Raw genomic sequence first — 269,115 nt, 5'->3', positions numbered from 1 at the left:
CAGCGCCCTGCCGGCCAGTCTCGCGGTTTTAGAAGGTCCTGAGCGTGAGGCCAGGGCCCTTTGCTTTTGCAAAACAGACACAAAAGAAGACAGGGCGTGGAAGCGCAGGGATTAGGTAAACTGAGGCAGTGAAAGCAAGCCCGGGGTCCGCTCATGGTGACTTGGTCTTCCCCTCCCGGGGTTCAGGCTGAGTGACCCCGAGGGCACCGAGGGCCTGTGTTTTAGCTCCGGTGTGCACCGCCAGGCTGCTCAAGGCCTGGCGCAGGTGCTCGTGCAGGCGCGAGCTCAGCGCTCAGCCCTGAGAATCGCGGGTTCTGTGTGAAGTTGGATTGCACTTTGCAGTTTTGCGAGAAGTCCAGGATGAAGAGACACCATCAAGTTAACATGATACATGAAGAATCCAGGAATTCCAAGAATTCCTGCTGGACTCAGGCCTACATTCAGGAGGCTGAACACGCTCTTCTCTCATAACCCCAAACTTCACCCATTTAGCTATGCATCCTAGAGCTGTCTGGGGTATGGGTCAGCGCCCGGATCTGCAGATTTCCAGCTTTGCTATTGCAGGGGGCTCTGGCAAGTTACTTAACTCTCGGGCATCCATTTTCTCATCTATACAATTTTTTAAAATACCCTTGCCATGACTGACGTCGCTCAATAGGTTGGGCATCTTCTGGCAAAGTGAAAGGTTGCCGGTTTGATTCCCAGTCACGGCACATGCCTAGTCAGGGCGCATATGAGAGGCAACAGATGGGTGTTTCTGGCTCACATGATGTATCTCTCCCCCTTTCTCCAACCCCTCCCCTCTCTCCCTCTAAAAACAAACAAACAAAAACACCCTATGGTGGTTCTGAGGGTTAAACCAGGAAACACAAGTAACAAATGTAGAATGGGGTACCTAATACATAAACCCTGATTTTTGGTATCTGAGTGCCTCCTCCCTCGGGCACTGTTGTGGCTCCTGGACACTTTGACACACATCCCGTCATCTGGATCCCTGACATCACACAGAACCTTCCTCCCCAATCTCCCATGGTATCGAAGGAGAAAAACCACTCCATCAATGACGCCAGGTCCCATGCAGAGACCTGGAGCCTGCCCACCATGTCCCTGAGCACTGCATTGTCACCTTCAATGTAGAGAAGAGTTTAAGACCATTGCTTTCTGAAAATATACTGATTGTTACTCTTCAACATTCAGACTCCTTGAGAAAGAAAGATAGATGAGAGCTTAGAAAAACTCGAACTGGGAGATACAGACTCCAAGTCACAGTCCCACCCTTACAAGGAGTGTGTCCTTCAGCCTTGCTCAACCCCGTCTCCCCCTTTCTAAAGCGGGGGCGGTGCCTCCTTTGCATAGGCAGGCGCCGTGCAAGTCACTGAGAAGGAACCTGGGGCCCGCCCGGAGAGCTGCGGGCACTCATCACTCCCAGGGGAGTGAGCGAGAATGAAGAGCAAAACCTTTGTAAAGAGAAGAGAACAGAGGGAGCATCGGGGCCTAGCGCAAGTGTTTGCTATGAACTACGATGAAATCAGATTTTTTACTTTTACCCTTTTTACTGTTTTTTTCCTAGCTTCAAGGCCTAAGAAGGGCTTTCCTCTCTCGCTGGATAAATACCCAGACACTTCTCTTCCCAGAGAGTTCTTTTTACCCTTTGAAACCTTTTCTACCCACACAACCAGATGCTCCCCTGGCCATGACTGTTCACAGCAGATCGAAGGTATCAGCTGGTGCCGCTGGACAAGGGAGATCCTGTGAGGCTTCGGAACAGGAAAGAGCGAGCGGAACGACTCCGGTTTACAGAGGACACGATTTACCTAGAGAATCAGCACGACTAACTACGACCATGAAAATCCGTGATGAGACTCAGTCAAGGGTGAAAGCAAGGCAGCGGGCACACATAGGACAGACAGAATTGCTCACGTACGCACGCAGTAACCACTCAGACAACACGACATACGGAAAATCCCATTTACAACAGCAACAGAGAACAATAAATGACTCGGGACAAATCTCACAGGCAGTGTGCAAAGCCCATTGAGGAAAACTGTAAAATGTTCCTGCAGAAGACACTCAATCAAACGGAAACACACCCCCAGCTCATTTATAAATCACACTCCTCGTTAAATTAGAAAAGTATAAGTCAGCCAAGTCGATACTAAAGTGGTCTTGGGAAAAGAAACAGGAGAGAATGGCTGGGAAAACACTGGGAAAAAAATAAAGCTACAAGAGAAGCCTGCCTATCAGATACCAAAATATGCTAAGAAGCTTCTGCAATGAAAACAATGTGGGACCCGCGAGTGACCAGTGCAACAGACTAAATGGCCCAAGGCAGGCCCGAGGACTGTCTGGCAAAGGACGCACCCCGGGGCACTAGAGCAAAAGGTTGACTTTTATCGTAGCCAGTGGGACAACTGGGTAGGCACTTGGAATGAGATGAGAGGAGACCCACACTTCACACCATCCACAAGAATAAACTTCAAATGCAACAGAGATGGAACCATGAAATAAGAAATCACACAAGTACTGGAAGAAAACAAGTAGTACTGTATATAAGTACCAAAACATAGAGAGACTGAAAACTTCTACAAAGCATCTTTCAAAGGAAAAAAGCAAAGTGCACCTGAGTATTCATAATGGAACACGGGGACATTAGAAAAATACATATACAGGCCCTGGCTGGTGTAGCTCAGTGGATTGAGCGTGGGCCTGCGAACAACACGATCGAGGTTTGATTCCCAGTCAGGGCACATGCCTGGGTTGCAGGCCAGTTCCCAGCAGGGGACTCATGAGAGGCAACCATACATTGATATTTCTCTCCTTCTCTCCTTCCCCTCCCCTCTAAAGATAAATAAATAAAATCTTTAAAAAAAGAAAGAAAGAAAAATACGTATACTTCTGCTTATCTCCAGGGAAAAGGGAAGGAACATCACAGGAAGGGTAGGCCAGACATCTCAGCTTCTGAGAGGACCCAGGTCACTTCCCAGAAGTGCATTCCCTCACCAGACTCTGGCTCAGCTCTGGGCTGGGGTCAAGGCCCAGCCTGAGCACTGAGCATGCATGAGGTCACTGTTTCCAGGAGACGGGCGGGTGGGGTGGGGGCTGGGCTTTGACCATCAGAGGACAGGCACCTCCTGCTCCCGGGAGAGCACCGCCCCTCCCATACTCCAGACGCCCTGCAGCTCAGCGTGTTTTGAAATATTGAGAAATAAAGAATACGCCCTGTTAAATATTGGGCTTTAATTTTGGCCAAACTACAGCTCCTTGAAACAGACTATCCCAGTCCCTCCTTACTTGCAGTTTTGAGATCCACTGTTCCAGTTACTCACACTCAAAAAATATTAAATGGAAATTTTCAAAAATAAACAACTCTGATTTCACGATCGAGGTTTGATTCCCAGTCAGGGCACATGCCTGGGTTGCAGGCCAGTTCCCAGCAGGGGACTCATGATTTCACACCGAGGGCTGTTCTAAGTAGCGTGGTGAAAGCTTGGGAAGAACGAGAGTTGTCTGGGACCAACACATGGAACATACAATGTGAAAAGGTGTGTTGGCGTGTTTCAACGTACAGGTGAAAAGGTGTGTGCAGGCCAGAGCAGTGCAGACCGGGGTCAGCTGCATCTGCAGTTTCAGGCACCCACGGAGGGTCTTGGAGTGTATCCCCGTGGATAAAGGGGGGGCCGGCTGGAACTTAGGAAGAGTATAATGAACAGAGCGGAATGAACCAGGGAGAAAGCAGGTAGCGTGACTGTGTGTGATCATTACAGAGACAAATGCCTCCGGACTCCGCACTAAGTGCGTTTCCGTGGCTGAGAGAGGGGGCTTCCATTCCAGGGCTGTCGGCCAGTGGTCCCCCGGGCCACCTCCCCTAACTCATAGATAAGAACACAAGATGCCCCAGAAGCGAAGGGACTCGTCCAAGAACCAAGCAGGGATTTAAGACAGAGGCACCCGAGGGGTGGTCAGCCGCTGGTCGACGTAGAATTCTTAGTCCTGGCTCTAACGCTCTGGGGGGTGTGTGCAAGGAAATCCCTTGGTGACAGCCTGGAACAGTGTCTGACCTTCACTGCAACCCAACAGCGTGGAATTTCGAGGCACGCCTGCGTCCTTGCCTACCTGGCGTGTTCAGCCACATCTGTTCAGCTGGGTAACCGTCCACAGCCTGGCCTCGGCTCTCCGGGAGGGGAGATATATTTAGGTTCATTTTGTATTTTCTGCCCTGTGCTCCTTAACTCAGTATGAATGGCATGCAGGGGCTATTGCTGGACACCCCTCTGGTCACCTGCTCCGCCTCTGAACCCACAGCGGACGAGACTCGCTCGGTGTGCCTGGTACTCAAACGGGTTCGTTCTGGGCCCCACTCCTCCCCTCGGCCTGCACTACTTCATATGAATAGGAGGTCCGGCAACACACGTATGGCGGGGCCAGCTGCTTGGCCTCGAAACTGAGCTGTGAGGGCGCAGCCCCAGCGCACAGCCGCTGGGCACTGGTGTCCCGTGTCCCTCGCCCAGTGGCATTCACTCGCTCGCCCTCTGCCTTGACGGCTTAGCACGAGCTGTGAGACCTGGCCCCGAGTGACCAAGCGACTGACCCTGGACAAGTTCATTGATGTCACTTGAAGTCCCGCATTTCCCCACCCATGAAATGGGGATAATAACAGGACCTCCCCACTAGGGCTGCTTTGGGATTCACATTTTTAAAGTGCTTGGGCCATTTCTGACTCAGAATGGGAAAAATAAGATGATCTAAGTTGTGGAGTGTCAGGGATTAGGCACAGAATGAGTGACTAAGCTGAACCCCAGGACCCGCCTTGTGGAGGGGAGGGTCCCCTCCCCTTGGGTGTGGCTGGACCCTTGACGTGCTTCTGACGAAGAGCCTGAGCCAGACGTCACTCCCCAGGGCACTGTGCCAGGCTCTGGATGCTCCTGGAGAGGGCACGTGGAGGGAGCTTCGCACCTCCTCTCGGGGCTGTGAGTGGCCCCCAGCAGAAAACCACGAGCAGGAAGCCCTGGCCCTGGCAGCACCACGGCCACAGGAAGTCATTCCTGCCCCCGGCCCGAGGGAGCAGGCCAGTGAGGCCCCGAGCAGGGGCCCAGGCAGCAGACGGGGCTGGAAGGAAGCACAGCGGTCCTGACTGCCCTTGCGCTTCACTGGTCCCCACAACCCCGGGGCCGGGCATTTATTTCTCCAACACAGGGCCCCCCCTGCTTCCTGGTCGCCTCTCCCACCGGCTCTCTCCCAGACCGCTGGGAGAACCTTGCTCCTCCTCACCGAGAAACCAGAAACTGGAAGAACGCCCACGGCACCCGCTGCCAGACATACCCACCAGCCAGCGCTGTGCCCTCCTGGGCCTCTGTCCCACCGTAGTATCTCCCAGTGCCCCGAGCAAACGGCTTGCGGTCCCATCCCTGTCCCTACAAGCTACATTCACCTGGCCTGCTGCTCCCTGCAGTACTTGTCCCCAGGCTGGCTGGTCTTCACTGACCTCCTGGTCTATTCCTATTCCACGCCCCGCCCACCAAGAGCCTCCTTAGCCCTCTGTGGACCCCGGGCTCCTCCTTCCTCAGGCCAGAAGCCCTAGAGCCATTCTCAGCACTGTCTCTCTTTCCAGATCCACCTTTCGGGAAACCCCCTGGGCTCTGTCTTTGAAGCGTACAGGAAATGTGTCTCCTGCCACCTGGGTGACAGCTGCCGCCTCCCAGCAGGCTGCCCTGCTTGGGCTGACGCCCATCCGGGCCACACTCAGAGCCTCAGCAGGCTTCCAGGAGCTCTGCTCCTCCCGGGCTCCTTCTCTCGCTGCTCAAAAACTCGGGCAGGGACCGTCCCCTCCCCATGCCCTGTCCTCCAGGTCCTGCCCGGGTCCACCAGATGCCGGCCATCCGGAACTTCGAACTTGTCCAGAGCACCTTTCCCACCCGTGCGCCTCGGATGTGGGGCAGAGACGGACAGCTGACGTCCCAGCCAGCACACCACCGGGCACCGGGCACCGGGCCCCAAAGGGACGAGGCGGCTGGGAGGTCTGGCTGCCCGGCAACAGCACCAAGAATCCCCAGCTGCGGCCACTGTGACCGGAGGTTCCTTCTCTTTCCTTTCTGTGATGAAAGACTAAAATTCAAAAGCCAGACACTTTGGTGTTTTTTTTAAAGATGTTTCTTAGATTTTTTTCATTATACAGATATTACAAGCATTCAAATTTGGAATGTACAGGAGAGGGAAAGATGGAGGAAGGGGAGGAGAGGGGAAGGCAGGCAGGCAGGCAAGGGAATCGCCACAGGGACCTGCACAGCAAACCGCCCCTACTAAGGATCATAGTTCAGAGGCACCTGCTGAGCACCCAGGGGCCGGGAGGGGCCTCGTGACTCACTGCAGCCGCACCCGGCCGTGCCGAGCTCACTTCCCACCCACAAGTCTTTGACGGGACATTCAGGGTTTGCTCGGGAGCCCATGGCCTTGCTGGCACTTCACCCAGACTCGACTGAGTTCATCTTGGCCGTAAAGACTGCTTTTAAAACAGATTCTGGAATCTTCTCTACACAGAAAAAAGAATTAATTCAGTTCAACTGTATTCCCAGAAGTTACAATAAAAGTGATAAAATATAAACAGACCACCCAGGACTGGAATAAATCCTTTTTTAAAAAAAAGATTTTATTTATTTATTTTTAGAGAAAGGGGAAAGGAGAAAGGGAGGGAGAGAAACATCACTGTGTGGTTGCCTCTGGTGCGCCCCCCACTGGGGACCTGGCCCGAAATGCAGGCATGTGCCCTGACTGGGAATCAAACCAGCGACCCTGCGCTTCGCTCAATGCACTGAGCCACACCAGCCAGGGCGGGGTCAATCCTTCTGACGGAAATGAACACATCAGCTCCCTCCCACTCCCCAGAACCCCCTATTAAACGACCTGTGAGCACTCACTTTACCCAAAGGCCCACTAACCGCTGCCCTGCCCCGTCTCCCCGCAACCAGACATGTAATCTATCTAGAGCTACAAAAGGCAGCTTTAGGATTGTAGGTGTTTGCACTCTACAGTGGACTCCCCAAAACTCTGACACAGTTGGGGTCCCCTGGTTTCCTGTGCAGAGCCTCTATGTAGGATGTTAATAATCCCGTGTAGAATTGTTTAACACCGTGCCTGCTTCATTACAGCGATGCCTCTGGACAGGATGGTACAACCTGGTCTGTAACACAAGTTCCTTGGAGCAGATCCAGCATCTGGTGTTCCCCAGCAGGGGGCCGCCACCCGCCCTCTTCCTCGGTGGCCCTGGAGCCGGTCACTGGACTTGGTCACTGTACTTGCCCTTGACCGAGAACCCGCCCACACGCTGTGCTGCAGCTGCTCAGGAATTTGAGGGGCTGACCTTTGAACCTGGGCAGCAGGGGGTCTGATGTCACAGTCAGAGTCCACTCACGTGCATTTCTGTCTGCCCTTGAAAAACAAAACCAGCGCCCCAGGTCAGGTTGCTGGACCTGGCTGGACGACGTTGGGATTTTCCCGGCGCTGCGGCCCGCCTGTGCAGTCGTGCCCGCGGGGCGTGTCTACAACGCCCAGCCGCTTCCTGCAGGCCGACTGTGAAACGCACAGTCAGAGGGAGACTGATGTCCTAAGAGCGGGCTCCTCTGGGGATGGGCTGTGGGCTTCAGGTGTACAGCCACACCCCCAGCACGTCCAACAGACGGCTCCAGAAACCGGGCCGTGCCCCTGCTGACAGTGAGTCAGTCTGCGAATCGGCCATCGCCACCCCCCTGAGCTTCCATCCCAGGTGCCAACCCTCGCTGGCCTGGCGGCACAGCCACAGGCTGTGAGCAGAACAAGGGCTCATTCCCCAGGGAAGGAAAAGGTCTGTTAGAGCCCGGAACAAAAACCTCGCCGAAGTCTCCCCCTCGGCCTGACAGTTACCTTTACCAGAGTGACTTCACGGGAATCGGCCACGGGACTCACTTTCGACCACAACAGCAAAGAGAAAAGAAGATACGGTTCACGGTTCATTGTCCCTCGACAGCGTAGCAAGTGAAGTAGCCGATAACAGTAACACAGAAGGAAAACCAAAGAGGCTTCTCAAACTTCTCGGGCCCACGCATTTCGTCGACGCCCTTCCCACTCTTGCACGTAGAAACGAGTTTTCCACACGTCCACTTGCGAGAAATAAAAGCTGTGGCTTCGCCAGGATTCCCCGCCGTTAGGGATGCTCTCTCCCTCAATCCCGGTCGGACACCCACAGGGCCAGGGACGTGGAGGAACACACAGACCACTCGAAGTGGGACTCGGGCCATCAGGAGGACCAGGCCCCGGTGCCGGCGCTGAGCCACCATCGCACGACGTACATGTGACGACTGGTACGAGTGTGGGCACCACGGCCTGCTGAGTGGAGCGGCTTGCGCACGTCATGGAAGTCACGTGAGGGAGCCGCACACACGCAGCCCATCTCTTCCTCCTGCGCCTCTGTGACTCTCACACCCACGGTGGTGTCTGGCCGTCACTGTCTCAGACCCTAGTGACGTGGCCTTTGGTAAGCGGGCAAGTGGCCCTGGTGCTCTGTCCACAAAGGCCCTGGGAGAAACTCAGCCCTGAAAAGAGGCAGGGAAAGGAACAGCTGCAAGAGACCAGGACTGACCTCAGGGCCAGCCCCGCAGCCGACTCCGCCCTTTCCTCGGACAGGAGTGGGGACGGCTGTGTCCCAACTGTGGACAGGCACCCGGACGTGTGCATGGCAGCCATTCTGAGGGGCCAAGAGAACAGGGGTGCAGCCTGGGTCAGGGGTGATGGCATCGCCTGCTGTCACCAGACCACACGTGTGGCCGTGACTCAGTTGGGAGCCCGTGACTCAGTGTCAGGGGACATGGTCCCACCCGAGCCCCTCGTAGGGGCCACAGAGGCCTGGCCTGCCTTCACTTTCCCTCCCTCCCTCACCCGCTGAGGAGCAGAGCTGACCTGCCCCTCTGGGAACAGGACCAGGCATTGGGGAGCTTAGCCGGGAACGCCCTGTACTGGTGGGGGGACATCACGGGGTTGTGGCCCTCCTCCGTGGTGTGGCTGGCCCTCCTACCCGGGGACGGCACCCTCCTGAGCCCCGCCTGCTGCTGACTTTCCCTCCAAAGTTCAGGACGGGGTTCAGAAGGGGGAGGGGAGGGGACCCCCTCGGTGTCCTCATGGCCGTCCTGATGGCCGGGGCAGAAATGGTGTGGTGTTCCTGCCGTACTACGTCCTTCCACTGTGACCGCAGCAGGGCAGCCACTCTGAAAGGCCCCACTGCCGCGAGAGGACACAGAAGTGCCCTCCAGTGTGAGGGAAGTCTAGCAGAGGGCCCGAGGGGTGGAGGGGAGACCTCGGCCCGGAAGGGCAGCAGCCACGGAATGCTCCCTGAAACCCCAGGTAGCCAGCTCTCCTGCAGACACTGAGTGGGGGTGCGGGGGGGCACAGAGGAACTTGGCAGCTGCTTTTAATCAGCACCCCAGGTGGTTTTTCGGGTCAGGCAGGTCCAGGAGACAGCACTGGCCCTGGGGTGCCACTGGAGCGCCAGAGGGCATTCAAACTGCTGGCAGAGAGCGCACTAGGCAGCGAGGGGCTGAGACGCTCCCGCAGCCGCTGACGGCGCCAGGCCGCAGCAGAGTGGGACGCCGCACCACCCACAGGGCCGCCGTCGGGGAGAAACACGAGACCTGGGTGGCTACCCTTTCCCCTTCCCGGCTCCCGACGGGGCGGGAGGCCTGGCTGGGCCGCAGGGTGGCCATCACCCAGCCTTCGCCTCAGGATCCGTTGGAGGGGCCGCCCGGCTCGGCCAGCACCGCTGCTCTGGGCAGGACAGGGACAGGGACAGGGACAGGGGGCAGAGGCCCTGTGGGTGGGGCAGCCAGAGGAGGTCTGAGGCAAGCCTGGTGCCCATGGGGGAGGGGCCAGCTGGGCCTGTGTGGGCCATACAGTGGGGGGTGGGGGGCGGCCCTGTCCCTTGGGCTCACGGGAAAGGACCTACGAAGGACGAGCCACAGAAGCACTGACTCGGTGCTGCTGGGGAGTCAGACTTGTTATTCCCAAGGACCAGAACCAAGCCCCTGGTGTGGCTGCAGCAGGACTGGCGCCAACCTCAAAACCAGGACGTGTGTCTGAGGTCTGCAAGACTCCTGATGAACCTCGGGACGCGGCAGTGATGGGCGGTGATGGGCGGTGATGGGGTTGTCGGGAATCTCCACGCGCACATCCGGCCCCACGCACGGGTGAGAACCTCTGCGCTTTCGGGAGAGACCAACGACTGGCCTGTGGCCCTTAGGTGGGGGGCCGCCTGCTCAGGACCTGGCCTCCCCTCTTGCTTCAGCCTCACAGGGGACCAGACCTGGCACTGAGTCAGCGGCAGCCTGGGATTTGTCTGGCACCGCTTCCAGGCATGTGCCAGATATCTGTCGTGGAACTTTGTGGACTAGCTTGTTTTTAAAATTAATGATCAGCGGACAGTTGCCAATTAAGAGGGTTCCTCATCCTCTTAAAGTTACCCCCTCAACACACTGTCTTAGAGTTTAGGTCCCAAAACAGATGCCAATTCCCTGCGCCCCCACCCCAATCCACAGTGACATAAAAAAAAAGAGAAAATACCGTTTTTCCAAATTTGTGTTGAGTGTGGGATTATAAAAAACGTTGTAATTAGAAACAAGAGTTTTAACCACCCACCGTGGCTCTGGCCACAGGTGGCAGGTGAACACGCACTCGGGGTCCAAGGCTCGCACCGGCAACAGCTGGCTTCCCCGAGCGTTGCTGTTTGTGGGTGCAGTCCTCCGTGACCTCAGAGACGTCGAGGGCAACACAGGCACCCCAGTCACCACCACTTCCCCCAAGGAGAGGTCCACACCTAATGGAGCCTCACATTCAGTAGACAACAGGGACACACTGGGACACGCGATCTAAGCTCGTCCTTCCTGAGCTGTGTTCTGTGCAACACGGACACCCATGATTCTCAACTGATGCTTTAAAAATGCTAGTCATGACTGGGTCCACAGCAGGGACACGGCCCAGAACACATGAGGACAACTGAGGAAAGCTGCGCGTGTGCCGTGGGCAGCTGTGTCCCCACGGCCGTGAAGGGGCCACGGACACTGTCAGAGGGCAGTCCTGCCGAAGTCCACAGGGGCCTGCGCCTTTCCAATGCTCAGAAAAAACGGACACTTGCGTATTTCCTTGGGGCGTAGGGAGCAAGGGAAAAGCAGACAGGAGGCACGTGCCCACCCGGTTCAGGCGGCGGTGCCCTGCTGTCGGGGGACCCTCCCAACTCTCCACGAGCAGGCCTCTCTGCCTGAGACTCCCAGGCGCCCACCCATAGCCCATGGCGCCCGGGGCTCCGGACACCGCCCCCAGCTGGTTCATCCCTGCTGGGCTAAGGACATGCCATCGCAGGCTCGGTCCTGCCTCGGTGAACCTCTTAAGCAACTGTTTCAGCAGTTCAATGCACGGTCCACCGGTGTAAACACAAATGACGGCCGAGGTCGGGACACTCTGGGGACCAAGCCTGTGCCCTGCATGTGGGCCTCCTCCTCAGCCAAAGCGCAGCCCCCCTTGTCGTGAGAGCCACCTTGGAAAGGTCACTAGGAAGACGCAGCTGCGCACTCTCCCCCTCCTGTGTGCCAAGGCCACGCAGGCGGTTCCCAGGCCGCGCACTCACGTGCATGTGAGGGCGGAGGCTCAGGCTCGGACGTGTGTCCTCGATGCTGTGCCCGCCACAGGTCCCAGGAGGCAGCCAGCTTCGCTCCAAGGCCGCTGTGTGTGCGGAGCCACCCAAGGCGGGGACCCGCAGCCACCTGCTCTGCAGCGAGAGGACCCGAAGGACACGAAGGCCCCGGGTGTCTTCGTGATGAGGAAGTTGCGAGAACCACGTGCACGCATAGCTTTTCAAGGTGGACGCAACACTACACGAAACGTGGAAAGAGGAGAAACAAAGAGCCGCTCCTTCAGGCGTGAGCTTTATTGTGTTGCCGGATCACACACACACACACACACACACACACCCCGGGAAGCGCGTCGACAGTGCGTCCTACAGGGAGCCGGTCCACAGCCCGACTGAACGAGGCAATGGAGGGGACAGGTGTCTCCTCAGAAGCCACACGCAGCACGCACTCGGGCTCCTTACGTGCTCCGGAAAGTGCAAAGAAAAGGTTCGCTGCTGCTCAGCAAGAAAAAGCATGTTAAAGACCTGACTAGAAACCAGACTTAGGGCTTCGAGGAAACACCTCGGCAGGGAGCACGTGACAGCCCCGAGGGGCTGTGGAACAGCCGACACGTCGGACCAGGAAGGAGAGCGCAGCAGCCGACAGCACCACTGCCCTGAGCTGTGCGGGCAGTTCTGGGCGTCGGTGGAAGGGGCCATCCGGGGAGGGGGGTCCCTTAGGGGAGGGGGTCCCTTAGGGGAGGGGACACGGTTGCAGTGCCGAGCCTTCCCTGCCCCCCTCTGCCCATGGAGTGCACACAGCTGGGTCTGGGGTGACCAGGAAGACTGGACAGGCTCCGGGAAAACCTGCCCCCAGGCCAGATGCAGCTGGGAGCACCAGTGGGAACTCGAGATTTCTTAACATCTCTCAGAGGAACGAAGGAGAAAGAGGAGGCCCTGCTGGAGAAGCCCTGCTGGAGAAGCCCCGCCCTGCTGCAGAAGCCCCGCCCTGCTGGAGAAGCCTCGCCCTGCTGGAGAAGCCCCGCCCTGCTGCGGGACCTGGCTGCACCATCTGGGCATCACCAGCGCCCAGAAGGTCCTGCGGGGCCCAGAGTTTTCACCAACAAACGGCTCTGAGGAAGGCGCAGGCTTCCCAGAGAGGGGCAGAACAACAAACAATTCCAGTTTCGGTTTTCCCTGTTATCCAGAACGCAGCTTCTTTTCACCACACAAGGTAAAAACCTTAGGGTTTTGTAAAGACACAAGGTTATGTAGTGTAACAACATAAACTCTTTTCTGCAAAAAGATGAAAGGTCGTTAAGGCAAAGAAGCTCCGCTGCCTCCCTTTGCCTTGAAGTGCAGACACCACGCCTGGTCAGGACACACGTGGCTGGGGAACGGCCACGGTTTCTTCAGGGCACGGGCAGCGGCTCCGCTCCGTGGGACGCGCCACGCCAGTAGTCACTTGGTAAGTTGCCCACGAATCCCAGCATTTATGGGGCCACAGACACAGCTCGGAGGAGCGCGAACAGGGCAAACGCAAAACTCGACTCCTCCTAACAGCAGGACAAACAGCCACCGGAGTGCACGCCGCAGAGGACGGAGCAGACACGTCTCTTCGGGGACCAAAGGTGAGGTGCACTGCTTCCCTCAATCACGGGCCCCCCCATGGCCACCTACCAAATACGGTTTCCTGAACCTTTTCTAACAGCAGGAACAGTCAGAGTTGTTCTGCCTTCCTTCTAAACACCCCTAGCGCTTGTCAACTGCCCACCACCATGTGAACCCCTGTGCAACTGGAACCACCACCCAGACAAAACCACAGGGGACAGACAGTGCACCCTGGGGACGGGTAGAGAGGAGCCAACCCTAAATGAAACCAGGCCGAATCCGTCACCTTCCAGGGACCTCAGGAACTGGACACCCACGCTCCCCTGCGACTGAGAGGCAGTCAGCCCCCCGGCCCCCCAGGCGCGGTTGGGTCTTCATGCCGCAGCAGCCACGGAGGCAGACCCGTGGGAAAGACGGCCGTCCCCCAGGAGGGGACGTCCCCCAGGAGGGGACGCGCTGGCTCCTGGCGCCGCAGCAGGGCCCAGGCTGCTGTGTGTGTGACCACTTTCCCAGGAAACTCAGAGGTCACAGCTGAGAGCCAGAGTGACAGGACCAGAAGGAGCCTAATGCTGGAAAGGGGGAGAGATCCAGGAGCGTCGGACGGCCAGGTCGCTGGCTCTCCACCCAGCGTGGTGTCTGGGAAATTACACTGAGCCCTTCACACACACAGACAGGCCGACTGGGGCGTTCTGGACTCTCACCCTGTGACTCCAGTCAAAGGTCACCTGAGAAAAGACAGAGGTGCAGCGGACTGTCGTTACCCGGGAAGCTCTTGCCCAAAGGAATGTCCGTGTTTTCCAGGGGTCACAAGGCACTTGCTTGAGTCTAACCTCTGCTGCCCACAGACTAGGCCGCAATGTGACAAGCCTGCCCCCCCACCCCAAGACATAGCCCCCCAGCATGACAAGACAGCCCAGGTTCCTGACCACCCCCCTTCACCCAGAAACAAACTGTTCTAACTGCTGTCAGTCACTGTGGTGCTGATTTTCATTAAATGACAAAAAAAAAAGGTCGCACCGCCCAGCATGACTGAAGAAGTTCTGTGAGACAGGCCTTGCGTCACAAAGTCACACATGAGACCCGAGGAGGAAACAATGCCAAGTGCCAGCCGCCTGCGTCTGCTGGGAGCCCGGAGGCTGGGAGTGGGGGCCATCCCAGGAAGGCCCCAGCGGCCAGGCGGCCGGGTTCATCCCCCCTCGGTAAACCTGCTCAGAGGCGGCAGAGACACAGCAACGCGGGCCTTTAGAGCCGCCTGTGAACCCAGCAGGGGCTGTCGCGCCCCAGCGGCCGGGCGCCAGAGAGAAGGCCGCACAGGGCTCATGGACGGCCAAGCTCCGGTTTGTCCTGAAGCCGCCACAGCCCGAGGTCCCCCAGGAGGACACCAGGGCTGAAACGCAGCCTCTGCTGCGGGGGGTCTGGGGTTCTTCTCCCACCTCCAGGGCGGGTGCCCCTCGCCACTGTCTTCCCAGCGTCACAGCAGGGAAGGCGCCACCTGCTGCCCTCCTCGAAGGTCTCCAACCACCAGAACGGCCCACAGGAGAACAGGCCTTTGTGTGGCAAAAATGCACCTGGACACCGCGAACAACAGAGAAACTTTGGGGGGGGCGGGGCACAGACACAGACTTGAAAAGAGAAACACTACCTGAGATCACACCTTCCCAAAGGGTCGGGGCCGAGACATGGCCTCACTGCCTTGCCCGACTCTCGGAAATTTCCGGGTTTAGCAGCTTCAAAGGACCTAAATCTCTGTGTTTCATCCCAGAAGAACCATGAAAGCGGTGTCTTTGATAGCATTTGGCTGAGGTTTAAGAAAGACACTCAGATTAAACATGTGATAATGAGAGCAAGAGGAAATCGACAGGTATCGTCTTTGGTGTTACCAGGCTAGGAGTTAGGAGTAAGATAATTTAAATCACAAGAGGCATCTTTCTTCAACTCTGTGGCTTTAATATAGAATATTTAACTCAGTGAATGGTTACTTAGGCTCAACAAGGACTCCCTCCGCTCCCCTGAAGTCTAGTTGGCATCTTCTGCCACGAAACTACAGTGTGAACCACCGCACACAGGTGGGGGCACAGAGCAGCGAGGAGACGCAGAACGCTGTCGGCCCCAGCACGGGGCGTGCGCGGCCCCCTCCGTCGCTGAGCCTGGAAGCCCACCTGCAGCACACTCGGGGCCTGGTTTCTGGAGGCAGCAGCGGCGGGGGAATGAGAGGTCCACACGCTCACTTACAACACTCGCCCTTCAGAAAAATCCACCTGTGCTGCGCGTCCATCAGGACCCACAGCAGGACCTGGTGTCCAGGTGCCGTGGAAGCCTCGCCACACCTGCACATCTGGTCCAGGAGCATGAAGGTCTCAGTCACACTAGTCACACCCTCCCAAACCAGCATCTGCAAACAAGTCAGCTCATCAGTCCCTGAAAGGGCCCCACGAAAAGCCCTGGCTGTCCCTAGATGGGCACACACTGGGAGCTCGCTGTGGAATGTACCCCTGGGCCCAGGCCTGTGGCAACTCACACGCCAGCCCCCCGCACACCGAACCTCCCTAACAATGAACGGTGAGGAGGGGCCCCAAGCCACGTGGCAGCTGGTGGGCCCCACAATGTCGAGCAGTCCCTGTGGGACCAGCAGGGCAGCGGGGCCCTCCTCTCCTGTGGGGGCTCTGTGTGGGCTCTCCGGGACCGTGCAGCCCATGCAAGAGGCTGCCAGCAGGGAAAGAGATAAAAGTTGGCTTCCTCGGGGGAAAAAGTAAATAAATAGCAATTTCACTTAGGTAAGAAAACAAGAAAAAACCCATACTCTGTATCCTATTTTGTGTACATATAATCAGTGCTTTATAAAGATTTCCTGAACTTTAACCCCTTAAAAACCATCCCCCCAAGGTGGGAGGGAGCCTGTGACCAGCTGTGTGCAGGACCTCACGCCCAGCACCCTATGGGGGCTCTCTTTCCTTCCTCTCACCTGCACAGCTACACCCCCCCCAAACTGCCCTGCCCTCCAAACCAGGCCACGTGGGACACCGTCCCTCCAGCTTCGTCCTCAGCGAAGGAAGGGCAGGGCAGCGGATGGGGTGGGAGGGAGGGGGCGAAGCAGGAGCAGGAGAGCCCAAAGTCGCCCACAGTCTCAGTCTCTGGCTGTCCTCCCTTCACTGAACATTCCGTTCTTCCTTTTTCGGACCACTTCCGTTTTCTATCACAGCAGGCTACACTGCACCGCGATAAAGCTAACGATGACCACAGCACACTCAGCAGAAAGGGGCTCACACAGGGTCTGGCGCCGGCGCGGGAAGGGGACGGGAGCCCAGTCTGGACCCGCCAGCTCCTCCCCAAGGTCCATCCCACAGGCGGCCCTCGGCGCGCCCACCACGCCCTCTGACAGGTGTACCACCTGAGTGCACTCACATGAGTGCAGGGACGAGGGGATGGGGCTGAGCGGCTCACAGGACTCACAGTGGAAGGACCCACTTGACTTTCCTCTGACTCACACCTGCACTCACGTGAGTAAACACACCAGACAGCAAGCTGTGCGACACCAAGCACCAGCTTTCTACCTTAAAAGCCTTAATTTACACGCACGGAGACAGGCTCACTGCAGTTTCTTTAAGGGAACGTTCGGCACAGGACTCCCTGACGCATCCCCAGTGCAGCGTGGGACACAGAAGGGGACACCGCGTACCCAGCACCTGGGTGGAATGGACGTGGACACGGGAGCACCGCGCGGGCGCCCCCAGGCCCCTGGCTGCAGCCCGGCAGCCACCCCTGCCTCACGAGCACCCACCACAACGGCGGTCTGAGCCACACTTGCAAGAGCCACCCCGTGCACCACCCACAGCAAGGGACCCCTGGGACGGCAGCCAGCCGGTGCTTTCCGGCGCCTGCACCTGCCCAGGTGACACAAATGTACAAAGTAGCACCCCCCCGCCCGGCGAGGGGTGCTGCTACACGAGGGCGAGGAGGCGGTAACCCGGGAAACGCGGAGGGGTGCGGGGACGCGTCCCAGGGCCGCTGGTCACAGCAGAGTCTGGTAGAGGTACCCCCTCCGGTAGGCGCTCAGCGGGTAGAACGTGGCCACCACGAACTTCCCGTCGAACGTCCTCCCCGTCAGCAGCTTCTGAGCCGCTTTGGAGTCGCCGGCGTTCGCATACTCAACGAAGACCTAGAAGGGGAGAAAACAGGGTGACTTGTCTCCACCCCGCGGCCTGGGGACAGCGCTCCTGCCCACATCCCCTCGAGTCTCCACAGCCTCCCTGCAGGCGCTGGGGCTGCCGTCCGCGGACGCGCTTGAGGCCGGTACAGTTCAGAGCCCGTCCTTAGAACGCAGCCGGTTCCGGAACCAGCAACCCGCGGGTGACCACGGACAGCCTCTCCCTGCCAGGTCAGGCAGGGCTGCCAGGCAGTGCGGGCCACCAGCCCGAGAGCACACCCCGGCGACAGCCAGCACATCAGGGGGAGAAACACAAAAGACGCAGAAGCCGTGCTATAGCAAGGGAGGTGGCTCCCTTTTCCGGAGTATTTGAATCCCCACCAAAGAGACAGGCAGAGGACACAGCACAATAACCTCCTAGTCCTTTCACTGACTGAAAGCAAAGTGACAGGGAGGAGAAGTGACTAGAAGTGATGCGACCTCGGCGACCTGTCCCCTGTGGACCAGACCACCACAGCCTCTCATCCTGCTGTGTCCCTGGGACCAAGCTGCGGGCCCACAGGGCCTTCCCCTCGGAGGCGAGAACGGGCAGTTCGAGAAAACCAGTCCCCAGGCTCTCGGCATCCCCTCGCATGCCCCACTAACAGCAGACTTGCTGAGGCCCTGCCCGGTGGTCCGTCCAGTAGGCCCCTCCTCCCTGTGGGCCACGCACAGCCGGCCCCACAGGGAGTGTCCAGTGCTCAGGGCACGAAGAGCCAGGCAGTTCCAAGCACAGGCCTGCTCTGCCTGGCGAGGGACCCAAGAAGTGAGCCGCAAGGGAGGCTGGGACAGAGGACAGGCTGCCCAGCCTGTGGACTCAGCTCCCACCCGACCTGCACACCTCACGGTGCCCCTCCACCCCTCGCCCTGAGGCTCCTGCGGGACTGCCCATTCAGGTCTGACCTCGACCCAAACATCAAGTGCACTGTGAATAGAACCTCCCTTTGCAGGCGAGCTGAGCGCTGTGCCAGCCGGTGCCCCGCCCCCACCTGCCGCACAGCTTCTGGGAGGCTGAGGGAGGACTCCAAGCCCGTGCTTTCTGAATTTGCACATAACGGAGAGGACAGGCTGCTTTTGCCTCACCCATGCCACGGCCACTTTTGGCCCCCATGCTCCTGGTAGAGGGGGCGGCCATCCACTGCTAAAGGGGCCTTCACAGCTTCTCAGCCACAGGGTCAGAAGCTCCAAACAAAAGCACTTCCGAAGGGCCACACTGTGCCGTCCACCAGAGGTATGTGACCAGCCCGCAGGCCACACCTCCACGGTCTCACCTGCCACCCCCACCCACTCAGGTCCCGCTGACTCCCAGCAGCCAGAACATGCAGCCCTGGCACCCCCTTCCTCAGGCGGCTGTCCCCTCCCCACCCACCACAAGGCTCCTACAGCCCCTCCCCCCCCAGCTCTGTGCACCCAGTGCCCTTGTCCTTGACCCTACCGTCTCCCCTCGCTGGGAGCACACTGCAGGGGCAAAGTCGCACAGCTGATGGGCACATGGCCCCGAGGGGCTGGGTGCCTTCCTGACCCTGCAGGGGGACAGGGTCCGTCTAGACTGGCAGTCACTGTCACTTCAGCTAGAGTGGAACCTCACTCCTCTTCAGTCGCCCCAACCCCCACGACACCAAGCCGAGACAAAACAATAATCCGTAACTGGAGGAGGTTTCCCCCACAGGGGCCGGGGGTGGCACCTGGCAGCCTCTGCAGACCCCCAGGTCTTCAGCATTGAGGGCAGGGAAGGGCATCAGCATGGGGGCCGGGGGCCTGCCACTGAGCTCCCTGCAACGCCCAGCCAGCCCAGCAGGGGGCGCCCACAGCACAGGGCCAGGGCGCAGAGGCTGGGGAACCCTGGGCCAGTGAAACTCACTCTGCGCTCCCACAAATGGAAACACTGACGCCAGAGGAAGGTTTCTCTGTCGCAGACTCCAACTCAGAGCCGCAGCTCCAGGAGGAGCCCTCGATCCGGTTTCAGCCAGTGCCAGTCATGGAGGGAGACTCGCCCTCGTCGGAGCAGAATGGGGCCAGGCTGCCTCTGCAGCTGAACCTGAGCCACACCAGAGCTCCCGTCCGTCGCAGCCGCTGCTGCCGACAGTGACTTGCAAGTGGAGGGGCCCTCTGTCCAAGACAAACGCCAACGCTCCCACAGCACAGAGCTCCGGGAGGAGTGCGCACACAGCCTCCCCAAGGGCGGCGTCCAGTCCCCACAGTGCGTGCCCCTCTCCGAAGACCGGGGGCAGCCTGCAGCGAGTCCCAGCCCCGAGGATGCCCGCTCACCTGTCCACGGCCAGGGCTCTCCTTGGGGACCAGCAGGGACACCACAGGCCCGAACTTCTGGCACTCCTCCCTCACGTCCTCCACAGCATCTGGGGACACAAACACAGCCACGCCGGGCCGGGGTTAGCAAGACTGTCACTCACAGCTGCGTGTCGCCAGAGTTCGGCGTCCACGCCCAGACTAGGACGCCATTTCCTGCACCTTTGAAAACGGCTCACGCACCCTACAAATTCAATGCACCCCAAGTTTTCTTCTCTGTTTCAACACTGCGTAGCTGATGCATCCAAACATCGAAAACCCAAACCCCCAGAGCGCGACACCTGAACCTCCCGCTGTCCGACCGCTGTGCGGTACCGTCACCCACAAGAGCGTGACGGGCTCGCGGGGCAGAGGCCTCGCCTCCCCGCGCGTGTCTAAGCTGCCTCTCTGGGATCCGAACTGGCCAACGTGCCTTTCGTGGAGGCTCGCCGACGTCGGCCAGCGCTCAACAGGGGCCCTGACAACGTGTCCTCTGCACCACACCTACAGTGCCACCAGGCACATCCTTGCCGCCAGTGTGGCGGGTCACACACTGCGCAGCACAGGGGAGTCAGCATCTCCACAGGCGAGAGTGAGACTCCTGTGGAGCTGCTCCGGGCACCCCTGCTGCGGAGGGCCTGGTGGCGTCCCTCACGCACCACCCCCTGGGCCAGTCTACGCGGGCCTGGCCCTGCTAAAGGCTGGGACGGTTTTTTTCCAAGATGGTTACCTGTCTCTTCATCTTTTTATAGTGGTTTTGTCAGTGTCAAGTTTGCTGAATTACCATTTTACTGCTTCTGAGTTCTGTGGTAAACTTGTAGGAGGCCTTTTGGTTCCAGATATATTGTTTTTAAAAATCCCCCATGGTTTTTTAAGTTGTCTGTTTCCTCTCTTCCCACTCATCTGCCCCCTCCACTCCCCCCCCACCCCGCTCTCCTGTCCCTGTCTCAGCCTTCCCCCGCTTCGCTGGTTGTTTGGGCGTCACAGCCCTCACTTGGCCAAGAGTGCACTTTGCTCTAAAGCAGAAGGTTGGAGTCTCACCTCCCCACCCATCCCCACCGAGGTCACAAGGCAGCCACCCCCACCCGCGATTTCTAACCAAGCAAACTTACCTCATCTGATGTAATTTCACAATGACCTTCTAATCAGAACAAAGGCATTTGCGTGAGACTCTTAAACACTAAGATCTGACGCCTACACTCAAACAGCATTTAAACGCTCAGTGTGCTTAGGAGGAAAAACAGTGTCACACAGCAAGACAGGCAGCCGAGAGCAGAGCCTCCCTGAGGTTCATGCGGGCACCAGGCCTGCCCTGTGCCCGGACAAACACATCAGGAGCCAGAGACACAGCCACGGGCACGGCCAGTTTCAGATGAACAGGCGTCCTGAAAAGTGGCGGAGGCAGAAGCTAGCAACTGTCACAGATGCCACGAAATGACCTTGTCTCATTTATCAGGTAACCAGGCAAAGCCCAGGGACGTAAAATGATGTGCACACACAGCAGACAGTGCAGTGAGGTGAGCCCTGTGTGTAAGGGTCTGGTCCTCACAAAGAAAACACCGAGCCTTGAGGAGGCGATTTCTCTGCTCCGTCCTGGTGAGTCCGCTCACCTCCAAGCTACCAGACACTCAGGACAGCATGAGGCCAGCTGTCACTCTACGACCTGGCATCTGGAATGGCCCCTCACACCCAGCAAAGGGCAGGCACCAAGCTGTGTCTGACGCAAAGCTCTGTGCACCTGACGCTCTCGCGCTGTTACCTCTGGGCCAGAACCTGAACCCTAAACACACTAGGCTGACTGCCCCCCCGTAAATACCTTCAGACGCAGTGGAACCTACCAATGCCGCGCGGTGAACACCACGCCCGCCCTCACCCTGTGCCCCTCTCTCCCCAGCCCCAGCCAGTGACCGAGGGGCTCAGGTGCCGCTCAGTCCAGACCCCGGTTCCTCGCACCCGCCCTTCTGCCTGTCACCCTGCCTTCGGACTGCCTGAAACTGGTGCCGACCCCAAACGCTATCACAGCAGGCACAGGGCTAGGCCTGTGGATGCTGGGGGATGTAACTGGAGACCCGGGTCCCCTCTCCGCATGGGGGGCGTGCTGCGGGGGCTGGCACAGCGTGCGAGGCAGACGCGGGGGCCGCAGGGCAGCACTGACCTTCATACCCCTCCTCGCTCTCCAGGTAGTCGCCGTCCAGCACGTTGAGCAGCCTCAGCACCGGGGTGGGGAGCATCACCAGGTCTTCCATGTGGGGGGCTGCGGGGGTCGGACATGCCGTCAGGGGGAGCTCCCCAGACAGGCCGATGCGCATCGGGCAGGGCAGCCGGGACCCAGGACGCGCCGGGAGCCGCAGGCCACTCACCGAACGGGATGCTGAAGAACGGGCTGCCGAGCGCGGCCTCGGCGGGCGCTCGCCGGCGCGGGTCCTCCTGGAGCATGCTGCGGCACAGACGGGCACAGACGGGCTCAGAGAGGCTCCGCGTCACTGCCCGGCCGTGCGACCGCGGCCTCTCAGAAAACAAAGCCAGCGTTGGGCACAGCACTGACTGCCCAGCGAGACCTGCCCGTCGCTTGTCTACGAAACGCAGCAGCGCCTCCATGAACACCCACGCAGCAGACTCACATGCGCAAGGCCAGCGTCTACAGAGCTGGGTAACCATGACACCCGCGGAAACACAAGGGGAGGGACAACTGCCCCAGCAGCCAGACCTGCACCCCAAGGACCCCTCTGGGGGAAGCACGGACACACAGACTGAGCTGCTGAACCGGACAAAAGAGCAGCCCAGCACAGCCAGCAGGTCCTCAGCGAGGGGCAGGACAAGCCAACTGGGACCGGCAGCTCACGCTGCGGGGGCTGCCCCTCCGGGCTCCAGGCTGAGGTGAGCGTCCCTGCGGGTCGCAAGGGGGAGGGGCGGGCGACCAGGCTGCAGGGTGTCTCTTTAACTCTGACTTTAGTGCAGAGAGACAGAGAAACACCGGGTTTGTGGTTTCAGTTATCGATGCGTTCACTGGTTGATGCGTGTACCTGCCCCGACGGAGGATCGAACTCACAGACTTGTGTATGGGGAGGCTCTGACCAACCGCGCTGTCCAGCTGGGGCCAGCCCTAGGACCCCTTACAGCTGACCAGCTGAAGCTCCCTTCCCGGGCACAGTCCCGCAGAAAAGAGAAATCTTGGGACCAGAATCCACACTGAGCAGGAAGGTGGGGGGGCAAGACAGAGGAAGAGAGAAAGGGAGAGAGCAGGAAAAAGGTCGGGGAGCGAGGAAACAGATCTCAGGAGAAGTGAAGAGTTGTTTCTGGCCAACGTCACACAGAAACAGCAACAGGAGGAGCCCTGCAAACCACGGAGGGCAACCTCAGCTCCACTTTCCGCTACAAACGTAAGTGAGCTGGCTCCACGCAAAAACGAGGTGCACAGGAAGCGCCCTTCTTGGGGCTGCGGGGCGCTGCCCGGTTCACCGATCGCTCGCCAAAGCCATTTTTAGAGGACAGAGCCTGGGTAAGAGCTAGAAACAGAAGCCGTTCCACAAAGTAACTAAAAGGTTAAAAAATGAATAAACATAAGACATCGTGTGTTGAACAGAAGGCAAGGAAGAAAATTTTTAAAAATCAAAAAGAAACAGATATAAAGATTCAAGAGAAAGTAGGAGCCCTGGAGGAGAGATGCGGGGCGGGGCCGGCCCAGCTGGGGTTTCCCGAGGCGCCTGGGAGGGTCTGGCAGCGCCAACCCCAAACCACCAAGACCAAGAGGTATTTGGTAGTCACGGGACTCTATGAAAGACAAAATCCTTTGGCCGTCTAGATAAAAAGACCAAGTGACTCTTAATATGAAGCAAATACTTTCAACCTTTTTCATCGCGTGGCAGCATGAACTGCCAAAATTCCGCAGCACACCCAAAGACTCCATTTTTGGCTGATCTGACGAAAACTACAGGTATGGTTTAGATTCCTTCCCAGTGGGCGGCCACAGCCGTGCTGGCTGTTGGCACCTCCACCTGCCATTTTCATGTAGCAAGTGCCCCTGACTAAGCAGTCAAAGGCCCCGGCGGCCCACAGTGGGGAGATGGCTGACAGAAGGACGAGCAGGCCCTCCGCCCTTCCCGCAGCAGCGTGTCTGAGACACTCGGGGACAGGTGGGGACGTGTGAGAACAAGCCACTACTGCTCTGTGAGCCAGAGCGGAGAAGCCACAGCGCCTGCCCTGACCAGAGTCGGGACACAAGGGCCAGGCCCGAGAGCAGCGGCGGTCAGACGACGGCGTCAGGGCAGAGGGAGCGGGGTGCAGTGGCACAGCCCCGGCTCGGACGGGGGAGGACAGGGAAGCGCGCAGACAGCGCTGCGGTCAGCCACGTGGCCGGAGCACGGCTGTCCCAAGGCGGCTGCTCGGACGCGCTGTGGGAGGCAGTGATGAGCGAGGAGGGGTCTCGTTTCTGCAGGCCCCCTCCACGCTCCCAGCCAGGACCCCCGGCACAGAGGAAAGCTGCGGGCGTAAACGGAGAACATGACCGGTGGCCCCAAGTCTGCACTGGGGGACGCAGCATGACCTCCATCCCCTTGAAAGAGCCAGTGGCAGCAACCACCTGTGGGGACTACTGCCCTGACACCCAGCCTGTGACAGCCCAATGCTGCCTCCTCCTGAGAGGAGGCTTCCTGGAGAGCCCGTGGTGACCGGGTCTGGGCAGGAAGGGTGACAAGTGCCCAAGCATGGCCACCACTGACAGCAAGGACGCTGCCGGGCCGGGACAGGGGTCTGCAGCGGACAGGCAGCTCCGACCAGAGTGGCAGCGGGCCAGACACATCAGGCTCTCAGACACACATCGGCCACGCTTGACCCCGGTTCACAGGAGTCTTTCACCTTCCGGGGGACGTGGTCCCTTTTGGAGGAGGGCAGGGCGTCCATGCTTTTCAAACACCAGGAACCAGAGAGAACCCACCTTCTTTTGTGTCTGGTCAACCCAGCGAAGGCCAAATGACAGATGACAACTGTCCCGCCCGCGGCCCTGACGAGTGCTGATGCAGAAGGCAGAGAGGGCCACCGCCCTCCCGCGAGCAGCACCGCGCTGCCCAGTCCTGCGGACAGCTCTCGGAAGCCCCTGGCCTCCCCGTGCAACGCGCAGGCAGAGCCCCATGTCCGGCCACACCGTGTGCACACGCTGCGGGGTTCCTGCTGCGGGCAGCTCTGCTGACCGGGCGGTCCAACCCACAAGCGCGGCAGGGGCAGCAGACTGGAGGTTCCACGGGGACTCTCCCCTTCGGAGGAGCAGCTCTCCGCCGTGGTGTGCGGGCACACGCACCTGGGCGATGGCCTGCACTGAAAGCGAGCGGGGACCAGCAGGGGGTTCACAGCAGTTACTGTCAGGGAGAGAGAAGGGGCGACCGTGCCGCTCCACTTCTTGACCCGAGCAGTGGACACGGCGCATCCCAGGTCCAAGGAGCGGCACAGCTGTGCTCAGGGTCTGTGCTGCCGCACAAACTGCAGTCCGAACAACGTGGCTGACACGCTGCCGGAGACACAGAAGAGCCCTGAGGAGAAGCATGCCAAGTGCTAACAGGAGAAAGGGGTTATAATTTGTATCTTCCTCATCACAACTTCCTATGGCTTCCAAACTTTGCATTAATTGTGTAAGAGGAAGAGCGATTACTTCAGCTCTGGCTGGTGTGGCTCGGCGGTTGAGTGCCGGCCAGCGAACCAGAAGGCCACTGGGTCGAGGGCCAGGGCTCCAATGGGGGGTGCAAGAAAGGCAGCTGCACGCTGATGCTTCTCTGTCGGCCCTCTCTCCTCCCAAGAATCCATCATGTAGTTTTCCCCCATTTTTAGAAAGCCACAGCCAACACACACCACAACGGTTCCAGCTGCACAGAGCCCGTCCGTGGCTGTGCACGGCCCCTTCTCAGTGTGAAACGCCCCACGTGGCGTCCAGTCCAGACGCCAACGGCTGCTTGTTTCCTCTGTCACACACAACGATGTGGGACGAGAGGCGGCGCCAGGCTCGGCCTCTTGGCAGCACTTCCCCAGTTCCTGTGAATCTACAATTACTGCAAGTAAAAAGCAACCGGGAGAACTGCAGGGTCAGAAGCAGGAGCATCCGTTCAGTGAGAGCTGGGGGAAGGGCGCAGCCGTACCTTTTGATGAGGTCTCGGAGGTGGTAGGCTGGGATGGCGGCATTCACCACCGCTTTGCTGGCAAACATGTGATCAATGATGGCAGAGCTGTTGGCCTAGCGAGAGGGAGAGAAGTCTTCCTTTGGTGACTCGATTCAGTCACTGTTTCCTGAGGGCCAGGCACTGGTGTCCTGTGAGACGCCACAGGAACCCGCCTCCCCCGACCGAGCGCTCTGAAGGGAGGGAACCGGGGGTGGTCAGTCACATGCAGGTCCTGGGTCCTCAGTGCCGGGCCCTGCGCTTCTCGCCACACAAGGCCTGCCCACCACCCAGCGCTGCCCACTCGGGCCTGAGCACTCGCCATCCCAGGGGCTCAGATGGTCGGGGCCAACGCACGGGGGCAGCAGAGACCAGCACTGGCCCAAGTGTCTGGGGCACCAGGGACAAAGAAGGACACCAATCCCCCTCGCACGGCTGTGCTTCTGTACCAAAGGTGAGCACCTGGCACCCCCACCAGGCCACTGCAGCGCTCTGCACGGGCACTGACAGCCACACTCCACACTCATCATCACAACTGGTGACTCCTCAGCGCTGTGTTCTCAAACCTCCAGCCTGAGGCCTGCCACGGCCACCGCCAAATGCAAGCCCCAAGGGGTGTTTGCAAACAAAGACCCTAACTATGCAGGGACCGACTGGAAGCTCCCTGCTGGTCCGCGGGTACAGAGGTTCAGAGCTCAGAGGCCGAACTGCCAGAGCAGGTGCTACACCAGAAGGCGCATGCGCATCACAAAGGGGGCGGGTGCAGAGCTGTGGGCGGAGCCCAAGGCAGGGGGGAGGGGCAGTTGTGTGTCCCAGGGCAAGGGGTTTTCCGCACCCGAGCCTCTGGTTCCCCGAATGGAGGGACCTACACCCTCACTCGCTGTTTTCACAGAACCGTTGGGAGAACCTTCCAACGGTACGCACAAACTGTGAGCATAATGTGGAGTATCATTCACCTGACCATGTACTCTCGCACTATTAGCATTTTAGGAAGTAGCATAACTAAATTTCTAGACGAAAGAAATTAGTTTCACTTCCTGGGGAAAAATCCCACGTCCTTGCTCCGACTCCAGGCCAGGCCCCAGCCCAGGAGCGGGGTGGGACGCTGAGCCGTGCAGTTGCAGCCTGGGCGGGAGGGGCCGGGCAGCACCCACCCACGCAGGAGGCGGCGCCTGAGGCAGAGCGCTCGTGAGAATCTCAGGCTGCGACGCGACGCTGGGCCCGGGCCAGGGACCCTGAGGGAACCTCTGGTGCCCGTTACCTTCCATTCCTGAGATCTGACCGTGTGCTTCAGCTTCACTCCCGAGAACATCTCCAGCAGGATGATCCCAAGGCTCCACAGGTCCACGGCCGAGGTGCACTCTGCTTCGCTCTGCAGCCCGGCCTGGGCCAGGCAGTTCTGCAGCTCGGCTTCCGGAGCCCGGTACCCGTCTGTCTGAATGTACTTCACATCCTAAAGGAGATGAGGGAACACTGCACCCAGTGAAGAACAGCTCGCTGTCCATCCGTCCACCTCTGCACTGTATTCCCTGCCCACCAAATGCCAGGACGCCCTGCCCTCAGCCACCCTCCTTCCCCAGCTCCTCAACTGGGCAGGTCTCACGGCCCAGCCGCACACTTTCCAGGCAGCTCCTGCAAAGAGACTTCCTTAGTCTCTTGCCTTGGAGACACTGCTAATAAACAAGGACTCTGTTCAGCAAAGAAAAAAAGAGTGCCCTGCAGGGGAGTCACTCCTGACAGTTTCAGGCCCCTTCATACTTCACTGGCCCCACTCCCTGACCAAATACATGCTGGCCATGAACTTTCCATCGGCTTCACCCCCAGGAGTCCAGAATCACAGTTACAAACAGACCATAAGCCCCCACTAAACTGCTTCTACTCTTTACAACACCCGCCTTAGACCCTGAAGTGGACGGAGCACTTCTTACCTGATTGCCCTCTTTGAAGCTCAGGCCAAAATCAATGAGCTTGAAACACTCGCTCTCCGCGCTCCATAGGATGTTCCGAGGTTTGAGGTCGGCGTGGACGTAGCCCTCACGGTGAAGGAAGGCGAGGGCCTCCAGCACGTCCCGAGCGCAGTGCTGGATCACCCACAGGGAGCAGCCCTGGTGGCTGGAGTACAGGAGCAGCTCCGACACGCTGACGTCCAGGAGCTCCAGCAACAGACAGCGGGACGGCACGTTTGGGGAGAAGTGGATGGTGAACACCCCGTACAGAGTCACTGGGGAGAGACGAACGGCACTCCTCAGGAGTCAGACCCAGGGCAAGTGAGGCACCACTGAAGCAGGTGACTGACTGCAGGGCGCAACCTTGGGACAGTCTACCGAAGAATAACTCTGATGAGCGAGGAAGCTCCCATTGCAACTTATTTTTCCCACGAGGAAGATTTTTGGGTCACTGGGTCATTTTAATAAAACAAGATGAGACGACCTTCAGCAGCTGGTTACTATTCAAAGATAATACATGTGGCACAATAATTCAACCTGTTTCACCAAACACTCGTGGTGGATGAATGTGCACTGAGGGTGCCCAGCAAGGATGAGCAAAATTAAAATTAAAAAATAAAAATAAAAAATCCAGCCCTGGACAAGTAGCTCAGTGGGTCAGAGCATCATCTGATCTTCCGTTGCAGGTTCCACCCCCAGTCGGAGCACAGGCAGTGGTCAACCAATGAGGCTTCGATAAGTGGGACAACAAATCAATGTTCCCCTCTCTCTCTAAAATCAATAAACAAGTTTCCTAAAAGTAAAAACCCAAATATTACCTACTACTCAAGATGAATGAGTAGTATTTTTCTACTCAATGTGGAAAAACAAAAATTGAACATTGGCTCCTGACCCAAAACAGCACTCGATTATCTCAATATTAAAAGGGAGCGTGCCTTTTGAAGACACGTCTAATCTTTCGGAGACTCAACGAGTCCTTAGGCCTGCAAAACTGCAAAAATGTCCCCCTTAAACAGCGCGGCTACGTCGAAAGTGTAGCTTAAAACAAGCAAACAAAAAACACCCTAGTGTTCAGGGCTCCAAAACGGCAAGATACCGAAGGCCCATCTTCCACGATGCTGCCCAGGCAGCAAGCGGGGATTCGGCAGAGCCAGAACGGGGCGGGGGGGGGGGGCGGGTGCCGGGGGACAACGGGGGCCGCTGCCGTCGGTCCATCATCAGGGATCAGCTCAGACCTCACAGTCTGAGTGTCGGAACCAGAACTGTGAGCGCACCAGCTGCGCGGCCGTCACACTTCCACAAGGGCCCCTGTGAAACACTGAGTCACGTCTCGCCAGGCCAGACTACCTGCGGCTCCAGCAGCGCCTGCCGGCGTTACCAGCCGAGCAGAAGGGCCCGCTTCCCACTGCCTTGCAGAGGCTAAAAATTTCCACGCGAGTCCAGACGACACAGCCAAGGCGCGGCTGCGTCCCGGGGCCGGGCACCTGCGCTCCCCGCCCGCCCCGCACCCGCTCCAGTTCCCCGGCCGCGCGGAGGACCCGCCCGCCGCCCTCACCGATGTTGCGGTGGCCCTGCAGCTGCTCCAGCGCCGCGCGCTCCTTGCGGAAGCCGTACTCCGCGGCCGAGGCGGCGGCCCCGGAGGCGCCGGGCGGCAGGAACTGCTTGAGCGCGCCGGGGGGCGAGCCGGGGGTGCCACAGCAGCGCACCCGGTACACCGACGCCGAGGACCCGCTGCCCAGGCGGCTCTGCACCTGCCACAGCCGCCCGAAGGCCTCCAGGAAGCGCGGCGGCTCGGCGCCCCACGCGCAGCCGGACCCCGCCATCCGCGCGGACTGAGGGCGACGCGGCGCTGACGCGAAGCCCCGCAGCCGGCCGCGCCCGCGGGTCACATCGCAGCCGCCGGCCGCTCCGCAGGGAGAGGCCCACCGCGCGCCGCCGCCGCTGCTGCCGCCGCCGGGCTCAGGCCGCCATGACGCCGGAAGCCGCGCGCCCCGCCGGTAGCCGGAAGCCGGAAGCGGACCCAGAGCCCGGCCTGCGCTGGAAGGAGGCGGGAGCCCGGGTGGGCGTGGCTCCAGAAAAGGAGGCGGAGCGCCCGAACGTCCGAACGTGGGTGTGTCTCTCTGAGCAGCTGGTCCTCGGACCCAGAGCTGCGCGTCCTGGGACTAGGGCAGCCTTTCCCGTCAGCGAGCCCGCCTCGGTCTGCGCTTCGAGGCCGACACCTGGGAGAACCGCTCCTTTCCTGGCCCCCGAGGCGCCGCTGCTGCGCGGGGGCCGAGAGCGCCGAGCCCCACACACCTGCTCCGAGCTCCACGGTCGCTCACTGTCCCCAGCCTCCGCGGAAAGGCAGCGTCTCCGCGCCCTGCCTCTCACGCAGCCCTGGACGCTGCCTCGCTCTGCTTGCTCCTGCCCCTTAGCCTGCCCCGCAACGCGTCGCCGTAGCCCTCCGTGCACCTGCACTGGCGCTAGCGTACGCAATGCACTGCCACAGCGCCCTCCTCCGGAGGAACGCCCTCCATCCCTTCGTGCACGTCCTCAAAGGGCCGGAGGAGCGCGGCGGGGACTCCCGCCAGGCTGAGTTCCCGCCTTCTCCGCCACATTAGACGTTAGACTGGGCGCCCTGGCAGCCCCCGCGCCTCTGGCCCTGGGTGAGAGTGGGGGGGGGGGGCCGGGCAGGAAGAGGCAGCTGGCCCGTGGGGACTGTGGACAGGAAGTGCTACCTGATGCACAGCCGATAGGGCTCGTGAAGGACACCAGCGCGCAAACGCTGGGTCAGGGACTTCCTGTGCATCAGAGGCGGGAGCGGGGTCTGCCCGGAGCCGGGGGAGTTGAAGTGGGGTCCATCTGGGCTGTGAGGGGGCCACGTGCGGTGGGATGCGCGGGGCTTTGTGTAGGCCCTAGGCCATTAAGAGGTGTGAGGAAGTGCTAGATTCTGGAGAAAAGGGCCTACATTTTATACAAGTTCACTGTAGAAAATTTAAACGTAATACAAGGCAGACATAAAACTAGAAACCCTCTAACCACCCTCGTTAATATGGTAAAATTCTTTCTAGACTTCTGTCTGAGCATTTACATACCCCTAGGAGCACTGCACACTCACACACACAACCACACACGCGCATAGATGGAGTGACCTGACTCGCTGGTCTGCAGCCTTTCCTGATTCAAAATACACCCCAGCCCCTTCCCACGCCCGGGAAGGCAGGTGTTCATGAGCCCCGTGCCTTCGGTTCCAGGCACCAGCGTGCCGGTCTGCGGGAGCTGGACCACCACTGCCCCGCTGCCTCTCCCACGGCCAGTTCTGCCCTTCAAGCCACAGAGAGTCCAGCAACATTGGTGTGCCACCAGAGAGCACGCTCAGCGAATGATGCTCAGCCATCCGAGAAGACGGACGAGGCTGTTCCTGAGACTCCCCCAACGAGTGGGAGACCCACAGCGCCTGCCCCACACGGCTTTGAGTAGGGAGCCTGACCATGTGGCTATGACGATGGTGGACGCTCTGCCATCTCTGGCTCAATGCCCGGGTTCTGTAGGACTCTCACTCCTGTGACCCTGTCACTCATATCTGGCCCCGTGTGCCCTTGGAGCTTACAACAGAATTTTGCCTGTAAGGCCGGATTTACTTGACATCTTCAGTAGAAGATAGAAAAACAAGCTCCAGCCGTCTTGTGACAGGGGGAACTGTATTCAAATGACAAAAAGCCCAGAAGCAAGGCTGTGGGAAGGACTCAGGAAGATGAAACTCAGGGGGAACTGAGGGGAACCTAAGTGGGAAGTTCTCGTTTTCTCGCAGCTTTTGTAGGGCTGCGAGTGAGGCCTGAAACTGGGGAAGCTGGCGGCGCCGTAGCCCAAGACTCACTCAGAGCTGTGAAGACACGGCCCAGTCTCGTCAGCACCATCCTCTGGCTCAGATACAAACAAAAAGAAGAAAAAACTATTTTCTCGCAACGAGAACTTTCAGGCTTGACTCTGAACCTCCCTGCACCACTCAGCAGTGTTACCTGCAGTCGCCACACTGGGCACTTCCGATTCTGCAGCTAAACGTTTGTAGCTTTTGAACCCCTCCCCCTAAATTCCCTCCCGGCCTCTGGGAACCACAGGTCTGATCTCTTTGTCTGTGATTTTCATTGTTTTTCTTTATTTTATTTATTTATTTTTGCAGAGGGAAGGGAGGGAAAGAGAGAGAAAAACATCATTGTGTGGTTGCCTCTTCCATGCCACCCCCCCCCACCCTGACTGGGGACCTGGCATGTGTCTTGACCAGGAATCGAACCGGCCACCCTTTGTTTCACAGGCCGGCGCTCAGTCCACTGAGCCACAGGAACCAGGGCTTGTTTCTTTCTAAGTCTCCATGTAATGGAGCTATGGTATGGTCATACAGTATTTGTCTTTCTCTACCTTAGTGTGTCATTTAAAACAATGCCCTCAAGTTCAATGTTGTCGCCAATGGCAGGATTTCTTTCTTATTACGGCTAATTTCCATTTGATAACCATATGCGCCACATCTTCCTCCACCGTCGATGAGCACCCCAGTGGCTGCTGAGAATAATGCCGCAGTGGACACGGGGGAGCCGACACCTTCCACAGTTAGTTTTTTTTATATCCTCCAAACATGCCCACGCAGAAGCGAAACTGCTAGATGATATGGGACCTGTTTTTAATTTATTAATATTAATAAATTGGTTTCCACAGTGGCCACACCAGTTTACTCTCCCACAGTGCACACGAGTTCCCTTTTCCAATATCCTCCCCAAAACTCATCTCTTGCCTCTTTGGTAATGATCATTCTGCTAAGGGTGAGGTAGCACCTCACTGCAGTTTCGATTTGCAAACCCAATGATTAGTGACCCTGAGCGTCTTTTCATGAAGCTGTTGGCTGTCTATGTGTCTTTGGAAAAACATCTATTCAGACCCCTGGTCCATTTTTTAATTGCATTGTTTGCTTCTTTTTGCTATTGAGTTGTGTGAGTCTTCATGTGCTCAGAAACGGGTCTCTTATTGGACACACGGCTTGCAAATAGTTTCTTCCCCTCTGCGGGCTGCGTTGGCAATTGGCAGGACTGTCTGGTGAACCCTACTTTTCCCCATGAGTCAACTTCCTTCTTCTTTTTTTTTAAGAATTTATTTATTTATTTATCTTTAGAGGGGAAGGAGAGAGGGAGAGAAACATCAATGTATGGTTGCCTCTCGTGAGTTCCCTGCTGGGAACTGGCCTGCAACCCAGGAATGTGCCCTGACTGGGAATTGAACCTCGATCCTCTGGTTCGCAGGCCCACGCTCAATCCACTGAGCTACACCAGCCAGGGCAACTTCCTTCTTCATCTTATGGAAGATGAAGCTCCCTCTCTTTGCCTGGCTGCTGGGAGGGCCCTGCCCACCAGCTCATAGCCCCTGTTACATGGCCATCCCTAGAGGAGTCTTTTCCATTATTTCCCCGCCCCTCCCAGTGCCTTGTGCAGAGCTCTCTCTCCCGTATTCGGTTTCCTCAGACTCCTCACAAGGGCTTCCGACGAGCCCATCTTTGGTCCAGTCCCTGGTGGCCACAGACAGGGCTCCCGGGTTGGCTTTCCCCCAAGGAGAGAAGGGGGGCCGGCGGGGGAGGAACGCCACTGCTGTGGACCGTGTGGCTATTCTCAAAGGTGACGTGGAGTCAGAATAGCATCCGAGCGGAAGGGCTGCTTCATTGTGAAAAACCCTAAACACATCCAAAGATGGACATTAACATAGCAAACCCCACGCACCACTGCCCGGCGAGGGACACGTACCCACATATGCACGTGCCATCCCTGCCCCCCGCAGGATCAGCGAGAACTCCTTGGTGTCACCTAGTGTGCACTCAGAGTTCAGATTTCCCCTCCGGCGGGACATTGTCTTTTAAAACCAGGATGCAAACAAGATCTCGTCCTGCACTGGTTCTGTGCCTCACAAGCCTCTTTCCACCACGAGCAGCCCCCACCCCAGCGTCTGACTCGGTCTGTGTGGCATCAGCCTGTGGAGGAGGCTTGTTCGCCCTCCCGCGGAATGTCCCCCAGGGAGATCACCCACCTGCTTCCTCAGGACGGCCCCACAGGGAGAGGCTGGTTGCGTTCATGCATCGCGGGGGCACCGTCCGCTCCACGGAGGCCTGTGCGCTCCCCACTGCTGGCTGGTGCGCCGACAGCAGCCGGTCGCCTTGCCTGAGAACCCCTGAGCCTGAGGTCGGCGGGTGCAGGCGGTAAGGGCCTGGTCTCCCTTTGTCAAGGTCCTTCTCACACATTTCTCTAAAGTTTTCACCCACTGACTCTGTCCCCCCAGATTCCTTATCCCACCGGGTGTCAGAAAGTGGAACCAAGCTGGTGCTGTCTCGGGTAAGGGCGTGCATCACTTCGCCAGGAAGGCCGGACTCCCCTCTGCGGAGGGAGAAACCATCTTACACTCCAACCAATGGTGCGCGCCGTTAACTCTGTTTCACCCCAGCATGGCCAGACCTGGCCGCTTTCACACTCGATTTTCTCCCGTGTGAGAGGAGAGAGATGTTACTGCAGCGCGGATTCAGCTTGCACTTTCAGAGGCTGAGTGGGGACGAGGGGACTCAGCCTGAGGAGAGTGATCTGGTTGATAGAAAGGCGAGAAAGCTCCGGTGGGGACAAAGACGAGCCGGCACCAGTGACTCCTGCCTCACTGGGAAAACAGCCGCACGCCAAGCTTGGCACCCAAGCCCCTCTCTGCCCGTGGGACAGCCTCTCCACACCTGCCGTGACGCCCAAGAAATTACATAGACGGTGCCCACAGCCGCTCGTGCAGCTAGGATTGGAGACCAGATCTCTCTTCATCAGCGTCATTGAGCTGTAGGTCCTGACACCAACCCCAGAGGCAGGGATGCACCAGCCAGACACGGTGCCCAGTGGGGAGGTTCAAGGTCAGGCTGGCCTTTCAGTCGGTGGAGAATCATCCTCTCAGTTAAGAAGTCATTAAGAGCACATGGTCCTGTTTACGTAGACTCCTACCTGAGATGCACAGCAAACCCTATAGGTATTTGAGCAAGGCAGCTGAACAGGGGTGGGGGGTGGTTACAGACATGTGTGCCAACTGACAGACATTGCATTTAGATATGTTCCCATGGCTGATGTCTCTGAAATTAATAGTTCATTGGTTAATACTAACAGGGAGGACGAGTCGGTTGCCCAAAAGGCAGTGGAGGAACTGGGAAGATGTTGGGCAAAGTGTGAAAACTTCCGATTATAAGAGGAATGAGTTCTGGGAATCTAAGGTGTGCGGCGTGGTGATTTGCAGTTACTAATCCTCTAACACACGCGGTAACAGATCTTAAATGCTCCCATGACAAAAGAGAAATGGTAATTATGTGGCCATGTTGGAGGTGCGGGCTAATGCTATGGTGGTGACCATTTCTGCGACAAAGAAATGTATCCAATCATCACATTGTAAACCTGAAGCTTACACAATGTTGCATGTCAAGTATCTCCATTGTATCTACCCTCGGGTAACTCACAGCCTCAGACAAGAGAAACCGTGGATCCCAAGGGTATCAGGGGAAACAGAGGATCTTTCCACAAGCGCCAGCTTGTCAGTTCGGGGCCTCTGGCTGGACAGATGTTTCTTGGTCCTTCTTCACGGGGAGGCATCGCTTCTGACTCCAAGGCGGGGACTTGAAATCGAGCCTGACATCCCCATCTCTTCTGCCTGAAAAACTGTCCTGACGCTAACTTGCACACCCAGGTGTCCCTCCACCTGTACCTGCTACTTCCCCCTAAGTGCGACGCCGGGGATGGCCTTGGTCACCGAAGGCCAGAGCTTTGTCCAGGGGACGGGCCACCCGCACACACGGTCAGAGGCAGCCCCCGCAGGAGATGGGCGCCATCACAGCGAAGGGCAGTGCCACTCTCCCGGCAGTGGGCCCTCGGGGACGGGCCGGCCTGCACCCCAGTCCTGGGGAGCCAGACTTCAGCACCATGGGCCCCCGCTGAACACCACAGTCCTCCAGGCCCTCAGACAGGCCTCACACCCCGTGAATCACGTCTGGGGCCCTCTGTTGGCTGAAAGGTCGCCGTCACTCGCCACCTCCTCCCTTCCCACTTCCTGAAGCTTTTGAAACTGACCGAGTCCCCATAACTGTCTCATCTGCAGCCAGAGGAGGAAGCTGCGCTGGTGCCGGCGGCCGAGAAGCCCCCATGGACCTGCCCTATTACCACGGCCCGCTCTCCAAGAAGGACTGTGAGGGCTTGCTGCTCGTGGGGCGGGTGGACGGCAACTTCCTGCTGCGGGACAGCGAGTCCATGCCGGGCGTCCTGTGCCTCTGTGTCTCGTGAGTAGCCTCACTGTCCCCGTGTCTGAAGCCACGGAGTGGCCGTCCAGACGGCAGCCACATGAAACAGAGTTGGCATTTTGCACTGATTCGGCAGCCCCGGCGAGCAGAGCGAGCCTGGGTCCCGCTGGGGACCCTGCAGGGGTGCTGTCCAGGGCCTCCGTCCGCCTCTATCCTGGCGCAGACGCCAGAGCCACAGGCAGGAGGGCAAAGGGCAGGGCCGAAGGGTGTGAGTCCGGGAGGGGACCGCCCACCAGAGGATCCTTTTCTGCCTGTTTTTTTGCTGAGGAAAAGGTCAGGGCCCTTTGGGCAATTTCTCTCTGAGAGACCGAGGTTTCACCCCCGTCTGCTCCACTTACGGTTCTTTGCATGCCGATGATGTGTCCCGCTTTGTGACATTTGTGAAGGGCCGTGGCAGACGGCCTTCCCTGCACCCTGCAGTGTCCGGTCACGGCACGCACCTTCGAGGTGAAGACACGGGGCCAGGGCTTTTCAGACGGCTGTTCCGTTGCCCTCGTCTGGTGTTCCCCAAGAGTCTGATGTCATTCCGAAACTCCAGGCTTGACGTCCTGGCCAGGGCCACCAGAGCGGCCTAAGAGTGGCCTTGTTCAGGCCATTGAGACAAACCCAGAGGGCTCGGCAGGCACCTGCTGGCGTTCGGGGTCTCCCAGGGTAGACCACTGAGCCTCCTCCCCCGCTCTTCACAGCCCGAAAGCCCAGCGTGTCCCCAGGCGGGCGTGAGGGAGCTGTGGGACACGCATGACCGTCCGAGCTAACAGCCCAGGCCGGGGGCTCCTTGCTTTCTGTGGGGCTGGGACGCAGGCGTGGGGGAGCAGCGGCAACGTGTCAGCGGTTGGACCCCCTGCACCCCGAGTGTTGTTGACATGGTTTCTTGTGTTTTGTAGCCATGAGAAATTATTCTTTTCAGAATGGTACAATCGTGCCTTCGTCTCTCTCTCTAGCTCTCTGTCTTCTTTTATTGATTTTTTTCCAGTTTCTATGTAGGAAAGCAAATATTTCTCCCCCCCCCACACACACACGCAAAATAACTACAGACCAATTTTAATTTCTTTTAATGTCAACTTTCTATAAACCACTCACCAAATAGAAGCCATCGGCATAAAATACACCGTGTTCAAGTACACAGGCTTCCCCGTCTAGAAAATTCCTAGTTTAGCCACATGTTCACAGGGCAAAGGTCGAAACTGCGTAGCTCACTCCAATTTACTTAAAATGTAAAGTTCGACATGCACCCCTCAGTTTTGCACACCCAGACACACCTGTGCGCACACACACCCCCTCACATGTAGTTGCACGCTCCTGGCCACACACAGCTAGACCAGGTCGTCCTTCACCCGGGCTGGGTGAAGCTCCAGAAGGCGCCAGTGACAGTGGCTGGCACTCATTGTCACACTTCTGGGTCACACGCTTGGTCAGAGGAAATGTGTAAACACGATGAGAAAGATGCACAGTTATTATCTGCAGCCAAAACAGTTTTATACTTGTGAAATGTAGCATGTAACTGGGGAAAAAAAGTACTAAAATCTTGAAGAAAAGTCAATAAGGATATCGCCTTTCTAAGCCAGATATAGAACCCAGAAAGCAAAAAAAGGAAAGACATAAATATGACCATTGTAAAATTAAAAAAAAAACCCTAATGTTAAAAGCAACTTTAAAAGAGTAAACAAAAAAATAATCTCCATGAAAGGGAAGAGTTTTAAAACAGTAGAAAACTAAGTGAAGGACACAGGATGAGAAGGGAATTATCTGAAGCAGGAATGTGACGACATGAAAAGCCAGGTCCCACTCGAGACCAACGAGAGACAGAAGACACGCAAGAGCCCCTCCCGCCCTCCACGGGGGACACGGGCCTCTGTAGAGGCCCAGGGGAAGGACAGGGACCCCGGCCGAAATCGCACTCACGGAGGCTGGGCTCACGGCGGCCACGCGCCGAGAAACAACACTGTCCCCAGAAGGACTTCTCTTTGTGGGCGGGGGAGAAAGGATTGCAGTCGGCCCACCAGACATGGGGGCCCGGCGAGGCGTCTGCCCGGGAAGACGGACGGCCCTTCTCAGAGGGGAAGGAACCTCCGAGGGGCGCATGACCACACAGCTCCGATGGACGCAGAGGCTCCAGGGCCCCCCTTCACCCCAGTGACCCTGCTTCTGCCAGGCTGGGGCCTGGGCCCCACCACACGACACCAGCGCTGCACGAACTGGTGGGAATACAACCGAGCAAATCCAGCTACCATCTGAAAAAATGGGCCAGACCTGCGGCGGTGTGAACAGGTGCGAGGCAGAGCGTGACCCTGGTGGCGTGAAATGAAAGATGCCGCCTCCACCCCCACGTCCGAGCAGAATTCCCGGCAGGGGTGGCACTCCCCACAGCGTCCACGCCTGGACACCTCCGGGAAGGGACCACGGGCCTGCTCTTTCCCTGGGATAACGTCTCTGCGCTGTGGACGTGTCTCGGGCACAGGAATGACTTCTGTAAGTTAAAAATCGGGTGTGAAACTGTAGCAGGTCCTGCCAATTCGAACGCCGTGCGGAGCCTGGGGAGCTTTCTAAGCGGAGTCCACGAGGGAGCGTGCACCTTTTCCCCACGGAGCTCCAACATGTAACTGAATAGAACCAAGTCAGGTATAAACAGATGGTGCAGATGGTGTTGCTCCAATGCACGGACAGAGGTGAGCAGAAAAGCCCCAGAGAGGCATGGGGCTCCCACTGGAGAGGGAACGGTCATCGGTCACCGGTCACCAAGCGAGGGCAGGCGGCACAAGGTTGGGCCTGGGAGGGGAACGTTTCCTGTGGGCTCTGGACGGGCCCTCTGGAAGAGTAGGTGTGGGGTCGGGTCAAAGGGCCTCCAAAGAACGCAGCTGCAGACACTGGGAAGACCCGGGTGCCTTCTGAGCAGAGACGGGACCAGGCCGGCGCTGAGAGTCTGGGACTCAAATCTGATCTGGAGAACTTACTACGGTGACAGCCAGCCAGCTGGGGAGACCCAGGGACAGGCAGGCTGGGGGCAGGGTGGAGCCGGCAGGGCTGAGGCGCAGGGAAGAGGTGCCACAGAGCAGACCCGGCCCCCTTGAGGGCAGGCAGCCTGCGCGGGGCTCTCTTTAGGAACCCACCTGACTCCTGGGCTTGTCACGGTCCCTGCGAGCCTTGTTGTTCCGCAGGCCAGTACAGGACACCCAACTCTGGCTGTTCAGCAACGACCATCTCATGCACATCCCATCCCCGAGATGTGCGGGACTTTGTGCAGGACCCCCAGCCAGAACGGAACTGAGACGCTGCAGAGCAGGGATGGTGGGCCCTCGGGGCACGGCCGGAACTGAGGGCGGCCAGGGAGCCTTGTGTGGAGGAGTGGGGGGCCAGCCCCGGACCCACTGTCCCTTCACTCGGCATGCAGGCCCCGAGTGGCTTGTCCCGGGCATGGGGGACACAGTGACTAACCCCACAGGCCCTCGATCTGCTCCCAGGAAGTCAAATTCAGCAAAAGGAGCCCACGTGAAGAAAATACAGGGAGTCACCACAGAGAGGGACTGAGGGGCGACTTGCGATTGGGCGCAGGACCTCCGACCCCGGGTCCCAGCGCGCGGTCATGGCCACGGAAGGGGGGAGGGGTTGGCCACAGCTGGGGACCTGTAGGGCGGCCAAGGGCCCAGGGTGAAGCTGCTTTCCATGAGCTCCTCCTCGTGTTGACCCCTTCCACCGTCACCCTCGGACCCCTGGCCAAACTGCTCACAGCAGGCGGTGATGTCAACCCTACTCCATGGGGAGAGAAACCAGAGCTTCTTACCAACCTGCCCAAGCCCAGGCCGCAGTGTGCTGTCTGGGCCCCTCTCTTTCCAATGCCCCCAGTTCCACTGAGACACGTCCACACGGTCACCTTGGAGCTTCGTCACCAAGATCCCAAACAGGGGGAGTGCGGGTGTAGACGGGCTGAGTCCTGCCACGTTAGACTGGGGTGGGGGCGCCCTGGCAGCCCCCGCGCCTCCGGCCCCGGGCGAGAGTGGGGGGGGCGGGGCCCGGGCAGGAAGAGGCAGCTGGCCCGCGGGGACTGCGGACAGGAAGTGCTACCTGTGCATCAGAGGCGGGAGCGGGGTCTGCTCGGAGCGGGGGGGAGTCGAAGTGGGGTCCACCTGGGCTGCGAGGGGGCCACGTGCGGTGGGATGCGCGGGGCTGTGTGCAGGCCCCCCCACCCAGGGGTGGCCACCTGCCGGCTCTCACCGTGGAAGTCAGGCCTGAGACTCACTTCTCACTCACGTTCAGAAAGAAAAAAAACAAGTCAGTCTTGTTTGTTGTTTTTCAAAAATCCAACGGAGGGAAAAGTACAGAGGCAGCAGGAAGCAGGAGGCGTCTCCGGGGCACCCTCAGAACGCCCGGTCTGGGCACGGCCGTGGCCACAGCCGCCTCTGCCGACCTCGTGAGCACGGTGGGCCGAGTCCTCAGCACTGGGCAACAGCCGCATTGTCCTTCTGTGGTCTTCGTAGTCTGGTTAAAATAACACTGAAACATACGTGCCCACGAACAAGTCTCCCCACAACCCCAGCCACAACTTGAGCCCGGCGCCCACCTGTGAGCTGCTTGTGACCGGTGCCCAGGGACCCAGGCGCACCCCCCCACCCCCGGTCGCCACCCATGTCCGCCCGACAGACTCCGGAGCATTTGCGTCTGCCCTTTCTGACAGCACCCGAAGACAGGAGGCCAAAGATTTGAAAACACACCTCCCAGGGGCTAAAGGCTCCCAGAACTCAGAGGTGACAGATCGACTCACCTGGACCACAGCCTGGCCGCCCGCCCAAAGCCGACCCCCTCCAGCCGCCCTCACCCGGGACTGAGCCCACGCGGTGCCCTGAGGGCCGGACAGCAAACAGGGCAACGCCTTTTCTTCCCAATGCGCCGGGCAGACCATGAACTCAGCACCGTGTTGCCATTTCTCCCACGAAGATGAGAAGGGGGCGGCTGAGTCATGCGTCAGCGCAGGTTGTGTATTTTTAGGAAACTACCCAACAGCCCCAGCTGGGTGGCCCAGTGGGTTGGGCACCGTCTCATAAACTGAGAAGCCGTGGGTTCAATTCCCGGTCAGGGCACAAGCCTGGGTTGCGGGTTCGGTCACAGTTTGGGCCCGTGGAGGAGGCAGCTGAGTGAAGTTTGTCTCTCACGTCGATGTTCCTCCCTCTCTCTCCCTCTCAAATCAGTAAGCATGGCCTCAGGGGAGGATGACAGAACAAGAAAAATAAAGTGCCAAGCTGTTCTCCAAAGTGAGAGCCCTTCCGACGGCACGCTTGGGTCTCGCCTGTCGTTTTCACGCCAGCCATGTTAGTAAGTGCGAGAGGGTGTTTTCTCGTAGTTCTGACCTGCACTTGGCTCTTGACTGACAATACGTCTCCTCACGCGCTTCCTTGCCATCCACGTGTCTCCTGAGACAGGGTGTCCCTTCAAAAATGTTGCCCATCTCGAATTATTTTTGAACTTACTTTCTCATTGAGTCTTGATGACTCTTTCCATCGGGGACGCACATTCCCTCTGAGACAAGAGCTTCGTCAACACTCCTCTCCCGTCTGTGACTCGTCCTTTTGTCCTCTCAACAGGATGCGTCAGAGAACAGAGGCTGACAATTTTAATGAAGCCTAATTCTTCCATCTTTTCTTTTTTAAATGTTTTATTGAAGATGCTATTATAGTTGTCCCATTTTCTCCCCTTTCTCCCCCTCCGCCCTGCACTCCCCCTCCCACCCACATCCCCTGCCCCCGCACTTATTCGTCTCCATGGGTCGTACGTACAAGTTCCTTCTGCACGTAGGAACTTCCCCATTTCCCACACCGTCCTTACCCTCCCCCTGTCTATTTTCTACCTACCACTTCTGCTTATTCACTGTACCTTCCACTCCATTCTCCCCCCTCCCCTTCCCCATTGATAACCTTCCACGTGACCTCCATTTCTGTGATTCTGTTCCTGTTCTAGCTGTGTGCTCAGTTTGTTTTTGTTTTGGGTTCGGTTGTGGATAGTTGTGAGTTTGTTGTCATTTTACTGTTTGTATTTTTGATCTTCTTCTTTTTCTTAGATAAGTCCCTTAAACATTTCATGAAATAAGGGCTTGGTGATGATGAACTCCTTGAACTTGACCTTATCTGAGAAGCACTTTATCTGTCCTTCCATTCTAAATGAAAGCTTTGCTGGATAGAGCAATCTTGGATGTACGTCCTTGCCTTTCATGACTTGGAATACTTCTTTCCAGCCCCTTCTTGCCTGCAAGGTCTCTTGAGAAATGCGCTGACAGTCTGATGGGCACTCCTTTGTAGGTGACTGTCCCTTTATCTCTTGCTGCTTCTAGGATTCTCCCCTTCATTTTAATCTTGGCTAATGTAATGATGATGTATCTTGGTGTGTTCCTCCTTGGGTCCAACTTCTTTGGGACTCTCTGAGCTTCCTGGACTTCCTGGAAGTCTATTCCCTTTGCCAGATTGGGAAAGTTCTCCTTCATTAGTTGTTCCAATAAGCTTTCAATTCTGTGTTCTTCCTCTTCTCTGCCTGGCACCCTGTGATTCAGATGTTGGTCAGCCTAAAGCTGTCCCAGAGGTTCCTAAGCCTCTCCCCATTTTTCTTAAATTCTTATTTTTTCATTGTGTTCTGGTTGAACATTTTTCTTCCTGCTGCTCCAAATCATTGTTTTGACTTCTGCTTTCCTTCCCATCACTGGTGGCCCCCGTACATTTTTCTGTATCTCACTTTGCATACTCTTCACTTCTTCCTCTGTTTTGGGACCATGCTTCCCCAATTCTGTGACCAGCCTGCTCACCAGTGTTCTGAACTCTGCATCTGATAGGTTGGCTGTCTCTTCCTCACTTAGTTCCATTTTTGGAGCTTTGATCATTTTTGGAGCTTTCATTTGGGCCATTGTTGTGGTCTCAGCATGCCTGCTACTAGTAAGGGGTGGCACCTTAGGTGTTCGCCAGGGCGGGGCAACCCACATGGCTGCGCTGTGGTACTGTATGTGGGGAGGGGCTCAAGGGAAACAGTGCTGCTTATTCTGCCGGATTTCAGTCACTTCCCCTGCTTCCCACAAGCAAACTGAGCCCTTCTGGTGCTGATTCCTGGTGGGTGGGCTCGTGTACATTCCAGGACCCTGTGGGTCTCTCCAACAAACTCTCCTGGGAGGCTGGGAGTTTCTCCTGCTGCCGCCTCAACCCCCACAGGTTTGTACAGTCAGAGGTCTTGAGGCTTTATTTCCCTGCACTGGAATCCTGGGTTGCGTGGTCTGTCTCGCTCCCCAGTTGTTCCTCCTGGTTTATTCACACAGACCACCCTGTTCTGGGACCCACTGCCACCTTGCCACACGTGCTCTCACCGGCTGCCCGTCTCCGCCCCTCCTACTGGTCTGGGTGAATGTCTCTTCTTTAACTCCTTGGTTGTCAGATTTCCATACAGTTCGATTTTCTGTCAGTTCTGGTAGTTTGTTTTTAAATTTGTTGTTGTCCTTCTTTTGGTTGTGGGAGGAGGCACAGTGTGTCTGCCTACACCTCCATCTTGGCCAGAAGTCCCAATTTCTTTCTTTTATAGATCGTGATTTTTCTGTCGTGTCTGATAAATCTTTGCCTACCTGCATTCGTGAAGATCTTTCTCCTAATTTTTTTCCTGGAGTTTTATAGTTTCAGGTGTCTCCTTTGGGGTAGTCCAGTCCAATGTTATTTTTGTAACTGGGATGAGAAAAAAGTCCCTTGTTGAAGAATTTAACGGAATCTACGTGATAGTGGGCTGTGAACCAAGCCCATGACCGGCTGAATGCAACGTCGGGGCCCCGATCTGAACAGTACTCCCGGGAAAAGACTTTCCTGAGCCCTCTTCTCAGACTGCAGGCCCCTTCACCTGGCCACAGGTGCCCCAGGGCCCATGTAAACCTTCTGTTGCTTGCTCTGGAACTTGGGGACGCTCTGGAACTTGGGGATACCCCGAGCTTATTCCGGCCTCAGGAAGCCCCACAAATAGCACAGGGTCTGGAGTGAACAGAACTGTCCCAACAATCGGCCACATGGCCTGCTGCCCCTCAGGCTGCAAGGGGGCGTCTGGCTTCCCGATTCCTCCCAAACCCCAGTCATTGGATTCGCTGGTGCAGATGCACGTGCTGGGGTCGATCGGGCAGGAGGGCCCTCAGTCTGGTGTCCGTGAACGTCATTTTCACGTTGCGGGGTTTCAGTGGATTCCAAACCTGTGAGAGCCGATGGAGATGTTTCGCATGCACCCCTTGTCCTGGAAAGCTAAGACGGCATCCACCCCGTGTCTGATCACTGGTGACATCTGGGAATGGGAGGGACATCGGTCGTGGCAGCTGGTTCTCCTGTTGCAAGCTCCCAGGTTGGGAGTTGTCTCAGTTCTGGCTGAGTCACTCGGTCAGCGGCCGCCATCCCCACGAGAAGTGAGGGCGCAACACATGGTTCCGAAGTACACTGCTGAGGTCACAGTGCGGTCCCTCCTGGGCCACTTCCTGAAGCACCAGGCAGGGCTCTCCGGTGTCCTTAGAGCTGAGAGGGGACCAGAGGCCTAGCCGTGCGTCCTCTGTCCTTGTGCCCTTGGCTGCGACTCAGATGTCCACCTCCCAGCCAGGGTCCCTGCTCCCAAACCCCACTCTCCCCAGGTCCTGCTGCCGAGAGGGTCAGAAAATGACCCTCAGCGTGGGGACTCACAGTTGACAGAGGCTGTGCTTGCTCGACATGCCATGGGCGCCAGCAGGTAAGAACCACCCGACTCACTGTGCTCTCCACAGTTTCAGGAACCTCGTCTACACGTACCGCATCTTCAGAGAGAAACACGGGCAGTACCAGATACAGGTGAGGCCACAAGACCTCCCGTGGCCCCGGCTGCAGGCCAGGGCAGGGGAACCTGGGGACATCCTCCTGGGGACACACAGGGAGCACGTTCCACGAAGGGACAGGAGCAGGAAAGCACCTGTGTTTTGCCCCACTTCTGACCAACCGAGGCGGCTATTCAAAATGGAGAGTGCCACAGCCCCAGTTTCTCCGTGACCGAATGTCCCACTGGGCTCCGGGCGCAGCCACGGAGGAGGAGGGGGCCCTGCGGTGGGGGGGAGAGGGCAGGGGCAGGTGTGGGGTCCGGGAGTTGGGTGGGCCCGCGGTTGGCTGCCAGGAGCCAACGAGCTGCTGTGGGGGTTCTCTCCTCTCTCTCTTTCTCCGAGAGTTCGCAGACACATTTTTTAAATACTTGTTTGCTTCTTTTGAATTTCCTTCTGTCATGTTTATGTTAGAAAACCGTCCTTGCTTGACAACAGGCCAACAGAAAGCACGGGCCACCGCCCCGAGCACGCTGGCGTGCCTGCTCTCAGCTTAAATTGAGACCTTGCGTCTCACTTGTTCTCCCGGGGGGTCCCGGGGGGTGTGCAGCCCCCACATTTGCGTTTCCTGTCTGAAAGCCACACTGCCGGGCCCCCGAGACCGTCAGCGAGGTGTCGAGTGGCACACCTGCCCCTGAGCCGCCGTGGGGCTCGCGCAGGACGCGGCCCGAGCTGGGGTCCCCAGTGGCTGAGTCACAGGCGTCCTGCTGCCCCTGGGGGCCCTAGGCCTGGGGGCCAGGACTCGGCCTGCCAACTTGGGGGCCACCCAGAAAGGTCACCTGTCACACATGATCGCATGATGCCGAGTGGCCTCCTCCTCGTGTCTCTGCAGACCGCGGACGATATTCCAACACAGACCTTTCCCAACCTCAAGGAACTGGTCTCCAAATTCAAGAAGCCGAATCAAGGGCTGGTGTTTCCCCTTCTCTACCCCGTGGAGAGGACCAGGCCCGGCCTGAGGTGGCGGAGCTCAAAGGTGGACACGGACGACGATTATGGTACAGCTGTCCCTTGGAGCCGGCACGGGTCAGGGGGGAGGGCTTTTCCTGCCCCTGCACCGAAGACCCCTCATCCCAGCTTGTGGGGGGCCGTGCCTCCGGCCCCTGGGATGGTCGATGCAGAGCTGAGACATCAGGGCAGCTGCCGTCACACCCAGCCTGCCCTCAGCTTTGGGACAGATGGACAAACAGGCAGAAAGTCCAATGACTGCACTGCGCTGACCCCTCCCCGAGGCCCCAGGCCCCGCCCCCATGCCCTGTGTTCTGTATGCAGCGCTGGGGAACAAGTTAGCCAGGCTGAGGCCTCTCCCACCACAGCCCACAGCGGCTCGGCGGATGCCTGCGGCCAGACCATCCGTGACCTTCAGTCTGTACCTGACTCAGCCCTCCTCAGACCTTCACAGGGACTGCTTGCTCTCCCTGGGATATGTGCTTACAGCACCGTGGGAGAGGCTGCAGCTGTCAGTGGGCAGGGACGACGACAGATGCAGAGGACAAGGCGGGGAAATTATCCCACACACGTTCCACTCCGTGTCCAGCAAAGCCCCTCGTGGGCCGTCCCACTCCAACCCACCCAGCGAGACCCAGCAGTGACCCGCCTGGCCCCCGCCCTGGTTTCTCAGTCCTCACCCGCACGCAGGGGCCTGCACCCCGGACCCGAGTCCTTCCTGCAGGCTCAGCTGCAGGGCCACTTCCCCCAGAACTTACAGGACACACAAAGCATCGGGGGGACAGGGCGGCCCGTGGGTGGAACCTCAGGAGCCACTGGGGGTCAGGGGGAGGACTACACAACTGTACTCTCCGGTGAGACAATGACCGCCAGTCCCGCATGACAGCCCCTTAGAGACAGGCCCCCGAGAACCAGGCAAGACTTGCCATCCGCCATCCCTGTGTGGTCAGCTCTGCATCCTCAGTGGGACATGGCCCTCCCCTGGACTCCTTGGACCAAGGGTGCCCCCACTCCGGGCGTCTTCTGGGGCCTGACTCCTAAAGCAGGGCCCAGGGTGGCAGGGGGAGCTCTGTGTGGCGCCTCTGCCCTTGCAGATGGTGGCCCGATTTGGCCTCAGGCTGACGTGGGTGGTGGGGGGGTTGGGGGGAGGTCTCCTTCTCAAGCAGGAGGTTGGGAAGACTCCAGGGTGCTGGGTTTCATGCTGGTCCCTGCTTGTTCCCAGAGAACAGCGAGTATGTGGAGGTCTTGCCCTGAAGGCCTGGAGATGGCAGCGCGGAGAGACTTGGGTGTCTGGAGACCGGACCTAGGGGACAAGTCACACTGTCCTGGTCTCGTGACTGCAGGCGTCCTGTTGGCCATCTTCCAGACCACACCACACCTCCTCCTGAGCACAAACCCGAGCCCACAGCAGGCAGCCTGGAGTCCTGCCCCCTCTGGCTCCTCTTTCCCAAGACCTGATGCCAGCTGCCAGCCTCCTCCCGGCCAACCTCCTCCCTCCCTGGGCCGGGGTTGGCAGGGGACCACTCCCCTCAGACAGGCACCAGGCCCATGACTTTGGATGCAGTTCTTCCCCCTCCCGGTACTCGTCCCTCCAACTGGAATGGGGGACACACTGGCCCAGCCTGGCCGTGTCAGGTGGACTCAGGGTCCTGGAGTGACAAGCAGATATGCCAGCACTCGTCAGGGACCCAGCCTCCCGACCAACGCATCTCCTGCAGCAGCCGCACCGTCCTGACCACGGGGCCCTCAGGCCCGGGGACCCGCCTTCCTTCTTTCCAGTCTTGACCTTGCTGCCCAGCACAGCCCTGGACACGTCTGCTCCCTGGCTTTGCCTCATTTCACAACACACTTGCCACCTGGCTGCAAGGACGGGCTTTGTCCAGTGACATGTGTGAGGACGTCGTAGGGACCTGCGTGGCTCCTGTCCCCAACCAGGCTTTAAGTGCCACCAAACTGTGGCCGGGACCCCCATGCCCTCCTTGTGTGCAGAAACACGTGCTTGTGCAACGACGCTGAAGGGTGTTCCCGAAGGGCTGGCCGGGTTGTCCCCAGGCCCTGTCAGTTTTTCTCTAAGTTGTTCCGGAAGGAGACTCCAGATTTCTGGATGGCATGAGCAGACTGGGGAACCGGAACCGCAGAGGGGAGCTGTGGGGGCTCATGGGTCCCAGCCATCGCAGCTGCCACCAAGCGGAGAAGGCACAAACCTCGAGGCGCAGCCCCGCCCCCAGAGAGGGGTGGAGCAGAGCCTTCTGGTGGTGTCGGGGAGGGCCCAGAAGCAAGGCCACGAGGCACCAAAGGCCCGGGGCGTCCTGGTCTGAATCCCTCCGTGAGGCACAAGGAGGGTGTTCCCACCCCGGAGCCCCCACCATCCTCAGCACAGACCAGGCAGGTTTCCGGAACAGACACTGAGTAGGTCTGCGCGCACAGTGGGTCCATCTCCTGCAGGGCAGGGGTCTATTCGAGTGTCACACCTTTCAAAGCCCAGCAGGACAGGACTCGTAGTTCAAGGTCGTTCGATGAGGCCTCCCGGGGCCGTGGTCTGTTTTCCAAGTGCCCAGGCCCCGGGGCCCCGCCCGTCCCCAGTCCCGGGGAGGATCCAGGCAGGGGACAAGGCAGGGGACAAGGCAGGGTCTGCCTCTCCTACCAGCAGGCCCCTGAGTAAACAGCTGGTGTTGATGCTGTGCCGCGCGTCCCCAGAACTGGTCAGAAGAGTCTGCAGCTCAGTCTGGGGGTGTGGGCAGGGGATGGACTCCCACAGCCTCTCTGGGCCTCTGGGTGCCACCGGCTGGTCCATCCGCGCGGAGCTGCGGGCGCCAGTCACACGAATAAATGATGGATGTCGCGGGGCTGAGCTGCATCATGGACCAAAGACTCAGCCACACTGTGTTCGTGGCTTTTACTTCGCCGGCAGGGTCAGGAAACCGATGTTGCATTTGGGATTTCCGCATTAAAATTCATAACCTGGCCCCGGCTGGTGTGGCTCAGTAGATTGAGCGCCAGCCTGTGAACCAAAGTATCACCGGTTCGATTCCCAGTCAGGGCACATGCCTGGGTTGTGGGTCAGGTCCCTAGTAGGGGCCCATGAGAGGCAACCACACACTGATGTTTCTCTTCCTTTCTTCCCTTCCCCTCTCTAAAAATAAATAAAATCTATTTTAAAAAATAAATACAATTCATGACCCAAGTGGAACTGTGCTTGACTGAATCAAACCACATTCTAACCACACACAGCGAGTCCCACCGTCTTTGTCCCTGGCTGGTTTGCTGTGACAACAGGGGAGGCAGGCCCCTTTATTTTTGTTCTTGTGAAACTGAGTTTGGGGCCCCGCGGACAAGGGGGTACGGACGCCTCACGACTGTTTCAGTGTCCTCAATTCTCCTTAGTTCACTCAATTATGTCGCTAATTCTGCCATTCTTTGTCTTTCTAGGAAGGTGTCCAGCTTTTGACTGTCTTCTCAATTATTAACATATAGCTCACTCTATTTTTCTATTATTTTTAAGTGGTTTTTTTTAAAGATTTAATTATTTATTCGTTTTTAGAGAGAGGGGGAGTGTGAGAGAAAGAGAGGAAGAGGAACATCAATCTCTCATATGGACCCCCAACTGGGGACTGACGCCACAACCCAGGTGTGTGCCCCGACCGAGAGTCAAACCGGCCACCTTTCATTTTGAAGCCCAATGCACTGAACCACACCAGTCAGGGCACGTGGCTGTCGTTCTATAATTATTTTATCCTCTTGATCTGTTTCATTCAGTTTATGAAGTGCTTCTCCTCGTCTCCTAAAATGTTTGCCTTTAATTATATTTTGCATCATATCCTGGTCTTCTTCTAACTCATACTTTCTGAGGATAATGAGATTTCCCAAAACTTTTTTCATTAAAAAAAATCTTTCATGTTGACTGTCTTCTGTGGACAAAACATCGCTGAATGTAATTTTCTTCCAGCCCAAGACCCCCTCTGGGGTCAGCTGGGTATGCTTACAGTTGCTATAATTTGTCCTGTTGAAATGCATCCGCCACTGAGGCCGCCTTGGGGGGTGCACCGAGGGGATTCAGAAAGCCCCCAGGAAGGTCTGTGAGGACACGGGGGAGGGGGTGTGACCCCAGGAAGTGGCCTCACAGGACGCCAGATCGGCTGGTAACTTACCGCAGGCTTCCTGTGTTTTATCTCTGACACATTTAAAACACCTCAATTGTTGTAACGAAACACACACGTCTCCCTTCTGCCCCCACGAACCCCCCTCATTTTCCGACGTATCGTTGGAAAATGTATCGTCCGACGTTCCTGCACTGTATCGATGTATCGTCCATCGATCCTGCGTTGCTATGAGCTACTTGCTCCTTTGTCAAGGAAAAAATCGTAAACGTCACCGTCTCAGGACCGGGTCCACCCTTTCTATTTCCAAACATGTACATTTTCCTTTCTCAGATGTCATCATTTGGTGACGTGGTCACAAATAGTGGGCAGGGGATTTCACTTCTGATACCAAAATGAAAAGCATGCTTATGAAAAAGGTTATATACCAAAATATACACAGTCTTGTCTGCTGTTCGGTGATTAAATATGCTCCCCTGTGCTTTTGTGTGTTTTTTGAAATAGGATTATTTCTGAAACAAAAAAGAAAAACAAGTTACTCGGGGGAGAAACATTCATTACTGACTGCCGGGAGTCTAGGCCTGGAACCAGCATAGGAGGTCCAGCGTCAGGGACAGGGACCAGGACCAGGCCAGCCCCAGGGTCCCTGTCCTTTCTCTGGGTCGGAGTGTGTCCCCGACATCCGACACTCACCGTGAACTTCCATTTGCCCAGAACCCATAAATACTGCCTGGCACCAGCACCTTCCATCCCGAATTGCTACAGAGTGTAACCAGCACTTCCCAGCACGGAGCACACTGGAAAGACAACAGGAAGCACCAGCCCAGCTCCTGCCCCGGGGAAACCGGCATCTGGCCGCGCCCCGCCCTCCCCNTCTCTGGGTCGGAGTGTGTCCCCGACATCCGACACTCACCGTGAACTTCCATTTGCCCAGAACCCATAAATACTGCCTGGCACCAGCACCTTCCATCCCGAATTGCTACAGAGTGTAACCAGCGCTTCCCAGCACGGAGCACACTGGAAAGACAACAGGAAGCACCAGCCCAGCTCCTGCCCCAGGGAAACCGGCATCTGGCCGCGCCCCGCCCTCCCCGCCCTCTGCTCACATTCAACCTCACTGTCAGGGTCTCTCCCGTGGATCTGGAAGAGGCCACCCCCCAAAAAAAAAGTTGGTCTGCCTCTCAGTTCTCCACAGTCGGAAGGGCCCCTTGACATCCAAACTGCCGAGACGCGCTGGAACGGGGTGGGGGGGCTCCCTGCTCTCTGTCCCTTTTTTTTCAAAACGGGTCTTTGCTAAATGACCACTCAGAGGACGCAGACGATGACACCCCCCACCCCAAACAGAACTGCTGGGGCTGCCACTCAAATCACAGCGACCCCTCTTTCCTTCTCTTTAAACAATCGCAGCGGCCAAGGCCCGCTGTCGTGGAATCTGGTGTGCTCGAACGTCGGGCCGCCTAGAGTGGGAAGGGCTTCCGAGGCCTTTCGGACGCTCTCTGCCCCTTCCGCACGCAGCAGCTCCAGGAGGGGTCAGAACTGCCCTTAAGGCCCCAGAAACAACGAAAGCCCCCAGAATAAACTGAGACAACTTCCTGCCGCCTCCAGTCCGGTACAGAATGTCGCGGTCGCCGTCCGGGCCCCAGAAATCGGCAGACACCAGCAAGAGGAGGCCCTCAAAGGACGCAAACAATGCCAAATGAGAGAAAAACACTTAAAATATTCCACAATCACAACAAAGACCGAAAAGATCCTTCTGCTTTATCCTCGGGAAATTGAGAAAAACTGAACTCTGTACAGGTGTATTTCCAAAAACGTATTTTGAAGATGGTCTTGAATAATAAGCCTTTTGCTTCCTGATTTCTTTATTTCACGTTCACTTCAACAACAGTTGAGCCAAACACAAAATACAGGTTTATGGTTCTTTCCTCGCAGCCAAACTGTCAGGTCACCATTCCTTTGTATCTGGACTCGTGTGGGGACGGCCAACCTTTTTTCTGGAACCTGTCACGCGGGTCTGCCTCCACCACCTCACATGTCACTACGACACTGTCTGCATGCGTCTCTCTCTCTGTCCCCTGAGCATCCATGCACCGCAGTCTAAAGATTCTGATCGTCTGTCCTCCCGGGAAACTTTCCTTCTCCTCTAGACCCTCCCCCTGAGCACGTCCTGGTGGAGAGGGGCAGGGTCCTTGATCTTGTTCTTCCAGGATGTGGTACACGTGGAATGATCCTAGGAAAATCACAGCCTCTCTAAAACGGAGAGTGCACCTTATCAACAAATCACAAAGAAAGCTTTTGCAGAAATTAGTTCCCAGAAATGACAGTGCCCCCAGCCAGCCACAGGAGGTCAGACAACCACTAAGCAAGCAAGGGAGCCCAGCGCTCACGTTCAGCCCAGCGAGGCACCGTGGGCCCCATGGAGCGGGGGTGCTCACGCCATGCGGGGACAGGGGGGCCTCCACGGGGACACCAGGCCAGTGACAGGGACACAGACGTTGTCCTGCGCTGCTCTCCGGCCGGTTCCTGCCACTCCCAGAGCAAATTCACCTCAAAACCCTCGGGAGCTGCTGTCTGCAGGGGGCCCCGGGGGCCGCTGGGCCCTGTACGGGTGGGTGACTTTGGACGGAGTGCCGGAACTGCCTCAGCCTCGGTCGGTCTCGTCTAGAAAACGAGGATGGAGCTCTGAGTACAGAGGGCTGTGGGCGGGACTGTGGGCCAGGCGAGCACAGGCGGGCCCTGGGGGAGGCCGTCGTGCTGGTCCCTCTGCTTCAGGGCTCCACGTCCCCACACCACGTGACTATTGGGTGTTAAGTGACATTGTCCTCAGCCCTGGAATTCTCTGGCTGGTGTGACGGGGGAGCACTGACCCCCCAGTTGAAAACACAAGCCTCCAGGTTCTGCCTTTGGTCTGTTGTACGGCGACGTGCTTAGTCCTCCTCCCAGCCTCAGTTTACCCATCTACGAAATGGCACCCACACAGCTACCCCCCGAGAATGGTCTAACCCATGCACCCAAGCTCCAACTCACAGCACATGGGGAAGGTCAAGTATTAAGAACTGGGACTCAGAGCAGCTGGAGATGCGGTGGCCGGAGGGGCGGGTGCCAGGTAGAGACACACGTCCCCTCTCTGTGAGGCAGCAGGCTGGTGGCCACTTCTGCCAGCTGCAAGGCGAGGTGCCTTGCACGGAGGTCAGAGCCGTGAAGGCTCAGGCTGGACGGAGAGAGGGGCACACAGCCCACCAACCATTGCCCACTTGGCAGACGGCCTCCCTGCCTCCTCCCCTGCTCGACCATTGGGCACAGGGACCGGGGAAGGGGCGGGTGGCGTGGGGGCTGCAGGAGACCCAGGAAGGGTGCAGCCCGGCCTGGTCCACAGCGTTCAGCACACGTGTGCCTGCACAAACACGAAATTGCCTCAATCAAAGTCCAGGCTTGGAGTTCCACTCACAATGCATCATCGCTAAGCTCCTGTGATATGCCAGGTAGGCTGTTGGGGACTGAAGAGTGACACACAGAGTTTGCCCCCTCCAGGAGCTCAGAGACTCGTGGGATGGAGCCCAGGAGGCGGGGGCTCCCGCGTCAGGCAGCAGGTGCCCTGGTTGGAACAATGCAGAAGACGTTCCGGGAGCAGACGGGCTGGTGGCTGAGTCGGGGCCTGGGGGACAAACAGTCGGTCCTGCCACAGCGGGGGAAAGAGGCAGAGGGGACGGGGCAGGTGGACGGCGGTCGGGGGCACTGGGGAGGTCCCAAGGTGCCTATTTGAAGGGAACCGAGGCGTCCCTGTCCTGTGTACAGTGTTTCCTGTATCTTCTTCAATAAACTCCTCTCCTTTTTCGTAGCTCAGGGCTGGATGCCCTTGGGGACAGCAGAGCACCCTCGGCCATGAAAGTGATGAAACCACACCGTCTGTGACAGACAGCCTGGGGGGGGGGCTCGAGGACATCGCACCTGGTGGGACACCTCTGATGACGGAAACCAAACGACCTCACTTGCACGAGGGACACAGAACTGGGAGCAGCGCAGGGCCCGACTCTCAGACCCCGGCATGGTCCCCTCGGGGAGGAGGGTCCCCCGGGGGGGGAGGCCAAGTGCAGGGCCACAGAGGAGCCTCAAGGTCGCAGGGGTGGGGTGGGGGACAGCAGCAGACTGACGCCATGTTACCGCCTCATCCCTGAGGTCCCCAAGCCTGCCATCGACCGAATGTCACCCGATAAATTCAACCCAAAGAGTCGCTGGGCCAGAGGACGCCCGGGCCACTGGCTCCCTCCCTGACCCCCCAGGGTCTCACCTGCACATGTCCGTCCGAGCGCCTTCCCCGAAACGGCCGGTCCCTGGGGAGAGGACCCCTCCCTGTGGCTGGTCTCGGGACAGGGCTGTCTCCAGGCCCAAGGCCGGTGGTCTCTCCAGACTGTGCCCTTGAGGGACCCATACTCTCGGGGACATGTCGGGTTCAGAAAACTGACCACTCCCACCCGCCAGGAGAAAGACCAGGCCAGCGAGACCAAAAGGATCATTTATTGTGCTGTCTTCTATCCAAAAGCTACTGAAAATATAAATACAAAATCTCTAGAAAACTTTCAGGACAGCTCTGCCGTCTTCTTCCTGCCCAGACGAGGCAACGCCTGTCCTTCCACAGCCGACAAGGACAGGTGTGACCAACGGACATCACCCCACATGGGACGGCAACGCTGCCCTGCCAGGCAGGGCTGGGCCACCTGCCCCCCCAACCCCAGGTCTAGGAGTGTGGGGGTGGGGAGAAGAGACAGCGCCGACTTCCCCTCAGGGACACAGAGCCACCACGGGCCCCACAGCTGCTGCCCTCAGGGCTGTGGACATGCTGTCTGCAGGGCAGTCAGACTGGGGGTGGACATGGGACGAGGGTCCTCGGATGAGTGACCTGGCCGAGAGGGGCTGCAGGGGCTGGGGGGGAGATGATGCAGATGTGACCATGGGTGGACACCCGACAGGGAGCAGAATGAGGCCGCAGGGGACAAGCCCAAGACAGGCCGCCCGCTCAAGGGCAGGGACGCTCTCTTCGCGCTGCCCAGGCTCTGGGGTGCGGGTGCGGCTGCTGCTGCTGGGGCCGTCTGGCCACAGGAGGACAGCAGGACAGGACCCCTGGGGGCACTGGAGCAGAACAGTTACGGGAGGGGGCATGAGCCACGTGGGCCCCTCACCACACTCAAAGAAGCAGGAATGGGGACCCTGTGGCTGCAGGACCAGAAAGGCAAGCCTGGGGAGCCCCGGGCTGCCAGGCCACGTCAGCAGCAGGGCCCACACCTGCGGCCAAGCCCAGGCAGTGCAACTCACTGTGACCACGTGCATCCCCACCTCTGTCCACCCCAGGCCACTCATGCCTGCTCAGACCCCAGAAGGCATCGCCTCGGGCAGTCAGCAGCCCTGGACAGGGGCCCCAGCCCAGTGTCCAGTCTTCCCCGGGCTCTCTAGGGACCAGGCTCCAAATGCCAATTCCTGGGCTCCCCAAAAACAGATCAGAATGGGTGCTGCGGCTTCACCCCAGGGAGCCAGAGCAGAGCTGATGGCATTCTCCAGGGCCCCTCCGGGGGACATGGTGAGGACCTGGCCCGCACGCTGCCTCTAGGCTCAGGCCTGGTGAGCGTACCCACGGGGACGCTGGTGGGCTGAGGTCGGGGCCAGCTCTCCGGGTCTGGACTGCTCATCAAGCAAACCCCGTCATTCCTGACCCCGCCTGACCCTGACCCAGCACATCCCTGAGGCCAGAGGAGGGCAGGCACGTGGCAGGGCCGAGAGCAGGCCCCTGTGGGACAGATGGGGAGACTGCCCACCCCCGGGGCCAGCCCAGGGAAGCTCAGAGAGAAGAGCTGGGCTCTATTCGAAAGAGAGCAAGTCGGGGTGCGGCCCCTCTGTGTCCAGGCTGCAGGTCCGCGCCCCAGCACGGGGGCCACTGTCCTGTCGCTCGGCCAGGCCCAGGGGGCTCAGGCTGAGTGGGAGGCCGTTGCTCTCGCTGGGGCCTGGGGGCGAGGCCCCCCTGCACTCACTGGCCTTCAGCTTGGCCTCGTCCTGGGCGTCCTGGTGGATCAGGTCGGGCACCGACAGGGGCCCCTCGCCGTTGGGTATGGCCGCTTCCACGGCCGTCTCTGGCTGGGCGGCGTCTGCTGGGGCGGGCTGGGCACTGGGAGGAGGGTCCTGCAGCTGCCCCGGGGACAGCTCCGCCCCACACTCCAGGCTGCTCAGGACGGGCTGTGAGGAGATCAGCATGTCCTGCGTGGTCTTCAGGGCCCGGGGGATTCGCTTCCGGGTGATGGGGGGCGGAGGCTCCAGCCGCGGGAACGTGTCTGGCCCGGCCAACCTGCAAGGGCGACAACACATGGCGGTGGTAGCTTGCCGTGTGTGCTTGCCATCCCTGCTGTGTGCTTGCCGGCCAGCTGTACCATGACCTCGCCTGCTCTTGCCCCAGGGCAGCGTGTGCCTCGGCGGCTCAGGCGCAGTGACTCTGGCTGTGGCATGCTTGCTGGGAGGTCAGGGTGGCTCCTGAGTGGACACGGGTGCTGGGGGGGCAGTGCGGGCAGGGGAAGGAGGGGCACTCACCCGTCGTCCTCCCCGTCGGCTGCACCCACCAGCTGGGCCTCCGCCGTCCGGTTGACCTCCATGGCGCCCACGCTGCCCATGCCCCAGGGCTCCCTCCTGCGCAGCAGATCGTTCACCTTGGCGCCCATGGCTCTGCCCAGGTTCCTGAGGTGCTGGCTGCTGCCCACCCAGAGGCCTGGCCCGCCGGGCTCCCCGGACCCTGGGGCCGGGGCAGAGGGGGCCCCCGACCGGGACAGGTGGGGCACAGAGCGGCTGGACTGCAGCTTGGGCGTGAGCGATGTGTTCAGATTCTCGAACATGCCATGGTCCACTACGACAGAGACAGAGGGGCGGGTGAGCGGAGAGGGCTGTGGGCTACAGTCGCATGCCCATCCCTTGCCCACCCCACGCCCAGCACTTGCACCTGCCCTGCGGTTTGCAAACATCCAAACAGCCGGCAAGACACCCCGGCACTGCCTGGAGGGAGTTTGGGACTGGAGGCTGTGGTAGGCCCCGCCCAAGCCAGCCCCGCCCTCCCACCTGCCTCCTCCACTCACACCTGACCCCTGCCCGTGGGGCACCAGCCCCCCGGGGCACAGAGAACACAAGGACAGCCAACGGGATGGGTGTTTCTGCGCTGCCGTGAGCACAAGGGAGCGGTGGGCCTCGGGCCTGGGACGACGTAGTGTGGTGTGGCGCATGCGAGGCCGGCATCGGGCCCTTCCTTCCCCACCGAAAGCCTCGTGGTCCAGCGAAGACCCCTGGGGCGGAGCTGGGGACAGGCGCCGTGTGGCAGGAGCGGGACCAGCACCGGCTCACTGAGCCCTTGCCTGCCCAGGGACCGCCTGAGCCGCCAGGTCCACCGGGGGGCCCCTCTCTGGCTGGAACGGTTCCCTCCAAGGGCTGGTGCGGGCCCACTGGGCTCTAAACATCTACAGAGCAGGGGCCACGTCTCACTCATCGCTATCTTTAGCAGCCTGCCTGGGTGGGTCTTGCACACAGTAGGAGCTCAATAAATACCTTGAATCAAATTCTCAACTTCTGCAAATGGAGAAGTGTGGAGGCCAAGCCTGTGGCTTGGGGATCATTGTGGGAGCAGCTGGAGCTCCAGGCCCCACACCAGCTGACCACACTCGCCTGCAAGTCCACTCGGTCCCCCACGCAGACAGGCCTGCCCGGGGCCCTGGGAGCAGCCTGGGGCCTCTGTCCTGGCCAGGCCTCCCCAGAGCACCTGTGGTCAGGGCGCACAGTTGCTCTGCTGACCTTGTGCAGGAAGCAGCCCTCTGCCCGGCGCTGCCGAGCCCAGGGCCCGGGAGCCCTCTGAGCAGAGAAATCCTCCTGAGCCCACAACCTAGGAAGCCATATTCTAAGAGACTTTAAGCAGCAGGAGGTGGTGTGGAGGCCGCCCCCCATGATGGGCCCCACAGTCGTGACCCCTGAAACCGCCCGGGACCCCTGCACAGGGAACACCCACTGCGGGATGGGTGGGAACCATAGGAGGGTGTCCCTGGCGCTCAGGTGCGGAACCTGTGGGTGTGGGGTGCAGACCCGCCCCACAGGCAGAGGCCCCCAGCTCGCCCCAAAAGGAGCCATCAATTCCTGGCTCTTCTCCAGACAGGTGGCTTGAGTTCTCTTTTGTGTGGCCTACGCACCCCTCGTCCTTGTCATGATCCTGTCCTCGTGAAAGCTGCACGCTCCCCGCAGAGCCCCTGGACGGAGCCCCTGAATGTGAGGCTCCACTTCCCTGCAGCGGGAAGTGTTTGGAGTCGGACACTGGAGCAGACAGGCTCCCCGCTGCGCTCAGAGGGTGCCCCGCTGCTCCCTGGTGCTCTCGGCGAACACTCAGAGCAAAACCCCCAACAGCGCCTGCCCGAGGGACTTGCCAAGTGTGAGCCCCTGTGGTTGCCGTGTTAGAAGCCATTTCTGATGAGTGTGAGTGACCTTTGCACTGGGCACCGAGCACGCCTGTGCTGGGCTCGCAAGGAACTTAGAGGCAGCGTGTGGCCACCCTCTTTGCCACGCTGCGGTCGTCCTGGGACGCCGCCGTGTGTCTGCGGTGAGACGGGAGCCCTCAGAGACACGGCTGCATGGACCTTCATTTTCCAAGGCGCTCACCAGAGGCCTGGGCGGTGGGCACGGGATGAGCTGGTTTAACAGAGCAGCACGCTAACGTGAACAGTTTAAAACCGACCACACCACAGGCCGGCCGTGCAGAGGGGCTGTTCCCAAGCCTCTTTTGGTCTACAAAAGCCACCCAGCCGGCTGCCTGCCTGTCCCCCGCCGCCCCAGAAACTGGTCCACAGGGGCTCCCAGGGCCAGGCTGAAAGAAGCCGCCCTCCTCCCTAACCGGGGCTCCTTCACCCCCACCTCCCAGGCAGAAGCATTGGGCCCCATCCTTGCAGGCGGCACACTGTTCCCCCTACCCCAGGACCAGGGGCTTTGGGCGCGGAGGACAAGGGTGAGAGGGACCCCCACATGCACGAGCCCCCATGAGAAGGATGGTGTCTTACCTGAGCGACCGAGAAAGGGCTCGGACAGCAGGTGGGAAGCAAACGAGAGAGACAGTTTATGTGGCAGCTGAGCCCCTAGACAGCCCCCCATGAGCACTGGGACCCGCCGAATGCACAGACCCCAGATGGCCAGGTCCCGCTAACACCAACCACCGAACAGAGCGGAGCCACACCCTGATGACTGCACAGCAGACCACCGGCCCCCAGGCCAGGAGGGCGTGTCTGTGCTGACTGCCCGAAGGAACTCAGTGGGCTGCCCAGGGGCTCGGGTGGACTGGGGACCACAACTCAGCTGCACTGAGGTGCCTGGAGTCCCTTCCTGTCCTGGCTGGGTCCCAGGCTTTGCATGAGGCTCCCTGTCCAGCCGGCGTCGGGCCCCGAGCTCAGATGTGGGCGGGACGAAACCTCAGGGTCACCACAGAGGCTCATGCACCCCATGCCCCCCATTGCCCCCCACATGGGCCAGCATCCACGGCACACACCTGTCCCCTCCAGAGTGAGGCGCAGTAGACACCACAGTCACCCTGTCGTGACAGTCCAGCACGGGCGTCCCAGCTGACAGGAGGCGCTGTGACCATGCGCCCACCTGGTCACATGCTTTCAGACCAGGCTGTGACAGGACCCGATGCGGCAGAGGGCAGCTGGCCGCTCTGGGGTCCAGCCCCTCCAGGAGGCTACTCAGGGCCCGCCCAGGGCCGGGCAAGGCGGTCGTTCACTCATTCGCTGCAGACAGGGGGTGCCGGCCACTGAAATGGCCTCGGGACCCTCTTCCCAGGAAATCAGTGACCTTCGGGCCTAAAAGGGACCTCCTGTCGGCAAACAGCTCAGGAAAATTGGTGCCACACCCAGACAGCGGCGGGGAGCAGGGCAAGGGACAAAAACGCAAGGAAACGGTCAGGAGAGGCGACACCTGGGTACAGGGCCAACGCGCTCTTTGCACTCACTTTACATCTGCAACTTTTTTATAAGCGTGAAATTATTTTCAAGCACGTGTGGAAAGTTTAAAGCGTACCCCAAACAAGAAAACACAGGCTAAGGCACGCGATGAAGCCTCACGCTGCAACGAGGAAAGTGAGCAGACAAGCCACCGGCTGCTGGCAAGACAGGTGCCGGAGCCGGGGTGACCGCGGCCACGCACACATGGCCTGAGGGCAGGGTGGGTGGCAGGTGGGCCCCAGGCGGGCGGAACCTCGGGGCCCCCTGTGATGTCACCTGTGCTCAGAATGCGGTCGTCTGGACGACCCTGGCACCTGGAGGAGCAGGCGTGTGTCCCCACGCCCCCAGCAGGGACAGCATGGAGCGCTTCTCGAGGCTCAGCATCTCGGCGCCCCGGGCCTCCTCCTCGGCTCTGACCGCCCTGCCTGGCCTCATGGCCCCGTGTGCCACCAGCCCGCCAGGTGAGCTCTGGGGCCACGCAAGCATGGGTCTGGGGACCTCAGTGGCTCTACCAGACCCACCCCCAACCCACCCATGGACACTCCCCGACACCCACGGCCCACCAGGGGACCGACCATGCGGGCACAAACTAAGCAGGTCCTAGCCAGGGGCCGGAGACCACCGGCTTCTCGTCTGAGCGCCAGTGGCTGTGCAGGTGTGGCGGCAGTTAGGGCCCCCAAACACGAGCGGCCAGGGGTGGGAGAGGCGTCAGTCAGGGAAACCAGCGCCTGGCCCTCGAAGGGGCCACATCAGAGCCGCCAGGCCCTTCAGCTTTGGGTCTGCAGGCATGAATGGGGTGGGGCCGAGGACCCCGGCTCGCTCAGCACCCAGAACATCTTGTCTGCCCCCAGACGTTGCCAAACCTGCGTCCCCCATGGAGGCGCCCAGCCCAGCGTGGGCCCCGCCAATGCCACACATGAGCAGTGCTCTCCGGCACGGGGTGGTGCTCTCGCCAGGTGAGCCCTCTGTCAGCAGGGCCTGTCCAGAGGACGACCCCGGGACGGGTGCCCAGTGCTGCCTCCTCCCTGCAGTCTCCCCTCTGCAACCCGCCCCCCCCCCCGCCCCCGCAGAGACCACAGGCTGTGCCGACCTCCTGTCCCGACTCCCAGGCTGACAGAGACTGGCTTCCACCTGGTGGGCTGTGGCAGGGATGGTGGGGTGGGAATGACAGCCACACCCCCAGTGGCAGAAGGGGCCTCAGCTCACCACACCTGCCCGTCCTCAGAGGGAGCCCGCCAGGGACACCAGGGCACAGCGCTGGGGAGTCTCTGCCAGGGGTCACGCTGCCGTTGGTGGCGAGGACAGGAGCCTGCAGGAGAGGGCCCTGGACGCTCCCTGCTCTCAGAACCCGAGGCCCCCGCCCGCCCGGCCGGCGCCTCAGGCCGCCCTTCCCTCCGCAGACTGCATGCTCGGGGAGCCCCCGGACGCGGCGCGGCCCCGGCGGAGCTGCACCATCTACCGGCCCTGGTTCTCCCCGTACAGCTACTTCGTGTGCCTGGACAAGGAGAGCCACCCTGAGGCCCAGGGCCTCCCGGAGCTGCCTCGGGAGGAGGGCCGGGGGGACGGCCGCCTCCCCGAGGACGCGGCTGACAGTGCCTGCTCCTCCGCGTCCTCCCCAGACATCTCCTGCCTCCGGGAGGCGCCCCCGAGCCCCAGGCCCGGCCCGGACGCCTCGGACGGCATCACGTCCCAGGACCTCCTGAGGGCCTCCCGGGGGCTGCCAGCCCAGCAGTGCGGCTTCAAGTGCGCGGCCTGCTGCCGCATGTACCCCAGCCTGGGCTCCCTCCGCAGCCACGTCAGGGGCGGCTTCAGGGAGGGCTTCAGCTGCCGCGTCTTCTACCGCAGGCTCAAGGCCCTCTGGGCCCGGCCCGCCGACCGGCTGTCCTTGTCCTTTGGGGGCTGCCAGGCCCAAAAGTAGCCCCGCGACCAGGCCAGCGGGGACTGGGCCTGTGTGTCTCCAGAGAGAGGCCAATAAACCGGTTACCACAGCTCCGTCACGTCTGAGTCACGCTGGGCCGCCTGCTATTGAGCCTGTCCCCATCCCTGCCCCCTCCCGCCGCTCCCTGTTGCCTGGCAACCCCAGGCCCACAGGCATCCAGGCCTGCCTGTCCGCTTTCCTCTCCCTCTCCCCCGCCCCCATCCATAGCACCAGCGGTTTGGTGGGGCACACTANGTTACCACAGCTCCGTCACGTCTGAGTCACGCTGGGCCGCCTGCTATTGAGCCTGTCCCCATCCCTGCCCCCTCCCGCCGCTCCCTGTTGCCTGGCAACCCCAGGCCCACAGGCATCCAGGCCTGCCTGTCCGCTTTCCTCTCCCTCTCCCCCGCCCCCATCCATAGCACCAGTGGTTGGTGGGGCACACTAGGAGGGCAGTGAGTTCTCAGTGTGAGGAGCCCAGACTGGCACTGTCAGCTCCGGGGACCCTTCGGAAGGCAGACTCTCAGGCCTGCAGGGCACCCCGATGCTGCCCGCGTGTGAGTCCCATCACCCCCAGGCGCCGGCCCTCTGGCTGGCCCCCGAGAGCAGTTCTCAACCACCTCATGGGGGTGCTCCCCGAGGGGACCAGGGTAGATGCCCCTTCCTGTCGGCACAGGGTTTCCACCGGCACAACAGGCGCCGTCTGAAGGCTCCCGGACGTGGGCAGGGAGGGATGGGACAGGGTGGGTGACATGCCCCACACGAGAGGCCACAGGGAGGCCACAGGCCAGGTCACCCTGCTGCACTGCACACCGAAGGGCAGCACCGCTGAGGTGGGACACGCTAGGGCCACTTTGCACGGCTGTGTGTGGTCACCACTGGCAGGGGAGCGTGGGAAAGCCCTGCTTCCAGTCACTAAGCCACGTCCCTAGAGGCCTGCACCCCCGAGTTCCAGGCTGAACCAGCCCTCGGCCTTCAAAGCGGCTGACCATGCTGGCCAGCCTCTCGGGGTCCCCACATGCTGACGCGTCTGCCTGCGCCTGCACGTCCCGCACGCCCCTCCTGCTGCTGAGCCCTGCGGCCCCCACGCCGGGGTCCTTCCTGCCCGCCTGAGTTTGGCTCTGACGTTTCCAGGCCAGGCCCACTCGGAGCCCGAGCAGCCTCCCCCGGAGACATCTCATCAGGGACTCCGAGGGGTTGTCACCTGGTGACCTCGGTGACAACTCCAAAGACACAGCCATGACGTCGTGTTTTCCAAGCACTCAAACTGGCCACCACCACCCATCCCAGCGCCGCCTGGAGCCAGTAAGGCTGTGCTGACAGCATCTCACCCTCAAACAGTGGAGAGAGTCCCTGGCACCCGCCCACCCTGAGGACATCCCCTTCATCGCGACCACCAGAACTGTCCTAGTGAGGACACATGCTCCCGGGGGGAGAGCAGCTGTCCCTGGATGAGCACCAGGACACCCCGCCCACCTTTGGGAGACACCACAGCCTGGAGAGCGTGTCCCAGGGCCAAGGGTGCTGGCTCGGACAGTGGGCGACAGTGAGGAGGAGAAGGAGGAAGAGCAGGTAGAAAAGAAGAAGCAAGAGGAGACGACAGGAAAGCTTCAGAAATGAGGAAGGTTTATTAGCAAAAGCCACAGGTGTCAGCGTTGAGGGTAAGTGCACTTTTAGGACACAAGCTTTTCCCAGGCAGCGGGTCCCACAGCACCCACCACACGGCTGCGGGTGGCAGAGAGCCAGGCTGGCAGGGACAAGGGACACAGCCCCTGCCCAGGAGCAGTGGAAGGAGCTGGGGGCTGTGTGGAGGCCCCGTGGGGAGGTGCTGTCCGTCTGTCCGCACTGTGGGCCTGGTGGGCCGGCTTCAGTGTCCACGTGTCCTCCACACAGGGCAGAGCAGAGCAGAGGGTGAGGAGTTGGGAGGTGGGGGTGGGGCTCAGTTAGCAGAGCGAGAAGGGAAGCTGGTGACAAGGCCCCTAGATCTGTCCCAAGTCCGGGGTCCGCCCCAGTATGTGCTGGTTGGGGCCCCCTGGGGCGAGGCTGGGGCCTGCTAGGTGTATGGAAGCCCCGGGCACTCGGAGGGCCAGGTGTGGGTGGGTTAAGTCAGGGGCTCAGGGATCAGTGTCTCCAAAGCTGTCACTTCTCCTCCACTGCTTCCTTTGTCCCTCCACCCACCTGGAAGGACTGTCCCCCCACCCCCATTTCACCCAACGTCCCACCACGTCACCGTCAACTGGCTGGCCTCAGGTGAGGGCCTCAGACCCAGACCTTCCAGTCCCCGAACTCCCAACTCTGGATGCCTCCGGGGGCCCCCTTGAGGAGCCCTGTGTGGGCCACCAGGTCAGCCAAGTCCAAGGCCCGACGGCTGTCCCCCAGCTTCCTGGGCTGAGCTCACACTCCAGCCCCTCCTCTGTGCACCCGCACCCACCGCCAGTGCTCACTCAGGAAGCACGACCTGCAGCACCACCCTCTCCGACCAGAGGCACGTGAGGGAAAACACATCTACCGGGGGTCCCCACGGCGCCTAGACGCGGCGCCTCCCCGTCTGCCACTCACAACCGACACGCATCCCCTTCTCTCACACACCCACAGCACGCACACACGCACACCCACACATCCCCGACACCAGGCACCACGCACTAGCACGCAGCTGCGTCCTCTGCTCTCGCTTGCACCGTCCAGCTGTGTCGGGCTGAGGACCTCTGTCCAGGGGAACCCACCTTGCTGACCCGCCCTCAGGGCCACACAGAGGAGCTTGTCCTCGCGGCCCAGCTGTCCACAGCGTCGAGGGCCAGGGCCAGGTGGCCAGGTGAGAGGACTGCCCACACGTGCTCCGGCACGGCCCGGAGACGGGTCAGGAGATGCGGCTGTGGCCCCGACCAAGGTGGCAGGGACTTTGAACCATGGACACAGCAATGTCAGCTCCCGGCCCGGGCCAGGTTTTTGCAGCAACAACTGACCCCACTGCCCAGCAGAGGGGACCGGCTGGGAAGTGGGGCTGGGGCCCGAGGGCTTTCTCCGAGGTCAGGTGCAACAAAAGCCTCCACGGGGACTTCCTGGGGGTGGAGGACAGAGAGGACGGGAGGGACAGCCTCCCTCCCCGCCACGGGGACAACGCAGCTCGCAGGTAGACAGGAGTCAGAACTGAGGGAGGGGGCGGCAGAGAGGCCGCCCACCCCGAGCAGGCCTGGCCGACGACACAGGCCCGTCTCCCTGCGAAGCACACTCGTGCTGGACACGGGGCACACCGCTGGGGGCCAGGCCCCTGACGCGTACCCATGGCACACTCCCATGGAAGGACCGTCCTTCCCATCGAGACCCGGAGCGTTCGGCCCCCACACTGCTGCAGGGCGGGAGGGGCCCTGTCCTGTGAGGCGGCGGGCCATGACCGGGTGTCCAGACACAAGGCACCAGAGGAGGCACGCAGCCCCCTTCCCGGCCGGACCACGCAGCTGGGACTGCAGAGGGCTGTCCTCGGGACCCTGTGCCAAAGTCGCAGGCTCTGCGAGGCCCGGCTGCCCCTCCCAAGGTCGTGGTGGGAGGGGGAGGGGGTCCCTCTGGCACTCCAGCGTCTTCCACGTCACCCTCAGAAGCAAAGCAAAGCCCTCATCCTTCTTTCACTGCAACCGGGAGCCCCCAGCAGGGCCCAGCCTGCGCCCCTGAGCCGCCACACAGCCCTGTGCCGGGGCCTACACCGCGACCTCGTCATCCAGGGTGTCGCCCGGCTCCTGGTGCCGCCGCACGTGCAGCAGGCGCGGCGGCTCCTCCTCGCTCTCGTCCGTGGTGGACTCGCACTCCGACGCGATGCCCGACTCCCGGAACCGCAGCAGCTCCAGGCCGCCCAGCAGTGGCGGGCCCCGCGCCCTGGCGGGGAAGCGGAAACACTCCAGCTTCACCAAGCAGTCGCGCCTACCTAGTGGGCTGCCCGCTGGAGGGGCCAGGTCGGCCAGGCCGCCACCCAGGGGCGGTGAGGGCAGGTCCTCGGGCTTGGGGGTCGTGGGGTCACAGAGCACAGGCAGGGCTCCGGAGCGGAAGGTGATCTCCAGCAGGCTGTCCTGGGATCCCACTGTGGGGACAGGAGAGGAAGAGCAGGTCAGCGCCTCGTCGGAGGGGAAGCTGCCCCCCAACCCCGTGCCCAGAGAGCGCCAACAGGAAAAGGGGGAAACGCCCCGAGGAAGACAGGGCAGTGTCTCGGCCGGGGCGGCCGAGCCTCAGCAGGGGGCCTAGGGACGCCTGACAGCAACATTCAAGGCCCGGCCGTGACCGGGAAGGCGCCCCAACCCGCTCTGGGCCTGCCTGCCGCCTGTAGGGCACGAGTGAGGACGGGCGCGCACAGCTGCCTCCAGGCCCTGCGGGAGCACCAGGCCGGCCGGCGCTGCACCAGGCTCCGGGACAGAGGGCACCCGTGTCGAGGTGGGCAGGGCCTGGCTTACTGGCGTTCTGCCCCGACAGCTTCAGCTCCAGCTCCTGCACCTGCCGGACCAGCAGCGACACGTGCTGCAGCGTGTCCTTGTTCTGCAGCAGGAGCTGGTGCACACGGGCCTGCGCCTCCAGCCGCGCCGCTGCCTCCGCCGCCAGCTGGTCCTTCAGCAGGTGCACCTGCGGGCGGGAGGTGCAGAGAAGAGGGGCCGAGAGGAGAGGAGGTGGAGGGAAGACGGACTGTGAGTGAGAAGGTGGTCCTGGTGGCAGCCAGGACCAGAGGGGACTCCGCGCTCAGTCCCGGACAAACGGGCACCCAGGCTGGTCATGCAGCCGGTACCAGGACCCAACTGAGACCTCCCGCTCACAGCAGTCATGTCCACCACCCACCCTCCCCCGCACCCAGACCACTGAGCGACGGGGAGCCTGTCGCCCTCCTGTGCAAGGCAGCCGTGGCCAGGCCTGGGGCTGGGCCTCCTGCCGGGGATCTTGGTCTGCTCTGGGTGCCCAGGTGTGGGGGAAAAAGCTCAGGGGAGGGCAGGGACCCTGGCCTGGAGAAATGGGGGCACAGGCAGTAGCAACGCTCACACAGGTGACCCTGTGCCTAGAAGGGCATTAAGAGGTCTCTGTGGAGCATTGCAGAAGGAATGAAGAAAGGTCCTCAGGAACGTGGTGGCCTGGACAAGGCAGCCTGCAGGGGAGGGGTTTTGCTGGACCGGCACCATGGCTGGAGAAAGGCCAGAGCCAGGCACAGGGACAGGCAGGGGCAGGACAGGCAGGGGCAGGCTGGAAGAGCGGCTGGAAGAGCCGGCGGTTCTCCTGCTCACACAGCCAAGGCCTGGATTCTGAGGTGCCGTGTGCTCCAGGAAGATGCACGTCTCACGGCGAGTGAGAGGCGCCGCCAGCCCCTACCCCGGCCAGGGGCCTGCTGGCCACACCAGCACCTCCACAGGGCAGCACTCAGAGTCCCTCCAGGCGGGCGGCCGCCTCTCTCCCGAAAGATTTCAGACCTGACCTTGCAGTTGACCTTGCTCCTAAGTGCCACCACTAAGGGGATTAGTGGCCACTTCCCAGGTGTGGCTCCTACAGGGGGGCCTCTCTGTCCTGGGAGGTGGTGGGGGGAGGCCTAAGGACTCTGAAGCAAACCTGCTGACCCCACGGCCTCAGCTGCCACCCATGTGAACCGGGGGAGACCCAGACAGGTGAGGAGGAGGGACAGACAGCTGGGGGGTGGCTATTAAGGCTTTATCTTCCTTGGAAACTGAAGTACGGAGATTTCTCACCTGAGAGTCCCCAAACCTGCTGGTTCTGAAGAACAGCGTGGGGGCTGTGGGAAGCCCCCAGAACTGCCCCAGAGGGATGGACAGGTGGGCGGAACCTTCCGCCTGCCAATAACATATCACAATAGGAGACGGTGGGAAGGGATCTCCTGAGCAGACGGAAGGCTCTAGTGTCTTCGTTGGGCAGGAACATGGAGCCAAACTTTCAGGGCTCGTGAACAGAGCAGCGTTCCGCACACGGCCACTCACAGCTGCGCCCCCCCCCCACCAGCACCCACATCAGAGCACCACAGCACGGGCTGCTGGGGAGCTGGCCCGCAGCGGGGCTCCCTCCACACCTGCAGGCAAGCCTCCTCCCCAGGCCACACTTCCTCCTGTCCCAGCCCCGAAGCCTGGCCAGCGGCTCATGGGGCTAGGACCCCCATCCAGGCAGGCAGAGCGGCCAGTACCTGGGCAAGGAGAGAACGCGGCTGCTCCTGCAGGTGAGCGCGTTCCCCTGGCGGACGGCCCACTGTACACGGCGACAGCGTCCCAGGGGCTCCCACGCCCCGGGGACATGGAAGCCCAGGCTGCCCCTGTCTGAGACCCGCCGGGACGAGGCTCTGCCCCTGCCTGTCACACCTGGCTCGGGCTCTAGCCACTGTGCAGCCCCTGCCGGGCCAAGGGGGCCTGGAGCACAGACCAGAGCAGCTGCCTCCCGCGGTGCAGTCAGGACTCCAGCTCTGGGAGGGGCCCCGCCCCACACCTCCCCGCCCCTCCCTGCAGACGGATGTCCCCATGTACTCAGCACACACTCCGGTCAGAACATCGAGCCCGTCTCAATGCATCCGCTTCCCCTTCCCGGAGCCACCAGGTCTCTGGTGACAACTGCTCCAGCACACACTACGCAGGTGGTCGTGCGGGCAGCGCAGCCCAGCTCCGCGTCTGGCCTCACGCTGCGCTGCTCACGCACCTCTGGCTTCCGCCCTCAGCCCGTCCTGCGCCCTGAGCCCAGCCCACTCGCTCTGGCCTACTTGCCTGGATGCCAGCTCCTCCGTTGGAAGTGGGGGCAGGGCCAGGCTGACACCAGGGAGCACAGAGGGGCACATGGGAATGGCAATTGGCCCCCAGCCCGAATGCAGGTGAAGGCTGGCTCGTCAACATGCATGGGGCGGGGACTGGGCGGGGGCAGGGGGCAGCCGTGGGGACAGGCGCTGACCGTAGGGTGCAGAGGGCTCTCAGCACATTTCTCTTAAGTGCGGCACAGGCAACCGCGGCTTTGGGGACCACCCCTTGGTTCAGCTCAAGCGCGGGGCCACAGGGGCGGGGGTATCGTAGACGGTGATGCTGAGCAGCACTAACACTTTCCTCTCGAGCTCGTCCGCGGACTGGCAGCCGAAGGCAGGCAGCCGACCCCGCTACAGCTGGTCAGCGGGGCCCAGCCCACGGCCATGCAGACGCCCACGCCCTCGGCCCCAGCCCCGACCATCTCGTGCACCAAAAGCAGGAGCTGGGCAGCCAGACGAGCCTCGTGCTGGGAAGGGAAGGTAGGCCGAGGGCTTGGTGTCCACTGCAGACACAGGGAGGCTGAAGTGTGGACAGGCGGACACTGCTTCTGCCCGAGCACTGTTCCAGCTGGGGCGGCTGCTTAGAAGCAGCTCAGAACCAGCTTAGGGCAGGGGGACCGGAGAGGTTGAGGTCTGAGACCGAGTCAGGCCACCCGGGGGAGGTCTAAGGCCTGTGACGGGGCAGAGCCAGCCAGGCCTTGAGGGTAAAGGAGAGTGTGAATAACACAAAGGACCTCAGGAGGGCACATGTGTCTTTCCCCGGTTGAGTGGGAGATCCCGGCACCCCCACCGTGGCACCAGGATGGTGGGTGCAATGGAGAGAGAGACCGAGACCCTGTGGTTTGGTGGCGACAAGAACTGTCGGAGCGAGGACGAGCTGCCTCCTGGGGGCCCCCAGCCAGATTCCATCTGCTTCAAATGTTCGGAAAACACCCAGAGACCGAGCCCACCCATGGGTTAGGTGATGGTTTCCATCCGGAGACAGGGACCCTGAGCAGGCCCTGGGCAGGGGGTCACCAGGAAGAAGAAAGGGGGTGTGGGGAGACCTGCAGCGGACGGTGGGTCAGAACCCAACCGTCGGGGGACAGAGGGGAACACCTGGTGTTGGGGACAAAGCAGACCTCAGCCGCCTCCCCTACAGCAAAGGAGGACCCCACGACGGTGGCAGGAGACGGCTTAGGGGATAGCAGGGAGGGTGCGGTGCATGCCAGGGAGGCCCTGTCCAACCTGGGTGAAGAAGGGCACCCTACCCAAAGCCACCGCACAACACGGGGACAGATGTTCACCTGGGGGGCTTCCAATCATGTCACTGCCTGACAGAGTTGGCCAGGGCCGCACCAACTCCTGCGAACAGATTCGTGCCAAAGGGAACAAGAGGCAGGGGACTCGGCCGCCCCCTCTGGGAACCAGTGGTGTCCCAAGCAGCCTCTGGGGGTAGGACAACTTGCTGCTCAGCCTCAGCCAAGTCTTCCCACTGTGGCTCAGACACTCGGGCGGAGCCCCTGGGGGTCGAGTGCCCCCTCCAGGGACTCCTGGGCCAGTCAGGTGTCAAACCCCACCTGGGACACCTACGGCGCTAACGGGAACCTGTGCGGGCGAGCGGCGGGACGCAGGGGAGGGCTGCGCAAGGGCGTTGGGCACTCATTCACTAAGCTCTTGGAGGCGGGTCTCACAGTCCCAGCTGCCCGGCTGCAGAGCCACCCTCCCCTGCCCCCACCAGCAGGGAGCCAGGCAGGAGACAGGGAGTGGCTGCACCTGCCTCCCGGTCAGCGCGAGTCACACCCAGCGGCATCCAGCCAAGCCGGCCAAGCCCCACGCAGCAGGACACATGGGAACCCTCCGCCCTGCGCCCATCCCGCTCCCCACGGCCCCAGCCCCAACAAGCACAGGCCTCAGCGTGCGCGGTCCTGCGCTCCAACTTTAAACCTGCCCTGGGCCCTCGCAGGGGGCGCCTCAAGCCCGTGAGCGCGGAGCCTGGCGGCGGGGAGGAGGCTGAGCAGGACCTGGGCCACGGCCACTTGCGTCTGCTGCTGCTGATGCTGCAGGAGCTGTTGCAGGAGCTGCAGCTGGTGATGCGAGGACAGCGGCGTCCGGGGGTCCGGGTCCTGTGCGGAGGACGGGGGCAGCAGCATCCTGGGCGAGGCTGTGGGCACGGGCTCTGGGGGCGGCACCTGCAGGGGTGGCGAAGACCAGCATGACCGGGGCACAGGCCCTCGCCCACTCTGACCCGTGGCGGCACCTGCGGGGGTCTGAGCGGACGTCTGGCCCGTGACCAAGGGCTGAGACTGTGGGCGGGAGGCCCTGCTCACATACCCCAGGCCCGGCCCACAGGGGTGAGCTGACTCAGCGCCTCCCCGGCCCCCCTGCCGCCTGTGCCACGTGGCTGGGTTCCATCCACTCCAGGCATGGAGGGACCTACTCCTCCACCATGCAGGCCCCACCCTGCGACGTAGAGAGTAGGAACGGGGTGGGGTGGGGGGGCTTTGCCCCACCACCCAGCCCCTCGGCTGCATCTTCAGGGCCCGTGCTGCGCTGTCCCGGGGTTGGCCCCGGGGGAGGAGGCCCTGGTACAAGGCTGCTGCTACCCCCACTGGCTTGCAGTGACAGCCTTGAGGGAAAGGGGAGGTCAGGACCTGGACAGAGCCTAGGGTTCTGGGAAAGCACCTCCACCCCTCCTCCCCGCCCCCTCCTAGAAAGCAGGGACCTGCGCCCCCGAGATGCTGCCTGACATGGGTTGTGGGGGGCCCTGTTCCTGACTTCTGCTGCTGGTGCTTCCGACACAAGGCTCCCTGTGACACTGGCGGGGGCAAAGGGCAAACACGGCCAGCCCTCCCGAGGAGACGGGCTCCTGCCTCTGACAACCTAGCCTGTGGACCACCTGTTGCCGCTAGCTGAGGTGCCCGTGACATGCCGATGGGCTGGGACCCGGGGGTCAGGGGACATTTGCGGTGATTCGTCCTCAGGGTGGACCTGGTCTCCAGGCCTTCATCTCATTTCCAGTCTGATGTCAGGAGCCCCCGGGGCCTGGTCATCTGTGTGAGCCCAGATGCCTGAGGGGCCTGTGGTGCCCGGACCCACCTTGGAGTCCGTGTGGGGGCCGCCGTCCTTCCCCACGGCGTCCAGGTCGGTCACCCCGCGACTGAAGTCCAGACCGTCAGCCCCGGGCAAGGGCACCTCCACGGCATCAATGTCCGTCTCCTCTGCGCTGGCGGTGGTGGCCCTCTCGGCTCCCGGGAGCTGGCAGCCTGCAGGGACAGCGGAGAAGGAGGGCAGGGACAGGCCTCAAGAAGCACGTGCTTCCTGACACTTCTGTGTCACTGGTCACACCCAGGATGCCACCAGCTCCCGAACACTTTCACTGCATCCCCAGAGAGACCCCTGACTGTCTGACCCGGAGACACGGAGCCTGTCTCTGAAGCCAGGAGCCCGGACGTGCTCCCTGAAGCTGGGCACGAGGTGCACATGGACAGGGTGTGGTGGGCCCTGGGGAGGGGTGACAGTCATCTCAGCCTCCCCCCAGAGCAGGAGTGGAGTTGCTCTAGGGTCCTGCGGTGTCCCCAGCCTAGTTAGTGGCTGGGCAGGGGCTGCGTGACTGCAGAAGTGGACGAGGAGACAGGAGGCCCCGCCCCAAAGGCGCTGGAGACAGGTGGCCGAGCCTCCACCCACTTGGCACTCGGTAAGCGGCGCAGCGGGGACAGGGATCTGTGGTCCAAGAGGAGCAAGCAGAGTCGGTGACCCTGCTGCCGCCAGCCCGACGAAGGGGAGGACACACACTGGTGGCAGGGAGAGGCCGAGCTGCTGCCCACGAGCCCTAGAGGAGCACGTGGCTTGGGCACCGAGGGAGAGCGGCTTGGGCGGGCAGGGTGTCCGGCGGGCGGGAGGCGCAGAGGGCCCCCTGTAACAGCCCTGCGGGGGAGTCACCCAGCAAGGCCGGGGCAGCACCTTGGAGGACTGAAAGCAGGTGAGTGACACCAGAAGATGTCCTCTTTCAACCTCACAAATGAGAGGTGACCAGAAGGGCTTGGAATGGCCCCTCAGGCCTCAGGATGGCAAGAACGCTGCTTAAGGAGCAGTGACTGGGTCCAGACGCTGACGTGAGGGCTCACGTGTGTGACTCCTTCATCCCCCTGCGCTGTCTGAGAGGCAGGCGCAACTGTGCCCCTGTGGTCAGACTGGGGGCCGGAGGCACACGGCTGCTGAGGCTCCAGCCAGACCACCGCCTGCCCTGCGCCCCCGGAGTCCCCTGCTCTCGGCTCCACTCGTCTGCACTCTCCAGACTGATCACGTTGACTCTCGCTTGTTTGCATCCCCCGCCCAACTCTGAATGGGAGTCCTCGCCGGCAGGGGCCCGACTGCCTTGTTCACAGTGTCCCCTGAATCAAGCCTGGCTCATCGGGGGGACTGGACGAGCATCTGTCCAATGAAGGAAGTACCTGGCATGAGGAGAAACCAAGGATCAGGCAGTGCTGGTCTGATAATACAGGGCACAGGTGTGGGGGAGGCACAGGTATGGGAGGGGAGACAGGTGTGGGGGAGGCACAGGTGTGAGGAAGCACAGGTGTGTGGAGGAGGCACAGGTGTGGGGGAGGCACAGGTGTGGGGGGCACAAGTGTCAGGAGATCAGTGATGTGCTTCCTCTACACAGTGCGCAGGGCTCCCAGGTCCCCAGGATGTAACAGTGAGTGCCCCCGTCTTAATGACAAAGAGTTAGTTTTCAGCAGCTCCGTTCTCGCCTGTGGTGGGCTGGCTCCCGCCTCCAAGGGAACAGGCCTCCCCCAGGAAACCCTCTCGGGGTCAAGGAGACGCACAGGGCAAAGCGGCCCCACTGGGCTGAGCCCAGGACGGCCGGGGCAGCTGCTGCCAAGACAGACAAAAGGCAACCGCCCCCCAGCGCAGGGGCGGGGGGAACAGAGAGAAGGGTGGCACAGGGACAGAGGACGATGTCCCAGGAGCACAGCCGAAACCCAAGGGGATGGCCGAGGGGCACCAGACAGCAGAGCCTCGCTCTGTCCAGCTCCCAGAGGGAACCCACCTCCTCCGCACAGGAGGGGCCGGCCCCGCGGGGAAACGAGCCCCACACACGGAGCGCGGCCCACGGTGGACGAGTCTGATAACAAGAGACAAGCCTGCTGACAGCAGATCAACCCTGGAGTTTCAGGTGCCCAGGACGGGAGGAGCCCTCGAGGGGCCCACAGACACAACACTGCCGAGAAAACGCTTGTGGGGAGAACAGGCGTGTCCTGGACTCGGGGGACAGTGGGCCAACAGGCAGCCACGAGGGGAGGGGCTGAGAGACGGTGAACACCCCGCCCGGTTGGCCGTGTCCCCAGCACTGGCACTCCGCCAGGTGGCTGTGGCTGTGTCTGTGGCTCTGCCCTGGGGTCGGAGGGCAGGGGGCCAACCACTCAGCGTGGGCCTGTCACAGAGCCATGCCTTCCCTGCCTGCACAGGCGGGTCATGTACTGCACATTCGGGGCAGGACAGCCTGCCAACAGGTCACCAGACGAGTAACGTGGAAAATCAACAGACTCGGAGGAAACACTCGGAGATTGCCCCCCACGATGTGGGTGGGCCTGGCCCAATCAGGTGAAGGCCGCCACAGACCAAAGACTGACCTCCCCAAAAGAGGAGGGAATTCCGGCAGCAGACGACCTTGGGACTTACCTGCAGCCCCACCCTGACCCTGCGGCCTGCAGCCTCCCTGTGCAGCCTGCCCTCCATGCCTCCGCCATCACCAGCGTCCGCCCCTCGTGTGCGTGTGCATGTGCACGTGTGTGTCTCCCTGGCCCGTCCAGCTCATGTCACCCACAGGCCACACCCACATCGCATGAGGATGGCAGGGCCCCATGGGTGGTGCCATGTGACACAAGGCTATGGGGTGGGGAGGCACAGCCCCTGCTGGCCAGAGTGGCGGCCTGGCCTGTTGCAGGAGCCACACCTGGCACCCGAGCGGGGCCTGCAGTGTTCTCCCAACAACACGGACCCAGGTGTTTCCACCTGCAGCAGATCAGGTGCCTTCTCCCCAGGGGAGGGACACTGACGATGCCACACAGCAGAGGTCCCCTGTGTCACCGTGACCTGAGAGGACTGTCACCAAAGTGGTGGAGTTATTTCTGATTGCTTCAATTTAGCTTCTTAGACTTTCCAAACAAAGAAAAATCGGAGAGATTAGGATGACGCCCAAGCCGAGGGGGTATGGAACTGCGGTTTCAGAAACAGGAAGGGCCACTCGGGGGTGACTGCAAACTCGCGTCACCTCTGCTTTATGCGGAGGCCTTCGGACCGAGCTCTCCTGGGGGGCAGACCAGCAGCAGCAGCAATGGCCTCGGGTGCACCCCTGCGCGCGAGCGTGCAGCCCAGAGAGAAGCAGGGAGAGCGGGCCTTCCTCGGGGCCTGGGCGTGGGGAGGACCGCCTACCTGTGTCCCCCGAGCCACGGCTGCCCCCCTCGCTGTGCCCGTCCTCCTGGCCATCTGCACTCTGCTGGGTGTGCTGCAGGCTCAGCTTGTGGCATACCTCGAAGGCCTGCCCCACCGTCCGCACGATGCGCATCGCCTGGCTCTGCAGGAGAGGGGATGCGGGTGTGAAGGGCGCGGGGGCCTCGGCGAGGACAGAGGGGTGGGGGCGGAGCAGGATGGGTAGGGGCAGGGGGACAGGAGCCGGAGCAGCCACAGGAGAGACAGGGCACCTACAGAGTCACAAAGAGGGACACCGTGCCTGCCCGACACACTCCGGGCGACACCGCTGTGAAAGAGTCGGTCGATGGAAGGGACAGAGCGAAAGCCCCAATTCCAACTCGGCCCAACCTCTCCCCAAGTGTGGCAGAGCGGTCAGCCCGTGGCTGCCGCCACCACCAGCTCAGTGCGCTCACCACACCAGCGTCCCCTTTCTGCAGGGCGCGGCGGGTGCCCTGGAGCCCCGCCCACCAAGGCTGTAGCAATAGCGGAGACCCGGGGTCTCAACAGCAGAGGCCACTGGAACCCAGAGCCCAGGGCAAGCCTTCACCCGGCCCCTCCAGGCCACTGCCTCTCTGCCTCATTTTGCTGTTAGGCTCCTCCCTGGACAGCCCCCCAGGAACACAGCCTGACCCCTGTGCCTGCGTTCCGACACTCAGAGGGATGGGGAGGGGGAGGGAGGCCGGGGCCAGTCAGCACAGCCTGAGGGCCACACAGGCCCCGAGGAGACGTCACGGGCAGGCGCTGGGCTTGGTGTCCACAGTGGACTGCGGGCCGTCACTGGATGGTCAGTTTGCTCCCCTGCCTCTCAGAGACTAAGGTGAGCTCAGGCTGCGACCTGGGGCCCCTCCTCCCTGACACCCCGGACAGTCTGACCACGGGGCAGCTGGGACCCTGCAGGCGGGGACAGGCTCTCACAGACGCTGGCATCCCCTCACCAAGAGAGGATGACCACCACGCCCACACGGAGTCCAGTGCCGTGACAGGCCCTACCGGGGTGACCACACTGACCTCCGCTCTGACCTCTCCAGGGCCACCACCCCACCCCGCCCGTAGCACTCTAGGCCCTCGGGTCCCACGTAGCAGTGACCCAAGTGGCTCCCACGCTGTTTCCTGAGCTGATGCCCTCAGCCAGGGCACCCGCGGGAACCTGAAGGGCGCCCAGCCGACCTCCCTCCACACGCCTTTCACACGCCCACCCTTCTAGTGCAGTCGCACAGCAGGGTCCAGAGTCACTGCCCTGGGCCACTGCACAGTCTTGGGTCCCCCCAGGAAGGACACGTGGCAGCCCCTCTGTCCCTGTGCCTGCAGACAAGCCCATGACAGGCTTTCAGGGTGACGCCGGTGCTGACAGGCCCACAGTCAGGTCTGTCTGAATCCAGGGGACAGGCGTGGTGGAGACCAGCTTTCTGAACTTCTCCGGAAGGAAGCACCAGGTTCAGTGAGGGGACGCAGCAGGCGGGGGATGGCTTTCTCAGGCCCCCCCAGCCGACAGACGGACGGCAGACGCGCTGGGGACGAGCGCTGAGCAGCTTGGACTGCAGCTCCATCTGGCCGCCTCAGTCGGGGACAAGTGTGTGGGCCTGGCCGCTGGGTGGTCAGGGAGTGGGCTTGGCCCCTGCACCCTCTCCACACTCTCTCTCCAGTTCCTCTGGGACAGCTCCGTGTGCTCACAGGGACAGCGGCTGGCACTTGCCCCTCCGATTCCCTCGAAACGGGAAAAGGCCCAGGGGGCAGACGTGAGGCCCCCAGGCCTGCATTCCCATCCCTGTGGTCCCACTGCATTCAGGGCACATCTGTGACATCAGCGGGAAAGCAAGGCAGTGGTGTCAGTGGCCTGTCCCTTGCCCCAGAGGGACAGACACGAGGCTAAATATGGGGAGCCCCTCACAGGGCAGGGTGCACAGGGAGTGCCCCCCCAAACACTTCTGAGTACAGAATCCACGCCCCAAAGACATCGAAGATGCAAAAGAAGCAGTTTGGGCGGCAGGGACCACTTTACCAATCACAAGAACAGGAGAAGCGCCTGCCCACACGTGAGAACAGCAGCATTGGGACTCTGCCCCCCAAGCAGAGCGGGGAGCCCCTGGTCCGGTGGCCTTGTGTCTGAGCTCCTGGGCGGTGTCCACTCTGAGGAAGCGGTGGGCAAGGCCCTGTGTCCACACATTTGGGTCGCAACGTCTCACCTCCACATACCCGCCATGCCCCTTCAGGCAGGGCCCCTCGTTCCCGGGAAGAGCCCTCCTCGCTGGAGACGTAGTCGGCCACCCTGCCAGGCACTTCACGCACAGCTACAGCCACCGAGAAACCTCCCTGCCCCTCACTGCACCAGGGTCAGCGGGCTGGACACCTGGAGTCTCAAAGACGGCTCTGAGTGCAGAAGCCCCGCATCCTTCACCAGTGAAAAGTCCGTGTTCGGGGATTCCACACATGAACCTCCTTGACAGGAGGATCACTTGAGGGTGGCGGGCAGGGGCTGTCCCTCCCGCCTGAGCGCCCTCGGCCGTGTCAGCCCCACCTGCTCTGCCTGCCCCCTGGAGGGTGGGCACCCCACGTGCTGGGCCTTCACAGAGAGAACACTGACCAAGGGAGACCCTACACAGAGCCCTTCCTGGGTCCCCTGGGTCCCATTCCACAGCTTATTTAGCAAGCGCCCTTGGGCGCCATCCCGAGTGTCCTGCCCTGGGCTCCAGAGCCCGTGGACTCGACAAGGGAGTCTGCAGGCAGGCCAGGGAACAAGGCGTGGACACTGGACATGCAGGTGCCCATGCAGACAGGGATGACGATGACGAGAGGGAGGAGAGAGGGGACAGGGTGGGGCACACATCTCAGGACCAGCTCTGGACTTGATGGGGTTCACTCCCTGCTCTGTCTCGCCCTGGAGTCTGCAAACATGCAGCCGCCCAGGGCCCGGGGCCGGCACCACGGCACACCCCCGTGTCCGCAGCGGGTGGTGAAGGGACAGAGAACCCGGAGCCAGAGGTCAGGACGAACTGACGCTGAGAGACCCAGAAAAAGCGGCACGACATGAAGGAGGGCACCGAGCAGGAGCAGCTCCCGGACCCCCTGACCCCCAACACCACACGAGGGTCTGAGCCCATGCCCCGCGTCCAGCCAGGCAGCCCCTCCCCAGGGTGGCTGTGGTGCGGAAGGGCCCTGGCACGTGGGTCGGCCCCGGTCAGCCCCCATGGAGTGCTGGCCCAGCCGCAGTCTGCCCACTCGTCTGTGCAGGCTGAGCATGACGCACGGAGGAAACCGAGGGGACACGGGGGTGACGACCCAGGACGCGCACTGTCCCTGAGTGTCCCACCTGCAGACCACGCCTGTCACCAGGGAGAAGGGGCACCGTGGGGCTGTCTGAGGAGAAGAACGGCGACCCGTGGCCACCTTTACCTTCTTCTTGGACTTGAACACGTTGCACCTGAAGACGTTGCTGGCCCCGTCCCGGGCGATGTAGCTGAAGATCTTCAAGTCTTGCGAGTCGTGCGAGACGTAGAAGATCCTGCAGAGACGCAGTGGAGACACCCGTGAGCGCGGCCTCGGGCGCCAGCATCCGCGCGCAGAGCCAGCCCTGCCTGGGGAGCCCGAGGGAGACGTCTGCCCCGTCAGGGCCCAGAGCCCCGGAGACGAGGGGGACCTGGAGTCCCGTTCACGAGGCGCCAGTTTCTCCTCCAGCAGCTTCGGTCTCTAGGGACAACCATTCTGGTTACAGGCTGCAGGGCTCCAGGCTGGCCTGTCCTTCCCAACACGCCCCTGGGAGCCCCCCCACAACCCCCCAGGTTTGTCAAGCTCCAGCACAGCCAACGCCTGGCATGTTTCCCCGGCTCTGGGGCCACAGAGACCCGAGACACCGGCTGCCGGCAGAGAAATGCTCCCCGAGGCCCCCAAGGAAGGCGGGCCCACGAATGTCTCGGTCATTGCCATGACACCCCATGTGCAACCCCGGGAGGAGCTAAGCCCTCAACTGGGCTTCACTCCAATCCCATGTGGGCCAGGCAAGCACACCTCTACCCGAGGGCCTGGCCAGGCGCCCCCCGGCCGGTCTCAGGGGTCCGCCTGCTGTAATGTCACAGCTGTGACACATTCCTGCCTCCGTCCCACTACAACCTGCGGGACACCCGCAACCTGACCACAAGTCACCCCACGGGGCCATCTAGGGGTCTGCGCCCCGAGAGGGTGACTCCCTCTGCCTAGCACTGGACTGGCAGGCGGACACGGGCCACGTCCCCCCAACCAAGTCCCTCCCACACGGCAATTTCCCCCGTCACTGTCCCCACTGGGCCTACAGATCCGGGGCCTCTCCTCTGCATCTGAGACCTGGATCCCGCGGTGGCCGTGTGCGCATCCCCGGGGCCATCATGCCCCCCCGCCCCACAGCGCGGAGCCCAGGCTTCCTGAAGTTGAAGCCCCCCTCCTGGGGGGGGCCTGCCCTGGAGACGGTGCCCCGCCCCCTCCACCCTGCATGGTCAGCCCTCCCACGTCCGACTCGGCGAACACCCTTCTCCAGGTGGCGGAGGGTCCGGCACGGGTGGGTCCAGTGCAGCCTGGTGGTCACCAGGTGCTCGCAGCCCCTCACCCACGCGCCGACCCCAAGGGCCCGTGACCCCGTGTGATGCTGAGCCTGCAGGGGCGCCTGGCTACCCCAGCACAGCGGAACGAGGTCACGGGGCTTTCCGCTTCCCAGGGCCCCCACTGCCCGGGTCACAGTCGCCTGGGTGCGGCCGTCTTGCTGTTGGAGCTCACGTCCTGGACGTTCCGAAGTCAGCGTCCCGTGTGACCTTCCCCAGCCACCTCCCCATCCGGGCCGCACTCAGCTCAGCCTGCGTCCCTCCATCCATCCCTTCACTTCCAGATAAAAGCCCACAGAGCAAAGGCACTGCCTCCGGGAGTTTTGCCAAGATTTAAGAAATCGATTCAATTTACGAGAAATGTGCTGAGCACCGCTGAGCACGACGAGACAGGGGTCGAGGAGGCAGAGGGGGACTCGGCCACGGCTGCTGGAAAATGAGGCCCACGCCCAGGTGATAGCACCCCCAGGACAAACAGAAGTCAGGGCCTGTGGGCGGCGTGGGGACGCCATCAGGGAAGGGGCCTGGCGGACGTGGGGGGAGAGGGACCTGGGAAGGCGACCAAGGAGGTGACGGCAGAGACGCTGAGCCCAATACCCAGGATGCGGTTCCCCATGGCTGGGTCCCCAGCGCCACCAGGAACGGGAAAGGCTGAGAGTTGGCCACTGTCCACGCAGACGCTGCGTCACTGCGAGGATTATATCCATTCCTCCCTCCTGTGGGGGGACAGCCAGTGGCAAACGCCCGAGCCCGAGGGGCAAAACACTCAGACGGTGGACAGAGCCCGTTGGCACCAGGCTCTGGCCTTGGACTCCAGCCTCTGCGGGGCCCACAGCCCATCCAGGGGGGATGGCGGTCCCTCCAGACCTGGAGGCAGAGGGCGGGCCTGCCTGGTGTCTTCTCTCTCTCTCTCTCTCTCTCTCTCTCTTTCTCTCTTTCTTGTGTGATTCCACTGCAGGTCCCCGGGCACGAGAGTTTCTAATTCCCAGTCTTAAAAAGGCCACACACATTTTAACGGCCCTCTACCCTGACCCCACGGGGCCTTCCCTGCCCCTCTCTGAGGGCATCACCATCTCCTGTGGAAACACACTGCTCGTTGGGCCCACTGCTGACACCGGAGTCACCGCACGGTTCTCCGACCGACCGGCAACAGTGCATGGCAGGAGCTGTGCCTGCAAAAAGGTCACTTTGTACGTGCAGGTGCCACCGTGCCACAGCAAAACAAAAACCAACCGAGGAACCCTTTCTTCTACAAGAACGTGGAGGCCAGGTTCGTCCTCGCACGCCCTCCAGGCCCAGCCAGGCTCGACCTGCTTCTCGGAGCCTCCGCCACCCCTTCGCGTCACCGTGCCACCGACGCTCATTTTCAGATGCTAACCCGAAGCATTCACCCACCAGCACACACGCAGTAAATGCGCCGTGTGGCAGACACAGGCTGGGAGCCAGGAACACGGAGGAACAGGGCGTGTTCTTCCCCCAAAGAGCCTCCCAGCTGGTGGCAAAAGGAACAGGAGCATTGTGACCATTTCAGTGACACTGGCCAGCACCAGGGACAGAGGACAAGTTCATAGGTAGACACGCCGCCCTATGCAGGGGCTGGGTCAGGACACGTCTCCCTGCAGTGCCGGGAGCCCCAGGACCTTGACTCGCTCACGGCAGAAGCTGCGGGACCTCCCGTATTTCACGTCTGTGAGTTCGTCGCGTGAACAGAAGCCCCGGTCCATGGGCATCCTCTCTCGGACCAGCGCTGGGCCACCCTGCTGCCAGCACCCCACTCGAGTTCCCCCCTCACCCACTCTGTCAGCCGAGGCACATAGTTGGAGGGCAGACGAGCATCAGGATGTAAGCCAGGTCCCGAAAACCCTGCAAGACAAGCTGACGTCCAGTCTCCCGGGAAGGAAACAGAGTGGGAGGTGGAGCAAGGTGGGGTGGGGCTTGGTCAGCAAAAACCCAGGGCAGGCAAGTGGGGGTCCTGCCTGGGTCCCGGGAGGGCCGGGCGCTCTGGGGACTTCACTCCGGGGCCCTGCTCCCCTCGACTTCACTGAGCGTCTAAAGGGCAGGACGGGGGACGGACGCCCTCCATGGGGCAGTGTGAGCGCGGGCAAGGGGAGCCAGTCTGCCGTTCCAACCAACGCCCGTGCAACTGCAGAATCCCAAACGAGACAGACACACACAGAGTGGAAAGGTCTCGAATCACAGCCCACAGACTCAGGGTGAAACCCAGCAGGAGCCCCCACGGCCCCTTGGTGCAGCTGATCAGGGGGTGACGTTTCCTCTCAAAGTCCAAGACAAGTGTGCTCACGGCCCCCAAACATGACTGTTCCAGGGGGACGTGCTCGGGAAGTGCACTCGGGACTCGCGCACCGCCCCTGCCCCCGCCCCATCTGGCGGCCGGCTCTCACCTGTAGATAGGATCCTGCATCACCAGCATCTTGCTCTCATCCCACGTCCACTCCTTCTTCTGCAACAAAAGAAACTGTAAATGAATGAGTCAGGCTTGTCCTCGGCGGCGGGGGCAGGGCAGACACCGAGCTGCGGACGTGAGGGACCACAGCCTGACCACCCCATCCCACCCTCCTGCCATCATGGGTGGTGGTTCCCAAGGACGCGTGTGAATGTCAAGTGCCAGTCTCCTCGCCCGAGTCAGCACCCGAGGAGAGGGGCTCTCTGTTCGGAATGTCACGGAGGAGCGGAAGGAGGGAGAGGTCCTGTCCCGCCCGGCGCAGGCCCCGCCGTCCCCCCTCCAAGACGGGTCGGCAGCAGACACTGCCTGTGGAGCCGCTTTTCTCTGAAGCCCTGAGATCAGCACATGCCCCGCAAGCCCTGGCTCCACCCCCCGCCAGCTGGCCTGGGGTCCTGCCCGGGCAGGACCCTGTTCTTCGGCAGGACCGGTGCAAGAAAGGCCTGCCCCTGGGATGGCCGAGAGGTTCGCCAGGGTGCAGGGCGTCAGGAGGGCCCTGGCGTCCTGTGGGCTGCGACCCTCGGTGGCCGCCACTCAGGGTGCAGTGACTCTCAGCAGCGTGCGCCCTCTGCTGTGCCCCTCAACAGAGAAACGGAGGGAGGACCGGTCCTGCCCCTGACGCTCACAGCCGCAGCTGCCGTCCGAGAGGGGCCATGGTAGCCATGAGCACACCAGCTCTGCTGCAGGGGCCCTCGGCCGACAGCCAGCCGCCCAGCCTGCCCAGTGGGGATCTGTCCAGGACAATGAAGCCCTTCCGGAATGTTCTCTGTGGGGACCCACAGGGTCATGGGTCTATGAGAGAGACCACATGCAGCAGCCCACTAGGCCCTCTGTAAGAAAGTCCCTACAATGGCGCTCAGGGGTGGAAGACCCCACTCAGATCCCACTCCACAGCGAACAGCGTGACCCCAGGTGTCCAGGGCACACTGCCACCTGACAGAGGCTGGCAGCGGGACGGTGCTCAGGCCACAGCCGAGGAGGACGTGGGACCGAGAGACATCAAAGTACAGCCCAGAGTCCCAGCAGCTGCGTTAGCACCACAACCCTAAGCTTCCCAGGTGTCTGAGGCCCCTGACTGCGGCAGCGTCTCGTCCTTGTTACATAGTAGCTACTACTGTGTCTGTTGTTATACAGTTGTTATCGCATCATGATCACACAGTTACTAGTGTGTCATTATTACAACTGTAACTGCATAGTCGTTACTATTGCAAGATATTATTATTACAGTTATTATTACTACATAGTTGTTACTGTACTGTTACTATGCAGTTGTTATTATTTCAGGGTTGTTGTTATTATACAGTTATTGTTGTAGAGTTGAAGCCCAGGGAGGCAGCCGCCCCGGGGACCACACGGCCGGGAAGGGCGGAGCCAGGACCAGAACCCGGGTCTCGGCTCAGCTGAGGGACCGCCCACACCCACACGTCCCGCTGACCGGGCAGAGGCACCCAGCGGTGGAGAGCGTCAGGCCCGGGGCCCAGGGCTGTGTGTCACTGAGGACCAGCATGGCCCTTTCCGCACCTACAGCTGCCTGGCCAGGCAGCCGGCTCCTGACCTGACCTGGACGGCCACCACCAAGACCTGCCGAGGGTGCCTTTCCTCGGAGACAAGGGGGCATGCCCACTCTCAACTTCACAGACACAGAGGGGCGGCATCAGCACACCCACACACCCAAGGGCTGCCCCGTGGGAGAAAGGCACAAAGGCTGGTGGCTGCTGACAAGCTCCCATCTGTCAGCGGCGGTGGCCCTGACCTCCGTGACTAGAGGCGCAACCCAGCGCCAGCGGGCCCCGGAGCGGACACCAGGCGTGGGCGCAGCGGACAGGCCCGAGGCGTCGTGGCCGACTTGTCCACTCCCTGCTCTGGCCGGCGGCAGCCTGCACCCCTCCCCCCACCCCGGGTGCTGGTGCACAGTTGCTCACCTTCTTCTTCTTCTTCAGGATCACTTTCACCCCGTCCACCGAGACCATGATGCTCACCTTCTTCTTCTTGATGTTCTTGGCTTTGAACTCGTACTGCAGGAGAGAAGAGGCCAAGAGGTGCAGTCAGAGCAGAGCGCCAGCCGTCCTGCTGCTCCTGGCTGGGACGGCCGGGCCGTCGACGGCCGGAGCCGATGTGGACAAGGGCACTCTGGGTTGGAACAGCGACTGCAGGGCCATCGGTCTCACCGCTCAGCCCTCAGGCAGGACCACAGAACGGACCTGAGGTCCCCAACGACGGCGTGAAAACAGAGCCTTCTGGGGAAACCCCGTTGGGAATCCAGAACCGTCCCTGGGCTGTGACGCTTGCTGCTGTGGGTTCAGAGACTCGGCACGCGCTCCCCCGGCCGACCCGTCTGTGCCATCCCCCCTGTCCAGGAGGGGAGCAGGGCGTCAGCCACAGCCAAGCATGGTCTGCGAGGCACTGAGGCCCCGGCACAGAGCACAGGGACCGGCGCTAGCGTCTGAGGGTCACAGGCAAGGGCTGGGCCCCGCTCACTCATACCTGCACGTGCTCACACTCACTGCACAGGCTTCCCACAGCAGCGTCCTGACCCCCGGGGAGCCTGGGTCACCATGTGGCCCCTCGTGAATGGGTGAGCCCCTGCTGAATGGGTGGGTCCTCACCTGCTATTCCCCCCACCCCGTCTCCTCCCCTCTTCCAGCAGCGAGTCCAGCAGCACAGGGGGCTGAAACCTCTGCCCATTCAGTGCCGCCCCTCCAGTCCAGGCTCAGGGAGCAAGTGCCTGCAAACCAGGCCCTCACCCGGCTCCAATTTCCAGAAGAATCTCTTGCTCGGCCACCTCCTACCAGCTTCACTGTCCCCGGGACCCTTTGTATATCGGGACGCCCTCTCGAGGCTGGCGAGAGACGTCCGGTCGGCCCCCTGCCAGCACCACTAAAACTGGTGTCTCTTGCCCGAGTCCTCGCCGCCTCTGCCTGGCCTGTGACCCTCGTCCTACGGGGACAAAGCGCCACTGAACCTTCTCCCCGGAACAGGAAGCAGCTCTGACAGGAGCTCTGTGCACGCACCCCGGGGCTCACGTGGGTCTGCGGGAACGCAGGGACCCGTGCACAACAGTGTGACCGAAGGGGCAGAGACAGCACAGGCGTCCTCATCACTGTAGTGGGGCCACTCTGCACACTTCAGGCGCCCGGCCCGGAGAGGCCCAGCCCACTGCCAGGGCCCCTGAGACCAACTCTCTGACCTGCCCCGCCCGCCTGCAGCTGGAGTCCCCGACCTTCTCCCAGCGAATAGTGAGAGCTCTGCTGAGAACCACTGAGACGAAAGGAAGCCAGTCTCCGAACTGTGCCCTTCACTGGAGAGCCATGTCCCTGTGCTCACGGTGTGAGGGGACAAGGGTGACGGGACTGACCAGACCAGCAGAGATGGGGTTCACGGGGACCAGCCCCCCTCCTCCCAGGCTCCTGGCTCTGAGGGCAGGAAAGCCTGGGAGGAAGCGTCTGTGTTCCTCAGGAGAGGAGCCAGCTGCCTGGGCTGCGCCAGGGCTGGAGGGCAGACGGGACGCTGGTGCCACCGTCTGCGGCTCAGGCCAGCCCCCCCCAAAGCCCACATAGCTCTGGAGTCTGTGCCAACAGGTCCTGCTCGGCCCCTGGTGTGGCTGAAGCAACCTGGTTGCTTTGTTAGCCAGAGCCCTGGCAGCAAGGACAGACGAAGCCCTGAAGGACCTATCTTGTGGAAACAAAACAAGCCAAGTCCTGGAACAATGACCACTGACCAGAAAGGCCAAGGTCAAGTTCTGGTCCACAAGCAGAGCCCCAGGCCTGCACCAGACACAGTGTGCTATGCTGGCCACGAAGCTGTGGGGGAGCCGACTGCAGAACCAAGGGCACACGCTCAGCGAGTGACACAGGACGGCATCTCCCGACTGCCCAGCGCCCGGGACGCCCCCATCCTGGTGTCTCATCCCAGGCAGGGCATGTCCAGGAGGGGAGCAGGGCGTCAGCCACAGCCAAGCATGGTCTGCGAGGCACTGAGGCCCCGGCACAGAGCACAGGGACCGGCGCTAGCGTCTGAGGGTCACAGGCAAGGGCTGGGCCCCGCTCACTCATACCTGCACGTGCTCACACTCACTGCACAGGCTGCCCACAGCAGCGTCCTGACCCCCGGGGAGCCTGGGTCACCATGTGGCCCCTCGTTCCCGAGCGGGGGTTTGCAGAGCTGAGGGAGGGGCTCTAGCTTGGGGTCCCCGGGGTGCTCGGCTGTGTTCACAACCATCCCCGATGAGCCTGTGGCTCTGCTGCCGGCGATGCTCGTGGGACGTTTCCACAGGAGGGTGGGTGGTGCCATGACCGTCGATCCCACCTGCCCGCAGCCCCAGTTGCCTGCCTGCTGCCAGCACCTCAGCTGGGCACCCTGCCACACAGGGCTCTGGGACGTCGTCTGCCCTTCCCACTGGCAAGTTTTGTGACTCGGGCAGCAGCAAGACAAAATCTGGGCACCCCACCTTCACAGGGGCACTGTCCCCCACCTCCCGAAGGTGGAGGCAGCCCGCAGACCACCAGGGGACAGACGGACGTTCTGACACCTGCTGCAACGTGGCTGGCCCTCAAGCATATCCCTTTCAGCGACCGCATGAGCCCATCGCAAGAGAACAGGTGCTGTGATTCCGCTGACACGAGGCAGATCAGAGAAGTGAAGTTCAAAGGCAAAGCGGGGGCTGGGGGCAGGGACGGTGAGTGGGGAGGGTTTAATGGGACAGAGTCTGAGAGATGCAGAAGGTCTGGAGCAGCAGGTGGCGATGGTCCCATAGGGGGCACGTCGTGCTCCCCAAGTCCATCAACAGAAAACTGACCCGAATCCGAATCTCCAGACCTGCCCCTGCTCTGCACAGCATCCTGCTCTCTCCTGGGCCCAGAATCCCGCTTCCCGAAACACAGGCATTCGGCACGTGTGCGGCGCAGCCTGTGGGTGCAGGTGCCCGTCTGGCCACAGGGGGGGACGGGGCGCAGCTCATCGGAAATTTAACGTCACGGGCTCAGGGCCACCTCAGCCTGCCGCCTCCCCAGGCTCCATCTCACACGGACCTCGCCCTCATTCCCTCTGCTGCTTCCTCGCACGCCACACCCAGGGAAGGGCCCCGAACGCGGCGGGTCGGAGAAACCCAGAGGGGCCTCGCGCGCAAGGAGGGTGCTGGGCAGGAACCTCGATGTCCGGGGCTGCCCGGAGTGCCGAGAGGTGGGAGACGGAGCTATCCCAGGGAGGGGGCACTTCAGAGTCACATCGGCCAGGCCCTCGGAGGGCCACTGTGACAGTCTCAAGGGCAGGCGAGCTGGGCTGTGTCCTCAGGGGCCTGCACGGTGGCCGCTCCCGTGGACACAAGACAGGCGGGAGCACAGCCATCGTGCCCCACTCCCAGAGAACGCTGGCCGGCCCCAAGGATGACACGGAAAGACCCAGAGAGCTACTGACCCTCTGCCACCGAGGTCACAGTGAGCACAAGGCCACCCACCACCGGAAAGAAGGGCTTCCCCCCGAACCTGACCACACAGCACCGTGACCTTGGACTTGCCGCCCCTTACGGTGCAGACCGAGGGCCTTCCATCCTCCCCACCCCGCCCGGGGCAGCCCAGACAGACTGGGACGGTGCTCACGAGAACCTTCCTTCTACCCTGCGCCCCTCAGCTCACAGATCCAAACAGAGGTTCGCCCGAGAAGCGGCCACTTCAGGAACACGGTCACCGGGGACGCGTCATCATTGTTGGAGACCTGGAGGAAACCCACCCTGAAGGACAAACTGCGTCACGACGGGGTGCGTGCCCCTGTGATCACAGCCTGTGGTTTTTGCTGGGAGAGCAGTGAGGCAGCTCACCGAGACAGGCCCTGCAGACCAGGATCTCAAGCCAAAGCTGCCCGAGGCAGGGCTTACGTCACAATCCCACTCGCTCCACACACGGGCACACACAGGGTGTCTCCAGTTGCTGATGGCAGAACCTGGGCATCGGGAGCTCCAGGCACGACCTGGGCTTGGTCACAACCGGGAAACTCGGCACCTCTGTGGGCACCGAGCGCATCCATTTGTGCCCACGAGCTCCCTCTTTCCAGGGAGACACCATCACCAGCTTCCAAAGGGGAGGAGCCACAGGGGTGGCGGCAGGGGACCGGACCTGGACAGAGAGAGGGGACAGGCTGTGTGACGGGGCCTCAGCTCCTCGCAGACGCACGGTCACGAGCAGGCGGGAACTGATGCGACCCAGGCACACGAGGGCGTTCCTTCTTCCCGAAACGCTGCCTCGCTCCTGCGCCCGGTTCGGCCTGAGAAGAGGAACCAGCGGTTCTTTACGTAAGACCTGCCCCTGCCCAACGCACACATCGTAGCCGTTTCCTCCTTTCTAAAAGCGCTTGACTTCATGGCTTTGTGTACTGTGACCTTGACCCAATTACTGGTAGATGTTAGTGGCTTTCTGGCAGTTCAGCTAAGAAAGAAAAGCAATCTGACATGCAGTCAAATCGCACGGGAAAATGCGAGAACCAAGCCACCACCGTGTGACTGCTGCGTGAGGCGCCGCAGTTATGACAGTGGGCATAGAGAAACTGGCCAAGCCAGACGATTAGAGAAGCGCTGAGCTAAATATTTTCAACAGCATTCACGGAAACGCAGATTCGCAGAGAAAGGGACCGGCCACCCACAGCCGCCGCCGTTCACACAGACCTGAGAGACCGCCTCGGTCTGGCCGGAACGGCCCCCGCGCTCGCCGAGAGTCCACACAGCCTTTCAAGTGCTCACAATCGATGGGCTGATTTACAGCCCAGAAACATCTCAGGAATGCCTTCCTGGGTGTGGGAGAGTCTTTTTCAGCGGCTGAACATGGCGTCCGACTCAGTCGCCCACGAGGAACCCGGCTCAGGAGAGACAAGGGCACGCATGTGTCCTGGGGGCCACGTGGGCACCCGCCCGAGGGCTCCCGTCCCAGACGGCGAGGCCTCAGGGCCCACAGCCTGCCTCTTCCTGCCCTCGAGCCCTGGCCAGGAGGTAAATCACAACGCTCACAGGCTGTGGGAAGGGCCCCCCAAAACCCACCCAACGTCACCCACATCCCCGTCACCCGGGGCCGCCCTTCCACCACTGACCTGTGTCGGTCACACCTGCGTGACCGCCACACACACGAGACTTCAGCACACGGCCACAAGGAGCCCTACTGACCCGGTGGCAGATTTGTCTGTGGGTACCTCCCCCCCCACCGAATCCACACGCAGGGAGCAGCATAGAGAAACACAAATGGGAGGCAGAGGGCCAGCACCGGTCGGAACGCCGCCCAGGCCCACGGCAGGTCAGACAGGTGCTGTGGTCAGGGGCTTCACACCGCAGACCACCCACCTGGCCTGAGACAAGCACCAGGAGCTGAGGGGGGAGCTGTGGGTGGGAGACTGTCCGCCTGGACACAAGGCGAGGGGGGCAAGGTGCCTGCAGAGGGCCAGTGGGAAGGTCACAGACCAAGGCCTCCCAGCTCCCGAGGCCATGCTGAATTCAACTCCCTGCCATCGCACCCACGTCCCACCAGGCCCCGTGGGAGGGACCGGCAAGGGCATTGCCCAGCATGGCCCTGACTCCCAGGCCACAGACCAGCGGGAAGGGCCAGTGTGTGACAGCTGTGGTTCAGCATCATGAGCACTGCATGGTCAGGGGGTCGGAGAACGAGGGGTTTGCCTGGGAGACCAGGAAGGGGGCCCAGAGGGCTGGGGGCCAGGCAGCCCACAGGGCAGGGGCCTGGGGGACACAGTGGCCTCCTGAGCCCTGCCTGCAGAGCTCGGGATGCAGATAGCCATGTTGTGCCTGTAGGAAGTGAGCGCGGGAGAGGTCAGCAACAAGGAATGGAATTCGGCCAGAGCCAGGGCATGGCCAGCTTTGGAAGAAGCAAAACAAGGCAATAAATCCGGTAGGTGACAGAGAGCTGACCTCTGTGACACTTAGATAAGGCAGGGAGACACCCATGCCCAGGAGAGAAAGCGTGGAGAGAGGAGTGCCACGTGAGGTCCTCACCGGTGGCTGACAGCAGCCACAGCCGTGAGGGGTGAGCTCGTGCCGGGCCCCACACTCAGAGTGGGCGGCCGCCCCTCCTGCACCAGCTGTCACACGTGTGCTAGACTGGAACCTGGGTACCCGACTCTGACAGGGAAAATCACACGCAGAGAAGCGTGGGCCCCCGCTGTCCCCCGGCGTGTCCGCTGCCCGATTCTGGACAATTCCCCACACCGTCACCTCTCTAAACCCCCCTCCCACCAGAGGCTCTGCAGCCCCTGTGTGGACTCGAAGCCTGAACGTGGGGCTGTGCGGTGAGCTGAGACTTTAATAGTCCCCTCCCCCTCCAGCGGAGCCCCTTCAGCCCCAACACTCACGACTCCTGACCACTCGCTGGAAGCGACCTCACGCAGAACCGGTCTCACCTACGGGTGCTGTGGATCGCAGAGAGCTGGCCGGCTGAGGGCTCAGGACCACAGAGCGACACCTCCCACGCAGGGCAGTCCCAGCAGCCGCACCTGGAGCTAGGTGACGGGGACAGAGACAGCAAGGTCCCCCCAGGCTCAGCCAAGTGTTGCACACGGTGCGGGGCTGCAGAGAGCGGGCCACAGAGGAGGCGGGCACAGTGGGAAGAACCGGGCTCGAGAAAGGCCTGGATGCGAAGCCCGGATCGGGGTCTCCAGCGGCGCGAGCCCAGGGGCGGCGCTCACACGGGTCTCAGCTTCCCCACTGCAGGCGGCGAGCAGCACCCCGCCCTGCACCACAGACTGCGTAGGCGGCGGGGCCCGTGACCCACGCGCCCCGTGAGCTGTGCTGCTCCGTGAAGGAAGCAGCCACCCGTCTCCTGCTCCTGGGACCCCCACGGCCCCAGCCTCTCCTGGTCCGCAGCCCCTGCAGGACCTAGTCACGAACCTGCTGCAGACCTCCTGCTCTGCCTGCCCATGACTGGCATGCTGCCCCCTCCCGGCCTGCCTGGACGCAGTCTCCGCTCTGCTCCCTGCCCCGCTGCGCTCCCTCCCCTGGGGCCACTTCAGGACCCTCAGCCCCAGCGGAGCCTGCGGCATCAGCTCTAGCCTTCCTCTGTGAGTCCCACCAGCCAGCGAGCCGCACGCTGCCCTCCAGGGCCCACGGGGAAGGCCCCAAGCCAGAAGCCAGTAGGTTGGCCCGAGCCCCGGGAAGCGGCTCAGGGAGTCCTAACGAGATGTCTGGTCCATGGAGACACCCTGGCTGCTTCCCAGGGACTAACACGGGTGAGGTCAGCGTGCAGCATGTGTGGGGGAGGGGCTTTTCGCTCCTTCACGCCCCGGCAACCCGGGTGCACCCTCCTAAACCACTCCTGGGCCCCAGAAACCCAGCCCCAGGAGGCCCTGATGTTAAGAGACTAGGAGCAAGGATGCACATGTCTCACCAGAAGCTCCTGTGAGACGCTGAGAGAGAGGGGAGTAGTGAGCCGGGCCCTTGAACATGGGAGCGGCACCTGTGTGAACCGGGAAGCACTGTGGACGTGCCAGGGGCTCAGTCCTCCCCGTGGAGCACCCATGGGGTGCAGAGAGGGCCGGGGCTGGTGCAGCTCCCTCATGGCACCCCGAGACAGGGCTCTCTGCAGACACGGCAGCGCCCAGCTCGCCCGTGGACTGTGCTCCCACCCGCCATGGAGCACGCGGGAGCTGCTGGGCATCTAGAAAACCGAGAGGCCCAGGGCTGAAGCTGCTGGGTTATCTGCTGCTGGACCCCGGACCTGTGGCTGCAGGCTGGGCCGAGTGAGCCACCCAGCTCCCCCGCCCCTAAGCCGGGTGGGAGCCAACTCTCTGCCCGAAGCGCCTGGCAGCAGGAGCGGAAGGGAACGGTGGAGCAAACGCCCGGAGAGCCCACACCCCACGCTGGGGCGTTCGGGGGACAAAGCCCTCCGGCCCCAGGAGCTGGTCTGGAGACGGAGGCCTCTATGCAGGTCTCCAGGGAGACGACGCAGACGCCGTTGCCAAAGGAACCGTTGCCACCGTCATTGTCCATCACCCCAATGAAAGGCCGAGGGGTGCGGTGGGTGGGGGGATACGGGGGGCGAAGGAGAAAACTGGAAGAACTGGAGTTAAGTCAAGATGGGAGAACTCACTGCTTGTCCCCTGAAGATTCGTGCGGTGGGTGCACCGAGACCTCCAATCCCACAGCACACGGACGGGGGGCATGGGGGGCGGGCTGCTGTGTGTGTTGGTGGAGTGGGGGCGGATTCAGTGGCACCCGGAACGGCCCGCCTGTCTGCTGGGTCCCAGGCTCTGCAGAGGACCACGGGGATCCGCGGGTGTCCGCACAGTCCTGGCCACAGCACAGTGGCAAGGTCTGAGGAAACTGGTACACTCGATCCATCCCCCCCCCCTCCGTGCTGCGACCCCTCCTCAGGTAGGAGGGGCGGACGAAGCCCCTCTGCTGTCTGCTCCTGCCTCTGAGGCCCACCGTCAACAGTGCCCACTCCTAACCCAGCCAGAGCCGCACACAGGGCAGCAGACAGGTCTCGCAAGCAAGCAACACAGACACGCACCCGGGTCACAGCCGTCCCAGCGACTGTGGTCGTCCCATGGGGACAGTGACCACCGGTCCACGTAATGGGGGGTACGCTGTCCGAGGGATTCTGGCCCTGTGCTCAGCAGCGCGGTGCCGGCCACCTAAGATGCCACACCTGCATCAGCAAAGGCTGCGAGCCCAATGACTCCGAGCAGGACAGCACAAGTCCTCCTGTCACCAGCCTTCCGTGGGGACACGGCGGGCCAAGGGCCAGTTGCTGTGACGTGGAGACTGCGCTGACAAGATGGACCACGTCCCACGGCCGCCTGGCTGTCCCCACCTGGGCCGGGGGCCGAGTCTCAGTAGGCGTGAGACGCCAACACCACGGGTTGGTGGACACAGGCCCTGGTCAGGGGATGCAGACGCGCTGGGCAGGACCTGGGGCGTCCACTTAGAGTGGAGAGAGGGAGTCGGGAAGGATCCCGAGTCTGGAAATGCAAGCGAGAGCAGGAATTACCCCTGCAGCCACCCCGGCCCAGAAAGTCTTCACAGTGTCCGTGGCCCTGAGAGAGGGAGGAGCAAGTCTGGACCCCGGCTAAGAGAACGCGCACCCGCAAGGCTGCCCGCGGCACCTGCCATCCTTCCCGTCCTCTCCAGGGCAGGGGAGTGGGCCCGGCCCCACTGGGAAGCCTGCAGACGGGGGCACGGAGACGAGGAAACACAGGGTGGCACCATGGGCTCCTTGCTCACATCCGCCCACCAGACGGCCCCACTGCACCCCTGCGACACTCATCACAGGCACGTGGCCTCGAACCCTGACAGGAAGGACTGAGCGGGCGAGCCCCTCCCTGTGACAGGACGGCGGCAGGGCCGAGCCACACGCCAGGAGCGACGGAACCGACACACACATGCTGCCTGTCCTGGCCCCTCCTGACCAGCGTCTGGAACTGAGCGCCAAGGCTGCACCGTGGAGAAGGGTCCTGGAAGGACAGCGGTGAGGGGCCGAAGCCCAAGGTCCCAGTGGGTGTGACGCACGTGTGCTCTGGCTGTCAACACATTTCCCACGGAACGACCTCCAGGCCTCAGGAACCCCTGACCCCCACGTGCCCCACAGCAGCCGTCTCTTCTCAGCATCAGTGTCAGGCGGGGCCCACCCTGCTCGAGCTCCCAGACCCCCCTCGACACCCTGGCACCGGCTGGACGGCACTGGGCCTGCCACAGAGCCACCCAGGCTCCAAGCCCCAGAGTCAGGAAGACTGAGGCCAAGGGGCCCAGGAAATGACCTGTCCAGGGTCAAGAGCCAGGTGGGAGGGATTCCAGCCAGAAGCCATTTCTCTTGACCTCTGACACACAGGCTCATTAACCCTATACATGCCACCTCTGTCTCCTGGACAACGACTGCCCTGACAGCAAGATGGCACCTTCTCCAGGTCACTTTGGGCTCCTGTGCAGTAGCACCCAGCACTGAGCCCAAACATTCAGGAGAGACACGAAGTGTCCCCCCACCTGCTTGCACCTCGCTGTTCCTGGGGACCTGGACCCTGTGCTCTGCCAGCAGCACCGGTGACCACCTCCAGCAAGCCCCTCGCCACCTGCTCCATCCCTGTGTGCCTACGTGTCATGACTGCGAGGTCCCAAGAGAAAGGCCTGGACCGTGTCCCCACTTGCTGCAGGGGTCCCAAGGCCTTGCACCCATCCTGAGCTCAGAAAGACTAAAGTAAAGGTGAGGTCCGGAGCGGGCCTGCCCTGCCCACGCCCCCGAGGAACCTTGGCCAGGAGTGGGCAGCCGGCTGCCCTCAAAGGGACCTCTGCTCTTGCTCCCACTGCCTGCTCTTGGGAAGAGTTCCAGCCACAGAGGCAAGTGGCTGTCACCCTGATGGGTGAGAGGTCCTAGTGACCAAGGACATCTTCACCCCAAAGTGTTTTAATGTTGGCACAAATAACGCGCTTCCGCGGAGCTCGTGGCTGGGGCGAGGCTGAGAGCCCAGCATCACTATCATCGAGAGCAAGTCCACCTGGGACTCGGAGAAAAGGGCCGGCCTGCCCCATGGCCTCCCTGGACACGGCCACACTTGGAGAGCAGGTCAGCCGCTGGGCCTGAGCAGAGGCTCCCGTCTGACCCGACCGCCTGCCGAGCCCGATGGGTGGGTTTGCAGGGGCTGGAAGGCCACATCCACAGAGTGGCGTCTGAGGAGTCGTCACTAATGGGCGCCAGGACTGGTTCCAGGGTGGGGCTGTCACCATCCCAGGCCTCTGTGCGGATGCGTCCTTTCGTTTCTCTTAGGCAGAAACCCCTGGAAGTGGAATGGTCAGGTCACACAGCAGGTGTGTGCTTAGCATTCCAAAAGGCTGGCACGCTGTGTTCCAAAGAGGCTGCGCGGCGCCCCCACCGGCAGCGAGCATCCCGGCCCCATGTCCTCACCGACCTTGATGTGGCCGGTGGTCTCCAGCTCAGCCCGCGTGCAATTACTCACTGTGCATTTAATTTGCGTTTTCTACTGACTAATGACACTGAGTGTCTTTTCAAGGGCCTGACTGCCATCTGTGTGGCTTCTTTGGTGACGTGTCCATTCAAACCTTGTGCCTGCTCCTTAAATTGGGTTATTTCCTTGTTATTGAATTTTGAGAACCTTTTGCACATTCTGGGCACGAGTCCCTCAGGCAAGGACACTAACCGCTTTCCTTGAAGACGAAGCACCCCACGGACCTCCCCGAGCCCTCCCCAGCCACACCCCTCCCCACCACGGCCGAGTTTCTGCCCAAGCACTCCACGGAGAGCACGCGGATGTCTCCGCACACGGGAGGGTGGGTGTGCAGGCTGGGCTGCAGCCCCCCCACAGCCCGTGGCCCCGAGCACTGGCCACGCCACTCCCTCGGCTCCTCTCCCCTCACAGGGAAGGACTCGCGTCTCCAGTGGAGACCACAACCAACCATGTGTTTCCCTCCGTGGAGCACGCTCTGGCTTTGCGAGGCATGAAGCTGAACCCCCCGAGTCGGCACCCCAGCCCACACCCTGGTCTGCCCGAGCTGAGCGCTTTGTCATGAACGGGACTTGGCTCTAACCCCCACTCCGTCCTTGCTCAACAACCGCCAGGCACGGGGTAATTTCGGGCAGACGCACAGACTCAACCCAAGGTCACACGTGCTTAACTCTGGACTGGCTGACGTCCTCACGCCGCCGGCCTCAGGCTGTGGACGAGACCCAGGGCCACCTCTGGGTAGACCCCGTGCCACACGCTCCAACCCTGGGTCAGGAAATGGAGGCGCTGCTCCCAACGAGCCGGGCGGGTCCCTGTGCCTGTTTCTGGCCTTGGGGGACAGCACCGAACAGGCCACGCCCCCTCCAGCCCCCTCATCTAGCTCCTCTGTCATCCGTGCAAGGACCTGGCTGCGTGTGAGTGCGTGTGCGCACGGAGACCCACTCCTGTCGGCAGTGGGTGAGACAGAAGAGCCCCGCCTTGCACACCAGCCCCTGTACACCGGGGCGGGGGGGGCGGCCAGGAGTTCACTGCCACCACCTGTGAGTAGTGGCCTCACCTCCCTCTGTCACGGAGCCGGTCACGCAGGCCTGACTTTAATTAACAGCGTGGCGAAGGCGTCTGACCAGACACCGCGGCTTTGATCTCCCCACGGGGCGAGTTTCTGCACCACTGAGCAGGCACCACACATCTGCAACATAAACCAGGGGACTCCTGGGATGGTCCTGCCTTGACAGGGAGGCGCAGAGGTGGGGGACAGGGCAGCAGAGAGGCCCCTGGAAGGTGCAGAGCCCGGAGAGGACGGCAGTGGGGAAGAAACAGGGGTGGGGGAGAGGACAGTGGGGACGGGTGCAGCGGGGAGCCGGCAGCAGCGCCAGGAGGCTGGTGTGGGAGGCTGTGACCCCGACCCCCACGGGGGCCTGCTGGCTGTGCGTAAGCAGCGAATCCTGACAGAGAGAACAGGTTCTCTTTGGGGGAGAGGACTGAGCCGAAGTCCAAGTGCAGGGTGGCCAAGCCAAGCTTTCCCTGGGGGGAGTGCTCCCAGAATCAGGCCCCCAGTATGCAGTGGGGCAGTGGTGGGCAAGTTTAAAAAGCTCTCAAATGTCCAGCAAGGAAAATGCCCCCCTCTCTACGGCACCTCCCCCCTGTGTGTTAAGGACCCCCGGGGGCCGACAGCCCAGACTTCCCCACAAAGGCAGCCATTGCTAAAATTTTAGTGTATTTCCCTTCTTTATTTTTAACAAGACTTTTGTAATCGCAAAGTCGAGTCTATTTGTAAACAGTTCCAAATGCTCTCTGCCTTAACATAAGCCTTGTCCCCAAATCCCTGCAGCATTCCGGAAGTGGCTTTTCACTGTATGGGACCTTGTATGTGGCGGTCACGTAACTGCTCTGATCCTGTGCCACTGGCTGACGGCCTCTCGGCCCCAAACCCACGGTGCTGCGACCGGCTGTGTGACCGGGCTGCGCCGGTGCCGGGCCACCAGCCACACGGGCGGGCTGAGCACCGCTGCAGGCCGGCTCTGCACACTGAGGTGTGCCGCAGGTCGGGACACACCCGCTTCGGGAGACTGGGTGTGAAATATAGAAATACCGAAACCACTGCAGGCCAATTATACTGTAAGATACTGCTCCGGACACACCGGGCTGAATGAAAGGATGGTGTGGGCGTGAGCTGGTCCCTTTCCCTCTCTTGTGTGGCTTGCGGAGCTCTGAGAAGTGTTGTGCGGGGGGGGGGGGGGGNGTGGTCTTTAAGAGTTGGGGGTGGGGTGGGGGTGGGGTGGCCCGGCTGCCCCAAATCCTAGGGGCTTTGCTGCCGGTTCCTTGTCCTGCCAGCAGAGGGCGCTGGGCAGGCGCCAGGGGTGGGTTTCTCTGCTTGGTCCAGGTGCTTGCAGTTCTGAGTTCCGGCTTCTGGGGCCAGTGGCCCCCCGGTCTTGCTGGTGCCCCAGGACCTCTCTACCACCTTCTTGGCTCTGGACACGCACCTTTGGGAGTCCTCTTTCCCTGGAGGCTGCCCCTGTGTTCTGTGAAATTCTTTTCACCCCTGAGGGGTGGTTCCCATTTCTAGCTACTGATCTCCCCGTACTCATCACTGGAGGGGTTCTGCCCCCCGACTGGGCCTACTGGGCGCAGTGGGAAGCAAAGAAAAGGGGTGTCGGCGTCTCCGGGCCGCCACCCTGGGCCTCTGCCCCCGGTTCCTGAACTGAGACCACCCTGCAGCCTCCTTTCCCACCCACACAGGACGGGGCCCCACTGGGGACAACCCTGAGGACCCTTTCCCTGGGCAGGGTCACGGCCCCAGACTCCAGCCGCACCCCAGCTCCCACCTTTACAAAAGGATGAGAGGCTTCAGGTGTTACCAGCTCCCAGGGAAATGGTGGTTCTAGAATTTTGATTCTTTGTACAAGATTCCAACTCTCTGCCAACATTCTCCATCTTCTCTCCTGGTTCCTTGAACGGTGCGTCACTGCGGTTTCAAGTCCACGAGTGGGGACGGCGCTGTCACTGGGTCTGGCACAGACACCCAGCCACGTGCTGCTCTCTCACAGGGCACGTGAAAACCCGCAGCGTCGGCCTGAGGCTCAGAGTGGCAGCACTTCCTCCGGGGACCGGCCTTTGCTCTGGGGGAGGGAGACCACGCCGGAGCCGGCCAGGAGTGCAGCCCCAGCCTCGTGCACGCCGGGCTAGGCCCGCTTTGCCTGGCTCCCAAGGCACAGCCTGCAGGATCCAGGCTCAAAGTGTGGGTGTTTCCCAGGGTCCCCCCGACCACTGCCAAACTGCCACCTGCCCCCCAAGGTCTGAGTCTGCCCAAAGCTCTGCACATGGCCAGCCTCTTCCCTGCCACTTACGACCCGCAAACCCGCAGGGGGCCGGGGTGGCACCTGAGGTCAGTGCCCATCTCTGACACCGCACCAGGTGGGCTCTGGGTAACTCACAGTTGCACAGACGACATGCACATACGTACTTTCCCAGTCCGCGAGAGTGGGGGGTGGGGGGACACCAGCCTGACTCAAGGCACCCTGATGAAGCCAGAGGCGGCCGACAGAGCCTTTACTGACAGCGAGTCAGAGCTCTGTGGTCCTGCTGGCCGGCCTCCTCACACAGCCTCCCCGCCCTCTCAGCCCGGCAGCCCCCCCGTGTGTCCCCTGCTCTCCAGTCTCGGCAGCTCTCTCTAGTCTGCAGTGGGTTTCAAACGTGCTTGCTCTACCGTCGTCACAGAAGGTCCACCGAGAGACGTCCACATGGTCCTCTCCAACACTGAGATGCTTTTAAAGCGATGACTTTCGGTAGAAATAGGTGCATTAAAGAGCGTAAGCGAACAAGGAAAAAAGATGAAAACGTAACCATGAGTGTCAGCAGCGAGAGCTCAATGCTGGCACTGAGGACGGCTGGTTCTGCTCCCACGAGCATCCTCTAAGCCCGCATTCTGCGATGTCTGTGTCCGTGTTCTGTCCAGGGCTCTTTTCTTTGTTTAAGCTCATATCCCAAAGAGGCGTGAATGGGGCAGCTCCAGGCTATGCCCCTCCCTTCCCCCCAGACAAGGTGGCCCCTGGGGAGAAGACAGCTACTGGAGACACAAAGGGTGAAGGGCAGAGTCTGGGCCCGCCACCCGAGGGCCACCCAAGGGCCACCCGAGGGCCACCCAAGGGCCACCCGAGGGCCACTCGAGGGGGAGGACCGACAAGCTGCCCGGACCCAGCACCTCCAAGACACCAAGTTCAGCTCATGGAAAGGGAGCTGGTCAGGCTGCAGGCGAGAGCGAGCGAGCGAGCCAGCAATGGCCCTGACGGGGCTCCTGCGAGGAGCCCGCCGACTTCCCAGGCCACGTGCCGGGTCCTCTGACGCCCTTCCCATTTCCTCACTGCACTCGTCACAATGGGCAAGTCTGCCCACGCTGTTGCCACATGTTCCCAACGCAAGCCCCTGAGTGCAAGGACTGTGCCTGTGTCCCCCACACCAGGCCCCGGGTCTGGCGCCCCGGCAGGTGCCCAACCTGCTTCTTGACTGAAAGGTGAAGACAAGTGAGAATATTTATCTCCCTGGAGTTACCATAGTCCTTGTTTCCAAACAGAGAACACAGGTAACTGATTTGTGTCAACGGTTCCACTTGGTGAAAAAGGTAACTTGAGCTGCGAGTCCTGGGAGCCGAGGTGGAGGCGATCTCGGGGTGGGGCCTGCCCTGTGAAGCACTGACAGTCATCTGAGGGTCCGGAGCTGGACCCCCGATGTGAACCAATCAGCAGAGGCCGGCAGCCTGGCCGCCAAGCCCAGATGAGCTGGATTTGCCCCGGGGTGAGACTTTAAGGAAACGGATGTGGGACAACCTGACTGTGTGCCAGGCGCCTGCAGGCCCATGGGTGGAAGGGGGCGGAGTGTCACTGCCCCATCAGGCACACAGCGTCGCCCCAGGGCGCCGACTCACCACAGCTTCCACACCCACCCTGGCGCGGGTAGCGCCCCCACTTGCAGGGCTGGGGAAGGATGAGAGTGGGGGAAGCCTGCACCCTGGTACCACACCACAGAGGGCGTGGGGGGAGGGACAGACTACAGGCACTTTTCCCGTGACTGGCTGTGGGCTGTGTTGTGTCCAACCTGCAGAAAAGGGGGAGCCACCAGGAACCCATGAGTGGGAAATGAGGGGCTCGACTCATAACCACAGCCAAGCACCCTGGTCGGTTGGGGGGACCACGTCTGGGGGAGAGGCCCAGGCTTCCGAGGAGCAAGCAGTCCTTGGTGGGACCCCATGCCTCTTGTTGAGACCAGTGCCAGGTCTCGAGCTGTTCCTGGGAAGAGAACGGTTTCCAGGGGAAGCTACTTAGAACCTTGTTTCTACTGAGATGCCTCCCAGTGGACGCTCACTTCCTCACTGTGGGAGACCCCAGGCCCCACTTTTACCGTCCCTTTCGCTCACTGCCCTGGAGCCTGGCCCCGCTCTGGGACTTGTGGTCCCACCTGGGAAACCCCAGCCGTCGCCGCCTGGCCATGGGAAGGGCTCTAGCAGCGCCCCTGGTGACAGAGAGAGACAGCTGTCTCCCTAACCCCCTCCCCTCGCCTTCTGTCCACGTTCCTCTGCATAATCAGGTTCGGGGGACGAGTCCCCAGCTTCCCCTCTGTCTTCTTACTCAGCACATCCGCTGTATTTTGTTTATTTTCATTTGTTAAAGCAAAACTGTCCATCAGAAGGGCTGTCCCTCCTGGGGTCACAGTGACCCGCATCCAACATGGCATGTATTTTCCTTCCTGACCATTTTCCAGGCTCCAGATTCTGGTTCTAAGACCCAAGTGCCTACAAAGCTCGACCACCTTGAAAACCAGGGGCCTCCCCCTCGAGCAGAGTTCCGTGAAGGAGAGAAGGCGTGGTGACTGTCAGGAGCAGGAAGAGGGGGAGGTCTGTCTCCTGAGGGGCACCTAGGACGCAGTGCACCCTCCCCCAGCCAGGCGGTCAGTGCGCCCCTAGCAAGCGAGGAAGCCAAGGACAGCCTGGAGGAACAGCCCCAGCCTGTCCACGGGACGGGCCTGCCTGTTTTGTTTGCTCCTTCTCCAGACACCGAGGTCCAGACCGAAGGTGTCAGGCCTGCAGGACCTGTTCACGACCACTTATGGACGCTACGCAGTCGTTACGCTGCGAATGTGAACTGGCAAGGAGCACGAATTAGGGCCTTAGTTGATGTGAACTTCCTGAAATTGAGCTGCAGGGCGCCCCCTGCAGGGCACCGGGCGCAGGGAAGTCTGCACATCACATCCTGGAGCACAGAACCGAGGGCAGGGCCTGTCTCATCACCTTGGGTTTCCTTCCGGGTCTGTGCCTGGGTCTGTGCCTCCAAATGAGCTGCTGAACTGCCCGCCGGGCTCGGGGAGTCTGTCCAGCCCTGTGCGCCGCCTCCTAAAACGCGCGCTTTGCTGGCGCGTGAGGGAAGTGTGTGACGTAAATGGCTATGAGCACAGTTAGGAATGTGCTTCGAAGTCTCCGGATCACAGGTGAACTGAACCCAGTCCCCCAACCCCGGCAACCTGCACCCCCCCACCCCCCCGCCCCACCATCACTCTGCGGGGAGGACCTGGCCTGGGCTGCTCTGTTGGCATCACGGGAGCATCCCAGCCGCGGCCCTGGCCTTCGCCGGGTTCCTCGATGTCTCAGTGCAGGAAGAGAGAAAGGAGGGGTGAGGGCTGGGGTTGGGGTTGGGGAGGTGGGTGCACAAGCTGCACCTCAAAGGGAAAGCAGAAAGCTCCGTAACGTGGCTCTAAGGGGGGGGTCACTTTTTCAGTTAAGATGACTAATCCCAGTGTCTTGGACAGAATTTCAGGATGATCTTTAAGGAGTCCACGTACCTCGTACTCAGCACCCTGAATACAATGTTCAAAGGCCTTAAACAGGGCAGGGAGATAGTGAGACAGCCAGCAGACAAGCTGAGATGGCTCCCCAGTGACACGGTGACAGGAGAGGGTCACATTGGGGGCTTTGAACAGGCCCATTACACGGGCTGAGAGGAGACAAGTGACGTGACCTCCACGGGCAAGGTCCTTTCCCTGTGATTCACAGGGAAGTGAGCAGGCGGCTTATCAGCTCCCGCAACAGGCTTTCCTCAGCACAAAGCCGCCTTTCAGGACTGCAAGTGGCAACGCCCTCTCAAGGCACCGGGCCTGGTATTTCCAAGCAGCGAGAAGGGTCAACGGCAAAGGTCTCTGGCACGGCTGCACGCCAGGGAAGCTGGCACCACACCTGCCCGGCTGGGCCCGGCTCCAGGCAGCCCGACTGGAGTCATGAAAGCTCGTAATTCATCCCAAGGAGAATGAAAAACAATCCAACTCGTCAGGTAGGACTGCAGACTGGGCATTGAATGCCAACCAAAATCCACAGCAGGACAGGAAGCAGAGATGGGAAGAGGACCGGGCACAGCCCCCAGGAAGCACGTGACCCGGGTGAAGGGGAAGGTCAGCTTCTTGGATTCGGCCACTCCAGCCATGGCAACCTGTCAGCAGAAATGCCTGCACGGGACCAGCGGGAGTCTCCGGCCTTAATGGAGAAATTCCTCACTGGCAGCTCCCGGGGTAACGGCCCAGGGCTGACAGGCCGGACAAAGGAGCTGATGCCCAGGGAAGCACAAGCTCGGGGACAGAAGGACAGGCTCGGGGACAGGAGCACAGTTGGTCACGCCAGCCTGTGCTATGTGGTGCCAGGTGTTTAAATGTGTGCGGGAGAAAGCAGAAGGGGCCGTGGTCATGAGTTCACGACCTTTCTCAGGAAGCAGGTAACTCCGGACTCCCAGCTGCACAACGCCCTGCTCCGCCGGCACTGCCCAGGACAGGCAGAAACGTCACCTGAACTCAAAACAGTCGTGTGACACACTTCCCAGCGACGGTGTCCAGGCTCGTCAGTAACTGGGGCTGCCACACACGGCTGGGTGTGTCGGCACCATGCGCCGGGCTGTGCAGCGCCCCCAGGGGTGCTCAGGAGGTAGACGTGAATGGAGATGGAAAGAAAAGCCAACTCTAAAACTCACTCGGAGCCACAGAAGACCCCAGAGATCCACGGCAATCTTGAGAAGGAGGAACACGGCTGGAGACGTCCTCCTTCCCGACTCCAAACCACATTACAAAGGTACGGCAATCAGAACAGGGTGGGACTGGGATTAGAACCAGACACACGGGTCACTGGGACTGAATCGGGAGCCCAGAAATGCAGCCAAGCACGGTCAAGCAACGTGCAACCGCCGTGTTGAGAACGCACAGCGGGAGGAGGACAGTCCACGTGACGAACGGTGCTGGGAAGCGGGGAAGCAGCGGCAAAAGCACGAAACTAAACCCTTACCCCTTCCTCAAACGCCAACTGAAAATACATTAAAGGCCTCAACAGGAGACCTGACGCCATACGACTCCCAGAAGAAAACATCGGGGGGGAATCCTTGATACTGGCCTCCATGGCGGCATTTTAGATGTGACATTAAAAGCTCAGGCAACAAAAGCAAAAAATAAAGAAGTGACACCCCATCAAACTCAAAAGCTTCTGCACAGCAAAGGAAATCGTCGCCACAAGTGAACAGGCAGCCTAGCAACTGGGAGAAGGTATTTGCACACCATGCATCAGACCAGGGTTACGTAAGGAACTCGTACAGTTCAACCACTGAAAGGCCCATCGCCCACTGAAAACACGGGCAAAGAGCCTGAGCAGGTGTCTCCAAAGAAGGCACGCAAATGGCCAACAGACACACAAGAAGGTGCTTGACATCACTAGTCGTCAGGGACTGAGCAATTAAAGCCGAATGAGACGCCACCTCGAACCTGTTAGGATGGCTGTTACCAAAAAAAAAAGTGTTGGCAAGGAAACCCTCGTACGCTGTTGCTGGGAATGCAAATCGACTCAGCTGTTACGGAAAACACGGTGAGTGTTCCTCAAAACCCTACACGTAAAACCACCAAATGATCTATCAGCGCCCCTTCTGGGCACGCGTCCAAAGACGACGGAACCAGTGCCTCGGACAGACACCTGGCCCCACACTCACTGCAGCCTCACTCACAACCGGCAATCCAGGGAGACCACCTGTCAACCGCCTGTCACCTGTTGACCACCTGTCAACAGGGCGCCAGGAGATGGTGGTGTGTGTGTGCACCCCACGCGCGCGTGTGTGAGTGCACAATACACACGGTGCAGTACCACTCGGCTTTACACGAGGAGACCCTGCCACTCGCCACTGCCCAGATGAGTCTGGGGGACACCGTGCTGACTGAGTGAAGTGGGCCAGACCCAGAAAGCAAGCCCCCGCACCCCCCCCTGGGTGGGGTCTGCAAAGTCTCACCCCCAGAGGGGGAGGGCAGAGTTGGTTCTGGGGCAGGGAGGGGACAACGGAAATCAGGATGCGGCTCGGAGCTTGCAGAGCTGCGTTGCTCAGGTGACAGTCCCAAGAGCTCCCCCCAACACCCCCCACCCCCCACCCCCTGCACAGTGACTGCCGTGAACGCAGGGCAGACACTGGCCTGAGCCGCAGAGTTGGTTTCCGGTGCTCATCACATACACACTACGAATGGCGCGCCCCACTGCATCCCAGCCTGCAGCACGGGGCGGAATACGCACGACGTGTCCCGAGTGCTGGGGATGAGGTGCCCCCGCGTGCAGGGTCTGAAGGACAGGCGGTGGGACCGGCGGTGGGACCGGCAGGCCTGGGGAGATGCCGCAGGGTGTTCGACCTCCTCCTTTTCCTGTCCCGTCCAGTGCGACAGGAGCCCCCAAGGCAGCCAAGCCGGGCGGGCTCCTCCCACTCCAGCCGCCTGGGAGTACAGCAGCTGCAGCCACCTGGGGTCACAATCGGCCGCCTGGGGTCACAAATGACCGGGCTCCTGGTCCTTTTGGAAGCAGCCTGAGGACAATCTGGATCACGGGCTCGTGTTTCTGCAAAACGCTCTTCTGGCGAGGAGGGAAGGGAGCTCGCCCTAAACAGGCCCCGCCCAGCCCTCCTGAGCCCGGACGTAGGCCCGGGTCTCTCACCATCAGTGCCGTGGCACCGGTGAGCACTCAGCTGTCTGTGCAGAGGAGAGGCAGTGGCTCCCGGGGTCCCCAACAGGCACAAGAAGGGCGCAAGGGAGGGGATAGCCAGCCTTCCAGCGGGAAGACACTGCCACCAAGCTCCCTGCTCACTGCGCAGTGCACGCCCCGGGGGACACGGAACGCCCCGGCGTTCAGAGCCACCAATGACGAAGTGCCATGTCTACAGTGGAGTCCCTCGAACTCCTGTGTGGAGGGCCTGCCCCTCTCAGTGCCCGTGCCTGGAGAGGGGCTCTGAGGAGGTGACCAGGGCTCAGCAAGGCCATGGGAGCTGGCCCCACTCCCACGGGACTGGCAGCCTCGGTGGGGGGGGGGGGGAGACGGAGCCGGTCTCTCCCCTTGGGGGTGCCCGGGGGCAGCTCCTGACGTGGACCTTTGGCCGCCAGGCCTGTGACAGATAAATGTGGGTTTTGTCACCCAGTGTGGGGGACTCTGTACGACGGCCGAGCTGGCGTAGACAGCAGAGGTCCAAGCAGCCCGTCCCAACCTCAACTGCCACCCGCCCTCCTCTGCAGAACCTGGGGCCCCTGAGGGTGGGCGGGGCACAGCAGTGGGCGGGGCACAGCAGAGAGCAGGCAAGGCCAGCACGGTGCGGCACAGGGGCCTTCGAGGGGGTGTGCAGAGCCCCCCGGCTGAGGGACAGACCACAGGCTGGACCCAGCGGCTCGGCCCCCAGCTGGTCACACACGGAGCCCTGCTGTCCACCGCAGCCGAGACAAAGAAGGGAAGGTGCTCTGCGGCCAGAGGCAGGCCACTGTCACAGGACCACCCGTGGGCAGGGCCTGCCCCTCTCAGTGCCCGTGCCTGGAGAGGGGCTCTGAGGAGGTGACAAGGGCTCAGCAAGGCCATGGGAGCTGGCCCCACTCCCACGGGACTGGCAGCCTCGGGGGGGGGGGGGGGGGGAGACGGAGCCGGTCTCTCCCCTTGGGGGTGCCCGGGGGCAGCTCCTGACGTGGACCTTTGGCCGCCAGGCCTGTGACAGATAAATGTGGGTTTTGTCACCCAGTGTGGGGAACTCTGTACGACGGCCGAGCTGGCGTAGACAGCAGAGGTCCAAGCAGCCCGTCCCAACCTCAACTACCACCCGCCCTCCTCTGCAGAACCTGGGGCCCATGAGGGTGGGTGGGGTACAGCAATGGGCGAGGCACAGCAGAGAGCAGGCAAGGCCAGCACGGTGCGGCACAGGGGCCTTCGAGGGGGTGTGCAGAGCCCCCCGGCTGAGGGACAGACCACAGGCTGGACCCAGCGGCTCGGCCCCCAGCTGGTCACACACGGAGCCCTGCTGTCCACCGCAGCCGAGACAAAGAAGGGAAGGTGCTCTGCGGCCAGAGGCAGGCCACTGTCACAGGACCACCCGTGGGCACCACCATCACCCCACTGTCCAGATAAACGGACCTCCAGCTCCCAGCAGGAAAGCGTGGGGACGGCCCGGGGAAGGGAGCCTGAGTGGGCTGCCATGAACACAACCACCCAGTGACTGGGCAGGACGGAGCCCCCGTGGGGCCCGGCAAACGCGCCCTCAAGGAGAGGAAGGGCTTCCCGGAGACGCTGGCCTCGGAGAGCCGTGGGCCTGGCGGAAGTGACGCCCAGAGAGAGTGGGTCGATTCTGGTCTCAGTGACGGCCAGTGCGTGACAGGCGAGCCAGCACCATGAGGAGACAGCTGCTGGGGACACAGCTGTCACTGTGGGGGCGAGGCCAGGCGTGGGTGCAGCCCGCACTTAATGAATGCAAACTGATTAGGAAACAGCAAGAAAAATAGAGAGAACCACCACTCACCGCGCCGGGTGGTTTGATTAACCCTGGACCTGCCACGTCTCACTCAGCCGCTCCCACCCGGAAGGCGAGGAACCGAGTGAGGGGACTGACCCGCACACAAGTGAGCACGTGCGTGAGCGAGGAAGCAGCCCGGACAGCGCTGCTCGCCCCTCGTCCTGGCCTGTGTCCCCTGCTGCCTGCTGTCCCCCGCTTCCAGGCTGGTCCCCCCAGGACATCACATGAGGGGGACCAGCGCTGAGCCCTGTGGAGGCGGCCGGTGGGTGGACGGAGATCTTGCGAGGGGCCCTGAGGCCACTGCACTGGCACCACATCCAGACACTGGGAGCCTGTGTGCGGCGCGAAGGCCACGCGAGGACGAGTGAGGCAGTGGCCCCGTGAGAACCCGCCCAGATGGCCCCGCGGTCAGCCCCAGGCAGCCTCCGGACGCCGAGAAGTGAGTGTCTGGTGCGGGCTGCCCCGTCTGTGTTCTGTCCCAAAGCACGAGTCTTCAGCCCAAGCAGATTCATACACCCCCCTCTACGAATGCAATCAACACACAGGAGTCAACTCTCCTACAGATTGCGAAACCAAAAATGCGAAACCGTTTCTTTTTCTTTAACGGAAATAGACTCGAGAGCCTCAGCCTGGGCCCCCTTTCTAATCCCACCCCCACCCTCGGCTCAGCACGGCTCCTGTCCCTGCCCTCCAGGGCCTCGGTGCCAACTGGCTGCTGCCCAGGCCGCTGTCCCCTCCAAGCCACAGGCACCCGCTGTCGTTGGGAACCCGGGACCCGAGCCGTCACTTGCTTCCAGAAGTCACAGTTAATTTCATGTGGGCCAGTCAAGCAATTAGGCCAGCCTACTGGGATTGTCCTCAGACCCAGAATGGTGTGTTTCAGCCACAGACTCTTAAATGCTAAAAGCAGTCCATGTGATCAGTCCCCAGCGTTGGAGCCCCTGGGGCCAGCTTCCGGGCTGGGGGTGGCCACAGCCACGGCAGGACAGGATGTCTCCATCATCCCCTCCTGCCCCAGTCACCACAGAACCCAGAGGCAAACTCTAGGAGACCAGACGCCTGCCCTGACCCCCGTGGAGCCGGGGCCAAAGCTCCCAGGTGAGGCAGCCGAACACCTGGGAGAAGCTGCGGGAACAGGCACTCTGTTTCATCTGCCGCCCAGTTTGCTGGATGGCTCTCGTCGCAGGGCCTGGTGCTGAGGGACCAACGGCTCAGTGCCCAGCTGGGGGGCAGGCTCCAAACCCAAAGGCTGGAAGGCACATCCCCTCTCTGGGCAGGGGCTGTAGCTAAACTGGGGGTGTCTGGACAGCCTCCTCTACCAGCCTCTGCACCCCAAGCTCCCTGGGAAGTGCCAGGTGTCCAGTTTGCGGTGTCGCCTCCAGGGCTGGTGCAGTGTGGCACAGGACGGCTCTCAAGGATGGTCAGTGAGTGAAGCAGAGAGAACAAGGAGACTGGATGAGAGTCTGAGGCCACAGGTCACTGGGGACTCGCTGTGTCTGGCACCACACATGCCCTGGCGGCGCACGCACCCCAGGGGCAGCACACACACCCCACGGGCGGCACACACACCCCACGGGCGGCACATGCACCCCACGGGCGGCACATGCACCCCACGGGCGGCCCAGGCCCACCTTCTGAGGCAGGTCGGTGAGGCGCCCAGGCCCCCGTCACCTTCTGGCCTCTGTTCAGTCAACTTGAGCCTCGAGTTTTGTGACCAGAGACCCAGAAACACCTGAACCCAGCCCTCCCTCGGCCTCCACCGCACACTTCCGGGACTAAAACCAGCCGGCTCTGCTCTCCTCCCCCAAGGGCAAGGTCCCCGAAGGTCAGACAGACAGTTATGAAGGTCAAAGGCTCAGGCTTCGGCACCGCTGATTCACGAGCATGAGTCTGCAGACAGGAATGAGGGGGGCTGAGGGTTTGGGGGGTGGTCCTTGTCCGACCGGGATGCTCCTGAAATGAGCAGCAGAGCAGACCAGCCTCTCCCACACGCTCACCCCTGTGGCCAGAGCACGGCCACAGCAGGCGGCCCACAGGCCCCCGCGCAGGCAGAAGTGAGTGGCCGTCCCCTCGGGCGCACGTCCTGCAAGGCCTGTGCTGGAGCTCTCCCCATCAGACTGCTGACCACACCCCTGGGAACACAAGTCCACTGGGGACAGTGTGACCCTGGCAGGCAGGAGCCAAGAGGGCTAGTGCCCCAGCCCTGCCCCAAGACACACCCCCAGGCCAGGCTTCCTCACCCAGACAAGGGGCAGACTGGCTGGCTGGCACCTGGGGAGAAAGAGCCAGGGAAGGAGGACAGCTCGTCCCCCGTCCAGGGCTGGCCCCGTGCGGCCTCAACAAGCCACATCCTCTCCCTGCGCCTGTGCAGGGCTGGAGGGGACCCTGATCACCTTTCTTCTAAGTCTGGGTCCTGGGCTCTTTCTCTGCAGGCTTTCTGCTGAAAAGCGCTTGACTTGGTTCTTAGGAACTGACTTCTGAAGACACCCCAGGCCCAACCCACTCGGTCCATTTCACAGACTCTGACCTTCAAGCTTCCAAGGAGACCCAGCTGCAGTCAGAGCCCAGCAGCAGACCACGCAGGCCACTGGGCCTTGAGCTCAGCTCCTTGCTGGGCGCCACGCCCGCCCCCACCTGCCCCCCCCGCCCCCACCTGCCCTCCCCCCCCCGCCACCACGTCTGAGTCCCCCACGGGGCAGGAAGAGTCCAATAGAAATGACATCATCACGCAATTAAACACCAAGACAAAACCAGCCGGACTTTTCCCCTTTGTCTGCGTTGGTATTTACTTGAAACGCCCCCCTTCCAGGTACGTCTGTGTGGGGTCCTGGCGTCGGCCTGAGGACGGCACTGAACAGAGGCCGAGTACATGCAACTTCGCTGCTTGCCGGGCGGCACCCAAGACAGCGCCACGAGCAGTTAATGATTACTCACGGCCACGGACTCTGCCCTCAGAAGCGCATGCTCACGCACTTGCCGGTAAAGGCACACGCACTGCGCGGCCTTGCTCACCCACAGTGGGACTGCCGGTCTGCCTCCCCCCACCGTGTCCTCTGCAAAACCCACAACTGTTGGCAACAGACGGTCGTAGCGGAACAAGGTGTTACACGAGAACACTGTGTTGCAACAGAACGGCGTGTTGGAGCGGCCCCGGTCTGGGCCGTCTCGGCCACGAGGCGACGGGCTGCTGCTCCTCAGCCCCCCCCCCCGGGGTCCTGCTCCCCTCATCCACCACTTGTCCGGGCTCTCTCCCTGCCGCCTCACTGTAGCCCAGACCCGGCTTCGCGTTTTCCACGTCACCCATCCGTTCCCAGCCTTGCGCAATGCACCTACTGTGCGCCGCACACCTGCTGACACCCCAGGTGCATACAGACTTCTCGGGGCTTGACTCTGGCCCTGCTGATCTTGCCTAGCAGGCACCGCCGGCCCAGGGGGCAGTGACCCGGGTGCAGGCAGCCTCCAAGTCCCCATCAGTCGCTCCTACTTCCTTTATGGCCAAGTGGGTGGCCTTCCTCCCCACAGGCAGGTGACACATTTCCATTTCACCGCGTTTCCCCTTCACACCATTAAAGAAGTATGAGCACTTCCAACGGTGGAAAAGTCATGCGCAGGAAGAGAAGAGCCAGCATCCTAGGAAGTCGGCGGGACTGTCAGCCTCGGACCCCAGAATGTCACCATGACCCAATCGCAGGGGATTCTTAGAGGGGACCCGGAAGGCCCACTGCTGGAGCAGAACGGCCGGGAATCGCGAGAGCAGAACTGGGGAGACAGAGAGGAGGCCCACACCCCGACGTCGGCCGTGACACCTGTCCCCTGACCCCTGCAGACGAGCCACCAATACAGACCACGCGCCGTCCACACACGCACCCTCGTCCCCCTCCCCCAGTCACCCTGATGACGGTGCGCTTTTGTGCAGGACTGCCCCTGGTCTACAGTCCCTCGGACAGACCCACTGTGCGGCACACAGCTGCTCCCGAGAAGCTGGTGGTCTAGCCGGGGGGGGGGGGGGGGGCCCCCNGGGGGGGGGGGGGGGGGGGGGGGGGGGGCACCCACACAAGTTCAATTCCAGAACAGGGCCCACGGGCTACACACAAACAGGGTGCAGAGACAGGCCGGCCGGGCCAGGTGGCTGGGGACGCACCGTGGTGAGAAGGGACAGGGAGGGGGACCAGACACAGCATGGTCCCAGGAAAGAGAACGGGGTTTCAAAACCAGAAGGAAAGGACACGGCCATGACCGGTCACCAGGGAGCAGGTGAGTGCAGGCAGGCGCCCCGCTGCATGAGGGACGGGACGGGCACGGTAGCAAGCCCGTTTGGTCTGGGAGCACTTCCACGCCAAGTCACCGAGAGGGGTCTGCTGGCTTACCGACTCGGCACAGCACGCTGGGCCTGGCCTGCGTGCCAGGTGCTCCGGGTGCACAGCCCCCTGGAGAGGCCGCAGGCAGCAGCGCCACGGGCACAGGGCTCTTACAGTCAGTGGAGACAGGGCTTCGACTTGACGCTGTCCCTCTGAAGGTCAGCCTCCAGCCACCGAGCACCTGCCGTGTGCTAGGCAAATGCTAACTGTGCTGCAGCCCTCAGAGCGTCCCCAGCCCCCACCCCCACCCACCACGCCCAGGAAGAAGGCAAAGGGTGCGAAGACCCCAGACCTCCTGTGGGCCAGCCTGTGCTCCGAGGCCCCATCTCTGGAGCATCCCTGTCGGGAGCGAGTGCAGGGCGGACAAGCCTCCGGCATCAGCTGGCCACCCCCAGATGCCGCCGGACACCACACCCCGGCTGGCGCAGGCTCACTGTTCCGGGACAGACGAGAGGGCAGACTTCCTCCCAGCGAGAGCAGCCCCCGCCGCCCCCCTTCCCGTCCCTGCAGCGTGTCCCCCAGGGCTGCCAGCGAGAGGCTCTCGGACCTCTGGCTGCACCCGAGGCAGAGGCATACCCGCCCCGCCCGCCCACAGCACCGTGTCTGCGTCACCGTCTATGAGGTCACTCAGGACGAAAAGACCATTGCCACCTCCATGAGCGCCTCCCGCCCCCAAACTCACTGCGAACCCGAAAGGCCATGAGAACTTCTGTGCAGGCGCAGAGCTGTGACGGGGAAAGAGCAGGTGCGGCCCCTTGGGGAAGACGTCTCAGAACAAAGGGCGCAGCCAGCACGACAGCTCACCGCAGGGAGGCCTGTGCTTGGTCAGAGCGGGACCCCCACACCAACGAGGCCCCCACGACCTACAAAGTTGTGCCAACAGGCTGTCAGGCAGAGCAGCTTGCAAGCCGGCTGTGGCCAAGGAAACCCACCACCCGCCCCGTTAAGGGAGTCGGAGACTCAGCGGCCTCGTTCTCCTGGCGAGGGGAGCACGCAGGGGCCTAAACCCGGTGGTGAAGGCCAGTTGGGAAACCTCATTTAAAAGCAGACACGGCTGGAAAGGGGGTCAGACGTGGGAGGCTGCTCCAGGCTGCGTGTGGGAGCAGCCCGCGCGCGGGGCGTGCGCGCCCAACACGGAAGCACCAGCACTGCGGCGGCCGCGGCCCGAGCACCACCATCTCGCTCTAGCGGGCTGGCCACTCCGCCTCGGTCTTCCGGAAAGTACCTGCCAATAGCTCGGACGGAATCTCTTCATCAGAAAGAACGAAAGAGAAGAAATGTCCACCCCAAACTGGAAGACAGAGCAGTGGAATCTAACGTGTGTGTGTGGGGGGGGGGGGCAGGCAGTGAGGAAAGCAGGCCGCAGGCTTGCGGGGGTCAGGAAGTCAGAGAAGGCATCGGCTGGGTCTGCAGGAGGTTTCCCTGCCCTGGGCTCCCTCTGCAATCGGGAGATTCTTTGGGGGATTGTCAAGAAAAGGAACGGACCATCCAGCTGAATTCAGATGGAAGCCCAGAGAACTCGGCCTCCTGGCTGCTATTCAGCAACACAGACCAAGATTTCATCTGTGGGGAGAGGAGGAGGAGGAGCCCACGCCGTCGCCCAGAAGCACGAACTCCTGGACCCCCACCTTCTGCTCCCCGTGCCCACGAACCCAGGCTGCTCTCTCCCCTCAGAGGCCCCTCAGCTGGGAGAGCCCGGAGTCCTGTCTCCCTTCACCCCACCCCCCTCCACTTCGGTCTTGGAGGGGACCCTTGAAGTCCGCCTTCAGATACCTCACACGAGCCCATCTGTCATGCTGAATGTGGAACGGGGACGGGGAGAGNATTCAGCAACACAGACCAAGATTTTGTCTGTGGGGAGAGGAGGAGGAGGAGCCCACACCGTCGCCCAGAAGCACGAACTCCTGGACCCCCACCTTCTGCTCCCCGTGCCCACGAACCCAGGCTGCTCTCTCCCCTCAGAGGCCCCTCAGCTGGGAGAGCCCGGAGTCCTGTCTCCCTTCACCCCACCCCCCTCCACTTCGGTCTTGGAGGGGGCCCTTGAAGTCCGCCTTCAGATATCTCACACGAGCCCATCTGTCATGCTGAATGTGGAACGGGGACGTGGAGCTGCCTGTTCCATGAGACTCCCAGGCCCCCGCGTGTCTCCCGAGAGCCTGACAGCTGAAGACACACCCCCGGGCCAAACCCCCCCCCCCCCCCCCCCCCCCCCNCCCCCCCGCCCCAACCCCCCCCCCCCCCCCCGCAGCTCCGACTGCTCTCCAGAGAGGCCGAGCCCCGCCCGTCTGGGCCGAGGCATGTGCCACTCACTCACTGGGTCACCGCGAAGGGTGCAGAGTCTGGGGGCAGCCAGGTGATGGGGACAGACACCTCCTCAGGTCCCCCGAGGAGGTGTGTGCAGGAGGCGGGGAAAGGCCTCGCCCTGCAAAGGGGGGGCCAGGAGCACGTTGCATTCATGCTGCTGAACATGAACTTAAAAATCAAATACATGTCACACCCCAAACCACCTGCGGAAAATAGGTGACCAGGCGGCAAAGATCCGACTCCATGTCCACACGCACCCAAGTCGGAAGAGGCCGGCCACCCACGGAAGCCCAGAGGGGCTGAGTGTCAGCAGAGCCACGGGCCAGAGAAGCTTCCCTCAGACGCACTGCCCGAGCCTCTGGCAGGCGGGGGCGGGGGTGGGGGGCTTTGTTCTGCAGGTGAAGGCGACCATCAGCCTCTTGGCCTGGCTCCCAACACAGGTGCTCAGAACTGGCGACCCCCCAACAGCCTTTTGCTCAGCGTCCCACCTCAACCTCAACAAGCCTGCGCTGCCCATCTCCGGCTCCAAAGGCCTTCTTTCCCACCTTTCTGCCAGCCAATCGCCAAACACAACTGCCTGCCTGCCTCTGAGAACCTCTCCTGGGCCCATCCAGTTAAACAGAATCATCTTAAGGGCAACAGCTTTCATGCTGGAGCCTGAGACATCCTGAGGAACCCCAGAGGTCAGGCCAACAGCCTGGATCTGCAGCTCCCAAGATGACGTTCATCACAACCACCTGGAGGGTTCATCAAACCCCAAGCTCCTGGGCCAGGGTCATGGGTGGGGCCAAGAGCATCCCTCTAACAGGCTCCCAGGCTGGGCTGCTGGCCTCAGGGCCACACCTGGAGAAGCACTGGCCTCAGTCACTCAGATCTCCCAGGACGCAGGGTTAGGGGACCAAGATGCTCTCACTGACCTAAAATCCCAGCCAACTCCCTTCACTTTGGGGCACAATCCCCTCCCGGCTGAGTAGCAGTGGACCGTGAGCTAAGCACCAGCCACACACCAGGACACAGACAAGCCCCTGGCCTCCGTCACCGCACCGCATCCCCCACGGACAGGGCATGGACAGGCTGCAGGGTCGGGGCACCAGCACAGACAGCAACGCGGCTCATCGTCGTTAGGACCGACGGGCCGCTGCCTTGGAGACCAAACGTCAGCACAGGCGCAGCACACAGGTACAGGGCCAGCCCGAGTCCCACCGAGTCTCGTCCTCCTAACGGGGGCGGGGGAGGAAGGGCGTCTGGCCAGCACTCTGGATGGGAGCAGCAAGAATGTCTGGAATCCCTTATCTTCCCCTGCAGCCCAAACACGGATCCTCCAGCAGCTCAGGAAATCACAGTACAGCACCGGGGAGTCCTGGGGGGTGGGGGCAGGGCAGTGGGGGGAGCCCGCTGGAATGTCCTCCCTGCTCCCCCACGTGGGGCCTGGAGAGGACACGCAGAGACACCGGCTGGGTGCTCCACCCCCCCTCGGCACTGGAGTGCAGAGAGCACTGTGGAGCAGGAGGACCCCCGGAGGGGGACACTCGGAGGGGAGCGGAGCAGACACTCCCCGGGCAGGCGAGTCGGCGAGGCAGGCGAGCCCGGGCACCAGCGTTCTCCGGGTCCTTCCCCGCTGAGTGTGGACTGTGTCCGCCTCTGGGCTGGAGAGAAATCAAACAGGCCTCTGGGCAGCTGCTTTCAGTAATCTGCTTCGGGCAGGCTCGGCTGGGTGGTTGTGGGAGGCAACTCAGATTCCGCCAGAGGGGCCCAGTGCAGGGCCCTCCTCCTCCCTGTCCGCCTGACACCTCGGACGTGCCCAAGGCCTGAGCTCCTTGGACCAATCAAAACGGGTCCTGCCCTGGCTGGTTGGAGCGCTGTCCTGTGCACCAAAGGGTTGTGGGTCCAAGTCTTGTATGGCGGGCAGCCAATAGAAATTTTTCTCACAGCGATGTTTCTCTGTCTCTCCCCTCTCCCTCTCTAAAATCAACAAACACACCCTTGGGTGAGAACAAAAATAAAAAAGAAGAGGGAACCTGGAGGTAAAGAGCCCGCCCCGCAGGAGAGGGTGGCGGGGAAGAGGAGATACTGCTGAGAGACTAGGGAGGAGCCCGCAGGCCACCCTGGGAGAGAGGCAGCCTCAGTGCGCGCCTGGCCGGAGGGCAGGAAGGTCAGGCAGGGACTCTGACAGTCCTGTGACCATTGTCACAGCTACGGCAAGGCCAGGCCCCACCAAGCCCCCTTAGGGGCCGATCTCCAGGCCCGGCTACGGGTGGCGAAAGCTCCAAATGGGACGGAGGCCTGCCCGCCTCCCCATCTCAGGTCAGTGCAGGGCCCACGATCTACGCAGACGTCCCTCCTGCTGCTGGGGGGGCCACACTCACCCCGCCCCCCACCTTGTCCTCACTGGTCCCCCCACAAGCAGAGCTTGGCCAGGCCGGCTCAGCGCCCACATTCAGGCTTAGCGCCAACTGCAGGGAGGGGCACTCCACTCTGAGGTCAGCCGACTGCCCGTCACCAGCACGGGTGACCCTGCGCACGGAGCCTGGGCCCTAACGCCTGGGGGCCGCATGCTCAGCTGTGCCAATACACGCTGGGGTGTCTGGGAAGGGGCGGAAGCGAAAACCCTACATAGCACAGCATGAGCTCTCGCAGTGAACCCCCTCGCTGAGACCCCCAGCCCCAAAGGGCGGGTGTTGGTGTAAAGGCAGACACCTCCCCACCCCCGACATAACTGTCATCCTGCTGAATAAAGACCAGATGTGCAAACCAACCAAAAAACCTCACCAGGTCTGAGGAGCAGGTTTTGGTGACAGAAACCAGGGTGGGGCCTGCAGAGGTGAGGTCTGGGGGGCAGGCACCGGGCCCCCACCTGGCGGTGGCACCTGCTTGGCTGCTGCACCCACTGCCCCTCCCAAAACCCAGCCAGGAGAGGCCACTGTGTGCTCTGACCCCCAGGTCCCCCACTGGGGGACTGCCCAGCCCCACCCCAAGCCGGGGGAGCCCAGCCGGCCTGAGCTGGCCTGGCCAGGTACTCTGCCTGCACTGTGTGGCCGTGGGAGCCCTCTGCTCCACACGGGGCGGCGGAGGTCCCGTCTGCCAGAGAAGGCGGGTTTGGGGGGACTCAGGGCCCTTCTTCCCTCTGTTACCTTTACCAGTGTGGGGAATGCACAGAGGTCTCTAGAGGGAAGCTTCTAGAAGGGAGGCTTGTGGAGGATACCTGAGGAGACAGGCTCAGCCACAGAGAGAGGGGGTGCCTCCCAGGCAGGGGCAGTTCCCGGCCATGTGCAGGGCCTGGGGTGCCAGGGGAATCCAGAGTTCAGCCTCCAGTCTGCAGGTGAGGAGCCACAGGGCCCTGAGACAACCACCCCTTCAGACCTGCCCGCAGACGCTGAGCCGGGCAGCAGCGTGGAGGCGGTGGGGGCGGGGTGCAGAGTGACTGCCGCGGGCCACTGCCAACGCTGTGTGTCAGATGACCTGGGCCTCCCCAGCTGGGGACTGAGAGGGAGGCAAGCGTTTGAGAAACGTGTAGGAGGATAAGGGTGACAGATGGGAAGGCTGCTGATGGAAACCCTGAAGGTGACCCTGAGGTTCCCAGCTCACGCCTCCCAATGAGATCCCTGGAAAGAAGAAAACACAGAGGGGAGGGGGTTCCGAGCAAAGAGAAAAGGCTGCAGAAACGATGGATTTGGCCTTGGACACGCTGAACTTGAGGTGCCTTTGGGACATCCAAACGGGGCGGCACCCAGGGTCTAGGAACCTCCGGGTCTACAAGGAAGTTTATGGAAAGCCAAGAATGGCCCGACTGACCCCCAGGGCTGTCCACTGGCCAGCCGTGTGAAGGGGGCACCCACAGGGATGCTGGGCCAGAGGCGGTGGGGCAGGGCCGTGGCGGTCCTCCGGGACCTCAGAGCTGGGAGCCATCTCTCCCCTCGTTCACGAGGTCCTTCCTGCTTTGGGGAGGGGAAGGGAGGTGGAGCTCCTTGCACGTCAGGGATGGGAGCCCGGGGGGCCCCAAGCCCCTCTGAGAAGCAGGGGTGCCCCCAGCGCCCTGAGTATGGAAGAAGGTCCTTGCTGTGCATCCCAGTGGAGGCAGGAGAGGCTGCAGCTGCTCTGACCAGAGACGCAGCGCAGGGGGCGAGGGGAGGGTGTGATGGGGGCAGAGCCTCCGTTCCCAAGGGTGACAGGTTCGGAGAGAGCTGCACAGTGACGTGAGCACACGCAGCAGCACTGCCCGTGCCCTTCGGCGTGGCGGGGCTTCAAGGCAACCTTGGAGGCAGCGAAGAAGGTGGAAGAAAACGTCCCGGAGCTCAACGCCAAACCTTAGAAGAAAATCTACACGGGAGAGAACGCCCGAGAACAGGGGAGAGGGCGGGGGAGAAACAGCAGGGGAAGGAACCAAGTCTGTGGAGCGGACACCCGAGAGGCGGGGCTGGGCAGGAGAGGCACCAGGGCCGAGGGCAAGTCTGCCCTCTGGGGGTGCTGCCCCTGCACTGCCCCACCCACCGTCCCACGCCCAGCTGCGCACAGGGTCAGGGAGGGGCGTCTACAGGGTGGGCGAGGCACATGGCACCCATGAGAACCTTGTGACCCATGTCCTACCTGCGCCCAGGGACCGGCCACTGCCCTGACCTGCCCAACGCTGGCCTCACCCCACTCTGCATAAAGGACAAAGCTGCCCTCCACACGGAAACCCTGGGCCCCAGTCCCTGACAGCTGCAGCCCCACCCAGACGCCCCTGCCCCGGGCACTGGGGGCTGCAGGACACACACACCCGAGCAGTGGGTGCCGCCAGTCTACACAGGGTGTGGGCGGCCGACCAAGCAGCTCTGTGGCCAAGGAATTTCTCCCTCCAACTTAACCAGCTGGTCATTAAGCCCTGGAAGCAGGTCACAGGAACAGCGCTCCTGGCACAGGGCCCTGTGGATGGCAGGTAATGGGGGAACTGGGGGGGCAGTGGGCTCCCCCAAAAGGCAAAGAGCCCAAACAGGCTGCACCCAGGATGACTCCCAGCCACCCCACACCCACTCACTCCCAAAGTCACAGCAACTGGTCCGGCCACTCGGAGCCCGCCATCAGCATGCACAGACCTGAAGTGACCTCTCCTGCCACTCAGGGCCGGCACCCGGACAGAGCCCTTCACAGCGGTCAGAAGAAGGCACCTTCGTGCGCACGCTCTGCCCTGCACCCGAGTCAGGAGGGAGCGTCCAGCACACGCTCCTAAGGGCCCTCAGCAGCAGGGGGGAAGCACACGCACTTCCCAAGCCCAAAGCAACTGGCCAAGGGAATGGATGAAATCCCACACTTGGTCTCAAAATTCCAAGTAAATCTTACCTCTGCACCACAATTAACAGCTTTGTGCTTTTACTGTTTGGTGCTAATTAACTGCTCCTGACCAAGCCCCTCCCTGACATCTCTGGCTAAGACCCCTCTCCCACCCCCCCACCATACCCTGTTGGGCCCCGCACATGCGTCAGCCAGGGCGCCAGGCATCTCAGGGCAAGAGGCAGTAGGTCCACTGAGAGGAAGGATGGTGCCCCTGCAGACACCCCATCCACTTGGACCTTGACCTTTGATCAAGGCCATGCCCCCAGCTGGGAACAGCTCCCGTGCAGTGTGGGGGGAGGGCCTGGGGTGCCGAGGGGCAGCCCCGTCCCCAGTGCTCACCCGGATCCGGCGCATGGCAGCCACGATCTCCACTCTGCTGTTGGGCCTCGGCACGTCCAGGCTCCCAACGTACTGCGGGGAGAAGCAAACACTCGGTGAGAACAGGGCGGCGTGTGAGCAGTGGTGGACGGGCCTCGGGGGGCCCGTCCAGTTCATCACCCCATTTCGCAGCAGCCAAACGGGGCGACTCCTTCCAGCTCTGTGTCTCCAAAGCAAACAAATGGGAGATTTTGAAACGAGATGACCAAGTGCTTCCTGTATCCTCGCAGTCTCCCCAGGGGTGCAGGGCTGACCCCAGCAGGCTCCGGAAAGACCCGGGGGAAGACCCGCCCCCCACGAAGCTGGGGCGACACAGTGGCCTCCCTGTGCAACCTTCCTCGCTGGGGCACGGGGCTCCAAGGGAGAGCCCGGAGCTGAGGGAGAAGTCTCTCACACCAGCCTGCTGTGCACATATTCCAGCCCTTCAAGAAAACAAACGGAAGGAGAGGGCATGTTTCTCGGTCAACGGCAGATCTCGGCAAGGGGAGGGGGCGGCTCGGTGTTTCAGGGAGCCCGCACACTGAGCGAGCTCCTGACTGGAGGCCAGGAACGGACGCACCCTATTGTATTAAAACGTCCAACCTGACCGCACAGAGCGGCATGCGGGTTAACGTTCAGCGTGTGAACGACTCCTCACCGGACACCATTCGAGTCACCCTGGGGCACGCAGAGCGAAGGAGGAGCATCCGAACGCCAACAGCCCGGCGTGCGCCTTTGCTTGAGAGCAGGCGTGACGCCCTGGGACACGCGGGGCATCTGTTCTGTGGAACCAGGCCCGCTCCATCACGCTCACTGCTCTGCTCCATGGCTCTTCGCTCCAAATACAGCCTGGGCGTCTTTCTTGGCCCTAACCAACCCCTGGGCTCGGCCTCTCCTTCCGACACACAAGTCACACGAAGGAGCCCACGGGTGACCCTGGAACTCAGCCCCCAGGGAGGCCCACACCCGGAGCAAAGGCGGCGTCCATGGGGGTAAGAGAGGGAGTCAGGACGGGTCTGTGGCTATGGGAACAGCAGGATGTCCCCAGGATGTGCAGCAGGACGGGCCCCCATCGGGCCATCAGGACCCCCGCCCTCGGTGCTAGTGCAGGGACATTCGCAGGCAGGAGTGGCTGGAGGGGGGCAGCGGGCCCACAGGCTCTGGGCCCGAGGACGCCGGCCGGCAGGTCCCAGCCCCTCGGTGTAACCGTGAGGTCAGATCGACTGTGGTTGGCGCTTCTCCCCTCCGGGCTCAGCAGGGCCCCGCAGTGTGTTGGCTCCACAGCCACCACAGAGCCAGGCATGATGCAAGGCCGGTTGTCAAGACTGCTCAACCTCAAAGGCCCTCTGGCCAGGGGCAGCCCCCCCCCCCCGCTCCCCCCAGAAGCTCACTCTGACAGCCATCAGGGCCCACTTGGTGGTCAGACCCTCAGGGCCCTGTCCCGTCGGCCCTCAGGGAGTGCTGAGACCTCGTGGCCAAGCAAGGCCACCGTTGCAGGTGCTTGGGGACCGTGTTTCCCTGCACACTGGTCTCTGCCACCCCAGCAGGGGCCTGCTGCCCTGGGAGAAAACAACCGGGGCCTGAACACGCCTGGCCAGACGGGCCCGGCCCACCTCTTCCTCCTCAGCAAGGGTGCCCTGGGCTGGGAATCCCCAAGCATCGAGGAATGTGGGGCACAGGGCACAGAGGGACAGCTCTGGGCAGGTTCCCTCCTAGAGGAGCGGCATTCTGCAGTGGACAGAGCTCAGGAGAGAACCCCTGGCACAGGCCCTCCCCCAGAGCGACCTCTCTTCCCTGAGCACCTAGAAAGGAATGGCTACGAGGAAGATGCAACCCCACCGGGCAGTCGCGACATGAGACCCTCCGGTCAGTTTATTCGGGGCCTCGTCTTCCAGATCAGCAGGCGTTGGCTGCAGCAATGCTCACCAAAGGGCCCCGGTACTCAGTCCTCCGAGTTTCTGGACAACCTAAGTCTCCGAGCCAGATTAACACCTCGCAAAGGTTTTTTCTTTTTCACTTTCTTGCCTCCACCCTGTTTTCTGGAGATTAACTCCTGAAGACGGTGACACACTCGGCTGTAGTGTCTCCTGGTACATAAACCACCACACGAAAGCAGCCTGACGTGACAGCACAGTCACCAGTACCCCCGCCACCCCTCGGCCTGTTGGCCTTTCTGCCCTCGCCCTCCTCAGGGGACTCCCTTTATTCACGAGTGTTTCCGGAGACCAGAAAAAGACATACATGAACCAGAAATAAACGCATCAGGTGATTCTGCTTCTGACCATGTTGGAGCAACTGTGTCATCAGACGAGGCTCCTTCAAACAGAAAACAGAAGTCTGGACAAGGTACAAAGTAACTGCAGAGAACACGTACCATACGGAGAGTGAACGGCAATACGACCGTGGACACAGTTGACAAGAATGTACCCACAGTGGCTCACTTGTAACAAGCGCACCACACTGAGCAAGAGACCAGTAACGGGGGACTGGGGAAGAGGGTCTTCGGGAACTCTGTCCTTGCTACCCAATTTTTTCTGTCATTAAATGAGCCTTAAAAAATGAAGTTTATTCATTAAACTCGGGAGGCACTGGGGAGACTCACGCAGGCAGAGAGGCGTCCGGTGAACACGGTGCCCACCGAGCACACCGGCTGGAGCGCGGGCCAAACAGCTCACTCAGACGCCTGGTGGGGTGGGCACCAGGGACGGGGCAGCCTGGGAAGCACTGAAGGGGGGCAGAAGCCTCACGGGGGTGTCACGGAGGGAGCCTGCGGACAAGACGTCCACCGCACCCAGGTCCTTGGATGACCCCGCGCTGCACGTGTGCACAGGAGACTCCAAGGAGCCCAACAGGACAGCGGTGCCCCCGTGGAGAGGCGGGTTTAGGACTTAGGAGCAGCTGGGTTAACTGTCGGATCTGAAATCCGCAGTGTTCAGAAGAGGACAGCAGACCGTGTCATGGGGCTGTCAGAACCCCACCTGGCCAGTGGAAGCCAGGCTGTGGGGGAGGCCACAGGGCCCTGTGCTCCTTCGGCGAAGACAGAGACCCACAGGTGGATGTGAGGTGAAGGGCCCTGGATCCCCGCATCTCTGGCTCTCGGCTTCTCTCTGAAAACCGCAGCCCCAGGCCCACAGCCCACAGCCCACGCCACCCAAGGGGCCGGGCCCAGCAGTGCTCAGCGGGCGGTGGGGGAGGGGCCAGTCTCCCCAGCCGCTGGCTTCCTCCCCAGACCACCCCGCCTGTGATCCCAACAGCTATCCCCCTCGGGTCCAAACCAGTCTGGTGTCTACTCAGCCACCCCGCCTGCCTGGTCACCGTCCTCGGTCGCCCAGCCACACTGGGTCCTCTCTCCCAAGACACACAGTGAGGATCTGCTGTGCCTAGAAATCACCAGGGCAGCTGCCCATCTGCGTCATTCCTTCAGAAGCCATCTGTCCAGACACCTGCTCAAAACCAGGGTCACAAGAGCGGAGACTTCAAAGCCCAAAGGAACTTTAGGAGTCACGTCCAAGGTTATGTCGAAAAAGGATTCAATGAGAATGTGTGACAAGTACTGGAGAGCTGGGCCCCCAGCCAGTGTTCACAGGGTCCTCGTTCTGAGCCACCCAAAGGTGCTCTCGGGTCACCCTTTCCCCTCCGCACTCTCACAGCACCAGGAGGGCCCCCCGGGCACACATCCCCTCCTGCCTCCCCATCTCCGTGGGGGCCCCTGGAGGGCTGGGGCCTTGGCCCAGGTCCCGAACCCCCAGTCTCAGAGCAGGGCGACCAAGGGGCTGATGAATGCACGGCCCAAGGACACAGCCTGGCCCAGGCGCTGCCTCTGCCGCCTGAGTCCCTCCTGCAGAATGTGGCCCCGGGCCCAGCAGGGCGGGGAGGCCCCTGAGCAGGAGGGGAAGCACGCCCTGGGTGGAAGGTCTCACCTCACTAAGCACCAAAGGAGCAAGAGCTCCTTTGCTTAGTGCCGCAACAGCGGGACCCCCAACCCCAGGGCCTCAAGTCACACACAGAAACGTCCATGCATGGTACCCAAGGGTCGGTGGCCCCGTGCAGAGTTCCAGAGCCTGGGCCACGGACTCTTCGGGGCGGGAGCAGGCAGAGCAGAAGGAGCCTGGGCTCTGCACCTGTCTGCCATGGGACCTGAGGTGCGGTTTCTGGTTCTCTAAATGGGGAGAGTTCCCCGAGGCACAGGCCCTGGGCAGTGGAATGACACAGTGTCACCGCCCAGGCGGACCCACGGCCCCGCTCAGCTCCCTGACCAGCTGTGCCCCGCAGCACACTGGGCTCGCATGCAGAGCTGTGAGTACGTTCATCTGATTCCTGGGTTCACTGTGTCCTGGATGGGACGGCAATGACTGGTGCCGTGGCGGCTGTCACAGCTGTGCCCTGAGCACCCAGCCCAAGGCCTGGCCCGTCCAACAAGTGGCTGAACGGGCAGCTCTTCCTGCTGTTCAGCAAGAACCCGGAAGATGGGAGCTAGTTGGGGCACCACCTCCAGGAGGCCCCAGACTGTCCCGCCCCCACCCGATTACCCAGCGGGCCCCACCCGGAGCCCTTCCACTCACCTTCACCTCAGACAATGAGACTCCTGCGAAGACCAAGAAGACCTGGTCCTCCAGGTGAACTCAAGGGAGCAGGAAGTCTGACAAGCAAGCCACAGCAACAGCTTCTCTCACTGGGGTGGAGAGGAAGGGGCTGGGAGACCCTGGGGACAAGGCCAGGCCACGAGAAGAGCCCACCAGGGAGCCAGGGGTGGCAGCAGAGACGAAGGCAGACAGGGCTGTGAAGACCACTTCCCGTGGAGACGGGACGAGACGGGACGGACATTGGCCCTGGAGCTTCCCCCAAGCTCCCGGGCTGCAACCAGGCAGGATACCCACGTTCCGAGACTGAGGGTTTGGCTCACGGTCCCTCGGGGAGGGTGAGACTGTGGCCCAGGTGGCTCCAGGACAACACTTGGTGGCAAAGTCAGAGGAGCGGCCCCTGGACCTGCCCCAGCTCCACCATGGGGAAGGCGCCCCAGGGACCAGAGCCCGCGGGTCAAACCCCCAGCACAGCCGCCGCTGCCACCATCGCACCTGTGAGCTGCAGCCTTGCAGGGCGGCCTGGGGACCCGCGAGACCCTGGCAGGAGCACATGCAGCCTCGCAGCTTTCTCTGCTAAAAAGTCACAGATCACTACCTACTCGCCAAAATGCAGGGGGACAGGAAGCAAAGAAGAGGTGCAGGACGATGAGGAATGGGCAGCTCTGGCCCAGGGAGAACCGGCTTGGAGAGGAACTCGGAGGGGCCGGGGCGGGAGGCACCCAGGGTGGGGACGGGGGCGCTGAGGGCGGCTTCCCTGGGGACACAAAGAGATGCTCTAGGGAACAGGAGTGAGATGGGCCACGCCTGCCTAACGCCCCACTCCGTTCGGAGAGACGCCAGCGTGGGCTCTGCTCGCCCCTCAAAGATGTTTCTGAGCAGAAAGTGGTCTTTCCACAAAGACTGTTGCAGTGGTGGGAAGGTTCGCATCACATCCCCCCGGTGCTGAGCAGACAACCCGGCTAGACACCCCGTTCCTCAGAGACAAGGAGGACGCGGCCCACAAGGCCTAGTCAGTCCTCTCATCCCTGGAGTCCCCGTGGCTCCGAGAAGAGGACAAGCAGGGATGAGGCCAAAAGCCAGGGTGGGCCTAGGGGCAGCTGCTGAGGCGAGATGCTGCCACACGTCCCAAACCAGGGCACCTGCTGAGCATGCCTGCCGAGGACGCTGGTGAGCCGTGCGGGCGCTTGGGCACGCAGAGCGGGGCAGCCCCGAGGAAGCAACTCCCACTGTGTTCGCAAGGGCCAAGCACCCTGCCTGCTCGGAGCTGCCCTGGTCTGAGCGCTGCGGCCTCCATGTCCTGGGAACCCGGGCCGGGCGAGCCCGTCCTGACGGGGGCCCTCGGCGCTGTGTCCCTGGCCCTCCACCCGAGCGGCTTCCCCTGGGAGATGGTGAACACACCTGGCCTCCCAGGTGCTGCAGGTGCCAGCAGCCTTGCCAGCTGAGCATGCCACCTCTCCCGTAGTTACGGGGAAATGCAGCAGAAGCAGGTGTGGGAGCGGAGAAGACCAGCCCCTCGGGGTGCCCCAGGCAGGCGGGCTCCAGGGACACCCTCTGACACGGCACTCAGCCACCAGCCTGCTCCTCCACCAGCTCCCCAGGACGGATCAGGAGCCAGATGGACAGAATGCCACACTGCTCGGGGCACAACTACCGACCACACACTAATATCACATGCATTTCTGTGCACATTCCGAGAACTGCAACCATCCCATCACCACAAAGGCTTATCCTCCTGGCCATTGCGCCCACACTTGCACACCAGAGGAAAACCACACGCGCCCGGCGCACTGCCCCTGCCCAGCAGGAAGACACGTGGGCCCCTCCAGGCTCCGCCTCCTCGGTGCAAGATGCGTAAGGCCGCCTGCTCTTCCAACCGCCCTGAGTGACTGTGAGCCTCGAACCCGGGGTCCACAGGGACGTGTTCTGAGAAGCACAGAGCCCTACAGGAACGCAAGGTGACACTGCTGTGACACGGGGCAGGAGACACAACCAGATGGTGACGGTCACTGCCAAGTAACGAGGCAAACCTGGGCCTGCCACCTCCCAGCGCAGCCCCGGCTGTCCCCTCGGGAGACAGAGAACATTCCCAGGGTCCAGTCTGTGCCAGCTCCGCAGACGGAACAGGTGTCCCCCAGCGAGGTCAGAGCCACGATTCAGGACACCTGTGCCCACCGTCCCTGCCTCCAGCCCTGGATGTCCTCCAGCCCTGGACGTCCTCCAGGGCCAGACAGGGACTCATCTTCCCGCCTTTCCAAGAGCCTGTCCCCTCTTCCCCTTGCCACAGGCGAAGGCCACATGCCACCACAGCACCAGCGGGCACACCGTCCGTCCTTGGGAGCTGACCTGACCCAGCGGGCCTATCCCCTGGCCATAGCCGTTTGTACTAGGACACGACAACTAGAACCACACGCTGACAGGCTCGCGCTTCAACGAGTGGCAGCTGTGCTCCCCATGGGGGGCGGGGGGCTCCATCTGTCCACCGGGGGCTTGGAAGTGCCCCTGCACCTCCTGAGCTGGCCTGGCCGGGTGTCAGCAGGAGGAGACAGGACCTGAGGGGCGTGGGCAGCGGCTGTGGGCGGGCACAGGTCCTCTCGCCCCAAGGCGTAAGGGCTCTGTGTAGCAAACTGTAATCAGGTTAAATAGCAGCTTCCTGGACGAGGGGCGGGAGGGGGCGGGACTTGGGACCAGGGAGTGTGAGAAGGACCAGAAGCAGAAGAGGAGACCTGGGGCGGGATGACGTCCCCCGGAGTCATCGGATGCAGCCCCTCAGAGGGGTAGACAAAACCAGGACGGGCTTCAGGACCCCTTCCGCCCTCCTCTGACCTTTAACTCTTACCCCTCCCTGCCCCCACCTCACCCTGCTGCTCTGCGATGTGTCATCCGTCGTACCCAGGCTTGCCGTGACTCACCCCTCAGAGCTGTGTGACCTGGCGGGCGTGTCGTCTGGACACCTGTCACCTGCGTTTCGTCCCATCTGATTGNTTTCCCCCCCCCCCCCCCCCCCCCGTGGAGGAGGCACAATTCTGAGAAAATGTCCTCTGTTCCGTCCGCCTCCCTGCCCAGCTCCCCCGACAGGAGGCTCACGGGCAGGAACCAGGCCCGACCCCACGTTCTGCTTCACACCAACCAAGCACGTTCTTAGCCCTCGGCAAACGCCACTCCCTTCTGCCGGCCACAAAAGCAGTAACCACGATGACCCATGAATACTCTGGCTTCCCCGCACTGAGAGGAACTGAGCACACGGAGAAGCCGGAGCAAGCGTTTGGAGAGCCCCTCCGCAGGGCAGACTTCGAGGGCCCAGCGAGGATCACCAGCTGCCTGCTGCCGGCTCCGTGGGTGGCGTTTCACACAACAGCAAAGACAGCAAAGACTGCAAAGCTGCCCAAGTCCAGCTCCTCCAGAGCACCCCACTCCCAGAACAACCACCCAGGAGGACAGGACAACGACCCACTCGGACTCGCAGAGAAACCCAAAGCGGCTGCTGCGTCAGGCCCGTCAGGCACCCGTGAGATGCGGGAGGCCCTGCAGGGAGGCCTGCGGTGGCCGGACGGGAACGTAACCGAACGCAGGGCAGGCACTGGAGCCAGGACTGGCCTTTGCTGTCAGTCACATGCACGAGTCTAAACTCGAACTCGGAGAGCAGACCGAGTGAGCGCACTGACACACGGACCGTCGGCTGAGGAAGGTTCGAGGCAAACGGCCACCAGAGGATGAACTCGGAGCTGAAGCAATGGACCCCGAAATCTCGGCCGACACGTGACACCATGACACCCTGTCCACTCCTGTCACTGGACCTTGCCGACACCGAAGTTTCAACTGTGCCAAGTCAGAAGAGGCTGCAGAGGACAGGCAAAGAACAAACAGGACAAGCGAACAGGAAGCCGGGCGCGGGCAGGTAGGGCCAGACTCCCGGTGGGAAGGGAGCTCTGCACTGGAAACGGCTGGTGTTGGGCCCTGGTGTCTGGCTGCGGGCCCACGGCTGGGGAGCCGGTGTGGAGACTGGGAAGCCCGGGTTCCGGTCCCCTTGCTGTCCCCAGTCTCTCACATGGCACCGCTCTCCACGTTGCTTCTGTGCACTGAGCAGAGGACAACGAGCCAGAGTCACCATCATGCACCCCGAGATGCTGCCCGTGCGCCGCTTCCCCCCACTGTCCTGCCACCCTTGGAGCTCAGGGAGGAGCCTACGTTCCCTCCACTTCTCTCCGCCAAAGGCGCATGTGCTCTGATCTGATCCAGGGGGACAGAAAATGACCCCGCTTGGCATCCACCTTCCCTGGTCTCCACAGAAGTCAACCTCCCCCAAAGGAACGTCCCCAGACCCCTGCCTGGGAGTCACGTGGGACACGCCCTCTCTCCAACAAACGTCACACGTCCGGAGTGTCTGAGGCACTGCTGTCCACTCCAGGGAGTGGGTGAGGCAGTGCACCCAGGACATGCTCCTTCAGGGCCGGGACCTCTCCCTCCCGGGGCTGCACCTTGACCTCCCACAATACCCGGCCCAGCCCCAGGATGAGAAGGTCTCGGCCACCCCTGGCGTGCACACCCCGAGGTCAGCGCGTCGGGGACACCCACGTGCTGCTGCTGCGCCAAATGCAAAGTCCCCGCAGGCGGCGAGGACCACCTGGGCAGCGGCCAGTCTTCAGAGCGTCCCCACTGGCTGTCGCTCGTTAGTCTGGCAGGGCCCCTGGCACACAAGCAGACAGCACTGCCACCCCTGCCGCAGGGGACCGCCTGGGGACTGGCCCGACGCCAGGGTCGGAGGCCTGGGAGCCTGACGCTCTGCCAGGGCCTTTCCGCCTCTCTTTATCTTAATTACGATCAGAAAATACGCCAGCAGCTCACAGTGGAGCCCCTAGAATGGGCCCTAGAAAGGGCTGCCCTGCTGAGGTCGGGCAGCAGCTAAGTCAAACCGAGCCAATGTCCCAGGGAATGTCCCCAAGGGCACAGTCCTCTGGGCCAGCCCACTCTACCAGTCTGTCACCGCGGGACGCCACAGGCTGAGCCATGGCGGGACTGGCTACCTCCACAGCTGCAGAGCAAAGACCCTGATTTCTCTGCCGGCCCCCGCACATCCTGCCGTGCCCCCGCACATCCTGCCGTGCCGTCCCTGGTCACAGGAGCAGGCTGACCAGGGCACAGAGCAGGGTCACAAAGTGGCATCACCTGCCTCCAGGTCTTGGGGCCTCAGGAAGGCCCAGCAGTGTGTCCGGGGTCCAACAGGGCTTTGCCATGTGCTAATGAGGCCGAGGCCAGGGATGGCTTCCCGACACAGCCGTGCAGCTGAGCCCACTGGGATGAGCAGAGGGGAACGCGGACGGAGAGGCCACTCCAGGAAAACAGGGAAAACAGGAACCAGGAGCACAGGCAGGAAGGCAGGCAGTGTGCTCGGTGTGGTGACAGGACACCGAGCAGAGGGGACCGCACTGTGGGCCACCAAGCGATCGTGGCCGACAGAAAAAATGAGGTCCGATGATAGGGAGCCCCACTTACTTGATTAGGGGGAGGAGACCAGGGGGACAGTGTCACAGGTGCATGTGACCTGGGCCAATGAGAGGACAGCATTCTGAGCAAGACGTGTTCCAGGGGAACCTGCCTCCACCTGCCACGGGCGGAACACAAACGCACTTTTGAAGAAACCCCACAGCACCCCCGGCGCCCCGCACTGGGACTCAGTTCAGGCAACACGAGGAGCGGAACCTGCCGTGCTCGACACCAGCGTAGCCAAGATCGGTCTGAGCCGCAGCTGGAGTGAGCTCAGGGCCTGCTCGGTGCCCGGGCCCCGGTGAGTGTGGGATCCCCCCGCAGGACCAGAAGCACCGGGACAGGTGGGGGTCGGAGGGTGGAGCACACGAAAGAAGGCGTCTCCCGCAGGACACCAAGATGCGACCAACCTGCAGCAGACTGGCGCACACAGAGGGGAGCACCGCCCAGCTCCAGAGGAGGGGACGGGGCTGTGACCGCAGCCACACACCCCAGAGGCCGGGCCCACATTCCAGGACCTCACGGGGCAGCTCTGAAATGAGAGGGGGCGTGATGCCCAGGGACAGCAGCTCGGGGGACAGCAGCTCGGGCATCCTTCTGGTGGAGGCCCATCCACTTTCTTGGTCTCTCCCCTCCCAGCCGCCTCCCACCTGGGTGTCTGACGTCCTGTGGGGACTGGGGACCCAGGAGAAGCACCCGGTGCAAAGCCCAGTACAAGTTCTCAGTGTTCAAAGCTGCAGGCGCCTCTCCTTATAACCTCACCCACTGCCAATCTCAGTCATAAATAATTTCATTCTCTTTTTTTTTAACATTCAACTGAGGACATTTTTTTATTGCTTTCAGACGGAAGGGAAGGGAGAGAGGAAACATCCATCAGTTGCCTCCGGCGCACGCCAGGACTGGGGACCAAACCCCAACCTGGGTATGTGCCCTGGTGGGAATCAACCTCTCAGTTGCAGGACGGCACACCAACCAGGAGCCCCCGGCCAGGGCCTGCGAATCAAGTCCTCACAGACCGACCTCGCCCAGGGTTACTGACCTGCCGCATGCCCCTCTTCCCTTTCACTTCCCATCTGCACCTGAGGCCAGCTCCTCCCGCACGGCCCTCGGCCCAGGTGGGGCGAGCAGGGAGGGCTGCAGAAGGTGGGGCTCGGCCACCAGGGTGCTGGCCCACCCAACCCCCCAGGTTGGTTGCAAACGGGACAGATCACAGAGGCGATGTCATTCTTTCATACGTCAGCCTGGCGGGGCCCCAGGCCGCAGTCCCTCAGATGCGAATCCGGGCATCGCCGTGACAGTGGGTGGACCCTGTAGTCCATTAGATGGACCATAATGACACGTGTCTCAGTAGCTGGGCGGGGTGGGGAGGGGGGGAGACAGGTGCTCTGCACACCTGCGGACCGGCAACCCTGCAGAGCCCACAGGACATGCCCACCTGACGGGACCCATGCCTACGCCGTGGCCCCCTGCAGCCGGCACTGTCTCATCTGAGGTCCTACCCTGACACTGAGCCTGGTGCCTGGCAGCGGCAGAGCTCAGGACGAGCCCGGGAGGGCAATAATGACACTGTGCCCGTGAGCCCCTCCCACCTCACGCTCCCCACAGAGCATCTGCTGGGGGCACACTCTTTATCGGAACAGAGCTGGCACGTGACACCAGGGGCTCTGGAGTCCCAGGAAACTGCCTCCCACTGGCCAGGACCCTGAGTGGCTGGGTGCCGTTTCCCCTGCCTGCGAGTGGACACAAAAATAGCCCTCAAATGAAGGCTCTGGAAGAACAGACGCCGTCGTTAAAGCGTCTGGGAAGCTGCAAAAGCAAACAGGCCAGGTGGGCAGCAGGCAGCAAGACGCGCTGAAGACGCCACTGAATACGTGCCCCTCTCCCCAGGGCCATTTCTCCCCAAGGGCAGAATACACCTTCCCGGGGGGCGCCCCTCAGGTGACGTCACCGTCACAGTTGTAAGGGTGCAGGTGAGCGTGGGAGAAGCAGAGCGAGGGCCCGGCTCCTCCTGACCGTTTCTCCGGGAAGCCTGCACCCTCTTCCCCGGAGGCACCGTGCATTGCTCGGTGTTCAATGACGCACAGAATTTTAGCTTGCTCACCTTTTCCCGTGTTGGTCCCATTTCTCCAGAGAGACATGTTCAGTGCATGCACCTGTAGCACAGGTCACGGGCCAGGTGTGGGGGGCGCAGGTGTGAGCCACTGCGTCCTCGGCCGCAGAAACGAGAGACCGTGGAACAGAGCGTCGGCCGAGGTACATGTGCGTCAGCTCACTGAACCGTCCGTCGCAAATGCCCATCTGGAAGTGGCCCGCAGAGACACTCCCCGCCCTTGGAAGTGTCACAGCCACCAGACAAGGCTCCCGTGGAGTGGAAAGCTCGGTGGGATGAGGGCGTCGAGGCTGTCGTGGCGATGGACACGGCGCCCCCATGGCCCCACCCGTGGGCCTGTTTCAAGAAAACCCACAAGCTGAAATGCCCACAATCTAAAACAAAGGTGAGGACACCCTGCGATTTACTCCACAAGGCAGCAAGGACCGTTGTGGGTGGGCGGCCCCACCCATCCCGCCCTCGGCCACCGGGTCAGCAGGGGCATGAACAAGTGGCCGCCAAGTCCGTGCACCTCGGTCCCTCGTCCATAAAGCGAGGAGCTGACTTGGAACCTGCATCCCAGTGACCCTGACCCCGTCTCTCCTTCCCAGGTCAGCCACACACTGAACAGCAACATTGAAACCTTGCGGGCAGCATCCAACTGGATGTGGCCACAGGGCAGCCCCGCAGACGGGCACATGCGGTGGGGATGAACCCCGCAGTTGGCCTGATGCCGGTGCACCTGCGGAGCAGACTTCAAGGCACAGCCGACCCTGAAGAAGCCGGAGGACCCAAGGCTCCCAGAGCACGCGCTGCGGCGGCAGAGAGACCAGGAGAGCGAGGGTCACAGGGTCTGTGGGGCGGACACCAGCCCTGCGGGCTCTCGGGTCGGGGGGGCCTCGGGGTGGCTTGCAGTGCGGTGGCGGGGAGGCAGAGGAGAGAGACGTTTCAGGTCCGGGGTCGAGGGGACAGGCACACTGTTCCCTCATCTGATGAGGACAGAGAGGATTTCTGAAGTTAGAAATGCTCCCCAAGTTAGCGTCCTTTGGAAGTGCGGGGACAGAAGTTCACAGAAATTGACAACAGAGAAGTATCAAGGTCAAATCCATCGGCATTTTCATAAAAAAGAGAACAGAAGCAAAGGGACATCTCTGGGGACATGAGACATGAGGCATACCAAAGACACTGACTTAACAACAGATAAAACTATCAACTTATAAATGAGCCCAAAATAGTTTAAATTATGCAAGACATGAAGGGATTACTTAGAGTTATGAAAATTCAGAAACAAAGTGCCAGAACCCAGGGGAAAAAACCAGAAATAAAAAAGTTCCTTTAGAAGTGAACATCAGCCAGAACAGACACCGGAAAGGACAACCCTAACGAGAGGCTGAGAGTGGGGAAGGTTCCAAAACGGACAGGAAACGCAGGGAGAGCCCGAGGGGCCCTGCAAGGGACGACCACCGGAGGCAGCTCGGGGGTGCTGATGCCCGACGGAGGGGGCTCTTGGACACGGTCACACGTGACGACACGTCGTGGCAGGGTCAGCTCTGGCTCCACGGGGGGACGTCACCAGTGTGGGGGTGGATACCACATGGCTCTTGGCCCTCGGCCTTTACACTCCCCAGCCCACCTGCCACTGGGGTGCCACCCCCTCCAACGGTCCCCCCGGCGTCACCTGCAGGGCTTGGCACTGGAAACCCACAAAAAGGACTCTGGCCTAAAACCAGGCCTGTGCATCGGGGCCCCGCGCGGACACACCCGTTCTGAGCACCTCCACTCTCCCGGCTGCACACGGTGCTCACCCAGGAGTCAGGACAGGGACGGGGATGCGGCCCCCAGCCCAGCCCGGGGGATAAGGACACAGGGACCCAGCATGTGCATCCCCCGAGTTCTCCAGTGGCCCTCATGCGCAGCTGGGCTGTAATGGAAGTTAGCAGAAGCTCAGTGTCTGACCCCTGAACACCCGGTGCAGGTCACTCCCCGAAAGGCCGAGCCCCCGGCCTCCTCCTGCCCGAACGCCCACGGACACCTAGGCGGCAGCGCGGCCCTCTGCCCCTTTGCCTGTCTGGGGAGTCTGACCCTGCACGGCTCTGCTGCTTTTACAAACACTTCTCTTTTGGCTACAATACAGAAAAATGGATGACCAATTCTTAAAACGTTTTTCACAGAGCAGCAGCAGGTGTAAATACTGGAGAACGGAGGGCAGGAAGGAGTGAGGGGCACGGCTCAGGGAGGAGGAGCTCCGGCCCCCGCCCGGCCCCCAGGTGCCAGGGCACACGCACAGCGGGACACCCATGGGCTGGGCCTGGCTGTTTGTCCCCGCCCGTCTTGTCAGCCAGCGTGGGCACTAAGCAACGGGGACGTGGCTTCCCTGGGGACCAGGGTGGTCTGCAGGGGAGAGGGAAGAAGAGCCGGGGTCACGGTCACTGAGATGCAGGTTCTAAGTCAGCTCCTCGCTTTATGGACGAGGGACCGAGGTGCACAGACTTGGCGGCCACTCATTCCCGCCCTTGCTGACCCCGCGGAGGACAGTCCTTGCCGGGCTCCAGCCTCTGCGCCCCGGGGCTCCCCTCCGCGCACAGGGCCCACCGACTGTGGGAGGCAGGAGGGGACGGCGGCTCTCCCTCCCCAATGGCGAAGGCAGGGCACCAACCCCTCCGGCACAGGAGGTGAGTCAGCTGCCTCGGTGTGCGACTCAGACCCACATCTCACGAAAAACAGCTCCAGGCTGCTGCTGGAAAGAGGAAACAGAGACCCACTAAAAGCCATCTCAGTCACGAGCACCTGACACCCACAAGACCCTGCGGAGGACGGCCTCTGGGGCCAGACCCGAGGCTGTCAGACCCCACGGGGCCCACCACACACTTGCCAAGCAGCCGCGGGGGGGCCGGCCTCTGCCAGGGCCGCAGGAAGCCCAGATGTGCAGCCACCCCGTGCGGCGCCTGTGCCAAGACAAGTGCACAAACAACCCCGCGGTGATAAACCAGACGGAGCCCTAGCTATCAGGGAAGGGGGACGCACGCCGAGTTGGGGGGCAGGGCAGAAGTGAGTCCCGGACCAGCTAGCCTCAGAAGACAAGCGTGGAGCCAACACGGACGTCCTGGCCGGCAGTTCGGAGGCAGCTTCGGGCCCCGGGCTGGCCCCCTGGGGGGGGGACAGGGAAAATGAAACCCACACCAGGAATAACTCTGCCGTCTCGCCAAGGGGCTGGCTGAGGGGGCAAAGTCACCTGATACCACATCCTCCCCACAAACACTATTTTGCGAAATACAGCTTCGAGGTGGCCCACAGCACAGCTTGATGGCAAGTGGGCCGGGCAGGAGAAGCACAGTGACCGCCCTGGAAAGCCCCGTGCTGGGGACACCAGTCCTGGGCGGGCCCCAGGCGAACACGGTGAGGGCAAGGCCACGTGTGCGCAGTGACGGCAGCGCTCGCTGGAGATCCACGGCACGCCTGCGTGTCGGGCGCTGCGCCACACCCTGGAAACGCAAAGGTGGACCAGACCTGGTGCCCGTGGAAGGCCCTTGCAGGCCGGCAGGCACCAAGCAGGGGAGGGGCTGAAGACATAGGTATCGCAACACGAGCCGGTGAGTGTTACCAGGAACCCAGGGACATGAAGAAAGCACTGCCCGGGACCCCCACGGTTGCAGCCCCCCCTGGAGCCCATCCCCAACTTCTCAGCGACCCAGAGTCCCCACCTGGACTTTGCACACCAGCAGCCCCCACTGACAAGCAGGCCCGGAGGGAGGCAGGGATGCCCTGGTCCGGGCCGGGTGGGCCTGTCCGCTGCGTTCAGAGCCCCCACGGTGCCCACCCAGCCCTTCCTCACCTCACAGAGGGGCCCCTGTGGACATGGCCTTGTCCTCGTCGCTCCATCTCAACGGGCCTCAAACAGCCACATCCCGAACCCGGACATGGCGTCAGATACTAGGCCACCCTGCATGGGGACAGAGCCTGGTGGGCTGTTAGGACCCAGTGCAGCCGAGGACCAGACGCAAAGGGTGGGGAGCGGAACCACCCCAGCTCAGCACTACAGACACCCTCGTGTCCGCCAGTCGGAGCTTTGCCAAGTGAGTGACACCCCAAAGGTGTCAGAGCTTTGCCAAGTGACTGTCGACAATGCGCTGAGACAGAGGTTCCTGGGAAGCGGGGGCTCCGGCCCCCTCCTCCCCACGCACGGCCTGGCCCCACGTCTCCGGGTCATTTCTCTCCACCCACCCTTCCTGCCCCGCCCCAACCCCACACTACCATCCTGGCTCAGGCCCACACCTGGACTTGGGCACCACGGTACAGGTGTACAGGGAGTGACTCGTGTGCATACGCCTGTGTTATGTACATGTACACCCAATACATGATTCCTACATGCATACATGTTATACAAGTATACAAACACACACCAAATACACAACCGTGTACGTATACACTATAAGCATATTCACATCATCGGCTGGAAACACCCACTTTCTCCCCAGTGTTTGCAGGACAAAGCCCCCTCTCTCAAGCTGGACTTCTCAAGCCTCCTGGGGTCCACGTCTTCCTGCCTCTCTCTCATGCCTCCTTTAGCCATGGGCTTCTTCTCACCCCCCCGCCTTGGCGAGAGTGACCTCGGCCCACACAGAAAGCCCACCCTCCCCCGCAGAGCCAGCTCCGGCCTCCTCCTCCCTCCAGAAGGGCCACCACCCGCCTCCCGGCGGACACCTGGGCCGTCCACACTGAGAGGAGCCTGCACCCCTTGGCCACTGCAGAGGGGACACAGGCCCCAGGTGCAGCCGCTCCTCCCTCCCCCCAGGGTGGGGGCTTCCTGGACAGTCTCACGACGTCGGTCACTGCCCACTCCCCACGGCACTGCGACGGGGACGCTGTTAAACCTCAAGCGGCACCCCCTGGTGCCCTGCAAGACCCCTGCCGGAGTCGCAGACCGACCACAGCTGCCTCCACACACTGGCCTGGGCCTGGGAAGAAGGTCAATAGGTGAGCGCCACCCCACAAGCACACGTGCGGCCGGAATTCAGGGCACAGCAGCACCCCATGAACACGCGTGTGGCGAGAGCTCAGGCAACATCTCAGCGCAAGAAAAAGAAACAAGGGCTAGTTAGTGCCGGCACCGAAGCCGAGCTCCCAGTCCGCCCTGGAGCCGGACACGGAGTGGCCGTGGGGAAGCCACTGAGGACTCAGCCTCCACGTGGAGCAGCTGGCGGGAAAGGCCAGGTTTCCGACACACGCAGCAGAGGCTCCGCACGCGGTTTCTGCTCCACGCCTGCCCAACGCACACCGTGGCAGCTGGTTTGACGGCCTCCCGGTCCCCACAGCTCCTGCCTGTCCAGGCCCTAGACACCATCGACGCCTCCCGTGAGAGCAGGGTGGGTTCAGGGAGCACGGTGAGACTGGGCACCGGCTGTGCCACCCTCGCTGTCACAGGTGTCCTTCCCCCGGGCTGGGGTGTCAGAGGAGGCCCAGCAGAGCGTCGACACTATCAGCCAACAGGAACTGGGCAGAGGCCCTTGGGCCACATGAGTGGCAGGGACAAAGCGGAGCATGTGGGCCACCTGACCTTCCCAGAGTGGCATCCACCGAGGCCCATGAGTGACCTAAGCCACCAGCCCCACCCACCAGCAGGGAAGCAGCCCCCCGAAGCCCAGGGGCCCTGGCAGGGGCATCTCCCTGGAAGAGAAGACTTAATTAAACTCGGGACTCTCCTAATCTCATACTCCAAGCGCCCAGGTTAGTCACAAAGCCTGCCCTGCCCCCGCTGGGAACCAGGAACATGTCACCGTGAGTGGGGAAGGACGGCACCAGCACCATGAAGGCAGGTGTGTTCAAGGCACCTGACACGGGCTTTAACGCCTGCTGCCTACAGATGCTTCCACCAGCAGCTGCGAACAGGCAGCCAGCTCCGAGGACTCGGCCGCACCCGAGGTTCCCAACGTCAGGCGTCAGAGTCGCCCGCACAGTGGCCGGCGGCAGAGCCGCGCCTCCAGCCCGGGCCTCTGTGGGGCTGCGCTGGTCCAGGTGGTTCTGACCAACAGTGCACTGGACAGCAGCTGCCCCCCTCAAACAAGGGATTTGCGGGGCATCCCCCTCCTTTGAGGAAGCTGCAAAACGCTCCCCTGAATGAGGAAAAAGCTACATTGAAGTGACCTCAAAGCAAGAGGTGAAGTTTTGATCACAGTGAAAAACAACAGTTTCGGCCACACTTGAGACCCGAGTGCCGACGATACAAGATACAAAGTGTGTGACCTGCTGCCAAGTTGAAGGGCAGAAAACACAGGGGCATTGGGGGCCAGGCTGCAATGCAGCCTCAGGAGGAGGTGCGTGGGGCAGAGGCGGGGAGCGAGGAAGCCCATCACCTGCCACTCGGGCCCCCGGGAGAAGTTAACCTTCCTGTTGTCAGAAAAAGAAAATGCCTCCGTGTGAGCGCCTTCCCCATCCTCCGAGCCCAAAACAGAAAGGGGAGCGGTTAGACCCAAGGAAGGAGGAGCCCTGCCAAGGAGCTTCCTGCCGTGCTGGGGGCAGGTTTCCGAGCAAAAGGCCGCATCTCGGGGCTGCGGGTTTTCAGCATGTGCGCGGTCTGTCCCGGGAGCCTGGGGACCCTGGGGCTCCGAGCACAGAGCTGGTCCCAGAAGTGGGGTGGGGGGCGTGGGAGAGGGCCTGGCGCTGGCCGGGGGAGATGCTGAGGGAAGAACACCCGGTCCACGACCCGAGGTGTACGGACGGGAAGGCCAGGGCAGGGGCCCCACGAGGAGGAGCACAGTGGGGCAGCAGGGCCTCTCGAAGCCTGTCTCCTGCCCAGCTCTGCTGTCCTGCTCACCGGTGCCCCCACTTCCACATCCAGAGTCCAGCAGCCGGACCCCCTTGGAACAGGCCAGTGGCTGGGCCCCAGGCGTAACTGCGATGGGAGGGGCTGAGCCCCCCACCTTGAATAGACCGTCTGCCTGTCTGGTCCAGCCCAGGAAGATGCGCCTCAGTCCCCTCATCTGCAAAATGAGCACAGCGCCCACCCGCATGGGGCCGCCACCAAGGCTAAATTAGTTCACAAGAGTGGCACGCTGAGCACCGCACGGAGCACGTGGTAAACGCCAGCTCTCGGGCTTCTCAAAGACACGGGCCAGCTGTTACGCACATCCCGGCCTGGGTCTTCGCAGGTCTGACTGGGGTCCCGTCCATCACTACACACGGTGGGGGGGGCTCCCCCACCTCTCTGTGCAGCAGCTCCACCCCTGAGGCTCAGGCTCTGTTGTCGGGAAGACCACTTCATTCAAAGAGCTGGGCACCGTGCCTGGAGCACAGCGAGTGCTCTTTAAAGGATGATGACGGTGACAACCATCTTCTCTGATGCGAACGGCACCGGGCAGGCATGTGGGGAGCCCCCCGGGCCTGGAGGAGCTGGCTCCCCGGAGCAGGAGACAAGCAGCGCCCACACCGGCAACCGAGAGCGGCACAGGAGGGGGGTGTGGGGTCCCCCTGGGGGCACACACGCACCCTTCTTGCTGGGGTGCTCACACCCACGCTGACAGTTCAGCGTGTTCTGAATGCCTTCTGGGTGACGCGTGCCCCCTCCCAGCCACGCTATGGTGGGAGCCCCAGGTCTCGTCAGCTCTCCAGGCACCCATCCCAGCCATTCTCCTGACAGCTCGGGGATCGGGTGGGGGCGGCTCTGTCCGCCATTCTCCTGGACAGCCCAGCTGTGAGACCCACGCGTCTCCCGGAAACGCTGCAGAAAACCCACGGGGGTGCACGGAGGGGACTCCGGTGTATTCCAACGCCCTGGGCACAGCACTTCCTGGAAGTGCCATTCTAAGTAACATCTCGAGCAGCTGCTGCCGGGCTCAGAAGGAAGCATGAATTTAAAAACTGAGAAGGGAAACGCAAGCATCGCGAGGTGTTCCTCAGTCCCGTGACGCACGGTTCCTTCTGCTTAAAGAAGGAATGTTTGCCCAAGGAATGCGGAGACAGTGACAAGAGACAACGCAGTGCTCTCGGGTACTGCGGGGTTTAACCCCAGTGAGGACTGCACGGCTGGGCCGAGGCCATGGGGCCGCGCCAGAGCCAGTTCACCCCTTTCTGACCCCCCAAGGAGGCCGGCGGCTTTCGTGAGCCCGCAGATCAGGGGCGCCGTCGACCGGCAAGTTTAGGGGTCACAGCGGTGCTGCAGCTGGGTGCTTCAGGCAGGCACGGGAAGGGAAGCCAGCGCGCTACAAGCCTCTGTCTTGCAAATGAGCAGAGGATCCCAATTTCAAGGTCAAAACCATGCATTTTCAACTGCAGTGCGTGGGACTAAGGGGCGGTAAGGACAGCAACGGGTTCTGTGCCGCGCAGCGTGCTGGGCGGTCCAGCATATAACTCGCCTCCTCGGCTCACCAGCCCTCCGAGGCCGGTGACATTCGCATCGTCTCTTTACAGATGTCAACAAGGCTGAAGTAACCCCGCGAGGCCACACGGCACAGGAGAGACGGAGCAGGGCTTGCAGCCAAGCAGAGTTCAGCTCCCAGTCGTGCTACGCTGTGCCACCAACCACAGGCACGTCACGAAAACTGTAACGCGGTGGACTAAAAGAAAACAGTGAAGCGGAGGGAAGGCACCACTGCAACAACAAGACGACAAGGCTAAAGGTGTGTTTTCATGTGTAAGTGACAATCACCCACTGAAACTGGCCACGTGCTCCACGAGCAAAGATTCTAACTGTGTTGCACGTCCACCGCTGGGACTCCTCGTACTCAAGGAAAAAACGCTTCCTTGGTGCCGCCTTGGAAGGTGGGAGTGGGTGCCCCTCGGGACACTGGGCGGGGCCTCTGGGGACTGAGCGGAACAGGCCTGAAGCCAGAGCAACGGCAGGCAGGAGACGGGAGCCCGAGGAAGCACCTCCCACCCTGGGTGACACAGGAGGGCCCTGCAGTCCTTCCTGGGAGCACCTTGGAAAAGATGCACATTCATTCAAAGTGCATTTTCTACCCCCGAGTGCAGCACTCAGCTCAGAAGGGGAGGCCGGCAGCAAAGAGGCAGGGACCCTGGCCATGACACGGGGGTGAAATCAGACTGGCAAGCAGCTCTGATGCACAGCAAGTCGGTCAGTCCTTTTGACAGGAAGGAGGGACAGGCGGCATCCAGGCCACTGGTGACACGGGGGCGGGCCTGAGAGGCAGGCAGGCGATTGCAGGGGCGCTTAGGGACCAGTGAGCACTCCTGCCGGACTGAGCACAGGGGCAGTGAAGGGGGGCGTTCAAAACCAGAGAGCCCTGAACGTCACGCCAAGAACTGGGCATCTTCTAGAGGCTTTGAGGAGGAGAATAACATAATTATATTTCAGGAAAATTAACAGCAAAGTGGATCAAACGCAGGGCGAGCCTCCAGGGGCTTAGTGAGATGTGCGTGCAATCACTCAGCAGCGTGACTGTGTCTACTGCTTTCGGGCTCCGTACCACCAACGCTTCCTCCCGTGGGCACAGGGCCTGACAGCAGGTGGGGGGGGCAGGTCCTCTGAGGACACTTGGTGTCAGTGCAGGGGGACGCACAGGGAAGAACACAAGTGCGGTGGTCCGCTGTGACCCAAAGAGAGCTAGCCTCTGCGATGTCATTCGCCCCATGCACGCTCGTGTGTCACGCTGGAGGCCAGACCTCAAGAGCTTCTGCCTTTGCCACTGCGAACACCGCCTCTTGGGAACCAGCCACCCGGTGATGGGGCCACCAGGCCATGAGGACATGTGAGAACCACCGCAGGGAGGACCAGCCATGGGAATGGCACCTCTGCGACCTTCCGGCACAGGCCTGCCACCCTGCTGCAGCTCAGTGCAGCCCCTTGAGTGACCCAGGTGGGCCCAGGCCAAGTTCTGGGCCACGGGGCAGCAGCTCATTAAACAGGTGCCAAGTCACAGCCCCAGGCTGGGAAGTCGGTGCAGCACCAATGAATACCTGAACTCAGCTGGAGGGGTCCAGAGAACGAGGGCGGATCCTGGCTCTGTTCTCACCACGTTCTGTGACCTTGTGCTGGTGACCTGCCCTCCCCCAGACCTGGGCCTCCTCCTCCGCACAATGAAGAGGCTAAGGTGCTTTCCACTTCTTGTAGTTCACACCCTGCGTGTGCTAAGAGCCAGTGCCCGGGCACAGTGCTGGGTGTGAGGACTGAACGAGGCCTCGCCGGGGACAGCCTAGGACTCGGGACAGGTTTGTCACTCTGAGCCCCATATTTTCATCGCAGAAACACAGATGCCAGAAATACCTGTTTCCACACGAGGAAACTTCTCTGTGTGTGCAGGCTCTGTGCAAGCCAATAATCACCTCCGAGTGTAAGGCTCACAGCTCTGATGAGCCCTCGCACCGTCCTCACTAGATGTCTCCTCCTCGCCCGGCAAGCAGAGGGTCTGCAGGGGGCGCTGGCCACCAGGGAGGCACACGGAGACCGGGAGAGGGCCACGTGACCCACCACGGCCAGGGAGGGGGCCCCGTGCGGGCTACCCTGGGAAGCAGCTCCAGTCCAAGGGGGGATCCAAAAACAGCCCAGCATGAAAAGTCTGGAAAATGTTCTACAACTGAGTCTGAGGGCCCTGCAACCCGGGGCAGCCCCACCGGCGAGCTGGGAGTCAGACCACTGCCCAGTGCGGAGCGTCAGGTGAAGCAGCTGCGGGTGTGGGAGTGTAAAGTCCCAGGCCCAGGTTCCGTCCCTCGCTGCCGCGCACAGCTGGGCACTGAAGCGGCCCGAGCATCCCTGGGGGTCGGACACCAGGAGGAGCCCTCTTGGGAGCACACCAGGCCCTGCAGGTGAAAACCACCTGGGATCCTGCTCGGTAGCTGAATGTGGTGGTTTTTTTTTAGGTGCCAGAACCTCTGACACCTGGGTGCCCTCCAACCCACCCACAACCCTTCAACCTCTGGGGAGCCCTGGAAACGAGGGACAGCTACCCAGGCACTCTCTCCGCGGGGACTCTGCCAGCCTGGCAGCCCTCGGGAGGAAGGCCCTGGCTGGCCCTCCAAGGGTACCTGTCAAGGCCACAGCAGTGCACTTGTATTTCACAGCCTGTGTGTGTCCGAAACAAGCAGAGGTGCCACACGTTTAACCGCAACTGTGCGGCTTTGCAGGCACGGCCCAGGACAGGGGGCGCAGAGACTGGGTGCACTCGGGACAGAAAAGCCCCTGCTCCCACCTCTGCATGGGTCTCGACTGACGTGGTGGGCGGGTGCAGGTGCCCGGCGTCAAGCCTCAGGATCCAGGAGGTAGGGCCCTGGCCCAGAGCCCTGTCCCTCCTCCCTTGCCTCACCACACTCAAAGCTTCCTCTCCGTGCTCAGCTCTGTGCTGGGAAACGCAGCCCCGACCCTCAGGGGTGCCCCCTCCTCTTTCGGAGCATCGCTGGGTGGGAGCCCAGGGAAGTTACCATAGAAACCACATCATGCAGCCCCCAGACATCGCTTAGAAAAGAAACCGGGGAAGGGAGGGCAAGGCCCAGCAAGTTGGAGGCAAGCCGCAGGCCCAGTCGTTTCCAAAGTCTGGACCCCACCAACCCGCATCAGACCACATGGAGTGCCCGCTAAACACCCACAGTCCTGGGCTCCCCCAAGAGTCATCAAATTAGACTTGGAGGCTGCAAGAAGTGGACTTTTTAATATGTTCATCTAGTGACTCTTACACACACTAGGCTTGGAGACCGAACTGGGATCAAATGCGGAGACTGTGAGAAAGGAATAGAAAGGCTTAAAAACACTTTAAATCTGATCTCTCTCCTTACCCTCATTCTTGCAAAACAGAGCCCTAGTGAACCCCACAAGACAGAAGCCAAGTTCTCAGTTAAGGTACATCCAAGAAAATTAAGTCGTGACGGTAGTGGAAACACATAATCTAACATTTAAAAAAAACAACAAGCCCTGCTCACCAAAGCAACAGGCCTGGACAAAAATTAACCCAAACATCCCTTCCTAGACCAACCAGATCTATTCTGAGAGAAGCAAGATAAGATGCTGGCGGCAGCCCCACTCTGGTGTCAGCCATACCCAGTGATTCAGCTCCACATTCCACCGCGGGGTTTGATGTCTGGGGGCAGGGGGTGTCCCTGCTGTAGCCAAGACAGTTGGGGGAAGGTTATTCAGGGGCAAAAAAAGAGGCCGATTCGTAAGGCACACATCCCCAAGAGCAGGGGACAAATCTCAGCAGGACCAACGGCCCTGGGCCAGTGTCCGCGCCCAGAAGAGGCTTCAGGACAGCCACGCAGTGGCCACGTGACGGCCGATCCCTGCCAACACCTGCACCTACACAGCCCTGCAGCGGAAGCAGGGAGTGCCGAGCAAAATTACCTCCACACGGAAAGTGCCACCTTTCCACAGGTGATGGGCCTTCTCCCCAGCGATGGGCAGCGGGAACCCCAGCTGTGATTTCAGAAACCAGAGCTCCTGGCTCTGAGAAACACAGCATGGAGGGGAGCGGGGGTGGGGGGAGCTTATTCACACCTGAGTGTCCAGAACAGAGGCTGCCACCCACCCCCACCCCCAAGGAGGCCCAGCTCTGGCCTCAGGCTGGGAATCTGGTCGTCCCCCAAAACTCTGCACCTGCAGCTGGCTCCCTGGGAGCTGCTGAAACTGAACACGGGGCCAGGGAACCAGCAGAAGTGGGGCTCTCAGCCCGCCCCCTTCCATGACTGGCACTTGCAAAGGGGTCTTGGAAACCCGGGCATTGGGAAGGGCTGACCCGGGGCCTGGCTCCCTGGAGTCTAAAACACACCCTGTATTATTTCCCTCAACCCGGAAGCAGGTATTCCCCCTGTGAAAGACGTTCTCGAAAGCGCCTCTCCCCTGGGATCCCGGCAGGTAAATAACACCAGAGCTTCCCTAAACTGGTTGTAAGGGACCAGGTGTCCAGGCTGTGCTCACTGCCTGCCCCAGGCTGTTGGGGCTGACCTCCCCAGGACGGGGGTCTGGAAATTCGGCCATCAGTTTTGGGCCAGTGAGGACAAGGGTCTGCAGGTGGGAGAGGGCAAAGGGGGGTCTGCTCTGCAAGTGGGAGGGAGTGGGGAGGACCGGGGTCTGCAGGTGGGAGGGGGCAAAGGGGGGTCTGTTCCTAGGAGAGGAGAAGAGGGGTTTCTGCAGGTGGGAGGAAGGTGAGGACGGGGGTCTGCAGGTGGGGGCAGCAATACCGCTGCAACTTTGCCAGCACATCCCAGTTCTGGGCAGGGGCCGCGGACTCCACACCCGGAGCAGCCCCCTTCCAGCGGAAAGGCCCCCGCGCGCCCGGCCCCTCCCCCCTCGGTCCGCGCCGGACCCCTCCGCCCGCCCGCCCGCGCGCCCCACACGCCGCCCGCGGGGGGCGCCCTCACCTTGGCCTCGAAGCAGATGCCGTGCTGGAAGGCGTCCTCGTTGTGCAGGGGGATCCGCAGGTCGTGCCCGTCGTCCACAAGGTTGTACTTGGTCTTGCTGGGCATGGCGAGCGCGGGCGGCGGGAAGGGGCGGCCGGACCCGGGGCGGAGGGAGGGAGGGAGCCGGGCGCGCGGAGGGCGCGGGAGCCGGCGCGGCGCCGGGGCGGGCGCTGCCGCGGCCGCGCAGTTCCTGTCGCGAGGAGGCCGAGAGGGAGCGGAGCGGTCAGCCCGGGACCGGGAAGAAAAAGCGGCGGCGGCGGTGGCGGCGGTGGCGGTGGCCGAGAGCGCCTGTCACGGAGACGCCGGCTCAGCGCGGGGCGGCTCCTCCTCCGGCGGCTGAGGCCCCGCCCACCGCGAGGCTCCGCCCGCCGACGCCGACGCCCCGCCCACAGCCGCCGACGCCCCGCCCCGCGGAGTGGGCCCAGCAGGTGCGAGTCCCGCGAGCGCCCCTCCGCGGCCAGGCCCGGTCTCTTCTCCGTCTGGCGTCTGGGTCGCGGGAACCCAGGCTGGGTCCTGCTTTTGTTTCCCTGTCCGGTTCCGGGCGGGCGGGGCTGCTAATAGCAGCAGCGGCGGCGGCGCCTGGGGTTTTTGTTTTTGTTTTTGTAGCGGGGCAGGGGCGGTACTTACTGTTTTGTTTCCATGCTTTACCGGGAAGGCCCCAGCCCGGTGACCCCAAGTTACCCGCATCGCCCTTCTGAGCGGCTCCTTTCCCCAGAGAACCAAGACTGCGCCCAAACCGGGGTTCTGGCGCGTGCTTTGTCCCCGTGAGCAGGGCTCTCTGGCTTGTGTCCGGGGGGTGGGACATGAAAATGGGGCTCGAAGACCGGGAGAAGCCACTTCGGTGTTGGACCCTTCTCCCTGAAGCGCCATCTGTGATGGGTGCGGATGAAAAACGCCCGTTTCTGGCGGCGGATCCCTCTGTCCGTCTTGGGGAGACCTGGAGCTCCATTTGCCTGTTGTTGAGAGGCCTGTGCATACCTCTCCTTTGCATCCGAGTTTTTCTGACGCCAACAACTGCATATGAAGGGGCCAGAGGCATTAGTCACCGGACACTCAGCCAGCATCTGTCAAACCCGGTGGGCAGCGGAACGGGGCAGCTGTCATTGACAGGCTTAGTACCCCAAAATCACCAAAAAAGCGATCAAACCAGCCTGAGCAAAGCCGGCCCAGCCCGAGGTCATGGAGACCGCATGCCCAGCTCCTCTGGGGAAGTCACCACTCGAACCACAGGCACAGTCACCTGAGACAGCCTGCTAAGTTGCCTGTGGCATAGACAAGGCTGGGACACATCCCTGGGAAAGCGCCTGCAAAGGGCACGTCTTCCCACACCATTTGCAACATAAATCTATGTAAAATGCACTATTGCCATCGTCATATTTCTCATCTCGTCCTTTCCGTATGTTGCCAGCTCCTTGCCTGCTGGAATCACCCGCCCAGGTATAGCCTCCACTTAGGCATCTTCCTGAGTAAAAGCAAGCTGAGGGCTGGGGCAGGTTAACCATGTACACTGCGCCAGACAAACTTTAGTATATTGCTTAGTATCAGTAAGAGCCAAAAATAATCAGCACTGAGGAAACACGCCACTAACCTTTGTGTAAATACAGGACGTGAGTCTAATCAGGCTCTTTGAATGTCATCCCGGTTTTAACACGCATCGCAAGGAGCTCTCCAAACCCTGGCGCAGGAACCACAGCAGCCAGGCAAGACCATGCGTAACTGCTTCACTCACATCTCATCCCCTCCCCCAGTCTAAGAAATCCGCTGCCTCCTCAGGGCCTTCACACCTCGGCCTGGATGACCACGGCTCCAGATCTGAAGCTGTGACCCACTGTTTGCCGACAAGACACAAAAGGCCGAGCCCCCAAAGTATTCTGGGACCTGGTATTCAGAGGCCACAGCAGAGTAGACGTCCAATAACTCATGATGGAGTCAAATGATACTTAGGGCTAATAGTCGCTGTGCTTCCTCTGTGTGGCATGTGTCATCTCCATTAATGGTCACAACAGCCCTGACGGTAGCCCCATTTTGGAAGAAACTGAGGCACAGAGGCATCACCTGACGGGCCCAAGGTCACACGCTTAGGAAGGGGCAGGAGCTGGAACTGGACTCCAGGTCCGTTCAGAGGTGTCCCCGCCATGGCCTGGAGGCGTGGAAGGCTTCTCCCTGCAGGTGAGATTCACACATGCTCTGTGCCTGCGTGTGTGTGTGTTGCTGAGCTATGTTCATGCCCCTTGGCCGAGACAGAATGTTCCAGAAGGAGGGGCTTGCTCCCCGCTTTGGCCTCCGCTGGCTGCGGAGGCACAGAACAACCTTCTGCCAAGAACAATGGCCATCCAAAGTCATTTCCTTTCTCAGCAGTGACTTCGATCTTGTTTTTACACCTTTGAATGTGGTTGGTAATTGACTTTCACCCACAGCGTTTGCAGATCCATGCAAAAACGACTCACGTGTCATTTCTTAAGGAGAACGACACGTATACACATCGCTTTCCAGAGCCTTCCGTGTTTTAAACTTGCACAAGACAATTTTAATCTGAAGTACATGTGATTAAAATGCAAATTGCCACAGCATGCAATATTTCCTGTTAGATTTTATTAAAACTCTGCTTAAAAATAAATGTAAAAAATCCTAAATCGCAGATTTTACAACTGGAAGTTATACAGTGACCTTCTAACCCAGCTCTCTCATTAGAAAGACAAAAAAAAAAAAAAACTCAGAGAGTCTAAGCCATTTTCCTGGCGGTCACTATAGGCTCCAGCTCTGAGCTCAGGAACTCTCCATCACACGATGATGAGTTATAAATTACTTGACAGCAAGTTTATTTTTAGCCCATGTTTGAGACGGAGAAAATGAATTCATTTGTGACCGTAAAATGCCTGCTTTGCCAGCTGAGCACGGCCTCTGGGTGTCTCGAGTGGCCACATGAGGTGGGTGTGCAAATGGGGGCCTGGAGGCTGTGTAGGTCTCAGAGCGACAAGTATGAGGACCTCACCTGAGAACTGCCAACAGAGAATGAATGAAGTCTGGCCCTGGCTGGTGTGGCTCAGTGGATTGAGCACCAGCCAGGGAACCAAAGGGTGGCTGGTTCTATTCCTAATCAAGGCACAGGCCTGGGTTGCAGGTCAGGTCCCCAGTAGGGGGCATGTGAGAGGCAACCACACATTGATGTTTCTCTCCCTCTCTCCTTCCCTTCCCATGTCTCCAAAAATAAATAAACAAAATCTTAAAAAAGAACGAAGAGTGCGTCCACTTGCTTGACCCCCTCAGACACACAGGGAAGAACTCACAAAATCTTTGGGTAAATAGTAACTTCAGATTGTAACAACCCACAGTGACTTCCTCCTGTCAGATAACACCAGCTCCCAAGAGTCCAAGTTTTTGTTTCATGACATCGTTTTTAACTGATGGTCTCTCCCTGGGTCGCAGAGAGCCATGCATCCAACTTAAAGGTGGCAATAAAGATACTATGTGATTTCTGTGCAAAGGTGGGTAGGTAGGTAGACAGAGAGACGACAGACAGACAGGTGGATGGATGGATGGATGGAAACCGAAAGAGAGGGAGAGAGAAAGAGGGAGAGAACCCTCTCTCACCAATGGTCTCTAATCGGACTTTGGTCGATCCTGGTCTTCTATTCTGTAAGCAAGAATGTGGGATGTTCTCCCCACAAAAACTGCTCTAAAAGATTCTGATGCTGACTCACATGTTTCTCCCCTTAATTAAAACTGACTCCCCCCACGTCCACCCCCACACCATGTATCATAGACTGTGGCTGTTTCCGGAGGGTCTATAGGCTGCCCCCACATTCTCTCTCCTGGGACACCTGGGGTCCAGACTGCAACGCAGAGAGAGGATCGGGGTCTGGGGGTGCTGAACTGCTAACAGCAGGCTGGACTCCAGCCAGCCTTGCACGCCCTCTCGCGTGTGGCTTCTCCTGACCCTCCCTCCTGAGTGGAGGGACCTCCTTGCTTTTCCAGGTCAAGTTCACAGCTATGTTTCCTGGCCTTGCTTCATATTTCAGGTGAGAAATTTTTATTGACTCAATAGCTTTGGCTTCACAAACCTTTTGGTCACAGACGATAAACACATTTTTAACAAGGGTGGCCGCTCTCACAGCCTCCCAGGGGCCCCAAGGGGTGTGAGAGGCAGGCACCCTGCACAAGACTGACCCCTGGCCGTGTGCAAGGTGATGTGGCCGGGCCGTAAGAACCAGAGGCACCGTCTCCGAGTGTCACAGGAGGCAGGGAAGGAGAGAAGCCTGTTAGGCGGGACCGGCTTGGCCCAGACTGAGCCTTGAGCCTGGCTTGAAAAGAGGGAATGATTTTAACCTGAATACGGAGCCCAGTGGGAGGAGAGCAGAGACGGGGCGTGTCATACACAGGGTCTTTGGGGGACAGAAGACTGGCTCACAGGATGGCATGTCCTCCCCCGGGGCGCAGCTGGTGACAGGCCAGCAGCAGAGTCTGAAGGCGCGAGGGGTGGCCTTTCCCGTGGTGAGAGGGCAGCCCTGGGTGGGAAACATGTGTCCCTGTGATTTAAGTCACTGCGAAGTTCTGGCCCTGGAGCAGACAGTCGGGTTTCCCACAGAAGAAGAGCACCCATCCCCTGGCCATCCACCTTGCTCCCGTCCCACAAATGCCCAGTGACGGAAACGGGTGAGGTGTCGGCAATACGCCCCACTGGTTTTGTGGATCCAGAGCACCCCCGCAGCGCCCCCTTCGCCGGCTCCCACACTCTGCTCCCCCTAGCGCAGCAGCTCCAGGACCAGTCGTACCACCTCAAGAGGGTTTGGATTGGCGGCTGGTTTCAGCATCCCTGACGGTGAAGCAAGCTTCCTGGAGAATTGGCTTCAACTGCTCTGCTCAGGACCAGCCTTAGGACCCTCTTTGCCCCTCCAAGCTTAGATCTCTATCTCTAAATCTGGGGCTCTTTTCATTGCTTATCTATTTAAAACCCGAAGTAAGAGCCCAGCTGTTCAAGTGAGAGCCTGTTGGCTCAGCTAAGCCCACCCCGTCGCGGCAAAGGGTTTTGTTGCTCTTTTTAAACCCACATTCTCCAGACATGAGGGCCGTGAGAAGACTATGGGAATGCTTGGGGATGAGACTTAAGTTTGTGGTTTGGATTTGGGGGTGGGTTTTTTTAGATTTTATTTATTTATTTTTAGAAAGAGGGAGAGAGGGAGAGAAACATCTATGGGTAGTTGCCTCTCACACGCCCCCTACAGGGCACCTGGCCTGCAACTCAGGCATGTGCCCTGCCTGGGAATCAAACCAGCGAACTTTTGCTTTGAAGGCCAGCCAGCATTCAACCCACTGAGCCACACCAGCCAGGGCTGTAAGTTCATGTTCTATTTTCAGATCTCTCTTTGGACACATGAAGCTTTTATGAAGATTTGTAGCTGCTTAAAATGTAGAGCTTTCTTCAGGCGCCCCACTGGTGTGCTTTGAAAAAACAAGGAAGAAAGAAAGAAAAATACAGCTGTGTGCTTGCCCAGGTGTGTGTGGGACCACACGCACCCGCTGAGGCCAGGTTGGCCGTGTGGGGCCTTCTGCGTCTGGGGTGCCGACTTCTGATTAGCATACCTGGTTCTCCTCAGGGCCACAATGTTGTCCTCTGAGCCGCACACGGGGAGTGGCACCAGTGTTTCCTCGAGAAACATCTCAGGAGAAGGAGGAAATTGCATGGCCTTCTCCAGATCCAGTCTTAGCAGGTTTCCGTCATTAGCAGCCGCGTTCCTCCCTTAAAAGGCCTCACAATCTTGGTGATAAATCCCTCGGCATCCCCAGCGGGTCCCCTTTCTGTGCCGCTCCGAGCATTTTCCCGAGACTGTGCACAGGGGCCTTGTCCATCGGTCTGAGCAGCCGTGGGCCAGGCAGCCCCTGTCACCTGAGCTCCACTCGCACGGTGACACTGTACCTGCAGCCAGAACATCAGCTCAGAGCAAATGTTTCTCAGGTCCACCCCTTTCTGGAAAAGCAGCCCAGTCTCGGGGCTCGCTGGCAGAGTGTGGGTGGGGCGGGGTTTCTTAAGGCAAATCTGTTCTCCATTCTGAGTGCTGGCAGAGCACTGATGTGCTCCCGGTGAAGTCACGGACCTCCTGCGGCCTGTGGCGGCGTTGCTCCCCATCACTGACTCCCGAGCACCCACCACATGGTCCTAGGAACACGGCCCGGTACAGGGCGGCTGGAGCCCCCGATTCGGACACAGCTGGGCAGCTGAGAAAGGAGGCGCGCCCTCTGAAGCCTGCTCCAGCGTTGGCAGGGACCCGTGAGACCCCACCCACTTTCCTCCTGACCCTCATTTGCGCCCCTTGCCACTTGCAGTCACCAAGGCCCCTGTCCCTGCTAGACTTGCCCCTCCTGGTCCCACCGAGCTCCGTGCCCAGGAGGGGCACCTCAAAGGCTCCAGGACACAAGATTCTGCTGTTCTATCCTTTTCCGTTTTCCCTGGCGCTTAGAGAGACCCACAGCACTGAAGGAAGCAGCCTTCTGGGTCCACTCCTTCTGCACCGCCCTCCTCCAGAACAGAGAACTGAAGCCCAGAGAGGCCAAAGTGACTTTGAAAGGCTGCACAGCTGGCTGGTAGCCCAACTGGACTTGAACTCGGGCTTCAGGTCCTATCCTGACCCCAGGGATCCGGCTGCCCTCTGCGCGCCACGCAGACCTTTTCAGGGATAAGCGGGCCGCCCCACCCCCCACCCCGGGCTCCCATTGCCCCAGCCCCCGAGGCCCCAGAACCCGCCGGGTCCAGCCCGCGGCTGCTGTAGCCGAGCGGTCTCTGGCGCCCTCCGGTGGCAGAACTGAGGAGCGGCAGCTGCTCCGCTCACCGACAGGAACGTCCACGGGCGCCATCCTGCAAGAGCCCCCTCTTGTTTGGATGTCGCGACCGAGCGGGCGCGCGTCGGAGTTCGTCTGAACGCGGACTGCCCTGCCCGGTGCTCCCCGAGGGCCCCTCCAGAACCTGAAGTGGAACTATGCGAGCGGAGGGGGCCGGCGAAGCCACTCCCCGCGGGTGACAGGGACCTGGTTTCCTCCCTCCGGGTCCTGAGCGCCCCAGGGCCACCTTCTCACGGGCCGCTGGAGAGGACGAGGGTCAGGGCCCCGAGCGGGAGGGGAGGACCAGCCAAGGGCGATCCGGGGGTGGGGCCGCTGGGGGAGGAGCCCCGAGGCCTGGGAGTCCCCGGAGAGCGACAGCAGCGGGGGACACCCAAGCTGCGGGCCGCCCTTCCACCCAGAAGCCACAGCTCCTGCTGCCGCTGCGTTTGCCGCGGAGCGAGGCCCAGATCCTGGGGCCTTTCTCTGCCGCCCGCCCACCCAGAGGGGTGGCGCTGTCGCCCTGTCCCTGTGACCCCGCAGTCCCATTCGGACACTCACCGCACGTGACTGCAGATCTGACTCTTCGATTCTCCGGTGCGCTGACCGCGCGCCTCCGTGCGACGGCACCGGGGGACACCAAGCGTCTCCGAGCCCGCGCGGGCCACGCCAGGTTCCCGGTGCGCCATCCGAGCCCTGTGCATCTGGGCAGGACAGCTGGCGCACGGCCAGCACGGGCCACTTTCGGAACCGGGGCACTTGGGCTGCTGGTTGGGAGCGCTGTTCTCACACAGGTGACAAGGAAGGGCGGGGGCGGTGGGTCCCCCCCTCGGTCCCCACCAGGATCTAAGAAGGTCGCCTGAGTCAGCGGTCGGGTAGCTGCTGTGACCACCTGCCCTGAACCTCAGGGACTGAGCACACGGGAAACTTGTTTTCCACTCACCCGAGGGTGAGTGTGACCCCAGAGCCAGGCTCCTCCCTCTTCGCTGCTGCCTCCCGCGCAGACAGCGCACTGTGGCCTCCTGACTGACCCACGGGAGGCCCAGGTGCACAGGCCTTGTCGGTCGGGTCTGCCCTTCTCACCTCTCAGATACTCCACACCCTCAGTGAAACGCCCTCCTTGTTTCTTCCCCAAAACACGCAGAACAGCCCCTTCCTGTGGGGAGCTGCCTCAAAGCGCCAGCACTCCAGGACACTGCAGGAGGGCCACTAAGTCCAGCTCGGGGACTGCAGAATGCTGAGTGCTAGGGCTCAGAGGGACACCCTGGAAACGAGTCCAACCCTCTCGGCAAGCAGGCCAAGCTGAGGCCACGACTTCCCGGGGGGCCCCGTGGCTCCCAGGCTCACGTGTGGCCAGAGGGGCAGCATCAGGAGATGCCAGGGCTCCCAGGCGGGATGTCTCACCACCCTGGCTTCTGCAGGTGGTTGTTCTTCCATGGGTGCGCCCCTTTGCGCGTCTGGTGTTGGGGAACCTCCCGGAAGGCCAGATGGCATGTGGGCGAGTGGCTGAAATGGGGTTTTCAAAGTCAGGTGCTGGAGGGTGGGTGTGAGCAACAGCCCGAGCTCAGAGCTGGCTTGCCCCTTGCAGGCCACACCTTTCCGTCCTGGGACCCGATGGTCAATCTTGTTCTTAGGTGTCCCCACCTGCGGCTGCAGGCAGCAACCCCTTCACTGCACGGTGGTGAGCATGACCTGAGACACCGGCACCCAGCCCCATCAGGTGCTCAGCCATCAGAGCTGTGGGGACACAGTTTCCGGTGCATGTCCCCTGGGGCGGTGTGTGACAAGACACACAATTCTAGGTCTGAGGGGAGCCAGGCTCCGATGCTGGGACCCCGCTGAGGAGCAGCACATTCAGGACTCACACCTGTCACTTTCAGGTGATGGCTCAGAGGCTCTGAGTGGCTGCCTCCCTGTGTGAAGGACCGGAGGAGGGACTAGACAGGGGCAGGTGGCACCAGTGAGGTGGAGGGAGGGGGGCAGGAGGGCAGCCGGGGGCAGGGACTCCCCAGGTTCATGGGAACGACCGGAACCAGGTGCTCGAAAGGAAGAGGCAGCGGCAGAGAAAAGGCAGAGAACCTGCGCGGGTGCCGCCCTCGCTGTCCCAACGCTGTTTGAGGTGTTTCTCTCTTCGGACGGGAGCTTGGCTCTCGGGGCGCATGGCTGGGCTTCCTCTCGTCTGGAGTGAGGGGTGACCTTGGGTTTTCTCTCTGGACTCGGTATCAGGCCAGGGACTGCTCCGGACTGTGCCATCTGTCCTCCTGGAGAAGGCCCTCCACACTCGAGCAGCGTCTCCACCGGCCACGCGGGTCCCACTGCTCTGCCAGTGAAGACGGGCCGGCAGCCGCCCCCAATCCCAGGCTCCCGGAGCACCTCCAGAGCTGCTCACACCTTAGAATGTCCCCTTGTTAAAGGTTATCCCCGGAACCAAACAAGCCCCAAACGGGGAAAGCTCGTCGACCCAAATCACAGGGAACAGAATCAAAACCGAGGACTTCCTTTCTTCAGATAAGGAAACTGAGGTGTGGAGTTCACACAGCAAAGACGACACCCCCGTAATAAAGGGACGCTGTGTGGTCGTGTGCTCACTATTCAACAAATCCATGGCCACCGGGTGGGGATTTTTGTACAACCCCGATCTCCACAACTGGGCCATGTTGGAAAACTAAGGCTGGGTGGGGAAAACCTATCCAAGGTCACCACCAGACAAGGGGCCAAATTAAGATCAGCACCCAGGCCTGCAGTTCTGACGCCCCCACAAAGCTCAGAGGAGAATCATCTCTCTTCTTCCCAAGTCACCTTGACCTCTCTACCAAGGTCTCCATGCGGAGTCCAACGGACTGACCCTTTCTGACCCCTTCTGTGACCTTTGATGCCCGCGATCCTTGGCCTCAGGCCCGAGGGTCAGGCCTGTAAGTAAAAAACACAGCAAGCAGCAGAGGGCACTGTGTGGCCCCGATGCTGGAAGGAAGTGACCGGCCCCAGGTCAGCAGTGAGTATGACCACTCCAGATCTCACAGCCTGTCTGTGTGACTCCAGGCTGCCGGATACACTACAATAAACGACATTCTCCACTAATGGTGTTTGGTGTCGATTCAATGCCAGCAAGAAGCCCCAGAAGAGGAAACTTGACTCAGTGCAAAGAGCTCAGCTGCGACGCAGCAAGGCTACGAAGCGGCCCCCTACAAGGCCCCGCTCTGGTCCCGTCTGCTGGGCCATCTGCAGTGTTTCACCTCCAACCAGGAGAAAGTGGTCCTCAACCGACAGGGCAAATGCCTCTGGGAGCCAGAGGGAAGCTGACTATAGAGAGAAGCCCCTGCCCCTGGCCTGGATTGGTCGGTCCTCATGCAAATGAGGGTTCTAAAGCCTCAGTTTGATTGGTCCAAAAGGGACTGTCCTAATTGGTCAGAATGGAGCCACTCAGACTCGTTCCTGAAGATGCTGATGGGGATAAAGCCATGCCTCTCTGATTCGGTGGGGAAAAGTCTCCATCCCCCTGGTTGGAACACAGTTCCAGGGGCCCCTTTATAAGGGCTGGCTCAGTGGCAAATCCACAGCGCCGAATGTGGCAGGCCAGCCTTCGGCTTTTCCCTGAAGGGCAGCCTGTCCGCAGTGGCTGCTAGACCCTGGTTATGGATAGGAGCCCTGTTAACCCCAAGGAGCGCTTCTTGGACTGTAAGCATCTCTTGTCAAGGTGCACAAGTGCCACCCATCTTGAAACCCTGACCTTTCACTTGGGAGTGGCTGAGTTTTCCTGTAAGGCCCCGCCCCCTGCTCCCCCTCCCGGGCAAATGCCCCGATTCTGCCTCAGGATTTGGATACTTGCGCTGCCTCCCTCCCATGCCCCTGCCCTGCCTCCTGGAGGATGGATGGCCCTTCCCATTCAACACCTGGCCGCCCCGAGCGCCACCTCTGCCCTCAGCCAGCATCCCCCACTTACCCGAACCAAACGCTGCGTTTGGTGGACGCGTTTGCCTCTGTCGAGCTCCAGGGGGGACTTGCCAGCTCACGTGGGTGTGTTTGACCTTTCCATAAGTGCAGACCCAACGCTCGGATTCTTTGCCCATAAGCTGGGATTTAAAAATAAATAAATAAAGATTAGAGGTCGATCCAGAAAAAGCCCAGCCATTGTTGATATAAGGAGAGCAATTTGCGTGACATCGATGTAACCTGGCAGCCAAGGAGCGTTGGACTGGAATGCACATCCGTGAACGATGACGACTTCACTGTACTTGTCAGCGGGGGCGGTCGATGTTGCTGAGTGAGCACGGGTGCCTGTCACACTCAACATGACTGAGCGAGGGGAGCACCAAATCTGCAGCAAATTTTGTGCTAAGCTTGAACATTCCTCTGCAGAAACTACTCATGATTCAGAGGCCTTAGCTACGGGCAACTGGAGACTGGCAGCTTCATCAGGACAACGCACCTGCTCGCGCATCCCGTCTCGAGCAGAGTTTTTTGGTGAAACATCAGATCACCTGGGTGACTCAGCCCCCTGCAGCCCAGATTCGGCACTCTGAAGTCGGCACAACTTCTGGCTTTTCCCAAAACTAAAATCACCTTCGAAAGAGAAGAGATTTCAGATCATTGATGAGATTCAGGAAAATTCGACAGGGCAGCCGATGGCAACTGGGAGAACTGTGAGGTCCCAAAATGCCTACTTTGTAGGGGACTGAGGCGTCGTTGTCCTGTGTACAATGTGTCTTGTATCTTGTATCTTCTCCAATAAATGTCTCTGTTGTTCATAGTACATGCCTGGATACCTTCTGGACAGACCTTGATATATTATTAATAGGGCTGTTATCATACTTCTGTGGACGATGGACATTCATTTGCACTGAAGTCCCCTTAGTTTAGTTCAATTAGATAGATTATCATACTTACTCTTCAGCAGGAGAAGCAGGTGTCTAACTATTTCTGGAGGCCCAGAACTCACATCTCCCACGTCTTCACAGGGCTCAGCTCTGTCCAGTATTTCCCAGGTGACAGTTGTCCCCGAAGGAACAGCGCCCTTCCTGACATTCACAGAACGGTCATAAAAGGATCCCCAACGCAGGGACATGGTAACAGAGTCTCAGTGTTGAGAGGGGACGCTGTCGTTAAGGTCACCGAGTGACGGAGCCCCTGAGGTTGTCGCAAACCAGAAGGCAGCGCCAGCTGCGCCTGTTGACCGGCGCTGGCTTCCCAGCAGCAGCGTCCCCGGCACAGAGGGTCACAGATTTACCAGCACAGCCCTGTCCCCGTGTTGAACACTCATTCACAAGCGCCAGCGGGCAGTTCAACGGCTGCCCTCTGGGGGGAGGGGGACCAGGCCCCGGCGCTGCACCCAGAGCGGAGCACCCAGGCAGCGCCAAGTTCAAAAACTGCGAGTCCTCCCGGCGCTGCCCGGAGCACAGGCCCCTCCCTCCCGGCCAGCGCCCTGCGCTCCGCCGGCCTCCGGCCCCTCTCCGCCCCAGAGCGCACGGGGCCCACACAGCAGAGACCCAGATCAGGGTCCTTTCTCTCCCTTCTTCATCCGCGTCCGAGGCCACCCTGCCCACCCCGTGGCGTGGGCCCTGAGCCCCCGTGGGGCGGCCCTGGGCGCCCCGGGCTTCCCGGGCTTCCTGGGCTTCCTCCGCCCCGCTGCTCGGCTGGCTCCCCGCCCCACCCTGCGCCGCCCCCTCCCCCTGCGCGCTGTCACTGGCTGCACCTCCGAGGCCGCACAATAGAGGCTCCGCCCTCGCCCTGCAAGCGCTAGGCTGCCTCTGCGCCCAGCAGTCGGCGCGGTTTGCCCGTGCACCCCAGGCTCCGGGCCCCCCGCCCCGACGACCCCAGGGTCCCGCTGCTGGCGGTGCCCGACCAGCCCGGACCACCTCGTCTGGCCTTGGGGCCGCCCGTCCACCTTCTGCTTCCCTCTGCCCCGCTCCACCGGAGGGAGCGCAGTCCGGGCTGCTCCCACCGGAGGGAGATGTCCGGGCGGTCCAGGGCGCGCCCGCCTGCCGCCCTCGGCTGCACCCGGCTGGAGAAGGCGCTCTGAGCGTCCCCCTCGGACTCCCGGAAAGGGAGCCTCTCGCCTCCGTCGCTTCGGACCGGACCTCCGACGCTGCCGTGGGCAGCCAAGCCCCTTCTTGCCGCCCCCATGGCCAAGCCTCTGCTGCTGGTTCTGTGCCTGACTCTGGGTGTGGCTCCGTGCTGCGCGTCCAGCGCGGCCCCCGCGGGAACCAGCGAGCCCCCCGTGGGCACCAGCGAGCCCCCCGCGGGAACCAGTGAGCCCCCGCTCGCCCAGACAGTGGCCCCCACGGAGGCTGAGCCCCTGCAGAACGAAGCGGACAACCAGGAGAACATCTTGTCTCAGGTAGATACCGGGCCACCTGCCTGCGCCCACGACCACGTCTGCTCCTTACTAATCAGAACAGTTTCACAGGGAAGGGACACGGGTCTCTTCAAGTGATGGAATCAGGAGAAAGAAGGGAAAACCACGAAACCTCTCAGTTCCAGGCTGGGAACAGCAGGGCCACCTCTGGTCTGCGTGGCCATTTGTCCAGCTGGGAATGTGATCAAAGACAGATGTTGGGCAGAGTTGGGTGGTGGGACCCATGGGGGCATATTTCACAGCAGGAGCAAGACACCCGGGAGAAGATGGGGTGACTGTGGGCAGAACAGCCACGCGTAAGGCCCCCCAACACAAGGGGACCGACAACCCTTGAGTGGGGCACAGCGTGGAAACGCAGACCTCCGGGCTGACACATCGGGTGGGAGGTGCGGGTGGCGAGAGACAGCCCATAGCGACAGGCTTTGCAAAGTGCCCCTGTCCAAAGGGCTTTGCTTGCTTTCTGACGCGATCCTCACGCCCCCAAACCCCAGTCTGCAGAAAAGGACCACAACCCTCAGACGGATTAGAGCTGGGGGCTGCCAGAGCCAGGGTTCCCACCGGCTTTCCAGACCTGTCCACTGTCAGGGACGGCTCTCCCCGGGCTGTTTATCTCCTGTTCCCCAGAGCCGGCGTGAGGACGCGTGGTGGGTGTCGCCGTGACCTAAGCAGGAGGTGGCTGAGAAAGAGCCCCAGGCAGGCAGCTGTCAGCGCCTCCACCAGCCTGGCACTGGTCTCCTGGGCCTCCCCTTGACCAGGGAGCTTACACGCGCCCCGCACCGCCCCAGCCCTCGCGCTGACCCCTAAATCGAAAAGCAGATGCCTCATGCCGGGGTTTTTCGGAGTGGCTTTTCCCGAAAGCCTGGTCTCTGGAAGGCAGGGCCCCCACAGGGTCTCAGCGCAGGTCTGGGAAGGACCTGGGCAGAGTCTCAGAGGGCTGCAGGCAGTGGGCCAGCGGCCCTGCCGTGCCGGTCACCCCGAACCACCCCGTGAGCCGCTCTGCATCGGAGCACACGCCTCACACGACTGTCGGTGTTAGAAGAAACCCAACTTCTGCGGGAGAAACATGGCCGGCCTGCTCCCCAGCATCCCAGGAACGTTTCCGCAGCAACAAGCTCCTGACCTGCCGGCCGGGGCGTGGGAAGGGACCAGTCTCCGTGCCTGGAAAGGGAGGCTGGCTGTGGGGGCGCCTGTGCCCTGCATGTGCCCGCCAGCGAGGCCTGGTGTGGAGGGTCCCGGGCCTGGGCCGGCTGGCGGGGCCGGGCTCTGAGGAAATGGTTTGCATCGTGGAAGCAAAAGGGCTGCCAGTTTGCATTCCTCAATCTGGCCTGGAGTTTGGGTTCAGAAACTGCCCTAGGAGCCAAATAAACCCGTAAGCCGAGTAATCCTTGCTGACTTCTCCACCCAGTTCCCTTCCTCCCCTTTAACCCATCCTTTGAGACCCAGCTCTGACACCGCCTCCTCCGAGAAGCCTTCCTGGGGCCTGGCTGGTGCATGGGGCCTGGGCTGAGCTCCCACTGTGCGGAGCACACAGTGGGGTGTTTCTGCTTTGCGGGGACTGTTCCTTCCCTCCCTCCCGCACGGCAGTCCCCGAGCACTGGCCCAGCCCAGGTCCTCACCTCTGGGCACCCAGCACCTCAGGTCTGAGGCAGCGCTCAGTCGGGAAGGATGGCGAGGAGTCGGGAGGAAGCGGTCTTCAAGTCTGTGTGTCAGCGAGCCCTCCGTGCTCCGTGTGTCTGTCCTGTCTCTGTCAGCCACGCCTGGCGCTGGTTTGGGCGAGGACTGTGGGAAGGATGGAGGGTTTGGATGTGAGGCTGCAGCCCCGCAGATATGCAGCTTCTAGGGGGCGGGGCGGCCACGCAGGCGACCTCAGGGGGCTGTCGCGTCAGCAGGCGGTGTCGCGGTGGCTCCTGGTGTCGCGGTGGCTCCTCGTGCCACCACCAGAATGGCCTGAGATCTCTGACCACGGGAGCAGAGAGCCCTCTTCGGGGGTCTGTGCGTGCGCCCTGCCATCTTCCCATCTGTCTGTCTGTCTGTCTGTCTAGTTGCTGGGAGACTATGACAAGGTCAAGGCTGTGTCCGAGGGCGCCAACTGCCAGTGCAAGTGCGTGGTGAGGCCCATGGCCCAGGACGCCTGCCGGAGGGCCCACGCGGGGGGCTCCCGACAGGAGGACTTCTACACCGTGGAGACCATCACCTCCGGCCCCGCCTGCAAGTGCGCCTGCTTCGCACCGCCTTCCGCCCTCAACCCCTGTGAGGGGGACTTCAGGCTCCAGAAGCTTCGGGAGGCCGACAGCCAGGACCTGAAGGTGGGACCCACTGGGGGTGATGCCGTGGGTGAGGGGTGCCTGAGGGACCCTGGAGTCTGACAAGCCTGGGGGCATGGGCCTTGGAGTAGGCAGGCTTTACCTTTACCCAGACTGGTCACTTTCAGCCCCTGTGGGTGGAAGATGCTGAGAGCCGAGTGTGCCCTCCCCGGAGGCAGGGCCTGGGGGCAGCTGCCAGGCCCAGCAGCCAAAAGAACTTGGCGTCCTTCCTGGGGACCGCTGCCATGGCGGACGGTCACCAGCACACCCCCTGGGGAGGCGAGGGACACACACCCAGGCGTCAGCATAAGCACTGGGTGATGCCAGGGACGCTGGGGTCTGGCTGTGACCCTGTGGTCCTGGTCCCCTGGGGCGGGAGGCTCCGGCCTGCCTGGGGCGGCCTGTGAGCCCCCGGGGCCTCCGCTGGGCCCTGCTGTCCCCCTCCCCTGGCAGCGTGGACAGTGGGAGGAGCCGGGTTTGGGAGTCAGACAGACGGGCTCAGAGCATCACTCTGCCACCACCTGCGTCATCTCACTCAAGGTCTCTACTTATCTGGTCTGAACCCCCCAAAAGAGAAGCAAGAACAATAACACCCTCCTTGTGGGAACTGCCATCAGAGCCCAGGACGACCATCGATCCTGTCCTTGGCACCATGCACACGCGTGCACAAGTGACATTTAACGAATGACCGCAGGACGTACCGCTGGGCTGGCGCCCGGCGCTCTCTTGGTCACTGGTGGTCATCGGCGCCCCTTTCAGCCCATTGCTGTTGCCCCGGACAGCAAGGGTCCCGGGACTCGGCCCCAGCTCTGGGAGCTGCAGGTCTGCCCTGGAACTATGTTCTGGCCCAAAGGCCCAGTCCCAGGGTCTAGGCCAGGACTCTGGGGGCTGCTGGGACAGGCAGGCAGAGCCAGACCCCACCAGAGTGACCGTGGACCAGACGCCCTCTGTGGCCTTGCCCAGGGCACAGCTGCCTCTGTCTGTGGGGAGGAAGGAGACCCCCGGTCACAGGCGTGTCGCACACAGTTGCTCCCTCTAATCGTAAGGCTGGGCGCCGGGCGGGAAGCCAAGATGCAAGCCTGGGTCCAGTCTGTTCCGGGTGTGGCCGCGGCAGGGAGACTCCCGGGAAGCATCTGTCCTCTGCCCCCGCAAGCCCTGGGTGTCCCCCGAGCCTCACTGCCTTCCTCCCCAGGCTCTGTCCTGGCAGCAGAGGAACCAAGAGGACTGGCTGCCTGACAGCTGGTGGCCTCGGAGGCCGGTCCCTGGGCTCTTTTGCACCAGGCCTGTGGAGCTTTCGGTGCTGAGGGAAAACGGGGCGTCTCCAGGGCCCTCAGCAGACAACACAGGTGAAGTTCACAGCCACTCTGCCGAGTACTCACAGATGCCCTGCCGTGGGACAGGCACCCCGCTGACACAGCCGGGGCAACGTAGGCACTGCTTACAAAGCGAAGAGCTCGCAGCCCCCCAGGACGGGCAGTTGCTCGGGCGATGCAGAGACTCACCGGGAGGAGTAAACGGTTTTCCTCGTCCTCGTAGGGCTCCATCCGCTGACCCAAGATCCAGCAGGCGGACACCCCTGCGCGTTTGCATTCCCCCACGTGGCCGCCCAGCCAGCCCCAGCCCCTGAGGGCCACCTGTCAGGCCCCCGCTGGGCCCCCCTGCAGCCCTGCCCTGGTGCTGACCAGCCCTGTCCTTGTCCCGCAGCTGGCCACCATCATCGACATGCTGGAAGGGGCTTTCTACGGCCTGGACCTCCTGAAGCTGCATTCGGTCACCACTAAGCTGGTGGGGCGAGTGGACAAGCTGGAGGAGGTAAGGAGGATTCTGGGTCTCCCTGTCTGTCTCCTGGCTGAGCCCCCGAGTGAATCAAATGCCCGTCCTGCTTTTGCAGAAGGCGGGAACCCTGATTAGACGCAAGCCACTCCATTCTTTGGAAGGAAAAAATGTACGGCAAACACGCACCCCAAATTACGCCAAGTTGTTGGTGAAATACAATATAAAGACCTTCCTTTTCACACGGACTAACCACACAGTTGCTGTGGCTGTAGTAAGGGTGGGACCCCTGATGTGGACGGTCATCGCAGAGGCTCAGGGCTTCTCCAGGGCCCCCTGGGGCTACGTTGCCCTGCTTCCCAGGTGTCAGCCCACACCTGTCGTGGGCTGGATGCCCAACAGCTGTCTGCTCGGGAGCAACTGGCCATGCAGCTGGCGGGCCCACCCCCAGGCCGGCTGCCCATGTTCACCAGCTGGGGTCAGGGCATCGGGCTGCGACCTCCCCATCCTCATGGTCTGAGCGCCAGCTGTTTCAGGGGCTGGAGGCAGCTGTCCCTAGCCACCTGGTCCCCATTGGGTCCTGGAGAGCTCAGGCTGAGCTGTGGGGAACCCCAGCCCTCCACCAGGGCCCAGTGACCCCACACTTGCTCATGTCACTCCCACAAGGAAGCCAGATCCTCTGCCCACCCGGCCTTGAGCACATCCATCCGCCTGTGGTGGGTCGAGCAGCTCCCGGCTGTGGGGCCGCGCCCACTGCGCAGCTGGGACCCTGCTGGGCCCAGCTGCCGTCTGGTGAGCTGTCCACCAGGTGCGTGGGTGTCTCTTTATAGTACATGGTTCGGGCCCGCACCCTCCTCCCTGCCCCTTTCCACCCGCCTGTCTGCGGCTGAGATCCAAGGCCCGCTCCACCTCACCCCCAGGTGCCAGGCTGCACATGCACCCCCCGCCGCTGTTGGTCCCAGGCCTGGGGAGAGAGGCAGGGAGCACCCTTCCTGTCCTGCCACTGGCCCATGCAGTCACACAGCCAGGTCACACTCATGCTGCGGGCGTCTCGCCTGGTGCCCAGAACAGCACCCCCGCCACGCCCACCCCCTGCTCCGTCTGCACCAACAAGCAGCCGAGAGCTGCCTGAGCTCCGCGCCCTGGTCCCCTTTCCCAGGTCCAACACTGTGGGCTTCGTCTCAGCCAGGAGCGCACACCTGTCCAGCAGACAGTCTGTGCCCGGGGACAGTCTCCCCCACCTCCTCTGGCCCCCCCATCCCCCACCCACAGGCCCAGTGCGCTGGCTCCTTCAAGCTGCGCTCTGGCCGACCACTGCCCTGAGCCCGCTGGGCCCCGAGTCCATCCACATCCACGTCCATCCGCCTCGCTCTCACGCTTCCTCCCCCCTGGTGTCCGCAGGTGTGTGCATTGGCCCCGCCCATCTGGCAGTGCTGTGGCTGCCAGAAGCCCCCCTGTGCCTGGTGCTGCCCCTCCAGCTCGTGTCACGGGGCCGTGCACGCTCTCCATCCCCAGGAGAGACTCCCCAGGTCTCCCGTCGCCGGCCCGTCTGCGCTCCTCTGCCCTCTGAGCCTCTCTGCCCAGGGGTCCTTGGTGGGGGCCACGGGGCGCACTCGCCCTGCCAGAGGGGCACCTTCCCCCACGGTGTCCACGTGGCCCACAGGCCCAGGGGCACGTCCTCACGTGTCAGGGCTGCAGCTCTCTGCCAGGGTGGGATGGAGAGCGCCCTGTGTGGGGGCGTTCCCGGCGCCCCAGGGAAGTGGCCCCCACAGGCCCTGGGTGTGAGGGCACCCCCCAGGGAACAGACCAGGATGGCGGTGGCTGGGGGCAGCTGATGGGGTGATGCCACTGCCAGCCGGTGGGGACTCAGTGGGGACTCTCCCGCATCAGCCCACCCTGGGCTCTGGGGGCCTGGCTGTCTCCAGCCCTTTTCTGCGCAAACCCAGAGGTGGGCTTCTCGCGGTCCTGGCGTGGGGACCAAAGACTACAAATCAGTGACAACAGGCCCCGGGGGGTGTAGCAACACCAAGGTGCTTGGCCCACACACGCGAGCACACCCAGCGCCGCCTGACAAGCTGCTAGGGTGATGGGTGAACCTCGTCTGGGCAGCAAGGTCACCGATGCCCAAGCCGCCAGGCCCCCCAGTGTGGAGTCCTGGGCCACGCTGCCAGTGGATGTGGACACACCTCAGTCCCGGCCCCGACACACCTGTCACTGCCCTGACTCACTCCCCTCGGCATCTGTCACCTGTGCCCCTCATGGACACCCCGCGTGGTTCCTCTCCCGAGTCTTGAGCCCTTGTCCTTGTGGACAGTTGTCGCTAAGCGGGGTCCTCAGGCGCCCAGCCCCTTACCTAAAAGCATCATGGATGAAGTAACAGGTCCATCCTGATCCCAGGGCTCAGGACGCGTGAGTCACAGAGGTTGTGGCCCAGAACCTCGGGGACCCGAAGGGACCCAGTACTCGCCCCGCTCCTCTGAACCGCTGGCTCCCCTTCCTGTCCTTGCCCAGCAGCTGTGCTGCCCGCTGCCCTGAAGCATCCAGGCTCAGACCCTTCAGTACGCAGGTCGCCTGCTTGCTGGGCTGTGGGCTCAGGTCCTGGTGGGCAGGGCCTGATTCCGGGGTGGGTGGGGCCTGCCCTGCCGCCTCGCAGGCCTGCTCCCCTGGTGACAGGTGACTGCTGCTGTGGCCCCTGCTCCACACTCAAGCTGCACCCTTGTGTGGAAATGCACAGCCGATGAGTGTGTCCACCCCCATAAGCTCCTTTGCTCCTCGTGACCGCCCCCCCCCCCAGAGAGGCGCTCGAGTCCCCACCTCACCCAGCACAGGTCCAGCAGCAGCAGCGTTGGGGTGGGAACCGAAAGTTCCCTCCTGAATCCACGCTCGTAACCACCGCACGTGGCCGCCCCACACACCTGCCCGGCACAGCTGCCCACACCCTGGGCCGCCTTCTCGGTCTTTGTCGTCACAGCTCCCAGCAACTGGGGGAGGCTCAGCAGCCCACGCAGCACACGGAGCCCGTCCGACGGAGGGCTGGGCCAGTGTCCACGGGCACTTCAGGCTCCTCCGGGCAGCTCTGCAGGGGCCCCAGAGCGGCCGTGCCTGGGTGTTGCCGTCGGCCTAGGCTTGGGGGCTCAGGCTGCCCTCATCTGCCTGTTCAGGACAGACGGGAGCCAATGCACCCCGTGTTTCACCTGCAGGCCCTCCCGAGTCGGCGTCTGAGAGCTCAGGTGCCCGAGCGGGGCCAGAGGGGGGCAGGGTGGGACCTCCGTGCCCGGAGCGTCTCTGAGCCCAGAGGAGGAAGGGCATCCCCGATTTGGGCCACACGGCACCGACCTTCTGCACCTGCTGCCCTGCTGCCCAGGCCCTCTGGGGCCTCCCAGGTGCCCCCCACAGTGCCTGGGACCTGCGACCCGGGACCGAGAGCCAGGCCCCGGGGCCTGGGGCGGGTCCTCAGCACAGGGCCGGACACACTCTGAGGCCCCAGTGGCCTCCCCGCTGGTGTGCCAGCCCGGCTGGTGGGTCTCTGAGCCGAAGCCGTCAGCCAGCTGCCTCCCGCTTGTCTTCAGGGCACAGTAACAAATCCTGGTTTGAAATGTTTTCCCAGGAAGTTTCTAAAAACCTCACCAAGGAAAACGAGCAAATCAAGGAGGACGTGGAAGGAATTCGAGCTGAGATGAACAAGCGAGGCAAAGAGAACTGCTCCCAAAACGCAGGGCCCGGCCTCCTGGACGTCCGCTCCGCCCTGCAGAGGGACGCGGCGGCCGCCTACGCGCACCCCGAGGTACGGCCCCAACCCCGGCCTGAGCCACCCCCGCCCCGGCAAGGGCCCGCGCTGTCGGGCTCGATGTCCCCACAGGCAGGGGGCTGCCCCCCTTCACGTACCACGGAGGCCCAGGGTGGCTCGGCGAGCCAGGTCGGTGTTGACCCTGCTTGGCCCGAAGCGGTGGCGGGGGGCTCAGACCCCCTCTGCTGCACCACCGGCACGATGTCACCCGCCCATGAGTGTGATTTGAGTGACACCCCAAGACCCACTTGCTTCAAAGTTCCTCCTATTTGGTTCCCATTGGTTCTGGCTCCAGCGACCAAGTCACGTCCACGTGCTGGTGGTTAAATGCTGTCGTTTCAGTGTGAGGCTGTCCCCTAAGTGGGTGCGAAGTAACAGGCATGCCCTGGGGAGCTAACCCAAGCATGGACGAGGAGCCAGGGAAGGAGCAGAGACACTGGGGGGGGGGGCAGGTCGGCGTGGCAGGGGCGTCCAGCCCCCAGGGAGCGGCCTCGCTGACTTTCCCAGGGCCACTGGTCAGGGCGGACGGCACAGCGTGACGGCAGGTGTGCCAGGGAGGGGTCGCCTGGGCAGGGCAGGGCCTGGGGCTGCGGCCAGGAGGGAAGGGCTGGGCGATGCCACCCGCAGGCACTGCTGTCCGAGTCGCTCAGGTGCTGGGTCCGGCAGGAACTCAGCCTGGCCTGTGGGCCCGGCAGTCCCGGGAGCTCCTCAGGGGTTGCCGGGCAGGCAGCGCCGAGGTTCCGGGACTCGGGCACGTGAGCTCCGAGGGCAGGGCGGCAGGCAGATCAGCCCCAAGGAGAGCGGGGACCTGCCCAGTGTGTGACTCAGAACAAGGCCGGTTCCAAACCGGAGAGTAAGTACAAGGCAGGCCTCGAGCTTGCTGGCTTGGCCTGTGATGACTACTTTGATGCTTTCTGGAAATGTCATATTCCGCCAGAAATCACATTCACTCCCATCTCGGGGAGTCCCGGGCGTGCTGGCTCTGTGCTGAGTCTGCTGGGCGGCCCCAGACAGGGCTGAGTTCAGGAGCCTCAGAACCCAGGCCCTCCCGGCCAGAAGGGAACCGGCGGCACTATCTCCGCCCGGACGGCACCCTCCACCCACCGGCTGCCCAGGGTCCCCGGTGGCCAGGCTAAGAGTCGCCGTTTTCCGGATGACACATCGTGTGGTGTGTTCAGGAACCCACTCAGATTTCCTGAGGGCAGACAGCAAACCAAAGCAAACACAGAGTTTTCTCCGAGCTCAGCAAAGCCCTGTCCCCTCTGAGGTCCCCAGCTGTCACCCAGCTGAGGTCAGCCCAGTGTGCCCTAGCCAGGCAGTGGGGACAGAGGCAGGGCCGGAGATGGGCCTGGCCTCTCACTCTCTCCCCCCCACCCCCGTCCCTCCTGTGAGTCGGAGCCACTGGGACAAAGTGGGGTCTGGGCTGAGCTGTGGCTCTCGGGGTTCTTGTAGGTGATGTCATGGCTTCTCGGAGTGGTGGGCGACAATGCGGGGGCCTCTCTCCAAGAAGGCCTCCGCCTGGAGGGCTGGCGGCCACTCTGGGGGCGGGCAGGAGAGGGGACAGCTGGACAGCAGGAGTTGAAGTCAGGCAATGTTGCCTTGGACTCACAGAGGGGGGTCAGAGCTCGGCGGGGCCGCTGCCAGGCACCCGGGGAAATCACACACTCTCTGGCCAAGCCCGTCTGAGGTCTTGCTCCATCCCCTTGGCTCCGAGGAGGAGCAGCCACTGCCCCGCCCATCCCGGAGAGCCCGGCACTCGCGGCAGCCCCTGGGGTTTGCCACGAGGAAATGACAGCCCGCTTCAGAAATGCGGAGGGACGCCCGGCAGCAATTAGAGGCCCCCCGGCGTCTGAGTCCAGGGCTGGGGCCTCAGCTGCCTCTTGGGCTGCTCTGTCCAGTGGGAACCCAGGGTTCTCTGGGCCCGCTGGGCCGGAGGGGGTGTGGAGGAGGTCCTGGGGGCACACGTCTCTCCCGTGGTCACAGCCGCGGGCCCTGTGGCTTCTCCAGGGCAGGAGCGCAGGCCCCGAGGGCAGGCAGCTGGCTGAGAGGCGGTGTGACCACAGGCGCCCCTCTCAGCCACTGGACCGGCCCTTGTCCGGGGGACCCATGACACAGAGGCAGCATCCTCCTCTGTGAAACGGGGACCACGGCACCGACCCGCCCTGGTGGGGGAGGGGGACATGAACAGAAGGGGCGTGTCCGACCTGGACAGGCGCTGGACAAGCGGGGAGTGGTGGCGACGACGGGGAGCGCATTGGGGCCCGTCGCCGGGCGCAGGTCTGGGGTCCCTGCCCCCAACACTTGGCTGCCACCGAGCTGCTGGAGCCAGGGCCGCCCCCGTCAGTCGCTCCCGTCCCGGGAAGCCCAGTGCAGGCCTGGGTGTGGCAGGGATGAGGGCCCTCCGTTCTGTTCAGGCCCGCTTTTAAAGGTGCACCGGAGGGCCCGATTTGCTCCTTTCTCTGCAGGGCTAGGAGTTGGCCGTGGGGGCAGGGTGTGTCCCTGCCGGCTGACCGTGCCCCCTGGGGGCCTGCCCTGCCCCTCAGGGCTCCGGGCATGTGGGGACAGGGTGGTTTCCGAGCAGCTCTGCTCTCTGGGTGGGCTTCAGCGGGGTCTGCAGTGACCAGGTCTCAGGGACCGCCAGGTGGGAGGGGCCTGTCGTGGCTTCGGTCGCTCAGAGCCAGGCTGGGCCACAGTCCTGAGGTCCCATACCGCCCGATGGGCCACTGCCTGGGGAGCCAGGCCCTGGGGCGGCTCCCCGACGCCACTCAGTGCCCAGTCTGCCTGTAAGTGGGGACGACGAAACCAGCTCCTCCCTCATTTCCTGTGGGAATGAGCTCCTTCCTGCGGGTTCCTCGTCGGAGCCTCGAGGAGGTTAAATTGGCCACATGTGTGAATCACCTGCTCGGCTCTGAGATGCACCCACAGGACGGGCCCAGGTCACAGGCGTGTCTGGGCTCCAGCACAGCCCCCCGCCTCAACATGACCCTCTCGTGTCCCCTTGGAGGAGACGTTCCTGCGAGAGGCCACCACGTCCCAGCATGTCAACTCCGTGGAGCTCCCTCGGACGCGGCCGCTGGCCCCACCTGAGCTGCACAGGCCCCTGCACAGGCAGGTGCACCTGCGGGGCCGGCCGGCCTCCAAGCCGACCATCATCCGGGGCGTCACCTACTACAAGGCCAAGGAACCGGAGGACGAGAACGACATTGAGGAGCAGCGTGAGTCGGGGTCCGCAGGGCCCCCGGAGGCAGGGCTGGGAGGGAGCCGCACATCTCTGCCGTCAGAACATGACTGCCGCCAGGGCAGCCATCTGTCACCCCACGAGCTCCCGAAGTCACAGTCCCCCACGTTCTCACTGGGCCTCCAGCAGCTCACCTGACGTCACTGGGCTTGAAGAATCAGAGGCTGGGAGGGGTGACCCCCGGGGCTCTCCTCCCGCCCGGGCCCTCCCTCCGCCCCCTGCCTGTTCCCGGCAGACCCTGGCTGGCCTCTCTCTCCCTCGACCCCTGACCTCTGCCCCTCCCGTCCCAGCAGCCCACAGGGCCCAGCCACTGCCAAAACCAATTTGCCCATTTTTAACTGTGTTTGTTGTCTTTTTTAATCACCGATTGAGTTCCCTGTTGGTCACATGACTCATTTCCTCCCAGGACTGTCTTCCCAGGGGCTCATGTCCCCAGGGTGAAGCCTGTCCAGGCCCTGCTCCCACCTTCCCGGGGTCCTTGCAGGGCTCTACCCCCAAGTCGGGGCACCTTTCGGGGGTGGAACGCTTTCCTTGTCCGGCCCACACTGCCCATTCTTGTCTGACGGCGGTCCTGTCCTGCCCGTCTCTCTCGCAGAGGACGAGCTCTTCAGCGGGGATGGTGGCGTGGACCTGCTGATTGAGGACCAGCTGCTGAGACACGACGACCTGCTGGCCAGTGCACCCCGCAGGGCAGCCGCCACCCGGCGCGGCGTGGCAATGGCCACCGATGTGGGCACCGAGGCCACAGTCCCGTCCTCCACATGGCCACATGTCTCCCCCTGGGCGCCCAGCGTCCCTGACCCCACAGTCTCTGCTGTCCCTGAGCCGACCTCCACGCCTGCGCCGGCCACACCCCTGGCTGCCGACCCCCTGGGGGAGGCAGGCCTTGTACCGCCCACTCAGGCCTGGCCCACCACCGAGGCCCCCACAGCCCCCCAGCCATCTCCAGCCCCAGCTGCTCCAGCTGTGGCTCCTGGGGACATGTTTCTGGGGACGACACCCTGGGCCCAAGTGTCCCCCACCACGGTCGGGGCAGACTCGCCGGGGAAGGAGGCCACCGCTGGGCTGGGCACAGCCCCCGCCAGCCCCACCCCGAACCCGGAGGAGGCCGATGACATCCGGAACGTCATTGGTGAGTCCTTGCCACCTGGCCTGGTCTCCCCGTCAGCTCAGGTGAACGACCGGGCCTAGAAATGGGTCGGAGCCAGGTGGTCCGGCTCCTTCCTTGGGAAGGGCCTGCGGTGTTCTGACCACTGTGGCACCCTGGGCTGAGGCGTCCAAAGGGCACATCCTTTCCAAAGTGCGTGGGGACCCACGGGGTTCTCTGGGCTGGCTCACTGGTGTCACTGAGGGGGTGACAGTCCCCCAGTAATGCCGGATGGGCAGGGGCACAGCCCACAGGGTGGTCTCAGGTCCTGGGTCTGCGGGAGCAAAGCGAGGGGCTGAGATCCCGCGGCCAGGCCGGGTCTGGGGGTCGAGATGGGGGCGGCCAGAGGGAAGCATGGTCCTGACCGTGGCCCAGGACGGTGACCGGACGCAGTGGGGGAGGGGGGGAGGAGGTGGCTGATGGCTGAGCCAGGCTGAGGCACGGTCACTTGGGCTGGGCCTGTGGAGGCACTCAGGCTCCGGTAGGGGACCCGCGAGGCCCGGAGGAGGGCTTTCCTCCGTCACCCCACGCCCCTCCCACCCTCAGGAAGGTGCAAGGACACGCTGTCCACGATCACGGGCCCCACCACCCAGAACACCTACGGGCGGAACGAAGGGGCCTGGATGAAGGACCCCCTGGCCAGCGACGAGCGGATCTACGTGACCAACTACTACTATGGCAACGCGCTGGTGGAGTTCCGCAACCTGGAGAGCTTCAAGCAGGGTGCGTGCGGGGCCCTGCGGGCTCCCCTCCCCTCCGTCCTCTGCCTCGGCACAACCAGCGGGAGGCGGGGGGGCGTCCGGGATGAGAAGGACGACACCCTGATGGGGAGGGACCTTCCCAGAACAGGCGTCCCCGCCACACTCCCTGGTGTCCTCCGCTCTCAGCCTGGCCCTCCTTCCCGCCCGGGAGGAGGGGTGGCCTGGAGCCGGGACCTCCTTTCCTGTGGCCCCGACAGCTGGTCACCGTGGTCACACGGGGTGGCACCTGGGTCCCTGAAGCAAGGGGCTCCGGTCGTTCCTGCGGGCAGATGAGGGAGCTGGGGCCGGCCGGGGATGAGCGATGCGCTATAAAGAGTAGAAGGTGGGGGGCGGGCGGGACACAGCGGGCGCAGACCCCTCGGGTGCCCCTCCCCCGCCGCCCACCCCGCTGAGCCCGCCCGTGCCCCGCAGGCCGCTGGAGCAACTCCTACAAGCTGCCCTACAGCTGGGTGGGCACGGGCCACGTGGTGTACGGCGGCGCCTTCTACTACAGCCGCGCCTTCACCCGCAACCTCATCAAGTACGACCTGCGGCGCCGCTACGTGGCCGCCTGGGCGATGCTGCACGACGCGGCCTACGAGGAGGCCACGCCCTGGAGCTGGCGGGGCCGCTCGGACGTGGACTTGGCGGCGGACGAGAACGGCCTGTGGCTCATCTACCCGGCCCTGGACGAGGAGGGCTCGGGCCAGGAGGTGATCGTGCTGAGCAAGCTCAACGCGGCGGACCTGAGCACGCGGAAGGAGACCACGTGGCGCACGGGGCTGCGCCGCCACCTGTACGGCAACTGCTTCGTCATCTGCGGGGTGCTCTACGCCGTGGACCGCCACGACCAGCGCGACGCCAACATCTCCTACGCCTTCGACACGCACACCAACACGCAGATCGTGCCGCGGCTGCTGTTCGAGAACCAGTATTCCTACACCACGCAGGTGGACTACAACCCCAAGGACCGGCTGCTCTACGCCTGGGACAACGGCCACCAGGTCACCTACCGCGTCATCTTCGCCTACTGACCCCGCCGGCCTGCGCGGACGTGCCGGGGCCACTGCACCTTGCGTGTGCGCGCGTGTACGGTGTGTGCGCGCGCGCACGGTGTGTCTGTGCGAGCGCGTGTGTGGGCGTGCGTGGGTGTGAGCGTGCGTGTGTGGATGGGTAAGTGCTTTTCAAAAAATATGTATTATTTTGTATAATGTAAAGTGACGACTTGGGTCTATTTTTTTATGTGGGTTGTGGATCAACCCAAACTGTGTGTGCTGGTCTCATCCTCCACGGTCTATATTTTTGTGCAAACGAGCTTCTCCTCTGACCAGTGACCACCTGCCCTCCAGCCTCCGCCCGCCACTCCCGGGTCCCTCCGCGTGGCCGCTCCAGAACACCCGTGGAGGCAGCAGGAGGAAGCACTAAGGGGAGGGAAAAAGGATGTACTGGAGAAGTTTTAAAAACCCAGAAAATGCTTTTTTAATAAAGACGGAATTTAAAATGAGCCCCCCGGTGCACATTTCTGTCTCGTGCTGATGTCTGCCCAGGGCTGGGCCCCTCACCGGGCAGAGGTACCCAAGGCAGGGACCCTGCTCCTCCCTACCTCCTAGGGCATGGAGCTGCCGAAACCCAGAGCGGGGGGTGGGGGGGACGTGACCTGGTCCCTGTGTCTCAATCCTCAGTCTGTTCCCACGGTCCTTGCCTTGCCCTGGCTGGACATTCTCGCCCAGCCAGGCTCTCCTCCCCACCCCCCGTCCCAGGGGGCCGGTTGGAGACGGGGTGTGAGGCCCCAGCCCCCCAGCACACTGGCTGGGGTGACAGAACTGACTCCTGCGGGCATTGCATCACCACTCTCCCCGCAGCCCCGCCCCCACGCATCCTGTAGGCTCTCCTCAGAGGGACTTTGAGACAGGAAGCAGTTGTCCCAAGTTCGGCTTGTCCGTGACTCCGCAATGAACTGGATCTCTCTCTTCACACCAGCTCTGGAAAGCAGGGGTCCATCCGTGCCCCCGATGGGTGGTTGTGTGTGTGTGTGTGTATGTCTCCTGGCCTCTCCCTGTCCTTTTCTTCCCCCTGGTTTGTCAGCTGTGAGCCCTGGTTCCTGGTTTTTGTCTGTTTTCCTGGCTCGGGGCAGAATGTGCAGGAGCCAACAGCCTGAGGGGCTGCGGAAATGGGCTGCGGTGTCCCGGGAGCTCCCTGCTGCGGAGCCTTCCCTGGGGAGCGGAGAGCGGTATCGGGCTTCCCTGAGCAGCGACCTGCCCTGGGGTGGGTGCGTGGGAGACAGAGGCTGGTGGGGGAGGACCAGGGAGCCTGGCCCAGAACCTGGGGCAGGGCCTAGGGGCTGTTTTCCAAGTGACCTCAGCTGAGCCCTGGCTGGCAGGCAGGCCTGGCCAGGGGCACCAGGAGAGTCTGGCCGCGCCTGGGAGCTCGAGCGCAGCCAGCAGCCGCAGGGCTGGGACGGCAGAAAGCTGGTGAGCTTCCCAGAGGCACTGAGCTCAGGCTCGGAGGCCAGGCTGGGGCGGGAGGGGTGGGAGGCCTGCCTGCTACCCTCAGAAGCCCAGGTCCACCCGCCGGCCTCCCTGAGAAGCCACCTTCCCTGAACTCACATCAGCCCCGCCGATGGCACCATGCACTGGGACACCACGGCAGCAGACCCAGGGCCGTCCACCAACTTCACCCCTCGGGGAGCTCAGAGAGCTGTCATTCTGTTCCTCTCTGTCCCTCGTCCTGCACGTGGCCCAGCTTGACGGCCTGGACGCCCCACACGCTGTCGGAGCTCCAGCCCCTGTGTCCCCCACAGGCCGGCCGGTCTGTCCACAGGGTGTATGGCCGAGGAGTGTGCCCCCAGGGGAAACTCTGCAGGACAAGTCCTGCAAGTCCAAGTCCAAGGACCCAGCTCTGGCCAATCTCAGCAAAGCGGTGCTTTGAGATGCAGAACATTCCCTGTGCCAGGGGCCTGTCGGGGGCCTGTCGGGGGCCCTTCCCCAGCCACTGCCTGACCGAATTCTCCCCCAGAGACCACGCCAAGGCCACTGCCTGCAGGAAGGCCTCCCTGGCCCAGCCAGGTGCCCCTCCCTCCCCTCTCCCCCCTGTCTGAGCACTCCCCCCCCCCACGCTGTCCCCATATCGCTCCTGCTGCACTTTTCCTGCCCAACCTGGCTGGCGGTGGCTGGCGGATGTTAGTGTCCCCATTGGAGCTTGGCAGGGGCCGGGCTCAGACAGACAGACAGATGTGCCGACCTTAGACTGCCACCAGAGCTCAGACACAGGACTGGTCACACACAGGTCTTGGGACCTTCTCAACACCTGCTGGAACCCACCGGGCTCCAGAGGTCCCCAGCCACTCTCTCTGCCTGCGACAGACTCTCCCCTCGCTGACACCAGGCCCTGCTCTGTCCTCCGTGTCCCCTTGGCCTGTCAGGGGTCACGCCCTCCATGTACATGGCTAGAGAGGACAGACCCTAGGGTCCCACCCACAGCTGCTCTGTAGGACACAGGCCCCTGACCCATGACCCCGACTGCCCCTCACTTCTCTTCTTCCCTGGAAACTGCAGGCCAGTGAGTGGCATCAGCTCCTGGCCCATTGACTCGTTCCCGGGAGAGGCCAGGCCAGGCCTGGAGCACGTTCCCGCAGGAAACCGCGGGCTGGGAACTCGAGGGAGCACCCGTGGCCCCTGGCCAGGCACTGGGTGCAGGGCACAGCTGAGCACCCCCGACTGTGGGCCGTACCTTGACCCTGCCAGGACAGCCCCCCCAACGGGGAGTGCTGATTGCAGAACTGGGGGGACCTGCATGCCCAAACTCCCCACGCCCTACGCCATCTCCCGGTGAAGAGGGCTCCACCAGCCCAGATGACCCAGGTCTGCCCCACAGACTGGGGGTCCTGAGCACCTGGCTCCACACAGCTGGGCAGGGGCAGAGCTGCAGGGGCTCGGGCCACGAGGGCCCGTTTCACATGCAAGGCCTTCCCTGGGGGGTGGGTACGAAGTGCGGGGCGGGTCCCCAGATCAGAGTGACAGGAAGGAGGGGTCCTGCTGCTTGGAGGCCCCAGCTGCTCCTGCACCCCCTCCACCCACCCTGGCCCCTCCCCCATCTGCAGGTCTCTTCTGCCTTCAGGTTTTTCCCTCTTTTGCAGGGACAGAAGCCTGGGAGCAAATCCCTGCCTGTTCCTGGTCCTGGCCGCCGCCCCCCTTCCTCCTTTCCCCTCCCCCCTCCCTCTCCTTCCAAGAAAATGCCATCGCACAGAGAGCTCCGCTTTCACAGCTACGGCTGTTTTCCAGCGTTTCCCCGGCTCTGACACGGCACAGGAATGTCTGACTTCACCTCCGCCAGTGCAGCGCGGCCAGTCTGCACGCCCCCGCCCCTCCCCCTGCCCCGCTGGCTCTGATGATTCAAACACAGCTTTCTTGTCCCCAGAACCTGCTCTGCCCTCACCTCCGGAGACGCTGGGACACAGCTGGGGATTGGGCTCAAAGACAGCTTCTCGGTTCCGACTCTCGTGCCATTGGAGTCACCAGGGCGGGGCTGACAGTCCCAAGGTCAGGTCACCCCGGAAAGCGAGCTCAGATGGGGGTGGTGCTGGCGGCAGCATTTTTACACACACACACCCCCCCTCAGGTGGGTCCAGCGTGCCGCACCGCCTGGGAACCACAGACACAGGCACAGCACAGGGGGCTTGAGCCCGCGGCCAACAGACCTTTGTTCAGGGCTGCGAATGGGAGGCCAGGGCCAAAGCCTGTCCTCAGCCGGCCAGGAGCCTTCTCTGGTGGGTGCCCTGGCCAAGGGCATGGGGCTCTCCAGGTGGCCACTCCTGCGATGGGTCCAGGAGACCCCCGGACACAGCAGAGAGAGCAGTGCCTGGCAGACAGCTGGCGGGCTGGCTCCTCCCTGGACGTGGCCCAGCTGTGGGTGTTCACCTCGGACCAGCCGCCCTGCACAGCAGGGCTCCCCCAAGGACCTGTGGGCCTTCAGAGAAAAGGCACAGGCGCTGCTGTGCCCCTTAAGCCCCAGCCCTGGGCTGACACTGGGCCCGGCCTCCTCTCAGACGGGCACCCGCGAGGGCGTTTCCCACACTCGGATTGGGTCCCGCTGCTGCACCAGCCTCAGGCCGACCCAAGGGCTCTGGGTGGGGCCAGAGAACCCGCAGTTCTCCCGAGTTCCAGGGGCCCTGCACCTGCAGCCCCACCATGGAGCCGCCATGACGCCCCCTCCGGTCCCTCACATCCTGCCTCAGCGCTGGGCAGCCTGCCCGTGGATGTGCGTGCGGGGATGAGGCCCCACCGGCCACCAGGACGAACGCCTGCAGGTGACGTCCGTCTATGTCTTTCCAAACGGTCAACAGCCCAACTCAACGAAAAACACCAGTTCAGCCTCAAATGCCCAGAGTCACAACCCAAGCACAGTGTCTATTCCCTACTGGGGGCAAACGATGGGATGAGACGTTGACAGGCGGCCGTCCCGCTGGACGACAGACACTAAACAAGCCCCTGCACACTCGAGAGTTTGGTCGTGGGGGGAGGTGCCGCTCTGGGAGCCAAACAAGACCCAGCTGTTCCCTGCTGGCCCCCCGCCCCCACCTCCCCGTGCCAGTGGGGGGAGGTGAGCCCGGTTGCCGCCAGCCGAGGGCCCCAGAGGGGCCCCTTCAGGCCAGTGGAAGCCGGAGGTCCAGTGTTCCCGCCCCCTTCCCACTCACACCGTGGAAGGGGAGTCCCCAGCCCCCAGCTGAGCAGGTGCTGGACCGTGTGGCCCTCGAGGCCGCCAGGCAGGAGGGCACGTGTGGGGCTAACGTGACCAGGTCGTGAGCAGCAGAGGGTCCCAGCAGCTCCGGGAATGAGGGATGAGGCAGTGAGATGCTGTGTCCTGCAGCCGCAGCCGTGTGTGTGGCCACAACAGACACTGGCCACAGACCTCCACCCAGAGCTCTGCTGCGAGCTGTGGGGGTTGGAGCGCAGTGATGGCGCAGGCTCCCGACCGGGCCCTTCCCGGCCGTTGTCACTGTATCGTGGGGGCACAGACCCCGGAGGCCGCTCTGGGACGTCTGAGGAGCTGGGGGGCCAGTGCCTGGGGCAGGGTACACTGGCCTTGCAGTGACGGGGGGGGGAGGGGAGGGGGGGAAGGACACTTGGGCACCTGTGACATCTCCCCCGGTGACAAACGCGATGGGGCAGACGCGCAAGTGCTGCTGGGAAATTACCGGGCGCACGCTGAGGGGCCTTCAGCTTCTTTGTCTTCCTGCTGAGCCCCGCTCCTGCCTCCACCCCCGAAACAGCGGACACAAGGCCTGCACAGCAGGTCTGGGACAACCAAGACAGCGTCCCCCCCCACCAGACCCCCTCCTCTGCCTGCGAACCTGCTCTGCAGAACTCCGCACCTGGCACCCAGCTTTCTGGAGAGGCCTGTGGCCGGGTCTTCAGAAACACGCCCTTGCCTCTCAGAGGCCGGCGTCACCATCACTTTGGGCTAAGCGGGTCCGGAGCTGGGAGGGGCTGCTGCTGTCCCTTGCTGGTCCTGCGCCCGCCTCCAAGCACCAGCTGCAGGGGGGGCGGGCAGGTGTGGTCTGCTGATGCGAAGCTGTCTGCGGACCGGGGGGCCTGGTGTCAACTGCTCCCCGTGGCGCCAGTGGTCACCTGGGAGAGGCCTCAGTCCCCACAGAGGGGAAGGTGGAAGACTGGGGACAGGCTCTCCCCTGGCAGGACTGCCGTTTCCGTGGGGGGGATACAGTGAAGGAGACTTCACCCCACGGGGGGGGGGGGACTCAGCAATTCCGTCTGAAGAGCAACAGCAGTGTTCCCTTCCCGTTAGCAACCACTTAACGTGAAGACTCGTTTTGAGTCCTTGTTTCTTTCTCTCACAGAACAAGCAGGCAAGTTGGAAAACTCTTTATTCACATTTCAGAGAACAAGAATTGCATTGTGAAGACTGCCCGGAAACCGGCAACGGTGCGGGTCCTCATGCTACAGACCGACACGTGGGCTCGGGGGCGGGCGGCACACCTGCCCTCCCCCTCTACCCACTGGTGGTCGGCGTGAACCCAGCCTCGGCGAGGACACTGGCTACACGGTACCTGCCCTGCCGCCCCAGGCTCAACGAGCCCTTTGCTGGCAGCCCAGCCACATTGGCCAACAGGACGGTCAGAACACGTCGCTGGCACCTACAGGCCCCGGTGGACGAGAGCGCTCACCTGCAGCCCCACACCTCTCCAGGTGACCAGCCTGGAAGCCAGGGCTCAGTGTCAGGTAACACATCCAGAGTGCACTTGCCAAGGTCAGCCAGCTAACATGCCTGAGATCAGCACCCTGGGGGACATACCACACCTTCTGGTTTATCCACCTAACGGCCCCACCTTCGCTGCCAGGACAGGCAGCAAGCCGGCAGGGTGCTTGTTGACCTTGGCAACTAACAAACCAAGACTCACTCACTCCTCGGTTCCCAACCTTCTTTTAGGTATTACTCAACGGAGGTTGAGTACCGTGGCCGGTCTCCCAACGTGCCGAGTGCCTGATGCCCAGACCGGCCAACTGGTGCTGAGTGTGGGGCCTGCTCCCCAGCAGGGGCTGACCCACCCACACCAGGACTGAGCCCCTCACAAAAACCTTCCTGCTCCCCCCCTTTCACATTCTGACACACCTCCCAACAGGAACACAGACGTCGTCAGCAGCAGCTGCCGGAGCCCGTCCGTCCAAAGGAAACCCGGCTCCAGGTGCAGCCATTACAAACCTGAGTCAGCAGATCAGTCGGACACCCCTTCCGGGGAGGGGGGAACGGCCTGCCCCCACTTGGGCACTGGCAACACCCCGTGGGGGAGCCCAGAAATCGGTTTCCTAGAAAATTAAAAGTCAACCACAGCCCCTAGGGGTAGTGGTGGGGTGGGGACAGGAATTGCCCCATCCTCAAATTAGGGATAGGAATGAAATTTTCTTACATTCTACCTTCTTTTAGGTATTACTCTTGCTTTTAAAGTTGCAATTAGTATTCATATTAGCAGCAAAGATCCTTGATTTTTGTGAAAACCACCCCTTTTGGTGAGGGCTGAGGGACCCACAGGTGCCCATGAGCACCCATCCACGGTGGCACCAGCAAGCGTGTGAGGTTGATCTGTGGGGAACAGGGAGAATGGAGTGCCCACCTCCGGCTCTTAGTGGTCATTCCCAAGAGGGGCCTGTGAGTGGAGCTGCCGGAAGAGTCACCCTTAGGAAGTCGGACACAGTGACCAGTTTTCCCTGGGATAAGTCGAGGGTCACAATCTGAGTGGGAGGAGAGGAGAATCGGGACGCGGGGCAGAGACAGCTCCAAAAGCTGAGGAGCAAAAAGCCAGGACGGGAAGTTCAATCAGAACCACGTCCCATTCAAAGGACAGGGGGTCAGCTTGAAACCCAAGTCCCTTGTCCACTTCTGAGTGAGACGTACCCAGCACATGACCTGCTGCTGCCTGCACACGCCTTGGTGCCCACTCACTGACAAGGGGAGAAGGCCCTGCTTGCTGGACACTGCAGGGCCACCAGAAGGTGCTCTGGGCACTGACCACCGCAGGGACGTTTTGCTCAGGAACGCAATCCCCACCCGGCAGCCTAATGGGAAGGTGCAGACCACAAGCCGAGCAGCCGTCTGTTTTGGGACTGACCCCACCACCGACCCCCACTTTGGGAGGAGGCCATCCTCGCACACAGCGCCCCCCACCATCCAGCCGAGAAACGTGGGATGGCACGTCCCATGTCTCCAGATGGCACTGCCGGTGGGCTGTCCGGGAACAAACGGACCTGCCCCTCCCTGAGTTTGTCTCGGCCCCTCAGAAGCCTGCGAACCCCCCATGCACGGACTGAGGAGTTTAAAAGCTCTGTACATATGTACACACGTATCCTTTGGAAGGCCTGGCTGCAGTCCCCAAAAGGCAAGCTCATGAAAACCGAGCCGACACACCGGCCTCACCCACCAGCCAGGCAGTGCGGTGAGTGCCCGAGCCACAAGGTGGAAGTCACGGGGTGACAAAAGCACGCAGGCGCGACGTCCTCCACGCCAGCCACTTGTTCCCGAGACTCTGTCCTGAGGAGAATGTGCCCTTTGCCCCAGAGAGAAGGGGATGCCCCGCCCGCTCTGGTGTCCCCACACAGGGATGGGCCAGCCCTCTGCCCCTCTGCCTCCTTCTCCTGATGCCTCTCCAGGCCCCATGTCACCCCAGGGGGCAGTGCTGTGGCCGGATGAGATCACAAGTGACACCTTCCTCCGACGAACAGGTCCGTGAGCACAGGACACACGGGGACAGATGGATCCGGTCAAAGCCACACGGAGGAGACATCTCCACAGTCCATGCAGGGGAGGAGGGAGCTGGTGCCACTCACATACTGAGCACCCCCACGGTCTCTGCCCGCCAGCCCCGTCACAGAACTGCGTCCAGCTGACCCCCAACCCTGGGCCTGCCGCAGGGCCCCCGGCCCAAGAGGTCAGCGTGGCCCCGCCAGAACAGCCTGTCAGAATGTCACCAGGACAGAGGGGCGCCACATGGCCTCTTGGACTGTGCCAGAAAGGGGGATGAGTGCGTCACGTGCCAGCTCCCTGGGGAGAAAGAAGCAGCAGGGCTATGCCCCTCACGGGTTAAACCGAGTCCTCAGAAAGCGGCCCACTAGCCTGGGCAGAAGCACCCAGCCCGCATGACGCTGGGGCTTCCACAACCTGTGGGAGCCGCCTGGAGTCCACCAGCTGAGCCGTGGCCGCTGCGCTGTCTCTGGGGGAGGGAACGGTGGACGGGAGGGTCTGGTGGAGGAGATGAGGGCAGGAGGCCCCGTCCGTGGAGTGAGGTGCCCAGGGCCGGAGGGCAGCAAGGAAGACTCACCGCAGAGACCGGGGCAGCGTCCACGCACAGACAGCGCAAAATGAGCGAGGACAGCGCTTCAGTCCTTTTCCTTTTCTTGAACCACAGGGGCTGCCCCCCTCCACCCGGCAGGAGCCCCGCTACCTGGGCACACAGTCAGTCTCGGGGACTAAGAACGTTGGTCACTCTCGAGACAGACGCTCTTGTTTCTCAGCCCCGTGGCTGAGTGAGGCATTACCGTCTAGCAAGGGCGGTGGCAGGTGGAGACTCACGAGGGGAAGGGTCTGTGTGTGCCGAGGCCCCGCAGGGCCCACGTGGCAGGAGAGAGGACTCGGCCCAGTGGCCGCCGGTCCTCAAAAGAAGCGGCAGCTGTGGCTGCAACCACAGACGGCAATCCCAGCGAACAGTCAGTGTCTGCTCACGGGGACCTGCCACTGGCCTGGCCCGTCCTGCTCATTCCTTCACACGCGCCACCCGCCACCCCCCAACTGTCGCTGTGTGCAGGGCGGCCGCACCCGCGAGGTTCCCCTTCCCTAAGACATCGCCGCGCTGTGCTGGCTCTGGGGGTGCGCTGGGCCATCCAGTTCCAAACCTGGTTTCCAGGGCACACAGTGTGCACAGCAGGTCTGCACGGACTCACAAGACGTGTGCTGCTGTGGCCGGTGACACGCAGCCAGTGCTGGCGAGTGAGGGGCAGCGCAGAGAGCGCAGCCGACTTATAGGAGGTGACTAAACAGGAAACACACACAGGGGAAACGACTCAAAACACAGGCGTCTACTCAAGGCCACGCCGGAGGGGAAAGGGCCACACACCCTGTGTCCGCACCAGGGCCCTGCCAGGTGGAGGCAGGTGGACGTGGAGCTGGGGCAGCTCCTTTTCTCTGTCCCTGAACTTGATCTTGGGCCAGGTCCTGGATTAGACGCCACCAGGAAGGCGGGAGGAAGCATGGGTGCCCTGTCCCCAGTCTGCGGGTCCCAGTCGGTGCCTGCATGGCCCGGGGCTACTGCAGCGACTCCGGGATGGTGCTGACCACCCGGGCTGCCTCCGTGCCTGCGGGCGAGGCCCCGAAGAGGGTGCCGGTCTGGTTCTGCTGCTGCTCCCGGAGGTGGGGTGGGACCGACGTGCTCTTGATGTGGAGGATCCTGGTGTCCATCACCTGGCAGTCGATCTGCATCATGACCTCGTGGTCCTGCCCATCGATCACATTCTCTGCAGAGAAAGCACATGGGGTGGTCAACGGGACACGCAACTCCACCACCGGCGCGGGTCCCAGGGGGCATGGGCCAGCATGCTGGGTGCGAGCTCTGCACTCGCCAGGTGCCCGAGCGGCCCAACCTCGGTTCACCCCCAAACCAGCTTCCCAGCTCAGGGGGCCCGAGAACACCACTGGGTCTGCGTGCCGCCTCCACGCTCCCGCGGGCTGGGGTGCAGGGAAGGGCCCCCAGCAGTGGGAAGAGCAACTGCCCAAGGACTGGCGCCTGGTGTAGACGGGGAGGGGACCTTGGTTTGCCCTGGAGAGTTGAGTGCAGAGCCTGACCCTGGCGACGGGCCTCCTTCCCAGAGACCTGCACTCCCCCCGGCACCCCCCACCCCCGTCGCTCCAATTCCACACCCGAGCTCTGGGCTCCAGGGGCAAAGGGAACGCTTCCCGCTGGGGGGCCTGGAGGTGCAACACAGGCCGCCTGCAGGAGGACACAGGAAAACCACAGGCAGCGGCTCTGGGGACGCGTCCTGCAGGGGCTGAAGGCACAGACGGGTGCTGCCTCCGCTCCCACCCCCCGGAGTGGATGGGGGCTCCCGGTCCGAGGGAGAGGCCACACGACTTCGCCCTCCGCCGTGTGGGGGTAGTGTTCCAGTGACACCTGGGCCTGACACTGACGAGCACCAGAACAGTAACAGCTGGACACTAGCAGGAGGATGTGTCAACGTGGCTCCTCAGCTGTGTTTCCGACCGTGAGGCCAGAGCTGGGGGGATGGAGTTGGGGGGGTGCCGGCCCAGGCTCAGCCTGTGCTGCCTTTTAGGGAGACGACACAGGGCCAACCAGGTTTGAAAATTAAACATCTGGCCTCCCTAGGACCCAGCACTGCATGCAGATGCGGACGGCTTTCTGTTCCATTGTCTTGTTTTACGGACACTGCGTGCCAAGCAGCATAAATCAGAGAGAAGAAAACCAAAATCTCACATCTGATGTTCCGACTCTGTTATGTTTGGGGATACGTAGCCGCAGAGCACGTCACTCGTGAGGCCAGGCGACCTGTGGGGCCCCTCTCGCCCTGGATCCTCGGCGGGTCTCACACATGGGCCCCGGGAGGCCACGGCTCTTGGGGACGGCTGTGCAGTTTCACAGAGAGGCGCTCAGTCAGCTCAGGGAGTCTGCAACCCCCCGAGTTAACCACTGTCAGCCCCGACAATCCGCCCCCCTCGTCTTGGGCGGATATTCTATTTCAGGCCAACAGGAGACACCGTCGCCCCACTTCCACCCGCTGGTCATCTGCTCCAGGTCTAACACAGTCTCCACTGAGGATGAACTTCTGGTTCCAAGTCCCACGAACTTCCCCTCCAGCAGCTGGAGCCAACCCCCCCCCCCCCCGCCTCCTAGGTAGCAGCGGCCGCATGTCCTCTGACCGGCCTGCTCTCCATGGCCCGTGCATGGAACCGAGCACCAGGGTCTAGCCCTGTGCCCTCACCGCGGCTACCAGCCCTTTCTCACCTTCAGGGAATTAACTCTGAACACTTGTATGTGAGCACACACTTCCCATAGAGCATTTCCTCTTCCAAAGAGGAGGGGATGAGAGACAGATAAGCTGTAGGTATTCCTGCCACTTCATTCCAACACCTGCTGCGTCAGGGTGCAAGGTGCCACACACCACTCCCTTTCAGAAACACTGAAGCCATGTGTGCATGTGTGTGTGCATGTGTACATGCTGGGACACATGCCTCAATGATGGCAGCGAGTGGACAGGAGCATGTCACACACGCTCTGGTTTTTGCTGCCCTCCTGGACTAACATGGGCCTGGGTGACCCTGCTGGCACATGGCTGTGTCCGAGTTCACCCACAGAAGGCATCAGGGCCATGGCCTGTGCGGTCAGAGCTGGGGACCAGGGTCCCCGGTCCCTCCACACCCAGAGCAGCTGGACAGCTGGACTGGGAGCCTGGGCGCTCGGAGGGAACGAAGTTGCAGCCTGACTCTGAGACTGGAACAAAGGGCCCTTTGGGCACAGCCTCCCGGGGGACCCTGGGCGGGGCGGCCTGGCTGGCTCTGCGCTCTGCTCCTTTCTGAAGGGCTGGGGACACCATCGGGATCAGGAGAAGACGCCCAAGGAAGGAACGGCCTCGCACTGCAGGCAGGAAGCCCCTTCTGAAGGACAAACTGGGTGAGAGTTCGATGTGACGCGGCACCAGGAGTCTCAGATCACCGGGCACCGTAAAACCAGTTACAGGGGGGCCCCCGGCCAGACGGCGCCGTTAGAACACCGTCCCGGCTGGCGTTTCTCCCTCCCCCTAAAATGAACTAAAAAACAAAACAAAACAGGCGCAGCAGCAAGCCTGCGGTGCTCCCTGCAGGACCCCCTAACTGGGCGCCGAGGGCTGCAGCCCCAGGCTGCACAGTGAGGGCTCATCTCGCAAGTGCCCCTGCCCCAGGCCACTCTCCGGGCCACTCGCTCCCTGGCCCTGCCTCTGAGGCTCTGACCATGGCCAGCACCGCCCACCGCGGGCAGGACGACTCCCAGTGTGGCCTATAATCTGTGTCCCCGTGTGCACAGAAACGCCAGAGCAGGTCCCAGCCAGGTCTCAAAGACCCGCGTGCCCTGGGTGCTCCGGAAGGACTTGGGGGCGGGGCCAGGCCTCCATCATCAGCTCTGCACCCCACTGGCCGGGGAGAATGCGGATGCTCCAGGCTGAGCGGGAGCAAGGGGCCCCGGAGAGACTGCTGAACTGTCTGCAGACTCAGTGGAAAAGGCAGTGGCTGTGTGGGAACAATGGAAGCAAAAGGAATAGAATGGAGGGGCCCTGGCTGGCAGTGGACGCATTGAGACGAGCCCCGAGTCAGAGAGGGGTGAAGCAGGCGCGCTTCCCACTCCACACCCAGCAGCAACAGAAAGGCGGGCTGCCAGGCTCCCATGATGACCAGCACTCGGCCCAGAGCCCTGGCCACAGGCAGAGTGGCTGTCACTGCTTCCTTGGGGAGTGATGAGGCTCCACCTGCAAAGAAGCCCATAGGGTAAAACTAATTTCTGCCGAGAACCAGCCTCGAATCCCAGCATGAGGTGGTCGGCTGTGAGGATGTACCGTCCACCAGGACGGACAAATGGAAAAACAAGGACAGACCCTGCAAGGGTCTAAGAGGGGCACAAAATGGCAGGCGGGCCAGGGAAGAGGGACTTTGATGAACAGGAAGCAGCCAACTGTCCACTCTGCAGATGGTGGCCCTTGGCCTGGCCTCCACACCCCGCATCTCCAGGTCCCCACAGGCACCCCACACAGCCCGCCCCTCTGCCGGCCCAGGGGGCTCTCTGTCTGCTGAACTCCAGTGACCCCTCCAGGCCTACCTCAGAGATGCCTCCCTGGGAGCCACGTGTTGACCTTGTCCTCTACGACCAACACATGAGTGTCCGGCCCACAGACAGGGCCAACTACCCACGCGAGCTCGGCTCCTGAAGAGACGCCAGGCACCCTCGGCGGGGGTGGGGGCGGGGTGCAGAACTGGAACACCCCCTTCACAATCAGCTGGAAGAAGGTGAGCAAGCGAGTTTGCTGCTCGGAGCCACAAGCCTTCTGGAGACAGCGACCGCTCTGCCCTGAGCCAGGAGAATGAAAACCAGTTTCCCTCCGAGAGTGAGATTTGGGCTGGGAGGGTCCCCAGGTGGGCAGCTCAAGAGAAACCAGAATCGGCATGACACATGACACAGGGCATGGGGGGTCAGGCGAGAAAGGCCCCAGCAGAGGGTCTGTGCAGACTTCGCACCGACAGGAGGGTGGGCCCAGCACCAGGTCTGCAAACCCCTGACCCCGAGGGGCACTGCGGGCTAGCAGGGACCCTGGGTACCTGCACTCACGGGGGAAACCCCAGGCCTCTGTCAGCCGGCACAGAGCCTCTCGGCCACGTACTTAGGGCCAAAGGGCCCTGATGTGGGTTTTACAGACACACACCGAACACACACCTGCAGATGCTGCCCACCTGCCCCTCCCACCAGCCCCCACACTTGGCAGAGCCCAGGCTGGGCCAGGCGTGTCTCTCCAGATGCCTTTGTGCCCTTGGATCTGGGAGGTGGCTGTCCTGAACTCAGCGGCTGAGAACTGGTCATTTGTCATCTCCTAAAATCATGTTGCCTGAGGTGGAGACACTGGGCCCCCAGGCCACCACTGCCAGGACACTGGTAGCATTTTGCGTGTGGGGCCATGGCCCCCACGTGGCAGAGGGGGTTTGTCCACGACTCCTTCTGCGTATAACCCACAATGCCCAGGTGCTATGCACACTCAGTCACTCAACAAGCGCCGAACCCCTACCACATTCCAGTATGAGGAGACGGCAGTGACAGACGGGAAACCCTGTCCTCACTGGGCTCCGTTCTCACAGCACCGGAGAGTGGCAGCACAAAGACTTCAGAAAAGAGTAAAACAAAAAAGCAGACGGAATGCCCCGGGCAGCGCCCCAGACTCAGGACTCTCGCCTGCCAGCACGTGCAGCAGAGCAGCTGTGGGGACGAGCCCTGCGGGCAGGGCTGGAAGCCTCCCGGGCGCCCCTGGGGGCCGCGGTCAGCGAGACTCGACAGGTGTCAGGAGGCTGTGTGGCTCCGGCTGCCACACTGCTGGGGACAAAAGCACTTGACCTCTCTCCCCTCACGACGTGCCTACTACGTGCCATGGCTGCTGTCCTCTGCGGAGTGGAGGGTAAGCAGGATGGAAGCAGGGAAGCAAGCACAGTGAGCCGGGAGAGGAGTGGGGAGGTGCTGTCGCCGAGGGACGAAGCCCCGGCCAGCAGGGCTTAGCGGGGTCTCGGGAGGAAGGTCGGGGGGCCGGAGCAGGAAGGCACCTCCCAGGGCACAGGCGGAATGCGGGGGCATGGGGGCACTCGGGTCCAGGTGGGAGCAGTAGAATGTGGACGAGCCCCAGGACCAACGACCCCGGGTCCAGCCAGACGTGCCATGGCCCCGTGCCTAGTGGACGGTCAGCGTTGGCACCGTCCCGTGGGGGCGTGAGGGGTTAGGAGCATGTGCGTGGGAGAGGCCGCTGCTCACACTGTCAGCAGAGCGACTGGAGCTGCAGCAGAGACACGGTGACGGTGCCCAGAGGAACAGGGCGGATGCCCCTGCTTGTAATGGAAACATCCCCTGGGGCCTCCAGAGCCCTGGGAGCCAGCCCGGAGGCAGAGAGAGAAGGCAGGTGGCTGAGTCCAGCATGCTGGGGACACACTGGGGGACATGGCTGTGTCCTCTCTCTCCTGAGACAGGTTCTCCCCAGTGGTGTCCCAACAATGTCTCCTCCGTGAGGACCCTGCCCCCTGACCCCTGGGTAGAGCCACTACACAGCCACTGTCAGCACCCCTGGACCCGGCCGGGGGGAAACTGGGCTGGTTTGCACCTTAGAAAAGGCCAGCCATAAGCATTCTTAGAAGAACCTGCCTTTCCGAGACTTTCTAAAAAAACAACTTTAAAGCACGAAGGCTTTGCCACCCCACCCCTCCCACAGGCCAGCAGTGACGTGTCACCGGGGCACCTCCAGCCCACCCCCTTGTGTGCCACCCAGCAGGGTTCTGGGGCCTGCTGCTGAGGGGCCTGCACCCCAAAACGCCAAGGGCAGAAGGGCAGGTTCTGCCACGTCTGCACTGAGGGCACCACGCAACCTTCCCAGAGCCACGAACGTGCTCAATCTGACCTTGTTTCTCATGTGGGGATGACAATGCCCGATGGATGGTGCAGCCCTGCAGTTGTGGGCCAGCAGAGCACAGTGTGGGGGGCCCTGCCGGGGGCGTGGGCAGGGCAGATGTTCTCCCCGGGGGGTGGTCTGCGCACACGAGCCCACTGATTCAATCCCACAAACATGCGCTCGGCAGCCTTCACGCACTGGGCACGGCGCTGGGTGCCAGGAGAGGGAGATGAGTAAGGCCTGGCCCCAGACCAAGGCATCTGTGGCCTGGTGAGGGAGGCAGCCATGTAAACAGGACAGCGCTCCCCCGGAGACGTTTACATGTGCGCGCGGTGTGACGGGAACAAAGAGAAGGGCCTCCCCCCCACCCCCCCACCCAGCCTGGGGAGCAGGAGACAAGCAGGACCTCTGACAGAGGTGAGGAGCTGAGCTGGAGGTGCTCTGCCCACTCTGAAGTGGGTGGTCCTCAACGGTGGTGGTCGGGGGGCGGGGGCGGGAGTCAGGCATGGCGCCAGGAGGCACGAGGCAGGCTCTGCACGGCTGTTGCTGACCGCGGGGGCCGAGGGGCACGTGAAGGGGTGGCAGGGTCTGGAATGCACCCGACACCCAGGGGAGCCACCGCAGGGTGGGAAGGGCGAGGGCGACAAGACCGGGCAGGCGCTCCCCTCTGCGGCCGTGGGGCAGTTCAGCCTTGAACCTGGTCTGTCCCGACCTCGCCCTCTGGGGCTGAGGAGCCAGCCAGCTGTGCAGTAGACCCCCGTGCAGACGAACGAAGCATTTCACGTCCTGACGCGTGTTTGCGGGAAGCACAGCATTTCGACGCTACTTTCACCACAGAGTCAACCGAACCGAGCCCGAGCCCCCTGCTCCACCGGTGAGGGAGCTGGTGGTTCTGGGCCGGCCGCCCCCCCGTGGCCCACCATCCCAGCCCTGCACTCTGAAAGCTCTGGGCACAGCCGGCTGGGGAAGAAGCGCGTCCGAGGAAAGCCTCATGTCTCCGGCAGAGAATGCAAAACCGGGATGACCACCGCAGACTTAGTCTACACGACAGCACCTCGGCTCCGGGCTGGCATGGGGACCGGTGTGGCAGAGTGGCCTGGCCTCGGCGGGACTGGTGTGTTGTGACCGTGGAAGGTAATGCTGCCCGACCACTCCTCCTGGCTGGTCACGGCTGGTCACGCCTGTGAGGGTGTAGCCGTGCCTCACTGTGGCCTCTGCACCCTAGGGCGAACCCAGCCTTACCTACCAGCAAGCAGTGACAGTGACAGGTTAACTCTCCCCCAAGTGCACCTGTCCCGTGTCCGTGGCCCCTGCTGTCCCGGCCAGACTGTACCAGGTGAAAGCCAACACCTCCTCTGGTCCCCATGCTGGGGCTGAGGTGTGAATGGGGGCAGGTCTGGGTCCCTGGTGGCCAGGCAGTCAGGTGAGGGCGGCAGGAGGGGCTGCGCCCTGGACGGAGGGATGGGGTGGGGGCAGGAAGTGCAGGCGGGAGGGGGCGGCCTCAGCTGGGTCGTGAGGCCCTCGCTGGGAGCGTGGGCACTATCTCGGGCGAAAGTCTTGAGCCTCGTTGAACAAGCCAGTCATCCAAGTACACTCAGAACCACCCAGTGAGAGGCTAGGACTGGAACTCGGTGCGACCTGACAGGAAGGAAACAGTCTTGGCGGGTCGAACACGTTCCAATCAAAGTCCCCTTCACTCTGGCTGAAGTTCCCCATTTACCAAAACCAAGGAATGGTCCTCTTCCCTAGTTAAAGGGAAAAGTGAAGTAACACAGAAATTCCTATTGTGTCTCAGAACTGAAAGGCCGCCCCCTGGCCAAGCTGGATTAATAAATGGTGAACGCTCAGTGAAGCAGCTCTTAGATACTATGCAGAGGCACACAGGAACGTGTACCTTGGAAGGAAGAGAACTGCTAAGAATCCGTATTGCCTGGAACTAAAGTTCTCACGGGGCTGCCGGCCGGAGCTCGTGCCGATGTGCCACCGCGGGGCACCATGCCCGGGGGGCTGACACCAGACTCCCTGGTGGGACCAGCAGTGCAGGGGCTGCCTGGGGACCCGTGTCCTGGGGGCACTTGTGTCCCTTCCTCTCAGGTGTGGGCTGGAGCGAACACTCTCCTTCTAAAGAGCAGTGTGATGACAATGACAGGCAGCAGCCTCGAGGTGCACTGACAATCCACAGGCTTCTGTCCTGGGCACTGGGCTGGCTTGCTCCGAGGGCCAGATACCACGGCGCACAGGGCCGGGATGGAGCGGGGGAAACCGCAGCTCCCGGCCCACCAGCTCCCGTGACATCGACTCCCAGACGTCCAGGGAGTGGGCCTGGCTGAGTGCTCCGTGCAGAGCCTTCAGATGCAACCACAGCCCAGGTTCCCAGTAGGAGGCACAATACACAACCACGTACTGATGCTTCTCTCCCTCTTTCTCCTTCCCTTCCCCTCTTACTAAAGTTAAATAAACAAAATCTTAAAAGACAAAACAAAAGGTTCTACCAATGAGAAGACTCAGCTAGAAACTAAGAAACCCCGGTGCCAGGGGCCGATGGGAACGGCTGGCTTCCAGGAAGTCGGAGCCAAGTCTGGGGCTCAAGGCTGCAGGACGATGCCAGTTCTGAGATGGGCACGGGCGCAGAAACAAACTCACATGTGGACGTTGAGCACAGCGGTCAGCCACACGGCCCCCTCAACTGGTCTCCCTGACTCCATGCCCCCACCCCCAGGCCAGGGGCACTCGGGCTCACCCGTCCTGGGCGCCAGCTGCGCTCAGCCACGACAGGAGCACCCATGCGGGTGGGGCAGCACACTCAGCCCAGCGCTCGGCCCTCGGAAAACAGCCCAGAACTCGGTTCCCCACCCGCTGCTATTTCCTGTTATGTCGTAGAGTTTAGCCCTACTTTTAAAGAATCTCATGTTATGTCACAACTTTGGATGTTCAGAAAGTTCCAGAAACCAAAATGTCACCCAAGTTAAGACTAAGGCTTGCTCAAGAAAGTGGAAAGACAAACCTCAGATAGTGACAATACCTGCAAACTGCATGCCTAACGAAGAACTTACAGCTGTAGTACACAGAGAACTCCTGCCCCCCGTCATCAAGACAGACCGTCCAACTTTTACATGCACTGAGACAGTCCCCCAAGGGAGCAGTGCCGATGGCACACATGCGAGACGATGCCAGCGTCCCAGGCCACCAGCCACTCTACCTCCCGCCCCCCGCACAGCTGTCATCAAGATACAGAGCGGCCGGAGCCGCCAAGGACGGGGTGACAGGGCACCTTCGACACAACTGGTGGGGACGCAGAGGGCAGAGCTGCTGTGCAAATTCCGCCTCGATTCCACGGATTCACTTTATTTACTCCAAACGCACAACGTGCTACCATTTCCATCGCTGCACCCACTGAATGGACACGGGAGAGCAGCTGACCCAGGGACACAGGGTATTCATTCCCCAATTTCCACATCATAACAAACGTGAAGAACCCTGAGCTTCACACTGAGATCAAACGTCCGGAAAGAAACACAACATTCGGATTCATTATCATAAATGCAGTTTAACCCACCAATGTTAAACAAGGTCCGTGATGGCCCAGAACCTACTGGAGAAGCAGATCATGGAAATAGCAGCCGAGAGAGGCTCTCACAGAAACCAAAGCCAAGAGCGACGATGACACACCCCACAAGCATTCCAACGAGCGCTTCCCCGGCCACAACTCGAACGCCCACCCTGCACTGCGTGGGAAACACCACTGTTGAAGGCAGCAGACGACTACGGCAGGGGGGGGGGTCTTCGGGCTCATGGAAGTTCACTGTCATCCACGACTGAGCTCACGATTGATTCCCTTTCCAACATGCTCAGTTTAAGTACAGACACTCGCTGTCGGCCTGTCATGGGAGAGAGCCAACAGGAGACATAAAGGCCACCTGCCTCCCTGCCTGCCCACCTGAGCTGACGTCCCACCCACAGGCCACACATCTGCATGAGGGCTCCGTCTTCCCCGCCACTACCCTTCTCTGAGACACCGGTTCCTGTCCCCTCCAGCCAAGGCTGTGTTCTGAGGACCTCGCTCACTTCTGAGAAGACCGAACCCTTTAGGCCTCCACTGATGGAGTCTGCCTGAGGCTTTCGGAAAAGACCGCTCTCCTTTCCGAGATAGCAAAGCCAAATTCACGGTGCTCCTGCTCAGGTGGTAGCTCCTCCCTCTCACCTCCTGCTGTGGGCTTCTCTGTCAGTTCCCAAAGCTGCTGACATAGGGCTCAGGCCTAGAGTCCCTCCCGTCTGGCTCTCAGAGGGGCTGGTCTCCAGAAAGGCCCAGCCGTGATGGGAAGCTTGGGACTCCCAGCTCCGCCCACCTTCCCCCAGGAAGGGAAAGGGGCGGAGAATGAGCTTCAGGCACACAGGAGGAGGCCTCCACAGAACCCTGGACAGTCACATCCTGGGAGGGTGATGTGCCCCGGGCCACCAGGACTCCCGCACCCAGCAGATCTCTCCCCGGCTGTCAGCCTGTGTCCTTCGCAGTGCCCTTTAATAAGCTGTGAAGTGCCAGCGTCTGCCTCAGCCCTGTGAGCCACTCCAGCTGAGGACAGGGTTCTCGCAGCCCCAAGGACAGCCCACCCGCTGCAATGCAGAGTACAGGGCCATCTGCACACCCGGAGCAGGGCGGGCCCCGCACGTCTCCAGCCCCCGCCCCTCTTGGGCCTCCGGGCGGAGTCTGAGTCTGCGTGCTAGCCGGCCTTCCTGCTGAGCACACGGCCTGGCTCCAAAGGTGCAGGCAGTGAATCCATCAGTGAGAAGGCAGACTGATCACTTTTAGCATCAAATACGTTTGGTTTTGAACGCAGACTTGGTCTGTCCAGGTCTGGGATGGGCCAGTTGAGGGAAATGACGACATTTATGGACTAGGAAATACACAAAAAGACTCTTTAGGATCAGGTGCACGGAAAGAGCAGGCCAACCCCGAAACCGACCTCTGCTGGGCTGGGCTGGAGTGCCTGCCTTCAGAGCACTTGGCTCAGGCGGAGAGATGACGCTGGGGCTCAGAGGCCCCGTCTGCGCTTCACGCTTCAGTAAAGTGTGGAGACGCTCCTGGCTTATCAGGGGGACTCCAACCGGCTGTGCCCACAGAGCTGGGACGCAAGTGCAGTGGCTACCACCCTGAAATGATGGGACCCTGGCGCCCAGTCCTCTGTGTGCACCCAGCTGCAACCAGATGGGGGCACCGTTAGCAGCCAGCACTGGGGCTGCAAAGGACTGTTCAAGAAGCTCGGTCAGGGTTCTCGGAGCTCCTCAGCACCTCGGCCGTAAATGAGGTAAAACTGTACCACGGAAAGCTAAGGGACACCCGAGGGTCACAGTCTGTTGGGCCAGCTGCCGTCCCTGCAAAAAGCACACAGGACTTGACCCTGAGCTTGCCAAGCAGGTCTCTCGAAACAGATGCACGAGGCCCCCGGAAGTGGCCTCGTCCCAGACAGGCAGCCAGTTGTGAGCTGGCCAGACAAACACGGTCCACACTGGGTCGCTCAGGGCACAGAAAACAGGGGCAGTTGGGTTCGGGACAGTTCAGGGGCACCAAGTGGCTCTGCTGGCTTCATTAGGTGCTGACCCCCAGTTTTTACTAGTTGAAAGCTAAGCCAGCTGTGTGCACAGCAGCACATTCCTGCCACAGGGTGGGAGTGGAAGGGACCTCACTTCGAGCCAACGGGGTTCAGGGTTCGGGGCCGGGAGGGGCAAGGGGCCCGGCAGGCAGCCTCTCCAGGTCAAGGGGGAACTGGATCCTAGAAGATGCAGTACACAGCCAGCTAAACGGCGTGAGTGTTGTGAAAGTTCCTGCAGACGAAGCAGCTCATTAGCAAGTGAAATACAAAAGACAAACTACTCATGGAAACATCACCCACGTAACTGCCAGGACACCGTGAATTATCTTCCTCAGCCCAGTGGTACTCAGTGTCCGAGTCCACACTCAGGTCTCTCCGCTTTGTTGCAACTGCGTCTCCAGGTCTGCTCAGCGGAAGAGGGTTCGGAAGAGGCCACGCTGAGGGGGACAACAGACATCTGGGAGGAGTTCAACGAGGACAGCAGGTGGCTTCAAGGAACAAGAGAGAGAAGGCCAGCTGGAGAGCGGGGGGCGGGGAGGACAGCCATCTCAGTCCCTGGCGTGGCGGCCTCCCCGTCCAGCTGCCCGCGCCGTAGATTTTCCCGCTGACATGTCGTTGGACCTCTTCCCTTTCTCTCTACTCCAGGCCTGCAGTGACCTCAGCCTGGCGGCGCCACGTCGCCAAGCTCATCACCACGCTGCTGTGTACTGCCTCCCCCCTCTCCTTTCTACTTGCAGACCGTAGCCACACTGACTGTCCCCCGGCAGCGCCCCTGCGGTGTGGGTGCATGGTCAGCAGGCGGAAGTCACTTCCTGAGCTCACTAACGACCTGAGCCCCCAGCCGCACCATACACACCATACAGACACTGCACGGGGTCCCGTTTGGTGAGCGTGGCGTGGGGCACGCAGCAGCTACTCCTCCGCTCACCTGGTGCTGTCGCTTCCCCCTAAAAGGACTCCGTGCTTTCTCACACCGCCGTGCGCCCAAACACAACATCCCATCTCTGAGCCTCCCTGGAAGCTGGGCATGAGCACGCGGCACACGAGCAGAAGTCTGCTAGGAATTCCCGGACGATGCTGCTTTCCCAAGAGATGCCCACCTTCCTCTACTTTCCGTCCAAAGCACAGCGGGGAGGGCCGGAGCTGCAGCAGCCACGGAGACCGTCGGGTGAGGCCACGGGGGAGCCTCAGTGCCGGCCCCCGGAACTGCCGAGTCAGCACTAGCAGCCGGGCGACGGCTCCACGCCCAGGGAAGCCCCCGAGCAGCGAGGCTGCCCGTCACGTGCAGCTGCACACAGGCCTGTGTGAGCGTCCCCTCCTCTCTTCGTCCTCAGGCGCCACGTTTCCTCCCCAGGTCCCAGCTGACATCCATCACCCACACCAGTCACTGTCTTCTCACTTCTGACCCCACGCCGCAAGCACGGGACTCACGGCCACCCAAGACCTACTTGATCTCTCTCCTGAAAAGCCCGTCAGCTGTTTCTGGGTTCCACTGCCCCCGCGGGCCCAGACCGGCTGGTAATGCAGCGTCGGTGGGCTGCGAGCGGAAAAGAACCTACTTTACCCGAATCCTCAGACAACCAGAGTCACGCCCGGCCCCCCTTGGTGACTGTGTTCTCCAAGCACAACCCACGGGCGGGAGACGGAAACTCGGGGCTCTCTGAAGGTCTCACGGGCGTGCCAGGGGACGCTGGCCTCCTCGCTGCCCTCGCCGGTCACGCAACATTAGCAGGCCGGGCCGTTTCTGAGAGAAAGACGCCCTTCTGTCCAGACGGCAGGTGGGACGTCACCGTGCCTGTGGCCAAAGCTCAGACGGCGCATCCACTTCCCATGAAATGTGGTTCCAGGCTCCGCGCACCGACTGTCTGGACGCAACCCCACAGCCCTGAATGGAGTCAACTGCAACGGAAACACACTGCTGGAGACACGCTTTAAAAACAGGTCAGCTGCAGGTCTGGAGGGGAAACGCTCCCGAGTGGATGCTCCCGAGGGTCTTCCCTGCGACAGTGCCTGGGGGAGACCATCCCTGAGGCAGGCATGTCACTGTTCTCCAACCGTTACTCAGTCGGTCTGTGTCCTGCCCTTGTGATGTCCTCCCCTACTAAGGTGTTCCATTGCCAGTAAGATCCCCTCGATTTTCTTTGCATGGAAATGACTCAGAGATTAAACATCATTACCATGTAGCCTGGAAGTCATGTGTTTACCTGCTCAGGTCCTTCCTGACGACAGGGTGGAATCAGCTGGTTTACCCCTCAGGGCCACACCACCGTGTGCGTGACACACGAGCCGGGGGGTGGGGGGGAGATCAACCCGAACTGTCGGGGTGCAGGGCCAGTTACTGACCAATCTGCTGCACTCGCGCCCTGAGGGGAGATCTCTACAAAGGGGCGACCATTAAAAAACTCTCCTCTATGTTCCATTTTGCTGGATTATTTATCAAGACTGAAAGGAAATGAGCAGTTTTACCACAACATAAGTGAAAATAATTTAAAAGTGGGAAATGCTGACTTTAGTGCAAAAACTTCCAGAATCCTGTTTTAAAAATAGCACTTTTAACTCACCGCCACGGCTCTGCAAACTGTCTGCAGTCATTTTCTCAGAGCTTTGTTAAAGCGTAACTAGCGTTTTCACTGCAATAATCATTGGTGTGAAGACTCCCTCCGACAAAGGGGGACTCAGAGGCTGTTCTGGGGCGGAAGTGGAAACTGGGGTGCAGACCCCCTGCTCGGCGCCGACGGTGAGCTCCTCACGGTGCGGCTGCGCCGCCGTGCACAGAAGCATTAGCACAACACTGTGATGTCTTTCCGGGGGCCCATCCTCACGCATTTGGGGGTCCAGTGTCAGAACGCCTACAACTTCCTCTCCTGGCTCAAAACAGACATGAATGCAGATAGACAAGCAGACGAAGGTGAAGAAAATGTGGGAAAACGTTAACAACTGGTGAAATCTAGGTAAAGGGTCTCCAGATACTTGCTGTATTCATCTTTCAAATGTCCTGTCGATTTGAGTTTTTTTGAACTAAAAACTGGAGGACGGAGAAGAGAGGAACTGTCAGCCATGCGACCCGTTGGGAGGCCGATGGAGGGAACAGAGGTGTGGCCTTCAGCTTCAGCAAGAGCCTGGTGTGGTGACCCACCCTCCTGCAAGAGCTTCTCGGGGCAGTGAGGGGTAAGAGCCAGGGCGGAGAGGGCGGGACGGACAAGCCACCCCTGCAGGTTCCGCTGGGGCACGCACGAGGCAGAGGGACAGGGACTCCCGGTGTCCCCCAGGGCGGGGCTGACAGGACCAGCCAGCGGGAAGGAGCTGCTCCCGCAGGCAGGGAGGGCTCAAGGGCGGGGCGGAGACTCCGATCTGAGAGGAACTGGGACAGGGATTCACAGGGGCAGAGTGGCCTCCGAGGACGGTGACAGCACTGACGGTGACGGCAGGGACTGAGTGGCCCCCACTCTCACTGTGGCTACACCACGCGAAGCACCTTCCTCGACTCAAGTCTTCCGGCTGCTCTGAGAGGGAGGGCAGCATCACTGTCACCTCCCTGGGCAGGCGAGGAGGCCAGGCCCAGCAACACCCAGCCCAGCCTGGCGGAAGGGCCCTCATAGGCGAGGGTGAAAGAGGCGGCTGGTTGCTCGGTGTGGCCTGGGACACGGCAGCAGGCAGGGCTGCTGGGGGTGTGAGGACAGAAGGACAGGTCTGCGGGCGGTGGGGGTGACTCCTCGGGGGTAACAGCTCTGCCGGCTTGGAGAGGCTGCTGCCAGCCATTTCCAGCTAAAGACAGAGGGCAGCTGGGTTCGGCAAGTGGGACGCAGGATGGAATTAGCCAGTGGGGGAGGAGAGGGGCTGAGGAGGGGCTGACATGGGCTCTAGCTAGGTACAAAGGCACATCTGTCCACGGTGGGCATGAGGGACACAGAAAAAGTGTTAGGGTCAGAGAACAAAGGTCAGGAGGTCAGGAGTGGGTGATGGTGGCATAGGGCTGGCAGAGACCTGTGGGGTCAGCAGGGGGCAGAACACAGCGACCAGAAAGGAACAGGGGTCAGTCACACACCTGAAGGATTCAAGGGACATGGCAGAGGACAGGGAGACGGTGTGCAGGCTGCAGTCAGGCAGGGACTCGGTCCCCTCCCCCGAGCCTTGGGCTCAGGGAGCCTCAGGTGGGAGCAGGAGCCTCTGTGAGAGCTGGCAAGGGCACAGGTGGGGCCCGAGGATGGCCCCCTGGTGTGCACACAGCCTGTGATTCCTGAATTGGAACCTGAACTTTCCTAATAGGTTACTATGCCCTAAAGAGAAAAAAACAAAACTGTTTACAGAGAAATCCAAACCATATTAAAAAGGAAATGAGCCCCCAATGATTGTATTTTTCAAACCCATGAAATGCTCGTTTTCAAAAATTAGTCCCCTGGCCAAGACAAGCAGAGCTGAACAGCATCGCATTGTTTCTGGCTTCAGAGAGACGGGGCGCGCTCACGGCTCCCGCCCGGCACCCTCCTGTGCAAGGGCCACCATCACAGCAACAAGGCCACACGAGCGCTGCCTGGCTGCGGCCGAAGACAGGAGCCTTTCGGAGCCAAAGACGCTGACTCTGGCTCACACGGAGAAGCCCAGGGGCCGGCGCCTGAGAACAAGGCTGTTTCCTGAGCCTGTGGTGGGGAGCGTGAGACACACACCCGGGGTCAGGGCTGCGCCTTCCCTGCGGGAAGATGATGTGCTCCCTAACCTCACAGTTTCGGTTTTCACGTGACGGGGCCGACCGTGGGCTAGCTCGAGGGCTCTCCTGTTTGTCTTCCTCAGACCCCAGGAGCCTTTGACCCCAGGGGTCCCAAAGCTCTGACACAGGGGCCCAAGGTGGCGGCCAGCCCCCCACTTTCCCATTTGCGGTGGAGCCCATCTCATTAGAGCCCAGCACGACGCATCAGAGCGGTGGAGAGCAGGCCCTGCCCTCTGCTGGTTTCCAACAGACGCTGGCACTAGGAGGGGCCGGCCCCCTTCTCCATGGGAACACAGCTTGAGGCAATCTCGCCTTCAGTGCTCTGTGTGCTCCCACGGGGCTTGCTTTCTGGAGTAGAAATTTCTGTTTGTCTTACTTTTCCTTCTCGAGGATGTTAAACAAGTGCACTCTGCCTTAACATCTTCAGATAGTCTTTTTTCCCCCTAAATCCTCACCCAAGGATAAGTTTATTGGCTTTAGAGGGAGAGGAAGAGAGAGGACTGAGAGAAACACCAATCAAATGCCTCCCATATGCACCCCGACCAGGGATCGAACCCACAACCTTTTGGCGGACAGGACTACGCTCCAACCAACTGAGCCCCCGTAGGGCCATCTCTGGAGGGTCTGAAAGTGCTACAGTCCGACTCGCTCTGCAGTTCACAGGCAGCACTAACGCACAACACACAACACAACACTGGCACGCCAAGTTTTCGGTATAACGGATTAAACACAAAGAGGCTTCTGAGGACTGGTCTGGAAATGATACTGCCATTTGCATAATGCCAGAAACTGCTCCGAGTCCTCAAACACAAACCCCAAGGTCCCTCTTAGGGCTTTCATTTGGCATCTGAACCCAAAAGGCCCCAGGTGCCAAGTCTGCAGACAGTCAGGATGCTAACTTTTCCAATACAACAAAAAAAGAGCATCAATTTTTCTTTAAAAAGATATATTAATGTCAAAAGTAACTTTAGACCTTTTAGTATTTAAAACAGTATAAAATTTAAAAATAGTAGCTTGTGAAAATAGAGGAAAATGCATCACACTCAACGCAGAGAGACGCGCGTGACCAACCAAACCCTGCAAGTGTGTCTCGGTCGACCCAGAGAGCCTCGGCCCCACCAAGCCCTCTCACGCTGTCCGCGACCCACAACAGCCACTCACCGCTGACGTTTACGGCGGGCAGCACGATCGACATCTTCGGTCTTGCGGTCTTGTTGTGGGTGGTCGCCGGCAGCAGCAGGTGATCCTAAGGGCGGCAACGCACAATCTGTTAAACACGGGCCCAGTTCTGCAATCGGCTGAAGTCGGGGTGTCCAAGACACCAACATTCGGGGGGGGGTGACCTTGACCTACGGATGATGGACATCAGGGCGTCTCACCACTGCTTCACTCATTGTGCAGCAAACGGGTACGGAATGGAGCGTCCTTCACTCCCGGGCAGAACGCGGGACACCCCAGGTTCTGGGGATGGGCTCGTGCGGGACGCCGGGGAGAGTGCTGGTCGTGCGGTCGGAGTAAAATAATCGCGGTTCCGCCACAAAACCGCTTCTGATCTGGGTCTGTCTCCAGCCCCCAGAAATGAGGAGCCAGTCCAGACAAAGTCAGAGCCCTGATGTTATCAACTCAACAGTCATTTTCAAACTTCTTTTTAGGAAGACAGACATCTTCCCCGCAAAAACCCCATGATCCCAGATTACTGCCACACACGGCAAGATGGAAGCCGGGCCTGGGCCTGGCCGTGCCGCTCGGCCTCTGCGTCGCTGTGAAGCAGACACAGGTGACACGCTTCAATACGCAACAGGTCCGTGTGACCAAAGAGGGTGCACAAGGTTCGCTCTTAAAAAGCAGAAACGGCCCTGGCTGGTGTAGCTCCGTGGATTGAGCGCGGGCTCTGAACCAAAGGGTCGCCAGTTCGATTCCCATCAGGGCACATGCCTGGACTACAGGCCAGGTCCCCAGTGGGGGCCATGTGAGAGGCAACCACAGATTGATGTTTCTCTCCCTCTCTTTCTCTTCCCCTTCCCCGCTCTCTAAAAATAAATAAGTAAAATATTTTTTTTAAAAAAGAAAGCAGAAACACGTGTTGAGCACAACCGTGAGTAACGCTGCTGGCCCTCAGTGCCCCCTGGGTGAACCGGGGCCTCCGAGGTTCCAGTCCCGCCACACACACGGCAAGTGAGAGCGAGCCCAGAGAGGTGCGGCTGGACAGAGGCGGGTGACAGTGGTCTGAGAGGGTCCGCACCGCACAGGTGCTCCAAGGCTGAGCACAGCTCACGACTTGGGTATTAACCACTTTCACGAACTCCTTTTTCCTATCAAAAGCAACAAAGTCACGACAAAAAGAAAAAGACACAAAGGTACACGACGACGCTTCCACGGGGTGGGCGGGGGGCCAGGCCAACCGGACGCCTTGGAGACCTGCGTTGACCCTCCAGCTTCCGGCTCCTCTGCTCGTCTGCCTCCTCCTCACTCCACGCACTCGCTGCACAGGACTCCCCCACGTGGAGGCCGGGACATGGCAGAGTGAGGAACTCAGCGCAGCCTAGTTCAAAGCCCATGTGATTACGAAATACAACTGTCAGCAAAGCTACGGAGAAATCCAGAACATGAAACACACAGAGATGAACATACATGAACAGAACTGGAGTGCAGACATTTCCAGTAACTGAGTGCTTTGCCTCATGCGGGGTGACATTTCCCAGAGAACACGTTTTTTTAAGGGGTGAAGACGAGTGAACCTGGCTGAGGGTCCCAGCCTTGTAGGGGGCAGTGTCTGACATGCACCGACAGACACCCAGATTCCAAATTTCTGAGAGTAAGGTAACATGACGGGAAAACCCGGCATTTGCTGATCTTCACGCCACGAAATTTACAAACCCCTCACTAAGACGTAACTGAGTGAGAAAACAAACCGCCACCTTGCAAGCCCCCAATTACAGTGGCTGTAAAAGTAAACAGTTCGACGCCACCGGCCATGGGTTAAGAGGGTCAAGCTCAGCCTTAAGCTTGAGTTTCCAGCTGAGGTCTGGACACCACACTGAACCTCACCTTCAAACATCATTTCCTCAACAGTCTCTCCTACTTTCTCTTCATTAAATTTCAAACAAAGGGGTTACTTCTGCAGAAAACAAAACACAAGCCCCACACATTTTATCTACAAAAAAGAAGGCTCACATGTGGAACGTGACCAGGAACCCCTCCGCAGGGAGGGTCTGGCGGTGCCGAAACCCCTGGGTTTCGTATGATTGGAGTCCCTTTTATAACCAAAATTAAATTACATTTCACACAATCTTAGAGATTAGTTTCAGATTTCTCTAAGTTTTCTGTCATTGAAAATATTACAGCCTGTTCTGCTTTAGAAACATCGCAACTTCTCTTGAATTTCACAGCATAAAATAACTTTGTGGGGATATGCTGATTGTGGTCTTCTGCTGGCATGCGTATTTCTAGAATGTCTCTTTTAACCTCATCTCAACAGCTGACGGTGAGGTGGGAGCGGGGTGGCCCTGCTGGGGATGGGAGAGGCTCCGCTTCAGACCCCTCCTCCTCACACACGGCAGGACGGATGCTGCGACAGACAGACACCCTTGGGGTCTGTCTCTTCATCTGCAAGATTAAGGAGCAAGAGTGCATCTCTCCACCCCAAACACCTAAACTGGAAACTACGGACTTACTCAACGACAGCTCCAAAATGCTTAACGCTTTGAAAGCACTGTTGTTATTTGAAGCTGATGTAAAACTCCGTGAAGTGAGATTAAGTAAATGCTGACGGCCCAACTGTGAGAGGGACGGGTTCTGCTCGCTGCTCCCACGGGCTTTCCGGGTGAGGAGGTGGCACAACCCCGCTCTGTGAAAGAGGCCACTGAGCCCACCACCTGCACAACAGGACTGCAAGTTCACGCCACTGGGATTCCAAAGCTCCCCTGGTCCAGGTCTGCAGAGTGACCTCGAGGAACCTGAAGGCGGATCACCACGAAGCAGCGGAGACACGCACAGATGTGCAGGTGCCGCACACAGAGCACCTGCCGCTGGTGTCTGGGGTGGGGGTGACCCCCGACATGGGGCGCAGAGCCCCCACTTCCCGGGACAGCCTCAGCCGCCCCATGTGGGCAGGTGCTGGTGTGTCAGGCCGGGCTGGCCCGCACCTGTTCCTGTGACTGAGTCCTTTGTGTTTTCAAAAGATCAGTATTTTTTTTAAATGCCTCAATATCAATGCACAATAGCATCTTTCAGAAACGTCTGAATGTTAACAGGAAGCAGAGTTCCCTCCTACTCACCACAAAGTAGGGAAGCAGGAATTGTTTTCTTTAGAAAGCAATTAAATGCTGCTCTACAGGGCGGGAGCTGGGGGCACTGAATAATAAAACGATCGCAGATCCGTGGCCAGTCCCACCAGGGAGACCCAAGTCCGCAGCAGAGCGAAACCCAGTCCGAAATACCCCGAGGCCACAGTCCTCTCTTTCCCACACCTCCCTCAAACGCCGGCCTCCGACCACAGCCTCGTGGGAACTTGGGGAGCCTCTGGACCCCCCAAGTCAGAGAACAGGGGTTTCTCTATCGCTGTCTGAACCGGAAGGTTTCAGTCAAATAAAATGATAACACTGGTAAGACTGGATTTAAATGCAAGTGTTTAAAAATATGCATAATCTACCAAAATATGTATAATCCATGTTGTAATGAGATAAAAACATTACGTTCTTAAATAAATAAAGCCCACATGAATACTTCATTAATTTCATTGAACTAGTGGGTTATGGGTGATTCTCTCTGTTTATTTTACAAATTTCAGAGCAACAAGATAGTCCTTCTGAAATTAAAAAATATTTAAAACTTACCACAATTATCTATTAATGGTTGAGATCGTATGGTAAGAATCTTGTATAAACATGAAAACTCCATAGAGTATTTTTAAAAATGTTGCCTTGAGAAACCAAAAATTTACAAACAATTCAGTAATTTTTAAAAAGTGAAGCTCCACAGCTTAAGAACTTTGAAATTAAGCCTCTTTTTTTCTCAAGAAAGGTGTTTCACTCGGTTCTACAACCAGATCTACCAACTCAGAGCTTTCCATCAAATCTGAGTCAGTAGCTCTCATGAATTACAAAAAGGATTTAAACTCTATTTAACTCCAAAATGAGTTTTAAAACCATTTCTTAACAGCAAAAATCAAAATACACGCTCTCAATTCAGCTGTCTTTTTGAAAGGAAAAGAGGGATTTAAGTACTAATAATAGGGAAATGATTTATATTGGGTATTATGTTTTTATAACAGTTCATAAGATATGTTTATTATTATAAAAGATTTTGCAACCATTTGCAAGAAAGGGGAAAACCACAAACAGCTTAATTCTTGCAGAAATAGGAACTTCATAAAAGTATTCCAGCTCTACTTGGGCTTGACCTAGTGTCGGAACAGAGAGGAAATGCAAATACCAAAGGTCTGTAACTACTGAGGACACCACCGCCTTCTTGGTGGGAGGCAATGCCTGCGCATTAGAGACTTTGTTTCCATCTGGCCTGGGATTTGACAGTTTCAGAGGAGGGTTCTGTCGCTTACAGACGCTTCACACCTCAGACCACTAACTGTGGTGGGATTCCGAGCAGGAGGGCCCTGCCTGACACTGTCCCCGACACTGTCCCCATGTGCCTGTGTGGCACCCAGCTGCCGAGGGGCGTGAAGGCACCTGGGGGAGGCACAAGGGGAAGAGGCGGGGGTGTCGAATGCAAACAGAGGTCTTCCTATTAGGTGATGACTTTTGTTGTTGCTAAGGTCAGATTTGAAAGGCTCAGGCTTTGCAAGAAGTTCAGCAAACTTCTAAACTTGTTTTACTTGTGGTTTCGTTCTTCAGGAGTTCCCTTTGACAATAACGTTGCCGCTGGACCAGTCTGCAAACCTTCTCATCTCTATAGGTTAGAAAAGACAAGCACTCACATCCATGTTAGTGGGTAGGAGGCCCGTTTTCTAGCTACAACTGCAGATAAAATACAAAAGCCAAGGTGACTGGAACAGAATTTTATGTCCTCGATTAATTCACCTTCATCGTCTTCTCACTGCTTCAGGTGAGAAAGATAAGGAAAAGGAAAAAGTGGAGTCAGCCGGGGGCCACTAAGCACATCCCGGATGGACCCCGAGCCACGCCCGGCGACAGGTGCAGCTTGAACTCAGAAACACTTTTTTCACACACGTGCCCGGGGGAGGCCCTCTGCTCTGCACTCAAACCATTCTTGCTGTCACGGGCACTGGCTCCCGAGCTGCATCCAGAGCCCACTCAGGCCCGGAGCTTCCTGGCAGCCGCGGGGCCTGCGGGATAGAGGAGGGCCTCCCGGAGTGGGAGGGCGACTCGAAGGGGCCGGGGGTGCGCATCGGTTGTGGGAAAGAGGGTGCGAAGTGGAGAGCAGAGGGCTCAGGAGGGACCCGCAGACGGGCAGGCACCGAGAAAGTCCGAACGAGGAGATGCCGCGACGGCGGAGGCTGCACAGGGAAGCCGTTTTGGCAGAGTCCTCTCCGTTCTCCGAGAGGTTTCGGGTCCACCTCGTGAGAGCATTTAGGTCCCCTGCTGTTTATACGCTGCTTTCCTTTCCTGGCAGAGCCGAAGAACCTCAGGGGCGATCACTGAGGAGGGGAGGCCCCAGACATCTGAACGCTGGGCCTCGGGGCAGCACAGGCAGGCCACCCCGAAACACCACAGCTGAGCCTCACTTCAATCTGCTCAACGGAGGCCTACAATGACCTACACACGCCCCTTACACCTCTCTCCTTGCAACAAACTCAAAACAGTGATGATGTAAAAGCCCCAATTTTCTTTAGGAGAAGCTTCACCGAACCTTCTTTCAAACGTGAGGTTTTCTGGAGGAGCCCCTGACCATCCAATGTCACCAGTACCATTCAACAAAACGGAACAAAAAGCCCTGGGCAACACTTACCTATAAAGCTGCTTTCACAGCAGTTGTCCCTCCTCCTGTGCCCACCTCACGGCCTTGTAGCAGGTGGTTTGCCCCCACTTGCTCCCCGAAAGAAAAATCAATGAAATGGAACTGAAAGGACGGGGCATGAAATCTGCAGTGACATGGCCACCCAGCACCTCGGGCCGCGTCCCAGGGCGCAGGTGGGGCCAGCGTGAGGGCACAGCCACTCTGCTGGACAGGGCCACTTCTGAGCAGGCCTTTCGGCAGGAGCCCCAGCTCTGGATCCCACGACAGACGACACAACCAGTACAGTCTGGGAACACACCAGGTCCTAGACTCTTGCCTCCTAAGCTGCTCTGGCCAGGATGCCGGCACGTCCTCGCTCACAGAATCCCTGGAGGAAGGTACTTGTTTCGGGGGGACGGTGAGTTCTCCAGGCCTGTGTTTCTCCAGTGGGAGCCCATCAGCCCCCGGGGACCATCTGTGTGCCTCCACTCCGATGCTGAAACTGTGGGCGTGCGCACAGGCGGGGTCCCATGGTAACTGCCGAGCGACGCCAAACGGCGATGCCACTCCCGGTGGGTCTGGTGGTAGTGCCACTCCTGGATGGGGTGAGAGGGTCAAGCCTCCTGGGGACATTAGCCCTTTTCTCCTTTCCCCAAGCAGCTGTCAATCGGAACCAAGCTTTTCACCGGTCAGCACCACGACAGTCAGCAGCAGCGTCCCTGTGGGCTGAACCTTTCACAAGCACAGGTCATATAACTGCGTGCTGCTGACTTGAATTGCACCAATGTGGTATCATCTACGTTCAATTTACACCACTGTTCACTTCTGTAGTTGTAAAGCCAGAAAGCTGTTTCCAGTTGGTTGTTCGCATGTCCTCAACACCCATCAGTCCAGAGAAGGTCCTCCTTTAAAGAAAAAGGGCTCCTCCAACACCGGGTGCAGAGTGGCGGTGATCTCTCCCCGAAACGCACGTCTGCTCCTCCCCCCGTCTTCTGCGGGGCCGGCTGAACTCCAGGCGCCTGGTCCCAGCCCAGTCCGAGGGGCTCCTACTTGCCTCTCTTTCCCGGAACCAGCCCTGCACCCAGCAGCCTGTGCCCTGCTCCCAGGGGCTCACCCCCCACACCCCCTCCCACTCTCCACGGGCTGCACACCCAACCCAAGAACACCTCCCGACACACCCTTCCCTCTTCCTTCTTAGATGGAGTTGAGGAGAGCAGCAGTGTCCGGCTCGCAGCACCAGCACCGCTGGACTGAACGAGCGGCCTCCACAAGCCGCTGGACAGTAAATGCATCGGAACCCGCAGCCACGTGGTGGGTCATCTCGGAGTGCTCTGCACGCCTCTTCTATAGTCCCGATCACAGCACTGTAAGTTTTGATTTACACGTTGACTTTCTCCACTATAATAAATTCCTGAAGACACGGATTTCCACTTGTTCATTTTTACATGCCCTGTGGTGGCTCAGTGCCTGGTAATAACGAATGCCCAACGAACACACTGAGCAAGTCAGTGAATTAAGAAACAAAATCAGGTGAAATTTCTCAGACAGAGCCCACCCAGCAGAAGAGACGGGACCCTCTGGTGACTTTTTCTTTCTTTCTCTGGAAAACTGCTGGCCAGGGCCACCTCCTGAGCAAGGCCATCTGGGACCTGCCGGAGAGGAAGGAGGCCCGCCCCCCCCTCCCACCAACAGCGCGGGGTTCCGTGTTCCACTCTGGCCGGGGATGGGCCACCACCCCTGAGGACCGGTGGCCGCGCAGTGCTCTGTGCCCATGCGAAACGGCCCTGCAGCCCCGGGAAGCACCAGAGTGGTGCACGTGGGAGGGGGCGCCGGCCCGACACGCTCCTGCCACCTCCAGACGGCCTCCGGTTTGTGCGGGGCCCGTTTCAGTCGGCAAAAGTACTCGATTCAACGGAGAGAGGAAGAGGTGGCAAACGCCTAAGCACAGAACTGCCACAGCTGAATGACCATCCCGTGCTGCCTCCACGGGCGCCCCAGGGGCCGGTGCTCGAGGAAGCCGCCCGTTGGGAACCCCCGGGGGCAGGGGCGCAGGCTGCACTGAGGGTCTGACCCTCCACGGCCACCTGCACGTTCAGATGCCGCATTCACCAGCTGGGGCTTAAGTTTGTAACCAGCACACAGAACACGTCCGGTGAGTTTCTCATTCCTCTAAACAGTTTTCACCAGCAACGGTACTAGTCAAAAGCAAAAAAAGAAAGAAAAAAGCCAAAGAATTTATATGCCTGGAACACCACAGCTACTCAAATACTTTGTTGGATGAATGACAGGAGAACTGATTAAATCTCTCGATAAAAATAAACATTCTTTGCAGAGAGCTGCATTTAAAAGAACCATTTAGTGCCGGCCTGCGAACCAGAGTATCTCGGTTCAATTCCCAGTCAGGGCACATGCCTGGGTTGCAGGCCAGTTCCCAGCAGGGGACTCATGAGAGGCAACCATACATTGATGTTTCTCTCCCTCTCTCCTTCCCTTCCCCTCAAAAGCTAAATAAATAAAATCTTTTTAAATAAATAAATAAAAATAAAAGAACCATTTATAACTATAAAAGTAAAAGTTATTAAAATAGGCACAACTTAGCATGAATACAGTTTTTTTGGATGATAAAATTAATTCTTAAAGGTCTGAGGAAACCGTGTATGCTCTGAAGCTACCTCATACTTACACTTTCTCTTAAAGAACAATAAAGGCACTACTCTAGAAAATTCTGGACTTAGTATTTATTACTACCATTATGTTCTTAATACAGACCTGTTTATTTCAAAATGAAAGTAAGATTCATATTTTGGGAATGGAAAATGACTTCTTGGATTTACATTTTAAACCCAGATCGATTACATAAAAATGCAGTAAAGCCAGTAAGAACAACAAGTACTTGCCGAAGGAGACACCGTGTTCTCCCCCGCGCAGGCAGTGCCTGGGGTCGGGGAGGTCGCCCTCCGAGGACGAGGGCTTAGGAGACACTGGCAATCGTGCTCACGCAGGAATTGGACCCTTCTTTCCCTAGGGGAGGGTATGATGTGTACTTATATTTTATATTAAAAAATAAGATAAGTTTTATCACTAAAAAGCTGACCCCAAAGCCTCAGACTTAAGTTGTTTCATCTGAATAGACTTCAATTGCTTTATAATCTGCAATCAAATTATTTTATTGTTTATTTTTTATCTTAATAATGTATGGACTTCTATTACACATAAAAATGTCAAGTAACAGGCTTCGTCCAAACAAGGACTCACTGCCTTCTTAAACGGCTCCGACAACCACTGAACTTGTGCCAATGCAGCTGTTTCTCAATCTGTACGTGACCATGTGTATGTGCTATTAACGTTCACGGGAAGACAAGAACAGCTCCGCGCTGCACACGACAACGACATCTGTCGTGTCTCCTGGATGAACTCGTGGCACATGAGGCCTCAGGCCTCTCTGGTGTCAATTGGAAAAGTCAGATCAAAGGCTACAGAGTTTCTTTCCACCTACCAGCTAATGTCACTGAATCCATCAAATGGGTACAGGCCATTTGAATAAACCCTAAAAACTGCAGAAAGCCGGGTATCTGCTGTTAGTTTTCTGTATGTAATCTAAGTCTGGACATCATGATAAACGAACACGGAATGAGAATACAGGAAATATCTGAAAGGACTCTAAAATCCCTCTTTTAAAGGCCACTCCCCCAGGCTGTGTGCTTCTCGGGGAGACCCTGGCCCTCTGTGCGTGTGTGTGTGTGTGTGTGTGTGTGTGTGTGTGTGTGTGGAAGGGCCCTCCTTTCTAGTGTGTGACTCCTTCTCTCCCAAAGGAAGGAAGGGCAGGCCTGAGCCACGCCCATCCAGCCTTCACGAACCTCCTGGGACAGAGGGATGGGAAGGAGGGCCACCACCGCCGCCGCCGCAAAAGCCTTGAGAGGCCGCCCTTCCTACCCATTTCCAGGTTCCTGAAACGACACCCGCACCCTCCAGAGGCCAACCCACCGATGAGAGAAACGGACGCACACCAAACACCTACTACGTGTCAGTACAGTGTTTGTGCTCAATTTACTACTTCATTTGAACTTCAGAACCTACAACAAAAAGGCGACCGTGCTGGTCACCCGGTAAGTGAGAAGGCCACTGGAGGCCTGCGCAGCGCCGCCCCTGCCCCTGCCCCCCCCCCCGAAGCCCCTTGAGTCTGGAGGCGGCAGAACAAGGCTGGTGGGAAGCCAGACTCCTTTGGCCCACGGCCCCGCCTACAGGGCCGCCTACGAAAAATGCTGTATCAGCCCCAAAAGCTATTTTCTCCACTAAACCAAAAAGCAGTGACTCATAGTTGAGTGGGAAACTGTTTTTTCCTCATTTCTGAACAAGCCTGCACCAGGCTACAGGACAAGCTCTCTCTGCCCCGTGCTCTCTCTCTGCTGTTTAAGCCAGTGCCTACAACGTGTGGGTACACACATGTAAATACACACATACGTGTGTGATACATATGGGTTTAACAATTCTAGGTCTCTCTTTCACTAAATAAAGGGGGAAAAACCCACCAGCAGATTAGACAGAAAGCAGCGGAATGTTCCAGCAAGAACTTCATTTTAGATCCTCCTCACTCACTCCTCTATGCCCCCCTCCCCCCAAACAGTGGTTGACAGAGGCAATACTGCAAGTTTATTTCATCTGGGCTCCAGAGTCTGGGCTTGGCAATAGCTTCTGCGACCCATGACGTTTCTGCTATAATTACCTACAGTATATGTTATGTTTCCAAAGAGTATATAAATAACATTCATTGGTTAAGCATAAAGACGGGAAATTTGAGGTTGGAGAAGTTCAATCACAGGGTGCCGTTCTAAGAAGCTTCAGCACAAGGCACCCCCGAACAAGGAAGTCCAGGCTCACACACAGAACCCAACAGGCCACGGGGCAGGCTTGCCACTTCGCTCTGCTGTCGTTCTTCCCGTGAAAGCTGCTGGGTGAAAACCAGCTGACACTGGGCACCCACGTGCAAAGAGTGAGCTCTGATCCATCCCCACATCAGTACAAAAACTACTCAAGACAAATCACAGACCTGCATGTAAAACCTAAAGCTACACACATTTCAAAAAGTGAGAAAACCTTTGTGACCTTGGATTAGGCAACGATTTCTTAGGGTAACAAATCACATACCATAAAAGACAGAGCTGATCAGCTGGACTTCCTCAACGTTACCAACCTCTGCCCTTTGAAAAACACCCAGGAAGACACAGAAAAGACGAGCAGCAGAGCGGGAGAAAACCCACCCAGATCACATGTCTGACAAAGCACTTGGACCCACAACCCAGAAAGATCTCTCAGATCAGTTATAAGAAAGCCACTCGGTTTGAAGACACTTGCGGACCAACAGGGAGAGACAATGGTGAACAGGCCCATGGAAAGAAGGTCAAAATTACTGGCCATCAAAACGTGGACTGATGCCAGGAGGCAGCTCCACACCCTTTAGGAAGGCTGAGCCGGAGACAACCGGCCGCACTGGTGTCGGTGAGGACACGGGCCCAGGCCCTGCTCGCTGCTGGTGGGGGCGCCACGCAGCGCAGCCTCTGGAAAACGGTGCCAGCTGCTCACCATGCTAAGCACACCCCGGCCGTGTGGCCTTGAGCTCCCGCATCCTGACGCAAGAGGAGCGAGAGCAGAGGGCCTACGACGTCCTGTCCGCAGCGTTCACAGCAGCCCGGACTGGCAGGTGCACAAGCAGGGCCCCTCGGTGGGCGCCACGCGAGGGGGGCAGCACCATCGAGATGGCAGTGGCGTGGGCGAGGCTCACAGCCCGCTAGAGGGAAAAACCCGTCATGGAGGAGGCCTTCATATGAAACTGTATTTTAAAATGTAAACAGGTTACAGGAACAGGAAGCAGGTCAGCAGTCACCTGGTGACGGGAGAGCACTGGGAAAGACAGGCGAGCTGGTCACCGTGGCCACGGCGACGCCTTCGCAGACCTGAATGGACGTGTCAAAACTTACCAGATGTGCAGTTCCTTACATGTCAATCACACCTGAGTTGAAGCTGTTTTGAAAAAAACCAACCCACTGTGGAAACCTGTAGGAGGGCTCCTTGAAAACTCAGAATTCGGCAACCCCTGAACGAGCAACCCCACTTCCGGGGATGCACACGAAGGAAATGAAGTCACTGTCTCGAACCGCATTTTCACAACCGCAACCGATCGCCTTCAGGGACTTCAAAGCAAACGTCCGACACCAGCTCCCAGACAGACTCACGCTGAGCAGAGTAAGGGTCCCTGGATTTCTTCCAAAAATAAATGGAATCAGAAGAGAAATACCTACAAAACTTAAACCAGAAAGATCCTGTTTATTAACACAGGCCTGTTTATTCTGTAGATGCACTTTAGTTTCAGTTTTAAGATTTAAATTATTCACAGTATGGGCTGTGGATGATTTAACAGTTCACACTGACAAGCTTTCCTTGAATCCCATCCACGACGAAGTAAGTGTTGTGCAGGTGACGACACCCTGCCCACTGAGGACACCACACACGTCACAGGAGGGCCTCTGCCACGGCGCCCCGTCGCTCTGCAGCTGACCCGTGCCCGGGCTCAGCCTGGCACCCCATCCGCTCAACGCCCTCCCTGACACGCATGTCTCTGCCCACGCAGCCGTCTCACCCGGTGCACGGCTCCACGCAGAAGGGCCCTGGCCTTTGTAAAATGCATCTGCATTCACTGTCCTTCAGAGACTGGCTCCTAGGGTTCCCATGAGATGGAGAGGGCCCCCCCAAAATGCTCATGATGCTTGTCTGCCGCCACCCTGTGGTGACAGTGCAGGTTAACTGGGAACCCAGTGCGAGGCTGATGGACATGGTACCCTGTTCCCCTGCTGATCCATTCACACAGCGCCTTTGAGACGCCTGCCCTGGCCTGGCTCTGGGCTGCACACAGGGTAGGGCCGGTACCCGAGAGGGGCCCCTGCCCCCAGGGTGTGCAAGGCCCGGCTGGGGAAACAGACGTGAAGAGAAACTCCTGAGATTCCCGGTCAGACGGTCACCNATTACCGGTCAGTCGGTCCCCCCCCCCCCCCCCCGAGCCTGAGCCCACCTGCCCATTTCCTGCTGGTGGCTGCTGTGCCTCGAACTGAAGGCCCCCAGGGCCCGTCCACCGCAGGCCCCCCAGAGATCTGCCTCCGTGCCTCAGTGAGAGCGTGTGTGTGTGTGTTCCACCCCCCCCCCCACCCCCCCGTCGAACACCGGCTGCACGTCAGTGTCAGGCTCACAGGGTGTCAGAGTTAAACAAAGCAGAGCCCAAATGAACACATCGCCACACATCGGGCAGGGGAGGAAACGACACAGTGTTTCAGACCTTCGTCCAAAGCCAGGTCGTAAATCATCAGCTTTTCCCAATGACCAGGGCTGCTGCCCTGCATGCAATTAGGCTCTGCAACAGTGACAGAAACCGCACCCGCATCTGCCTGATCTCGCCGCTGCCCTGCCGGGTTTTAGCCTTTACGCGAGGAACGGCTCCAAGGCAATCTACAAACTACATTAGAAATAGTTATACTGACTTAAATTTTTAAAACTCTTTGCCGTTATTAAAAACCAGCTCCTTATGTAAGACTTCTAAGACTTTTGATGTTTTAAGCAATATTTTAAATATTACTTTATTTTTTTAAATCTGCTTTTAATCCCATATTCTTTTATTTCCTTACAGTCCTACTGCAAATAAACAAACAGAAGTTGTTCTCAACTTTCTCCACGCTTTGCTCTAAGTAGAAAACAGTCCAGACGAGGAACCAACACAGACTTGTCCCTGTGCCCCCGAAACACACGCCACGCCCCTCTCCCCCGAGCACGGGCATAACCCTCTGCCCACGCAGAGGACACCACGGCCGCCCGGAGCGGGGCAGGAGGTGCCGCATACGGCAACTTCGCCACTCTTCAGAGGAGGGCGCTAGGACAGAGGGACGGCAACCTGCCCCGTCACGGCACACGGGGTCCGGGCCAGAAAGCAGGTCTCTAATGTCTGCAGACGAACAGCTCACAAGACACTCTCCCCGTCCTCGTGCTGCGAAGCAGCTGTCTCCGAGGATGCAGGTCAGGAAAGGCCACCTTCCTCGCTGGGAGACTCTGAGACGCGACAGGGCCCTGGGAGCACCCCACCTTCCGTCGTTCCGACTTGGAGTCTGTCGGGAACGACTCTGCTCTGCAGCCAGGTGTCCACTGCCATCACTGCTGAGGACGCATTAGTAACTCGCACTGTTATTCAAGCCACAAAAGTCACTTCAAACATCCACTGGAAACACTTTCCTCTTTGTTTCTGCAACCCCTGGTGACCCTGGTGCCCTCTTGAGTCACAGGGCACAAAAAATACGGGTAAAGGGCACAAATAGGTGCAGCTGGAGCGCAAGTGTCTACCGGGCCCGAGCCGCCCGTCTGCAGTGACGGGCACCGGGCCTTGTAAACAACCGAATGGAGTGAACGGACGCCCCCCGAAAGCGCGCAGCCTGGAGGGGGACCGTGAAGAACAACGACAGAACGAAGACTGCCTGCCAGAGCACGGCGATGAGGACCTGCCGCGAAGCTGTCCCTGCTCAGACGATCTGCCACCTTCCTGAGACTCCGGAGACATCATGTCACTCGCGCGCTGTGCTCAGGCCCTGTACGCCCAGGGGCGGTCTGCACATGAGTGCAGCTACGGGGGCTACGGACAACCATCTGTCAAACACACAACCAGTTCGAGTTTGCAACGAACAGTCCGAACAACAGACTTCTTTCTGTTACTAGCAGTCTGTCACAGAGCCCAGAACCAAGGACCAAGCCCCCAAACCTCACAGCAACTCGCATTTAACGAGGAGCTCGGGTCCGGCTTTTCTCACCTCGGGCCCTGGCACGCTGCACAGAACCTGCAGTAAACACAGTGCCTCACACACGCACGAGGCCAGTCTTCAGGGTGAGAGGTTCCGCAGCGCCAATCGTTCAAGTGGTGTCTGTCTTGGCTAAACTCCTTCATCATTAAGAAACAGCGAAGGCGTTTTTTTCCTATTGTTTTAAAAAGAAACCAGAAACTCTCAAAGCCTATCAACCCCACGCCCTGGATTGAAACCTGAAGCTACACTGCAGTTCTTCACTGTGGCCAAGCGTTAGCCTAACAAAGGGCTTGACCAACAAACTGTCAAGCACCCCCGGTGGCCCCGGAGCAGCGAGGAGGCAGGTGTCTCCAGGGGAGAGTGGCTCTGTCACAGTCCTCCAATGGGCAGCACAGCCGGTGAGGACAGGCACTGTGCCCGCACTGCCCAGTTCTGCCATGGACCATGCGTGCCCCCACGGGCTGCCTCACCACCCCCGGCCTCGTTGTCCTTGGTCTGTGACAGCAGCAGGGACACTTGCTTCATCACATCTAAGACACTGGTGGGGGGGGCAGAGGCCTGTGAGCTACACTGGGTGCCCCTTGGCGGAGGGTGTCAGTGTCTGCATGCCACTGACATGACACAGTGGAGGGACGGGGTGTCGCCAACCTCAGCGGGAAGGCCGCAGGGGCTACACAGACTGCCCTGCTCTGGCGTGAGTACTGTGCACTAGACCCGAGGGTGCGTGAACTTCGAAGTTAAAAACTAAGGAACAGCTGTCGGAGGGGAGGCCTGCTGGGGGGCCGGGGGGAAGAGGGGAAAGGGTGGGGCAGAGAAAACAAAAGCCCCGGAGCACAGACAACAGGAGGGCGAGACCAGAGGGAAAGAGGGTGCGGGGCGGGGGGCGGGGGGGAAGAGGGCAAATGGGGACGGATGGGCGCGGAAGGAGACCTGACTTGGGGTGGTGAACACACAGCACAATAGACAGATGATGTTTTACAGAATTGCACCCCTGAAACCTATGTAATTTTATTAACCAATATCACCCTGATAAAGTCGATAAAAATTTCATTAGTAATAATACTCAAACTCACAAGGCAGAAAGGAAGTGTCCATCAAAGTAGTAATTTGGTAGCATTTTTTACCTATCAAACTGGTAAGTCTTTTCATCATAACACCTAGTTTGTGGATTTAAGTAAAATGGGTAGTTTCCTAAGCAAAACTGATACATGAGGGATGATATTAAAATACGTATCAAAAATAAAAAAATTAATTAGAAAAAGGCCTTCTGAAAGAAGGTTTTTTAGAAGTCTCTCCTCTGAGACAAGACTTTCTTTTTAAGGCAAATATCTTTCCAAAGTCACATGTTCACATTTTTTCTCCACCTGGAGAAAGAATCCAGTTAAAAGGCCAGGAAAGTGCAGATAAGAAAGTGCCCAAACTCCAGGGCTCCAGTCGGGAAGAGGATCCAGACAAAGAGGATCTGTGTCCCTTTCGAAGGAGACGATGAACTTACTGCCTCTGATTACTGAGGAAGCTCCTCTGTCTCTGAAGACGTTATATAAAATTGTACAGACTAACAAATTTCCAAGAAACACATAATACAAGTTATGAAAATATACCAATCTTCTAAGCACATGCCGACGCTCAATCTAGCCTGCAGCTGGGCAATCCCACTACTATTTCTCGGCGTTCTTTGGGTGGCCTTCCGCGGGGTAAACCCTCCGAAGCCCTAACTTCACCGTCGACCCTTCTGCACCGAGGTGAGCCTCTCCCACCCTTTGTCCAAAGCTCCCAGTTTCCAGCTCATGCTGCCTGAATGCACACGGGTACTAGACACCACCCCTTCTCCAGAAAAGAAAGCGGTGAGGTCTAAGGACCACCTACTCCAGAACGTTTCTTCCAAATGTTAAAAACTGAGGCTACAAGCACCTCGTGGCTACAGGACTTGACTAAATGAGGGGGAACCCCCCAAAATCTGGAATTATCTTCTGGAGGGTGGGCCTCTTGTTGTTCAGGCTTCCCCCTCCAGGTGAGTGTTCTAGAAACACATCTGTATCAGAACACCAGCTGGTATTGTTGTGAGGGGCTGCGTTCGGCTCAAGTGAGTTTTCTTGGAAGGCTCTTTCACCGTGTGTCCCACATCACAATGGGTGATTTGCGAGCACCTGCCCACAACGTGTTTTGTGACCCAAACCAGCACGAGCCCCGCCCTCCCCAGTCACCCAGTCTCACCCCAGGTGACTTCTGTTCCCCCGAATGAAGACAGTCCTCAAAGGCTAACACTTCGCCAACGTGGAAGAGGTGAAACAAAAAACAGCAGAAGCACTAAAAGACATCAAAACCGACGAGTTCAAAAACTGCTCTGAGCAGTGGGGAAACGTCTTGACAGGTGTCTTGTATCAACTGCAGGGTACTCTGAAGGTGACTAAGTTTAAACATGTAAGAATGAGTACAGTTTTTCAATGAGTAAATTCCATTGTGGCAGGTGCCGCCTGGTACATTTCTCCCAGGCAATGTCTTCAGTGGTGAAGCTGCGACTCAGAGACAAGAATAAGCTGACACGTCGCTGGCTCGCTCCTCTGACGAGAACGTCTGCTGGATGTCAGCACTGCTGAGATCCCTCCTGGGGTCAGGAGCACAAGCTCAAGTCTCTTGAAACAGAACAGACATCGATGGCTTGTCTCAGGGCAGGCACCCGAGCGGTGCTGAGAAGCTGGCACCGGCACGGGCCGGGGCGCGGAACGCAGGTGACGCTCCAAAGAGGCCAGTGCGGTCTGTGAGAAGACGCGCCCTTCGGATCGAACGGTCGGGGGAGCCCATCTGAGAAGGCGTTAACGTGAGGTCCCCACCCGCGCCTCACAGAGAGGCCCCAGGCTCAGAGTGAGAGGCCAGCCACACTCCCAGGCGGCGGAGGGCAGGCCCGGGGCCCTCTGGGCAGCGCTCCCGAGGGGGTCACCCCAGGCACCTTTAGAGGCCCTGCTGTGGGAGCCGTGGGTAAGCCGCAGGGAGGAGACCCCAGTGGAATCCTGGGAGCTGCTGCGGAGTTGGGGCAAGCACAGCGGCTGCGAGGCCAGAAGACCGGGGGAAACTCCCTGTGCTTCTTCAGTGACAGTGAGACCCTGCCCTCACACTGCTTGGGGCTGGCCTCAGAACCCACGCACACAGCACTGGTAATGAATTCTTTGTAAGACACCACGAAGGGGCACGATACCCAGACGAGGCCCTCCACCTGGAAGACACAGGGTGCCAAGAAGCAGGGGATGTGTCTCGGAGGCCGGCCCATGACCCTCGTACAGGCTCCCGTGGTATGGCTGCGTGTGTTTGAAACAGGTGAAACGACAATCAAAGTGTCCACTTTTGATTTGACAGACAGACCGTGAACACAAAGAAGGCAGGAAAAATAAAAAATGCTCCCCGAGCCCTGGCTGGTGTGACTCAGTGGACAGAGTGCTGGCCTGTGAACCAGAGGGTTGCAAGCTCGATTCCCAGTCAGATCACAGGCCTGGGTTGTGGGCCAGGCCCCCGGGTGGGGATGTGCAAGAGGCAAGCCCACAGTGATGTCTCTCTCCCTCTCTTTCTCCCTCCTACCCCTCTCTCTAAAAAGAGATAAATAAAATCTGTTCTTTAGAAGAAGCGTTCCCCAAGCAGGCACCCACCTCACCTGAAAGGAGTATCGGAAGGAACAGGGGTCATGGAGCTGTGACTCAGTCCACGGAGCCAAAGAACCACCCCCCGTCCCGAGTCAGAGGACGGGGCCACATCTGTCTGCCACGGTTCTGACAGAGCCAGCGCGTGCCCCTGCCCCCTTCCTCGGCGGCCACCTGTGTGTCCTGCCTGACCGGAGCCTCGTCCCCCGTCTGAGTCGTCCCCCGTCTGAGTCTGTCCCTGAGTCCGTCCCTGAGCTCCCTCTGCTACACACTCCAACGTGCCTCCTTCTTGTGGAAAACACACTCATTAAACTTCACTGGGTTTTTCCTTATTATTGTATCACCTACACCACACACAAAGTGACCTGAAAACAGTTATTTTCTAGCACACCTCCCCACCCTCTGCCCCAAATCACAGTACAAGTCAGAAAGGAGAGAAAGAGAAGCCACGACAGGGAGACAAGCAGTGAACGGCCTGGGCCGAAACTCCAAGGGGAGTGGAAGGGACACCAGGGGGCGCACCCACCTCGGGGTGCGGCAGCCGTGCCGCTGAGGCAGGTGGGGCATGGGGACCGGGTACAAGGAGCAGGCAGGCTGCGAGGGCCTCGTCCAGGTCAGCGGCTCATCACATCCAACATCGACACACTGGGCGGGGTGGTCACTTTAAGAAGCCTCACCTCTTTGCTTTACGTTTTAGCAAGAACAGGGGGCACAATCCAGGGTTTGAGAAACAAACTCCTTTCCCATGACATAGTTTGTGCTCTTTATGATAAAATTCATTCTTTACCCCACTGTTAAAACCAGAAAGAAACAGGACGTTGTCTCCAACGAGCACTGTCTCGAGAAGTTCAGGCTCATCCTTCCTCTTCACTTCCTGTAAAGCACGGAGATGCGATCAGTGATCAACCAGGAATGGAGAAGCCCAGCAGGAAAGTGTCCTGTCCTGTCGGGTCCCCGACAGGAGGAGGAGGGCTTCCACAAGGACGAGAAGGTGAAGAGCGGTGTCCATCACCCTCCCGCTGCGCGCTCCACAGCAAAAGCACGAGAAGTCGCTTCCACAAACGCAGACACAGGGGCACCCACTGAAAACCGCGCCACCCGCCTCCCTCTGCCCGGCAGCCCCTTCACGGGCAGGACCATCCTCTCCAACAGCCGGTGCTCTCCTCCTTGGAGACACAAACTGCCTGACCAGACGGCGTCTGTGGCGGCCCGCCGCTGCTCCCGATACGCACCGCTGTCTGGACCAAGCGGCCCAGCTGGCACCCTGCCCCCCGGCGGTCAGCTCTCGGAGCGTTACGACACCCTCGTGGAGCACACTCTGCAATGCACACTGCAGCACCCTCGTCTCAACGTCCACCACGTCTCGCCTTCCCAGGGCCGACCTCATTTCTGCGTCTCCTTCCTCTCCACTGAGCCTCGTCAGCCCACAGGGCAGCCGCCCTGCTGCTGATGTGGCTCCACCCAGGGCCCCACACGGGGGTGTGCAGGGGCGGAGACCCGGAGGTGTCATCGTTAGGGCCCTCCACTGTCCCAGCAGGTGTCACTGAGAACCGCAAGTGCAGGGCACCCTGGGTCTCCTCATCTCCAGGCCCAGAGCTCTGGGCCCCTCGGCACTCACACCACAGGAAGGGAACTGAGGGTCTCAGAGCAGGGATGGCAACAGGAAGCCAGGAAGGCACCCCTTGCTCTGCTGTTGGAATATGCTTATTTATAACCACACCACCGTGCATTCTTCTAGAAAAAGAAAAATCTCGATACAAACCACCGAGAAACTCTAGCTCATCGTTTGTTCCTGGTTTAACACACAGCACAGGGTCTGCACAGAGGAACCCCACAGAGTGCGTCTCCCTTTCAGAGCAAAGACAGACCTCGTGCACAGCTGTGTGTTCCATTGGTCACCACGTGTGATACTCAAAAGCGCGCGTGCAGACACTGACTCTGTGTGAGCTGAGAAACTTCTAGCACCTTCTGCACCCACAGGAGTTGATGTTGCTGATGGACAGAGGGAAGAGTGGAATCCCGGGACCACAGAGCAGACATCCCACGGACCAGACATCCCACGGCCCACAGTGCACCCGACACCTGCCCGGTGACATCTCATTAACCGACGGTCACCCCCAGGCCTACGCAGACACCTGTGTGTTTTCACTTCTCCTCTGGCAGCGCACACACAGGATGGCAACGTGGCCACAGGGACAAGAGAAACATCAGAAGGGACATTCTGTCAGCGCAGAGCCCCTGCCCGGTACCAGGCCTCTATGTACCCTCACAGTGGCGGCCGGCCCAGCAGGTGCTCGGCGTCGAGCCGGCTCCTCCCACCCCACAGCCCCGTCCATGCAGCCACCTCCCAGTGCTCTGCCTGGGGCCAGGGACAGTGCAGGTTCTCAAAAAGGCATCCTTTTGCCTTTCAAAAGGCACTTACCCTCCGAAATGACACGACGTAAAACGTGTCTCCCCTCCTGCGGATGGCGTCAAAAAAGTCCTGGTAGCTCCTGGGGGAGGCGTGGTACACCTGGAGCTCATTGCCCGCCTTCCTGCCAGGTGAGAAGAAGACAGCGTTCTTACACCACACAGCGTCACGTGCTCTCAGAGACACTTCCACTCTGAGCCCATGTCTGAATTATAAGAATCTCAACCAAAGTATCAGTAGCATTTCAGCAGCTTTTCATAACATTTCAAAAAGCCCGAGGTCAGGAGATTCCTAAGACTCCATCAGCTAACACTCCATTTCTGAACTGAGACTCGAACGCCCCAGACGCCATGAGCACTGTGAAGACCACGGAAGAGCCACGGCGGCACGACTGCCCGTTTCTGGCAGCAAGGGCGAAGCCTGAGGCCCTGCACCACCCGCCTCTAAGGCTGCGGAGGCGGGAAGGGCTCAGGGTTCAGAGCACAGCAGCCTGGCTCTGAGTTCCCGTCCTCCTCCTCCCCAAGGGCGTCCGCAGGGAGGCCCTGGCAGAGCGACCCCGGGTTTGCGGTGAGACGGGACAGGAAGCGCCCACGGGGCCGTCTCACAGGCATCTTTGACAACCGCTGCTCAGACGGGGAAGGCGCCACAGAGGCACCGACAGAGGGACCTCGAACCACGGCACCTCTCCAGAGTCGCCCAAGTGACTGATGTCGACACAGGTCTCCCCTGCTCTGCACTATAAGCCAACACCACAGGTTAAAGGAGACGTAAGAAAGAATGCTTATTCTTTCCAAAAACAGCTTACTTTTTCCCTCTGATACTATGTTCTTTCACAATTTCCATGAATCTTTAGTTTTTCGATTTCTATTAAGAGGAAAAAAGCATCTGAGAGGAAAGTCTATGTGAGCCCCGACAGCTCCCTCTGAAATCACGCCATGGGCTCCTAGGACCATGTCTCACAGTGAATCTGAACACATAGCTCGAGATTATTCATGGTGTCCACGCTCTGTGCACACGCTGCATTCCGTTCTCCTCGGGAAGAGCAGGCTGTGGTCCCTGCAAGCTCCTGGCTGCTGTTTTCATCAACAGTCAACGTGTAGCTTGTTTCCCTGAGACACCTTCTGGGACAAGGGTGTGTCGCTCACGGCCAGAGACCCCACAGGGACTCGGGCCAGACTGAAGCTCCCCGGACACACAGCCTGGCCTCCCTGCACTGGGGACACCCCCACTCCAGCACATGCGGAGCAGGGCAGTCGCCAACGAAAAGCACAGAAGGGTGAAAACACGGCACTGCCACACCTGCCCAGGACACCTGCCCAGGAGGCGGGGCGCGGCCCTGCCAGGCCTGACCTGGCAAACACAAAAGCACTCTGAGCGCCGAACTGGCTCACGAATACGTCCCCACAAGCAGGTGGATTCCCGCACACAGAGCCCCAGGGCAGCGAGGACTCCCCTGGCCTTGGTCAGGGTGCCCGCCCGCTCACCTGATGCTGGTGGTCTCCGTGTACTGGACGGCCAGGAGCTGCGAAGGTGGGCCCTGCTGCAGTGCGCCCTGGAAGAGAACAAGCAGCAGGTGCCGCAGACGAAAGCGCATGAAGGTCTCCCTGCACCGACCCACTCTACATCCACAGTCACCAAACCCTCGCAGAAGTGGCCGCGCGGCGCTTCTCCCAGAGCAGCCGGCGCGCTGAGCTTGCACAGCGCGGCACCAGCAGAGACCGAGCTCCCCTGGCCACAGTCTGGGCGGGACCAAAGCACCTAAAACACTTCCCATCAAGTTTTTGGTTTAAGATCCCCAAAGCTTAGTTCAGGTATTACAAGTCTCGGGGCCAAGTCATGAAAGTATTATTGAAATTATAACAATTTACGCTTGCCTAAAACAATTATTTTCCCAATGAAAAGTTCCTGAAGTGTGGAGGGTCCATCGTGAAGCCAGACCCTGTAGTTTACTGAGTAGGCACAAAACCTTCATGCCTAACAAGCCCCGCCCTCCCCGGGGACGACACCGTCATCAAGGAGAGCTCACCAAACCAAGCACGACCTGGTCTCTGGACTCAGAAAACACCAGGCTGTAAAAAACTGACTGACAGCAACAGCGGGCAAAGAGAAGTTGGGATGCCATCTGTCAATCTAGAATTCACACCCCTTAACAAAGAATCCTGAAAAACTAGCCATGAGCTTGGGCATTCGTAGCTACAGGGATTTAGCAGAAGTTGCAGTCAGCAAAAATGCGAGGTAGACGGTAACATGAGCGCTCACGCAGGCCTTGGACTCCGCTCTATGCACCCAGAACTTGAGCATGCCTCGGCACTCACAGACAGTATCACAGCCCCCACAGGACAGCAGGCTCCGTGCAGGCCGCACCGGGCCACCCTCAGCACTGCGCTCCTGGGTCTGCACCTCAGAGGAGCGACAGACACCTGACAAGTGATGCAGGGACAACACACGGTGCTTTGTGGCAAACAGCACCCGACTCCGAGTCCACACAAGAGCTGGCGTCCACCAGCCCTGCAGGCTCCCTGAGTCCAAGGACACTCTCCACAGAGGGGGCCTTCCATCCCCACCTGTCCTATGTTTCAACACCCTCTTTTTGAAAAGCCCTAAGGACAAAGAACATAAGCAGTATTATTTATCACACTGTGTGTGCCAAAACATTTGATGTGGATGTTGTGAAAGTGAGTTTGTGGGCGAGGGCAGGAAACAGCAGCAGGCTGTGCAAGGAACCCAAGGGTGCACAGTCCAACCCCATGCCGGCGATCCCAGGCAGGGGGCAGGGACAGGGTGCTGCAGGAAGCCGTCGGGGGCGGGTGAGGGTCAGACTCCCCAGACCTTCCAGGGACAGGGCAGCCCAGCGGGGGGCAGCCTTTGCACAAAGACAGCAACACTCAGCCGCTGCCGGAAGGCGCCCACGAGCGCACCTGAAGAACATGGGCCTTGTGCTGATGGTTCATCGTCCTTCTTGACTTGGTCCTTTCCACCTCGTGTCTGTGCACCCACCATCGAAGTTCATGATTTAACCTGAAAAACAGCTTGGTTAAGTGTGCACGTTACACAGAAGTAAAGATCAGAAATAAATTTAACTACACTCCACAGGTTCCAAGGAGCATTCCAAGTGCCTGAGGGCTCAGCATTGCCATTGTCTGGAACAAGTGAAAACACAGTTAAGGTATCAACTGTCCTGTGGTGGCCTCCTCAACCTCGAGGGCCCGGTGCAGTGGAAACCGCCCCTAAGCACCTGCCAGGTGGAAACACGGACGCCAAGGTGTTTCCACAGCAAAGGTCTCCTGCTTCTGCCCTGGGCTGCACCCCGCATCCAGACGGGCAGGGGAGATGGCCACAGGATGTCCAACAGCAACAGGTGTGTCACAGCCTCTGAAAATCGCCTCTTTCGTGGAAAGGGAAAGAGGGAACTCAAATGCTCGGGAAGAAAATAAATTTCAAGGCACCATAATCCAAGTTTTCCAATTTTCCAACCAGAAATTTTAAAAGCCAAGTTCTACTAAAATGTCCTTTATTTTCCTTTCTGGAGCAGCTGCGAAGCCGCTGTGACTGCGTCTACTTAACTGCAGTTACTACTAATCACAAAATACGGAAGCGGTTCTGAGGGTCGAGGACGGGGTCTAAAACCCCCGGGAAAGATTCCAAGGAGAAGCAGGTGAGAAGAGGCGCACCTGTGGGACATGTCCCTGGGGTCACCTGTACCCCAGTCACTGTCTCCCTGGCGCCACTGTGTCACCACCGCCTGCCCGATGCTCACCCCAGACTCTCAGCAACGTCCCTCGGCAGCATCCAGACGGGACGTCTGAGGCCGCCCCCCCCCGGAAGGGAGGCACCACGCCTCTCGGGCAGATGGGGCGCCTGGAGAGCGGTGGCTTGGTCCCTTGGCGCCCGCCCCCGCAGCCCGCTCGGGGACACTGACCGGAGGGACTCCGTGGTATTGATCAGGGGCCGGCACGGAGGGGGCGGCAGGTACAGCACGGGCTCCTCGCTCAGCACCATCAGAGCTTTGTCGTCCGAGACGGCATGGTCGTACCTGAAACAGACGTGCACAAACGTGTCTCCCTGCACCCGAAGTCCTGAGGACTTTGCTAGAAAAAGGTCAGCACTCAAACTCCCTTTTCTCGGACACAGAGGCACAGTAAAGAGAACACACTGTGAGACCGAAGCAAATGTACAGACCGCAGAGCACAAATGTCACCTCCCGGTTCCCCACAGAGACCATGGTCCCCCGTCTCCACAGCCACTGCTGACGGAGCAGTCACTTCGTGCCAGAAGCGAGGAGACGAAGACCACACAGGGCACCCTCAGCGAGCTCCAGACACACTGCCGCTGGCACGGAGGAGGTGGCACAGTACAGGGACGCCGAGGAAACCCCCAGTGGACAGGAAGGACATGTAACCAGGACTAAGACTCCGTGGTCACCAGAGCTGTGCGGTGACAAGACCAGACAGTCCCCTTCAACCTGCAGGTGTGGCCGAGAGGGAGGCGGAAGCACTCGGCAGGGAAACGGCGCCGAAGAGCTGGGTGCAGACCCTGGACACCCACAGGAGCGTGGGTCTCTAACACACACGACCCAGGTCCTGGTTGCAGGCAGGACGCAGACCCACGCTGAAAGTCAGAACTGGAACTGGGGATGGGGCTGCCAGTTAGTCCCTTCGGTCTGCCATCTAACCCCTTCTCACAAAGACACCAGAGAGCTATCCTGAACTGCTCTGCAGTGGACACTCTGGACTTGGAAAATTAGACATCTAAAATCGAGAAAGTGTGCCAGGCACTGTGCTAGGCACTAGGGATCCATCAGGGGACGGGAGAAACAAGTCTCTCTCTGCAGACAATGTGGAAGATGGACCAAAACAAGAAAACGAACATTAAAGAATCCCAGCCTGGGTGGGAGCCAAGGGAGTGAAAACCAACGGCAGCACCGAGGTCGGAGGAAAGGGTCGGAGAGGAGACGGGGTCCGGGTGGGGCTGACGCCCGGGAGCAGCCTCGGGAAGACCGTCTAAGGGCGGAAAAGCCGGTGGTGTGAGGCACTTACAGGAGGCCACTCGGGAGCCGAGAGCCGAGAGCAAGTGCGAGCAGCACCTTCTGATAAGGACGTAATGAGACTCCACTGAAGGGGTTTATTTCAGGGCCAAAGTGGGCTCCATGGAGACACGGAGGGCTGGGAGACCATCAGGACAGAGCCGGGGTGAGCCAGAAGAGGGGGCGGACAGAGGCACCAAGGGGGCCGCAGTGAAGATGGAGACCGGGCAGTGTCCAGGTAACCTTCGGAAACAGTATCAACAGCCCTCGCTGGAAGGGAGGAGTCGGGACTCTGTTGCAGGATGTGGCTGTGGAAGAGTGGGGACAGGGAGGAGGCCTCTCCTGTGCCGAGCGTCCACTCTGCAACGCTGAAACAGGGGAGCTGCGGACACCCCTGCACCCCTGAGTCTGAGATGCAGAAGTATGGGCGGGAAGCGAACGTGAGGCGTCGGACAGGCAGACACGGAGGGTGTGCTGAGCTACAGCTGAGGCCCCCGAGCAGAAAGGACACCAGAGTCCCAGCACCAGACCTGGGGTGCGGGCTGAGCGGGTGCCCACGGGAGACAGCAAGCCCAAACACGCAGCAAAGGTGGAAAGTTTCCAGAAAGAAAATTTGGCCCACAGCCAAATGCAAGGGAAGAGTGAGGAAGACAAAGACCAGTTTCCACTGGATTTGTCCATGCTGACACCACTGCCCCACCCCCCAACAAAACAACCTGGTGGAGGGAAGAGCGACGGAAGGTAAGAGACTGCACGTGCGCCCCATCCGCCAGGAGGAAACACCCAGACCTTCCTCCCACAGCCCAAGTCCTGCACGGGGGTAGCTGGGACAGAGGATACGGTTTGCACAGGTAATGGCTGTGCACACAGATGGCAGTCGGCCCAAACGTCAGTGCTGAGGTAGAAGAAAAGGGCTGGCCTCGCACCGGTCGATTCCGCGTGCCAGGAAAGGCCGCCTGCCACCCCGAAACCCGAGAACAGAGGCCTGCCCCCAGCGCTAGTTCAGAAACCAGGTCTGTATACTGCCAACACGCAAATGCTGACGCCCACCAGACAGGTCCAGAACTGCTTCTGAAAATACGTTTCTGATTCCTAATTCCATTTCCATGTGATAGAGTCCAGTAATGATTTCTGCACATCTGTGCTGACTGGCTTTGTTCTATCAGCCAAAAATATTCTTCAGAAAAGAAAGAACAATATGACAGAAGAACTACCAGGGAAGAGGCCAGGCAGAGCAGAGCAGAGAGGAAGGGGCCTCTTGGCCAGCATCCGTCTAGAGACAGTCGGGCCCGCAAGCCACACGGGTCGGGACCTGAGCAAACCCAACAGCGGAGCCCAGGGCCACACTGGAGGGAACTGCAGGGTGCACTTCCGGACCTGTCTGGGGAGAACTGGGCTGGCTGGTGCCCTCTGGGGGAACCGGCCCTTCTCATTTATGGACGAGGGTCCTGATCGGGGAGCCTGGTGGCTGGCCGAAGTGATGACTCGCACCACCTTTCATTCTCACAAGTGTCCCAGTGTGGGTGACAAGATTCATGGTCCTCTGATTCTGTGCCGCACAGTTCAGAGACCAAAGCAGATGCAGTCAACTATGAAATAACAGTAAATACAATATGTACCATAAATTACAGGACTGGGATCTACTTTTTAATTTGAACCAGGTCTCATAACTCTCCTAAAAAAGTGAGACATAATATAAGCTTCATTAAAAGAATTAATGCAAGTGTCATGGCAGAGGACGAATAAATCACCTGAAATTTTACTGAAAACAAATCCGTATTTCTAATGTTTTGCAAACTTTGGTATCTTACTCAGTATTATAATGATGGAAGCAAGAACAGCGACTTACTGGCCTGATATTTACTTAAATCTCCCAAGTTGCTTGATAATAATTTCAGAGATTTCAAGAGACTTATATGTAGCCAAGAATCTATCATCTCTTCCATTTTTACCGAGACCCATAGCCCATGTGACACACAGGCTTGAAGACTCGGAGTGGGGACAGAGATGGCCTGCGTTTCATGTCCTACTTTGAAAGCTGGTGACAGCTGGGCAGTCACCCAGACCTGTGGTTCAGCCGGGACGACCACCTGCACGGGCCACCTGAGCTGTGACGTCAAGTGCCGAATCAGTGAGCTATGCGTGCGAAAGGGGACACCCTCAACTCCATAAATCACACAAACACTTGCACTTAAAATGTCACTTTCAAAGGGTCTCATACAGACAACAGAACTCGGGATCCCAGGCTGGGGATGATGAACCTAAACAAACAACTTAGCAAAACTGAAGATACTCCTAAACCCCAGAGATACTCGGGGACCCCAGTAAGTGAGCAGGCAGCTCAGTTTCCACAAGTCAGGAGGCACCACGTCACCCGACACCACCGCGACAGTGACCCCCTGCCACACAGCGCAGTGCTGCACAGTGCCGAGTCCTGGAAGACGAGCACTCCCTCCAGCCTGCAGGCCCGAGGCCCTAACCCTGTGCAGCAGTGTGGGTGTGACGGTGACACTCCGAAGGGCAACTCCCCTCGCCCCATGACACTCCACGGTGAGGGTGATCAGCCCTCAGTGATACTCACGCATCACCCTGCGCCACAGTGGCCCCTCTGACCTCCCTCTGCCCTTTTAGCCGGGGACTGCGCTCCACGCGGCTCTAATGAAACTTCAAAGCAACACAGGGAAATGTTTATCAAAAAGGGTGCAGCTCTGAAAATGCCCACGAACTCCACTGAGTGGTCAACTTCTAGTTAACATAACGAAGAGACTCCATCTCCACAGACTTGTGTCTTTTACTCTCAACAAGCAGCGTGAAAATGTATCAGCACAGTGTGGAACTGCACCGAGGGAGGAGGAGCCGACGAGCATCAGCAGCAAGAACCAAGGGCTTCATCTGAGGGCGGCAAACAGGCTCAGCCACGTCCGTCACCGCCCCCTCACCCCAGCACAGGGGAGGGGCCGCAGACACTGCCTGCATCACGTGTGTAAACACATGACAGATTAAACCACCACATTAAAGACATTGTACAGCGTGGTGTCTATGTATCATGTATGTTTCGAGATGAATCGTAATGCAGGAAAACTGAGGTTCTAAGACCGTATCTGTGCTGTCGACAAAAATTCTGCACAGGAAAAGTTTTCAGAAAGTAAACGTAACCCTCGATCTGACCAAAGCAGGAAGAGGCACGGCCCGCCCCGGCCCGTCTGCTCTCCCCGCTGCGCCATCTACAACACTGAGACTTGAGTGGCACTGCCGCAGCCACATCAGCTTCACGGCTCCAGCTCAGCACACCTCCTCCTCACCTGTAGCTGTCTTTCCGGATGACGCTGTCAGGTGTGTCCTGTGCCTCCTTGGCAGAAAATCCGAGCAGATGCCTCCTTTGATTTGCAGGGTTCGCGCTAGGACTCATTCTCCTGGAATCCTGCTCCAGCATGCTGCAGATGCAAAAATGCAACAAAGGACGTGAAGGAGCAGCATGGCACACGTCCGACGTGGCGTGTGCAAGCACACCAGAGCTCCTGCGTGGGGCTGAGCACACAGCCCGAAAAACACACTCATGCACTCAAACCCATGGCCTGGCATCCTCAACGCGAGAAAACAGTTCTACAAGGAAGGTCTGTACGTGTAAGAGCACCTTATCTGTCAGCTGTTTAAACGACGTCGGTACCCTACGTCAGTGTGCATATGAGGGAGGAGTGAGTCGAGCACTCACACGAACAAGCTTGGGTGATGCCTACAACAGGACTTTCTCTGGTGAAGAGACACTGCAGCCCTGGCTGGTGCAGCTCAGCGGATTGAGCGCGGGCCTGCGAAGGATCGAGGTTCGATTCCCAGTCAGGGCACATAGCTGGGTTGCAGGCCTGTTCCCAGCAGGGGACACAAGAGAAGCAACCATACATTGATATTTCTCTCCCTCTCTCCTTTCCTTACCTTCTAAAGATAAATAGATAATAATCTTTAAAAAAGAGAGACAGACACTGCAGATGGAATGGGAACTGCTCTGTACCAACATCCAAAGTCATTAGGCTTTCAAGTCCCAGCAGGCAGGCCACCAGATAAAGCAACAGAGGTCACTGTGTCAAATTCTTCTCTTTTCATCTCCCATAAAAATTCCCTATTTACTTTTATTGCTTTCTGTCCACTCTCTCCATAATACCTTCATTTGTCTACATATGTTCTCTTGATGGGCCTAAAGATTGGGAGCCAGAGAAACACGCACACACATACACACACACAATGCACGTGTGTGCATGCGCACCCATGCACACACATACCGAACACCGCAGCAGTTATTTAACCTCTAACACACGAACCCGTTACTCACGGGCTTAGAAGCCTGGCTCATTAGAGCCTTGTGTGTGTGCCTCCTGCCTGCACCGGATCTACACAAGCAGTCACTGCAGGAAGTACCAGGGAAGGGAGACCCGTCCTGCCCCAAGGGAGGGAGGGAGAGGGGGGCGGTAAGGGCCCTGCGGCTCTGAAGGAGTCAGTCAGTCTTTGGAGCCCAGCAGTTTGCCCAAATCTGAGGAAAGGTACAATCAAAAGTGGCCACTTAGATGGTACACAGACGATTAACAAATTAAATTAGTTTAGAATTATTAACACTTGGAGGTTCCTAAAGAGCCCTTCTGCGAACGGTCGCTCAGTTGATATTGTTGAGTGACTGGTGACCCTTTGGTTTACAGGTCAGTGCTCGACCCACTGAGCCACACCAGTCAGGGCATCTATTCAGTATTTTAAAATAAATTAATAAATATTAAGAAAATGGCAGTTCCTAAGTCTCAAGTATCAGAAACATGCTACTCTCCACTCCTTGCTACCACAAGAGTCTCAACTGTGTCAAGCTACAAACTAATCCTTACACCAATAAACTCGCTCGTGTTATCCACCAACAGGCCTGGAAAGTGTAAAGTAATAAAACACAACTAATTTCAATTTCCCCAAAGGCCTGGGAAAGTACTATAAGAATTGTTACTTTACTCTTTCATTTATGAAATTCTAAAGACCAACAACTGTTTTAAATTATTTATGAAGCTACTTAATCCTTGAGATACAGTCCCAGACACTCAATTTATGAAGATTATTCATGAAGCTACTGAATCCTTGAGATACAATCCCAGACACCCAATTTATGAAGATTATTCATGAAGCTACTGAATCCTTGAGATACAGTCCCAGACACCCAATTTATGAAGATTATTCATGAAGCTACTGAATCCTTGAGATACAGTCCCAGACACCCAATTTTCATACCAAGGGGCTGACCAACAAATGCCACGTCTCCACACCAACCCCACCCTCTGCAAACCCGCCTCTTACGGTGCAAACAGGACACCTGGAACGCCTCAGCAGGTGGGCTTCTCCCTGGTCCTCCTCCCCCAGAGCCGCCCCACACACCTGCTGCTGTCAACCTGAGAGCCAGATGCAACCTCTGAACTCCCGAGACGCTGACCTTCGAATCCACACACAAGAGTGGGAAACGCCCAGAATCTGAGCCAGGGGACCAGGAGGTGTGGCTCTGAGCTTCCCCCCACCCCCAATTCCTTACGTGTAAAATACGAAAAAAACATAGTTCACAGGGATTTTCAAAGGTTCAAAAGGTCCATGTGCCCCAGAGGCAGCCAGGCAGGCTGGGGCAGAGCCAGGTGCACGCTCGACCTCGAAACCCAGGTCAGAACACGGCATCACTACCACCCCTGAGCCCAGGCCTGCAGGTGGCTCTGCTCTTCTGTCCTCCCCAGCTCCTGTCACCTCCTGCCTCTCGGACCTGCTCACTCCCGCTGGCTACCCTGCCCTTCACTTTCCACAGTGTGTGGGGCGCTCTCCCCCCCACCCCGGTCCTCACCAGCACGTACCAGCCGAGACCCCTGCTTCGTTCCTGGGCAGTGCCCCGCCCACAGGAAGCACCCCTTGTACCCCCTTTTAACAACAAGCCAGCGAATCTGTGCCACAGAACAATCCAGACCTTAATCTTGGGGAAACTAAGTCAAGGCAGGAAGGAGGTGGCACTCTCGTGGGGGACCAGAGCGGGTGTGGGACGGAGCTCTCCAGGGAGCCTGAGCGCCTTCTCACTTTGTCTCCGTTTCTGAAGCGGAACAGTGTGTGATCGTGGCACACGTTTCTGCAGACATCAGAGAGTGACGCTCCGCTAGCTACCTTAACGCGAGGCCGGACCTCCATTCCGTTCACGGACACGACGCTAACACGCTGAGCACGGAAAACAGGGGCTGAGCCTCCACTTCGGCGACCCACCCCTGGCCCCATTTTCTGTTCACTGACGTGTGGTCTCAAGAAAACACCGCAGGGCCAGCGTGCACTCCCGCAGTTTTCTCTCCTGACCGAGTCTCTCAGTGACCCCCCTCACCAGGCGGAAGCAGCAGGAGTTCCCGCCGTACCTCCTTTCATCCTGACTTCTCGAGGCGAAGGAAGTGAGCAGAGGTCTCTCTCCCACTGCCCTTGCCTTCGCCCTAACCACCCATCTGGGGGCGGGGCGCGAGGTGCGAGGACACCAATGAGCCTCCTGCGCACGCAGCCCCCTCCAAGGCCAAGCAAACCACGCCAACCAGCTCTGCATGTGACAGACTCTAGCCATCTCTTAAAGCAAAAGATGAAACCTACAGAGGCTAAAAGAAAGCGCAACCCGTCCCTTTGCTCAGAATGGGAACGGAGTGCACCCTGTGGGGAAGGGACAGCCGGGTGGGCCCGGAGTCAGCAACACCAGGTGCTGCTGAGACGTCCTCTATTTCTCCAGCTTGTACGTCGCTCTGATGAATGTGGAGGGCACTGCTGGCCAAGCACTTGAATTAAATTTCATTTAAAAATCTGACTGAACACAACCACGTACTGCTGGCGGTTTGAATTCTACCGTCTGAGTTGTACAGGGACTTTCAACCTGCAGCCAGTCGTGACTTCGTGCAGCGAGGCGTGCCTGGCGACCGGAAAAAAGAGCTGGAGCCACATCTGGAGAGGGGCTCCTCTCGGGGCTAGAGCAAGAGCGCTCCCGTAAGACGATGGAGCTGATGGACTCGGTGCCGGCAGAGGTACTTCTGTTCCTAACCATTTCCGGCCCCAGTTCAGCGCAGCGACCCTGTGCTCCTTCCCGCGACGTCACCTCCTAAGAACACTGCAGAGGAGCTGGCCGGAGCTGGAGTGTGGCTGCCCCCCCCTCCCCAGTCCAATGTCCCAACTACAGAGATTCTACTCTGGGGAGGGGGCCACACCTCAGCCCGAGAACAAACGAGGGCTCAGTCAGCCTCCCCCTCCCGGACGCCACGCCTGAAGACCTGGCCTGTTTAGAACCTGCTGGGGACGCAGCGTCCTTGTTTGTGGGAAAGGGGGGCGATGGCAGTGAGGCTCACACGGACAGGAGACACATGGTGAAGGAATCCATGGAGGTCACCCCGCACAGGGTGACGCTAGGCTCCTGTTCTGTCCCAAATGGAGGTCCAGACATGTCCTCAGTTACACACACAAACCTATACATACAGAGGCATCTGTGTAGAGAGGCAATGAAACTTCTCATATGCACTGCCTTCTGATTTAGTAGGCAGGTGCTCTAACAACTACCACAGGGGCCAAAGAAAGAAAAGGAAGGAAGGAGAAAGGAAAGATAAAACCAGAGGACCAGAGTACTGCCCGAGGACACGCGCTCTGTCTAAACAAGCGACTTCGCCGCCCACCAGACCCCATAGGGCCGGCTGGGCCCAGCCCGGCTCCCGGGGCCCCCCAGTGACCCAGACACAGCTGGGACCATGAGAAGCACACACGCAGCCCAGCCCGCTGTTCGGGAGGCAGGAGCCACCAGCCTTGTGTGAGGGAAGCTGTCAGCAGCTAACCCGGACCCTGACCCTGCCAACACTCAACGGTCAACAGAGAACACAACATGCTGATCAACACCACGGCCAGGAGTGTTGACTGACGCTTCTCCAGCTGGCTGTTAATCACCCTGTTTTTTAAACAAGGATGTATTTTCATCACAACTTGTTAGTCAAACTGTATGTTGCCAACGGGACCTTTCCGAAGTTGTTTCCATCAAAACTAACGTCCCCTCTCTTTCCTTACTTCCCTCTTTTCTTCAATTAATTCAACCATCCTCCTCCAAAGAAAATGTCTCTTTCTCAGCCTCCTAAGACCTAAACTTGATCACCATTTGTGCTGTGTCTGATCCGGTTTCAACATACTAGGAGGCGAGGAGGCGGGAATGGCCAGAAGCAGCCACATCACAGTGCAGACGGTAGAAGTAAGGAGACAGTATTATGGCCTCAAAACTGGAGGTGTCTTAGCAAGTGTACAACCAGGAAACAACTTGACAATTTAGTCGTTCCTAAGAGGCCCAGAATGGGAAAGCCCTTTTTGCTGCTTCCCATTTCCCACGTCGACAACACGGGTGGGGTGAGGACTTCTTTCCTCCTCCACGCTGCACCTCAGCTTGCGGCACGCGGGCTGCGCTTCCCCTGGACATCCTCTCCTCCTCCAGATGTCCCTCTCCTCAGCATCTTTCCTTCCTCTCCTGAGGTGCCCTCCCCAGCAGGAAGCTCCGCTCCCCGCCCCCTTCCTCGCAGCCCCTCTCAGTCTGCCACTGCACACCACCCCACCAACACTCCCTAAGGAGCCTCAATGTCCAGCACAACCTGTGGTCCTGGCCCCCTGGACCGGAGGAGCCCCCCTCTTGGCTCTGCTCAACCTAGGTGCCGGGCGGCTGAGCGAGTCTGAGCAATGTCTGCACCTGCTTCCCAGGTGCTTCAACGCCCAGCCTCTCCAGAATCACCGTCCATCTGGCAAGCACCGCCAAGTCCACCTGTCTCAGCCTCACAAACTGGACAGTGTTTTACACCAGAGGCATTTCTAAAGCTCTGCCCACGGGCACAGTTGTCTGTCGGCCAGGCTTCTGCATACAGACCTGCCCCCAAGGCTCTTCTCCCTCTTCTGCAGACTCCGTGCCTGCCCAGGGCTCAGGACACCCGCTTGTCACACGGCCCCTCTCTGGCCTTTTCTGGTGTTTCTGCAGGACAAAGTCACGCTACGCACTGCCTGCCCAGGGGACCAGCCCCACGCCGAGCACCCAGAGGTGCAGGGGTGTGCTTCCCACACGTGGATGTGCTCTGAGCACCGGTCAGTCTCCTCCCGTCTCGTGTGTTCCATGTCCTTGTCCCTCTGTCTCACGTTCTGTTGATTTCTCCAGACCCACCTCCCCACTTACTGAGTCTTTCTGCAAATCTGCCTGTTTGGTTGTTTTAACCTAGGCATTGTTCTGCTAATTTTAACCATTAATGAGCACATATCCACATTTTTTTCAGAGTGTCTGGATTAATTCTGACAGTCTTTTGTCTTTTATGTAAAGTCTGGAAGTCTTCTACATAATACATTTACCCCACATGTTGTACCTGTTGGTTCAGGCATCTGTGACCTCCTGGAGGCTCTGTTGTGTCTTCCTCCCACTCCGGCCCGTGACTCATCTGTGGGCAACGGCCTGAGGCTCCTGTCTTGCCCTCGGCTCTCTGTGATAGTGCTGTTAGGACCTTGGTGCACGGGCCTCCCTGCCAGGAGCCTGGGGTACCAACATCACAGGGCCACCCTGCCCCCATGTCTGGCTTGGTTTGGGGGGTCACAGCAGCGGCCTGGGTTCAGCTCAGCCTGCACAAGCCTTGGCAGTGGATTCCCAAGGAAGACCTTCTCTTCATCTCCCCTCCACTCGAAGCTGATGTGAGGCAGGCGCACAGGTACCCTCTCCCTGTGTGGTACAGACCCTGCGTCTTTCTCTTCTGGCAACCACACTGTCTGTCTTTGGAAGCCCCAGCTCCCTTTCGGCAAGTGAGGGGAGCAGCCCAGGCGTCACTCCCTCCCTTGCTTGGTTCCAGAGCTTTCTGCCTGGCTGCCAGACTCCAGACCAAAGGGACAGCACACAACTGCGGGATGAGCACCTCTGAGTGCCAGCTCAGCCCCAGGCTCGTGTCCCCAGCCTGTCCCTGGGCTGCCGCAAGCCCTGCTTCTCTCCTCAGTTCGGCCATTAAATGAGAAGTCACTTCCCGGTGGGCTGACCTGTGGGGAGTGTTGCTGCACCTGCAGCCGCCAGGCTGCCAAACCAGAGTCCTCGGGGTTCCTTGAACAAGGCTCAGAGGGAAAAACACTTCCTAGTTTAGTAGAGAAGGCAGAGTTGAACAACAATTTTTAAAGAGAGACCTGAATTAAATTTAGTTTCTTCAACGATGAAACAGAATTAAAATTACAGAGTCCACTCCCAAGCAGCACAGAGGGGGTCACTGCATTCGAGAGTCCCTGTTTTTCCAGGCCGCCCGGAGTGGGCCCGGCCCTCACATCCTGTGCCAAAAACAGCTGGATGCCTTCTTCACCAGCCCCCCCTCCACAGGTCAGAAAAAATTAACCCTTTTAAGTCTGGTTAGTTTATTTTCTTTCTCTGTGTGATAACGATTTGGTAACCCAAAACTCTTCAAACTAGCCAGTTTTGCTGCACATTACTTTGACAAAACTCTGCTTTCGATATAAGATGCCTTTATATTTCATCCCCAAATGCCTCAGGACACGCTCCTTAAGGGACAGCCATGTTTGGCAAACTCATGGGTTATGTACTTTCTCACCTGGAGCCATGCCAATGAAGAACAAAAGTTTGATTCTACCTTGAGTGTCTGAAACAACACGGACTACTGCACATGGTAATGTGAACTAAGAGTTCAGGTTCCTAAATGTAAAATGCTTTGGAAACCGTGAACTCCAATTCGGTGTCTGGCCAGACTGTTTTCTGGACCTGAGACAAGCTCAGTTAGCACTCACAGCCTGTTTTTTCAAAGCCTGTACAGCCTTGCACCAAATCAGCACCATCAGGCTTGCCTACGGGGGCCACAGCTGTGGAAGGTGTGCGATCAATATCTTCTAAGAGGCACCAGCCGAGTTCAGCTGGGGGTCCCTGTTCCACCTGCCACCTCCTGGCCCCAAGATGACGCCCAGCCTTGCAGTGGAGAGGCCGCCGGGGTGGGGTGGTCAGGAAGCACCTCGGGGCATGGGCCCACAGCCAGCGGGGTTTCGGGCAGGCTGCAGTCCTCGGTGTCATGGTAGTTGCTCTCAGGGCTGCAGCAGCTCGCTGCTCGTGCCCGTCTCCTCCGGAAGGAACTGTCTCAGCTGTGCAAGTCTCAGGGCTGGTCTCTCCCATTTCCTCCAACTTCTTAACCTGCTCAATGCTTCTTCATTCTTCCAGCCCTTCTTGCTGTTGCTTTTCCTCCATCTAAGCCTTTCAACTGGTTTTCAGATACAAACACTGTCTAAGAGCCCCAGTGCTCCTTGGCCTTTGGTTCCTGAATTCTCCACCCATCTCCTCTGGCTGTTCCTCAGGACTCAAGTATATAAACCTCCCCTTCTTAACTCCCCTGCCTGTATTGTCCATCTCGGGTTTTGAACACAAGCCTTGACTGGCAAGGGGGACCCAGCCTCCCTTCCTCCCATGACAGACCAGGCCACCTGCTCACAGAGATGACCCATCCACTGCTTGGCCACCCAGCCTCCACAGCGGTGAAGGCCACTGACTCACTGCACAGCTGTGACTCCTTCCTCATCTTTGAAATCTCCATGGACTCGTGTGGGCCTCCAGACACTGCAGGCCCACCGTCAGCGTGTGCACATCGAGGGTTATGGACAGAGGCTCTGGGAAGGCCCCTGTGAAGCCACGGGCTCCCGGTAGGCTCCCTCCTTGAACACGCCCACACCTCAGGGGACATTTGCCTCGTCCCTGCTCGTCTTGCGTGGTGGGTGTCCATTTGTAGTGTGGCTCCCTGCTCAGGCCTGGCAAACATGGACATCCTAAAGTGTTCACTGTGTCTGAGCAGATTGGGGGGTGAGCCCCTCTGACAGCAGAGTGAGGAACACGGAACAGGCATTCAGTGAGAAAGAGTGAGGGGTACATGTGTGCTCTGTCACGGAATGAAGTGAAAGGTCGAGATGTGCAGTCAGAGACCTCACAGCTGCAACGGATCACACACAGGACACAGTGGAGCCCAGAACCCAGCCTCAGAGTGGGGGACAGGAAGGAAGCACCTGTGACCAAGGGCACAGCTGGGCGAGGCACCTGCAGAAGGCAGCCCCAGGAACAGCCATGCGCTGAGCTTCCTGAAATCGCAGGCACAAGATGTAACACGGGAGGTCAGGAATGGTCCGTGCAAAGGCACACGGCAGAGGCGAGCGAGCAGAGTGCAGGGCAGGTTCAGTGTCAGACACTAGACACGTGTGGGATGCGTGAAGCCCTGGAGCAGCTCAGACCAAACTGAAGGATTTTTTGGTCAAGACGGCACGTAACCTTTTAAAAGAGGAGCACAACCAGCTGAGACCACACGAAAAAACAACTCTACTAATTGGGGATATTGACTCATTCAGTCACATCACAAATATCTACAAAGTGATTCTGGGAAAGCAGAGAAAAATTCTGCAGGGGCAGAAACAAAGTAAACCGTGGAGTAAAAAACGCGCTGTTCTAGGTGAAGGTGAAGGTGCTGTGGCGGAGAGAAAGGCAGAGCAGGTGACACTAGAGGAGGTGGCCCAGGTCACGGCCACACTGGGCCCTCGGGGAGCGAGCACCCCAGGCAGTGGGGACAGAAGTGTGCTCTCTGCTCGGCCCCGTTCTCCCTCAATACCCCGGAAGCCCCGCCCAGCACGCACACGGACTGGGCCACCTCCCCTGCATGCAGCCGCAGCGAGGCCCTTGGTCGCCTGGCCCCACCTGCACCCCCAGCCAGGTCCCCCCATGCACGCTCCCACGCGAATCTCTCACTCTTCTCTGGAAGTGCCAGGCCTGATCACCACTGTGCCCTCCACAAGCGCAGCGTGTCCCCCCACACTGCGCACCGGGCAGATGCTGCCATGCATTGAGATCCAGCCTCCTCGGTGGGACTTGCCTCGTCACTGCCCTTCAACCCCAGTGTCCAGCACCTACCGGTCTCACCTGGGAACCCGTGCGTACGCACACACACCCTCCCACCCTGACCCATTGGCACACCAGACTGCGCATCCTCTGCACATGCCAGTCCTCCTGGGGTGTCACGGGTCCCCGAAGGCTTGGCCCTGGCCCGACCTTGTCTGTCACCCAGGTCCAGGGTGCTAACTGTGTTTGTGCTGCGTGGGCCACAGCGAGCGGGAACCGGGAAGCTGCTCTCAGGGTCCCTGAGCCCCAGTGTTCTAGGCCTACAGCTGAGAGCAGGGCTGCCTGTGCTGTGAGGGACGCCACCTGAACCACACCCCCTGGGCTGTTACAAACACGCAGACTCCTGACCCCTCGCCAAACCCCCAGGATCAGGAACGGAGTCGCTGTCTGCCTGCTGACTTTGCAGCCGAGGAGGGAGCCAGCCCAGCACCTTCCTGTTGCTGAGGCTCTGGCACCAAGCCCGGAGGCAGGGAACACTATTCGTGAGACAGCCCTTGGCAGGTAAGGGGCCTGCCCAAGAAAGGCAGGGTCACCCAGGGGAGGAGGAGCCAGGATTTGAACTCAGGCAGTCCAAGTTCAAGGCCCTGGATCTTAGTCATTTTTCTGCTTCACCAGCGACCTGTCTGACAACTTGTGCTTCCTTCATGGAAACATGTGAACTGGCTGCCAGACCTGGGCAGACACGAGGATGGGGGCCGGTCTTTCCCCAGCCTTGTCCCTCTCCGTTCTTCTCTAGCTTAGGACTGGAGCCAAAACCGTCCCTCCCAGGGCATTCCTTCCTAGCTGGCACCCGGATGAGCCGCTCCACACTCACCTGAAGGGCCCAAAGTTCAGGAGTACGAGGGCCAGCAGCACCATCACGCAGACGGCTCTGCGCTTCGGACTGGGCACTTTCAGCCTCTGGTTCTACAAAGGAGCCGTGAAACACAGTCAGACTATACACCAGCCCCACAAAAGCAACCTCCAGGGGAGGGTGCTTGGCCTCACCAGTTCTGGGAGTGCTCAAGCAATAAGCAAAACTCAAAGGCCAGCCAATGCCACTTTTCAGAGACCAGAGCAGAACCTTCCCATTCCCTCCGCTAGACACCCAACAAGTTGATGCCCTGAGACGTTCCAGCAGCCGGTCCTCTCTCCTCAGCCGCTGGAGTCAGTGACACGGGGCTGTTCCTGTGGGCAGGTGGGCACAGGGAGATGGGACAGGAAGAAGCCTGCCCTCCTGCAGAGGCAGAGGCCACACTGCGTGCAGGGCAGCTCCTCGAGCCCCGAGAGCACCGTGCTGCACGGGCAGAACAGACGTTCACCAGCCTGGGAGCAGCACAGCACAGTGTGCACCCCAGAACTGCGCTCAGGCAGGACCAGGAGAGATGGGCACTTTCGTCTGTACTGTTTTCCTTCCTAAGAGGGGAGCCTGGGTGGGACTGCTGAGCCTCGGGAACGCAGGAGAGGAGGCGACCTAGGGCTGCGATCAGAGATGGTAGGAGGGCCCCCGCCAGGGCTCTGCCCTGCGGCAGACATTCAGGTCTCCCCAGGCCCCGCTAGTTGACACAGCCTCATCTGACATGTGCCTCTCCCTGCTGACTTCTCGGAAAGAAGGGCGACTGCCCCCGCGCTCGCTTCCCCACCAGCCCTCACCTCCAGCACCACCTGGTCCAGCTGCCGCCTCAGCGACCCGTTCTCCCTCCTCAGCGTCTCGTTCTCGGACAGCGCGGCCCTGAGCCGGGCCTCCAGCCCCAGCATGTACTCCTTCTTCTTCTTGCGGGACTGGCAGGCCGACTCCCGGTTCTTGATCATCCGCTGCTGCCTCCGGAGCACGGCCACCTAGGGGAGTGCCAGCGTGTCAGAGGGCCCCAGTGCCGGAGCCCGGCCACCTAGGGGAGCGCCGGCGTGTCAGAGGACCCCAGTGCCGGAGCCCGACCAGATCAGGACAGACCATCTGTGCAGTTGTGTTTAAACAATCAGTCAAACCCACAACTGGTGGTTTCCAGGTAGGTTTCTAAACCTCTTACTCCAAGTGAGGTGACAGGGGGACGTGAGGCTTTCTGAGGCCCTGACGCGGCCTCCGCTTCCCAAGCTGCTGGGGCCTCCTCCCACCTCCTGCTCAAAACTCACCGCAAGCGCCAGGTGTCACCTGCACGCCACACACACCTGCCGTGTGTGGCTCAGGCCCCGCAACGACCACTTCCCAGAGCACACACACCCGGCCGCTGCCAGGCCGCCCCCCTGGGGCCACCAGCACTGGAGACACGTCACGTGCAAGCTGCACTTACCCCTCCAAACCCCCACCCCCCAAACCACCTAACACTACTTACTCCTCCACTGCCCACAATACCTGCCACAGTGAAAACTTACTGAGCAAAATCTGCTGGGTCGTACCTTCCAAACGAAATGATGAAACCTGCTTGCTACATCAGCCTCATTTATTTGGGGAGGGAACAGGTAGCGAAATTAAGCCCACAAAGAGCACTAAACAGTGCTTTGACCGGTGTAAGTACAAAGGTGACTGAACTGCTCACTTCTACACATAACGACTTTAAAAAACAGGTAGTCTGTGTGAAGTGTTCAATCACTACTCTTAATGAGATCAGTAAATAAAGTGAAACATCTTAATATCGCTTTTTAAAAAAATAACAACCCAGCCCGGACGTGTTCCCTAGACACAGAGCCACTCCAGAGCTGGCCAGGCAAACGTAGCACCGACGTCTGCCAGCACCGATGACCATTCTTCACCAGGGCCCAGGGGAGGAACTCACATGAGGTGTCAGAAGAGGGTGCTTTTTCCATTTTTATTCTTTTTTTTATCAGAAATGCTACAAGAATGCTCGCCTACGTAGTCATCTACGAAAGTTCCCTGTGGGACAGCCACCCCACACTTCAACAACGCTGCGCACATGCACACGCATGCACGCACACGCATGCACGCACACACCACCCGGTGTGCGCATCCACACGTGTGCACTTTGCGCACACATGGACATGCTCACACATGCACACCACACATGTGCACATGTGCATGCACATACACTCACACACATGCCTGCACGTGCGCGCGCACACATGCACAGCCAGCAAAAGCTGGGACAGACAAACGGCTCCCCAAGGTCAAATTCTTCTCTGGACAAGGCCACTCTGTTCCTCTTCCTGTGACTCTCCGTGACCCTCCTGTGGTGAGAATGCCCATCATCGGCACTGACCCTGAGTGCCCGTGTGCACAGGGCAAGGGACAGGAGGCAGAGCAGAAGGACCCGATGGAAGAATGCACACCACAAGTTGGAGAAAAGGCGACCTTTCCTTCACAGCTAATTCATCCCTGGCGTCTGGGGAGGCTCCCAGATGGCACACAACATAACACATTTCCAACAGGGGTCAGGGCCTCTATGGCCTCTGGCACACCCCACAGAAGAGGAAGAACTGGCCAGAGCCACCCTGCGGAGGGCCCCTGTTCAAACGACCAAAGTGTAACTCCCACGCAAGCAGTTGCCTACAGATGTACTTGTGCAGGAACAAGATAAGTAGCAAGTGAGTCCATGGAGGCGTGTTGACACAGGGAATCTTAAACACTCGTGGTGCCCCTATACGACAGACAACCACCCAGCGATCCAAGGAACCAGATGCTTTGGATGGGCTGACTGGGAAAGCGCTCTACGGGACATTCCACAAGAAAGGCGCAGGCAGGGTCGAGGCACACTGGTTGCCACGTCCGGACGAAGGGCAGGAGGTAACGCTGTAAGTGCTCGTGCACTGAAGAGCTGCCCTGGAAGGACGCACCGCACCAGCAGCAGCAGACGGCGCCGCGGGGCTGCAGAGCGCCTGGGCACATCTCTGAGGGCGGGCAGGCGAGGAGCGCTTGCAGGAAGAGCAACTGAAGACCAGAGAGAGGAGTATTTACTTATTAAGATATAAATTGGCATGTCTTTAAAAAAAACGTTAACCTTATCAACATGAAAACTGAAAAGCACAGACCAAAGTGGCTACAATGTAAATCTAACCTAATGCAATGTATCAGGGAAGACATCTCCCATCAGCCTCCCTTCCCAAAGTCACTGTAACCACAAATGAAACAAGTTGCCAGAATTTTATTCAAGATAAATCTTTAGAAGCCCCTAACCTTCACCTAAAGGGAGAATGAAAATATTTTAACAAAACATGTTTTTCTTTTATTTACAAAGAGTCCTGAGTCACAACAAAACCAAAAAGTGGTCAGCACAGAAGTAACGTTTTCCTGAAACCCGATGCTTTTCAGATCTCCAAGCCCTTCCTGCTCCAGTGCCGGTGGACCCTCCACTTTGCAGCCTGAAGCAGCAGCGTGGCGTCGGCCTTCTTTTGCCAAAGCACTTCCTCACTGAGAAGCAGTGCTCCCTAGGGATCTCCACCAGCGCACACTCTGAATGGCGAGCCTCTCAGCTCTGGTTGCGCTTCGTTTCTGAAACAGAACGCAGGCCCTCTCCATTTTCCCGGGAACTTCTTCACACTGCTTGGCACTGTGAGCAAATGCTCTTAAACCCGAATTTTCCTTGAAGGACACTCCTGTGGGTCCCTGGCGAGTCACGTTACTCCAGGTCTTCCTGGGCAAGTGAAGGACACAGGCCCTGGCCACTAGACCCAGGCCACTTCTCAGAGTCAGATTTCCAGCGAGAAGCCTCAGAGATAAGGCGACGCCTGCTCTGGACCATGAGGAGCCTCAGCTCCTGCTCCTGGAAAAGCAGCAGATTCCCGAGGCTGAGCACCCGGCACAAGGCCCGTGTTCATAGCACTGGCATCCATGAAGCCGTGAACCTCCCCATGCAACACCGTCTCCTGGGCGAGAAAACAAAGCTCCCGTCTACTGCGCTAAGGAGTCCCCTCCACGTCATGTCCCACCTGCAGGCACCTCGCTCCTCATGAGGATTCTGGTGACCAGCGTGGGAACTCCTGGGCATGTGGGCAGAGGGGAAGGGTCAAAGCTACTAAGTAAAGAGTCAGAAACAGGAGCAAGGTGGAAAGGTCTGGAAGATGGGCTGAGAGAAGGCCCAGGCCCCAGCAGTGCAGCTGCGACCCTGAACCCACAGCCCTCCGCGGGTGTGTGGCCACCTTCTCTCCATTGTTCTCACCCACTGAGCTCCATGAGGAGTTCTCGCTCCACCTTGGCCCACTGTGGAAGGCGCGCAATATAATTCCACCACCTTGTCTCCTGGGCTTCTGTCCCGGTAACTAAAAACATGTAGTTTTACGGTCCTTCATGACCGTAAGCCAGGCTGTAACGTCTCATGACCTTCGTGGAGTCCAGGGCTGCGGGGTGGAGGCAGGTGCAGTGCAGGAGGGCACAGACAGGCAGCAAGCCTGGGTGCCCCACGGGCGGGCGGCAGCATTCAATGCCCGGTGTGGCCGCAGGAGCAGGCTCTCCGGCGAGGGCACCTTGGCCTTCACTCAGACTGGCACGAGAGCTTCCACTCCAAGTCAGGAAACAGGTTCACTTTTTCCATCAGGACCAGAGCCAAACACAAACTGTATTTCTTGAAAACTTGGGTAAGGTTTCCAGGCCTTAAACTGAACAGATTTACCAGCAAAGGCAGGAAGACTGAGTTTATCATTTGAACCACGTGGCCATCAGGCAGCTGCGGGTAAGGGAAGGTACGCCAGACACGCACTCAGGGCACAGCAGCTGGGTGCGGTGGCGGCCACCAGGGAGCAGCACCAGGGAGGGACAGGAGCCACGTCCACAACACAAGGCCTCACAGTGCTGGAACGCTCTTTCTTTCCCTCATTCCTTTTTTCCCTGCTGAATTCCAACTTCTTTACCACACTTTTTGCTTAAAAGCACAAGGAGCAGATCATGACAATTTTTTCTTTTGGCCATTTTGCATCAGGAACAGACACGAATCCGACCAACAAGCACGCCGGAAAGGCCAGCCCAGGGCCCCCAGCGAGGCGGTCCGCGCTGCCCACCACTGTCTGCAGCTGCTCCTGGAGCAGAGGCGCTCTGGGCTCCCGCAGGGCTCGGCCAGTTGACAGGCCAGCTGAAGTCTCTTCACTTGAAATGAACGTGAAGTCAGGCAGGTGAAGGGGGGCGAGCGAGCCCTCGCCAGACCACTGCAGGCCTGATGCCCGCTGCGGCTCCCACAGCCTGACCCACCCCAGTCACCACCACAGACTGGACGTGCAGCCTCAGTGCTCGACACACAAACACATGGTGACAAAGACAGACGTGGGCTCCGCGCGCTCTCACCCCAGGCAATGAGAGAGCACCAAGTGTCAAACTTACGTCTGAGCCCATGCTCCTCCCGGTACTCTGCAGGACAGGTTTAGCCACAGAGAGCTTGCCATTCACTGGGCTACTGGCCACAGGGGCCGGCACCACACTGACCACGTGGTTCGGGAGCTGCGCGGCTCCCCTGGCGATAGCCAGGACAGGCTGGGGAGAGGACAGGAGCCTGGGCGCCTGCAGCTGGACCACAGCAGGCTGAGACAGCACCACGGTCTGACCTGCGGAAAGAAAGGACAGGGTCAGAGGGAGTTCGGCTCTGCAGCAGGAGGAGCCGTTTCACCAGAGGCCTGGTCTGCAGGTGCAGCAACAGGGGAGGGTGCGGAGCCACCCACGCCAGCTCGGCCGCGGCACAAGCTCTCGTGACAACACGTGCTGTCTGATCTCAGCGACCCCAGCTGTGCCATCCCCTCTCCGTGCAAATGCTCAGAGCACTGGCGTGTGTTTGGTCTCAGCACACACGCACCAAGTTTGCTAGTTGTGCAGAGACTTCTCTAAGTGTGGTACTAAGTGTGAGACGGGCTAGTGCTAAAAGGACTTTTCACATCACATACAACAGACCTTTCTACTCACGCAGAGAGCCGGCCGGATATGCGTTTCAGATTAGTGGGACTTAGCAATGCTACACCGAAAACACATAAACAAAGATTCCTGAACTTGGTGCTTGGAAGAACACAGGGCTACAAGCATCAAAAATGTTAGCCACCCGAGATGAATTCTTAGCTAACAAGCATAGGAAACATAAACTATAATTCAAAATAGTGTGCAGACAGTAACAACTCCCCACCCCCAAAGACGGCCTACAAATCTCTTAATCTTCGCACTTCGCCCTAGTTCAAAATCATGCCCCTCTGAGCAGAGGGTGTCAGAACCTCAAGGAGACGCCTAACTCACCACGCTCATCTGAGAAACACCGCGGGCCTGCCGAGCAGCCTTGCCAGGTCCTCAGGGCTGCGGGAGCCTGCCTAGCCACACGCAGGCAGTGCGCGCCCGGCAACTAAAACTTCCTCCATGTTTACGATCTGTCGTTAAGGGAAAAGCATTATACTTTCAGACAGTGTAACATGAGCCATGTAAAACTCAGCTCCGTACTTCAAAGCATCAAAGCATCGAGGAAAATGAAAATTCAAAATAATGCTTTAGAACACCTGTGCGCATCTGTCTTGGCTCAAAAAATCACTTGCATGAAATCAAAGTATAGTTTCAGGTGGCCTCAAAAAGCCTGCTAAAAGTAACAGAATTGAACAGTGTTTTGTCCCACATAAACCAGTAAATTAGTAGGAAATATGTAAGAGTAATTTCAAAGACTTGTAGTACGTACATTTACTTGAGCATAAATGACCACTACACATTTTCCCTTAGAATAACTTCTTTCGTGAAATAAAAACATAAAATGAAGAAATGACTCATAAGCTAATAAATATACGCTTAGGCCAAACATGTGACTAAAAATAATAAACAGCGTGTGACCACGCGGGAGGTCTTCTACCAACACTTACTAAGAAGTCACAGTCGGCCTGGCCCCAAAAGACACGCTCATCCTGACACGAAATGCACACGGCCCAGCCTCCACTGTGCTGTTTTCACGTCCCAAACACCACGCGCCCAACGGCTGTGGCCGTCCTTTCAGTTTCTTTGGACTGAGAAACACGTGACAAGGAAAGGCTATTAAGAACTTCGCGAATGAACCTGCAGTTCATCACCCAGAAGCGGAACCACAAAACCTGAACCAGCAGTCCGGCGAGATCCACGAAGACAAGGCCCCGGCCGAGTCCCCGCAGCGTCCCCGCCCACAGGGGTGTGCCCTCCACAAGAGCGTGCCCTCCACAGGGCATACTCTGAGTGTAAACACTGCAATGAAAAGACCCCCAGAAACGAAGCACTGCTCCGTGAGTTTTGGGACCATCGCTAAGAACACAGAATGTGGTTGACACAGAAAACCGCGGCATTCCAAAGGCAGGAGCCTCCTTCCAGCCCAGTCACACAGGCTTGCAGCATTGCCCGGTGGCACTGGAAGGCTTGGTCCTATTTCTCAAAACTAACGGAGAAAAATAACGCACACGCAGCCACCAGTGCCGAGCTCACACCACCTGCTCACTGACCGTGGCAGCTGGCGGCCAGGAGGGGAAGCCCCTCGAGGCCTGGGGCCAACGCAGCTGCCCGTCCTGCCAGCCCCTGCCGCCTCCTGGTCTCCGCGGTGCACATCACACCCTTCCCCCACAGGGCCTGCCCTCGGATCTGCCTGCACCCAAGCCGAGGATCAAGACAGAGTGGGGAAAACAACTAAATGTCTATTCAGTGTCTTCAGAGGAAAAATAAAACCTCCCTGTGACTCGCTCTTCGCGGCCCTGCTCCCAGACCCCAAACAGCCAGGACAGCACTGCAGGGCCCCAGCCAGTCAGCAGCTGATTCAGTCACTGTGGCTCCTGAGGGGGACACAGTTGAGAGGGACACTCCACAGGCTGTGTGTCTGTCTGACACACTCACCATCCTCCAGGACGTCACCCGCAAGCCCCCTTGATGGGGCACGGCTGAGTGCGAGGCTGGATGCTGCTGACCGAGGATGACCCCTGCCGTGGGGCTCTTCCCACCGACTGTCTCCCAAGGCCTGAAACGGCACATGAAACGCTCCGCCCAGTGTTGCTGCGGGGCAAGGGAAGGTCACCTCTCTGTGCCCTGATTTTCTCACCTACGAAACGAAGGTGGTAACTGCACACTCGTCAGGGTGGAGGGAGGGGTCGGATAAGCTGGGGCATGGAAGCACTTGGACCAGAGCCTGGCACGGAGCAGAAACGCGAATGTTCGCTACCGCCACCCACCTGCGTGAGAGCTGCCACAGGGCACCGCCTGTGTCATCGGTCCGTCCCTTCTCACAGGCACTGCATTTGGCTGCTCGCACACACTTGCTAACCCCCAACTCCTGAGACCAGCGGCCACCCTCTGGGAGGCCACAAGCAACCCAGCACCCGGGCCGACACCCGCCCACAGAGCCGGGCCCCACGGCTCAAGGCCTGACCCTGCCTGTCGTCCACAGAGCACCCTGAGCCAGCGTCTACCTCCACCCTCCCCTCCTGTGAGCAGCATCACCCCCTACGCAGAAAGCCCAGAACGGATCCTGTCCTCTCTGTCCCCATTCCCTTCCGCGCCAGCCCGGCACAAAGCCCTGAGATGCTGCCCCAGCCCCCGTCCCAGCCGTCAGCACCGTAAGCACCGTCCTATGGGTGCACGGACACAGCTGCACAGATGGCAGGAGCTGCACCAGGCAGAGAGAATGGTACCGCTGAGAAACCAGGCACAACAAGGTCATTCAGGGACCATGCCAGACCAGCCAGGCCGGAAAGGGGGTTTGTAGAAGGGGTGACACCACAACGCAGAGTGAGAGCACTAAACTGGGCCAGGCCGGGACGGCAGGAGACCTGCAGCCGCCTCCTCTGAGGACGATCTCTTGTCCCCAGTGGGAAACGCTCACTGCGGAGACTCACGTCATGGATAGACAGTAAAGTGCCTCCTGTATTTCCCTCCTCCTCCCCCCTCCCCCATGTAAACGGGAGATGAGCCTTCCCTCTGCCCGTCAGGAGGAAGACGCTCTGCAGACGGCCCTAGGAGAGCAGACACACCCCTCTGCCGACGCCGGAAAGCACTCCTGCCTGCGTGGCCTGACACCGGTCTCTGAGTCCAGAGCACTGCTCGGAAAGGGTCGTGTGTCTTCTCGCCACAGGCAGCCCTCCCACCCCCCACCGCCCACGGGCGCTGAGAGCAAACCCGCCTTGCAGCCCCTGCTTTGTGCGCCAGCCAAGTCGCTGTTGAGCTTTTACTTCCTGTGCCTGTTTCAACAGCTTGTGGGAACGACAATGGGTCCTTCACAAGTTTAAGTTCTCAGCCTTTGGGAGACACAGGTCCTTCTGAGACCCTGCCGATGGGGCTGGAGACCATCCCTAAAGGCCCGCGTGTGGACATACACCAAGTCCCGCATTTCCCATGGAAAAGCTCGCCAACACCTGACCGCCACTCAGGACCCCAAGAACACCTGCTCCGCTGGCGAGAAGGGCCCAGGGTGAGGCCGCAGCCGGAGGGCAGGCGTCGCGGGCGCACATCTGTGTCCATCCAGCCCCCCGGCCTCCTGTCATCAACACCGAGCTGTCTACGACCCAGACCCCACGCGCACAGCCTTGCCCTTATCTCAACCACGGTCCAGAGAAACGAGCTAACACCCCAGAGCTGCCCAGAGCTGGAAAGATGGCCCTAAAAGCAAACTCCACGCTGTATTCAGGGACAGCCTGTACCCCAACGACACCTCGTCTTCCTGGACCCCCGCTGCTACACCCAGGGAGGTTCCTGGACTCCAGGGGACACGCACCAGCACGAGTGGTGACAAGCACCTGCCAGAGTGGCCACCCGTGCCAGGCCTCCACCTGATCTCACAGAACCAAGTCCAGGCAGCCCCTGGCGGACGGCAGAAACACACATGGTCCAAGGGAGAGGAAGACCGGGGTCCCAAAGCCGCTCCAGGCCACGTTCGGGCCTTGGAGAGTGACAGCCGGGTTCTAGCGCCAAAACATACCTGCAAGACCTGAAACAGACCATACTGTTTAAACGCCGACCTCTCTAACAGCAAAGTTCACAGACACAAAAAGCTCAGGATAAAACGTCACCAAGAAAGTCTCCCTGGCTCCTAAGGCTTCACTGCGAGTGGTCATACAACCACAAGCCTCTCGTAACTAAGCCTGTGAGGAAACAGGCGTGTCCGCATGAACTATCTGAGAGCTCTCCCCTGCTGGGACAGGGACCAGGTATCTGTCACCTGCCACGTCCCAGAACCAACAACAGCTCCTGACACATGGCACGGACGCAGAGAGTACTGCACAAACTAGAGCAAAGCATGTGGCACCAGCCGCGGCGGCGGCCAGTCAAGCACACTCAGCCCCACGCTGCACGCGGTACCTTTGGCGGGTGCAGGGTGGATGCTGATCGCTGGCTCTTGCTTTGCCACCGGAATCAGTGTGGGCAGGGCCTGAATGATGATGGCTTTCGCAGGAACCCTGGGGTTTATTGGAGGCTTGGGTGCTGCTGGAAGCAATAAAGGCTTGGGCTGAATTGAAGGTTTTGAATTTGTCTGAAGTTTTTTCTTTGGAGTCAGTCCATTTTCTAGAGAAAAACCAAACCACAAATCAATCTGAAGACAAGCAAGCAATCATAGGAAACAGATTCTATTTACACCTTTCTCTACACTTTTACCGCCGAAGTAAGTTAACCTGGGGTTGCCTTGAGGTCTGAGTGACCACCTTCCGCTAAATCTAAGCATGGCAGCTGCAGGCCTTGGGGAACGGAGGAACAGCCCTCAATCCGGGGCTCTCCTTGTTTTCACAGAGGTGGTAACTGACACATGAGTTCTAGCAACTTCAAGAGCATGACGTAATAACGCAACATCTGCATGTTGCGTCACAGTAAGTCTAGTTAACATCCATCACACATAGTTACAACGTTACTTTTCTTGCCGTGAGAACTTTTAAAATCTACTCCCCTGGCAACTTTCAAATTTGCAAGATAGTGTCAGCAAGTGCGAGGCTGGGCTGTGCCGTTTTCCAGGGCCCGCGCCTTCACAGCCGTCCTACTCCACAGGCTGAGCCGCAGCCTTGGGGAGGGCGCGGGCCCTGGAAAGCGGCACAGCCCAGCCTCCAGCCTGGCGTCAGGAGGTGACAGAGGCCACCACCCTGAGGACCTCACAGCCAGGACCCTCCACTTGGGGGGAGGGGCCTGAGTCCCCTACAGCCCTCTCACCTTTAAAGACAGAGAGGACAAATAGGGGACATCCCCCCATCCCCCCCACACTGGCACTCTGTGGCAGACAGGCTGAGTGACCCACACAAACCCTAACATCCGTGTCTGAGAAACGGAACGTGAGCCTGCGCTAGGACAGAAGTGGCACTGTCGGGAGAGGGACCGGTACCGGCTTTGCTCCTGGGACTGGGGACGGGCTTGTCCTCCTTCAGAGGCTCGGCCGAGCAGGGGCTGCTGGAACTCTCTCCGTAGAGGGAGAGGGGAGACATCTGGGAAGCAGAAGACAAATCCAGCTCCTCCTGTAACGAAATCAAACACAGGTTCGTGCAGAAGAGCACCACCCCCGAGCAGAAAGCCGTTCGGAAAGCGAGGCCAGATCCAGAGAGAAACCCGCAACACAGTGAGACGGTCCTGGCAAAGGTACGACGTACCAGAAACCTGACACTTCAAGCACCAAGACACTACGGATGGGTCAGCACTACTCGTCAACACCAAGGAAAAACCACTCTACGTGCCAGGTCCGTCCGTCAATCACAGACCCACTTCTACTCTTGCTCCCAACAAACTTCGCACCGTACTCGGTTCCTGGCCTTACAAACAACAGCACATTATGAGGCCACAGTTAAGATACCAGGACCCTCTCCCCACAAACGCTTGCTCAGCCCTCCCAGGCCCTCCGAACCAGTGACCCCGCTGCTCCACCGGTTCCTGCCTGCGAGCTCGGGCCCTTGGCCCAGTGTCTGAGAGACAGTGCACGTGGAAGGAGCGGGCTGCTCTCTCCTCTCTGACGAGTGGGCTCACAACACAGAGCTGTGGAAGGTCAGTGGGCTCACAACACAGAGCTGTGGCAGGACAGTGGGCTCACAACACAGAGCTGTGGACGGACAGTGGGCTCACAACACAGAGCTGTGGCAGGACAGTGGGCTCACAACACAGAGCTGTGGACGGACAGTGGGCTCACAACACAGAGTTGTGGCAGGACAGTGGGCTCACAACACAGAGCTGTGGACGGACAGTGGGCTCACAACACAGAGTTGTGGCAGGACAGTGGGCTCACAACACAGAGCTGTGGCAGGACAGTGGGCTCACAACACAGAGCTGTGGACGGACAGTGGGCTCACAACACAGAGCTGCGGACGGACAGTGGGCTCACAACACAGAGCTGTGGACGGACAGTGGGCTCACAACACAGAGCTGTGGACGGACAGTGCGCTCACAACACAGAGCTGTGGCAGGTCAGTGGGCTCACAACACAGAGCTGTGGACGGACAGTGGGCTCACAACACAGAGCTGTGGCAGGACAGTGAGCTCACAACACAGAGCTGTGGACGGACAGTGGGCTCACAACACAGAGCTGTGGACGGACAGTGGGCTCACAACACAGAGCTGTGGACGGTCAGTGCGCTCACAACACAGAGCTGTGGACGGACAGTGAGCTCACAACACAGAGCTGTGGACGGTCAGTGCGCTCACAACACAAGAGCTGCGGCAGGTCAGTGCTCCCACTCCTTTACTGCGCAGGGGCCTGTCTTGTTCTGACAGGACGAGCGAAGCCACCTTACGGCACACCCCAGCGTTTCTGCCCTGGGAGAGCGAGCGCTCACACTCTGCCAGAGGCCACGTCAGAACAGCCTGGAAGCCACAGCCACCCGGAAGGCACCCGGGGAGAAGAGCAGACTGAAACAGCCGTAGTGAAGATACTTTGTAATGAAAAGCAGCGCGAAAACAAAGTTAAAGGATACAGAGTAATGAGAGCGGTGGATTATCATCTGTTACAAAGTAGGAAACTGTAAGTCTGTAGGAGTGTAAGCACAGTAAACCTGTTGAGAAAGAGGATATTTTTACATAGTTTTAAAGCACCTGCTTTATTTTTGTACCTATGGCAAAGGCAGTGCGAGCGACTTCACAGCGGGAGGGGCTGGCAGACGGCAGCCATCCAGGGGGCACAGTGGCACCTTCAGCCACAACACAGCCTGGCGAGAGCGCCACCTTGTCCAAAGCCAAGGACAGAGGCAGGCACTCCTCTCATGCTGAGCCTGCCCAGCACACCCGACTCCAACCCTGACACACCGGGCAAGCCCTGAGGAGGGGCATTTTGCACACTCCCCAGTTTCTGCTCAACCAAGTGACAAGGTCTCAAGAGTCACGTGAAGAGGGTGGAGGGACACACACACGCCAAGGACATCTGCGGTCGACAGGCACGAGAAGGGAAGCTGAGGGTTAGATGAGTCATGGGCCCGTTCGTACTTTCCGATTTTGACGGTGACGGTGCGGCCACCTAAGACATGTCCTTGCTTGTCAGAAACAGACATTGAGGTACAGGGGGTGGCGGGGCACCAGCTGGCATCTTACTCCCAAATGGCCCCAGGGAAAAAAGTTGTTTATAATGTGCTTGTAACATTTCTGTAAGTTTGAGATTGTTCCAAATCTAAAAAAATTAATAGAAGAAAACAAAGATAAAAATACCATAACCTCAGAGTGGTAAAAAAACTCTCCTTTTGCGTGAAAAAAAAAGCAATAAAAGACCAATAATTTGGCTGCTTTAAAAAAAATGCCTGAAGAAAACAAGCGGCAGGAATAAAGCTTAAAAACGAACAACAAACTGGAGCAAACAATGCCTACACCTTACTGCACGAAGCTGGACAAACAGCCCTACCGCATAATAAAACACGTTTAAAAACGACAACAGCCCTGGCTGGTGTAGCTCAGTGGATTGAGCACAGGCCTGCGAACCACCCGATCATGGTTCGATTCCCAGTCAGGGCACATGCCTGGGTTGCAGGCCAGTTCCCAGCAGGGGACTCATGAGAGGCAACCATACATTGATATTGCTCTCCTTCTCTCCTTCCTTTCCCCTCTAATCTTTTTAAAAAAAAAAAACGACATCAGAAAGGTGTAGAGGCGGACAGGTGCCCGACTGACGGCGCTGGGCGCCCTCCCGAGGAGACCCCAGAAGGCGAGGAGCGGAGTATGGACCTGTCGCCTGGACCCCAGTGACCGGCAGCGGAAGGGCGGCGCGAAGGTGGGGCGAGAGTGGGAAGCGCGACTCCGCCCCCTGGCGGCGGAGGGGAGGCATTGGGTTCCGAACGGAGGACCAACGACCGGACCAAATCCGACCTAAGGCTTCTCCGCAGAGGAAGCTGTGGGCCGCAGGGGCAGAGCCGTGACTGCGCCACCGCCCTGGGCAGGGCCGCGGCGACTCCCGGAGACTCGGAGACTCGGGGCCCAGGAAGCCTGGGGTTTCCGGAGTGACGAGACGCCCTGAGTGCGAGCCGCCCTCCTCCCGCGTCACTCGGTGACACCCCGGCCCTTCGGGATGCGGGTGACAGATCCAGACCGCCCCGCATTCGCGGCTGAGGCTCAGGACCCAACCCTCTCGCTGTGGCCTGGTCCTCCCGTCCTCCGAGGAGGCTCGAGGGAGGCAGGGAGCGAGGACAGCGGCGGAGGGGGAGACTCCGAGTCCTGCGGAGGGGACCCCCTTGCCGTCCCGCACAGCCGCCCAGGCCACCAGAGGCGCTACTCACAGGAACGTGCTGGGTGGGCGAGGCCGAGGCCACGGACTGCGGCGACGACAGCGAGCAGCTGCAGGAGGCCGGGGAGAGGGGCTGGGGCTCCGCCTTGACCGGTGAGCCTGAAACACACAGGGCACAGGTCTGCCTCCGGGCAGCACCGACTCTGCGCCGCACAGCGGGCGGGGATGGAGGTGGCACCTGCTCTTCAAATCCAGCCGTGGGGCAGCGGGGCGCCCGTCCACTGTCCAGGGCAGACCGGGGAGGCGGCGGCCACACGATGGCACAGGGGCAGGCCGCTCGCTTCTGCCCTGATTCTGCAGAAAGCAGGGGAGAAACCTGACAGCCGTCGCTGGGAGCATGTTGCCAAATTAATTGTTTTTGGCAATATAGTTAAAACTCACAAAAATATCGTGTCTTTAGAGCTGTTGGTACATTTATAATATTTAACATTTATTATTGACCAGCAGTCCCCCAGGCTGCCTCCAGGGTGTAACTGATAAGGGGGAGCAAGTCTGTGTCTCCCCAACACAGCAGCAAAAGTCCTGGTGATCCCCAAGGATCTAGCGGGGAGCCTGACACCCTTCCCGCATCAGAATCTCAGGCATGGGTCCACTCAGGAGTGCTGTGGAAACTCTCGTCTGCACCGCACACCCCACGTGAGCCTCCAACGTCGGACTGCACCAGACATCACCCTGGGAGGAAGCTGAGCCGCAGGGAAAGGCCCTGCACAGGCGGCTCATGAGCAGTCCTTGTGCCGCACACCATGTAGGCCAGGCGGCCGACAGGCGGGGCAGGAAACTTTAGGAGAACTCCGGCCCCAAGGCTACCCCAGCCTGCAAGTCTTCCCAGTTGGGTCTGCACACCCCGGGCAGAGAGACACCGCTCCTGGTGCGCCCTGTCCTATTCCCAACCCACTATTAGACTCCGGGAGCATAAAACGGAGGGTGTTCCAAGCCACTAAACTTATTACACAACACTAGTGACCAGAACACTGGCCTGGTGCAGCCCAAGTGCCCCAAGGGCAGACAGGCAGTGAGCAAGACACACAAACCCAAAATGGAGGGACGAGGGAGTGCAGGGTGGGGACCCACTGTTTATCCACCCTCTGCCTCAGCTGAGCCCACTGCCTGTGGGCTGAGATGCCAATCACACGCAGGCCCCACAGGCCACTGCTAGGACCTGTCCGCAGGGACCCCGAAGGACGCCAACTGGTGGGAGAAGGGGAGGGGGGCTTTTCATCCTCCTTCAGCTTCCCGGGAAGTGACTGCGCACACAGGTGCCAACTTCTGTCTGCGCAGGCGCACCCCCTCCCCAGCAAGGGGGGCCCCTCAGAGCACCATCCACAGGCCCTGGCCCCGCGCCGAGTTCCAAGGTTCGGGTAACCCCAAGCTCTTACCCTGATTCCCTAAGTCTGTCTGGTTCTCAGGTTGCTCTCTTACAGAGATATTACACGTAAGTGAAAACCAGTATGTCTGACATGAATGCTTTACTCACATATGTGACCAAAAGAAGAATGAAAGTCTCATCTCGCCCAGACAAGAATTTTCTGTGTGCACCGCCTCGCCGGAAGCAAGATATACATACAGTCCCTGGAGTTTCCACCCATCAGGGCAGCCCAACAGCCCCACCCCGGTGGCTATGACCAAACTACAAAGTAAGATGGATCCTCTGGAAGTTTTTCCGACGACCACAGACCCTTACCTGTGCAGAGCTGGTTGTTGATACCCCACGTGCCTGTCTCCCATGGCATCAAATCCAAGTCAAAATCAAGGCTCTCAAAACTGCTTGCCTGTAGGTGTCAAACCAGCAAAAGAATATTAGAAGAATAAAATACATGCACCTAGACCAGATGCCATTTGCCATAGACAATACAGTCGCTGTCACCCAACTTGGCACAGGCCATTTCCTGAGCTCACCTGGAGCCCTCACCTTGGGGAGCCCAGAGAGAAGCCAATGCAGTTACCTGGCACGGCGGTAACAACTGGGGAGAGCCTACGGGCCCAACTCTTTTCAGGGGACAGGCAGCACAAGAGTCACAGAGACAAGAGGGCCCACCGCCAGGGAGACCCAGCAAACAAAAACGAGCTTTCCCACCACCACGCAGGAAAGCGACTCAGAGCCGACGCCCACTTGCAGCAGCACCCCCCAGTCAGTGGCAAGGTCAGGGACGCAGGCAAGAGCCCGGCAAGGATCACAGGAGCCTCACCGGGACCTTCACCTTCACCCCCGGGAGACAGCTGTGCAAGGAGGGGCACGCCCACAGGAGGGTGGGCCGCTTGCTTCTCTTCTGTGCTGTCCTGCACTTTCAAACTTCTGAAGTGTAATTTCTAAAAATTTTTTAATTCGGGAAGATAAGACTTAAGTTTTTCAATTGGGGTCAACAAACCTCTTAGAGGGACTCTCGGTTTCTTCTCACTGAGACAACCCTTTTCCCCACCCAGAAGCACACGCTGGGCTGTCGGGCCGACCTCCTGCCATAAACACCTGGGGATCTGTCACTTGCCGTCCGAGCCCTCGCGGGAGGGGCGGATCGGGGAGAGAGCACTGCTCATAACAGTGCCTGCGGCCGGGAGGCAGCAACGGAGCAAACGCAGTGGAGAAACAGCACGGAGAGGTCGAAAGGCCGCTGATACGAACTTAACGTGACTGACCACAGCAGAGAAAGTAAGCCTCCGGCAAAAAGTAGGGATGAATGTGGCAATTACTACCAACCACTTGGTGATAATTTGTAGAACAACGTTGTCATTTCAAAATGTCTGCCATGTGGTTTATTTTTATTAAGAAGGGAACAGGAGAGAAGGCAAACTGTTTTATCATGGGTAAATACAGTCAAGTTATACAAAGAAAACGTGTGTAAGAGCACATTAAAAAAAGAAAAAGCTATTTAAATCACAGAAGAACCACCTTTAAATCAACCTCCTTTGTTTTTTTCTTATTTGAACCCACACATCAGGAAACCAGGAGGCCCGGTCCCTTCAGCAACCAGACCACGCTCCCCGTCTCCCAGCCCCATCACTGGTCACGGGGCTCACACGGCAGCCACACCGTCCAGCACTGCTCAGGGCGCTGCCCCTTGGTCTCCGCCAAAGAAACAACACCTTTCCCAGCCTGAGGGTCCCTTCTGGTTGGAAGGTGCACACACAGGACTAACACTCTGGCTCCCCCAAGCCTTCTCCCTCGACACCCGCCACCGCGGGGAAGAGGAGGGCACAGCTGGCAGCAGGACGGCCCCCAGGAGCATCCGCTCCGATCCCTCCATCTCAGACTGGACCAGCTAAGGCCCTGAAAGGCTGAGTGACTCGTGTGAGGTACGAACGTGAACTGAAACCAGGACCGCGTCTCCTTGGACCTTTCCAGGGTACTGCACTGTCCACTGATGCTTCAGGACACAGAGGGTACAAAAGAGCATCAGCTGCTTAGGCAACCGGCCAATAGTAAAAGTCAGTTTAATCAGCTGACCACACTCGAAGCCTCTCAGAAAAGCAGTAAGAACCACTAACCCCATGCATCGATTATAAAGTGCGCCGTGTGTTTTCACTGTTCTGTGTCCATGTGCAGTAAAACCACTGCTCAACTTGAGACGTGTCTCAGAAACCCACTCAGCAACCAGTGCATGTTTTTGTACCAAGGTTAGTGCGAGCTGAAATCACAAGTGATGAACACTGGATCCGACTGGCGTGCACACAAAACCCTGGTCCACGGGAAGGACCCCCTCATGGAACGGAAACTCGTCCGAGCCAGAGCCAGACACGGAGGAGCCCTCCGGCCAGAGCACCGTGCACGCGCACAGAGGTGCAGAGCCAGGGAAGAGGAAAGAGAAACCCCAGGTGTTTTTGTTCTTTAAATCCAGGACTCAAAGAACGACAAAAGCATTTATACAGGCTTCTAACCACACAAAGGCGAGAATGAAGGACATTCCTAAGTTCCAGGGCATTCCCCACTCTGAAGACCTAACTTTTAAAAGTGTAGGGAGTTCTCCATGGTGAGTCTGTGACTCACACACGCCCCATCACGTCACCACTTCTGTCACACAGCAAAGTCGCCTGTGAAACCCAGGAAGGAGGCAGGCGAGCAGCTGGGCCCAAGGTGGATGACAGCGTCCACCTTCTTACACCAGGACCAACGCTATTTCCACAGCCCCGAGTCCACTGGCTGCCAGAGAGCTCCTCGCTTTCCCACTCATGGCTCTTTAACCCTAGATGACTAGCCTAACCCTGGGACGCCGAAGCCTCCTTGCACAGAGCAGGGCAAAAACTATCCACTACACAAGGCCGCACCTCTCCTCCCATGAGTACTCACATGAATCCCGTCGGCTGCGTCCAAGTCCGCGTCCAAGTCCGCGTCCAAGTCCACGTCCAAATCCACGTCCAAATCCACGTCCGTGAGGCGGCCGAGCTCGGCAAACAGCACAGAGTCTTGTGGGGGAAGGAAAGAGGAGAGGTGAACCGTCAGTTCGGTATTCGGACACGAGAACAAGCACTGCATCCCAAGGCCAGCTTCTCGGGGTTCCTCAGTTGCCATTCCTATTATTGATAATGCTATCATCAGTTACTATTACTGATAAGCTGCAGCCGTGTGAATGACAACAAACAGAGCTGGGTTCCAATTTATGTGCCGCTGTCCATGTGATTTTTACCTTGTGAACACAGTCTTCATACCAGGGTCTAGAAACAGGCTTCGGGTCACGTCCCGCTGGACTACCTGGTGGCAGCCCTCCGGAACGGCACTCCCACCAGTTCTGAGATGCCTCTGGGCTCAGCACCAAGGGCAACAGGCTGGTCAGGAGCGAGGACAGGAAAGGACTAGGGCAGCACGCCCGCCATGCGTCTGCCATCGGCGCCGGAGGTCAGGGGACCACGCATTTTCTATAACACATCTAAACTATTCAGGGTGGTTCACCAAATCTAATGATATCCCAATCTCCCCACAAGATTTCATTATAAACCAAGAAATGTACAGGCACAGAACATAATCTTCAGTAAACTAGGCCGAAACTCTCCATAGGGAAAAGTCAAGACGCTGCTCCACGTGCGAAGCGTGTTTTCCTCACACGTGGGGATCGCTAGGAGCTTCCCGAACTCAGGTGCGCCCCCTGCAGTCCGGGCGCCGCGGTCTCCTCGCTGCGCATGCGCAGGAGCAACAGCGGAACCACTTCCGGACCATCACCAATCCCGGAGGGAGCGAGCGCGTGCGGTGAAGACGAACACCCCTCTGGGCCCTCGGGGGGCGGGGGGGGGGGGGGAAACCGCCCTCCGCGGACAGGGCCTCATAGCAGCGACGGCGCCGCGCTTGGACCCGGGGACTGAGCACCCCATCCCCACCCCAAGGGGGGTCGGCCGAGCGGCTCCTTGGAGGGGGGCTCGCTCCAGGGCTGAAGCAGAGAAGGTACAAGGTGAGACTGGACGTCTCGTGACGGAAAGGTGGGACATGCGCAGAGAATGCTGGTGACGTGTCGAAGGAATGAGAGCCGTAGGAATGGTCAGATCCCGGGAAATCTTAGCACGGAAATGCCGGCGGGCAGGTCGCAGCCCAGACTCCAGCAGAGCCGGGCCCGCGTGAAAAGCGCGCGGGCAGGCGTTCCCTGCGGTACGACGTGGGTCACAAACGGAGACGTGCGACAGCCATGACCCACGTGGTACCGCAGGGGTGGCTCAGGAGGCCGCAGGTACCAGCGGAGCCCAGGGCTGCTGGGTGCGGGTCTGGCAGGGAGCAGGACACTGACATCACAGCGGGTGCTCTCTCCCAAATCGGGACTTTACAGTGGGGAACCGGGAAGACACCGACGTGACCACGCAGTCAAAGTGACCGTCACCTCGGGACCGGCCGAGGGCGTGTGCCTCAGATATTCCACGACTCACTGAGAGGAGGCCAGCGTCACGTCCTAGCGCCCCACCGTGGTGCACGCCTGCCTCTGTCACAAGGAGCCGGGGGACAGGCCCAGGTCCAGGGCGCCCTCACTCTTCAGGACAGTCAAGGCCACAGGAGACATGACTGCAGAGCCGTCCTGGACGAGTGAGCGCAACGCGTGTTTGCAGGGAGCATCCTGGCCAGGAAGGAAAGGGCAGGGGGTGCCCCGCACAGTGCTGGCGTACGGCTGGGAGGGGGGTGTGGCAGGAGCTCGGGGCACCCTCGCCTGGGGTGAGGGTGTATAATCTGCGGTATTTACAAGTGATGGGTCGGCACAACCCGAGAGAAATGGGGCAGATGCGGTAAAATTTCACTGTTAGGGAATCTGTGTGAAGGGCACGCATCAACTCTCTGTACTGTCCTTACAACTTTTCTGTAGGTTTGAAACTATTTCAAAACTTAAAATTTAAATTAAAGAGTGTGTGTGTGTGTGCATAGAGATCCATTATCCGCCAGCTCATCACCTCCACTGCTGCTGCTGGGAGCCGCCTGGACTTGCCAGTGGCCCCCAAACGGGCCCCTGCTCTGTCCTTGCCCGTCCTTCAATCCGTCTGCAGCAGCGCAGCTGAAGTGAGCTCCACAGCCCTCGGGTGCCAGTGAGAATCGGGGTTTTCACCGGGGAGAGAAACGCATCGTCATGCAGACGGAGAGACAGGGCTCCCAGCGGCAGTTCAAGCAGAAGTCCACGCCTTCTGAACCCTACACATCTGCTTCCTCGTTCGGAGGCCAGCCCTGGGGCGAGGTCCGCAGTTCCGTGCTATCTGCAACCCACTGGGAGGCGGTGAGAGGAGGGGCTGTGGGTGACAGGAAGAGCGACTGTGGCGGGATGGTGGCAGTTGGTGAATCTAATGAAGGAAATGCAAGTGATCGCTGCTCAGGCCTTTTATCTTTCCTGTGGTTTGGGGGCCAGTGGCCCCCAAACGGGCCCCTGCTCTGTCCTTGCCCGTCCTTCAGTCCGCCGGTGAACACTTGAAAACCCGACAGTGGGTCCAGAAACACCTGCAAGTACGTGTGGAGGATCCCAGAAGTCACGGGAGCATCCCTCAAAGCCACACGCGGCCCACGCTGCTGACACTGAGGCTTCCTGCAGGAGCAGCCGGCTGTGGGGCGAGTGATCTCAGCTCACTCAGCAAGCTCTCCCACCTGACCTCACCCTAACCATTTACCCGTCCTTTCACCAACTTCTCCTTGGAAGGGAAACAGCCCCTGGAGTCCCTGGTGACATCAGCAAGGGCTCTGGGTGGGGCGCGGAGCCTCGCCACAGCGAGTCCAAGAGAGGAGGGGGAGAAACCAGAGTCGGTGAACACAGACATTCTTGCACAGAACTCTGCTATGAAATGAAGAAATGCAATGGCAGCGAGAGGGGAAGTAACATCTGAAGAGGGCTTGGGATTTCACCACTTCTCACTCTCGACGTGAGAAGCAACCCCGTGCGTGAGCAGACAGGTGGTCTGGGAGTGGAGACAGAGGCCAGAGTGCTCAGCAACACCCGGAGTACAGGCCGGGGCCCAGGCCCATGCAGCGCCAGTGCCGGCTTCAGCAGGGGCTGAAGAAGGAGACAGCAGACACAGGCAGATGCAGGGACACTGCAGGGTGCTCTGGGCCTTCACAGGAAGGGGGCAGGGCACCGAAATTCTGAGGGAGGGCGAGGATCAGGGGCAGACGCTCTGCAGGTGGCCCAGAAGGGTCTGTTTCGGGTCCGCACGGCTCACCGTTTTCTCCAGCCACACTCTGCTCTCCAAGGCAGACATGGAGTGGGCAGACTGGATTTAACTAAGGTTATGGTTTGTCCAAGAAAGAACGGCCGAACAGGAGAGAGACAAAGACTGACGCACGAGGGGACGGCTCCTGTGACTGTCCACGAAGTCAAACTGGGTAGGGAGATGGAGACAAGGGGGGAGGGGCTGAAAAACGGCAGAATCTCTGCAGCAGGGCAGGTGCTTTGGAAGTGGAACACTAGATGGGGGCAGGGCTGGTGAGAGGAGCAGGCAGCCAAAGAGAGACATTGGGGTTGAGCTGACTCCTTAGTAAAGCCAAGGGCGGAGGTCAAGGTCACGATGCAGAGCAGCTCCAGGAGGTCCTGTGTAGAGGGTGTGTATAGGGTCCTGGAGAACACCAAAGTCACCCAGAAAGCGTGACAGGAGGAGTGTGGGAGAAAGTCACCGTGAACAGAGGAGCTAAAATCTTTCACACAGTGAGGAGAGGGGGACCAGCAATCTGCAGAGGACTGCAGCATGGGGAGGTGGAGAACAGCATCATGGAACAGCGGGCGATTGACACCTGCATGCTTCCAGGCAGGATGAAAGAAGGGTCCCAAGGAAGAACAAAGAAGGCGCTCATCCCACTTTCAGAGGCCCTAACAGGGTCCGAGAATGAAAGCGGCCACTGCGCAACAGGGCCTTGGGAATGCAGCAGACTCGGGTCTGGTCAGTGCGAGAAGGCAAACAGCTTTCACCCGGGAGAATGCAGTTCAACCGTGCAGACGGGAGCTCCTGATCTTGGTGCGCGTATCTCCCATGTGGCAGGAAAAAAGGCAGAGGTGTCTGCACGAATGAAAGGGGACAGGAGGCAGAGAAGGAAGGGGGCGAGGGAAGCACACGGACAACCCACGAGCCTGTGACATCAGCCCTCCACCCTCACACAGATTAAAACTTTAGTGAGGGACCATGACACTGACCGGACCAGCTGAAACCCCAAACACTGACCACACCCAGTGCTGGCGGAATGTGGACGCTCATTCACTGCCGGTGAGCATGAAGACTGGTGTGACCACTTTGAAGAATGAAGACAGCTGGCAGGTTCCTTATGAAGCCAAACATAAGTACACTCACCACTTGACCCGGCAGTCGCTCCCTGGTCTTTACCCTAATGGTCTGAAAAGTCACATCCCTGCACGCAAATATTTACAGCAGCTTTCATGTAACTGTCAATATGTGAAAGCAATCGAGATGCCCTTCAACAAGTAACTGGATAAACAAACTGTGTGTCATGTCCCAAATTCACATGCTGACGTCCTGACTCGCAGTGTGACAGCACCCAGAGGCAGGGTGGGCTCCCATCCCAGAGGGCTGTGGCCTTCGAGGACCACAAAGATCTCCCCCTCCCTCCCCCCTCCCTCCCCTTCTCTCCCATTTCTCCATCCCTCTTTTTCTCTCCCCTCCTCTCTCCCCCTCCCAACTATAAGACCTTCCAGAAACCCCAACACTAGGGAGGCAGCGGACCATCAGTGGTTGCCTGGGGGGGGGCAGGCGGTCAGAGCCCAGGCGTGCTAGCTCAGGGAAGCTGCTCTGTGACACTGTACCAGTGGGCCCGTGTCACCGTGCACTTGTCAGCACCCACAGAACGTCTGCTCAGAGTGCGCCTTCATGTACACCGTGGACTCTAGTTAATGAGGGTGTTTCAGTATCGGACCGTCGGTTGTAACGAACGCACTACTGCACAATGTCACGGTCGGGGAAAAGGGTGCGTGTCAGGAGGTGAATATGGAACTCCGTGTGTTGTCTGCTCAGTTACTCTGTAAATCTAAAACTGCACTAAAAATAAAGTCCGTTGACCATTAAAAATACCTGTGAAACTCAACTTCCAATGTCCACAATGAAGTTGTAATAATGGTGGAGCCCAGGAATTGCAACAGAAACATGTGACTGAAAATATTTACTATCTGGAAACCTTCGCAGAAACTGTTTACAAAATCCTGCTCTGCATTTCATCACCCAAGTTAAAGGGAGGGGGGCCCCGATCACGAGCTTTCCTGTGCTAATCAGTTCAGTTAAATCACCCAGTTGTTGGGGTCACAAGCAGTACTAATTACATAAGCTGACTCTAAATTTAACTGCTCAGCTTCTAACAAAACAAATCAATGAAGTACTTCCAGAAAAACAATCCACAGTCTACTGAGAAACACTAGCAGACACAATGTTCCACTCTAGCGCTTGCCAAACCTCTCCAACTCACTCAGCACCCGAGGAATCAGAATTACAACATTCCACTAAGAGAAGGTTGTCAAAGGTTTGAAGAGAAAGCCTGGAAAACATGGGAAATGGGTCCATCCAGGGAGGGCAGTCGCCAACTCCAAGGCCTGAATGCTCCGTTAAAGAACGTTAAGACCAGGAGTCAGGGTTCTGGTCAGTCAGGAAGGCGCAGCCCGGGGATCAGAAGACAAATAGGGCGAGTTGCTCTTGGGAAGCGCCCCCACGTATGGCTTTAGAAGCGTCCTGAATAGTCAGCAGTTTACTAGGTAAGAAAACAGCCCTGACGACCCAGTGTGACTGGGGGATCTGGGTGAGAATCTGACCTGCAGAAATAGCTTCCGGAAGCGGTCCAGCACAGAGACCGCAGCACTGGAAGCAGGCAAGCCTGCATCTGGTCCCACTACTGCCGTTCACCGGCTCCGAGACCAAGCGTTCCTTCCCTCTCGGCCTCAGTTCACTCACCTATGAAATAATAGAACCTCACTGGACCACTGGGAGGATGAAAGACGATATTGTATGCAAGAGTTCAACAGGGTGCCTCACACGCATACTAGACGACGCCTGCTCCTATTTCTGCTGTGTCTGCCCTGAGAAAATACTCTTGGAATAGACAGTCAAGTTCTTCCAGCAACTCCTAGAAAATCTACCGAAGGGTTGAAACAAATCTGAACGGTACATAATTTAAAAGAAGTTCTGCCTTTGGAAAACCAAGTGAGGACTTGAGCTCAATAAACAGAACTGAGCTCACACTCTTGCTGCTGAGAATGGTGGTCCAAGAGGAAAGACGAAGGCCCGTCTGGGTTACCAGCAAACTCCAAGCGGGGGAGGAAGACGGTGCAGGCTCCGCAGCCCCTCCGGACCCACGCGACCCCAGACTCCCAAGGAAGCCCAACAGCAGCGCCGGCACTAGGCCTCTCGATCAGGAGCTGGGTCTGGTCCCTCCGCGATGACCACACACCCCTGGTCACCCCCCCACACCACAACACCTGACAAACTCTGGGACCAAGTACACGTTACCAGGAAGCCCTGAGCTTTATCTGGGGAGCAGTGAAGGCTACACGGCCTGTGGGTCCACCCAGGTGAGCAGCCCGGAGCCAGGCGCGCGGGTCTCTGCTTCTCTGCCAAGACAAACGACCTCAGCCCGGAGCCGCAGTGGACGCTGCCAGACGAGCATCTGCTGCACACTCATTCTCCCCCACACACTGGCACACACGTGTACAGGCATACACACAAACACGTGCACAGGTGTGAGGTACAAACAAGCACACGCGAGCACATGACAGCACATGGGCACACAGACACGTGCTTAGACGTGCAAACACAGGAGCGCACATGCTCATGTGTGTCCTACACAGGTAACTGCGAACATGCACTCGAACATGCAGCCACGCGCAAGCACATACACAGTTAGTACACAGGGTACCACAGGCACACATACACGTACGGACATGCGCGCGAGAACAGGTGTAGCACATACGTACGCGCGGGCACACATACGCACACGCACAGACACACGTACAGACGCGCGCACACTCCACGGCGGTCACCCCCATCCCACGCTCAGCCACAGCCCTCCGGCCCTACGCCACCGCGAACGACAGCGCCCTCCCCGCAAAAGCCCCTCCCTACAAACCCCACCTGGTACGCGCCCAGGGGCCAGTGACAGTCATTCCCATCAGGAGCCCGGCAGCGACCGGCCCAGGACCACGGACGGGAGCCACGCGCGGCCTCGCTCCGGCACACAGTCCCCACCTGTCACCGCCGCGGGCGGCGAGGGAGAAACCCAGCCTCCCGGCCCTTTCCGCTCCCCCACTCACCCCAATCCTCATCCGGCCGCAGAGGGAGCGCCGGGCTGAAGGGCGACTCCATGGTGCGGGCTACACCGCCCGCGCCCCCGAACACGCGCCCCGGCCCCCGGAACTCCGCGACTAACGCCGGGACGGCGGCGGCCAGCGGCCAAAATGCTGCGCAACGCGGGCGCGACGGTGGCCGTTCGTGGACAAACCGCCTCAACGCGCGAAGCTCTCGTGCGAGCCGGAGCGTGGACCTCCAGATCGCGGCGACTCCGACCGCTCCCTTCCGAGCTGGCAGCACCTTCTGTCCCGCTGTTCAGAGGGGGGAAAAGAGACACGTGGTAAATAGTGCGCCGCTGAAACAAAAGCTACTGATAACACTAAAACAGAGAAGTACATTTCCTCCTCCAAGAACTAAGTACTGCCCGGTGGGTACTCGAAGGACCGGGCGACCACTCCGTCAGTTACGTAACTGGCTGACCGCCGTGCGGGACACCTGAAACTAGGGTAAAATAACTCCGAATGTCCACTGAGACTGAAAAATGAGAACTAAACAAGGAAAAGTGATGTTACACTGTGAACACGCGGGCTGGTTCCCTGAAAACGCCCTTCCCAGGGTCCCCCGGCCGCCCTGGAAGCAGAGTGCGAGTCGGCTACGGGGTTTCCGAGCAACTCGCGATCTCCGAATAAGTCGGTCGCGGGGTCGCGGGGTCGCGGGGTCGCGGGGTCGCGGGGTCGCGGGGTCGCGGGGTCGCGGGGTCGCGGGGGTCGCCGCCCCGCGCGGAGCCCGGGCCCGACCGCGAGGAGGAANGACTGAAAAATGAGAACTAAACAAGGAAAAGTGATGTTACACTGTGAACACGAGGGCTGGTTCCCTGAAAACGCCCTTCCCAGGGTCCCCCGGCCGCCCTGGAAGCAGAGTGCGAGTCGGCTACGGGGTTTCCGAGCAACTCGCGATCTCCGAATAAGTCCGTCGCGGGGGTCGCGGGGTCGCGGGGTCGCGGGGTCGCCGCCCCGCGCGGAGCCCGGGCCCGACCGCGAGGAGGAAGGACGCGCACAAACTAGCAAAGGGGACAGGACGCGCGCCCAGGACAGGGAGGGCGACTCTCAGCGCGCCTCCACGATGAGGTGCATTCCCTACCTTTTCAGGCCGGAAATTCGGTTACCTGCAAAAAAAGAAATCAACTCCGACGTAACTCTCAACTGAGCTTTATAAAACAGTTTCGCGAACGCCACTGAATAGGATTCGTCTTCAGCGCGTGCTCAGCGGACAGAGTCGAAAACACCCAACCTTAAGAACACGTATCCCTTACCGCCCAGCGCAGTCTTTCCCACGGTCCCCGCACCCCCCCCCCCGAAAAAAACCGCTTCCCAGAACCCCCCGCGCGCCCGGTGCGGCGGTTGCCGCGGATTGCGTCGTTCACAACCTGGAAACAGCGTGGGGCCCCGGCCAGAGAACCCGCCCCAGGTCCCCTGTTGGGCCGCGGTTCCTGTCCTCATCAGTTAACTGACCGGTTTTCAGTAGGGTGACCTTAATATTTTCATTCCCATGCAACTGCGAGTTCAAAGCTTGTCATGAAAACTAAAATCAAACCAGCAAAAGTTCTCTGTATCCACCGGACACCTTTTTTTTTCACCGCAGTTTTTTTTTACATCACCCTGACTGAACTCCAGCGAGCTTTAAATGGTTTTTATTTTTTTGTTGTTGTTGTTCAAGTACAGCTTTCTGTAATTTTTTAACTTTCCAAAAATGTATCTTTATTCAGAGGTGATTATGAAATGAACACTTGTGTACCTGTCACCAAAGATGAACAAATATTAACTTTGTTTTCGCTTTCGTAATGTAAGAAATTAAACACTAAAGACTATGAAGTTGAACTCCGCTTTTCCTTCCATCCACATAGGCAACGTCTATTATGAATTTTATGGGAATCGTTCGTTTTTATTTTTTATTGTATATATTTAAACATGTTTATAGATACATATATTCAGTGTTGTTTGGGGAGTTTAAAGAATTATGTAGATGTACTATGCTCTATTTTTCAAATCACTTTTCTCATTGTGACGTACCTTTCCATGCTTATTAAACCTTACTTCCCTTCTGAGAATTTCCCATCTTTTTAAATAAAATTTGCTGTTGAGTTTCTATTACTATACATCTTTAAACAGCTCACTCCATTCGTTTAACAGCTGTATGTGTGCAAATCCCTTCTAGTCCAACACGTGTCTTTGTTCACAGGGTTTTTGTCCTGTACGTTTTCATTTCCATGCAGTCAACATTTATCCATCTTTTTTTTTTTTTTTGCTTATGATCTCTGCTATTTCCATCTTGCTAAAGAAATCCTTCTCACTTCTGAGGTCATTAGGATTTTTTAAATATTCTTTTCATAATTTTAGGGTTTTTTACACATTTTTCTAATTTGGTTATTGCTAGGGTATAGTGAATTATTGATTTTTATACAGTAAACTTGTATCCAAAAATCTTGCTGAATTATGTGATTCTAATATTGTCTATAATTAATATATTTCCAGGATTTTTTATGTAGAGTAACTTGTATGCAAACACTAACATGATAAAATGTAGTTTACATCACATTGTGACCTTTTTAAAAACTAGCCTTCAATATAGAAACTTTTAAACACACGAGAACCTGTCACCTGTCCTGTAGAATTTGCCACACTGCTGACTGTGTCCTCATGGCAATTTGTTCCCGTAAACTGCCAGTTAAATCTAAAACTTTGATTAGATGGTTTTATTACTTTTCTCTAAAATTTGCAAGAATACTTCACAGCATCATACCAAGGGGCACATAATTTCTAATTACCTCACTTTTAGAGAAGTTAAGATTTATTGGTCAGGCTTTTTCCTTTTTAAGCCTGCAACTTTTTCTTACTTCATTGCAATGGCCAGGACCACTACTATAGTATCAAAGATACAGGCAATAGTAAGCATCTTTTTACTTGTTCCCAACTTTAACGTGAAAATTTTAAGTTTTACCCTTAAATAAGACTTCTTTTCTGGATGAAAAATTAAAAATAAAAGTAGTCTGAACCCTGCAAATATTGGTGGGGTGTCCAACTAATGGATTTGTAACTAGTTTAAAAATTGCATTTCACCAGTTGTACTCGATTTCACATTTTCAGTAAGACATTTTCAAGATATGTATCACCCTGAACTGTGAACCCAAGCACAGACACACAGGTTAGAAGGTCAGATTTGGGAGTAAGCCAAATCTCGTTCTGATGTAGGTTCAGCCATTTGCTAGCCATGTAACTTTGAGGAAGTGACTTACTCCTGAGCTTCAGTTTCACCTGTAAAATGGGAAAAACAGGATCGATTTCAAAGGGTTGTTGTGAGGAAGAAATTGGATGACACTCAGTAAGTGCTTAGCGTGGTGACCGGCACGAGGTAAGTGCTCAATAAAGTGCAGCTGTTTTTAAGGAAAAACTGCCGCATGCTGCTGGCTAGGCATTATCCTAAACCCTTTACATGCATCCCAATGTGGACACCAGTAGCATCTTCATATTGCATAGGAACGAATGAAGGCTCATGCAAGTGAAAGACCCCTGTGAGGAGAGACCCTCGATTTTCAAAAGGATGGCTTGCTCCCTTCCAGGAAGAGCCAGAATTATCCGAGACCGACTTCTGTGTTGGTGCTGTTTTCCCTGCACTGAGCCTGTGAAATGGGTCATATCGCTGCTCCCAACAAGTGTAAACCCACACGCTCTGGGCCGATTTCCTAAATACTAAAAAAGAAACAGTTTCCATTGTTTTTGTTTTTAGAACAAAGGCCACGGGATTTTCTATCTACCCCCCCAAAAGTTAACCACTAAAGGACTTTAAATCTGAAAATTCCATTTAGTGTTTCACAAAACTTCCAAATTCACGTGAAGTTTCCCCCAACACATGCCTCACTGGCAAATACAAAGTATCTTTCAAAAAAATGTATTCTTTTGTCTGTATCTCCTGGCTAGATTATAAATTCCCAGAAGGCAGGGGTTTCTCTAGTCTGTTCACTGCGTCATCCATGGTGGTGTACAGTTAGATGCTCAGTAAATACAGGTGCAGCAAAAGTAGGCTTGCGGTTGTTCATGTGGAAAACAATACAATTGATAAATCATAATAATACGAGAGTAAACTGCATCTTGCGTACTCACAGCTATCAACCTACTTGCGCCCCGCCCTGTATTTCCTGAATTGGTGAACGTGAACGTAAATAAAATCTACGTAAGTTTCTCTGTGCTGAGACAAGTAGGTGTTAATTCGAGCCACATGAAACTGCCGCCATTCAACGACATTTTACCTACAGAGACGGCAATTTCATATGGTTCTGCCCGGCTGGTTTTTAAAAGCTTCCTACAGTGCAATGTTATGAAGCAGAGTGTGAAGAT

The 269,115-nt window shown here is 59.8% G+C and overlaps 6 protein-coding genes across 12 annotated transcripts; 3 read left to right on the top strand and 3 right to left on the bottom strand.

The window, feature by feature from the left end:
• Positions 1 to 6,388: 6,388 nt before the first annotated feature.
• UHMK1 (U2AF homology motif kinase 1) lies at positions 6,389 to 29,776 on the bottom strand. 2 transcript variants are annotated; one of them, XM_037034900.1, is made up of 8 exons: positions 29,342 to 29,776; positions 27,769 to 28,061; positions 27,102 to 27,293; positions 25,823 to 25,917; positions 22,061 to 22,137; positions 21,856 to 21,954; positions 19,683 to 19,771; positions 6,389 to 6,526 (listed from the first exon to the last, which is right to left on the bottom strand). In XM_037034900.1, the coding sequence occupies exons 1-8, from the start codon at positions 29,607 to 29,609 to the stop codon at positions 6,503 to 6,505; spliced, it is 1,137 nt and encodes a 378-aa protein (XP_036890795.1). In that variant the 5' UTR covers positions 29,610 to 29,776; the 3' UTR covers positions 6,389 to 6,502. The 2 variants fall into 2 exon arrangements, with proteins under 2 accessions (XP_036890795.1, XP_036890794.1); XM_037034899.1 differs by lacking the exon at positions 6,389 to 6,526 and adding an exon at positions 14,580 to 17,387 and having other exon boundaries at positions 29,342 to 29,775.
• A 6,151-nt stretch (positions 29,777 to 35,927) lies between these two features.
• SH2D1B (SH2 domain containing 1B) lies at positions 35,928 to 48,465 on the top strand. Its single transcript, XM_037035353.1, has 4 exons — positions 35,928 to 36,085; positions 44,850 to 44,913; positions 45,766 to 45,931; positions 47,104 to 48,465. Exons 1-4 carry the CDS (start codon positions 35,952 to 35,954, stop codon positions 47,133 to 47,135), a joined length of 396 nt encoding a protein of 131 aa, XP_036891248.1. The 5' UTR covers positions 35,928 to 35,951; the 3' UTR covers positions 47,136 to 48,465.
• Positions 48,466 to 54,475: 6,010 nt separating this feature from the next.
• Positions 54,476 to 145,003, bottom strand: LOC118979280 (carboxyl-terminal PDZ ligand of neuronal nitric oxide synthase protein-like). Of its 5 annotated transcripts, none has more exons than XM_037035348.1 (12): positions 144,643 to 145,003; positions 119,176 to 119,247; positions 84,044 to 84,136; positions 82,063 to 82,136; positions 78,486 to 78,594; positions 75,057 to 75,198; positions 71,718 to 71,884; positions 70,643 to 70,810; positions 66,328 to 66,493; positions 65,808 to 65,960; positions 56,549 to 56,858; positions 54,476 to 56,309 (listed from the first exon to the last, which is right to left on the bottom strand). In XM_037035348.1, the coding sequence occupies exons 1-12, from the start codon at positions 144,745 to 144,747 to the stop codon at positions 55,829 to 55,831; spliced, it is 2,040 nt and encodes a 679-aa protein (XP_036891243.1). In that variant the 5' UTR covers positions 144,748 to 145,003; the 3' UTR covers positions 54,476 to 55,828. The 5 variants fall into 5 exon arrangements, with proteins under 5 accessions (XP_036891243.1, XP_036891244.1, XP_036891245.1 ...); XM_037035349.1 differs by having other exon boundaries at positions 55,829 to 56,309; positions 82,063 to 82,121; XM_037035350.1 differs by having other exon boundaries at positions 55,829 to 56,309; positions 82,063 to 82,118.
• SPATA46 (spermatogenesis associated 46) lies at positions 60,332 to 61,891 on the top strand. Its single transcript, XM_037035123.1, has 3 exons — positions 60,332 to 60,434; positions 60,825 to 60,929; positions 61,374 to 61,891. Exons 1-3 carry the CDS (start codon positions 60,332 to 60,334, stop codon positions 61,889 to 61,891), a joined length of 726 nt encoding a protein of 241 aa, XP_036891018.1.
• A 12,201-nt stretch (positions 145,004 to 157,204) lies between the features above and the next one.
• Positions 157,205 to 172,258, top strand: OLFML2B (olfactomedin like 2B). 2 transcript variants are annotated; one of them, XM_037035136.1, is made up of 8 exons: positions 157,205 to 157,825; positions 159,886 to 160,149; positions 161,851 to 161,958; positions 165,527 to 165,703; positions 168,714 to 168,921; positions 169,540 to 170,076; positions 170,638 to 170,814; positions 171,264 to 172,258. In XM_037035136.1, exons 1-8 carry the CDS (start codon positions 157,610 to 157,612, stop codon positions 171,863 to 171,865), a joined length of 2,289 nt encoding a protein of 762 aa, XP_036891031.1. In that variant the 5' UTR covers positions 157,205 to 157,609; the 3' UTR covers positions 171,866 to 172,258. The 2 variants fall into 2 exon arrangements, with proteins under 2 accessions (XP_036891031.1, XP_036891030.1); XM_037035135.1 differs by having other exon boundaries at positions 168,711 to 168,921.
• Positions 172,259 to 180,727: 8,469 nt separating this feature from the next.
• ATF6 (activating transcription factor 6) lies at positions 180,728 to 264,893 on the bottom strand. Its single transcript, XM_037035192.1, has 17 exons — positions 264,748 to 264,893; positions 257,434 to 257,467; positions 257,352 to 257,397; positions 254,754 to 254,841; positions 253,065 to 253,171; positions 249,710 to 249,839; positions 248,704 to 248,907; positions 243,763 to 243,983; positions 239,157 to 239,342; positions 238,339 to 238,430; positions 227,905 to 228,036; positions 223,499 to 223,612; positions 222,498 to 222,597; positions 221,064 to 221,131; positions 219,592 to 219,703; positions 198,962 to 199,046; positions 180,728 to 181,846 (listed from the first exon to the last, which is right to left on the bottom strand). Exons 1-17 carry the CDS (start codon positions 264,797 to 264,799, stop codon positions 181,638 to 181,640), a joined length of 1,980 nt encoding a protein of 659 aa, XP_036891087.1. The 5' UTR covers positions 264,800 to 264,893; the 3' UTR covers positions 180,728 to 181,637.
• Positions 264,894 to 269,115: the final 4,222 nt, after the last annotated feature.

This window comes from Sturnira hondurensis, unplaced genomic scaffold, assembly GCF_014824575.4.
Source record: "Sturnira hondurensis isolate 20B ecotype Veracruz unplaced genomic scaffold, ASM1482457v3 Scaffold0022215, whole genome shotgun sequence".
In the NCBI taxonomy this organism is placed as follows: Eukaryota; Metazoa; Chordata; class Mammalia; order Chiroptera; family Phyllostomidae; genus Sturnira; species Sturnira hondurensis.
The sequence above is the reverse complement of the archived record's forward strand: the minus strand, read 5'-3'. Positions and strand labels throughout refer to the sequence as shown.

Bases quoted from the DNA above. Each gene is read 5' to 3' on its own strand.
- UHMK1 (XM_037034899.1), bottom strand. From the start codon at position 29,609: ATGGCGGGGTCCGGCTGCGCGTGGGGCGCCGAGCCGCCGCGCTTCCTG. The intron at 27,294-27,768 runs GTAAGAAGTGCT...CATCTCCTTTAG, and splicing joins GCTTCAAAGAGGGCAATCAG to GATGTGAAGTACATTCAGAC. The intron at 22,138-25,822 runs GTACGGCTGCGC...TCTGTGCCGCAG, and splicing joins CTCCGAGACCTCATCAAAAG to CATGCTCCAGGAGGACCCGC.
- SH2D1B (XM_037035353.1), top strand. From the start codon at position 35,952: ATGGACCTGCCCTATTACCACGGCCCGCTCTCCAAGAAGGACTGTGAG. The intron at 36,086-44,849 runs GTGAGTAGCCTC...TGCTCTCCACAG, and splicing joins GTCCTGTGCCTCTGTGTCTC to TTTCAGGAACCTCGTCTACA. The intron at 44,914-45,765 runs GTGAGGCCACAA...GTGTCTCTGCAG, and splicing joins ACGGGCAGTACCAGATACAG to ACCGCGGACGATATTCCAAC.
- SPATA46 (XM_037035123.1), top strand. From the start codon at position 60,332: ATGGAGCGCTTCTCGAGGCTCAGCATCTCGGCGCCCCGGGCCTCCTCC. The intron at 60,435-60,824 runs GTGAGCTCTGGG...GTCTGCCCCCAG, and splicing joins GTGTGCCACCAGCCCGCCAG to ACGTTGCCAAACCTGCGTCC. The intron at 60,930-61,373 runs GTGAGCCCTCTG...TTCCCTCCGCAG, and splicing joins CGGGGTGGTGCTCTCGCCAG to ACTGCATGCTCGGGGAGCCC.
- LOC118979280 (XM_037035348.1), bottom strand. From the start codon at position 144,747: ATGCCCAGCAAGACCAAGTACAACCTTGTGGACGACGGGCACGACCTG. The intron at 75,199-78,485 runs GTAAAGGTGGCC...CCTCTCCTGCAG, and splicing joins TGTTCAAGTCCAAGAAGAAG to AGCCAGGCGATGCGCATCGT. The intron at 71,885-75,056 runs GTAGGCGGTCCT...CTGTCCCTGCAG, and splicing joins CCGTGGCTCGGGGGACACAG to GCTGCCAGCTCCCGGGAGCC.
- OLFML2B (XM_037035135.1), top strand. From the start codon at position 157,610: ATGGCCAAGCCTCTGCTGCTGGTTCTGTGCCTGACTCTGGGTGTGGCT. The intron at 161,959-165,526 runs GTAAGGAGGATT...ATGTTTTCCCAG, and splicing joins GAGTGGACAAGCTGGAGGAG to GAAGTTTCTAAAAACCTCAC. The intron at 170,077-170,637 runs GTGAGTCCTTGC...TCCCACCCTCAG, and splicing joins TGACATCCGGAACGTCATTG to GAAGGTGCAAGGACACGCTG.
- ATF6 (XM_037035192.1), bottom strand. From the start codon at position 264,799: ATGGAGTCGCCCTTCAGCCCGGCGCTCCCTCTGCGGCCGGATGAGGAT. The intron at 239,343-243,762 runs GTAAGTTTGACA...GCACTCCCCTAG, and splicing joins GGAGGAGCATGGGCTCAGAC to GTGGCCGTGCTCCGGAGGCA. The intron at 221,132-222,497 runs GTGCGCTCGTGG...GTTCTCTTCCAG, and splicing joins ACAAGGCCCATGTTCTTCAG to GGCGCACTGCAGCAGGGCCC.